The following is a 288,358-nucleotide window of genomic DNA, read 5'->3' as shown; positions in this document are numbered from 1 at the left end:
TTTGTACACATAAGATATTTAAAAATATTCTAGATCTGAAGTTACATTAAACAATAGAAAAAATAAATTTATGTCAGTAACCAAGTTCCTAAAAACCCTTAAGAAGAACTGAAAGGAGGCTTGGGTTAATGTAATAGCTGTCCTTCAAAGTAGAAATGCTACATTAGTATGATTTTTGAAAATAAATATAAAAAACAACACTTCAGTGTGCTTTAATATAGACAATATGTATTTTGCATGTTTAGAATTACATATAAAATGAAGATTTTAAGCACTTAAGATTTTAAAATTATTGTCTCCTACCCCTCTGTCCTAATGTGAGAACAGTGAGATCACAGAATATTTATTAGGAAAATAGTAATTAAATAACTGGAATAGAGCAATATTGGCATATTGTATAATATTGTTGTTGTTGTTAGTTGCAGAGTCATGTCCGACCCATCGCGACCCCATGGACAACGTTCCTCCAGGCCTTCCTGTCCTCTACCATCCCCCGGAGACCACTTAAGCTCATGCCGACTGCTTCAGTGACTCCATCCAGCCACCTCATTCTCTGCCGTCCCCTTCGTCTTTTGCCCTCAATCGTTCCCAGCATTGGGCTCTTCTCCAGTGAGTCCTTCCTTCTCATTAGGTGGCCAAAGTATTTGAGTTTCATCTTCAGGATCTGGCCTTCTAAAGAGCAGTCCGGGTTGATCTCTACGACTGACTGGTTTGATCACCTTGCAGTCCAAGGGACTCGCAGGAGTCTTCTCCAGCACCATAGTTCAAAGGCCTCAAATATATATAATACATGTATGTAACATACATTTTAATATGTATAATATTTAAAAAACCTAATTCGTAAATTATGCTATCTTTAGTGTTCGAACCTCTAAATGTATAAGAAATCTTCTTTATTCGAAAATACTGAATTTGTGCAGTATTCTTATAATCTCTTCACGAAATTAATAAAATAGATTTACTGTTTTTTAAAAAGTAAACAGGTTATCCTCAATTTACGTCCACAATTGAGCCCAAAATTTCTGTTGTTAAGTGAGACAGTTATTTAGTGGATTTTGCCCCATTTTATGACCTTTCTTGCCACAGTTGTTAAATGAATAACTGCAGTTGTTAAATTAGTAACATGATTGTTAAGTGAATCTGGCTTCACCATTGACTTTGCTTGTCAGAAAGTTGCAAAAGGTGATCACGTGACCCTGGAACACTGCAACCATCATAAATTTGAACCAGCTGTCAATCCAAATTTTGATCATATGACCACGGGGATGCTGCAATACTTGTAAGTGTGGAAAATGGTCATAAGTCACTTTTTTCAGTGCTGTTGTAACTTTGAATTGTCACTAAACAAATAGTTGTAAGTTGAGGACTACCTGTAGTTCAAAAATGAGAAAGTCTACCACTTTCATTTTATGTAGACAGTACAAAATAAAATAAAATAGTAATAAAATTTAATAGTAGGAAAAGCTCCTGTTGGGGGTTAGTTTTCTTTCTAATTCTTCATCCTTCTAGTTTTCTATTATTCTTCCCTTGACACCACATTTCAAAGTTGAGTTTGCTGTTAGTAAAATATGATGAAAAGATATATATATATTTGAGGTCCGATGATCAGCATAAGATGTACAGAAGTTTGTGAAGTTCTAATAAAATACTGACCCCAGTAGAAAAATATTTGCAAATTCATATCCAGACTATATTCTACATTATCCTGACAGTGAAGAATGGGCATTCTTCACTGTGAGTACATACAAACATTATATGGAAAATGTAATCTTCAATAAGACTACAATGGACTACAAATATACTACATCAAGTACTACTTGGAAAGTTACTGACAGTCTCCATTACCCTTTATGAGGAAAAGCCAGATATAGAAAATACTCAGGGTAAGGGAAATGAAAAGAATTCCAAGAGTCAGTTTTAGAATTATGCTATTTTATTTTATTCAACATGTATCTCTACTCAAACCACTAACCATAAACTGATCACTATGCTTCAGCCTAAATGATTTCATTAGCATGATAAAGTTTGAGGGTTGGGCAACTCTAAACATTACTATGAACTCCTTGAAGAAAAAGTTGAATGTAAACTCAATAATCAGTAATACAGATAATGGCTCTGAAAAAAATATGAGCAGAAGACAAATGGCATAAAACACATAATGGTTTGATGTTATACCTACAAATTCACATTTAAAGTTGAATGGCTTATTTACCCGGAATTTTTCTTACTTCAAATATAATCCAAATTAGGGAATTATTCAGAGGTGACTGGAAAAAAAGGTGCATTTAGTGTAGGAACTGTGTTTACAAAATACAATTCACAGGATACATTCTATAACAATGTATCATTTCATTGCCAAGGGGTTTCTCTCACCATGGCTATGAGCTACCTTTTGCGATTTATTTTCTGGCAGTTATGTTGTTCAAATATGATACAAAGACTTTTACTTTCCATGGCTTCTGGCTACAAGTGTCATGCAGACATATAGGTATTTTACTAACCGTATTTTCTTCTTGTTCAGCACTTGGCAGTACCCAATGGCAACGGAAGGTTTCTCCCAAGATGGGATTGTAAGGTTTTTTTGCAACAGATCCTTTCCTTCCTGCATGGAAAGCTGAGAGGTACCATTTTACCACTTGAATCATACGATCTTTTGGATCTTTGTAGTCACTAATGCTAAAGAAAACAGAAAAAAATGATCTTAAATGATTTGAAACTAAATATAAATATTTCCTCAAGATTTTTAATTCCCAATGGAAAAATGTTTCTATGGTTGCCAGAAAGGCAAACTGCTTTATAATATATATTTATACAATATATATATGTATTTATATAAAAATGTAGCCAATGAAATAGATATGACTAAGTTTGTATACAGCACAAAATATTATTAAACCTGCATGTGGTAATAAGGTAGAAAACTAATATACGATCAAAAATTCAATACCTCACAAATAAATCAGGATGCGCAAAGAAATCTGCATACATTTCTAAGAGTGATCTTCTTTCCAGAATAAAAGTTGGAAGAACCACCTGAGGAAAGAGAAAACTTAGCAAATTTAAATTTCAAAATCAGATTAATTTCAATGAAGGTTATGCTTTAAGTTTCAAGGCACATTACTAGGTATGACTGCCTTATAGATATCCTGTGTTTAATTAGCATTTACTCAAACCAAATAAAATACTTCATTTATGGTATCAAACCAATAAAACGCAATTTAAAATACAGAAAAACCAATTATGAACTGATTTCATAATTGTCAGTTCTACCTAGGTGTTCGTAAACTTTTATTTCATATAAAAGTTTATATTCATATGCCTCATATTTTAACATTTTTCTGAGTATTAGTTTCCAAGGATTCAAAGAATTCTCACCTTTGTTAGGTCCATTCCTAACCTAACTTGTGATAAAAGGTGCATGATAACACTTTTGTGTTCTTCCACTGACTCCCCTTCAACATCATCATCTCTGTCATCAAGAGGATCAAAAAGATCTGAAAAAAATAAATGCATCCCTGTAATTTCTTGGCCACATTTTAAAAACACAAGAAGAAAATAAAATATCTTTAAATTATTTTAAAAATATACAGAATATAAGCATGCTGGAACTGGTACTGAAGTTATTAAGAACCTAAATAGTTTGTGTATTTCTCTTACCAGCATCATTTGTCCCATTAGACACTGAAGAGTTGAGGGACTCTGCTGTATCTGGGCGTTTCATGCTACTCCCAGTGTTGCTACGTGTTAGAATTGTTCCAGATCCTGAGGGGCTATAAAAAAATACAAAATTCTTATAGCTGAATATAGAACATATTTGAGATAATTTGAAATGTAATCAAATTTGAAAGAACTTTCATACTACTGTATATACCTTGAAAAAAAGTTAAATATATGCCAACTTAAATATGTAAATATACTATTTAGGGAACAGAACAGAGACAAAAGAAAAACAATTTACATTTGTATAGCAAATTTGAACAATGACACAATTTGTATCCAAAAAATTAAGAAGCCTTCTTATAAAAGACTATCCCACTACATCTGTAGACATACTAGATTGTTTAGAACTGGGAATACCCTAAGATACATCAGCTCATGGATAAAAAGCCAATCTTGAAAATGCAAACAAAGATGCTTCCCAGGTGTTAATTGCTACAATAATATTACTTCACAGTATGAATGTTGCATAAGCAAGGGACAATTTCAGAGCCAAAATTGTTTACGTGTACATATAGAGACTGTACTTAAGTTAGCTATCCACAATACATTATGGAAAAGATTCAGGGACTGATATACAGTATGTGTAATTTTGCAAATTCTTAGGAGGAAATAATTGTCTGCATACTTTTTTATCACTTACTCCAAACATCTCTTTGGGGATGAACTAGTCTGATAGAATTCATCAGCATCATAAAATTCATCTTCACTGCTAGAATAAGAAAAGTCTGGAACTGTATTTGGAGAAAGATTGACGTGGCTTGGAGAAGTTAAACTGCTGCTGGGTGCCGACTGTCCACTTCCTGTAAAGATTATGCATGCAAATAAATTCCCAAGTGTTTGTGATATTTAATACATTATTTTTTACTGTGACTCAAATTAAGCTAATGTACTGAATTTAAGTTTGATCATCAAAATAGAATAATGAAAATAAATAAAAATCAGGGAGCTGCAAAGACTGCTTAATAGATAAACAAATGTAATTTTTCACCTATTAAGAATATATTTTGAGCATGTTAACAGTACAAATCAAATATACTAGTATACAGTTGATGCAAATATTTAAACAAGTAAAGCAAGACAAACAATACAGAGGTACAGCAATTAATATCTCTCCTTTACAGACCCACTTATTTAAAAATAATGGATAGAAAGCTAACGTATTTATTCTTATAAATGCTTCTGGATCCAATAAACAGTATAAAAGAACACAAAATAAACGGAGTGGAAAGGAATATTCCAAAATGCTAAAAGTGATAGCAGATAAGAGTTCTAAACATTTGCCTTGCTAAGCAATTTTTACTATGCTACAAGAAGTATGCGGTTCACTTTAAAAATTAAGCTGCTCTCATCTGTAACAATTTGGAGTAGCTGATAGAATCATATTATGTTAGCATGTAGTTCAGAATTGTATCCAGTCATTACTGAGATAAATTCAAAGCACTGCTATTAATTATTTAAATTGTACGTAACTCAGATGCAAACTTCATATATTTCCATTATAATTGTCCACACCATAAAAGGATCCTCAATGTTCTTCCTCTAAACCCTTACACTAAATTAGATGAGGTGGGTAGTTATTAGATAGATAGCTATTTATTTATTTTATATCCTGCCACAATCAAACAACTTTCACTTCAAGCAGTAGCATTGTAAGTATGGTATTCCATACTCAAAAGAGAACAGAGGATATTTTAAGCAAGGCAGGATCATCATTCTTTGCTATGGATAACTGTATCTAAAGGAATTGGTAAAAAACATGCTTCATTAGCAAAGCTATTCTTGCACTCTTCATAAACAAAGCTCCTTTGAAGATAAAGTTCCATATTTAATAAGGCAGAGAAGATTCTTGGGGTGTACCTGTACTATTTGGGGTTGGAGTCTGATGATTTCCAAGTAATGCTACCACAGGTCCAACAGGCAGGGATGATGGTCGCTGTTCTGATTTGCAAAGTTGAGCTGGTTCTGAAAACATTAAACAAATCACTTCACTTTTTTATTTTTACTTCTACTCACTCTCCTTGAGATTTTAGTCCCTTTAATTCACCTCCATTCCCTTTTTATTTTTCTCAAAATAACTCTGCATTTTAGCCAACAAAGGAGAATATTTGTAATTCAGGGTTGAAAAGATGGGTCTTTGGTGCTGTCTGAGCTTGATTGTTTTCTTGAAGATGTTTCATTACTCAAACTAGGTAACATCATCAGTGATAGTAAGAAATGAGGTTTGCTCTCAGTTTATATTCTAGTGGCTTGCCCTCTCAGTGTTGGTGAAGGTGGTCTTTCAGGTTCTTTGGTTGGGCTGTTTAGTGTTGGCCTGTTTGGTAGTTCTCTGATTGAGAACCATCAATCAGGTAAACAATACCCCAATCAAGGAACTAAAGTCTTACTACAACGTATTTCCTTCAAAATGGCAGGAGCAACTGAGGAAATTGGAAAAATATTGTCTACTCTACTATACTGCCTCCTCTATATGGATAGAACTTTTATGAACCACTTGAAAATGTGAACAATGGTAGGACATTCCAATTTTAATTTAAATGGATTAGCAATTCTATACGTCACAAATCATTTCCTTTCTGCATTCCGTGAAAATAAATGGAAAGAGATGAAAATATTTTTAAAGCATTTAATAGGTATTAGCTTATATACAAGACAGGATTTTTTTAAAAAATACCATACCTGGAGGTAAGACAGTTTGCGTAGGCATTGTGCTATTCACTGAAGATTCCAAGAGACTAGGTGGATATATTGCATCAACAGGATTAATAGTGCTCTGTGATATAAAAAACAAGGTCAACTATTTTTGAGAACCACAATAAAATATGATTTGTGCAGGAAGTCAGTCCTGAGAGAGAAACAAAACTAAATGCTTTTATGACATTAGTAGTCTATAAAAATAACGATTACAGTCCATTAAAGTTAATTTAGTCGCTTTAGCATCATAAAGCCAAGGATTCCCACTTTAAAGTTTAATTTGCTGATGTGATGGCAACACTAAAAAATTACAAGTCATTCAGAGAGTGAGTTTTATTATTTTGTTTATGCAACCCAACAATATTATCAATCAAGATGCTGAATTTGTCAAGCATCTTTAAGAAAACTATGAACATATACCATCACTGAGTATTTCAGTCCGATTGTTGTTGTTAGTTGCAAAGTCGTGTCTGACCCATCGCGACCCCATGGACAACATTCCTCCAGGCTTTTCTGTCCTCTACCATCCTCTGGAGTCCATTTAAGCTCACGCCTACTGCTTCAGTGTCTCCATCCAGCCACCTCATTCTCTGCTGTCCCATTCTTCTTTTGCCCTCAACCTTTCCCAGCATTAGGCTCTTCTCCAGTGAGTCCTTCCTTCTCATTAGGTGGCCAAAATATTTGAATTTCATCTTCAGGACCTGGCCTTCTAAAGAGCAGAAGGGTTGATCTCCTCTAGGACTGACCAGTTTGATCGCCTTGCAGTTCAAGGGACTCGCAGGAGCGTTCTCCAGCACCATAGTTCAAAGGCCTCAATTCTTTGGCGCTCAGCCTTTATGATCCAACTTTCACAGTCATACATTGCAACTGGGAAAACCATAGCCTTGACTATACGCACTTTTGTTGGCAGGGTGATGTTTCTGCTTTTTAGTATGCTGTCTAGATTTGCCATAGCTTTCCTCCTCAGGAGCGTCTTTTAATTTCTTGGCTGCAGTCCCCATCTGCGATGATCTTGGAGCCCAGGAAAATAAAATCTGTCACTACCTCCATTTCTTCCCCATCTATTTGCCAGGAACTGAGAGGGCCAGATGCCATGATCTTAGTTTTCTTAATGTTGAGTTTCAAGCCAACTTTTGCACTCTCCTTCTTCAACAGCATCAAGAGGCTCTTTAGTTCCTCTTCACTTTCTGCCATTAAAATGGTATCATCTGCATATCTGAGGTTGTTGATATTTCTCCCGGCAATCTTAATTCCAACTTTTGATTCATCTAGCCCTTCCTTTCTCATGATGTGCTCTCCATATAAGCTAAATAGGCAGGGGGACAATATACAGCCTTGCCGGACTCCTTTCCCAATTTTGAACCAATTAGTAGTTCCGTGTCCAGTTCTCACTGTTGCTTCTTGACCCGCATATAGGTTTCTCAAGAGACAAATAAGATGGTCTGGTACTCCCATCTCTTTAAGAACTTGCTACAATTTGTTGTGATCCACACAATCAAAGGCTTTAGCATAATCAATGAAGCAGAAGTAGATGTTTTTCTGGAACTCCCTAGTTTTCTCCATGATCCAGCATATGTTGGCAATTTGATCTCTAGTTCCTCTGCCTCTTCGAAATCCTGCCTGTACTTCTAGTAGTTCTCGATCCACATACTGCTGGAGCCTAGCTTGTAGGATTTTAAGCATAACCTTACTAGCATGTGAAATGAGTGCAATGGTGCGATAGTTTGAACATTCTTTGGCATTGCCTTTCTTTGGAATTGGAATGTAAACTGACCTTTTCCAATCCTGTGGCCACTGTTGTTTTCCAAACTTGCTGGAAAATTGAGTGTAGCACTTTTACTGCATCGTCTTTTACGATTTTGAATAGCTCAGCTGGAATACTGTCACCTCCATTAGCTTTGTTGTTGCTCAGATTTCCTAATCAGTCTGATTATGAAAGCTCATGTAGATGAAATGAAAAAAAAGGTGGTTGATCTTGAATCTGTGGTGAAACATAACTCTTCACCACTCTCCTTTTTTTAACTTTTTTATTGAAATTATCAGATGAAATGATTTTTTAAAGCTTCCTCATGGCCAAATCTTGATGCAGGAAGGAAACCTTTTTATTAAAATCAGGTAACGAACATATGATGTCAAGTTCTGATGTTCTAAAGAAAAAAAAGTCAGCAAAGTTTCCACCTAGTTAAGTAACTACTATATGACTACACTAGTACACAGGATATTCTATATGTGTCTTCCATCATATATCTAACATTCAATTGGGTGACTAGACTGAAAGGGAAAGAAAACTATGAGACCAAGGTTATTTTGTGTAGAAATTATCTTATATTACATTGCTAATATTGGGGAAAGGGAACTTATTACTCTCCAGCAATTAAGTACAATTCCCAGCATTTATCACAATTGTGGACTTTCCCAAAGTTGTACAAGATGTCCTCGACCTACAATAGTTTGTTTAGTGATTGTTCAAAGATACAATGGCACTGAAACAAGTGACTTATGACTGTTTTTCACTCTTACGACAGTTGCAGCATCCCCCTGGTCACATGTTCAAAATTCAGACACTGGACAACTGACTCATATTTATGATGGTTGCGGTGTCCCAAAGTCATGTGATTTCCGTTTGAGACCTTCTGACAAGCAAAGTCAATGGGTAAGCCAGATTTCCTTAACAATTGTGTTATTAAGTTAACTGCAGTCATTCACTTAACTACTGTAGTAAGAAAGGTCATAATGTCAGGCAAAATTCACTTCACAAATGTCTTGCATAGCAACAAAAAATTTGGGCTCAATTATGGTCGTAAATCAAGGACGATTTGTACTTCAGAGCATTTGAAAGACCACAGATTCCCCACATCAGCATTATATGAAATAGCACACAACTGCCATATCATCATTATGCAGTTGACTTTCCGTTACTCATGCAGGAATCAGTTCTCCTTCATTAGCACAATTCTGAAAGTGCTGTTCCCAAGTTTACAAGCAATATAATTACCTCTAGTGTTTCAGAAACAACATAATCTATATTTGCAATTTGCAGAACGTACTATCAGGAAAGTATTAAGTTATATTCGGAGCAAATAGAAGAATAACAATTTAAACATTTAGGAAAATAACCATATCCAGTAGCATTTGCTTAGAAGGGAAGAAATCTGAGTATCAAAGCAAAAGAATAAACCAGAAAAATAACTCAGTTCATATAGAAATGGGGATATAGAGCATTGGTTTCCAGCAGTCAGCGTCAACAATAAAAAATAAAGGAGAACTCATGAAGGGAAAGTGCAGCCGTTCAAGAGAAGCAAAAGCAGAATGTATTTTCGTTGCCCAAATTATTAGCAAGAATGCTAGCTGTCCATAATAAAAATGATTTTTTCAGAGTGAATAGTCAATTAGATATAGTCAACTTGGTAAATTGGACACAATTCTTAAAATAAACAAGCTAAAGAAATTCCAGGTCCTAATTACTTAAAAAAATAACATAGAGTGGGAACAATTATAGTAACTGTTTCTTCCCAGAAAAGGAATTTAAAATAGAACAGCTTTAATTTTCACGAAATGACAGAGTCAGGTAACAATTACAAACTGGAAAAGAAGTAATCAGTGATGGTTCATTATTTTCAGTGAATAGTTTGCTTTTGTTCATAAAAAAAAAAGGCTGTATCTGAATCTAATCTGAAATATTTCAAGGACACTTATGAACTAGATATATAGTAGAATTTTGCATACAATTATTTTATTACTTCCAGGATGCTCATATGGTATTTTCTCTGTTCACTTCCTCCCTGTACTTAGATTAATACAAAACCAAATAATTTAAACTATAAAGCATAGTATCAAAGTATCTAATATTAAGCAGCAAGCAGTCAGTTATCTCAGTATCTAAAATCAAATTACATCAGAAAAATAGGGATACCATTCATACTAGCAAGTATTAATTGCAGTTAAATTATGTGAATTATAAGAAGGGCCTTATTTATAAAATTAATGTTGTTCTCTTATTTTAAGACTAATATTTTCCTGCAATTTTTCTATCATGGAAGTAAAATTGTAGTCTCCTTAACATCACAAGAGAAGTGAAAATTGCTTGTTTGTAAAAGATCAGCAGTAAGGACCAAGAACTGGAAAACTGTTCTGGGAATTTTCCAATCCATTCTGTAACCCTTTCCCCAATGAATCATTGTAATGCCAGTCATAAAACTAAAGTTGTAAAAGAGTTAATTTTTTCACCAAACAGAAAAAAATCTAGAATTCAACAAAAATAGTATTATATTTTTAAAGTAAATTTTGATTAGCTTAAGTCACACCAAAATTCTTTTTTTCAAGCACCCAAATTTCATTAATCTTACCCACTTTATGTATTATGTTTACATTTGTACAGCAAAACATCTATATGACAGAGATTAGCACACATTACAGAAGAATTATGCCAACCATAAACTACTAGTTTCTGAAAGTATATTATGTTTATGTTATCGAACTGATCCAAACATGCAATTTCTACATGCTACTTTTTTTTTTGGAAAATATTCAAACTCATATGTTTAAATTAATCCTACATCATGCATATTGGAAAATTAACCCACACAAGTTGAGTACAGGTTTTTTTTTGTTTGTTTGGTTTTTTTTGCTAAAATGGCCGCCCGACGTGGTGGAGTGCAATTAAGATGGCCGCCGAGATGCAACAAAATGGCTGCCTTCGAGGATCGCACTAGTAATGGTGTGTAATGGCAGATCCAAAGTGTCCTCCTTAACTGCCACAATTAGCCGCCCAATTACTTCTGCCGTAAGGGGCCGCCCGCCACTCAAGGGATAACCCTGAGATAATACCTGCGGCGATCAATTGGGGATAGACTTGCCACAGCCTTCACGCCAACACCTCAGTGGAGCGCTGTTCAAAATTTCCAGTTTAAAATGTTGAAGCTCTGCAATGGCGGCTGCTGATGAGGCAACTTCACGGTTAGCCGCTCCAGCGAGAAGCAGTTCCAGTGATTCTGGGCTGGAGGCTAAAATAGCGGCTGGCGCTAGCGCCTATCAGCTGTAGGGCGGGCGCAGCGGCGTTTTCAGCCTTAGACTTAAGTGGCCAGCTCGCACAGCACAGAAGCTTGATAGTAGAAGATTGAAGAGTAGGTAGAAGTGAGGAGAATAACCCTGAGCTAGAGTCAGGGTGAGGAACTCAGTAAGAAACCGTCTGGTCAGATCACTGAGTCGAAAAAAACTGGAGGCGACGGAGGCACGAGGAGGCGTGGCCAAACAAATCTGACTCAGTGACTGGCCAGACCAACTGGATCATCTCCCACTGCTGACCCACTCCGCAGCCTTCTGGGAGAACTTCAGTAGACTCTTTACAGTTGTCAGTCACAATAAACATATAGCTAAATATAAATGTTGAAAATTTGGATAATACATTTTTCTTCTGTCCATAAACAGTTGATCTAACCTGCCTGGCATTGGGATGCATTGTTCCAGACATGGGTTCAAGAAGATGAGGATTTTCCTAACATGATACAGGTTTATTCCTACCAAAAGATTCTCAGCTATCAAAAGTTCCTGGTGGAGCTTCATTGTAGACATAGAACATGTACTGTACATGACACGCAAATTATGTTTTTAAGCAAAAGGCTTCCATTCTGACAACAATCACAATTTCTGGCACACCATAAAATTAAGTTTTCTTCCCAATTTCTTCCCATTCATACTGGCAATTTTAATTTTTCCTTATTAATAGGAAACAGAGATAATCTTAACATGAGAAGAAACAGTGGAATTTAGAGGTTTTAGAACACTGACAAGATACTGAAAATAAAACATTTATTTCAGGGAGAGAGAGAAAAAATAGAGAAAGGAAGGAAGAAAAGTGGAGGTTCAAGTCTCTGTGTTCACATGACTGTAGCTTTAATGCTCTGCAGAGATAAAAGAAAGTAATAGTTTACATTTAAACTTACTATAAGTCCATCTGCGTGCTTCTCCTCATTAGTCTGATCCTTAAGGAAAAACGTTAGAAATATTAACATAATAATTTGTCATCAATGTAATTAATGCTGTTTTTATAAGATTCATGTTTTTAAGAAATTACCATTACAGTTTTTGAAAGGGAAACTTCATTAGAAACTTTGTTCATTATAAGAAATTCAGTTATTTTAGAAGTAGATAAAAAATTATTTCTAGCAAATGGATCTGCCATTTAAAAGCCATACTAAGTTGCATCTGTAATACATGAATTGCTAAAAATAATGAAGATATACATTCATATAAATACTTAGAACTGAATTCATGTCTTTTTGAATTCAGAAACAATATTCCTGAAAATCTCCACACAATAAATACTATATATAAGAAAAAATAATGGCATTTGAGGGAGTTCTGAGTAAAATGCCTCTACTATTCTTTATTCATTCATGCCTTCTGGTCTTTCCTTTTAAATGAAAACTACTTTGAGCTGAACTTGATTCCTGCTGATTTCATTAAAGCCATTTGATATTTCTTCTGTATGGATGATTTTTTATTGCCTCAACTAACCTACAACCCTAAGATTTTCCTCATGATCTCCACACTAGTACTAACTGGATTCAGTTGGGTTATGGAATTAACTAAAGTTTTATCTGAAAAATAACACCCTCATTTCTGTCTTCTCTCATCATGTGAAAAAGAGAAAACCAGCAGAAAGAAAGAATATAGACCAATTATGACTGGAGCTTTGTTCCATCATAAGATATTTAAAAGAAAGAGTTTGCTCCGAGTTTGTTATCTATGACTACATAATGATGTTCACTGGCTTAGCAGTGCCACTATATACAAGATGCATTTTGCCACAAGTCCCCCTCCCTGCAAGTAGTAATTATAACTGATATACACTAGTTCGATTTTAATCAAGTTCAAGAGCAAAGGATCATTCTTCACCAAATTTTTTAATTCCTCCTGGATTTAAGATTAATATCAATGACTTCACAGTTCAACCCTGAGCTATATACTATATATTCTCATCTGTTAAATTACCCGTAGACCAGTGGATCAGAATATGAAAATACAGACTATGTGAAGCAAAATGTAAGTTGGCATTTGGATAATGAAATACAGTTTGAATGTTGAGTACATATGGACGTTTTCACAAAATGGCTGACAGGAGACCTTGGCTATTAATAAAATGATTGTGGCCTGTCAGAAACATTAACAGGAAATTGGTGAGACTGTCATGTTCTTTTACACTTGTGATCAATGTTTTCTTTTGAGTAAGTGGAATACATCCAAATTTGAAGGATATGGGGAACCACTGTAGTTACAAATATATAGCAAATTATAATTAATCCATAGTTCCAAGTTAATCAGTACTTTATGATAGGCAATCTATTTCTCTGTTATGAACTAAAATTATCTAAATTAGCTAAATTTACCAAAGAAAATGGATTACTGAAATTTTACCTAATCCCCTTGCAGTGACTAGGGCATGAATTCTCCTCTTCTCTTCTTTATTAGAAACTTACTTAGTAAATCTTTTTAGAAAATGAAGATATTGTCTTAAAATGAATTTTGGTGGGTTTGCTTTGGCTTGCTTTGCATTATCCCATAAAATCATCCTATAGTATATGATGTCTCTTGCTCACCAAATGGTAACAGAAGATTTAACTAAATCTCTTCTGGAACACTTCCAGATTTGTTTCCCAGTTTACAATAAAGAAATATCTAACAAGAATACCAATGGCAACTCAAGTCCGTCAGCACTTCATGAAGAGCCAAGTTAAAATACTGTTGAGACTAAAATTACAACATTAAATTATATTTCCATGTGTTTTAAGAATTCTCCACTGAGGGAAATCAATAGAATCTTCAGAAATAACTTCTAAAGCACAAATGGAAATATTTAATAGTAGGAGACAGCCTGTCAGCCTTCTAATGTTTTAGAGGGTTACAACTGGCACTTTAATTATACCATCCGTTGCTAAATGGGGCAGGGTTGATTTTTTTCCAGGTCTTTTTCTTCAATGATGGGGTTAGGGTGGAAATGGCAAGAAAAGGTTTCTGAGAGGCAAATTGCTTCTTTCTCATGTCAAATAATACCTAAGGAGATTGAAGTTGCCTTATTCAATGTTGATAATTTTGCTCCCAAATTTCAGTATACAGTTTGGGGATGTTTGCGTATAATTGCAGATTGCTATCCCTGCTCTAAATAATGTAACGAATGGCAGTATTTCATTTAATAATAGTTCCAACATATGCAATTACAAGAATAGAATGTTGGAAACTGCTCATAACTGATAAATATAATTAGTAGCTTTAATGTGATGTTTTCACTTACAGTGACTACCAGGGGACACCATGTTCTGATGGTCAGTATAAACCCCGTCATGTAAAAATTTGCATATGGAGCTTCACAGAATATAACATCTGCAGCTCTCTGCACTAAGAATTTAAGGGAAAGTAGTCTGTTTATACCATTTTGACTGCACATAGCCCCAATAGAATTGTTTCACACATAATCTTTAAGTTATTACATAATAAAAACTTGTAATATTAGAGGTTCTGAACACATTCATTCCTTTTCAAAATGCAATATATTGATATATGGAACATCCTGTGTCATTTTTCTGGTATTTATGTAAAAGCATATGTTAAATTCTTATTACTCCTAAAATTGGATGGGAGTAAAAGAGCACAATAGGATTTCATAATCCCAGAAATTGAGGAGCAATCTTTACTTTTATTTCTTAATCCCAGTACGTGATGAGAGAATACTGTTGCAGTCATATAAATAATGCTAATTTGCTACAGACCTCCCATTTAAAGGCCTTAATTAAAGACAAAGTCATAGGCTCAAACAGCATGGTTTCCAGATTATTTTCGTTTTCAACCCCAATTTTTATTAATTGCCTTTCTTGAGGGGTTCCTTCTCATCATAAACTGTCATAGTCACAAAGTAAGAATACAATTCAGAATCTGAAAAACTGTCAAGTTTAGTTACCATACTAAAAGTACCATGTCTGGCTAAAATATAAATTTTCTATATTGGAAAAAAAAACCTAACAGCCTACATAGTTCATGTTTTGAGCTAAATTGCAATTATTGGTACAAATGAACTTTATCACAATTATTGTATTTGTGTCATAAAGCAGCGGCCACCAACTGTGGTCCATGGACCACCGGTGGTCTACGAGAAAATGTTGGTGGTCCGCAGAAAAATTATTTGCATGTTTTTATATTGCACTAAATCAGAGGTCCTCAAACTATGGTCCCTGGGCCGGATACATGCAATGAACATTTGTGTTGCTGCAGAGTCTCCCCCTTTGGGGTCTTTTTGTGAGGGTTGGAGGAGGGGCAGAAATTCCAGCTTGGGATCTGCTTCAGCCCCCTGGTATGGGGCTTTGGGTGAAGGCTGGAAGAAAGTGCTGCTGGTGGCAAGGAACTGGAGAGCCTTGTTCCAGTGGGACTGCATCATGGCTTGGAACTGGCTGACCATCTCAGCCTGCTGAGCCTTCAGGTGCTGGTACTTGGTCTTGCACTCCTGCAGGTCTTCCCTCTGCTTGTAAAGCCTATGCTTGTAGTCCTGAGTGTGATGCTTTTGCTGAGCCTCCTTCTCAGTCAGATCAATTTGAACTGAGCCAGCTGTTTTGCCAACTTTTTCTTGTAGTGACTGCTTAGCTCCGGCAACTGCTTCCTGTTGGGGCCCTAAGGACCCCGGGCCAGGAGAGGGGTGAGTAGAGGCCGGTGAGGCGCCCCTAGATGTGAGTGACATTGAGTTGGCCATGCCCACCCAGTAACATGACCACCTAGCCACACCTACCGAGCCGGTCATTAGGCAGATCATATTAGTGGACTTATGAATTTAGTGATCCCTGATGTCCGAAAGGTTGTCATGAAGGATATTAACAGTTTATGATTTAGGAGCATATGACAAGCTTTATTCAAAGTTCTTTCCTAAGAATTCTTTAAAAAATATTAATAAACCTAATTTTAAAATAATGTTAATAACTAGAATACTTCATTACAAACATTCTTAATAAAATAAATAGAATAATTTAGTTATTGTTTATATTACTTCAGTACATAAAACTTCACATTTCAATAAAACAAATATCCTTTCATGTGTTTTATCAGCATTGTACATGTGAAACAAAATAAGTCTTCAAAATATACATATAGACAAATTAATATTTTTCTACTTTGAACTAATAAGATGCTCTTGATTACCCTTATTTTCCAATATAATGAACTAAGCATAACTACCATTACTCTATCATATTTTAATTGTTCTCATAAAGAATATTTCCCAAATTTTAAAATATCAATAATACTTTATCATTCTTTTTTTTTGCAGTATTTTATTATTTCAAAAATGTTATTTATGCTTATTTTAGCTTTGCAAATAATGCCCTTCCCTTATCAGCATATATTTTATCCTACCAGCAGACCAGAGCAAGCATCTCTTCTTCCTCATATCAATTTTTGATGTCAGAATTGTACCTAAAACAATTTTCTTAGAAGAATTGTTCAAATGTATTTTGGCCCAAGAGCACTGCTATCTAGCCATTTCTATGAAAATTCTCTTCTTTTGCAACTGTGGGTAGAAGGCATTAGGCTTGCACTCAACTCCAATACATGGTATCAGCTATTTGTTACTTGAAGGTTTGTCAAAATGTTTATTCTCAAATCATTTTTTAAATTGTTGTATTACATATTATTTGATTATATTGTATATGGTTATTCTTTTGGACTTTGACCCAAAATAATACATATACTGTATACATAAATGCATACATTAGCAAAACTATGATCCCCAGTTTATGTTAGATATTTTTAAGTTGCCCCACAAAACTAAATAAAGATTTTTCATATTTGACATTGTAGTAACTTCTATGCCAGAACTAATTATTAGGCTCATTAAGGATAGAAAAATATTTAAAATTTTATTTTACTAGTACATGCAAAATGAGCGAGGACTTTAATCATTTTTGCCCCCTCCCCCGCCCCACAATCCCATTTTATCAGTTCTATGTTCCAAGTTCCAAGAAGAAATGGTGAAATATTTCAAATCTATTATCAATACACTGAGAAACCAATAGTCAAGATGGGCCCTCAAAAGCATCAAATTTTAAGATCACTCTTTCAAATTCATACAATTTATTTGTAACCCAGTTCAGGAAAAAATGATAAGACATTTGTTTTTTCCTATTTCAGCTTGGAGTTTTGTGCAATAATAACCAGAGTTTGTTGCCTCTGGACATTTAAGGAGATAGGCAGAAGTCAAACTTGTGTGAGTGGAAACATACACAAGGTGTCTTGTAATACTCTTTCTCCTCCATGCAGTTTCATGCTCCACAAAACAACAGCAGTTTGTCATAATAGAATATTAAGTATGTTCACCATCAACAGTATACCATCAAAGTGTGGCAATTCTGTCATAGGATTATATACCATGAATGTTCTCAGGAGCTCAAATCATGAAATACTGGTTAGAAAACCAAGGAATTTATGTTTATTAAATAATTCATATTAAAAAAACAAGATGATGGATCCTAAGTGGTGCGTGCATATAAACACCTCCCTTTCAAGTTCTTAAATTGCACATTACTACAACATAACAAACAGCACATAAACATTTTCTCCAAAAAACACTATTTTCTACTATTTGAGATTGATAGAAATACTTACTTTAGCAATCTGCAGCAACACAATACAGTGTTTTATTGATTCGACCATGCTCTAAGAAAGGAAAAATAAATATGTAAGTTTTTCTAAAAGTTTTTAAACAATTAAAGCAATCCAAAGCACTTGCAATAAGGTCTTTGCCATTTATTTTTTGGATTTATTTTTCAAAGCTATTGTTATATTTAACAAACTTAACAATTATGAACAACTGATATACTTCAGAGTTCTTAAGAATAATTCCTGTCCTGCTTTGTTCCCTTGGCATGCAATCCCCATAGACCAGCTCTGTACTGCTTGCACTTGCAAAATAATCACATTAAGTATTTCGAGTATATAAAAGACTTTTTGATAAACAAGTATTAATAGTTATTGTTATGGTTATTTATACGTAATTTCACTTTAAAATACATTATTCTGATAACTACCTAATAAAAATAGTCCTTGTCTTATAGATATATTGTATATATTTTAAATCTACAATGAAATTTGCCTACTTTAGAAGATAGTAGGAAATGAATAAAATTAATCTACTACAATATGAGAATTATTCCTGCTGATATAAATAATTTATTTCACATTTCTCTATTAATGTATCATAAGAAGCACTATGGTAGAAGTCACTTGTGCAAGGAGGGTAGTCATACCACTTCATTTAAAATATTCTACTAGTGAAAACTGGAAGCGTCGTGGCGAGACTGGCTGGAAATTAGCGGGCTCTGATGAGCCTGGTGAAAATCCAGCCAGACAAACTGCTGTCGGGAGGTCTTTGGACCAGAACCGTCTTGTAGGGACGGTGAAGGAGGAGAGGCGCCTCGGACAACCAAGAGGAACAGGCAAGTTCCTCATAAGGTCAGAGGCCGCTTTTCAATCTGGTGGCAGGGCAGCAGCCATTAAAAATGACTGCTTTGAAGCTGGGGCAACCAGATTAAGATTTTGTGCAGGAGTGGTGTTTGGACAGAGTACTGATACCGGGTCAGTGATTGGCCAACTCACAGGTAAAAAATGAAATAAAAAAAAAACCTCTAAAAGATCCCAGTGAGGAAACAAGCGGCTAATTGGCACTTGGGAATTTTAATAGAAGAAGAAGAACAAAAAGGAAGTGAAAGTACTAAAGCCAAGAAAAGAAAACTTTATATTTGGATTTAAAATTGGATTTGGAGAAACTAAAACTAATATAAGAAAAGGAAACCCGAAGGAAAGTACTTTTTAATGAAGATTTGAAAGAATTTTTATAGTTTTGAAGTATGAAGGAAGAACAAAGAGGAGGTTAAAATATTAAAGCCCAAGAAAGGAAATTTTACAATTGAATTTAAAATTGACTTTGAAGAAATTAAAAACAATAAAAGGATAAAAGCAATTTGAGAGAAAGTATCTTCTATGTGGGTTTAAAATACTTTTGTAAACTGGATACTTTGTTGTTCTGAGAATTGTGGATTGGAGAGAGATATCTGCTGGTGGAAAGAGAGCACTACAATGACTGGCCTGAGAATTCAAGGAAATTACAACAGTGACCTTGATCACCATAAAAGCTGTGGGAAAACTTAACGAGTATTTGTTTTGTCTTAAGCTGCTTGGTCTCGACTTCTAAAGGAGGTGGACAATAATAAAGCTTTAAATTGGAGTGGATTGGACAAACATCTGTACTGGATATTATCAGGAAATAAAAAAGAGACGATATGGATTAAAATCTTAATTAAATATAAATGGAAATACTAATAATTTTTAAAATTAATAATATGGAGTCTTGGATGCTTAAAAACGTGCATGAATCAATAAAGGACAATAAAAAGTCAGAAACTTTGTTAGAGCACATAAAATAGGAAAAAGAGAATATAAATGAGAAACAAGAGAATAATATTAAAGGAAAAAGAATTGAAGGCAAAAGGTTAGATGATTACACTGGGAATTACAGTGACCAAAAATGAATGGATGGGGGAATATTTTCTTTAAAAAAAGCAATCTAAGGGAAGAGAAGGAAATGAGAAAAGATTAGGTAACAGCAACGGGCGAATTATGCGAGTGATACTCAAAAGTTAGAGAAAGGATTTAGGAGAAAAGATACAATAAGTATAAAAATAAAAAGAAGAAGATAAGAAAATGGGATGAAAAGAGAAAATCATTAAGTGGAATTTTGGAGAGACCCGGAGAAAATGGTTAAAATGGGAAGAATAGTGGAAAGGAGGAAGGGAAATAAGGTATATATTACTAGATCTAAGAGAACTGTATTAATATTAGCAATTGTGAATGCAAAAAGTAAATATGATTATGTATATTGTGTATTGTAAAATAGAACAGCAGATGAAATATGAAGTGGTAATTAGGTTTAATTATGAAAATAATTGAAATTAAGATACAAAAAAAAGTGTGATGGGGATTTTGAAATAATATGTTGTAAATGATGAAAGAAAATAATTAACTGATGCTATAATTGAAGTCAGGAATTAAAGGCGGATAGTGATATTGCTTATTATGTATTAAGAAGAGATAAGATGTGGAAGATTAATCAAGTTAAAGGGTTTCAATGTAAGAATTGAATAAGATGAAGTTTTTTGTTTATAACAAAAAAATGTGATGGGGATTATAAGAAATATACTTTATAAATGGAGAAATAAGATAATTAATTGACGCAATGCTAAGAAATCAGGATTTGAAGGGCGGATGGTGATACTGTTTATGTATTATGTATTAAGAAGAGATTAAGATAAGATAAAAAAGTAGAGAAAAAGAATATCATGGCAGAAAATGAAATATGTATTTGGAAAAAAAGAAGAAGATTGGAATAGATCATAAACATCAAGATATAATTATGTCATAAGTTGAAAAAGATGTGACCCGGTCAATATTCTGTTCATAAATTATGTATGTAAAAGAAAAATATAATAAAACTTGTCTAAAAATAAATAAAATAAAATATTCTACTAGTAAGCACATTATTAAAGATGAATATGTACAGAAATATGAACAAGACTTTAAAAATATTTTAGGTTATCCTCCTTGAATCTGGTCCTCTTCATTACAATGCATTCTAAAGGAATCAGATGAAATATGATTTCAAGTGCATAGTGATATAAAACAAAAACTTACACTGGTTGTTTCTCTGAGGTTTTCAATCTTCTGCAAACACATACCAAAAGAAATATTTAAAGGTAGAAATAGTAGACTTTAAATTGATTAATACTATTTGTTGTTTATTTCTAACCAAACATGAATATTATCTACGAAACTAAACAGTTCAAACTCAGACAAGCAAGTTTTAACAAGTGTCTGGGATCTCAAGCACATTCCAGACAAAATATTGCTTTACGAAGAGTAGCAGACATCTTTCATCACTATACAATGTCCCTAATATTATTTTTCTTTGATAACAAGCAGCTAGGATGCAAACACTACAACTTGTTACCACATTCAGAAAATCTTGTACAAATAGCTTTCCTCTAGAAACTTATTCTGTGCTTATGCTTGAAAGTTATTTTTAATTATACAGCCAATTCCACCTATAAACAAAATGACTCTTTAAAATAGTAGTTTTAGCCACATTAAGAATCTTTTAATTATAAGCAATTTTGCTGAAAAGTTTTGTTTAGCATATTTGAAAATTTTAAAATAATTATTTTGCATTTCCAAGTTATAATATTGAATCAAGATTTAGGCTCAACAGATGTCCACATTTTTGCCTCTACTTATTTTTTCTACAGGCACAACTATATCAGTAAGTCATTCTGAAAATTCCTTATGGGCAGAAAATGCTTAAATGATACCTCAAGAACATTTAATTCGAAACATATTTCTACTAGAAATAGATGGAGATTTTGTTATTTGTATTGGATCAATGGATTTGTTCAAAAGAAAAAAAAAACAGAATTCATGCTATGAATCAGAATTCATGGTGTTAAATTATGGGATAAAAACAATCTGACAGTTTTCTTCTGAGATGGACAGTTTTTTAAATTGCCATACAGAGAAGAAATCAACTATCATCTTTTGTAACATCAGACAGTCACTGCAACAGATTAGATTTTAAGTAATTATAAAGTTAGATTTTAAGTAATTATAAAGTTACATTTCTCTGGCAAAATTATGTAATGAGAAGAAACACCTATTTAATAGTTAAGAGAGTTTTTTTCAACCTATATAAGACAGTCTTTCCCCGTCTGCACTCTGGCAATGATTTGATCCATAATTCAAATAATTCTCAGCCAACTGCTCTCTGTCCATATAGGATAATAATTCTGAAGTGCACTCAAATGTATCTACAGGGAATCAGATTGAAAAAAACTGCCTTAAATGTATTTTATAATCAGCATATTACTCTGTTCTAAATACAAAAAGGTCCTTATTTTAGCAGATTTCACATAATAACAGCTCTAAAATGGCATTTAACCTTTTATAAGAGACATATCCTCACAGCATCTCATTGAGGGAGAAAAGTGGTCTTGCAAGAAAATTGTGTTTTCCAAAAGAAAACACTCTAAAATCTCCAATGCAAATACTGTAATATTTTTTTGCCTGAAGGAAGATCCTGAATAAGGCTGAGTAGCTGCAGGGCTCCATTTGGTTACTGCAAACTACCCCTCATTCAGTTTTGTTTTGCTTCAATAAAAGGAATGTCAACCATATAGACGCAAGTCTTCCAGAGCAGTGGTCACCAACCAGTGGTCCGCGAGAAAATTTTGGTGGTCTGTGGAGAAATCTTCGTATTTTTGCCAGTGCACCCTGGTGGAAGAGCTGCTCCGGGATGACCAATGGGCCAGTCCTGTGAGTGTGACTGCTCTGAAATATGGGACCGGCCGTGGCCGGGCTGGAAATCTCTGCCCTGGGGTGGCATGTGCAATGCGCAGCTTTGCAGGTGGTGCAATACGCAAAAAGGAGCGCAGCCCTCTCCGTCCGGAATGAAATAATGGTGCTGTTGCCGCGGCGGGGAGGGGACGGTGCAAGCGGGCCGAAACAGTGATTGCGAAGGCTGGAAGCTATGGGAGCGAAGCACTACTTGCACTCACACGGCATTAGCATTCCGCCTCGGTATATTTGCGCCAGCTGGTGGTGCAAAGCAGCCCTCGTCTCCTGCTGCTTGGGACCTGGAGCGGTAAATGGCGACTGGTCCAAGAAGCAGCCAGATTTTGCTCTCCATTGCAGACGCTGGAATGGTCCCCTGCAAGCTCTTGTCTCTCAAGAAGCGCTCACTGAAGCGGCACGGGAAACTTTGGCCAGGCTCCTCGAGAGACAAGAGCTTGCAGGGGGCTGATCTGGCGTCTACAATAGACAGCAAAATCCGGCTGCTCCCCAGACCAGTCCCCATTTACTGCTCCGAGTCCCAAGCAGCAGGAGACGAGGGCTGCTTTGCGCCACTAGCTGGTGCAAATATACCGAGGCAGAATGCTGATGCCGTACAAGTTCAAGTAGTGCTTTGTTCCTGCACTTCTTCCAGCCTTTGTTGGTGCTCCGCACACCTCGGTCTCTCAGGGAGATGCTTGACTTCCTCTCAGCCCCAAGACACTGGCTGGCCCATGAGATGAGATGAGATGAGATGAGATGAGATGAGATGAGATGAGATGAGATGAGAGAGAGAGAGAGAGAGAGAGGGAGAGAGAGAGAGAGAGAGAGAGAGAGAGAGAGAGACGGAGAGAGAGAGGGAGACAGAGAGAGAGAGAAAATGAAAGAGAGAGAGAGAGAGAGAGTAGGAGAGAGAGAAAGAGAGAAAGAAAGGGGGAGAGAGATGAGAGAGAAAGAGGGGGAAGAGAGATGGGACAGAGAGAAAAAGAATCAGAGAGAGAATCAGAGAGAGACAGAATGAAAGAGAATGAGAGAGAGAGAATGAGAGAATGAGAAAGTGGGAGAGAGGGGAGAGAGACAGAGAAGGAGAGAAGGAGAGAGAGAGAGACAGAGAGAGACAGAGACAGAGAGAGACAGAGAGGAGGGAGAGTGTCTGAAGGACCCCATCCCATCACTGGGGGTCCAGGCGCTTTGGCAAGCAGCGCGCTGGGTCCGTATTAGTGGTCCACGGGTTTTAAAATTATGAATTTGGTGTTCCCTGAGGTCCAGAAAGTTGGGACCCCTGTTCCAGAGAGTCAATATCCCCTTATGTATGACATCCTACTACATTTGGGCAGCAGAGAATTGCTGGTTATGTTCATAATTTAGTTGTGCAGGTGCATGCACAAGAATCTGCAGGTAGCAATGTGCATAAAATAGTTTGGAGCTTTAGACTCCTGAAAAGAATGGAAAAGCAAGCAGACAAGCCCAAGGCAGTGATGGCAAAGAAAAGGCAGAGAGAAAGGTTCAGAGGAATCAACCGGGTTCTGCATACATTCCTGCAGCAGGAAAAAAAAATATTCTACATGATTGTTTTCCAGCACAGAAAAAAAACAAAATTTAAGCTGGGAAAAGCAAAAACAAAAGACAGCTTCCATTCCTGTTGCAAGCTCTCTATTAGCATGCTACATGTGATGCTTCCTACCCCACTGAACTCAGTGCTTGAGTTAACAGCAAATGTCGTCTCCTGTTGTAATCTCTATGTTCTGGGTAAGAAAAGTAAAGAGAATTCTCTATCCAAATAGTCATGCTTCCTTCTGGGGTGGACAGAAAGTAATACATATCACCTTCTTTAATGACCTTGCTGAAGAACTGTGGTAGAAAACTAGAGGAAGGACCATGCTGTAGCCACAGTGAGCTTTGAAGATCAGATGTAAATCCATAGAAGTGATTATTTATTTGAATTAAATATATCCTTTCTTACTATTCTGTCACTATTTTCTCTGCACCTATTATAGATATAGATACAGATATATAGATATAAACAAACATATATAGTATTCATTACCACACATAAAAAGACCAGTAAAGTTGTATCTTAGAAAGAAATATATACTCTAAGGTCATCTGTACAAAAAGTATACTTGCTTTTCTCTGATCATCATCTCTGCAGTTCTGAAGTTTTTCATCAAAAAGCTAAAAAAGAAAATTGTTAAAAACATGAGAAAAACTTTAATAATTCCAACAAGATAGCAAATCACTTTTAAAAGTACATTAGTTTCTGTAGAGTAAGTATAATTTTTTATCTGTCGTACCAAAAATAATATTCATATTACTTGTGGCTTTAATAATAGTTCTATATAAAACAAACTGTTGCTTCCCATTAGTTCATAAACTCATTTGCTTTCATTGCAAAGTGTAAAGAGCAATCATAAGAGGTGGGGTGGGGAATAGGAATATACTCTGATCACAACAGTACAACCATATGTGACTAATCAGCATAGTATTACAAACAGGAGGATCCACAGAATGGTTAAAAACATCAAGATGGGGCCCACAATTCTGCCCCTTCAACGTCACATCTATGATAAAGGAGTGGGGCTTTGACTGTGACCATTATCTTGACATTTTTTTAATGGATCCCCAGCCTACAATTGATGCACAATCATATATTCAAGTTAAGCTAAAAACATTTCAAAATCATTGCTTTAGAAATAAAATATACTACTGCTTCTATTTTTATTATCAAATATTTTCTTCATTTCCAAGATCAAATATTTGAGCCACTTGATAACAAACTAAGTCAATACTACGTAGACTTGACATAAAGAGCTATTTTGGTTGAGGGGTTAAGGCATCCAGCTAGAAACCAGGAGACCATGAGTTCTAATCCTATCGTAGGCATGAAAGCTGGCTGGATGACTTATGACCAATCACTCTCAGCCCAACTCACCTCACAGAGTTGTTGTCGATGTTATTGTTGTTGTGGGGAAAATAGGAGGAGGAAGGAGTATTAGGCAGGATAAACAGTCTTTTAAAAAATCTATAGCATCACAAATTAACTGTGATGCACACAATGCAATGCAAAAAAGGCATATAGACAAAATTGTTTACATAAATTATCCAACATCAGAGTTTTTTACTTGCACTTAAACATCCAGATTCACTGAAATTGAAGCCTTTAAGTAGAGAATTATTTTAGATTTTTGTTTGATTTTCAGTTTTGATTAAGCATTATAAAATTAAGCTTTGCACATCCTTACTTAAGCAAAGCTTATATTGCTGTTCTTAGAACTTGACTATATTGTGAAAGTCTGCAGATTCTAATTTGCACCTAAGCTCCTTAGATCTAATCTCTTGAAGGAGGAACTGTCAACATACTATCTTTGTATTTTGAAACAGAGGTTATTTGCTTTTCAAGAAAATACATTCAAAATTCAAACTAAAAATGTTTAGTGTTCCCATTTCTGGCATTATCTGCAAGAGAATTGCACTCCTGAATTTTAGGAACAAAATAAAGTATATAATTGCTAGAAAATTACTTACCGTATATCTATAGTCAATTACAGAGCTAACATACCTTCAATTGGTCAATCAAAATTTGTAAGTAAGCATCAGCTTCTGTAAGTTTTTTATCAAAATCTTGGACACTTGGAACAAATCCAGGCTCCACACCCTATAAATAAAAAAATCAAAATTAAGCATAATAATTTGTTTTTGTTTACCAACATGCAGGAAAGCAAATTCTTTAATTTTCCAACACAATACTAGCTATAAAGTTCTTTGGAATTCATAATTTTTAAAAAATGAATATTAGAAGGTATTATCTCATTTAGAACCTACTCTGTTTTAAAAATCCTTCTCAAAACTGATGTAAAGTTAGACATTTTTGGCTGTCTAGGAAAGAAGTTTCAACAGCAAGTAATAGTTTATTGTTTTACTGCTTTTGTCATCTAAAAATTAATAGGATTCAAAAATCCTCATATTATGTAAAATTATGACCAAGGCTTTTAAAAAGGGAACAAATTATTAGTAATAAACTATAAGTTTAGAGATTTTAAATAATTCTATGATTTTAGAACTTTATTTTTATAATCCTGTACAGTCTGGCAAGCGTTGATAAGTCTGCAACTGGATATCTTCTGCAGGCCTCTTTTGTTACTAACAAGGACTCACCTAGTCCTTTCAACTCACCTAGTTCTCAGATAATTCTAAAATTTATGTTTAAAAAGTTTACCACCATAATTTTCATATTGGTTTTTTTTTTGTATGTGCCTTCAAATCCGTGTTGGCTCCTGGCGATTGCTTAGATTAAACCTTGTAGGTTTTTTTAGCAAGGTTTTTCAGAAGTTGCCTGCTCCCTAGGGCTTTTCAAGGTCACCCAGTTAACTTTGTAAGCTGACCAAATCTTCAATTAAGATCACCAACCAGCTGGACCAGTTAAATATTAAGAGTGAATGGAATTGTTAAAGGTTGGGCACTATCCATACGTAATTAAAAGGTTTTTCCTCCTATGAAAAGGAATCCTTTGATGTGAACAGTACCCAAATTTCTGTATAAAAATAAAGGTACTTCTATGTAGTAAATACCTGCAGTCTTTATGAAATTACATTTCACTATGGATGCTTTACTGTTCCCCTCCCCCCTGTAAGCATGCTTCAAATTCCCCCAGAAATACACTATCATTACATTCTTGCACAATTGTGGCTTCTACTGTTTGAGATCACAATTTGACATTTCAGACACCTTCACTGCTTACAGAAAAACTCTTGCAATTCCACATTCTGTATAGATTTGGCTATGTAAAGAATCCAGATAGCTGAATTCATCCTTAGTAGGCTGGTTTTACCATGTGTTCATTAAGGAAAGCCTACTTTACAGGTTGATTTGCAATTTGAAAGCAATCAATATATTGCTGTCAACTATATAGATAAGGAAGTCAAATTCTCCTGACATCATTAATTCTCTTTCAGTCTCACGGATCAAATGTTAAAACCCAGCAAAAGACCCATTTAAATAGCAGAAGCAGCAACGGGAGCAATCAATCAGTCATCCAGAGTGCAGTCTGAAAGCCAAACTGACTCTGAACCTCCAAGATACGATGCCCTCATTTCCAACATCCGATTTTAGCGACACTGAGCGGAACTAGTTGAAACGCGGAACTGCATGGAAATGATCCGCCGGGTTGGTTGCCCACTCGCCTATTTTTACAAGATCGCATCAACTCTGACGCAAAACGCAAAGTGGGGCATTCGCAAAACTGTGCTACTAAGTCAATACGCTGGAGATCAGGGCAAACTGCGAACTTCAGTGGGGTGGGGGGGGGCTCCTCGAGAAGGCCAGCAAATAGAGGGTTTCCATTCCTTTACTGTCCATCACGTTGCTACCCAATATCTGTTTCCTACTCACACTAGTCATTCTTTTCACGGCCGGTCACGCCTCTCGACAAGGGTCTTACAAGATCTCCCTCCTCTCCTTTCCCCTCCCCGCCTCTCCCGGTAGTTGCCGCGTCGCAAACCCCGCCGTTCGCACAGTTACAGTCTTAAAGCCAAGTGGGACCCGATTGGCTATGGGTCAGGTCAGGTGTCCTTTAGCCTGACCCGTCCTCCTTCCCGCGGAGGAATCGGAGGGGAGACACAAACAGTCAAGACGCATCGAAGCATTCCTTTGCTTTCCTTTGGAGCGACTGCGATCGCTGTGCGTAGAGGACTCCGTTGGCAAGGAACAATTAAGAAAAATTACCGCGCAAAACGCACTGCTGGCTCTGCCATTCATAACCCATTTATCTGCCTAGAACTTCTCGCGCAGCGCTGACGATGCCACAAATCCATTCAGATCTCCCCCGCCCCCATTTTAGCTATTCCAATACGTCAACACGCTTGCAATTGGCTACAGCGTTAAGTCGCTTTTTCATTTTTGGGTCGCAGTGATCGTCCGCCGAGTTCGATTTCCCCACCCTTCTCTGCAAGTTTCAGTTTAGCGACACAAAATCCCTTACTACGAAGCAGATTTAAACCTTTTTACAATGTTGTAACTGCCTGATATATATTTGACAGGAATCAACAGATACTGCCTTATTCTGCCCCGGAGTTTTTTCCCATTCTTAGACTCCTAGCTGCAATCTTAGAGCCAATAAAATTGCTCTGAGGACTTACAGTGGTGAGAATTAATTAATAGAATCTCTGCGACTGAAAGACAATAAGGTTGGCAAAAGATAGGAAAAAATAGAATAGTCTTAAATTGGCTAGACTTTCAAGTAAAACTGCATAACAGGCTGCAATTGTCCATCTAAATCTAGGATTGCTTTTACAAAGATTTGTTTCAAAATTATTGTAAATGCCATTTAAATACTCCACAGTGGAACACTTCTTTTACTCAGTCACACTACCCAAAGTGAAAATGTTACGATTTAAAACTAACATCTTAAAAAGAACTCCCCACTTTGTAATATGAAAGAGTATTTCAGAGTTAAAATATATTGTTTCAAATTATAAAGTGTAGAAGAAGCTTCTTAATCTTAGTTGTGTTTTAATGTATTTCAGTGCTTGATTTTATTTTTGCTTTTTTGTTTTTTGCTGGACTGATATAAACACAATTTAACATCTAAGGCTGAATTTTGGCAAAAAGCTTTGCCTGCAGATATTTATATGAGGAAGAAACCTAGTTGTGTAAGACATAGTGTAGTTATCATGATAGTCTTCTTTTTACCAAAAACAGACACACTTACTTTTTCCTTAACATCTTGTTTGGAATTTAAGTTCCATTTAGTTCTATTTGCAAGTATCCAAACAACAAAGAAGAAATATTTGGCTTTTTAGTTTTGTTTTGAATTTTTTTTAAACCTAAAAAACCCAGTTAAATTACATACAATACAGTATTACTATTATTTAGTCAATGGATTTATATAGCTGTTCTCTATTTTGGTGTAGAGCAGCGGTTCTCAACCTGGGGGTCGCGACCCCTTTGGGGGTCGAATGGCCATTTCACAGGGGTCGCCAACGCCCTCTCTCGCCCCCCCCACACGCCTTCACTCACCCTCACCCTCTGCCTCTGTTGGGTCGCGAATTGTAATAATTGAGATACTATTAATTGTATATTGTGTTGAAAGCAGAAATGGTTAAGTTGTGGTTTGGAGGAATATATGGGGGAAATTATTTGGTTTATTATTATTGGTAAATATAATTAATTGATTTGTAAGAAATTGGATTGCATGGAAATAATTGGAATATTCATGTTCATATTGATTGATATACAAAAAAGATAGTTATATAACTAATTGATTTATATTAAAATGTTGAATTTGTATTAAACAACTGTATTACATAATTACATAATTAACCAATGTGAGGATGGATATAAAAATAGATGACAATGGAAAGGGGTATAATATAGAATAGAAGGGAAAAATTGAATTTGATTAAGATTAGAGATGAGGATAAAGGGTAATATTGGTTTTTTAAAAAAATAGATGAGGAATAAATATGGCAAAAAGAAAACATAGAAATTGTAAATTTAATTGAAATGACTAAACACTGGTTAAATTTGTGAACCGGCCAAATACTCTGTTCAAAGAAAATACATTGTATGTTTGTATGTGTGTTTCTAATTATTGTTATTTATTCATATTTGTTCTCTTTTATTCTTTAAAGTTTAACAATTCATTCTTTATCTTAATATCTTTATATTTGTTTGGGGTTGGTTTTCTTCCCTTTCATCTTTTTTATTGTACAGCAATCTTTCTCCTCAAACCTACCACCTCTCTCTTTTCTTTCCTTCTTACTTTCTCTTCCCCCCCCTCTTCTTCTCCTTCCTACTTCCTCTTCCTTTCTCCTTCTCCTCCTCTCTTCCTCCCTCTCTTACCCTCACTCCTACTCTAATTTCCCTTCCCTTCCTTCATCCCTCTCTATTGCTGTATCCTTTTGTGCATATGGACAACTCAGAGGGCTGAAAAAGTTATTTTTGACTGGTCCTCGCACTTTTGACCAGTCCTCGAATTTACAACTGTCCTCACATTTTACGTTTTTTGCCCTATCTTATCACCATGGTGAAGAGAAGCAGTTGTGAAATGAGTGACATGGTTATTAAGAATGCTGCACGGGCATAAATGTGAGGATGGTCATAAGTGTGAGGACCAGTCAAAAGTGCGAGGATCTGTCAGAAATGACTTTTTTCAGCCCTCTGAGTAGTCCCTATACACATAGCCATGGCCACCCGGTCACATGACCAGCTAGCCATGCCCACCCAGTCACATGACCTCCAAGCCACGCCCACATAATAAGCCACGCCCACAGAACCAATAGTAAAAAAAAATAGAACCCACCCCTGGTTGGGGGTCACCACAACATGAACTGTATTAATGGGTCGTGGCATTAAGAAGGTTGAGAACCACTGGTGTAGAGAATTTGCATCACGTCTCCAAACCTGACATGCAGCTATGGATGAATATATAAAACAGTTCAACAAAAATACAAATTATAACCACAAGCCTGTTGCTGAAAAGATACTAAATAAGACGTATTTGAAAATACGTTCAATCAATGTTCCTAATTTTTCAGATCTTAATAGAACAGTTTCTTCTATCTGTATATTGGCAATACCGTGCTATTTCAAAACCTATTAATTCAGCTGAAATGCTTGCTGTTTGAAACATTTTAAATACTTTGATTTTATAATTAATACTGTATATACTGTATTTGCAACAGAAAGCTGTATTGTAAGATGGAATGTATTCATCAATTTTTATGAATTTTTTCTGAGCAAATACTCTTAACAATGTTATAATTTTAAAGCAGAGTGCAAATGAGCTTACCTGAAGCTGAAGAGTATGACGAAGGATGGTTTCCTCTAAAGCATGAATCCATTTCTCTCTTTCATCAGCATCTCGAGCTGAAAGAATATTAAAAATGTACTTGTGGCCTTAATTTAACAGTAAATAAACACCACCCAGAGTAGCTGTTTATGGGATGGGCTACTATACAAATTTTATGAATAAATAATATTTGATTAATAAATAAAGCAAGAAGGCTAACATGTCAGTCTATCATGAATTATTTCTTTCTTTATTGAATGTTTTCTAATCCTGAGAACAGATGTTACATATCTTACAATAAGGCTAATTGGTAGGAACCAGCCTCATTCTGTTTGAACATGAATCTTTGAATTTCAGAAATATTGTGGGCCCAGAAACAATAACATAAAAGAGACACAAAATAAAATGTGCTTCTGATTTAATAGGTTTGTTTTTAAAATGCCAGGAACAATATAACAAACCTTATTAACAGTAACCTTCTAAATCATAGAGCAAAGTTTCTTTACACTTTAATTAACCAAATAGGTAATATAATTACAATAGTCCTCTACAAATATTAATTCCTAAAATCAAGATAACAGCAAAATAAACAAAAATGTAAGGTTTGCTATATAGTACTTGGCTTACATTCCAACTCAGCTACCCTAGCTGAAAGATATTGTCAACCTTACCAGGTAGGCCATACAAGAAACATGACAAGATAAGCCAATTCTACTTTATTAAGGCAACACTAACAAACTTGTGCTTATCTTTAGGTTCCTGTATCATGGCTACCCCCACACATAAGAATTTAGCATGTTATGATTGATTATAACTGTTAATCATTTGAAATAGGCTACATTAAGAAACAGCCACAAGAATTATGTAATTCTACTTTTTTTAAAAAAAATAGTCTTTAATCAAAAGTTTTTACATATATAATAAAAACCATTCAAAGAAAAATACAGTAAAATTAATGTGAAAAAGAAAAAAAAGAAAAAGGAGAGAGAAAAAAAATTATATACTGTATGTATGGCTTCTGATCTTCCTTTTGGCAGTTATACATATAATTCTAATCAAACCACTTTTAAAATTATATCGTAATTCCCTTCTTTTTATAGCTTATATTTTCTAATCATCAAAAATTCTATTATATAATAACAGAATCTTAAAAGCCTTTCTTTCCCTCCCTCTTATACTAAGAGAATCAAGGTAAGCCTATCCTAAGTTGCTTTGTTATTCCTTTCAGGGCTAAATTAATAATTTTTGTAATAGTTGCTGCACATTTCCTTCAAGGCTATGTCCATACTCCTCTACAGTAGTCCAGTTTCACTGAAGTGCTGCCAATAACACACTTGCCTCCTTGTAACACCCCTCCCATATTCCCTCATCTGTTGTTTATGCTAACTCCAAGGAAGGAAGCAGAACAATGTTTTTCAGATGTTGATGTTCTTATACTGGATTAGTATTTTGTTGAATGTATCCATTATTTCTCAAATTGAGAGTATGGATTGTGTTAATAAAATATTACATTTTATAAGGCAGACAAAAGAGACTGTTATGAAGTCTCTATATGGAAAGTTAAACCATTGTATCAGATTTCAATAACATTAACTAAATAGAAAAGATCTGCTATAAACAAATTTCAAATGTTAGATTTACATTGCACTTATTCAAGAGATGTACAGAAATACCTGTTCCGATATTTATTTATTTACAGGACTTACATGGGCACCTGGCTCATATATGGATCCAAACGGCTCACAACAATCCATAAATAACATAGTTAAAAACAAAAGTATCCTCCTTCAGACGCCAAATCAATCGTCTTCACAGCTCAGTCCTCATCCTAGTCCCCACTTCCACTTGGGGAAAGAGTCAGATCTTCACAATCCTCTGGAAGGCTAAAAGGTTATGGATCTGTTGGACTTCAGATGGGACCTGTTCTAAAAGGCTGGGGCAGCTACTGAGAAGGCACACCTCTGAGGCTCTATCAGATAACATTTAACATCCCTCCCATCTAACCTAGTAGGATGGACAGATACCCTCAGGGATAGGCAGTCCCACAAGTAACCCAGCCCTATGTTAAGAGCTTTAAACGAAGTAACTAGCATCTTCAATTGTATCCAAAAAACAACCTGGAAGCCAGAGTTGCTCATGCAGCAATGGTGTTACTTGGGTGAACTGTGGGGTACCCAAAACTGCACCTACATTCTGGACTATCTGCAGTTTCTAAATGGTCTTCATCTTCATTCTTCATATTATCAGCAACAAGACTTATATAAAATATTTGATCTTTCTAATGATGCAATCTAAAAAATTTACTCAGAAGCCTCAATGCATACAAACTCTGGAGAAAGTATGAATTATTCAGGCTTAGATCCCTTTATGTCTGTATTTTTAAAATCATGACCAAAACTTTGTCCCTATATATTATTATATCCAGTGGAGTTTACACAATCCATCTTGATTTTAAAAAGTCTTATTAAATTCATCAATTTAATAATGAAAGTGGAAGACAACTGTATTTACTTATAATAGTATCATAATTCCTGATTGTAACATTGATGATTCTTTCCAGAGGGTATTTTAATCAATTTTATTGTTTGGATTTCCAAATTTTAATAAACAGTACGGTTCATAACTGTATAGCCTCATATTTGTTTTTACTGAACATAATTAGTTTATCACATGCTTTACCTATTGCTTACCAGTTTAAAAATAAAACATTCTGAATGTATATATTATTTAAATCAATTTATACTCTTAGAAACATAACTATTTTATCTTAAGGTTTAATGATAATTTATATAAAATTAAACAAAGAAGCCCCTCATTTTCCCTTTGCATTTTTTCATAATAACTAAACCCTACATGAAACCATTTTAACACTTTCAAATATTACCAGACAAAACTCGCTGACAGTTATCAACATATGTATTTATGCCACTGTTATCAAGAGTTATCACTAGAACTGGATTAAAAGACAGGAACAGTTTGGTGTCATATTAGATTTTAGTTACTATATAATTTAAGATAAACATTGAAACATGCCTCATATACAGAAAAAATCTGGTGTAGATACTGCAGCAATAGTATTTGTTTCTAGAAACCAAGCAATCTCCATGGCAAACTACATATATTAGTAAATTTCATAACACTTTCCCAGCAGCACTCAAATAGATATGAATATAAACACTATGTAATACTATTGTAACATATTTGGTAATATACAGACATGAATAATGACTAAAAGATCTGAACAAAACAAAAAATGATTACATCATTCAGCTGACTAGTATGGTAAAACACCAATAGTGCAACCTATACTCTAGAAGTGAATACTAAGTCACTCATCTTCAAGTACAAACAAATTGAAAACCCTTAGTTATAGGCTCCCATTAAATAGAATGATAGGAATTTATAACTGAGCAACTAAAGTCACTTTAAAATCATTGGTTTAAACATTTTATTTTGAATACGGGAAAAAGATTACCAATCCATATCCAGCTACAATTATTTCGTCTGCACCATCAACAGTAACTGCACTTGTTATCAGCAACTAGCACTGATTTTACAATATATATTACAGGTACACGTACAAGAACAAACAGCACAAATACACAAGAGACAAAAGATAATGGAAAGGGATGAAAAGAGAAAGCACAAGGGAAGGGAAGACACAAGGCCGGTGTTTTCTGACTAACACATTTTATATGCACTCATAGGTCAAGGTTTGCAATTTTTTTTATTATCTCTTTTAAGACAAAGTCCAACAGATCCTCTGTTCATTACTCTTATTAGCCACTTTGAGTTCTTGATTACCATGGCTGACAGTGGAATCAATTGGTTATTTCTTCTGTCTCAGTCTCAATGCAAAACTTTGAAGCAATTTATAGAATGAGTGGGCAGGGCCATTTATTTATTTAAGAGCCTGGCTCACTTCCAATAATTGAAGGTAGCTTACCTGGGATGCTCCCTTTTATCACCATAACAGCAGCCCTCTGAGATAGGTTGCGCTGAGAGAAAATAATTTACTCACAGTAAATTTTCATCACTGAGAACGAACTTGAACTATCTCTTTCCCACATTCTCCAGAACCTGGTGCACATATAAACCTGGTGCACATATACTCAGTGCAGTTTTATCAAAGACTCTTTAGGCTCAGATAAAGGATCATGCACAGGGAAGGCACTCCTATGCTTTTGCAGTGTTTACCAGAATGTATAAAGGAACTGTTCTCTCTTGAGAACAAAACCCACCTGTGCTAAGTAAATCAGCAGCCAAAGGTGCCTCAAGTGTACAGTCATATTTAATGAAATAGGGCTATAATTGTTGCACCTAAGGGCATCTTTTCTTGATTTCAAAATTAAGTAGATACTGTCCTCATAAATTTTATAAGCATTGTAATCTGTTTATTATTGGGACTACTTTTTCAAATGCTTTATAGTGTTTAAAAGAAAATAATCTTTATTTAGAACCTTTCCTACTTTTAGTTATTTTATCATCTCTTGTATTAGTGTATAAAGAGGGAAGGGCTTTTTCCCTATCCAAATTGGATAGTACATTTTTAAAATATCTACATTCTCCTTTTATATTTTATTCCTTAAGTATTTTCTCTTAAATAAAATGTTGAAAACAATTCATTTATATGGCTTGCATTTTTTTACACTGACTGTGCAGCATCTAGTATTCCTAGTTTACTCTCAGGATTGATTTATTAGAATATGAATGGAAGTAGCCCTTTCTCTGATTCCCAAAGAATTAAAAAAAACACGGAGTACTGGAGGTTGAATTCTGCCTAGTGTTTATACATTATATATTAAATTAAAATATTTCAAAATGTGTAATTTGTCGTATGATTTCAGTAAACATTTCTGTCTCACTTTCTAATCAAATGGAACAAATGTTTTAAAAAATGTCTATTTACGAATAATTCATAGCTATCCCAGAATTTTTTTATTCTGTAGATTTGATTGCTTTATCTAACGTGGAAAGAACTTTGTATAACACTTGAAGTGTGAAATTTATGTAATTTTTATACTGCTCCAATCCCCTAACTTTGGCTGAATTAGAAGGATCTCAACAGCAATCCTACCATATAATGGCATCAATGAAAACAAAAAAAAAATGTTGTATTTCATGAAAGGTCCACTTAAAAGAAGGTTTTCAAAAGTTTTCTAAAAACCAGAAGAAAAGTGGCCAGAAGAGTTTGCAGAGTCAACATGTTTCACAACTAAACTATAACAACTAAAGCATCTTGTCTTCTAGTTCAAACCTCTCTTCATATGGTTGGTACTATCCTCAACAGGGTCCCTCTTGACAGTCTAATAGGCAGTCCTTGTTGTAACCTGGCACTATACTTTATAAAGCTTTATAGGTTATACTCTTTATTTTAAATTGGAACTAAATGCAGGAATCAAAAAATAAAATGTTCTACCCACCAACAATCTAGCAGCTTCATGTAGTATGCTGTATTGATTTAAGTGTGTGATGAAGGTCACTGTTGCCAATGCCTCTTGCTCCAAGCAGGGCTATAATTTGTGCACCAACCAAAACCAACCAAAGGTCTGCTTGGCCATAGCTTCCTCCACCAGATGCTGTAGTCAAAAAGGAACCACAAACCACAAACCCATTCCTTTAATAAAGAATACTGTACCTGGTACCTGTTCCCTGTATAGAGCCTCAGCCTCAATCTTAAATAATGTGACTTGCATCTAGCTAGCACCAGGGCAGTACTGATCATTCCCTAGATTTCTTAAATTGTTGTGGCCACATATCCTCCCCGCCCTTGGTATAATAGTTCATGAAGAACCTGAAACTTGCAAGAGCAAAACTTCCTCATTAGTGCCTAACCAAATTATATTACTAGAATCTACATACTCATCACCATTGAAGCATTGACGGATACAGTTTTAATTATGTACAAACCTGGCATTTACTAGCACTGGCCTGAGTTTAATTACTGAATAATCTGACAACCATTTACTGGGATAGAAGAGGAAACCTGCACTAGTGTACAAGTATAAGTTCCCCATTTCCTGCAATGGCCTACCCAGCATTTTCTCTGGGATGAAGCCCTATCTCTTCATCCACAGAGACGTATCCCATTGCCCATACCCAGTTAGCCATTCAACATTTCTGCATTCAACATTTCTTCATATTGATCTGTAGGTAAAGATGATCAGCTCATATTGATTTGTATACAGTATGTGTATCAATATGTTTCTTAAGATATAATTAGATAAATTCTAAAATTAACAAGATGATCAGCTCTTAGAATGTGCAGATTTCATTTCTCTAAACTTCGCTTAATTTCATTTCTCTAGAATATGATAAAGTGAACCAAATGTAAGGAAAAACTTTGCATTTCATAATACAAATGTACCACATGTGTTTGTGTGTTAAAACATAGCTAGAACTTTTTAAAAGTACAATTGTATTTTATTATTCTTAAATTGATAATAGGCCACTGATAATAGCATCTGTGTCACTGCTAATACATAAGTAATCAGTGCACATAAGAGGAAACTCCTATTTAGTCCTTGTTTTAAAAATGCATCATCATCCCATGCTATATATCAATGTAACAGTAAAATCACAGTAATGTTAAATTTCAAATAATTAAATAATCCAGATATAATTAATATTAGTGAATATTTCAAAGATAAAATTACTTTATTTTGTTTATGATGGCCTTATCTCTCAAGATAATTTCCTTTCTGCAGGTAACAAAAACTGTAGAACTGCAGTTCCTTTAACAGCTGCAGTAGAAAACGACATTCATCAAGCTATGCAACAGAGCTAATACCTTCCCAAGGGTATAGATTATTAGCATTAACCATTTTTATGCTCCCCAAAATGAGGTTACAAACTTGTATTCTGCTGTATTTTGTAATTTTATGCAGAAATTCTAAGACTGTGAGATAAATATACATTATACAGTAATACTGCAAACTTGTAATGCAAAATTTTTCTATTGTGCAATGTTTAATGTAATCCCCTTCCCTCCAAAATCTATAGGATAGCCAAGTCATTGAGAATACAAATTACATATGTACACAATATGGAACATAGAATTTATCTTTATAGGTATTTCATGAATGTTGATAAATATTAGAATTTTCTATCCAAAGATAAAACAAAGATACTCTATTATAAATTCCACAGATTTTTAATGCAGAATAAATCAATTTATTTTTTTTAAAAAATAAATGCTTACTCATAAGGAAATAATTTACAGGTTACCGAGAATGAAAAACAAAAATTTAGCAATCAGAGAAAACAATTATGATTTAAAGTAAAACAGCAAGCTTGGAAATGATAACATTATTTAAAATTTATATCTTTAACCAATATAGTTAAAAACATATATTTTGCATTATATAAAGTACAAATAAAAAACACAGTACCTTACCCTTTCTACTTGTCAACCATAGCATGCAATGACGAAACATAGCAGTAACAGATGGCATTGGAGTTAGTAAATATGAATAAAAAGGTAAATGGCAGCAGAATGGTGATTGGTTGACAACAGCAATGAAATATGGATGAAATAAATGACAGCATGTAAATCCTGAATCAGAAGTCCACCTTTAAATCAACCGTTCCCTTTCATCTCCCATTTAGATTCTATATCAACAAAAGCTGCAACCTTACATGGTCTTTGTGACTCTCTCCGTGCAGAAAGCACAACAGCAATTCTGGATATTAAAGACCGGTGGTGCTTTCTCTCTTTCTTTCTTTCTTTTTTTTTTTTTGGCAAGAATACCCATCAACAAAAACCCATTATTCTCTCCCCCTTCACTGATACAGCCTTTAAATTTTTAATCTGCACATGCTGCCAATGCTACGGTCTTTTCCAGCACATATGTATACACTGCAGATATAAATCCCTGCCTAACCCATAGCGCTCCTGACTCCAGAATGTTCTCTGTACATTTTCAAGCACTTCAATTTCTACAGTTTTTTAAATTATTCTATTAATTAAACATCCGAACGTTTTCTGTGATTGGAATTAATGTAATAAAGAGCTTTTCTTTCAGCTCACCCTGGAAATGGAAGGTTTTCTGATCAACAGTTATTGTGAAGGTGCTGTCGTCTTCATCATCTATACCAATCACAGCTCCCTGTGAAACAAAGAGCAAAAATCCTGATAAGCAAAGCAGTGACATCACAGCAGCATGCAGTCTCTTTCTACAAGACTAGAATGCAAAATTCAGGCAAATTTTCTAAGGCTTACTAATTCAATTTCTAAAAATTAAACAATGTTTGTTAGACTAATTGTATTTTATGCAGATTATATATTGTAGCTTTTCAAATATGACACCGCAGCATTTTATTTCAAAACCTAAAGGATAGGGATGTTTTGGTAAGAAATCAAAAAATAAAAAAATAAATTACTTTTCCAGCATTAAGCTTAGGCTAAAGTAATTTAGGCATCCTCAAATCCAAACATGGGTTTGAGTATTCTTATAAAGTCATGTGGTGAGTATATATAATATACATATATGAGAAATAGGATCCTTTAAAAAGAAAGAAATAGGATCCTTTATAATTTTATACAATACTATCATTTAAATGGTATGCTTAAAATATGTCTTGTTCTATTGTTTTCAGCCTACTATTGCAATTAGTTTGAATCTTCAATTGCATAGTTATTTGGATTCCACATAACTTTGAATTATAATTCTGTTTTAGAAATTTGAGTTAGAAAATGCTGTTTTATTTTCTAAATGGCAACACAATTAGGCTGGAAGGTTCAGGCAAGCAAGGGGACTGCAGCACCCGTAGACCGGACAGAAAGATTAAGATCAGAGAGGTGTTGGGGAAAAACAATGAAGGAAGGTCATGGAAAAGAATGAACAGCGTGGAAAGATTAAGGTGAACTAAAGAGAAGGATGGATATGTAGGGAGATACATAAGAGGGAGCATATGAAGTCAAGAAAGAAGGGAAGAGGAGAATAGAGGCAAACAGAGGGAGACTAAAGCATTACTAAAGCAGGTGAAAACAAAATGTAGTGGACACAGCAAGAAAAATAATGTTGGGAGATGTAGGGTGGGGACGGTCTATGGTAGGCTACCTAAATGCCGAATGGACTGCATGTTGACCAAATATTGTACTTGCTGTATTCCGGTTATGAGGTATTTTTCACATCATGCTAAAGCAGTTTTTGCCATTGCATGCCAAAAGCAGGGGGAGCATGGAGGGGTCGCGCACGCACGCGCCCATCCATATTTCAATGCGCCCTGCCCCCCACGCATGTGCACACAACTCCCCCGCGCTTTCCCTGCTTTTGGCACGCGATGGCATGGTGGGCCCGGTAGGCCCATTTTTCGCCCTCCCCAGGCTCCAGAGGCTTTCTAGGAGCCTGGAGAGGGCATAAACTGCCTCCTCCCCCTCCCCCCGGAGACTGGAAACAGTCCATTTCCTGACTTTCGGTGGAACTGGAAGGCCTGAAAATCAGGTGAGTTAGGACAACCCTCCCATGCCCACAGATACGGCTCCATGTGCCACCTGTGGCACACATGCCATAGGTTAGCAGTCACGGGGCTAGAGAATAGTAGTCCAGAAACTACAATAAATAACACCCTATTTTTTGGTTATGCACTTTGTTACATGGACTGAAATGATGATAAAATATGCAGATGATAAAAAAATCCATGAGAAATGGCTTACAGAGGCATAACCAGTGGATCAAAATGAACAGAATGAAATTTAATAGCAGTGATCTAGATAGGAAAAAATTAATAGCACAAGTACAGGTAGTCCTCGATTTACAACAGTTTGTTTAGTGACCATTCAAAGTGACAATAGCACTGAACAAAGTGACTTATGACACGACCATTACAGCATCTCCATGGTCATGTGATTAAAATTCAAACACTTGGCAACTCATATTTATGACAGTTGCAGTGTCCCGGGGTCATGTGATCACCTTTTACACCCTTCTGATAAGCAAAGTCAATAGAGAAGCCAGATTCACTTAACAACCGTGTTATTAATTTAACAAGTGCAATGATTCACTTAACAACTGTGGCAAGAAAGATCATAAAGTGGGATACAATTCACTTAACAAATGTCTCACTTAGCAACAGAAATTTTGGCTCGATTGTGACCATAAGTTGAGGTCTACCTGTACAGGATGAAGGAGAGTTGGCTTGGCAGTAGTATGTGAAAAGATTCTAGGTGTTTACTAGATCATAGATTGAATCCAAGCCAATGATACCCAAGCCAGTAAAAAGGCAAACACTTTAGGTTACATTAAAAGGATCATAAAGTGGAGATCAAAGGAGATAACTGTCACATTCTACTTAGGGTAAAGTCCCTCTGAAAATTATACTGTATGTTTCAGGCACTCAGTTCAAAAAATAAAAACAAAACATTGACAAAGTGACCTGTCAAGAACTGGTTAAACTGGATTCTGTTTAGCTAACAAAAGAGAAACTTGAGGGATGTATTAGAATTGGAAGGACTAACTTGAGGTGTGGTTGGTATAGATTTTTATGGTACGATAAAGTTAAAGTTAATGTGGATTTAAAAAATCACTATGTGAGATGCCATACTAAATATATGGAACAAATACAAACCCCAGCTGTGTCCAAAAATAACTTTATTGGTCTTAGCACAGGAAACATTTTATAGAAGAGGAATAGAGGACAGCGGATTTATTAATATAGGAAGATGAAGAACTTAAAATGAAGTCAAGCAAACAATTGTCCGCAGAAGGTCATAGTTTTCAATGGTTTTCATACACAAAATTAAAAGAAATATTTAATATAAAAAGGGTAATTAGAACTGAGAAATAAAATGGAATTTGAAAATGAGTAATGTACAAATGATGAATGTGTAATTGCAAAAATGTATAAATGTTAATATTTTTATTGGGACTTATGGGTACTGAATTAGGAAAGATTCATGGAAGATTAATTTTACATATTGTAATAATAGCAAGGTCATTCTCTGCACAAAATATTTAACATACAAAGGAGGAATAGATCTTTAAACTGTTAGAATTAGTGGAAGTAGCAAAACTGCCCTGTTTGATCAGGGAGAAAAAAGACAAGCTTTTATAAAGGGCTGGAAACCTTTTATCGACTTTTTGATAAAAGGAGAAAAAAGTGAAGTAATGATTTCTGGATTTAATGATTGAAAAAGATGAGAATTTAATGTGGGGTTAAAAGGATTTCTGAAAAAGATAAAAGGAAGGAAGGAAAATAGGTTTATCAGTATCAGTTGAAGAGACAGTGAGAAGTCATTGTAAATTCACAACTAGCTTTTTTTCTTTTCTTGCATCTTTTTTTCTCTTCTATCTTTTTTTCTTTAGATTTATCTTTTACTTTCTGTAAGTAATAAATGTTATTACAGGTAGTTTTCGACATACAACCACAATGGAGCCCAAAATTTATGTTGTTAAGTGAGACATTTGTTAAGTGATTTTGTTCCCATTTTGCGACCTTTCTTGCTACTGTTGTTAACTGAATTACTGCAGTTGATAAATTAGTAACCTGGATGTTAAGTGAGTCTGGTTTCCCCATTGACTTTACTTGTCAGGTCATAAAAGTGGATCATGTGACCTTGAGATACAGCAACGGTCATAAATATGAACCAATTGCCAAGCGTCTGAATTTTGATCACATGATTATGGGGATGCTGCAAAGGTCATAACTGAAAAATGGTCATAAGTCGCTTTTTCAGTGCCATTGTAACTTTGAACGGTCACTAAGTGAATTGTTGTAAGTCGAGGACTATCTATATTAAATTCTTGATAAGTATAAATTTAAAGAATCTGAGGGGTGACACAGCATGGTGTGAGACTAGAGAGGCAAAAGGAAAGAGAGCATAACACAGTGCAGGGAGGCTGAGGGAAGGAGCATGTAGGTCTGTGCAAGTGCAAGAAGTCCAAGGGAAAGATAGCAACAATGTATGCAAGCATAGGGAGACTACTGGAAAGAGGGTATGACACTGTGCACAGGAAGACTTGGGGCAGATTAACCACAGTGACCTGTGACCTTTCCCTTTTTTTTTCTGGTGGGAAGTCAGCTGGGAAGGTTACAAATCACAATCATATGACTAAAGGACATTGCAATTATCATAAATATGAACTGGTTGCAGCCCAAACTGCAATCATATGATTATAGTGGTGACACAACAATGACCATAACTTTGAGGACTGGTTGCAAGTATAACTCATTCAGCGCCATTATTTGGGAATCTTCATAAATGAAGTTAGCATTTCATGATGTGAATTAAATTTTGGATTATTTATCTGTAAATGATTACAAATTTTTGCACAATGGGTCACATGGCTTGTTTTAGCAGGCTGGAAGCTCCTCATTCTATTCAGTTATTAAATATAGTATAATAATTATTTTAAACAGCTCTTAGATTCTTAAATTCTTAGATTCTTAAAGATACAAGCATCTTTTAAAGAACAAACAAATCAATATTAGAACAAGAAAAAGTGCAAGAAAAGCTATGCTTTTTGACAGACCACTATATTTTTGTTACATTAAAATAAGTAAAATTCTCTCAGTTTTCTTGCCCTACTAATGCTTCTCGGGAAATTGTTCATTTTTATTTTTATTTTTTTATGAACTTACAAGGATCCTTCAATAAATGACTATAGATGCAGTGTCTAGTAAATACACCGGCAAAGGGACTACATATAGAAACACCGATTACTTAGTTCTGAGGCAAATACACTTATGTGCAGTACAGCAGTATTAATTGTCAATAAACAGGCCTCTTGGCGAATACACTGTTTAACTCCCATGTCATAGGTTTATTTCCGAAAGTAGTGTCCTTTTGCACTTCTGCAAATTGACCATTTTTTCTACCCCATGCCTTATTAAATCCAAATGAACAGATGCCACCAATAAGAAAGAATGGTCAATTCTCAATGATATTAGTGATAAGTAAGAAGAATTGGCAGAACTGAAAATTTATGCCAGTATTTTAAAGACAGACTTTCCAACTGATCTTTAACAGAAACAGAAACAAGTAAAACTTTTGTAACAGGCATAATAAATCTTAGTTCCAAGTCTTGACTAAAATTCTGATGGGTGTTGGGAAGGGAAACTTACTACTAGTAAGAAAATATATAATTGCCAATTTACAATTGATTGACATATTTATTTAAAAATTGAATTCTACTCAATATCATTTAGGCAAAGTATGAAAATAACTGTAGCAATTTTCTCCCTCATAACCTGTCTTCTGATTGCTGTATAGACCTTAACTTCACAGTCTACCTAAAACAAGAACAACAGGATTATTATACTACAGGAGTATCATAAAAAGATAAAGGTAAAGGTTCCCCTCGCACATATGTGCTAGTTGTTCCCGACTCTAGGGGGTGGTGCTCATCTCCGTTTCAAAGCCAAAGAGCCAGCGCTCTCCAAAGACATCTTTGTGGTCATGTGGCCGGCATGACTAAACACCAAAGGCGCACGGAACACTTCCCACCAAAGGTGGTCCCTATTTTTCTACTTGCATTTTTTACATGATTTCGAACTGCTAGGTTGGCAGAAGCTGGGACAAGTAACAGGAGCTCACCCCGTTACGTGGCACTAGGGATTCGAACCGCTGAACTGCCGACCTTCTGATGGACCAGCTCAGCATCTTAGCCACTGAGCCACTGCATCCCTTAGAGGAGTATCATACACTACAATAACTTTCTCCCAGTAATGTCATCATTACTGTTTGCTATTAATAGAACAGAACAGAACAGAACAGAACAGAACAGAATTCTTTATTGGCCAAGTGTGATTGGACACACAAGAAATTTGTCTTTAGCGCATATGCTCAGTGTAAATAAAAGTAAAAAAAGAAAAAGAAAGAAAATACATTCAAAAATTTATTTATTTATTTATTTATTTTTATTTTATATTGGATTTCTATACCGCCCTTCTCCCTGAGGACTCAGGGCGGTGTACAGCCAGATTAAAAAACATGCAGAACAAATATTAAAAACAATTAAAAGATATATAAATTTGGCCCAATTAAAACTCATTTACCAATTAAAAACGTTTAAAACATTTAAAAACAGTTAAAAATTTCATCTTAAGCCAGCCCGGCTTGTTTAAATAAATGGGTTTTAAGGGCGCAACGGAAGGCACTGAGGTCTTGGATTCTCCTTATCTCTGGGGGCAGCTGATTCCAGAGGGTAGGTGCCCCCACAGAGAAGGCTCTCCCCCTGGGGGTCACCAGCCTACATTGTCTGGCTGATGGCACCCCGAGGAGGCCCTCTCTGTGGGAGCGCACGGGTCAATGGGAGGTCGTTGGTAGCAGCAGGCGGTCTCGAAGATAGCTAGGCCCTATGCCATGGAGCGCTTTAAAGGTGATAACCAACACCTTGAAGCGCACCCGGAAGACAACTGGGAGCCAGTGCAGCTCGCGCAGGAGCGGTGTTACATGGGAGCGCCATGCTGCTCCCGTCACTACCCGCGCTGCTGCGTTCTGGACCAGCTGGAGCCTCCGGGTGCTCCTCAAGGGGAGCCCCATGTAGAGAGCGTTGCAATAGTCAAGGCGAGAGGTGACGAGGGCGTGAGTGACTGTGCACAGGGAATCCCGATCAAGAAAGGGCCGCAACTGGCGAATCAGGCAAACCTGACAAAAGGTCCCCCTGGTTACAGCCGTCAGATGTTCCTCCAAGGACAGCTGCATATCCAGGAGGACTCCCAGATTGCGAGCCCTCTCTGTGGGGGCCAAAGACTCGCCCCCAATAGTCAGTGATGGAGTCAACTGACTATATCGGGATGCCGGGAGCCACAGCCACTCAGTCTTGGAAGGGTTGAGCTTGAGCCTGTTCCTCCCCATCCAGATCCGTACAGCCTCCAGGCACTGGGACATCACTTCAAGGGCATCATTGGGGTGGCCTGGGGTGGAGATGTACAGCTGGGTGTCATCAGCGTACTGGTGGTATCTCACCCCAAAGCCACGGATGATCTCACCCAGCGGCTTCACATAAATGTTGAACAGGAGAGGCGAGAGGACCGATCCCTGCGGCACTCCACAAATGAGAGGCCTCGAGGTCGACCTCTGCCCCCCTGCCAACACAAACTGCGACCGGTCGGAGAGAAAGGAGGAGAACCACCGCAACACGGTGCCTCCCACCCCCAACTCTTCCAGCCGGTGCAGCATGATACCATGGTCGATGGTATCAAAAGCCGCTGAGAGGTCTAACAGGACCAGAACAGAGGAACAACCCCTGTCCCGAGCCCTCCAGAGATCATCAACCAACGCGACCAATGCCGTTTCTGTGCTGTGCCCAGACCTGAAACCCGACTGGAACGGATCTAGATAAGATGTTTCCTTCAGGAATTGCGGAAACTGTCGTGCGACCACACTCTCAACAACCTTCGCCATAAAGCGAAGGTTGGAGACAGGACGATAGTTGGCCAATATTGCCGGATCCAGGGACGGCTTCTTGAGGAGAGGCCTCACCACCGCCTCTTTCAAGGCGGTGGGGAAGTAACCCTCACTCAACGAAGCATTGATAACACCCTGGAGCCAGCCTCGTGTAACCTCCCGGGAAGCCAGTACCAACCAGGAGGGACACGGGTCCAGTAAACATGTGGCCGCACTAAGTCTCCCCAAAATCCTGTCCACATCATCAGGAGTCACAGCATCAAACTCCTCCCAGATAACATTCTCAAGACTATTCCTCGTCACCCTGCCCTGATCTACCCAGTCAGAGTCCAAATCCCCCCGGATCTGGGCGATTTTGTCATACAGGTATTGTCCGAAATCCTCCACCCTGCCTTCTAAGGGATCCTCCCGCACTCCCGGCTGGAGCAGGGCGCGGGTCACCCTAAACAGGGCGGCCGGACGATTCCCTGATGACGCAATAGAGGCGGAAAAGTAGTTAGACTTTGCCGTCTCTATCGCCACTAGGTAGGCCTTAATATGCGACCTTACCAGTGTTCGATCAGATCATGAGATACAACACTTAGTGATAGTCACAGGTTAGTGATAGTCACAGGTTACTAATAAGCAATAAAATCATACTAGGAAACGAACAGAACAATATAAATCGTAAAAATACAAGCAACCTGGTTATAGTCTTAAGTGGGAGGAGAGAGGAAGGATGAGAAGAAGAATAGTAATATAGTCTTAGTAAATAGTTTGACAGTGTTGTAGGAATTGTTTAGCAGAGTGATGGCATTCAGGAAAAACTGTCCTTGTGTCTAGTTGTTCTGGTGTGCAGTGCCCTATAGTGTTGTTTTGAGGGTAGAAGTTGAAACAATTTATGTCCAGGATGTGAGGGGTCTGTAAATATTTTCACAGCCCTCTTTTTTTTTTTAAGTTTTTTTTTTTAAAAAAACATAAACATAAAACACATCTTTTCCAAAACGAAGCATTGATCCGGTCACAAATTAGTACAAATCGCTAACAAACCTTAATTTCCAATTAACACAACTTAATATTTTACTCAGTTATTTCCCTAAATTCTATCAATTTAACTATGCCATTATCCCAAAAACCCGTTACTTAAATCTTAAATCCTAACCAAATATCATTCCATTTTTCTCTTTCTTTTTGCTTAGATGGATATATTTTAACAATACAGTTATTGTAAACATTTAAAAGATATTTTAACTATTGCTCCCAATATAATCATCTTCATTACTTTAATATTAATCCTAATACAATCATTTCATTTTTATTACTGTTGAATTCAGCATTATCATCTTTATTTCTGTTGTTAAACCCAACTTAAACATTTCATTTTTACTGTTAATCTCAACATACTCCTCCTTTCTTTTGGCTGTCCTACCCAGCACAATAATTTTTATTTTTTGGCTGTTAAACACAGCATAATCGTTTTTGTTTTTTGGCTGTTAAACCCAGCATAACATTTGAGTTTTTTGGCTGTTAAATACAGCATAATCATTTTTGTTTTTTGGCTGTTAATCACAGCATAATCATAGTTAACTTTATTGGCTGTTAAACACAGCATAGTCATTTTTTGGGGAGCTGTTAAATACAGCATAATCGTTTTTGGTTTTTGGCTGTTAGCTTTACTAGTAATCCCAGCATATTCCTCTTTTTTATTGTTTCCATCCATCTATACATTGCTTATTTCAGTTAATCATATTTATCATTATCCTTTTTTATGACAATTTAATATTGAGACATGGTTCTTGCTTGAAACATACCTTTGTATATATTTAAAAATCTCTTTTAACATGCTTAATTTCTCTTATATTCTAATTTCCATCAGCATTTCAATTTTATATATCTATGTCATATTCTTCTCATATTCTTATTCCTCCATAATTATCTTATAAAAACCTTTTTATTACTATCCACCTATACATTATTTCATTTTTAATCACATTGTTTGTCTTCTTTTTTCTTTTTCCAGCCGTGTCTACCTCATTTCTTCACTTTCTCACCTGCTAGCATATATTTCTTTCCATTTTCAAAATCTTCAAATGTTGTCCTCCATATGTCATATTAAGTCTTTTTCTTATTTTTATTCCAGATAAAATGCATCAAGTTCCCTTCTCTTGAGCCTGCACTAAATCCTTCTTTTATTCCTGCGCCAGTTTTTAAATTATTATTATTCCAATTATAGGAGTTCCATTGTAGTTTCCTTTTCTTTTTACCAAAGTCAAATTGCCTGCAGACAAAGACGAGTTACAATGTTCCTTTTTGAACCAGAAGGTGTCCCTCTACAATCCACATTTTCCATTAGTCATGAAAGTATCCATTTTGTTGCGATTATATAACAGTCCAATTTAATTACGCTTCTTTGATTTTAAGAATATCAAATCAAATCTTCTTCTTTTTTAAGATCCAGTTCAAATTTTAAAAAATCCAGTCTTTTCACCATGTCTCTAAATTTAATCCATCAGTTCTATTCAAGAGTTGGTTGTTTATCAGGTCTTTGTCTCTTAAAAGTTACATTTTAAACTTTTCACAGTCCCTTTGTTGTTCAGCCGCTGTTTTAAGGCTAGGGATCTTATAGTTAAAAATCTTGCTCTACACGTTGTTACAAGCCTGGGTCGGTTGTAACTCACCCGGCTTCAAAGAACTCTGTTTCAATCCACTTTCCTCCTGCACATCTCTTAGTCCGGTTGTCCCAGCTTCGTGGCAGCTGCCATGGCTGCCGTCCCCCGCCGCCAACTCACAGAAGGTTCCATCTCATCTCCGAGGAATTTGCCAGTCCCTCTTGGTCTTCCGAGATACCACTCCTTTTCCCCTGTCCCTGCAGGACAGTTCTGGTCCGAAGACTCATCGGCGGTGGTTCGGCAGCTGGGGTTTTCGCAGCGCTCATCAGAGCCCGCTATTTCTCGGACTGTCTCACCGCGATACCAAACCGGAAGTTCACAGCCCTCTTTTTGACTTGTGCCGTATATAGGTCTTCAATGGAAGGCAAGTTGATAGCAATTGTTTTAATTATCCCTTGAAGTCTGTGTCTGTCTTGTTTGGTTGCAGAGCCAAACCAGACAGTAATAGAGGTGCAGATGACAGACTCAATAATTCCTCCGTAGAACTGAATCAGCAGCTCTTTGGGCAGTTTGAGCTTTCTGAGTTGGCACAGAAAGAACATTCTTTGTTGTGTTTTGATGACGTTTTTGATGTTAGATGTCCATTTTAAGTCTTGAGATATGATAGAACCTAGAAACTTGAAGGTCTCACTGTTGATACTGTGTTGTCTAGTATTGTAAGAGGTGGTAGTATAAGATGTTTTCTCCTAAAATCTACCACCATTTCTACAGTTTTGAGTGTGTTTAGTTCAAGATTGTTCCGATTGCACCACAAGGCTAGTTGTTCAATCTCCCGTCTGTATGCAGATTCGTTGTCTCAAATGAGGTCGATCACTGTTGTGTCATCTGCAAACTTCAGTTCTTTAACAGAGGGATCTTTTGAGATGCAGTCATTGGTGTATAGAGAGAAGTGGAGAGAGCACACAGTCCTGGGGAGCTCATGTGCTAATTGTTCAGTATCTGATGTGATTTTCCTAGCTTCACCAGTTGCTTCCTGTCTGTTAGGAAGCTTATGATCCATTTACAAGTGTGGTCAGGTACAGCTAGCTGATTTAGTTTAGTTAGAAGAATATCTGGAATGATGGTATTGAATGCTGAGCTGAAGTCTATAAAGAGGACCCTTTGGAGATTCAAGATGTTGTAGGATGTAATGCAATCATATTAACAGTATCATCATAGATACAATGGATATTCTATTTCTCAGAACATAGAAACAAAAACAATTTACAAGCAGTAATCAAGCAGTAATTCAAAAAGTGCAGACAAGGGTGAACTGGACATGTTCTTTATTTGAAAACTAATATTGGCCATGGGTACTCTTGAAACTTGCTCCATATAATTGTACAGACTCCAAATACTTTGTGACTTAGTAATTATTAAAATAGAATAACAGAGTTGGAAAGGACCTTGGAGGTCTTCTAGTCCAACCCCCTGCTTAGGCAGGTAACCCTACATTACTTCAGACAAGTGGTTTTCCAACATCTTCTTAAAAACTTCCAGTGTTGGAGCATTAACAACTTCTGGAGGCAAGTTGATCCACTGATTAATTGTTCTAACTGTCAGGATATTTCTGCTTAGTTTTAAGTTGCTTCTCTCCTTGATTAGTTTCCACCCATTGCTTCTTGTCCTACCTTTGGAGGCTAGCTTGACTCCCTCTTCTTTGTGGCAGCCCCTGAGATATTGGAACACTGCTATCTTGTCTCCCCTAGTCCTTCTTTTCATTAAATTAGACATACCTAGTTCCTGCAACTGTTCTTCATATGTTTTAGCCTCCAGTCCCCTAATCATCTTTGTTGCTTTTCTCTGCACTCTTTCAACTACTATTGAGCCACAGTATACCACATATACTGTACCTGTGCATTTTGTTTTTCTTGCCGAAATGTAGACCCTTACTTTTTTCACTATTGAATTTCATTTTGTTAGATAGCACCCATCATTTTGTTAGATAGCGCCCATTAAATGTATTTATATTAAATGTATTTATATTAAAAGTGACAACTCAGTGACACATTGGGTTATTTTTTGAGGTAAAAGTAATGAAGTTTGATGTGACCAAAATGAACAGTAAATTTAGGATGACCATACTTTTCTCACCTCAGTGCTAGTGGTTCCATGATCATCTAAGAAAAGCATCATAAATACAAAAATAATTGTAACAGCAAATGAACTTTAATAATAAGGCAATATTTTCCTACTGAAATAGATAAATGGAATAACCACAGCAAAAAAACAGTGGAAATGAGAACAATGTCTAACTTCCTGTTGACTTCCCCACTGACTTCCTTTGTGGGAGGTTTGAAGGCAATGTAAGAAATCACATGACTCAAGGGATTCTGTAACAGCCAACAACTTTGGAAATAAAACTAGACTAAATATTGTGGACAATTCAATTCCACAGAAGTAATGGGTTCCAGATTTTTCATACATTTTTTAAGTTAGCAGATTTTAGATACCTTGATTCAAAAATTGTTGCAGTATATTGCACTGTTTGGACTAACTTGAGGGTACAAATAGACAAACACAATGTGAGTTTTAATAGTATATAAAGGAAATGTAGAATTGATTTATATCTTTAAAAAACATAGGAATAAGCACATAAGCCATCTCAAGTTTCCAGTCCACAAAAAAATTTAAAAATCTAAGAAATACTTACCCTTAGTCTAACACAGCCTCTGCGTGATCCCCGCATCATTTTATCTTTTGACTGAAATGGAAAAATAATATTCATTTCAAGAAAAGTTCATCAATGGTTGTAAAATGCAAAGCAAGAGGTTGAGGTTGTATCTATTTTTTGTTTTTACTGCACTAAAAAAATATCAGAAGTCACCAGGTTTTTTTTCCTCGCATTTTCTTCCTTCCTTCTCTTAGTTTTCTAACATTTGGGGTGGGGGTTCTATTTTTATTTTATAATGAAACTTAATAAAAAATAGTTCAACTGTTACATCAATGATGTAGCTCTTAACATGGTGTACAGATAATGAAAATATGATATATCAATTAACACGATATATGCATTCTGACCATATTGTGACACAGATAGTCCTTCTGTTATGATGGCAGTTGGGACTGGAATTTCTATCAGTAAGCAATGGGATCATAAAGTATAATCATGTAGTGGTGGCAATTCCAGCAATCCAAGTTGCTTCATAACCCAGGACGGTGCATGTCATTAAGTGAGGACCTTATGGAGCATCATGTGGGAAGAGACACGAACCTCAGCATCAGGCCAATGGGTGAGAGCAACAAGTGTGAGGCTAAGCAGCAAGGGGAAGAGATAGGTGCTATGGGCAGGTGCTAGGGAACAGAGGTGGGCACGGCTGCCCTGCCAGAAAGGGGCTAAAAATCTTCCCCACTGTACCTACTGCCAGCTACAAAGCAAACCTCCCATTGGATTACATGACAGCGATGTTTTCGCAGAACCTGCCAGGCAATTCCTCATAACTGCTTAGCCAAGGGCTTCTCACACAGGAAGGTAGCTGCAAGTAGAGGCAGTGGTGAGAGTACCCTGCACAGCATGGCCAACAAAACCCCCATAATGTGTGGCTTGAGGCTAGCCAGGATTGGCGAGCCAGGCAGAAGAGAAACAGGTGAAAAAGATGACAAAAGTTAGCTGAGGGGTGCGCAGCATAGGGATCATAAATGTGAACTATTCACCATACCCCCGAAATTTTATCATGCAACTGTAGGGGTATTGTGATGGCTGGAACTTCAAGGAACAGTCATAAGTCATTTTTTTCAGTGCCATCATAACTCTGAACAAATGAATGCAACCCAAGTACTACCTGTAAAATAAAAAGGGTGAAGATATTTCAAAGCCCATTTATCTCACTATGACAGAACAGAATATCGACTTTTCCCAGTCCTATTTGCATAGTTCATTAATAGAAAAAGCTAATAGAGTTGGGCAGTAATCCAAAATCAAACCATAAAAAGGGATTTGACACTCATGAAGATGCACAGATAATGCCTACTGACAACACTTTAATGCAGCTACTAGTATATATCATTTTCTAATGCAGCTGCTCCTACCTAAACAAAAGATATGAAAATAAATTTCAAGAGATCCAAAGAAAGTAAACTTAAGGCATAACACTGACATTTTATACTAAAGCAAAAGTTTTAAAAAATACTATTTCTTCAATACTAGATATTTACCTTGTTCAGGTTAATTACAAATATAATTAAGAATCACATTCCAAATTTTATTGGCAGTTAAGTATGCTAAATTCTATATACAAGTGTCATATTCATGTCAAAAGGAATTTGATCACATGAACAATTTATCGGATCAGATAATCTTATGTTTCAGTGTAAGAAGATTCATGTAACTGAATGCTTTTTTTGTATAATGCTTTCAATTCCATGAAAATAATCACCTCTTTCCAAGCATGCTTAGTTTTTGTCCACATTCTCTCACTTAACACTTTGCTAGCTCATTTACTATTGTGGAGAAATAGGCTTTAATAGAATTAGGGAGAGAAACTACAGGTAAGGTGAAAATATGGGAGATGAACAATAAAAGTTTGAAAAAAAATCAATCCATTTTTCCTCCATTTTTTCATAAAACGAGAATGAAGAACCTATAGGAAGCTTGATTCTCAGAACTGTGTTATTTAAATGAACAAGACAATGAAAGTTCAACTCTTGCCTTGTTCTTTCAATTAAACTTTGGAGATGTTAAGTCTGGAATTTATCTCACTGGATTATGCTAGTATATTTGTTCAATTGTTTATTCCATTCAGGCCATTTTGAGTAAAGCAGCACAGAAATGTCAGCAAATAAATAAATCTGCTGATGTTGATAACAAAATCCCAAATAAATATCTACAGTATTTTTTTCTGAACAGAGAATTTGATACAGCTCACAGCAAACATAGAATTGATCCATCAATACCCATCATTATATATCTATAATTTAGTTTTATTTCCATATAGAATTTATCTATTCTTTTCTTTCTGCAGAAAGATAAAATTTCACAAAGTAATAAATTAAAAGTAAAAAAGTAAAAATTTGCAGTTACAAATAAATTAAGAATTTAAAAGTGATTCATTGAACAATTTCTTCTGTCTACATATCAGTACAAAAAGCAATCTTGTTAAATTACTAGAAGTTAAAAAGCTATTTATTAAAACAATGCAGTGTCCTCTCAAAATATCAACTGTAAAAAAAAACTGACACAGGAAAAGGGTTCTGATCTGGCAGGCTATTTATTTGCCTTGTATTAAACACAATTACATAAACTCTTAGGTAATCTTTTAGTTCTAACTTTCAAAGCAGTTCTTTGCTCATATTACAAAAATGCTTCATTGCAGGAAAAAAAAAACCCTCAAGTCAGATTTCCAAGCCTCCCAGATCCATTTTAATTGAAGCTGCTACTATCCAATCAGTGCAATTTTATTTCTCTTAATAGTTAAGCTTTGTTTTACTACTGTAAAACACATCATACCATGACCTCACCACTTTTCTAGTATATTTTACTGTGGTTTTTACTTGTTATCTCACATTTTTTCTTTTTAATAAAATACAGTCTATGACTGTAATAAAGTACTTAGGAATCTAACACTTCCAAATGCTGTAGTATACTTTGTATTCATATTAAAGCATTTTTAACATAATTTTCCTGACTGAGATCACTGCAGACCCCTTTATTTGATATAATCTGATATTACATATCCCTTCAGATCAAGTGCTTTAGCTTAAAGCAGAAAACATGTGCCAAATAAGAAACCAGTTATTTCACATTTCTGCTCTTGGAGGTTTTTTGGGCTTTCTGATTGCTTTTAATCCTGTAAACTGCTTGTTGAATCTCAGTTTATATAACAAGAAAGGAGGTAGAAGAGGTACCTATACCAGTCTGCCAGAGTGTTCCCTAGCATTTTATGTATCTGAGTTCATTAACACTTATGTAAATACATAAATTCATGCAAATATATGACATAGAAATGTAAACTGACTTATCTTGTCCATATCACTGCAAATGCAATAAGGGCATTATTTGGGGGGGGGGGGTATGTGAAGAGACTGAAATAATCTGAACAGAAATGTAGTTTGTTTCATTTAAGACCGCTCAATTAAAGCTTTATTAAACTAGTTGTTACTTTATGTACTAAACATATATTGATGAGCAAGTTATTTCTTAAAATAACATGATTTACATTCTTTACAGATTAAAAAGGCACCCAAGAACTAGAAAAAGTCTAGTAAACAAAATAATGTTTCCAGGTATTTTGGACTATTAATCCCATATAGTTCATCTAGCATGGCTGATAATCAAGAATAACAATGTATAGTTTACATACCAAGATAAAAAGTTGTGTAGATTTAAATAGGACAATCTCAAAACCAAACATCAGAACTAGCACCTATCATATTCTGCCGAAAGTATCAGATGGTATACTTCTAACTCACCCAGTATTATTTTATGCAACTTTTACTTCTTTTCCTATTTTAACTTCTATTCCAGTAATAATATAATCACTTACATTCTACACAATTTTTATTATTATAAATCATACACTTAAGATTACTAAACAACTACTTTTGTAGGGAAAATATTACACAATAGTAAATTAAAAAATTAATGTCTCCCTGTAGTTGGAACATTCTGACTGATAGTTTTGCTTGTTTTACTTATCCTGTTGTTTGGGCTATTGAGATTTTTGTTTAGGTTTCTTTATTATTATTTTTATATTTTTACATTGCAGTAGCTCATAAATTGTTCCCTGAAGATAGCAATTTAGCAATTATATGCATAAAAAAAGAAACTGGATATTGGATTAACAGTCAGAAAAGATTACAGTTTCTTTATACCATGGTGAATTTGATGCACATTGTGTACAATTCTATAGTATATCACAACAAAACCAGAGGAGTTGTAGAAATAACCGATAGAATTGGCCAGGATATAAAACAGATAGCAAAAAATTAGCAATTAATTTTAAAGTAAGTCTCTCTAAAGGAAATGTATACAGAGTAGCAAATGAAACTAGCCCCATAAAAAAGAGCAGTTTCTACAACTTCCATAATATTTAAATGACAGACTATACATTAAGTTAGTTTGAACAAATTAAAATCTAATAAACTGGAGGGAAGAGAGGAATTATCTGATGAAGTATGGTACACAAAAAGTCTGACACTAAGAGTCAATTTTACTCAATTTTTAAAAAAAATACTTTTAAAAAGTTTAAAACTTAATTTTAAAAGTTTGGTGTACAGTTTAAAACATCAGTCTAGAAATTGGGAGACTGAGTTCTAGTCTTGCCTTAGGCACAAAATCAGCTGGGTAACCTTGGGTGGGTCACTTGCTTTCCGCCCTAAGAAAGAGGCAACGGCAAACCACTTCTAAAAAATCTTGCCAAGAAACCCCAGGGACATGTTTAGGCAGTCTCTGAGAATCAAACATGATTGAAAAGAAAAAAAATAACTATATTAAGATATAATTTAACATTAAATGCAGCTAAATAGGAGGCGTAAAAAATATAGGCTGGTAAGTGAATTACTATAGATTATTTTTCACTAGCACACAAAGAAAATGCCTGTCTTAATGTAGTCTGTATAAATGGGATTATGCTAGCTGAATTTTTTTTTTCAGACAGATTGCTGCAGGAAAAGAATGGTGGTACTTCAAGAACATTTATCCTGCCTGTTACCATTTTTCCTATTTTTTTCTTACTATTTAATGGTTTTTTCATTCTGCAGAGAAAACTTAGTTTCACCTGCGATATACAAAATTATTGTCAAAGATACCGTGTTTCATTATCAGACATCCCCTGATAATAAGCCCAATCGTGTTTTTGATCACATAGCAATAAGGCCAAATGCTTATTTCAGGGTTCAAAAAAATACATGGTCTTATTTTCGGGGAAACACTGTATCATATTAGCACACAAACCCTACCTCAGTTTAAGGCTTAATAGATGAGAGCTTCAGGGAGTTCACTGGGAATTAATTTCAAGTTTACACAGATTAGACACTTAAATAAAGTAGAAATAAATTATGTACATATACAATAACCTTATCTAGAAATGCAGTATTTCTACCCTCAAATATCATCACAACAACAGCTCCAGTCTTTACTAAGGGAAGTTATTACTAAGTTGAGCCTTTATTAAGTCTTTACTAAGAAGTGGTCGACCTGTTTTCCAAAGCACCTGAAGGGGCAGGACAACAAAGGATGGAAATTTATCAAAGAGAGAAGCAATGTAGAATTGAGGAGAAATTTCCTGACAGTGAAAATAATTAAATCAGTGGAACGGCTTGGCTCCAGAAATTGTGGTTGCTCCATCGCTGGAGGTTTTTAAGAGATTCGACAGCCATTTGTCTGGAACGGAATAGAGACTCCTGCTTGGTTGGACTAGAAGACCACCAAAGTCCCTTCCAATTCTGTCATTCTGTAATACGGAAATCTACCTATGCCAAAAGAAAGGAGAGTCCCCTTTCCACACCCACTGACACCCACTAGCGTCGTTCCCTTCATTTCATAAACCAAGCAGTGCATTCCAAGGACCAGGCCGGGCACTTTAACTTCCTCCTCCCTTCAGTCGCGGTAAGTGAAATGTTAACTCTCCCGCACGCTCCTTTCATATAAATCTTCCAAACTTAACTTCCCATTGGGCACCAGCAGGATTTCAGCCTATCCCGATTGGCTTTCCGGTAGGACACGCCCTCTCTCAGAAATCCCACCCAGCCACCCCCCAAATCTCCTACCTATCCTACCCTACCAAGCGCGCAGCTTGACGGGCTCCTTCCGCCCCCCCCCCCACATACACACATACATATATGCTGCGCACTTGGTTTATGTTCCAGCGGGGCCCCTCCTTCCATATTCACCGTGTAATAGGAAAGCAGTCCAGCGTTGTAGTCGAGTACGAACCAGCGGTACTGCCAACCTTTCATGAGGTTGGTCCATTTGCTCAGCGGGCCTTCCATGATGGACGCCATCTTGGGAGCCGGTAAGATGCCAAACAGCCCACTAAGGGGGAAACGCCGGTCTCGCGAGCGGGGGTTAAAGCGAAAGGGAGGGGGTGGGAGAGCGAGCGGAAAGAGCGCGAGCACCGTCAATGAGCGACGTCTGAGGGAAGCAGCGCGAGACGAGGAGGAGCAAAACCGCCGCCGCGGAAGGAACAAGCTGGTAGACTAATAAGTGGGCGGGAATATAAGAGAGGGGCGTGGCTTTGTCGTGTGGCTGTGAGGCAGTGAGAAACCCCCCCCCCAAAAAAACCGTAAGGGGGTGCACGTGTGGGTCCCTTTAGTCCCAGTGAGACCGAGGATGCGGGAATGGATTGGGGATTTCAAGGTGCCTGCTTGGAACAAACGTTTATTAACCTTGATGGCACTCCTCCGATTGAGATCCAGGCCGATTGAATTTGGATGTTAAATTCATCAGGATAAAATCTGATGTGGGGAGAGAGGACAAAAAGTGGGGTGGGAAATCGTCTTTATTTCACTTGTTCCTGAACTAAGCTTTTTTTTAGTTAAGAGTAAGGTAGTTGAAATTCCTCTTTCTCAAAGTTGTTAATATCGACACCCAGGAGTCGATGGGTGGGTCTTTCCAAGGGTTCAGTGTTGTTATTTGTAGTACTATATTATATATTACAATTTTTTTTAAAAATTTGATTTATATGCCGCCCTTCTCCGAAGACTCAGGGCAGCTTACAATGCGTTAAGCAATAGCCTTCATACTTTTGTATATTTATACAAAGTCAGCTTATTGCCCCCACAAACTGGGTCCTCATTTTACCTACCTTAGAAAGGATGGAAGGCTGAGTCAACCTTGAGCCTGGTGAGATTCGAACTTACAGTAATTGCAGACAGCTAGTGTTAATCACAATGCTTTTAGTCTGCTGAGCCACCAATGCTTGGGGTCAGTAAGCTGAACAGTTTGCCATAAAGCATTCTGCTTGAGAACAAAGTGTAGCTCTTCTAGGGTCTAGGCAATATTATCTGGTTTCCTTTCTTCCCCTGAAAGAAAGTAAAAAAAAAAAAAAAAAAAACGGAAGGGGGAGTGAGAGTGATGAATCAAAGCAGAAGTTCAGCTCTTACCCTGAAGAGATGGCACTTGAGGCAAAAAATAGTAAAGTTGTCCTTTCCATCCATAAACCTGGGCTGCTGTTTTGTTTTAGATGTTGATAAAGCGGAGTGGTCAGGCAAACTGAAAATGAGTTTTGAGGAGAAATTGCAGATCTAGTGGAAATGTGCCAAGATGGAATAAAGTATAGTTTCTGCAATGAGAAGTTTTGCAAGTTTCACTGAACAGAAAAGTAAGTAAAAGCCTTGCAAGTTTATTCATGTGCATCACATATGTACACAAATCATTTCAAAGACTCTAAATACTAAGGCTATGTATTCAGAGCACACAGCAGAACAGATTCAGAACACATAGCATTTGCCAAGAATACTTTAAAACAAACACTCCTTTTCCCAATATTGTGTATGATCTTGATAATAGACAGCTGGTCAGGTTTTTTTTGATTCGTGTTCCCCAAGAAGATACTAATAAAAATGTAAAATTGTGAACATATTATATGGTCTTCCACTTTTGCCTTTTGTTCCAGGATGTTGCCAAAAATTGAGTCTGAATTCAAAATAGGATTTGGTTTGGAAGTGAATTTTTCAGCAGTAATGATAAGGTAAGCTATTTGAATATATTGAATTCTAATGACTGGCTTGCATCTAGAGCTCCACAGAGATATGATTTAAAATTAAACAAAAGCTATGAGCAATCCTACATTTATTTTTAAAGGAAGTTTATATATCTAATATCTACAGTACAGGGAAGAGATGTCATCAATATTCCAATGATGCCCAGTTATACTTAGTGTCCTATCCATGTATTCAATAGATCTAACCTTGCTTAACTTTATCAAGATCAGCCAAGATTGTCAGAGAGCTGCTTTTATTCAGCTCTCTTATGTGTATGCCTGATTATTTCAAATTAGAATTGATCAAACATAATATCTGCTTCTATTAACCAAAGTTTTAGTCTGGCAATTTTTATTTCCATGAAGCTACCTTTATTGCTGTACTTAACTTTTTCTTCTTGTGCCATATCTGTCATAGGACGTTGGTGATCATGTTGGTGATCCTATTTTCATCAACAGCCGCACAAGAAAGTGCTGCTGAGTTTTCCAGTCCCTTAGATTTTGAAGCCAATTATTAACTAGCTTGTCCAATTAATTCAATTTTCTGAATGTGCATGATATATTGAATTATAAACTAATCAAACAATGTATTCCATCCTCTAGCTTAAAATGTAGATAATGGCTAAATATAGCCATTATGGTTTGTTCAACAATTATAGATAAAACATAACATACAAAATTTATGTAATCTTAGCAAGTTTCAAGACATGTAGTTCAAACTTAATATCTTAAGACAAATTGTCAAAAGAAAGCTCAGAAAGCAGTAAATAACAGTTATAACAAAACACCCTGTGTCTCGGACAACAGCGTAATTCGGCAAAAAGAGAAAAGATTCCACTGGATAATGTAGATTGGGGTCTCCAACCCCTGGGCCACTACTGGACCTTGAATTGTTCAGAACCGGGCCACAGAAGTGGTGGGCAAGCACATACACATCCCCATTTGTGCAAGCAGTGTATGAGCATGTGCACATGCAGTCCATTCGCACAAACAATAGATGTGCATGCCTGCCGCTCATGCAAATGGAGCTGCACACTTGTGCGCTCACCTGCCACTCACATGGAACCATCCCCTCTCCTCCCACCACCACCGGGCCACAAAGCCGGAAAAGTTGGGGAACTGATGTAGATGCTTGAGGCCTTTCTATCTTGAACACTGATTCTTTTTTTCCTCTGCAACATCTGCAAGGATTTAAATAAGAGAGATTTCTATATATATATTTATCATTAGATTTTCTGCCTCTTTTAAAAAGTCAAAATTGTCCTACCATGTTTCCCCGAAAATAAGACCCTGTCATACACACACACACACACACACACACACACACACACACACACACATATATATATATATGTAGGTCTTTGGTTATTCAGGTTTTCTCCCGTGTAAAATTGGAAATGTCTTGGTGACGTTTCGACAAAGTCTCATTCGTCATCTTCGGTGTTTTCGGCTTCGTGCTTCTAGGAGCAATGTGTGATCGCAGCTGTTTCTTTCTTTTAACTGCCAGTGGGGGTGTGAACTGATTGGCTGGGAGCTTGGCTGTGTTCTGATTGGGGGGAGGTGTGTTCTGATTGGTTGGGGGCTTGGCTGTGCTCGGTTTAGTCTGAGTTGCAGGAGGATTTGAGCTGGTGAGCTGCATTGCTGTTTGGCTTCACGTTCGTGGTCGTGCCACATCTTCATGGTGTCAGTTTGCTTCATGTATGGATTGGAGGGGTTTAAAGTGGCTAATGATGCAACGTCTTCCCTGGTCCAACACCTTAAAGCCACAGGACATGAAATTGACTTTAAAAAGACCAGAACTATCGCCAAAACTGAACACTTTAACAACAGAATAATCAGAGAAGCCATCGAGATAGAAAAACACCCACACAGCATGAATAAATGAGATGGTATCTCTCGCCTACCAGCCATTTGGAAACCCGCCCTTATTGACAAACGAGTCCCTAACACAAAGAATGTGTTAGACACCAGACCCACACTCACGAAAACCACACAGGATGTAACCACCACATATCCACACAAAAAGCAAACTCAAACCCACACCGATGATGAGGCACGACCACAAACCAGAAGCCAGACCACAGCTGCATCATTAGCCACTTTAAACCCCTCCAAACCATACATGAAGCAAACTGACACCCACCATGAAGATGTGGCACGACCACGAACGCGAAGCCAAACAACAGCAACGCAGCTCACCAGCTCAAATCCCCCTGCAACTCAGACTAACCCGAGCACAACCAAGCCCCCACCCAAACAGAACACCCCCCATCCAATCAGAGCACAGCTAACCCCCCATCCAATCAGAGCACAGCCAAGTCCCCACCCAATCAGAACACACCTCCACCAAATCAGAACACAGCCAAGCTCCCACCCAATCAGTTCACACCCCCACTGGCAGGTAAAAGGAAGAAACAACTGCAATCACACATTGCTCCTAGAAGCATGAAGCCGAAAACACCAGCCTGAAGATGACGAATGAGACTTCGTCAAAACGTCGCCAAGACACTTCCAATTTTACGTGGGAAAAAACCCAAATAACCAAAGACCTACATACAAACACCCGCGAAAACCTCAGAAAACAAATATATCTATATCTATATATCTATATCTATCTATCTATCTATCTATCCCTGAAATAAGCCTTATTGCCATGCGCTCAAAAGCCCAATGGGGCTTATTATCAGGGAATGTCTTATTTTGGGGGAAACAGGGTAAGTATTTTGAGATAAATTTAGTTTTCAGTAAAATCTGTTTTCTTTTCCTATAATTCAGTTTCTGTGATAGAAAAAAGTCATTCCAAAATTTCACTTATATTTAACTTAATCTGTATTTCCATTTTGCATGTCCATATTTCTCAACCACTTACTTGTGATCATATTCTAACTCCCCAAACATCTCAGCAGTGTTTTAATTTAGCAACTGATTAACCTCAGAAATGATTCTTAAAAATTTTCTCATCTATACTGTAATTGTTTTGTTTTATTTAGAAAATAAAAATACAAGGCACTTAACATTCATATGACGATAAATGAAATTGCAAAGTTACTAGGAACAAAATCAGAGAATAAACTATATTCTGAAAGAATATAATCACTGTATTTAATTGACATTTGCTATTTAAAAATTTTTAAACAGCTTTTGAAAATATAGCCTTCTCCTCCATAGTATTTAAGACTTGTATATAGAGGAATCATCCAAACTTGTATATAGGAGGAAGCCAATGTATTTCCTGGGTGTGAATTGATTTGAATTAGTTTAGGCATCTGTGCATAAAAAATTAATTTCCTCTGAGACATTTTAAATAGTTTCTGTTGGTTTAATTGCGTGGTTCCTTCTGGTTGGTCCCTATAGCATCATTATTCATGGATTTTAGCCAATGGAAAAGATCTGTCTCCTCACCAGTAAGTAGCAATTATAGTGATGTGCCTAAGAGAAATAGGAAGAGATTTCAGAAATACTCAAGTATTTCTGTAGAATTTAAAGAAGCGTCTTACCACTTGTATTAAAATATTTACTATGATATCAGGGATGAACCTGATTTTCCTAGGTTACTTTCTGATAGGTCTGGCTTGGGGAAATCTAAATGATAACGATGACAGCTCTTCCGCTGTTTTAGAAAAAGAGCAACCTGTTATAACAAAAGAATATTTTAGGGAAGAGTTTGATGATGAGGGTAAGTGATATTTTCCTTTCTCGGTCCTAGAATATAACTATTAACTTCTAAATCTTCTTCATAGTGTCATCCAATCTCAGATTTATATTATTGCTTTCTTTTTACATTAATAAACTATAATGAATTTTTGTATAGCATCATATCATGCAATGATCTGTATGCATATTTATTAGTACTGTAGAAATGTATAAGAAAGACAGAAGTCTAGCTTGAGCCACACTTTTCTGAGGATAGAATAGAATTTTTAGATGGATATTATAAATCTACTGAACGATGCTGGGAAGGGAGAAGAACAAATAAGGGATATGGAAAAATGTGTCCAGGATCCCTTATGCAGTGTCTTAAATAATGATTCTCAGCTATTTAAAAAATAATAGACTTTTTTCAGTAAACTTTTAAAAAGATATCAGTGCATTTTCTGTAACTTCTAAAATAAAAATATTAAAATTGGTACGTCATCTGTACTATAGATGTTCTCTCTATGCAAAAATAAATCATTTTGTATTAACTGTCCCGATTTCAGTTTCTTTCCCTTATGTCAATTCTTAAGCACTTCTATATGCATTGAAATTTTATTTATAGCAACGATTTAAATAATGATAAATTCAAATTTATGTAATGCATGTTTTGGCTTTTGGCTTGATTTAGCTTGATTAATTCTTGAATATCTGCTTACTAAGGAAAGAAATATAAAAATATAGGGTTAAATATATTGTATGTCCTTCAGTCATCTCACACCCCATTTCATCAGTCCTTCCAGTTTATTTTTATCTAGGAAGATCAATACAGGTTGTTACAACTGTAAATCCCTTTGTTTAGGACATTTGCTTACTCAAAAGTTTTTGTTACTTAAATTATTTCCAGCTTGAACTGTGCTTTGCCCTTAGTGAGATTTTCTTATACAATAGGTAAAATATAAATACATTAGTTTTTTTATTATCTCTGCATATTTAATTGTAGATTTAGTGATTTAAACATGGAACAACTCAGGCAATTCACTAACATGATTCAACATGCATTATAGTCCCTTGGGTCTAGGAGCAGTTATCACAAGCTCCAGATGGCTTTTGAACATTCCAGAGTAAAATGCATTTTATGGAGTTGTTTTTAATTATACGTATTATTGATAAAACTTGAATTATTTTTAAAAGTTTATTCTCTTTTTCTTAACATTGCAGTAAATAAGTTATATAATATGCATAAGGAAGAAAACAACTGCAATTTTAATAATTTTTGTATATCAAGCTACAAAATAGGCTACACAATAATAAATGAGCTATATTTCTTAAAAATCTTCTTGTTGTTATAAGTTCATATGCATTGTAATCAAAGGTTTATTACATACTATATCCAATAACATGAATCAAATTTCACAGAAAGTGAAATAATACTGCTCTGATATCTTTTGTAAAATTGAATTTTTCTTTTTCAGATGGATGGCAGGATCGATGGGTTCTATCTAAACATAGAAGTGATTATGGTAAATTTCGGATAGGATCAGGAAAATTTTATGGTGACAGAGAAAAAGATATAGGTAAAGTAATACATTTTTTTTCAGGCAATTATTAAACTTTAGGTTTTTTTGCAATGTTTCCTAATGAATTTCTGGATTTTATTATTCAGTTTTACGCAATTATTCCCATACATTTGGCTAATGCTAAAATATCTGCATAAAGTATCTTCTACCAATTTTTGCATAATATGTTCCAAAAAAGATTGTGGATTTTTACAGAAATTTGCATGCTACATCATATCATCATTTTTAAAATTAAGAAAATTAAAAAGTTACCTGTAATTTGACAACAGATACTGGAGTTAGAAGAATTCAAAATCTTACTGCTCGGACTCAAGACTTATTGGGCCTATTCAAACTAGCTGAATCTTTTACTCTAAAATTTAATATTAACTCCAATCATCTTCAGTTTAAATCTATTGTATTTGTATAAATCTTAATTCTACTGTCTGTGCTAAACATGTTGATTTCAATGTACATTTTCCAAATAAATGCTTTTATATTTTAAATTGATCCATGTTAGTTGTCCAATTGCTGTTCTACCATTACACGTTTCAGTTAATACATATGCTTTAACAGTACAGATTGTCTCATATCTAGGTAGATTATTTCCTTTCTTTAGTTAAAAATTGTGTCCGTTTAATTCTACCATGCACTATATCAAATGTTTCTCAAGTTTGAAAATAAGTCTTCAGAAAATGCTGCCATGCATTAGTGGTGGCTTGGGCTTTAGTTAGTTTATCCTATTCTATATAGAATATTTTTAGTGTTACTAATATATACTTAAGATTGATTCATACAAAAATAATTATAGTTATCTGTTACTAGTTTACTAAGGATAATCCAATCCAAGCCTAATCCTGACTTTTCCCAGTGTTGGGTCTGTGTAAAAGAGAAGAATGAATTCTGAAATATCCCAGAAAATCCTCTAATATCACCTTCTAGATTCAGATGTATTGGAGCAATTATAAATTATGCCTCCAAGTCCCTAAGGAAATGACCAGAAACCAATACCACTGGTATTGCAAGGTGTACTAAATGATTCAGGAAAACTAAAAACGAATTGCACTCTATTTCATATAATCCATCGGTATGGCATCCATTGCAAAATCAAGTTGGAAGCCTGATTTAAATGGAGCCAAATAATCAAGATTGCTGTCCAGCTCTGAATTTATTTGTATACTGAACAATCTCTGCTTTGTTGGGTCATCATTTCAGAAATATTTCATTATCTAAACAGAATAACAAAATAACCATGGCTGGACAATACAGAGAATGAGAGCAACTTCAGGATTCCTGCTGGCTTCTCCATTGAGTTTTCTTATGGAAAACTGGCAGACATCATCAGAAATCTTCCTTCCTCCCTCTAATTCCTGACAGTTTATCCTTAATCTGCTAGTGAGGGAGGGATTGAGGATGTGAATGGGGGTGCAAATAAGTAATGATACACAAAGGTATATGAGAGGTGCTGCATCAGTTGGGAGATGGGTAAGTGCCTCAGAAATGCCACATGGTTTGAGTATGGCACATGAGTGGGTATCCTAGATTGGGAAAAATGCCCTGGTGTTTATGAGAGGTGCTATGCGAGTAGGATAGAGGATGAGGGGAACAGTGTGGTTTCAAAACAATGCATGGAGATTGCAGGGTGGCGAGAATTCCTGTACTGGTCAGGAATAGCACACATGTGTTGGAAAGGGCACCTGGGGATACTTCAGTTCAGGTCAGAGAAAAAGCATATGGAGGGACAGCATGGATCAGAAAGAGTGTGTGGGCTGCTCAAGAGGCAATGCAAGGGTCAAGAGAGGAATGCAGGAAGGGCATAGATTAGGTACAGTTTATGCAAGAGATATTGAGTGGGTCAGAGGAGTGGTGGGAGCACCATGGTTAAGGATGGGTACATGAGGTAGGGAAGGCATGCAGGGGTTGACAGGTTAGGAAGGGTATGTGAGAGTGTGCAAGGGTCGGAAAGGCACATGGGGTGGCATAAGTAGGAGGAGCACACAGTGAGGTGATATTAGCCAGGAAAGAGAGGCCGGCCTTCTTTCTTTCTTTCCTTCCTTCCTTCCTTCCTTCCTTCCTTCCTTCCTTCCTTCCTTCCTTCCTTCCTTCCTTTCTTCCTTCCTCCTTCCCTCCCTCACTGTTCCTTCCAGTAATTCAAGAATCTCACATTAATTTCATCATGTGGAATGTATCTATTCTCAATTTTATGCTGTCTTGAGGATCCATTAAGTAAATTTGAATATATTTGGCTCTTGCATAAAATATCTGATGTAATGATGGATTTGTCCTTGAATAATCACAAAAGAATTCCATCTATTCCTTTTGAGAAGAATTTCTGTGGCATCAAAGGATATCATTTTGGAAAAGGCAGTTGTATTGTCTGATGTTCTTCCTGAATTATTCACACTAGGATCATCATTCTGTATCAATTGAGGATTCATTAGGTAGAGGTTGCAAATTGCCTATCCTGGCCTTTCCCTTCATACAGCAGAAATTCAAGTTTCTCTAGGGAATAGGAATGAATGACAATGAGGGCAGACTTTGGCTGTGGCATCAACACCAACAAAAATATTATGAAAGTCATGCATTTTGCCTCACTCTTTCTTTATTGAGGTCTTGTTGAGGAACTCTCAGAGTAATTAATGTTTACCATATTCTTGATTTGATCTTTTGTTTTCTCTATCTTTTCATGTCTCCTCATTCTGTATGTTTCTTTGTGATACTGAAAATGTGGAGCTCTTTCATTCTCCATTTCTTCATCTCTCTTTCTTGCCATATCCTGACATTAGGTGTTATCTCTTGACCATAATGTCCCCTTTTCTTTTCATGTGACATAATTATGCTGACATTTATTTTAACTAAAATTTTAATTTAATTAATTTTTACCACAATGTTGTACATTGGCGTTCTCAACTCAGAATAGTTTTGAATCCCTGTCAACTTCTTCATTGAGTTGCAGGAAGCTGTTAGAGACTGATTAAAAATAGGATCATGTGATCTTCTGAAGGCTAGGGCAGGACCAATCTACCTGATCTCCTGTCTCTCGGCCTCCGGTAGCCCGCGATCACTAAGACACAGGAACCACACATAGTTTGCTCAGCAGTGTATCCTGGTTTATTAGTGACAACAGCTCATTCATGAAGCCGGATTGCAAGGCAATGCAAAGACGCGGCTATCGTACACTACCTGCAGCGTCCCTTTATAGAGCAGGCTCAACTCCGGTCAGCTGGGTGCGTTTGAACTTCCCGCTGCTCTCTTCCGGGCGCGCAGTAGTGACGTCCTCAACGCCGGCCCCATTGGCATCGCCGCTGATCGCTCGTCGTTCCTTACCAGGTTTCCTTCGCGAACCCCAATAAATCCCCGTGCTCCATAGACACCTAGCCGCGAACCCTAACCCCATCACCAGCACCCCGTGCCTCCCACACCCGCACCAACCCCCAGGCGGCTGCTGTATTCATGGCGTTCATGGTCATGGTGTCGAGTGCTGCTTGATGCTCGACACTGGCAACCGATAGAGGGACCAGTATAAACTGAAACAAGATGAGCAAGGGCTAAGATGTAATGGCTAATATATTTGACTGACACCAGAGAGATCCAGTTTCTACTCCATCTGCAGCCACAGCAGCTCATTGTTGACTTTCATCCCATCCTGCCCCACAGAATTGTTGTGAAGAAATATAAGATAGGTTTTTGGATGCATTCAGTATGTCAGGGTACCTTGGTTCAAAAATTGGTGCTCTATGATGCAAATTTTGCCCAGTTAATGTAGTGACAAAAGTTTTAGTAGTATATACATAGATAATATATAAATCACAATGAAACTGCAATCCTTACATGCAACCTGGGAAGCAGGTAAACTCAGGTACCTAAGAAGATATATAATTAAATTCAATAAAACTTACTTCTGAGTAGATATCTACAGTAATGCATTAGAAATGAATTTAATTTCTAGAATTTTCTTTATCAGAACTATTCTATATTACGCTGTAATAACATTACATGCTATATATATTAATAGAAATACTTTTGGAAAAAAGTAGAAAGTGAAATTATAATAATATATTTCTAAGCTATATTTATTAATATATTTCACGTGTCTCTAAAGCAGAAACAAGGAGGTATATATTATCTCATAATTTCCAGAAAAGTCACTGTAATCCCATATGGAAGAATAATAAAGCATATATAGAGTTCATGCCTGTAGCAAAGCACTTGATTGATAGCTTTATTTGGATATTTGAATATCATTTCTTTTTATAGGTCTGCAGACAACTCAAGACATTAGGTACTATGCAGTATCAGCAAGGTTTCGGCCTTTTAACAATGAAAATCAGACCTTAGTGGTTCAATATACAGTAAAATATGATCAACAGGTTGATTGTGGTGGGGCCTATATCAAACTTTTTTCTGTCGATGTGAATCAAGACACCCTGAATGAAGAAACACCTTATTATATTATGTTCGGTATGTTCTCTTAAATGCCTAATAATATTAATTTGAAGCAGAAATACGTTAGTGTAAATCTCACAGGAAATGAGCTCCTCTGAGACATTGCTTTTCAATATTTTTATCTGTTCCCTTATATTTGTAAATGAGTTAAATCAGTTTTATAGTAAGATCTATATAAAAATATGAAGAGATTTGCTGGGTAATGTTAGGGCGATGGTTTAGTGTACTATCTTGTTTTTGACCATGGCAGCTAAATAATTTCAGGAACCCACTGGGTGGGATACAGGGATACATACAACAGTTTACCCTAGTTGTATGTCAAAGAGTATTCCATACTGGAAATTCTAATTAAAATCATAGTTATTATTTAGCAATATGCAGATACTGTGCACAATTATCAGTATATTGGCATGTCCATGCCACAAATTTATTATTGCTTATGTGAAAAAAAATGTTCTTATAGGCATATTTTAAACTTACAGGCTAATATCATTGAGTACTTGTCTACTGCTTGAAGACAAAAATGTATAGATTTTGGAATTCAGATTTTCTTCATATGAATTTTTATTTTTATTTAATAGCATATGTTTCTAAAATGATATGACTCAGTTCAAACTAACTAGTGGGGAAAAGGGAAGCTATAGGTTTCTAAAATAAATATTATAATAAAATGTAGATTGTGGGGACAATATAGTTTCTGAGATCCTTGGAGACAGTAGATGATCTGAACTCATTCAAGATGCATTTCAAATTTGGACTCAAACAACATTGATTATGGATGACTGGCGGAAACAAGATCGGAATGCTGTGCCCACTTTTGTTCTCCTTGACTATCATTCTTGTGCCATTTAGGTGGGTGTGGGTGTGTATAATTCTGCCAGACTAATGTGGTATTCTTTTCTTCTAGGACCTGATATATGTGGAAAATATAAAAAGATAGTGCAAGTTATTTTGAACTATAAAGATGACTACTATTTTACTAAAAAGAACATTACATGTGAGGTACGATCAACGCCTTTCAGTGAATTACTAATATTTAATCTATCTTGCTGCAATTTGAAGCAGAATTGTTTGGGAGGTTGTTGACTAATTCTAAATAAAACTTTGTAAACTACTTCAAATATCAGAAGTTAACAGCAAGTCATTTGAAAAGTTAGCAAATATAGTATTTACTGTTAATACCCCTTATTTTAATGTATAAGTAGAGTGTTATTAACTATTTGCATGTAGTCTAATGCAGCAAAAAAATTGGTGATATTTTCCTAGGATTATTGTTTTCTTGGCATTGCACTGATAGATCCCACTAGTAGCAGACTTATTTTTTTAGACCTTATGAAATTTAATTAGCAAAACTGTCAGTTATACAGCACTGGAAAGACATTCCCATGTTTCTGTAACAATGTTTGTTTTGGGTTTTTTTTCAAGACGGATGACTTTACCCACCTCTACACACTAATTCTACGTCCTGATTTAACTTATGAAGTGAAGATAGATAATTATGTAGTTGAGGCTGGCCATCTAGAAGAAGATTGGGACTTCCTGCCTCCAAAAAAGATAATAGATCATGATCTGCCAAAACCTGATTATTGGGATGAAAGGGAAACTATTCCAGATCCCATGGATAAAAAACCAGAGGTACGGTTTCACTTTGAACTGCATGGTTTCACAGTCTATATCTATTTACCTGCTGTGTTTCACTGATAGTCTCTTATTGCGTACATTGAAATCAGTAAAGTTGGGACTGTTACCGATTCTTAATTAATTATAATAACAATATGTGATCCATAGTTTTTTTTGGTAAAGATTTATAGTTTAAGTGGTGCTTCTTTGATCTAACTTTATAGTGGATGAATTGGGACTAGACTATAAACTTTAAATCAGTATAAGATCTTGGCAACAGAATATGACTAGTATTTAACATTCTAATACTCACAAAAATTGAAAATGGAATGGTAGAAGAGACTTACTTAAAAGCCTTCATGTCTTCTTTTTCCTGGTCTCTCATCTCAATTATAATACTAATTATTTAAATTACCTGTATTTAACTTTAGACTGGCAGTGGTGAAATTATTACCCTTTCTGTCTAAACTGCAGAGTTTATATGAGAAGTATAAAGCTAAATTATATTTGGTGCAGCTATAAAATTGCTTAAAATGTCTGATAAGCCTCAAATAACAATCCAGTGAATTGCAGAACATTTTAAGAAAAGCAATTTGTCCATTGTTATATTACAGATTCATTCAAAACTGTTTTTGGAGTTATATTAATTGCATTCCAAATTCAGAAAAGGTTTCTAGTAGCTGCCACTCTGTAGTCATAAATCATCCATCATGTGAAGAATTAAATGGTTGGGTTGAAGCAAATATCTATTACAATATATTGCATTATCAGGTTCCTTGTTTTGAGTATGTTGAGATAATAAAATATTGCAACTAATCCTTTCCAATAGATATTTGATGACAAAACACTGTATCTTGATTCTTGAGTGAATCAAAATATTAAAATTATGGAAGCAGTCATAAACCATTTTTTGGAGAAATAGTACTAACTAATTTTCTTTTCCTTTGAAAATACTCATAGAAGCTAACTTACAATTAGTAATCTTGATGAAACTATTTTAGGACTGGGACCAACCACAAAGAATTCCTGATCCTACTGTGATAAAGCCAGATGACTGGGATGAAGAAATGGATGGGACATGGGAACCACCATTGATTCCAAATCCTGAATATAAAGTAAGAGTTTTATAAGTGAAAGTAATAAAATAGAGACTAACCTGGTGGTTATTTAATTGGCTATGTAATTTAAACATTAATTAAGATATAAGATATTGAATCTAGTTTTTTATTATTATATAAATCATATAAGTCTTTATTTCACTAGTTTTCATTTGCCCATTTCATTTATAAATTTACACTTGGCTTCATCATTCTTGACTCCTTACCTCTACTGATAATTCACTCATGCTTTCTTAATTTTTTAAAGAACAATTGTCCAATCCTTGAGGCACCTCATGATCCTGCATCCCCTTCCAAACATTAACTTCTCATCAGTAGAATAATCTCAGCTCAATGATGATAATTTTTAACTTTTTTTTACCTTCACTGCTTTTGTATTCTTATTCTTCTTTCTCATTTCTCATTTGTGTTTCATTTTTTATGAGGAAAGGACTTTCAGTGTGTAGCTTCACATGTCAAATTAATGTTTCTTAAAGCATAATTTGATGAGTAAGCCATAACCTGCTTATATGTTGAACTATAAATCATGCTTTGCAAATCACAATAGCTATCGAACTATAAACCATATTATCACTAGCATACTATTAGCTGTTGACCATTTAAATACTATTTAAACTTCTGTGGGATTTTCTCTCATCCCGATGTATTACCTGCACCCTCAATTACCTACATTGGATCCCTACTATATTTCAAAGTTTCATTTTAAAATATTCACTTCTCAGAACGGACGACAAATCATTTTTCTTTCTGTTTTTGGTAACTACGTTACCTTCCAAGATTTTCTATTATGACTTTTGTTCCTGTTGTCATTTTTATTATTTCCATCATGTTAATAGTTGTACATAGTATTCAACATAATATACACTTTTTAAAAGTTTTAACCATATTTTAAAATATTTCACTAAAAAGTCAGTGGTATGTTCCTTTTATTTCAATAGATTTCCACCTGTTTTACATATCTTGGTTTAAGTGGCTTTGGAAAGTGATATTCAAATTTATTTCCATTTTTTAGGGCATTTGGAAACCTCGTATAATTAAAAACCCCAATTATAATGGCATTTGGGTCCAGCCAGAAGTTGACAACCCTGAATACAAACCAGATCCTAATATTTACAAATATTATAATATTAGTGTCATTGGCTTAGAAATTTTACAGGTATGTATATTAAAAAGTTTGTAAAATATATTTATTGTTCAAATTATGAAGATAATTGGCAATTCTGGACATATTCTGTACCATTGTAGTAAGAAAAAAAAGCCTCTTCAGATAGTTCTTGACTTACGACCATTAATTTAGTGAATGTTCAAAGTTACAACAGCACTGAGCAAATGGTGGTTACGACTAGTCCTTAGAGTTCTGGCTGTTCAGCACCTCCCTTGATCACATGATTGTGATCAAGGTGCTTGGCAATGGACTGATATTTATGACCAGTTGCAGCACCCCCCACCCACCCCCAATCACTTGATTGCCATTTGCAATCCTCCCTGCTAGCTTCCCATGAGAGCAAATTGGGAAGCCAGCAGAAAAAGTCACAAGTCTGCCTTACCCATTTTCTGTGCCATATGTGCCACTTCCATCCCACTGTGCATCTTCCCTGTGCCTCACCATGCCTCCCGTCACTCATGCATTCCATGCACCCTCCTCCTTACTGCATCTCACACATTACTGTGCATCCTCTCTGAGCCTTAATGCAACTCCCTCACTTCCTTGTGCACCCTTCCTAAGCCTCATCATGCTTCTCTTGCACACCCTCCCCAACCCTCCTTGCCACACCTGCTTCACAAATCCCTGCACACATTCCTGACTCTCCCTGTGCCTCCTTCATCTCTCTGCACTTTCTCCCTGATCTTCATCCTGTTCCAGACCAAGCGCACACAAGTACACAGAGAGATTATTTTGTTCACTTTACTAAATGAGACTTGGAAACACACTTAGTTGCAGGATAGAGACAAGTTTCTTCCAAAGTTCCGACAGCTGGCCTTATAAGAGCTCCAATTCAAAGCAGCAAACCAGAGTTGTCAGGCAGAGTCTCAGGGTGAGGGCTTCTAGAAGATTTGTCAGCTGATCCAGGTTCAAAGCGAAGGTTCAAGGTTCACAAGGCACACGGACTATGAATCAACAGGCTGTTGTGATCAACAGACAGCTTATGTTTGCTGCTCCATTCTAACAGAAGCAGCCCCAGTGTAGCTTCTGTATGAGCAGTCTTGCAGAGCACCTTTGCTCTACTCTCTTTGCAGCCTGCAGAGCTCTTGTGATGGGAGGAGGTGGTAATTTCACATCCTCATTTTTGGAAAGCAACAGCAGCTGTGTCTACTGGTTGCTGGCCAGACTATCTCTCTGCCTGCTCAGATAGAAGTCTGTCCAGTGGTGCTGAAGTTGGCTGCTCGTATTACTCCCGGCATGCCTGGAGCTGGCTTCAGAACTGGCTGCTCATCATCCTGCCCCTCCTCTGACTCCAAATATGAGCGCACCATGACACTGCCATACTCACACCATCACACCCTTCCTGTCCCTTGAAGCACATCCTCATATCCTTGCAAACCCCCCCACACACACATACTCTTCCCCCATCCATGCAGCAGCTCCTTTTTTATTGACCTTCCTACTGCCTTTGCCACTGAGTTGGTTGTGAGAAGCCAGCAGGATGATCAAATGACTATGGATTCAGTCAACATCAGTTACCAGAACTGCAGGGATTGCCGTTGCTAAGCAATGCGATTGTGCTTTACAACCACAACCCTTAGTGATGTAAATTCTGGTCCCAATTACTATTATAAGTCAAGGACTAGCCATACTTTGCTTGCTTGCCTAGGAAAACAAAAATATTAAGAATCCTATTTATTTATTTATTTATTTATCTATTTAGAAATATGTATACTTTATTTCATAGTTGTGAAATTTTCATCCTCAAATCCGTCTACTAGTTAGTGTAGGAATCCAGATTAAAGTATCCTAGACAGAAGATTATCTTGCTTCTGTTTGAACATAAGCAAATGAACGTAAGCGAATTTTTCCATTCTTCATTGGCTGCACTCTTTAATTGTTCTTACTGTTAGGAAGTATTTTTTGAAGTATTATCTTCTTATAAATTAAATCCTTTATTTCGTACTCTGGTGTGACAGAGAACAGTTCTTGAATTATCACATTCTTGTAGATAGATGAAGAGTGCTTTCAATTCCCTTCTTGGTCTTTTCATAGCTATTTCTAGTTCCTTCAATACAAGATTGTATGTAATTACATGACTAAATAGATCTGCCATGTTTTATTTCAACAGGGAAAATCTGGTACAATATTTGATAATTTTCTTATTACAAATGATGAACAATATGCTGAAGATGCTGGGAATGAAATGTGGGGTGTCACTTTCGTAAGTAATTTCATAATGTATATTTATTGCAACATTTAAATTTCTACTCTGCCTTTATGAGTATCAGGCACTATACAAATATTATTAAAATAAAGCATAATGTAGTAAACTGCCAAAACCATAGTGTCATTAAAAAAATAGAAGGCTACATATGCAATAGAAGCAGTATTCACTGATTTGTGTTTTAAGTCTAATCATAGTGCATTATCATTCTTAATTTCCTTATGCTCTATGTTTGAATGTATGGATTTTTGAATAAAAACAGCTTTAAACAATATTTAACATTCCAACATTTCCCATGTTGATACCCTGGTGCAATTGATTACATAACCAAAAAGCTCAGTGACTACTAAGTGTTGCAGGTAGAAACAGACAATAAATTGAAGGGAAACTCCTGTTTTCCAAATAATTGGAATAGTGAATGGGCTCCACATCACAACATATTGTTGCTGAATTCTTTTGCTAATTAATCTATTATTGTCTATGTGACAGACAATACGGTAAGATGCCCGTTTAGATATTTCTCTGAATGTGTGCTACCATTAAATCCTGAAGAGGGAAGATTTGTACAGATTAGTTCCACCATATTGTCCTTCTCCTATTCTGTTTTGTCCCTTATTCTTCCCACCTTGGAAAAAATGTTAATGTAAAGCTTGTACCTGTATATAATCATACCAATAGTCTGGAACCCATTTAAATTGTGTAGAAAACTACTCAGGAGATCATGAGTACTCTCCTGCAGATGTTCAAAAAAACTAAGGAAAGTGGGATTTGAAGAGGTAGGCTGCATGGCTATATCATTACATACCTTACATTAAATTACATACTAGTAATTTAATCCAGTCTTTACATTTTTTTATATATTTATAATTAATAAATATATAATTGAAAATAAATATATAATTGAAACATAATTCCAGTTGCTTGTATATGTGGGCAAATTCATGAATGGAACTGTTGAGGATTAAAAAATCTGAATGTTATAAAATCACCAGCTTGATTCTGTTAAGGAATAAACAATATGTACACAAATCCTTTTAATAGCATTATCCATCTCCCACTATACTGATCATAATTTACTATGAAAAAGGCTCACTCATTATAGATAGGACTTTGAAAAAATAAATTACTTGGATAGCAATATGGTTGTAACAGAAAAAGAGAAAAGAAACTATTTTTATTATGCTTTTCTTATAAATTATATAGCTGTACTTCAAAAAAAACCCTTCCTGCTCAGTGTTGTTTTATAACTTCACAACATAAGCAGAATGTTTTGTGAAAAACTGATCAAATAGCAGGCAAATATGATAAAGCGAGGATGATCAAACTATGTTATGAATGCTTAGAATCAGTTTTTAAAATTAGCTATTGATATTTACTTACATTTATTGATATTGAATAAGCTAGGAAAAATATTCTGAACTTGAGTAGCATTATTTGGGTTTGTACAGCTTATGTTTGCATGTTATCAGTAGAATAGAATAGAATAGAATAGAATAGAATAGAATAGAATAGAATAGAATAGAATAGAATAGAATGATGCAAGGGGTGCGCGCATGCGTGGGGGGGCACGTGCATCGGCAGGAGCGGGGTGCATTCACGGGACCACGCACGCATTGCATTTTGGGGGTTTAGGCACGTGCGCACTTTGGGCACTCAGTCCAGAAAAGGTTAGCCATCACTGTAATAGACAATACAAAACAAAACAAAAACTTTATTTGGCCAAGTGCGATTAAACACACAAGGAATTTGTCTCCAGTGCAGAAGCTATCAGTCTACATGCAAAACAACAGAGTAATAATTAATAACAATCATAATAATGATATCAATAAGAGAAGATAGTTGAAAAGATGAGAAGGATAATAGTCATAGTCATACTATGTGGGTAAATAGACACAAGACAGTGCTGTGGGAATTCAGCAGCGATGGCAGGAGGGGAAAAAACTCTCTGTGTCTGGTTGTTTTGGCATGCAATGTCCTGTGTGGTGTCCCGAGGGGAAGGCTAAACAATGTTGAAACAGTATATGTCCAGGATGTGAGGGGGTCTGTTGATATTTTCTCAACCCTTTTTCTGACCCATGCAATACACTGGTCCTCACTGGAAGGCAGCCTGATTGCAGTTGTTTTTCTGCAGTCCTGATTATCCATTGAAGTCTGTACCTATCCCATTTGGTTGCTGTAGCAAACCAGAGAGTTATAGAATTACAAAAGACAGACTCAATAATTTCTCTTAGAACTGTATCAACAGGTCCAGGGCAGTCTGAACTTTCTGAGTTGATGCAGTAATAACCTTTGTTGAGCCTTTTTAATGATACCGGTAGTTCTGATGTTAGGTGTTCATTTCACATACCATGTTTTACAGGACATTAACAATTTAGAGAGTAGTTGCAGACTATTAATTTTAAAGTTTGCTCACTATAGCTGTAAGAGGATGTATTATTATAATTATTTTGTACTTTTGTTGCTGTAATATTAAAATGATGAGATCGCACTTACTAATTTTAATTAAATTACAATATATTCAATTAAAGACAGAACTGTATATAACAATAAAATTTGATCATCAAAATGTTTTAAGTTTGAGTTTATTAATCATATATTTCTTCTTCTAAACAGGAGAGGGAATGGAGGAGACGGGAAGGACAAGATGCAGCATTTAAAAATATTAATGAACAGGAGCCAAAGGGAAAAGAGACCAAGAAAGAAAAGAAGAAAAAAGCTACAAAAGTCAAAGATGAACTCTGATCAATTAAATCATTATATAATTATTGTCACTCAATCTGGTCATCACTGCTGGGTAGTATTGTACTTATTTTCTAAATGTTACCCAAAATGCAGTGGTGATATGAAAATTCTGACAATTTTTGTACTACTACTTTCCCCGAAAATAAGACCTGTCTTATATTTTTTTGAACCCTGAAATAAGCGCTTGGCCTTATTGCCATGCGCTCAAAAGCCCAATTGGGTTTATTATCAGGGGATATCTTATTTTGGGGGAAACAGAGTAGATGGCAGTTGAATATCCCAGAAAACATGTATAGTTTCTATAGTTTATTTTATACATATCTGTCTCTGTAATATTACACTCTATTGGTGTTCAGAAGGAGGATTAATTTCCCGAAATCATATAGATGGAAGAACTTACACACTGCAGAGATGTGAGACACATAATTCACACTTATTGATCACTAAACCATTCCTGAATTGAAAGGGAGAGTAATTATTTTCAAATACCCATAGATAGTCTGAAATCTGAACGAAACTACTATAATCAGAAGTACAAGGAGACCTTATGTGTTATTTGTTAATTGGGTCCAGGTTGCATGGTGAAATGCTGTGTAAAAAAAATCCTCATGCTTGATGGATTTTTTTGAATTTTCTTGTGATTATTTTTGGCTTAAAAAGGAACTGAAATAGGTCATATGAGAGACATATGAATCAACCATCCCACTAAATCAGAAAAAAGACGTATAATTATTAGCAAAAATGGATTAATTGTAAAGTCATAGAATTGTCAAATTGGAAAGTATCACAAGGGTCATCTATTCCAATCCTATGCAGTGTGCAAGAAAACCTGTTTAAAAATATCCAGCCTATTCTTAAAAACCTCCAGAGATGAAGAATCCAAGTCTCTGGCTTAAATCTTTGCCTTCCTCCCATTCATCACATGAAAAACTCTTCCTAAAAATCTAGGCTTGATAGGCCATGCCATTTGGGTTTACAGAAACTGGAACTCTTAAATTTGATTTCAAATCCCCAAAATAGCCTCCATTCAGATGCCGAGGCTAGTCTCTCATTAATGAATCTTTTGTGATATGGGAAGCTAATATTTCACAGTATGATTCTTGTTACTTTTTTGTTTAGCATAGTAGGTACAGAATACATTTTGATACAGATCTATAGCTTACTGTAGAATATTTTACATCACCACTTCTTTCATGCTTAAGTCTTCCTGAAAAACTGTGGGAAAAACTGGTAGCTACCACCATGTATAACCATATGACTAAACAATAAAAGAGCTCTTCCTATATTTATACATAAGAATAGCTTTCTAATGTCATTAACCAACACTTTCTCCAATATTGGATGACTATAATTTGCTTTTTGGTTTCTTCTTGCAATGATTTTTTAATAATTACTAGTCTATCCATATAATCCCTTCCATCCCTTATAAAGGAAAGGCCCCAAACACGGATTGGGGCCTTTTATAGACAAGACTTGTTTATCTCCATTCACAAAATGTCTAGCAGCGGATGAGACAGAAGAAATAACCATCTCTTTTCGCATTACACTGAATATTATTGTAAAGATCATAATCCCAGAGTGAGGGTTGGTGATGTTTCTCTGAGAGAGTAAAGAACCATAGGCTTTGAAAGAGGGAGTGGTACAACTTCTTTTGAGGAAGCCACCTCTTTATCTAGCCATTCTTGCAACTTTAACCCAGTAGCCAATCTTCCTGTTCTAACAAAATTGAGAAGCTATTTGGGAATCAGGTATTGTACAGAAGCTCATAATTTAAATTGGTTATTTGAAATCTTTTCAGTATGGATTCTGGCCTAGGCATGGAAATACACATTGATCGCTAGGGTAGATCACTAGGGCCTAGAAGATGGGAATTTGCCCCACTTCTATTAGAACTGCTATTAGACTTCTCAGCAGCTTTGCACTAACAAGTATGGTACAAACAGGTTAAATCCCAACAAGAAAAAGTTATTGTTTGTCCATGAACATTGATTTATTGACAGGACTACATTCCCACTGAAGAAGCAGATCTGCAATTTACAGACCCTTCTGGATTCATGGGTCCTATTAGAACAGCAAACTGGTTGGAGGAGCTTTGCCCAGTTTATGTGGATCCACTAATTGTAACCCCCGTGAACTCTGAAATTCTGTTGCTACACTGATTCATGTATTCATCACACATGCTTAAGGCTATTGTATGCTCTATTGGGCTGTCTCTCACGATAATCTAGGTAGAATCTATAGTTTGTACAAAATGTGACAGTCAGAATGCCAGCATTGCTGAATAGGATTCTCCATTTGCTGCACTGCCTACCAATAAATGTCTGACGTGAAGTTAAATGGCTGGATTTGACCTAACCAGTCAGAAATGAAGAAGCTGCTTGGATGAGAAATGAAACATTAAAAAAACAAGAAAGTCCAGTTGCCTTTGGAAAAGCATCTTTGGGACAACCATGACCTGGATGATTGACAATCTCCATAAACATTTGGAGTGGAATCACAGCATTGTAGTAGTTTTCTTCTCTTTATGGCCAGTTCCAGCTGTTTGGGGGGGGGAGGGGAAATCTAACCCGAGAGAAGATGCCTTCTCACTCCTATTTAAAAACTTCTAAATGAAGCCTTTAGTGAAGTCATCAGTTGGCATAGCTTAACTTTAGATCAACCAAGCAATGCCATCAAAGTTCTGTCTTCATGTCTGGACATTATCAGTCTGGATGCAAAAGAGAATACTCAGTAGGCTGAACTCTAGTAAGCCAAGTGGATTTTGGAGGTACGGTATTTTGATCTGCATATTCTATTGTTGATTCTGAGTGGGATTGCACTATCCAGAAGGAAGTGCACAGTTTGGAAGTCCTAGATTCACAGCTTCTGTTCAAAGAGCAGGACACAGCTAACCACAGTGGATTACAGTTGTAACCCAAGAAGGCCTTTGACAGATCTATCTGGTTGCCAATATAAAATCGCGTACAGAAAATATGGAAAACTACCATAAAATAGTGCCTTTCACCCCAAATTACTTAACTTACTTATTAAATTTGTTTGTATCCACAAGATTCTTGAAGCTGTCCAAAAGTGTACCATGGTTGATATCAAAAGCTGTTGAGAGACCAAGGAGCACAGGGATAGATTCATCATCCACATCTTGGCTCCACTGCAGATCATTAAGAAATCTGATTAATGCTATCTCCATACTGGCTTGAAACCTAACTTAAATGGGTCCAACTATTCTCCTTACCAACTTCCCTAAAAAGAGAAGATTAGAGACTGTAGTTACTCATGACCGTTGAGGCCAATAATAGGTTCTTGAAGAGAAAATGCACCACAGCCTCCTTTGAAGCTAATGGAATCACTTTCTTACTGAAAAGCACTGACAAAATCATATGCAGTTTTCATTACCAGGAAGGACATAAATCTAACAAACAGGTGATGAAGATAACATATTGTAGAATCCTCAGAAATCACAAAATCAAACTTACGGATAAGTATGTAACTAATCCTTGACTTATGACTGCAATTGGAACCAGAATTTTCATTGCTAAGCAAGGTGGTTGTTGAGTTGACCTGACTTTACAACTTTGTGTGGACCAGTCATAAATCACTTTTGTTACCCCCTTTATAAATTAAATCGCTAAATGAATGGCTGTACGTCAAGGACTACCTCTACAAGGCCTTCTTCGAGGCAACCCCACAGGAACTGAACAGTTAAGACGCCAACTTTGAGCCGATCTGAGCAACTATCTGCCAAATAGCACAAATATTTCTCACAACATCCCCAACAGGGAGTAGAGGGTTGCCCAAAATGGTACAGAAAAACATAATAAAAGCAGAAATTTTGCTGCCCCTATTGTCAGGATGATGTATTCTCTAATATGGGTTCTTACTCTTCCTCAGTCAGATTCACTCTTCATCTTCCTCCTACAAACTCTAGGCATCTCTTCACACACTTCGTTTCCTGGAGTTCTTCAGAAAACCAAGACACCAATAAGCTGAAAAGCAAGAAAGTGATTGCTATGTCCTCCAAAATCAGATCACATCTCAGCTGCCCTGAAGAAATGTGAGACCTCCAATATGCATCAGGCGCGTGATGACTTGAGACAAACCCATGGTTGCCAAGGAGGAGATGAACTCCCGAGTCACCCCAGACTTAACATTGCCAGGTGACAAATTGAAATCCCTGAGCAGCATAAGCCTTGGGATCTCAATATGCTTCAGTTAGTTCCCTAAAGATCAAGTTGTTGAGACACTTGGAGCTCAGATGGCTCTACTCTGTAGCTGCATCACTTAAATTTGATAGAAAACACCTAAGCCATGAATGAACAGTTAATAGTGTGTGTGTGGGTGGGGGGGGGCAGCAAACACAACTAGTAGCACAATTTTTCCAGGCTATAATAGTTTCTTCAACCCTAGCTATTTCCCACAACTGCATCAATGAATGATTTTGACTTGTTGCAAGCTTGGTGATCATTTACTTTTTCTAGAAAAATCATCCAATTTCAATGGTTGGTCAGATTGCTTGTACTCTATCCCTTCTTTTTCATTATCCCTAAACAGAGCATATACTATTTATAGTTCTTCATTAAAATAACCAACCTTGATGCTTCTCAGTGAGCAATGATGAAAGGATCTCTTTTTTGTGTCATACTGAAAGACCATTAGTTCAACAAGAAGTTCCATTTCTAATCAACTTCATCATATAATTATAAAGATGCCCTCAAGTTGAGTTCAACTTCTAACTGAAGTTCAACTTGCATCTATCCAGTTTTCTTAGTAAAATTACAGGGTAGTATGCCATTGTCTTCTAGAATGTTTTTTAACTTCTCAGTCTGCTCAACACACAGCTTCTGCATACACACCAATCAGAGACTTATAGCATTCAAGGCAGGGGTGGGTTCTACATTTTTTTACTACCGGTTCTGTGGGCGTGGCTTATTTTGTGGGAGTGGCTTGGAGGTCATGTGACTGGGTGGACGTGGCTATGTGTATAGGGATACTACTGAAAAAAGTCATTTCTGACAGGTCCTCGCACTTTTGACTGGTCCTCACACTTATGACCATCCTCACATTTATGCCCGTGCAGCATTCTTAACAACCATGTCACTCATTTCACAACTGCTTCTCTTCACCATGGTGATAAGATAGGGCAAAAAACGTAAAATGTGAAGATAGTCGTAAATTCGAGGACTGGTCAAAAGTGCGAGGACCAGTCAAAAATAACTTTTTCAGCCCTCTGAGGAGTCCATATGCACAAAAGGATACAGCAATAGAGAGGGATGAAGGAAGGAGAAGAGAGATGGAAGAAGGAAGGAGAGAGAGGGAAGGAAGAGAAGGAGGAAGGAAGAGGAAGTAGGGTGGAGAAGAAGAGGGGTGGGAAGAGAAAATAAGAAGGAAAGAAAAGAGAGAGGTGGTAGGTTTGAGGAGAAAGATTGCTGTACAATAAAAAAGATGAAAGGGAAGAAAGGCAACCCCAAACAAATATAAAGATATTAAGATAAAGAATGAATTGTTAAACTTTAAAGAATAAAAGAGAACAAATATGAATAAATAGCAATAATTAGAAACACACATACAAACATACAATGTATTTTCTTTGAACAGAGTATTTGGCCAGTTCACAAATTTAAACAGTGTTTAGTCATTTCAATTAAATTTACAATTTCTATATTTCCTTTTTGCCATATTTATTCATTTTTTAAAAAAAAAACCAATATTATCCTTCATCCTCATCTCTAATCTTAATCAAATTCCATTTTTCCCTTCTATTCTATATTATACCCCTTCCCATTGTCATCTATTTTTATATCCATCTTCACATTGGTTAATTATGTAATATTACAGTTGTTTAATACAAATTCAATATTTTAATATAAATCAATTAGTTATATAACTATCTTTTTGTATATTAATCAATATGAACATGAATATTCCAATTATTTCCATGCAATCCAATTTCTTACAAATCAATTAATTATATTTACCAATAATAATAAACCAAATAATTTCCCCCATATATTCCTCCAAACCACAACTTAACCATTTCTGCTTTCAACACAATATACAATTAATAGTATCTAAATTAGTACAATTCCCTAATTAAATAGAGCTTTTTTTCTTTTGTGTTTTAAAATCTTGAACTCTCCTCTTTTTCCCTAAATTTCCCATTGTTTGCACCTACCTTTTTTGGTGAGGAAAAAGAAAAAGAAATCTCTCTGCCTCATTTTGTCATTGCAGCAAAGAACCTGCTTTACTTTCAGTTTTGTTTTTTCAGCATAGCTAGGGGGGAAAAAATCTGCTCCAAAACAGCAGAGAGCAAATCATCAGAGAGCCTGGAGGCCGATCTAATCAACTTGCGCTAATTAACCTATGCTGAAGCTGAAAGGGGCTGTTTTTTCTATTTTTGCAGGCAGCGGTCTACTCATTTGTTTTAACACTGATCAGCTGTAGGGCAGCCCCTTGAAGCCCTCGGCAAGAGTTTAAACAGTTTTTTTCCCTCTAGCCATCAGCTGGGACTCAGATTGGGAGTGGGCAGGGTAAGCGAACGGCGACTAGGCCGGGAACCGGTTCGGGGGCGTGGCCAGCCAATCTTATTACTGGTTCTCCAAACTATTAAATTTTTTTACTACCGGTTCTTGCAAACCGGTGCGAACCGGGAGCAACTCACCACTGATTCAAGGCAACACTATAACTTATTTACACAGTCATGGATAGTTTAATATAGTTCTTCTTTATAATATAGGCAGTCCTTGTTTAATGACTTGTTCAACAACTGTTCAAATTTCTTACAGCACTGAATGAGTTGTACTTACAGCTAGTCTTCAAAGTTCCATCAGTCCTTAGGCCATGTGATCATGATTCAGGTAATTGACAAGTGACCCAGATTTCTGACCATCACATTATGCTATAGTCATATAATCATGATTTCCATCCTTCCCTACCAGCTTCCCCTAAGCAAAGTCAATGAGGAAGCCAGCAAGAAGTCAAAATCTATGATCATGTGAGGTCCTCACTTAACAACTTGCAGTGATTTGCTTAATGACACTAACTGGGGATTGCCATAATTGATGTTGCTAACCATAGTGGACACATGACATTGCTCTTCACAACCATATTGCTTAGCAATGGAAATTCATATCTTAATTTCCATTGTTAAGCAAGGACTATCTGTATAATTGAATTCCAATGTTGTTAATTATGACTTGCTTAATCATGATTAATTGAATAGCTGGATTTGCACAATAGTCTAAACCACAAATGCTTAGAATAGACCAATTGATTCTAAAAGGCATTAGTCATTATTAATCTGTAAAGAAAACATTGGTTTTTAATAGGAATAAAAGTGGATAAGAAACTGTTTGGAATAAACTATAAAAAGGCAAATCTCAACTTCTTATGCTTACTGAAATATCATAACATTAATCTGATATGCCTATTGATCATTATGCAATAAAATTATTTCAGGCTAGTTTTATTTTTGTCATAATTATATGAATTTTGACATACATATTAACTGAAAATTTTATAGGTAAATAAGTAAACTTCTGGACAATTTCCATTTGTTTTAATGGAGCTCCTCAGGAGGAACTGAGTAATTTGTAGATATATCTCCTACCTATTTACAGAAATTCATACTCTCCAGAATTCAGGGATTAAAAATAGAGACACATCTGAGGGAATCTAACACCACTTCTGAACATCTCTGAGCACTCCTTTTCTCAAGTCCATTATTTTAAATTGCTTCTGCAGGCCTTCACTTAAAAAACAACAACAATGCACTGATTTTACTATTCAAGAAGGGTGAAGATCAGCCCCCTGAAACTGAATTTACTTTTGAATATATACGCATAGATCCGCACTGTCCTTATTATAGTGAAGATGGACAAAGGACTTTCTGTCAGCCACAACAGAAGCATAATTCACAAATGCCCTAAAATAGTTTGAAAAGAATCGATCTAAGGATTACAGGCCAGTTTAATATTCTTTTAGTTGTCAGGAAGTGGTTTGGACACTAAAGAGACTATCCTTTCCACGTTTACTCGGTTTGAGAATGCCATCGAATGCTGTGGGATTTACCCTGAATAAATACTTCTAGATCTAGACTCTCTCGGGTCATCTCGAGTTCATCCTAACGCGCCCAACGAAAACCAATTTTTTTTTTCAATCCACCCCGTCCTCTGAAACCCAGGCCATGTATTTACGGTTGCCGCTCTAACTGGAGCCGTTCCGAATAATCCGGGCCGGAGAAACATGTCGCGTTAATAACGTTCTTAAGGCCGAATTCAGGGACGGAGAGGTGGCTCCGATCCAGACGGACTTTCGGGGAAATCCGACTCTCCGGGATTTGTCGCGTAGCGAGAGGGCGGGGCCAGGCCGGGCTTAGCTCGGGGAAGTTGCTGAAGTTGGAGCGAGCGAGGGCTGAACCTGGCAAGCGCTTTGCTCGGGCGGCCGGGGCCTCGCCGTGGGTGTCTTCGGGTGGGCTTCTCCTTTCGGCTCGGGCGGTGCATGATGGAAGCAGCATGGCCACTCATTTCTCCCTGACCCAGGTAGGGGCTTCCCGGTGAGGGAAAGGCGCTGTGATGCGCGAGGGTTGGGGGTGGGTGGGTGGGGGGAAGCAGAAGAAGGCGGCGGCAAAGCAAGGCAAGGCAAGGCAAGGCAGGCGCTGAGCTGGCCTCCTCTCGCGAGGAGCAGCGGGGGTCTCGCTTCCCAAGCGCTGGCGCAGAATCGCCGCCTCGCAACGTCGTCGTCGTCGTCCGCTGCTTCTCCCCGAGCTCTTTCCCACCTTCGCGTCTCCCACTCCCTATCCCGGCTGCTCGTAGAAGGGCTTCCGCCCGGCTCTTTTCCCCGTTCGCACGTTTCTCTCTTACCCCCCCCCCACTCCTCCTCCCCCCCCTCCCTTGGAGCGTTAATTATTTGCATCGTTGGGCGAGACGTGCGGCATCTTTTTCCCGCTCTGGGTTCTCCTCTTCCCCCCCCGCCCCCCCCGGTAGCTCGCTCTCGTGGTTTCTTCCCTCCTTCGCCTTCCTCATCTCTTCCCCCACCTAACTCGGCTTATAGTCGGAGAGCCGAGCGAGCCGCCCTCTTCGACGGTGCCGTGTGGACGCACCTCGCCTTCGCCCCTCCCCCCACCAACCACTTTTAGGCCCGTCCTCCCCCCCCCCCCCCACGGCTGCTTGAGGAGTGAAGCCGACCTTCCAAGGAAGCGCTTCTTGCCGCCTCAAAACATCGGCTCCTTAAAGGGCCGGAGAGGGATTCCTCTCTGCAATTCCTAAGTGGGCGTTCATTTCTTTTTCTTTCTTTTTTTTCTTTTCCGGCGTCGATACTGTATGGGTGTTAACCGTATAATAACTGTCTCGGTTATTATTATTATTTTTTAAATGGGTATTTCAATGGTGTTCAGTTTCGGAGTCTTCCCAGTGGGTTTTCCCAGTCCAGGGATTGGCATTTCTGGCAACTGGATATTGCTATTATTTCCTTCATACTCCATAGTCCATGTGACTGCTTTTCAATCTGTGATCTGTTCTTATCAAGTCCTTCAGTTTCTTTGGAGAGACACATTCATGTTTAGGCCCCTGTATTTCTTTTCCACTTGGGCTTTTGGTAAGATTTCTGGGGTTGAAAATGTTAAGATAAGAAATGTTAAGATAAGAAAATGTTAAGGAGCTCTGGTGGCTCAGCAGACTAAAGCACTGTGATTAACATCCACTTACATCTGCTGCCTGCAATTACTGCAAGTTCAAATCTCCCCAGGCTCAAGGTTGACTCAGCCTTCCATCCTTTCTAAGGTAGGTAAAATGAGGACCCAGATTATGGGGGCAATAAGCTGACTGTGTATAAATATACAAAAGTATGAAGGCTTTTGCTTAAAGCTGCCCTGAGTCTCCGGAGAAGGGCGGCATACAAATCAAATTAAAAAAAAAAAGATATTGCTCAGAAGGCATCTCATAAACAACAGAGGTATGTTTAATAAATTAATGGAAGAGGAAACTTGGCTTCCTCATTGTAATTTGAGGACTGTAGCTTATTTTTCAAGGATTCTGTATCTAATGGCAAGCAAGAACACTAAAAAAAATATTACTTTTGATTATAATCATTCGAGATGCTACTGGGTAATATAGAACTTCTGAGGGAAAATTCCAAATTGTGTTCCTAATTGAAATTCAAGTATATGAATTCCTACTTTCTTTCTTTCTTTCTTTCTTTCTTTCTTTCTTTCTTTCTTTATTTATTTATTTATTTATTTATTTATTTATTTATTATTATTATTATTATTATTATTTCAATTTATATACCGCCCTACTCCCGAAGGACTCAGGGCGGTGAACAGCCATAGAATAAAACATATGAATACAAAATTTAAAATAAAGTAAAACAAATAATTTGGCTGAAAATTTAAAACCCCAATAATTTAAAACCAAATTTAAAATTTCCATTTAAAAGGGGAAAGACTTAGGTCAGGCCAGTTTGATGAAATAAGAAAGTCTTGAGCGCGCGACGGAAGGTACGCAGATCCGGGATCCTCCGTATCTCCTGGGGGAACTCGTTCCAGATAGTAGGTGCCCCCCACAGAGAAGGCTCTCCCCCTGGGGGCCGCCAGTCGACATTGTTTGGCCGACGGCACCCGGAGGAGCCCCTCTCTATGGGAGCGTACTGGTCGGTGGGAAGCTATTGGTGGTGGCAGGCGGTCCCGCAAATAACCAGGTCCTAAGCCATGGAACGCTCTAAAGGTGATAACCAAGACCTTGAAGCGCACTCGGAAGACCACCGGGAGCCAGTGCAGCTCGCGCAGGAGAGGTGTTACATGGGAGCGCCACGTCGCTCCCATTACCACCCGCGCAGCCGCACTCTGCGCCAGTTGGAGCCTCCGAGTGCTCCTCAAGGGGAGCCCCATGTAGAGAGCGTTACAATAGTCCAGACGGGAGGTGACGAGGGCATGAGTGACCGTGCGTAGGGAGTCCCGATCTAGAAAGGGACGCAACTGGCGGATCAGGCGAACCTGATGAAAAATCCTCCCTGTCACGGCCGTCAAGTGCTCTTCTAAAGACAGCCGTGAATCCAGGAGGACACCCAAGTTGCGAGCCCTTTCTGTGGGGGCCAATGATTCGCCCCCAATAGTCAGCGATGGCACCAGCTGACTATATCGGGACGTCGGAAACCACAGCCACTCGGTCTTGGATGGGTTGAGTCTGAGCCTGTTTCTCCCCATCCAGATCTGTACGGCCTCCAGGGACATCACTTCAAGGGCATCGTTGGGGTGGTCTGGGGTGGAGATGTACAGCTGGGTGTCGTCAGCGTACTGATGGTACTCTACCCCAAAACCACGGATGATCTCGCCCAGCGGCTTTACATAAATGTTGAACAAAAGGGGCGAGAGGACCGATCCTTGTGGCACTCCACATATAAGGGGCCTCGGGGTCGACCTCTGCCCCACTGTCAACACAGACTGCGACCGGTCGGAGAGAAAGGAGGAGAACCACCGTAGTACGGTGCCTCCCACCCCCAACTCTTCCAACCGGTGCAGCATGATACCATGGTCGATGGTATCAAAAGCCGCTGAGAGATCTAAGAGGACCAGGACAGAGGAGCACCCCCTGTCCCGAGCCCTCCAGAGATCATCCACCAACGCGACCAATGCCGTTTCCGTGCTGTACCCAGGCCTGAAGCCCGACTGGAACGGATCTAGATACGTCGTTTCATCCAGGTATATCCACTTTATATGCATTAGAAATGAATCATGCATTTCAGAGCGGCTGATATATGAACACTTAACTTTTAGAAAGCAAGTTCTTAGTTACTACATGAATCTGTAGTTCTTGGAATCTTCAGTGTATCGGATTTATACTCCATCCTCTTACTGTGGTTTTAAGCAATCAAGGCAGTTTATATAAGATCACATAAGTTAGATGTTAGGGTAAATTGTTTATTTGAAACACTGCTCCATGGTGTTTATCATTAGGTGCTAGCGCATGGAACAATCAAATGAAATTTGAAACTGCTACTCTAACTTGAGAGCCAGTTGGGTGTAATACAGGGGTCTCCAAGCTTGGCAATTTTAAGACTTGTGTACTTCAACTCCCAGAATTCCCATGGCTGGCTGAGGAATTCTGGGAGTTGAAGTCCATAAGTGAAAGTTGCCGAGACCCTGGCATAATGGTTGATGCATCAGGCTAAAAACTGGGAAACTGGTTCTAGTCTGGCCTTGGGCACAAAGCCAGTTGGATAATTTGAGGCTTGTCACTTTCTCTTAGCCCTAGGAAGGAGGCAATAGCAAATCACTTCTGAAAAAAATTTGCCAAGAAAACTGCAGGGATTTGCCCAGGCAGTATTGGAGAATCAGATCCAATTGAAGGGAAGGAGGAAAAAAACTTCATTTGTTTATAAGAAAACTGCACAGATGCTGTCACCAGGAGTTGATTTTAACTCAAAGGAGCTTTTACCATGTTGATAAAGTGGGAATGAAATTAGGGAATGGATATATGAACAGAAAAGAGGCTAGTATAAAGATAAAGCTGCAAAAAAATAGTGCTGTCATATGGGCTACCATCTTCTCTCCCCCCCTCTCCCTCTCCCTCTCTCCTCCTCCCTCCCTCTCTCCCCCTCCCCTTATATAAGTTTAAATGTGATATGAACACCTAAAGCAGCCGCAGTTTTCAGTTCCCAGGAATTTGAATTTAAAGCAACTGCAACTCACAAATTCATGGTCAAGTGAATTTTGGTTTACAGAAATAACCTAACTCCCCGGGTTCATACAAAATGCGGAACCAGAAATTTAAGCATACTGAGTCACAACTAGTCAAGTACCTATTTTCATAAGATATTATATATATTTGACATAATTCTGCTTTGAAAATGAAAAAATATTTTGCACTAATTATAACTGGAAAATCTCAGAACTCTGTAAACTATTATTCTCTTCAAAGCAGAAAGTCTTAAGGAAATTGAATGTGAATTGAAACAGTATTCAGTAAAAAAGACTGATAAAGCTGTGCAACTGAGCTAGGGTATGCCAATAGTTTAATACAACTGAAATAGCTATGTGCTTAAAATTTTATTATGTGTGAATATTGCGTGTGAATATGAATGTCACAATTTAGGAACTTTATTTACTTTTGAAACTCACTAAGGTGAAAATAAACATCTAACTGCAATAAAACTCTTTGGAAGTATACTCTTTACCCTGAAAACAAGTTTGTTTCTACTGTGGCCTAATGTCATTTAAGTTCACTGCATCCATTGGTCAGAGGTTCATCCTTCAGGTCAAAGAATGTTAAGTTCAAGCAGCTTTTTTACATTTGGGCTGTCTCGTGGGATTTCTCTCTATTATTTCTTTCCACATTAACCTTTTTACAATATTATTGTGATGTGTGATCTATATTACTCTCATTAATAAGCCCTGGCAGATGCAAAAATATAAATGTTTTTAATTGAACTGGAAAATTTCCTTGAAGGGAAAATCGTAGTTGTAAAAATTGCAGGATGTCAAGAATTATTAGATTACTTTGTTTTCCAATTTTGATGACATATTTAATGTGAAATGCTGAAACTTGATATATGTTTTAGCATTTCACAATGTGTTTCATTTGTTCATTGACTATATTGCAATGATACAAAACTAAAAATAATAGAAAACGGGCAAATATTTTTAATCATATAAAACTCTTCTCAATTTTGTACTGCAGTTTTGTAATTGCCCATCAAGCAAGTGAAGCAATGTATATTAGAACAAGAGAAAAATTAGGTATGACAACATTATACATTGTCTAAAGACTTGGAGATCAGTTTCAAAATTAGAAACTTTAGAAAATTGGTTATGAGTTCAATATTACTGGTGGTTGTATTTTCAGAGCAATATATTCAGTGATGATTCAGATTTACAGTGAATACAGTCTACTCTTAGGCTTCCTTGAAGTCTCAAGAAAGGAATGTTGCAGAGGGCTGTCGCCTGAAACTCTTAGTTACCCAAATTGCAAGTGTCATTAATTTAATTCTTGCCTTTAGTTCTGCTGGGAGCATGATAAGTCATCACTCTTCAGTAATGTCTTATTAAAAATTGGTTTACATAAATAAATTATGTAAGAGCAGAATTATTACTGCAGGTAAAGAAGGGCTCTAACATTTTAATATGTACGGTATTTTCTGAAATCATTTCGGTTTCTGAAGAAACTTAAATAAATGACCATCAGCTACAGTCTTTCTAAAGATAAAAACTTTGTTTCATTTGATCACACCCTAACTTAATTAGCAATCCAGTGTTTCATAAGTTTGTTGTATTGAATATTAATAACAATACAAGTTAAATATGTAACATCCAATAATTTTACAAGGATACATTTTAAGAGATGGGATATTGTTAGTAGGAAAAAGCTGCCACTAAAATAAAATGTGAAAAAGTAAAGCTTGAGAAGAATAAATAAAAATTGAAACATTAGGGAAAAAGAAGAGAAGGTACTTGCATCGATTTTGAGACTTTGGCCTTTGATATGCCAAAATCTGGTGTGGCTCCTTGACCTACAAGAAATTAGCATCTGTTTGAGGTAAACAACTGTGTTTAGAATCAGTGACATTTTGGAGTGAACATAAATTGGGTTAGTGTAGCAAAACCAGTTCAGACAAATAACATGCACCTAATCATTCTGCAAGGGAGAGCCTAGTTACACCACCATTGCAAGCATTAATTACTTGCCAATAGGCTTCCAAGGGCCATGTTCAGTGCTAATTTCAACTTGTAAAGCTTTGCACTGACTTCTCACCTGTCCTCTGGTGGTCACGTTAGACTACTCCAGAGTTCTGAGGTGAGAAGTATAGGATCTCAAAGGCAATATTTTTCTTTAATAGGCCCCCATCTTATGGAACAGGTTCAAGTTATAGTTAATATTCCTTTTATTTAAGAAACCTTGAAAACTGCTCTTTTGCAAGGTATTTGGAGCCTAATAGCTTGGTTGTGTAGCACTCTGAGTTTCAGTTACGTTGCCTGTTTTTTATTATAGTGCTTATTTCATTTTATTGATTGTATGATTTATGAGGTAAACTGCTAAGAATTGGTTGAAGCTGGTGGCTTACAAAAGGATACAAGCATGTTTTCTGAAGTACATCATATATCAAAACTTTATGCAGAAAATTCTTGCAAAGAAGATCAACTCTACTAACATTCTTTTATATAATTTTAGAATAATTGTAACAAAATAAGGACTGAATGACCTAGATCTTGTACACTGGTGTTTTAAAAAGAAAGAAGTATTGAGATAGCTTTGTGGCAACAGAGATCCTAATTTGCTGAACCAGCTTTTTTTAAGTTGCATTAGCTAACCTAAAATTTCCCTCCTTGTTTTCTCTTCCTTTTGGCGATGATTTTTTTTCTAATAAATTTCATAGCAGACTTCCTCAGTGGTTTGTAAGTCATTTTAATACCCAGATCTTTATCAAGTTCCAATTTTAATTCATAATTCCTGAAAGTGCTCTCAGTGTAAAAACATACTGCCAAAACTGTTACTATTTTGGCTAACCTAATGTCTTATCTGCAAAAAGCCCTAGTTAAAGTGGCTATACCATATATAAAAATACAGTCTATTCTAAAATTGTTTCATTTTAAGTCATAATCAGGATAATCAGTTATAAGTTTGCATATCTGTTTTTGCTATATTCAGTATTTAATTCCAGTTATAAGTGATTATAATAGTGGCTGACAGCAAGAATATGGAAATATAATTTGTAAAAAGAGCAAGTCATAATTAAATCAGAAATAGATGTACTACAATCATAACTCAGAGAAGGTATAGTAAATCTGTAGAACCAACGGAATTATGAAAAACTAGCCGGTTCAAGATATTTTATAGAAGTGCTGATAATAGTTGGGAAATGCTGGTAATATTCTTCCTAGGAACCAACACAAAGGCATTAGGAAAGCTGTAGTAGAAGCATGATCTAGATTCAAACTACCGTATTTTTCAGTCTATAAGGCGCACTTCCTTCCCCCCCAAAAAAGTGGGTGGAAATATTTGTGTATCTTATAGAGCGAATGTTGCCGAAGCCCCGCCTACCCGCCGGCCCCCACCCCTTCGGCCTCTGCCTCCCAGCAATTTGCCTCCTTGCAGCAAACAGCCTGGTCAGCTTCAGCACAGCCTGATTTAGCATGAGCAGCAGATTGGTGGTTGGATCGGCCTCCCAGAATACCGCCGATCAGCTGTTCCAGGCTGTGGGGATTGCCGCCACCTATCGTCACCTCTGCGCACCCCATTTTCAGCCTCTGCGTGTCCCGTTTTTGGCCTGTTGCAAAAACCGCCGCCTATCGCCGCCACTGCCATTGTTCAGCAGTGATAGGTGGCGATCCTCACCGTGTGGAGGCCAAAACCAGGAAGTAATGTCCCAGTGCCTGGAAGCTGTGCGGATCTTGATGGGGAGTAACAGGCTTCAACTTAACCCTTCCAAGACCGAGTGGCTGTGGCTTCCGGCGTCCTGATATAGCCAGCTGGTGCCATCGCTGGCTATTGGGGGCGAGTTATTGGCCCTCACGGATAGGGCTCGCAACTTGGGCGTCGTCCTGGATGCACGGCTGTCTTTAGAAGAGCATATGACGGCCGTGGCCAGGGGGGCTTTTTATCAGGTCCGCCTGATTCGCCAGTTGCGTCCCTTTCTGGATCGGGATTCCTTAAGCAGAGTCACTCAGGCGCTCGTCACTTCCCGCCTGGACTATTGTAATGCTCTCTACATGGGGCTCCCCTTGAGGAGTACCCGGAGGCTCCAACTGGTGCAGAATGCGGCCGCGCGGGGGATTATGGAGCGAGGAGTCGCTCCCATGTGACACCTCTCCTGCGTGAGCTGCATTGGCTTCCAGTGGTCTTCCAGGTGCGCTTCAAGGTGTTGGTTACCATCTTTAAAGTGCTCCATGGCATAGGACCTGGGTATTTGCGGGACCGCCTTCTGCCGCCGATAGCCTCCCACCGACCAGTACGCTCCCACAGAGAGGGACTCCTCAGGGTGCCGTCAGCCAGGCAATGTCGGGTGGCGACCCCTAGGGGGAGGGCCTTCTCTGTGGCAGCTCCCACCCTCTGGAACGATTTGCCCCCAGAGATAAGAAGGATATCGGATCTCCGGGTCTTTCGCCGTGCCCTGAAAACTTTTCTTTTTCATCAAGCAGGGCTGGCGTGAACCCCCCCTTTTTTTTTAGTTTTTTAGTTGTTTAGCTTTTAATCTGTCAATGGGTTTTAATTCGAATCGTTTTTAAAAATTGGGCCAACGTATATAATTCTTTTAATAATTTTAAATTTTGTATTGTTATGTGTTTTAGTTTTGGCTGTGCACCACTCTGAGTCCACTAGGAGAAGGGCGGTATACAAATTGAATAAAATAAATAAATAAATAAACAGCTGATCGGCAGTATTCCAGGAGGCAGATCCAACCGCCAATCAGCTGTTCGTGCTAAATCGGGCTGTGCTGAAGCTGACCAGGCTGTTTGTTGTTTGCTGCAAGGAGGCAAATTGATGAGAGGCAGATGCAGATTTTTTTTTTCTTGTTTTCCTCCCCAAAAGCTAGGTGTGTCTTAATGGTCTGGAGCATCTTATAGTGCGAAAAATACGGTACATCATAGTTTATTTTGAAAAACTTAGATGGCTTGGAAAACATTAACAATTATTATTGGTTGCACAGTCAGCCAGATATTTTAGACCAGGGGTGTCAAACTGGCGGCCTGTGGCCAGATGCGTCATGTGCAGGCCACGCCCACTCTAGCTCCGTGAATGAAAAATGTGAAATGTCATGTAATGGCAACATGATGCAACGAGGTTGACACACGTGTTTTAGACTATTTGGCATTTTTACCCAAATTATTGAATCCTACCCAAGGACCTGAGATAGGCAACTGTTTTTTAATAATATTAAAAGTACTATTGTAGGATGTAGGCTATTCCAAGTAAAACTGCCTTTTATAATTGACTGATGATAATTTTGTCAATGCCAATGGTGTTCAAATGGTGCTCAGCATGTTTTGGAATTGCCCCCAAGGCACCTATTACTAATGGTATATCTTTGGTTTTTTTGGTAACGGTTATTGTATCTCTGTTTGCAGGTCTTTGTATTTTGTGATTTTTTCCAATTCTTCCTCTACTATTCAGCTTTCTCAAAGTACTGCAAAACTTTTTTGTCTTTTTTTTATCAACAATTGTTAAGTCTGGAGTACTGTGTGTGGCAAATGCTTGTATGTTTGAATTCTAAAGTCCCATGGCACTTCAACTTCTTCATTTTCTATTACTTTGTCCACTTTGTGGTCCCATCAGTTACTGCTTTCAAGGCAAATGGTACTTGGCAGATATTCCAATGCACCATTGCTTCTACTTTGTCATGCCATTGTTTGCAGCCAATCTGTGCAATCTTCTTGCGGCAGCTAACTAGGTGGGACACTTTTTCTTCAGGTTTTTTGCATCTTGTTTTCTGTTGCTGTCTTTCTGTTTTCTGTTGCTGTCCCAAGGACCTTGATAGGTGGATAAAAATGCCAAATCCAATCTAAACATTTTATTACATTAGAGTAGCTAACTCTCAATGGGGTTCCATTGGGCATAGGAAAAGAACAACCATAAAATGGTGTCCCCCATCCCCATGGAGCCAGCTGAGAAGAATACTGTGGTTAATGGTATTGAAAGTCACTGAGAGATCAAGGAGCACAAGGACAAATGCATTAGCTCCATCCTGTCTCTGCCACAGGTCACCTATAAGCATGACCAAAGCTGTCTCACTACTAAATCATCCCAGTCTAATAACTAACTGAAATGGGTGTAAATAATCCATTTTGGTCTGCGTTCTCATTAAGTGTAGACCAACCACCTTTCCTAGAAAGGGAAGGTTGGCTATTGGATAATCGCTATTAAAAACCAATGGGTTCAAGAACGGCGTGTTGAAGAGGGGTACACCACAGCCTCTTTCAGGACAGGAGGTACCACCTTTTCCATTAAGGAGACTGTTGTCACAACATGAATCCACACATAGATCACTTCCCTGGCTGCTTTTACAATTCAGGAGGGTCCAGATCCAGTTAATAAGCTAAGCACAGCTGACAGCACAGAGAACTCCACTTCCTCAGGTTTCTCTGACTCTGATTCATCCCAGATTACCAGACGGTGCCTTAAGAACCTCAGCCCGACTTGAGTCCACGTCAAAACAGAGCTGAGCAATTTATCCAGCAAATAGCCTAGGTCCATGATGGCGAATTTATGGCATATGGCACACAGCACCCTCTCTCTGGGCACGTGAGCTATTGCCCCAGTTCAGCTCTGCCACGCATGCACGTGCGCGCCTCCCGCCAACCAGCTGGTCGTCAGGTCTCTGCTGTGCATGATGGGGGAGGGGCACATTGCATTTTGGGGGTTTGGACATCCGTGCGTGCTTTGGGTACTCGGTCCAGAAAAGATTCATCATGGGCCTAGATAATCCCAAAAAAGATTGGGTCACCCTAAACAGGACTGCTGGACAGCTATCAGTGGATGCAAAGTGGGCAAAGATGTAGCCAATTCTTGTCTGAAGGAAAGCTAAAAATAATGCAAATCTTTATTGCAAGTTGTTCCATAAAATTTGATGATATATTCAGTTTGTACTGCTAGAACACATTATACAATTAAAATATAATTCTAGCTACAAATGATTTACTGGAAGCAGAAAGAGGCAGTCCCTCATATAACTTGGTCCTATGCCATGTAAGGCTTTAAAGGTAAAAAACAGCACCTTGAGTTGAACCTAGAAGTGAACTGGTAATCTATTTAGCTCATGGAGCAGAGGCATAATGTGCTTTTCTAGGGATACCTATAACTACTCACACCACCACATTTTGTACCAAGAGGAACTTCTGGATTTTGTTCAAGGATTGCCCCATGTTTAGCACATTACAGTACTCTATTTGGAGGTGACTAGGGTGTGAATAATTGAATAGTGCCTCATGAATTAAGGAAAAGATGCAACTGGCACACAATAGAAATCTGTGCAAAGATCCTCCTAGCCACAACAGCTTCCTGCTCTTCAGTCCCCAGATTGCCCATCAAGTCTATGGGGCATAATACTTAGTAATAGCAATGAAAAACAAAATAAGAGATAATTGTAATTGGACAATTCTGTGTAGCTGGGGTTCTTGAGCCAATATGAAAGGAACTGAAGATTTTTCTGGTGGTCTGATAAGGTTCTGGAGCAACACCCAATCTACCAGCACCTCATTCACAATCATTACTTCTAAGAAGGCTTGGAAATTTTCTGGAGAAAAGCTGACGGACAGAGAAACCAAACCCGGATAGGCACCTCTTCCTTTTCTCCAGGTCTATCTTCCTGCCATTAAATTCTATTCACTGTGTGTGGGGGACCTGCAGCTGCTGCCAGTAGCCTAACTGATGCAAAAGACCAAAGCAATGTTGGCAGTTTTCCACTCACCATAGATAGAAGAAGGTGAAGCTGTGACAAAGCTGCTAGGGTGAAACTTTGTCCCAGAGCAAGGTTGCCAATGACATTTGTTCATTCAAGGCTACAGCTACAAACAGGCAAGAATGAATAGCATGCTGGTTCACAGAGCTTTTGTTAGTTTAGTTCGGGTGTTGGCAACCCGCAACTTCAGAGCTGCATGCTGCTCTTTTGTCCTGCTGTGGCTCCCTGTCGGCTGAACCCACCATTGGCCTCGCCCTCCCCTCCCAGTCACTCCTCACCTGCCCTGAGAAGATAAGGGCGACGGTGGGGGATGGAGACTTACTCCATATTCCAGAATGGGTGTGAAGTGCCCCTGTACTTCCCCCACCTTGTGGGTGCTTCTTCCGGCCCTTGTTGGTGCTGCACGCACCTCGGTTGCTGGGGGAGACGTGCGACTTGCTCTCTACCTGGAGACACTGGCTTGGCCCGGCTGCAGCCAACGCCACTGCTCTCGCCACCTCCATAGCCTGCCCGCTGCTCTCACAACACAGTTAAATTTAGCATGCTTCACAATGGGGGAGACAGCGTCCCCTATTCTTCCTGGAGCCCGTTACGATGTGGAGTATCAGCCGCAGCTGGGCCGGGCCAGTGTCTCGTGGCAGAGAGCTTCTCAGGCCAGGAGAGTAGTGACTGGGAGGGGAGGGCGAGGGGCAGGTCCAGCCGACGGAGCTACAGCAGTGGGATGAAAGAGCTTCATTTATCTGGGAACCTGAAATGACTCTTGATTTAAATCATATGGTAAAAAGCACCCAAAAAAGAAAGAACAACATTAGCAAAACAACAACAACAACAACCCCAACCCTCACCTGTTTTTGGAAATGGTTCAAGAGGGAACACATACATATGCACATGAGAGAGAGAGAGAGAGAGAGAAAGGGAGAAAGATAAGAGAGAGAGAGGAGAGACAGATTGAGAAAGGAGAAAGAAAAGGAGAAAGGGAGAAAGAGATGAGAAAGACAGAAAGAGATCAGGGAGACGGAGAAATGAAGGAGAGGGAGAGATGAAAGAAAGATGAGAGAGACGGAGAAAGAGAAGAGGGAGAGGGAAAAAGAAAGATGAGAAAGATGAGAGAGAGACAGAGAGAAAGAGGAGAGGGAGAAAGAGATGAGATAGATGTGAGAGAGGGAGAAAGAGAGACACAGAGAGAGATACCCGTTTCCCCACAGAAAACACCAGGAGCCACAAAGCCTGGGTAAGTGTGACTGTGGGGATCATGTGACTGGGTGGGTGGGACTGGGGAGTGATGTTGAGTTGACCACACCAATCCAGGTTTTGTGGCTCCTGGGTTTTCCTGTGGGAAACGGATCCAAATAACTCTTTGAGTGTTTAAGGTTTCAGACCCCTGGTTTAATTCCACACAATAATGTAAACAGTACTCTGACTGGAGGTTGTAAATCAAGCAGGAGTATACTTGCAAGTCATAAGACTTGTAATTCCTAAGAAGAAACAATAGGGGCCTCCAGAAGCAAACTCGAAATCTACCAGGTTGTATTCTCCAGTTTTCAGAGTGTTTTTATGGAAGTCTGTAATGATTCTCAGTCATCCAGGTCATGGTTGTCACGTTTTTATGGAACTAAAACAGAAGGAGTGAGCTGCAGCACTGCAATTGAAGTCCCTGTCAGAAGACCATTGGAAAAGAAGTCTAGCATTGGTTCTATTTTTGCCTTTAGGGCAAAAGGTTTAGGAGTTGACTGAGATGCTGAGTGATGATGTGTGAATATATAGTATATGGAAAGTTTCTTCCTTGGAAAGCTCTACAGAGATCCTCTTCAAAAGTTGCTGTGTATTCTTACAGTCCTTTTAAGGGCACAGAACCACAGTGCCCAGCATCTCTCATTCTTGGTCAGATTGGCCGGGACTGTCGTAAATTGCAGTTCAGTAATTTCTGTAGGCCCACAAATCACCGATTAAAATTTAATTATTAAAGATAACCAACTTTTGTATCAAAGTATAAAAAAGCTTTGATATTGCAGCCTTTAGACAAATGAACTAGTTGTAATGTGGCGTTTATGATTATTTGAGTTTGAGATCCCTGATCTAAAGGTTCAAGAATGGTAGCTGTTGAATTGTTGGAACTCAAATATGTTTTGAAAATATCTGGTACAAAATATCTGAAATGTCCATCAACATGTAACTGTAACAACAGCTGTTTAGTGTTTGAAAATAGTCCTTGTTTAACAACCCCATTTGGAACTGGAAACTCCATCACTTAAGTGACATGGTTGTTAAGCAAGACCTCACATGATCACAACTTATGATTTTACTGCCAGCTTCTCCTTGACTCTGCTTGTCAGAAGCCAACTGTGAAGGGAGCAAATTATGATAATGTGACTATGGGATGCTTGTATGGTTATAAATGCCTGCTGGTGCCTGAATCTTGATCACATGACCACAGAGATGCTGTGAAAATTGTAACTGCAAGGACCAGTTGTAAAGTTATTTTTCAGCACTGTCATAACTTTGGACGTTAAACAAGGCAGTTATAAGTGACAGCTACCTACAGCATTTTTTAGCCTTTAGATCCCGATTAGGAGAAACTTTAAGCAAACATTTTTCATTTTAAAAAAACCATTTTTTAATCTAAAGTTTCAAAAGAGAAGTGTAGCCTAAGGCATATAATTCAAATAGACAGGAATTTGTTACAGTTTTTCTGAAGTCTTATTCTTTGTATATCTGCTGACTAAGGAGACTTTGGGATGTTAAAATGAATGTTAAAGTACAGGATGTGAAAGAGCATATGTTTCCTATGCAAAAGTAACAACAGCTTTAAATAAATGTTTTGTTTGAAAATGATGACATTGCTGTAATTGGCTTTAAGATGTGACAATATTAATTGCTGTATTAGGGTAGAGAAGGAGAAACAAAAGGCAAATGTCATGCTTGAAATCACTAGGAAAAGAATTGAAAGTAGAACTGCTGATACAAAAATGTCCTTACACAAATTTATGATGAGATTATATTTTTTGTGTATAGCTCTGACCATTGCATCTTAAAAAGGCTATTATAGCACTAGAAAACAATGGAAAGAAGAAGCAACCAGAATGATTAGATGTCTGGAGCAACTCCTCTATGGGGTTAGACTACAGTAATTGTGGGTTTTGGACTGGAATGAAGATGGATCAGGGAGACAGTGACTGGGGTTTATACAACCACACAGGACATACTTAAGCTTGAGAGAGGAAAGTTTGGCTCCAACAAACATAGTGTTAGAATTCAAGGTCATCCACTGAAACTAAATGCAGAGAGATAATAACCTTCATAAATAAATTTTTCACACATTATACTGTATAATTAAACTTTGTAATGTGCTATGATTGGCCATATAGGAAAACCTTAAAATTTTGTGTAGAATTAGACCATTAATTATTATTATTAATTGTGTATGTGTTTGTGTGCATATTTTTTAAGAATGTTGGTTATAATAGCAAAATCTAATACAAACTAAACTTAAGAGAATAGAAAAGAGTAAAAACTGCAAGAAAAAAGGAAAAGATAAGTAATGCAATAAAGAAAAGGAAAAGAAATATACAGGTGGTCCTTGATTTACGATTGGTCACTTAATGCCTGACTGAAATTACGATGGACTCAAAGTTACTTAGGGCCTATCTTTGAAGTTAAGACTGCTGTACCGTTTCTGCAGTTAGCGTGATCACATTTTGGGCACTTGGCAATCGGCTTGGATTTAGAACTGGTTGCATCTTCCCGCAGTCACATTTTATGACATTTTGGCATTTTCTGGCAAAACCCAGCAAAAACTCCTGTTGAACAAAATGAGTTTGCAGTTACAACCATGTGGTTCACTTATCCATCAAAAAACGGTCATAAAATCATGTTTAGTCAAATGGTGCCTTGATTTATGAAAGCAATGACTTACAACCAAAATTCCAGTCCCAATTGTGATAGTAAATTAAGGATTACCTGTATAAAGAAGCAACTTCCAACTTTTATGACAAGTATAAACAAATTTAGTGACTCTTTACCCCCTCTGAAATTACAAATATTTATTTCTTCAATCCATATCCCATCTCTTATGTATAAACACATTCATAAACACCATCTTTTCAGTCCTGGTGTCAGCAGGAAATTCATAAAGAGTTGCCAGAAGTAAGAACATGTTTTATTTTAACCTTGATCAAATAAGCCAACTTTATATTCCTTTCCTTTACTTCTAACAGTCCTGATCTTTAGTTCATTCAGATGTCATAGGATTTGATTTCTCTCCATCAATTCTTTGTCCCATCACACAGACATCTTCAAGGCTTTAAAACAAGCCTCTTTTGTAAATTCAGTAGGAAAAATTAACCAGGTTATTCTCTTGATTTGTCATATTTATTTTATTTTATTTATTTTATTTTATTAGATTTCTATACCGCCCTTCTCCCAAAGGACTCAGGGCGGTGTACATGCCATTTCTGGGAAAATAGGGAAGGGGAAGGGAAAAAAAGTATAGGGGAAAGGGGAAAAGAAAGAAAAGCATGAACCTCCAACTTTATTTGGCTCAGTAGAATAAAATAATAACATGCAACCTCAGCTTTTTACTTTTACATAATATATGTAAGCCATTTCTATAACAAAACCCTTTCTAATGGACTATATGTAGATTTTGACACACAGGTTGCCACACAAGTGATAATCCTAAATGTATTCAATTGTGTCAGTGGAATTATGGTATCTTTAATAATTGATCTTTGCTCAGATTTAATATATTGTAACAAATAATACATTACGACGATAGTTTCATATCTATAGTTGTCATCAATAAGTGTTGTTGCACTTGCACAAACAATAATGGAGCCAATAATGACTCCATGTGTACCAGTGAACATACCTTTGCATGAGTGCTACTTTTTTGTGAATGGATTTTCTTGTGTTCAAACTGACTATGAAATGAAGCGTGTACAAAAAGTGCCTGTAAGAGAAAGAAAACCAAGAGATCACAGTAATTCACTAATAAATAGAAGAGTTGAGTTGTTGTAACATTTTATTGTGCCATAGCCAATTAAGTAATCTTGTCTCATGATGTGTAACTACCATGATTTTACATGACATATTGCCTTGTAAGGTTTTCCTACTGTAAACTGTATCAACTGAACACTTAAAGCGATTGGGATTAGTACATGATGTAAATTAATACTATTAATAGTGTGATTTTGAAAATGTGTGGGCTGAAACTTACTATTCTGCAAAAGACTGAAATGAAATAGGACAAAAAGAATAAATAATTAATATCTTAAGTAATGCTTCATATATTTTACATTAAAGCCCTACTGGATTTGTGTTTCAGAACAACTTGTCAAATCTTAAAGATAAAATTTAGCAGAAATCTCTTTCAGCATAAGCAGTTCTATGTCATAGGCTCAGGCTACTCATAATATTTTGTTGTATCTTACAGTACTTGTTTCATTTAAAAGGGAATCTATTACCATTTTGACTTTGTAGTTAAGTTAATTCTATGCAAATACTCATATCTTTAGTTTATGAATGTTTAGCTAAATGTACTAATCTATTATAATTTTAAAATTAAGCAGTTTGGAAAATTGATCAATAATATATTATTATATCTTCTTAGCTGTCAAGTGCAAATTCGGTATATGAAAAATATTATCGTCAGGTAAGTGTAAATTTGTCTTCTTTGCTTTTATTTTAAAACAAAATAATTTCTCATTTGTTTGTTATGGTTAAATGTCTTAAATACTGTAGAATAAACTTTTGTAGTTTATAGAGTAAGCGTTTTAAGTATGCTAAAAGTTAATTTTATATCTTAACACCAATTAAAACTTTATTATTGCTGAAAAGATTTGTTTGTATACAAAGTTTATCAGTACTAATGGTACTTTATGCCCCTGTGCCTAAAGAGATTTTTTAGGTTAAATATGCAAGAATTTAAAAAGAAAGATCTATTGCTTTGAGAATTATGCTGTTTAAATGACACAGTGTAAACATTTGAGTACAGTGAGTATAATGTGTAGAAATTTTTAGGTCTATAAAATCACAGAGAGTGTCGATAATAATTTGAAAACTAGTTTGTGCAGTGAGTCTATTCATATCCTTCTGCTTGCAGACTCTGCTGTATGCTTCAATTATATTGGCCCTTTCTCTGGACTTTAGAGCAAAGCACAAAGTTACTCTTTTCCCTTCCCTTCCCTTCCCTTGACTTTTTTATTTGATTTCTTTACCATCCTAGTCCAAGGGATTCTAGGTACTGTACATACAATTATAATTAAAACAGTTACAAATAATGCTTCAGAATAATACAAAGTTCAACAAAATTGATATTCTGCAAATTTCTGTGTGGCTCATTTGGAGTCTGGAAGCAGTAGTGAAAACCAAATTGATAGAAGGTAGTGGCTTTCAAGATACCAGCTTTCAATTTTTTTTATTATTTTAAGAAATTAGGCAGAAAGCTGGAACATACTAAGGTAGGTGACCTATGAGTTCAAATTGAGACCTCAGCCTTAAGAATTATATCACTTTCATCTATGGAGATTATATAGATACTAGAATGTGAGGCATCTTGAAATAGAAAACTGTCTTGGAAGTGAGGGGTCCTTGCTGCTCTCTGAGCTTGATTGTTTCTAGTACAGATGATGTTACAGGGTTTGGGAATGAAACATCAACAAGAAAACAACCAGTATATATTTAGTATATTGACTCTAGGGCTGTGATGGCGACCCTATGGCACACATGCCCAAAGTGGCATGCGAAGCCATGTCGCTCAGCATGCATGGCCTTCCCTGTTTGTCTTCGGGGTTTCTGGTGCGCATGCGCACATGACGATCAGCTTCGCACGTGCGGCAGTGCCGAAAACCGGCTTGCACATGCACGCCAGCTAGCTGATCGTTGGGCTCGCATGCACGCTAGAACCCGGAAGTTCGGCTTTTCCAGAGCATGGCCCCGACGTGCGCGCACACATGCGTGTCCCATTTCTGCACAACCTTTTTGGTGCCGAAAAGGTTCACCATCACTGCTCTAGGGCATGTAAAACTTGAGAAGCAATTATAACATCTGGGAGCTGGTTATATGTATTTGAACATTATTTGCTAAAAGTTATCATAGACATAACTTTTTGTAGCTGTATATATATAATGCTATGATTTCAGCATATAGTGTATATGGTCCTACAGAATTGTGTATGCAACATGATTAAATATTCCATAATTCTTTATTATCTGAGCTAATAAAGTTTTGTTTAAACCATATATTTTAAAGAATTGCTTGTTTTAATCAGTTGTATGGCCTCTTTTGGCAGGTTGATCCTAGTAATTCTGGAAGAGTGTTGGCTTCTGATGCAGCTGTCTTTTTGAAACAATCAGGACTAACAGATTTGATACTTGGGAAGGTATTGATATGTTCAGATAAGGGGATAATCATCTATCTTGGCTTTACAAAAATAAAAATTGTGACTTGCAGAATCTTTTACATTTTACAGATTTAGTTGTTAATATAATTCTTACTGGTATTATCCTATGCTGGTCTACAACTAAAATAAAGATTGATCCCGCATATAGTGCTATTCTGTTAACATTTTTTTTTAATGTTACAGAGAAGTTATAGCTTCATTTCTTTAATCAGTGGAATTTAATTTTTGATAGATAGATAGATAGATAGATAGATAGATAGATAGATAGATGAAAATATATATGAAATATATATGAAAATGTATATATATAATATTATTATAAAATGGAATTAATCAGTGGAATAACTGGCTTCCAGACGTTGTGGGTGCTCCAAATGCTTGTCCAATCTTTTAAAGAAGAGATTAGACAACCATTTGTCTGATATGGTATAGAGTTTCCTGCTTAAGCAGGTGGTTGGACTAGAAGACCTTCAAGGTCCCTTCCAGTTCTGTTATTCTTAAAAGTAATCATTTTAATTTTAACCAGTGTTTCCAATATTGGGTGTCCAGGAGTATTCAGTAGCTGCATATTGAAAATGAAATTACTTGACTACATGGTATGAAAGTTTCTCTTAAGATTTAGAGTAATCTAAATATCTTTTTAAATGCATAGAAGATATTTAACATTTAAAGATATTCAAAAACTATAAAACCTGATTCTGATTGAGCTCTAATAATTGTAATATTGTAATCTCTGTTAGCTAAGATTAGACAATTAAATTTTATTGTATTGAAACTATTGCCAATAATAAATATAACATTTTAAAAATAGATTGATTACATGAATAAAAGAAACTTTCTGCCATCACTTCACATGCTTCCTTTATCTAACTATATTTTAGGTTTGGGATCTTGCTGATACAGATGGCAAAGGTATCTTAAACAAACAGGTAAGATATATTTTCTTCTGAATATAAATACAGTTATGAAATAGCAACAGAAAAAACATCTCTCCAATATTTTAAAGAGGTTCCTATATCTGATTATAGTGTGAACATCTGTCTTTATTTTCTTAACAAGGTAGGGGAGCATGTGTAGAAAATAGCCTTGAATTTTTTTTCTAATCATTTTACAAGCAGTGACTTTAGGAAATATATGTATTTATTTATTTATTTAGCATATGGCATATTGTACATGGACTAGCAATATATAGTAACAAATCACTTAGATTAGTAAAATGCTATAAAATATAAATCTGTTCAAAGATTTATATCTCTAGGCCATCTAACCATTGAAGCACAGCATCGTTTATATTTAAAAAATCAGATATTGCCTTCAGCTTAGAGCCAGTCACAATGTTATGTACAATTTGAGGTGGGACCCTTCCCCCCCCTCCGTCACAATATGGGGAGGATACTATGCCCCATTTATACAGAGAGTGCCGGCTGATGCTGTCTGAGGTGTAAATCCTATTCAGGATTGTCCATTACTGACGTAGTAGTTCAAAGTCTGGCACCTTTTTTTGTGGGGTCACTTATATGTCTATCTATGTCTGGGCGTTCAGTGTTAAAGTTGTTGGGCAGATGTTGTGTAAGTGCCAGTGGGGACTTCCTGGATTTGAGTCCTCCAGCTGTATATGTAGTTGCTTCTGGGTAATAAAGTAGCATTTCCACTTTCCCCTCATCTTGTTTCTGTGTGTATGTGTGCATGCATGCTTGGAAACACAGATGAATTGTCTATGCTCTGCAGTGAGTCACATAATCAGGAGGGAGCAGGCATAGATTGGAGCAGTCAGCAAACTTCTGAGAAATTACTTAACTGCCTCTCCAGTAGGAATGCACTGGGGGTAGAGAGTCTGGAATATTTTGACCTCTGCTTGGCCACTGTATTATATGAGCACTCACCTTAATAGACCTTTGACCTGATTCAGCATAACTCTTACAGAAAAGAAGATGGACAAAGATGCAAATAAAACTTCTCATTAAGTTTCATTAAGTCTGCACTCCTTGTTATGTTGAGCCTAATACCGTGATAGCGAACCTATGGCACACGTGCCACAGGTGGCACACGGAGCCATCTCTGTGGGCATGCACCCGATGCCCAGGTCAGCTCCACCATGCATGCCCGTGCGCCTCCCTCTGGCCAGCTGATTTTCGAGTCTCTGCCGAGAGACATGCGCACATGCGCGGGGATGGGAGGGTGTGGCGCCTTTCCACACCTGTTCTTTGTTCCAGGAGGCTTCAGGGAGGCCTGCTAGCACAAAAACGGAGGGTTTTGGGTTTTGGTTAAAGGCGGCTTCCAGCAGGCCTGCTAGCACCAAAATGGGAGTCACATGCACGGGGGCGGGGGGAGCATGGGGAGGTCACGCATGCACGGGGGTAGAGCCTGCGGAGCGGCATTGCATTATAAGTGTTGGCACGCACGCGTACTTTTGGCACCCGAGGAAAAAAAGGTTCGCCATCACTGGCCTAATAGATGGGAACAAAATACATTGAGCATTGTGTATTATTAAAAGTCTCTAAAACAAAAGAGAAAGATTACAAGCTAAATAATAATAAATTATACAATTAAGCCTTTTGGAAAATGTGCAGTTTCTCATAGTATAGCATAGAAAAGTTTATAAACAGACAAGAAATTCTGTTAATTACATGAGCCCTCTGCATGCCTTCCTCTTCCAATTTATACTTTAAAAACTATTTAGGGAACAAATCCCATTATTTTGCAAACAAAGTATTTTGGAAAACAAAAACAAACTTCAATTCATATCAATGCACAATGCAGTGCATAAAAATAATTTTAATGTTTCTGATTTGAATGAATCATGCAATGTCTATAAAACTGTTTTATGTTACTTTCTTTTTCCTTTATAGGAATTTTTTGTGGCTTTACGACTTGTAGCCTGTGCACAAAATGGATTGGATGTTTCGCTGAGTAGTCTTAACCTGCCTGTCCCTCCACCTAGATTTGTAAGACACTTTTAAAAAATTAGTTAATCCATTACACTACAACAGAAAACTGTTCACTGACTTGCATAGCATGCACTCACAACAACTTTAAAAATGTTATGTAATTGTGTATGTCTGGATTGTGCCTTAATTGTTTAATGATGGAAGATTTTTTTTTCAAACGTTTATTTTATTCAAAAAAAAAAAAAAAAAGGTAAACCTACAAAACTCCAAAAGATTAAAAACAAACAAACACAAACACACAGCAATAAGACATTTAAAAAATGCATTGGAAAAAAAAGAAAAACTAACACCTATAAACATATTATCCCTCCTAGTTGAATATTGATTGATACATTACCACAATATTAATTTACCACCCTTTGCAAAATAGGCTCAAAAGATTTTTAAATTACTAAATCAATTTGCAAATTAATAGCATGTCATCTATATACTATATTAATGACAAAACAGTTAACAGGGAGAACAATAATGATAAAAAAAGGCAAGGTAAAAGTTTCAGAAACCTTTGTTAACAACTGTTATTGTAACCAGCTTGTAGAAAATTTTGTCATCTTATCATCCCAAATCATCCCAAAAATTAACGGTAATTCATCCTGGATCAAATATCCATGTTTGTTTTTTTAATTCCATCTTCTATCAAACTACTGTGGCCGAAACTAATGCTGTTCAGTCCATGCAAATCACTACATACATTATTCCCTTAGTATAAATATCTGCTACCCTCTCTGCCCTTTAATCACAATTTTTTTTTCTGGATTTACTAATTGTTTTTATATCACTGTTGTATAGTTTTTTACTCTGTGCTGTCCAGAGTCATGAGATGACCAGTCATAAACCGGTAATAATTAATGAATGAATACATACATACATACATGCAGAACATAAGCAGACTCAAGATTGGAAAAAGGATGACCAAAGTTGTTTGATCTGAAAGAGTGATTTAAACCCTGCATCAGATAGGGTTTGATTCTTAAGTTCCACATAATTTTGAAATTTCAGCAATTATCTAGTTCCTAAATCTAAGGTTTTATTTCAAGAAGTATAAAGATTTGTGATTATGCTTGTCCCAAAATCTACACTTCGAAAATTGCTTATGTGCATGATTGTTTTTTCACAGAATTCTTTTCTAGTTGCAAACTGGCATTATTCAGTGAGTTTATGCAATTTCTCTTTTCTGTGAACTCTTGCATTTCTAGGAACTTTATTTTTTCTAATGTCAGAAAAAAATGTCTAGTTTTCTTATTAGAAGATTTTGTTCACAGCAGTTTATCTTTAGAATGCTCTGTATATCATTTATTTATTTTATTTTATTTTATTTTATTTCTATACCGCCCTTCTCCTGCGGGACTCAGGGCGGTGTACAGCCAAGATAAAACATAGCATATAAAATTTTAAAAAACAATTTAAAAAACAATTAAATAATTTTGGCCCAAAATTTAAAACAACCCAATTAAAACCGAATTCAATTAAAAAACTGAGAGGATGGGATCAAGCCAGCCCGGCTAGATGGAATAAGTGTGTTTTCAGGGCCCGACGAAAAGTCCGGAGGTCTGATATCGTGCGTATCATAGGGGGCAGGACATTCCAGAGGGCAGGTGCTGCCACAGAGAAGGCTCTCCCCCTGGGGGTCACTAGCCGGCACTATCTGGCCGACGGCACCCTGAGGAGGCCCTCTCTGTGTGAGCGAACCGGTCGGTGGGAGGCTATTGGCGGCAGAAGGCGGTCTCGCAAATACCCCGGCCCTAAGCTAATCATGGCTGAGTTGTAAAAATAATTTCTGGCAGTTACCACTTATCCACCAATTTTCTCCACTCTGTACCAGAGCAATTCTTGGATCCTGTCTTCTGCAGAATATTATCATAATTCTGCATTTTCCAGTTTTTGTAGCAATTGAGAGAAACCTTCATTATGTCAATTTACCATTCAAAGTTCATAACTGCAGGATAGTGGCCCATCTTTCTCATGCACATTAAATAAATAAGAAGACATTTGGTAGGATGGCTTTTTTTTATGCTATAGCATGGTTAATGACAGGTGGCATAAATAATCTAAAATAATCCTAGCAGCCTATTAAGAAAGATCCAAACACATGCCTGTAATAACCTGGAATGATTGGCTTACAATGTATATATACAGATGTATATATACAGTTTAGGAGAGAAAGATAATTCATTTAAATATTTGAATTATTTTCTTGTGATCGAATGAGGTATTTGAATATGAGTAGAAATAAATGGTGGCACTGAATGTGAAAAAACAGGTTTATAACAAGCAATTTAAATAATACAAAATAGATATTTAAAACAATCTTTTTTATTTTCTTTCCTATTAGAATGATTCCACAAGTCCATTATTATGTGGCGGAGCTCCACCTGATATCCCTTGGGCTGTTAAGGTAAATAAATTAATTGTGCTAAAGCAAATGCTCTCAGTAAATATGCTTCATGGTATCAGATTCTTTCTAGAAAAGGTTTTCCACTTTCCTTGTTTTATGCATTTTTTTCAGAACAAAAGCCAGTTTGGTATAGTGTTTAAAGTGCTGGTCTAGAAATCAGAAGACTGAGTTTTAGTCCTGCATTAGGCATGAAAGCCAGCTGGTCCAGTCATTTTCTCTCAGCTCATCTTCCCCACAGGATTGCTTTTGTTGTGGCGAAAGTAGGAGGAGGAAAGAAAACTAGATATGTTCACTGCCTTGAGTTGCTTATAAAGTAATAAAGGTGGGATAAAAACCAAATAAAATCAATCTAACTCGGCAAACAGGTTTCCTTTTTTTTATGATGGTGCCTTGCTGTGTTGTGATTTGGCAACTAAGCATAAAACCATAACCATTTCACATGTATTGGATACTTGGAAATGTGAGGGTGTTGCTTAGTTCTTGATCATGTATGAAACCATATAACAGATATGAACTGCTTTGTAACTCAATCTTAAAAATATAGCTTTCTTGAATAAAAACAAAGTTGTGTAACCTCTTAGTTTCTGGCCTTGATTATGACTTTCTGGCCACTATTCCATTGCCAAAATAATTCGTTTTCTTGTCCCTATATTCATAGACATCCTCCGTAAATTCCTGCTTATTTCCATCATAGGGTCCTTATAATTATTGTCCAAATACTTTAATGGACTCAGTATCAGTATTAATGGACTTTAATAATCTCAGTATCTTAATACATTGAATTTTCTTCTCCCAACTTTGTACAGGTAGTCCTCAAGTTACAACAGTTCATTTAGTAACCGTTTGAAGTTACAACAGCACTGAAAACTGTGATTTATAATTGATTTTCACACTTATGACCATTACAGTATCCCCCATGGTCATGTGATCAAAATTCAGTCACTTGGCAACTGAGTCATATTTATGACGGTTGCAGTGTCTTGGAGTCATGTACTCCTCTGCTACCATCTCACAAGCAAAATCAATGGGAAAGCTAGATTCACTTAACAACTGTATTATTAACTCAACACCTGCAATGATTCACTTAACAACTGTGGCAAAAAAAATCATAAAATGGAGCAAAACTCACTTAACAAATGTCTCACATACCAACAGAAATTTTGGGCTCAATTGTGATTGTATGTTGAGGACTACCTATAGATCTTACCTTTTGAAAGATTCATTGATATCTTCAGTAACTCTGCCTTTTTTTCCTTTTGATACAAACTCATTCCAAATCACCTCTAGGGCCCAAAATATGTCATTTCTCTTTAAATACAACTTCAGGCCTCTGTCTTTTCTGTGACACAATCTCTTCCTGATAGCAGAATTGCAGTAGATTTCTTGCATACAATATCCTTTCTTCTTTCTTTTTTCTTTTTCTTTTTCCCTTCTGTTGCCTTCTGTCAAATGGAACTGAATCTCCCAAAAGCAGTATTCATTTCAGTGTATTTCTAATGCATAACGCTTATTAAAAATGCTGACACTAAACTTTGGTGTTAAAAGCCACAAAAGAGGGAACCAAAACAGGGATTCAGAAAAACAAGGAAATCTCTGCTATATTCCAGAAGACTGAAGTATTTAGCTCTTTGTATTTAGCCTAGTAGTGATGGTGTGTTGATTGATGGATGGAAAAGAGAAAATTGAAAGCTAAGAGGTAGGAAATGGAATAATCTATTGGAATTGGCACCCTGCTTTTAGGAGATGGAAGTATGTTATAGCACCACATTATGGATTCTACTTCTTCCCAAACCTGGCATTTAATCTGCGCAATCCTACTACACTGGAAATAATTAGGAGTGAGCAAGTGATTTCTGTGTATTTTACACATTCTTCAGATATGCAGTAATGTATTCATTTATAATTTTAAAAAATCCAAAATAGTTTATTGAGACCATCCTCTGCCTTTCAGATGTAGAATGTTGGCCACTGAGGAAAAGAGAGAAGAATGACTGACTCATAATCCCAGGTTGAGACATTATAATTGGATAGATACAATTTATCCTGCGGTTTCAAGAAAAATGAAGAAAAATACATATTTGTACATTTGCATTAATCAATTTTTTTTAGCTTGTAAACCCAATAAGTGAATATTTTAGGGGAAAATATTTATGTTTTACCTGTAGTTTGCTTTAGAAACACTGAAATCTCATAAACAAATAGGGCTTAAAGTATTTGGAATATTTGATGTTCATATTTGTACGTTGTTTCAAAGTACTCATACCAAATTTCAAGCAAAATTTCTAAGAACAGTTCCTCTGATTTCTTCCCTTGCTGTCCTATTTTCATTTCCTCTAATTCTCTTGAAACTGCTTTTGTTTGTCAGGCTTAATTAGATTTCCTAAGAAGGGTGACTGTATTATTTTTTAATAAAATGTTTTTTCTGAATTTTTGCATATACCAGCATTATAAATTAAGGATAGCTTCTTAATGCCCTTATAACCAGATAGAAGATAAGGCCAAGTATGATGCCATCTTTGACAGCCTGAATCCAATGAATGGATTATTGTCCGGTGATAAAGTGAAACCTGTTCTCTTAAACTCCAAGCTACCAGTTGATGTCTTGGGAAGGGTAAGAACAACAAATAATTTCGCAAACCGTAATATTTCTCCTGTTGAATTCTATAGTTAAGAGTTGAATAAATGTACAATCATCCCTCCTTACACCTATCATACTTTCATTATTCACAGCCACCTAAGGAGAGTCATTAAAAGGGGGATAGCAATAGCAATACTGCTTCACAGTGCTTTACGGCCCTCGCTAAGCAGTTTACAGAATCAGCATTTTGCCCCCAAAAATCTGGATCCTCATTTTACAGACCTCAGAAGGATGGAAGGCCGAGTCACCTTGAGCCAATGAGAATCGAACTGCTGGCAGCCAGAAGTCAGCAGAAGTAGCCTGCGGTATTGCATTGTAACCACTGCGCCACCACGGCTTGGGTTAGAAAGATTAGTACCATACTAGAAGTTGGGCTCAAGATTGCAGGTTTTAGTGATCTTGGACAGAGTACGGATAACCCTTGCTTAACAACCATAGTTGGGACCAGCAGCTTGATCCTTAAGGAAGACGTCACATGGTGTTGATGGACTTATGACCTCACTTCAGGGGTGGAATTTGACCGGTTCGGACCAGTTCGCACGTACCAGTAGCGGCGATTTTAAATGGTTTGCTGAACCGGTAAAAACCAGCCCTGGTTGGCCCCGTCACCACTCACCCCTGCCCGCCATGTGCAGCCCCAGGACATCTGCCCTCTCTCCTGGAGCATTGCTGCTGCCCCAGAGCTTGCCTTAGCCTCTGCAGCCCGCTGGCCCCTTAGAGCAATGCAAATACTGCTTTTGCCCTTCTCTTTCTGGGCATAGCGCTTCTGCTTGTTGGGACGCTTCCCTGAAGCCGGGAGCTCCCTGGCCAGCTGCTTTGCTTTTTCCCTCTTTTTGGGAGGCTCGCGGGAGGCTTGCACAGTGGCACCGGCATGGGGGAGGCAGGCAATCCAGACGCCCCGTGCTGGTGCTTGTTTGGTGCAGCTGCAGGCAAACCAAGAGACAATGGGACGAAGGGGCTGGTGCATTGGGATCGCCTCTGCCTCCCCCTTCTGCTGGTGCCACCACACAAGCCTCCCATGAGGAAAAAGAGGGAAAAAGCAAAGCGGCTTACTGCAGAGCTGCTAGTTTCAGGAAGTGGCCCAACAGGCAGAAGCGCTGCACCCAGAAAGAGATGGGCAAAAGTCATTCTGCGCTGAAGCAGAGGCATTCCGAGCTTTCAGTGTATCCCAGGATTGCAATGCCGAAAGCTTGGAATGGAGCCGTTTTCGTGAAAGGCAGGAAAATGGGGAAGGGGATTTTCCTGCCTGTCATCCATTCCTGAGGCTCAGCACAAACTGAGGGAAGGATGATAGGCAGGGCAATCCCCCTCCCCATTTTCCTGCCATTCGCGACAAGGAGTGGCTGGGAGGGGAGGGGCCAGGTGAGGCGTCCCTCAATATGAGTGATGTCGAGTTGGTCATGCCCACCCAGTCATAGGACCCCCACCAAACCATGCCCACAGAACCAGTAAGGAAAAATTTTGAATTTCACCACTGCCTCACTTCCTCCGCAATCATTAAGTGAATCACCCGTGGTTGTTAAGCAAGACATCACATGACCAAGACTTGTGATTTTATTGCTGGTTTCTCCATTGACTGTCCAAAGCCGGCTGTGAAGCATGTAAATGGTGATCACATGGCGGTCAGCTGCTGTGACAGTTATGAATGCCTGCAAATTGCAAAGTGCTGAAATCTTGATCACATGACTATTGGAACACTGCAACAGTTGTAAGTGTGAAGACCATTCATAAAATTACTTTTTCAGTGCCATTGTAACATCAAACGATTGCTGGGCAGCTGTTAACTGAGTGTAACTTGGTAGAAAGAAAAAGTTGTTGACAGTTGTTGATTCCTTGCTTTCCCCTTCGGTAGCTGATCTCTAAATCATTAAGAATTTTTAAGGGCGTGCATTAACAGGAGAGTTAGTTTGGTGCAGTAGTTAAGGCGTGAGACTAGAAACCAGGAGACCATGAGTTCTAATCTCACCTTAGCCATAAAACCTGTTGGGTGTCTTTGGGCCATTTGGACTCACACAGCCCTAGGAAGGAGAAATTGGCAAACTACATCTAAAAAACTCTTGCCAAGAAAACTGCAGGGACTTGTCCAGGTAGATGCCTGGTGTCAAGATGGAGTCAAAGGATTCCTCCTCCAAATGCATTCTTTAGGAAATACTATTTTTGTTTCTTAAAGTTATATGTTTCTCCCCCAACCATAAAATGAAATTTTCTATTGATGTATCTAATAAAAGATTTTGTTCACATACTATATAGTCTTAATCCCAAAGGTTTCACTTTCATGTATATGTTGTACATATGTTGCAAGTAGCGGGGTGTTGTCTCTCCAAATATAGAATTATAATGTGAACCACCGTGCTGCTAAATATTTCTTCTGCCAGTCACGTGAATTACGTTTCAGCAACATATGGAGATTCAAATGTGATTTTAAAAAAATAAAACATTCCTTTCTCAATAAGGATGACCTTTTTTAGTACTTCATTGTTACATAAATGGCATGAAAATTGCTCATCTGTATTAAAATGAAAATGAGTTCAGGAATAGGAGAATAGCACATAGGAAAATAAATTTTCTACCTTGTATTTTCTTCTAAAGTATTTTATAGGGAGAAAAAAGAGAGGGTGTTTTGATGGATGGAAACATTTCTTCCCTTGCTAATTTTCACCTGCTCCTGATTTCAGCTTTAATTGGATGTTGTGATGTGGGAAAAATTTCATGGAACAATATGAAATGTATGATTTTGTCTTGAAATGAGTAATTTATCTCTAATAATAAATGATTGAAAGGCCACTAGGTCATTAGTTTGAATTTTTGTTAATGTCATTAAATAAAATAATAAGCATATGATAAAGTTAAGGCATTTTCCCTTAAAGCTTAATTTTAACCTTTAACCTCTTAAAAACTATTTGATTACTGGTGATGAGAGTATGTCACATTCACATATGTATGATCTTTTAAAAATGTAAAGAAAGCAAATATCATTTGGTAATTGACAGTAATTTGAAAATGTAAAATATTTCTTGAGATGGGCTTTTTGTTTGTTAGGTTTGGGAGTTAAGCGATATTGATCACGATGGAATGTTGGATCGGGATGAATTTGCTGTTGTAAGTATGAATTTATATATTACAGAATTTCAAAACAGTGTTTAAAATATTTAAAGAAGGCATAATGTAGTATTTCTTGATGCATATAATTATTTTGAGGAAGAGCTATTAAGGGATTTTAAAAATGTAAGTTCCAACAGTGATGGTTCTTTTAAAAAATGCAAATTTTATCTTTTATCTAATGTGATATTGTTTTCCCATCACATGATGCCTCCATAAAGTGTTTTAAACATTTTATTCAACTGGTTTCTACTTTATTTCCGAAGAGTTATTGAAGGCTTATTGACACATTAGTCAATAACGTGTCAATTATTCCTTTCCCAGAAGGGTCAGATTTACTGTTTACTGTTTAAGTCATGTTCTTCAGTATTCATTTTATCTACAAAGCTGATTTCCTTGTTAACAACATATATAATGTTCTAAGCTACAGAAGGATATAAATGTAAAATTACACAGATATATTGCATATTTAGCCTATATACAATGCTACATATTTTGCCATACCAGATAAGGCTTTTAAATTGTGTTCTATGTAATTGTTTCCAAGGCTCCTTGTGGGTGGGAGGTGCCATATTTCAGGGTTTTCTGCTCTCACACGTTCTGTTTAACATGAGGCTGCAGATGGTCTATTGGTTTGGGATCTTCAATATGGGAATGTACTCAAATAAACATTCTCAACCCCAGGCCGACCAGGTAATGCTGCCAAACTCAAGTCAGTCCTAACAAGTCTATGGTTGTGGTTTTTTGACATCTCCTTTTCCCCTGCTAAGGATATTTCATATTCAGTCTTGAATGAGTTGCACGTTTCACCCTTTGGAACTGGTTGTTCCAGGAGTTGTCCTGGATTCATAGCTCCTGCTCAGAGAATGGGTGGCAGCTATGGTTAAGAAGACCTTTGAACGAATCTATTCAGTCAACCATTTACACCCTTATCTGGACTGTAAGGCACGTCAGTCAGTCGCTCAGTCTTTATTCACCTCAAACTTAGACAAGTGTAATGCATTCTATATGATGCTGCCCTTGAAAACCACTCAGAAGCTACAACTGGTCCAGAATGTGGCAGCGTGGATAGTTATGGGCATGCCTCATCTTGCTCACACAATACTTTTGCTTCATGGTCTGCACTGGTATCATTAGGCTTCTGGGTGCAATTCAAGGTGCTGGTTAAAATTAAAATTTGACTCTTCCCCCAGCTTTGGGTTGGAATGAATGGCAAGTACCCGTGTATTTTAGGGTTGGTTTTATATGCAGTCCACAGTTGTTATATAATTGAACAGCCTTATAAATTTAATAAAATTAAATAGTCTATTGGCTTTGCTTTTTAGCTTTACTATCATTTTAAATACAGTAAATGAGCAGAAGAGTAGCTGAAACAAAAGGAAGTAGAAAACATTAACAGCTTTATCTAGCTCAATTACTATGAGGTTGCATAATAACAAACTAATGTTTGGTCCATGTCTTTGACCAAAAATGTCTATTCAGGCCATGTTCTTGGTATACTGTGCTCTTGAGAAGGAACCTGTGCCAATGTCCTTACCTTCAGCGTTAGTGCCACCATCTAAAAGAAAAAGTATCAGCATTCCAGTTGTCGGGCAGTCAGTGCCACCTTCAACACCCAACAAAGAGTGTAATCAGTCCATGTTACCTGTCAGCCTATTACCATCCACATCATCAGTAACACAGGTACCTTTGACAAAGAGTAGTGTCTCGATCTGTTGGGGTCATGAAGTGTAATTGAAATGTAAAATGTAGCTATTGCTTTACTTTGTAGTGGGTTGTATCACCTGCAGACAGGATAACATATCATGAAATCTTCCTGAAAACAGACAAGGACATGGATGGCTTTGTCTCTGGTGTGGAAGCTAGAGAATTATTCTTGAAAACTGGTTTGCCTTCAGCTCTACTTGCACACATCTGGTAAGAGTTTTCCCAGTATTTCTTGAAAAGAATAAAATAATCTAATTTCTTTAAAATGGATGAAAAATAACTAGCTATTCTAAATTTGGAATTTATCATTGTTTTTCTACATGTTTGTATTAAATTGTACACTCTAACCCGAGTTATTATATTTTAAAGAATTTAAATAACCAATTTTGATGCTTTTTCTAAAGTGCATCCTAAATTATGATATAAGGTACGTGTTTAATGTCACTCTTGGTGCCAATATGAAAATTTTGGCACTTTAGATTCTAAATAAAGAACTTTTTTTTTTAAATTGTAAAGATAAAAGACCTTGTACAGAATAAACTTAGTCAAGTGGCATAAAATGCAATAATAAATATGTTACCTGATTCAAAATGTACACTATAAATACTTAGCTTAGTTGTATTGGGTTGCTCTATCTATTCTTTTTCTTTTGAATCTCAAAATTCCCAAGTCACAGTCATTCTAAAATATAATGGTATTTATTAGAAGCCTATTATGATGTGTGAACTCAGCTATTATGAACAAATGGAATGCAACATGTATGGCTAGATTTCAAAATTAAATAGCTTTAAAATAGTAATTTTTAATCTAGACAACATGTCCATGGTATGAGAAATTTTATTAGTCATTTTCTTTCTCTAATGGATTTTACAGGGCTCTTTGTGACACAAAGGATTGTGGGAAGCTTTCCAAGGAACAATTTGCTTTGGCCTTCCATTTAATCAATCAGAAGCTGACAAAGGGCATCGATCCTCCTCAGGTGCTAACGGCAGACATGATTCCTCCATCAGAGAGAACTGCTTCACAAAATGTGAGATTTGTGACATTTCATAAAATGTGGTAAAGATTGGAGTCTGATTGGGAGTTGTACTATGTGCTTGAACTTGGTATCTCAGATAATAGTAGATATAGAAACTGATTAACAGGAACACACAAACTCTGCTCATATTATTGATAAACCTTCTTTCATCTCACTAGCCAACCAAGCAGATACAAGTTGTTTGTTTAAAATAAAATGAAAACTTAGACACATTATTAGAAAATGGATATTTTTTGACTTTTGCAAGCATAAAATTGTTTCATTGAGTGCTGATTATATCTTCCTGTTCATATTTTAGAGCTGATAACAATTCAGTTCAAAGACCAGGTGGATTAAATGCTAATAAATTACTAGAGTCAATTCCATGTGCATCAAAGCATGCATGCAGACTTGTTCTCAACATTGCAATCAATGGAAAAGACAAATAAGATATTATTTCTGCTACATATTATGCGAGACACATCGAATCATAAATTTCTGGTCTCCTTTATGAAATATTCTTATTGAAGAAATTCTATGATTCCTAAGATGTTTATTTTAACAAGGACATACTGAAATAATTTCAGTATAAGCAGGATAAATTTATATGTTGTGTACTTTTGTGGCATTGTTCCATTTCAAATAATAAATACCAATAAAAAAACAAAATGTTAACATTCTCCTGGTTTGATAATTGAGCTTCTTCTTGGTTGTGCTAAGTCATATTACCCAAATAATTGAACTCCTTGTGAGAAATTACACTCAAAAATTCTTCATTTTGTTTGACTTCTACAATACCAGATTTATTTTTGCTTTATTTTGAAAAAAAATTGCTTTTATTTCTTGCTTTACTAATCTTTTTATATGTTTGCTTTCCTCCTATGTCTTTCCTAGTTTGGACTATATTTTCCATTCTGCACCATTCTGCTTTGCATCTTTATTATACTGTCAGTTTCTTAAATCTGCCATCGCAAGGTTAGAGATTCTTCACTTTTCCAATATTGATTGTGTAGTAATGAGCATCTTTTTCATATCACACATTTTCTTTTCAAACAGCAGAATGTCACTTAAATTTCCGAAAGAGCTGTGCTATTCTCACATCACTGTTCTCACTTCAGGATGCTGCATGTGTTTCCAAAATTGACAGAATAACGTGCTGTGCACTTGATCTTGATGCCTGCTGACAATAACAACATATTTTATAAATATTTATATTTCTTTCACAGTTGTTTGGGCTTAAATATATGCTCTGAATTTAAGATGCATACCTCAGTTGAATATTTACTTTTTATTATCAAACAATAAATGAATTGTGAAGTGTTAATGCAGATGAGTAATAGCATGTATATATGAACGCACTAAACCTTAAGCTTATAATAAGGCTGTAATTGTACTGTTGATAAGGGCAGAAAGGTTTAAACCTGAAATACGAAAAATAAAAATGAATGACAATGCATCTTTAAAAAGGTGATTCTACAAACAGAAGTCTTTCCTTATTGAGAATTAGGCTTTGTCCCTTTGCTTCACTATTCTTATTGGGAGATAAATATCACATATCCTTGTGTCATTGGTATAATGAACTGTATGTATTAACTAGTGCAACTATGTGGTTTACTATTGCAAGTTTTGAAATATGAGCCTCACAAAAATTCTCAACTGAGAAAAAACAATTATCAAGGAAAACTCATTGCCAATAAATGAATCAATATAAGTATTATGGAACACTCTGTTGAAACATACATTTATACCTATGTAGCAGAATAGACTAGTCCAGACCTGGGCATTTTATGACCCCCAGCCCACGTCCAGCCTTTTGGCTGTTTCTGTCCGGCCTGCATGAAGTCAGATGGAAATTAGAAATCAAATGCTTCATAAGTACGCCATGGGGTGGGAGAAGAAGTCAAATCAGATCCGGCTCTGCACATCACTGTGTGGTCTTTCAGTCAGCTGGCCAGTTGCAGGAGGGCAAGAAGAGAAAGTACTTTTCTGCACCTATTCAGCACTCACTCCTCTGGAGAAGCCTTAGGAGGCAGTGGTAATCAGTGTGTGAAGGGACTTAGGCTTGGCCACCCATTGTCACCTTGGTTAAAGCGTGTCCTTGTAGGCACAGCTGGGAACTATTGGTTCTGCCTTCCAGAACAGTCCCAGTTTTTCATGTGGCTCCTTGGAAAAATTAATTGCCCACCCCTGCACTAGTCTGTTTGATTGCTATGTTATATAATTTTACCATCTCAAAACTGATGAAATGAAAGGAAGTGGCGCAGTGTTTAGGTGGCGCAGTGGTTAGGGTGCAGTACTGCAGCTACTTGAGCTGACTGCTAGTTCAGCAGATCAGCGGATCAAATCTCACCGGCTCAAGGTTGACTCAACCTTCCATCCTTCCGAGGTGGGTAAAATGAGGACCCAGATTGTTGGGGGCAATATGCTATTTAGTATACTGTCTTTGGTGTAAGCCGCCCAGAGTCCTCAGAGAATGGGCGGCATAGAAATATGAATAATAAAAATAATAATAATAATAAAATAAACTCAACTTACCCTTTGAAGCTCACCTTCTGTTTGGAGCTTATCAAAAAATAAGCTTTATGTTTAGAGCTTTTAAAAAATTAGGCTGTACTTTTTTTTTCTAATCTTAAATTGGAAGCCAGTTAAATTTTTCCCTCCAAGACGATTAGAGTATCTATTCTGGAAGCAAGTACAATCAAGCCATATTTTCTTGTTTATTTTTCAGAATTTACTACAGCCAAATTCTGCAGCAGATTTTTCTGCAATCAAAGAGTTAGATTCCTTAAGCAATGAAATAATTGACCTTCAAAGGTAAGTCAAAGAAATTTACACTACAATTATAGTGATCTTTAATGTTTATTTGTTTTATTATTTAGCTTTATAAGAGCTGCTTCAGGGAGCATAGGTTGGGGAAAAAGCCAATTTTTTTAAAGACTGTTTAAAAATATGTAATTTTGATGCAGTCCTAAACTCTGGGCAAAGTGGGTTATTTCAAAGAGGTGGCACCATAAAGAGGGGACATGAAATATGCCTGCTCTGTCAGATCTTCCAGAATATACAGAAGTAAGGAGAGAGATATGGTCCTTCAGATAGCCAGGCTCTATGCCATAAATGCCTTTACAGGTTATAACTAGCATATTTAATTGCAACCAGAAGCATATTGGTAATCAGTGCAGCTCATGCAAAGAGGTGTTACATGTATGTATTGAATTTTGCCCATAACTGTTCACATGGTTGTATTTTGGACCATCTTCACCTTCCAAGTGATCTTCAAGGGGACCCTCCTGTAGAGCATATTGCAATAGTCACACCTGAAGTAACCAAGATATGTGTGACTGTGAGAGGACACCAGTCCCTGAAATGGCTCAGTTGGCACACCAGATGAATCTGCAAAGGCCCTCTTGATACGTGCTTATGGATAGGAGTTGTGAGCCTAGAAAAAAAAAAAGCCCAGATTGCACACAAGCTTTGTATGGGGGAGAACCATTCAGATCATCAATTGAAAATCACCATCATCAAGAAAAACAATGTACCTATAGCCACTTATTCTTTTAAGGGTGAGTTTCAGCCTGTTCTTCCCTATCCTGACTCAAACAGTCTTCGGGCACTGCATTACTTGATTGACTAAGGCTCAAAATATACAGCTGAGTATTACTATACTGTTGGTACCTGACCCAGTGTCAGCAGATGACTGACTAGACACTTACATGCAGACATTAAATGTTTGTCTTACTATGGTGTCTGATTCTGAAATGTACAACAAAAGCTTTTGTACAGCAACTGTGTTGTTTCATAAGCTTTGTTTAAATTCCTGAGCTCTTTCTTTTCCAAAAGTATTTGGATTATCTGGAACAATTTGTACTTCTTGGCACCATATTCAAATTAAGCATTTCTTCTGTGGATTATTTGATCCAGATGCTATTGCTGCTTGAACTTCCAATGCCATTACACATTCTGGAGGGATTAACTGCAGCTTTTGGCTCCTAAACCAGTAATCCTGCTTTGAAGAATGCTGATGAAATTGATACTACTTATTTATGTGTCCTTTGAAATAATGAATGGGAATATCTTGTCCTGATAAACAAATGGAACATTGCAGTATACAAAATGAAATTAGTTTCTGCAACTTTAGAATGAGGTTTAGGTAACAACAACAACGAAATGCTTTGTGTGTATTTGAAGCCTCAGATTGTTAAAAAAAAAGAGAGTTAAAATTACCCTGCTCTTGAAGATATACAGTGCATTCAGAAAGTATTCAGACCCCATTCACTTTTGTCAATTTTGTTATGCTGCAGCCTGATTCTAGAGTTGTTGAAATTCAATTTTTTTCATTAATCTATACTCAGTACATGATGATGATAAAGTGAAAACAGACTTTTAGAAATGTCTGTAAATTTATTAAAAAGCAAAAATTGAAATATTACATTGGCATAAGTATCCAGACCCTTCACTTAGTGCTTTAATGAAGCACCTTTGGCAGCAATTACAGCCTCAAGTCTTTTTGGGTATGACGAGACAACCTTTGCACACCTGGATTGGGGGATTTTCTGCCATTCTTCTTTGCAAATCCTCTCAAGCTCAGTCAGGTTGGATGGTGGCTGTTGGTAGACAGCCATTTTCGGGTCCCTCCAAAGATGGTCAATAGAGTTCAAGTCAGGGCTCTGTCTGGGCCACTCTAGGATATTCACAGAGTTGTCCCTAAGCCAATCCTATGTTGTCTTGGCTGTGTGCTTAGGATCGTTGTCATGTTGGAATGTGAACCTTCAGCCCAGTCTGAGGTCCCGAGTGCTATGGAACAGGTTTTCATTGAGGATAGCCCCGTACTTTGCTCATTCAGCTTTCCCTCAATCCTGACCAGTCTGCCAGTTCCTGTTCTTGAAAACCACCCCCACAGCATGATGCTGCCACAAACATGCTTCACTGTTGGGATGATATTGGGCAGGTGATGAGCAGTGCCTGGTTTCCTCCAGACATAACATTTAGAATTGAGGCCAAACAGTTCAATTTTGGTTTCATCAGACCAAAGAATCTTGCTCCTCACAGTCGTGAGAGTCCTTCAGGTGCTTTTTTTGCAAACTCCAATTGGCTTTTCATGTGTTTTGCACTGAGGAGAGGCTTCCATCTAGCCATGCTGTCATAAAGCCCAGATTGGTAGAGGGCTGCAGTGAAGGTTGTCCTTCTGGAACTCTGTCCCATCTCCACACAGGATCTCAAGCTCAGTCAGAGTGACCATGTGGTTCTTGGTCACCTCTCCTACTAAGGCCCTTCTCCCCTGATTGCTGAGTTTGACCAGGCAACCAGCTCTGGGAAGAGTCATGGTTCTGCCAAACCTCTTCCATTTGAGAATTATGGAGGCTACTGTGCTCTTAGGAACCTTCAGTACAGCAGAAATTTTATTGTAGCCTTTCCCAGATCTGTTCCTTGCAATAATCCTATCTCTGAGCTATCCAGGCAATTCCTTTGACCTCATGGTTTTTGCTCTGCTAAGGTATGCATTGTCAATTGTGAGGCCTTCTATAAAGAGCTGTATGCCTTTCTAAATCATGTCCAATCAATTTAATTTACCACACGTGGACTCCAATCAAGGTGTAGGAACATGTCAGCAATGATCATGAGAAATGGGAGGCACTTGAGCTAAATTTCAAGTGTTGTTGCAAAGGGTCTGAAAACTTATGCCAATGTGATATTTCAGTTTTTTTTTACTTTTTAATAAATTTACAGAATTTTCTAAAACAAAACAAACAAAATTGACAAAAGTGAAGGGGGTCTTAATACTTTCTGTGAATGCACTGTATTTTAGGAATTAGAGGATTAATCCATACAGGCTGATCTGGGCCTACTGTTGCATTTTGGGCTGGCAGCATTTGCTTATATAACTCTGGATCATTTATATATTAAAACAATGCATGTTCTTCTTAGTTATGTCCTCCATATTTGGAATCTATCCAGTAATGTTAATTGTTCTGGCATGAGAGTTGGCTAAATGAATTATTATAGAGCATCATAAAAAGTCTATCTGATTTGCAACACTGGACAATTGACGTGTGTGTGTGTGTGTGTGTGTGTGTGTGTGTGTGTGTATTTGAATCTTTCTCAATTTTCAGAAAATGGTAAGGATAAGGATTTGAACAATTGAAAAAAGAGTTTACTCTGCTGGATTTTAAAGATCCATTAAAACTGATGTTTTTTTCAGCAGCCCTTAGAGGCAAAACTATTATGGAAGGTTCCCTGATATGATTTAACATTTTGTTAGAAATAGATTTATTTTGTCACTTAAGTGATCATTTGCCTCATTGTCTGTATTGTTGGTGTCCTATATAGATGCTTTGTTGCTTCTATTTAGCTAAGCAGCTGAGATGACTTTCATGCCTTGGGTGACCTTAGAGTATATACTCTTAGTGTGTACTCCCAGCATTATTTGCTCATCCCTTCAGTGAATATACCACCACCACAATGAGACAGCAAGACAGACTTTGGAGAGGATTCCCTGTAGTACTAAATCAAAATGTATTTTTACCATGATTCATTGGTTTTGCAGTGTTTTATTACCACTTCTTATTCTGATACATAGATGTTTTCTTAAATACTTTGGGGACAGTAACTTGTTTTTTTTTTAAAGTATGGATTTTGGATTGTTGTTTTTTTTAAAGTATGGATTTTTTAATGAAGTGTTTGATTCTGCGTGCATTATTTTCTATTGGGAAAGTCAGTGGGGAAGAGAAAGCTTGTTGGAAGCTTATTATTTCACTCATTTAATTGACTTTTTGTTTCGGGCATATATACTTGTGAAATTTGTAAACAAATTCATGTAGCTTTTTAGACAACATCTTAGCACACATTTCCCTTCTTCAGACACTGGGATTTATTTATTTATTATTTATTTATTAATTCAATTTGTATGCCGCCCCTCTCCGAAGACTCAGGGCGGCTCACAATGCATTTAAAATCATTATAAAAAACATTTAAAAATTAAAAACTTTAAAAACATTAAAACTCATTCACACCATTCATGGCCGGATCTCGTCGGATCGCAAGAGCGAGATCAACGGCCCCAGGCCTGTCGGAAAAGCCAGGTCTTCACCGCTTTTCAGAAGGCCAATAGGGTGGGGACGGTCTGGACCTCAGGAGGTAACTGGTTCCAGAGAGCTGGGGCAGCCACAGAGAAGACCCTCCCCCGCAGACCCGCCATTGTTTAGCTGACGGGACCCGGAGGAGACCAAGTCTGTGGAATCTTACCGGTCATTGGGAGTTATGTGGTAGAAGGCGGTCTCGAAGATACCCTGGCCCTGAGCCATGTAGGGCTTTAAAGGTAATAACCAACACCTTGAATTGTGACTGGAGACCAATAGGGAGCCAGTGCAGCTCGCAGAGAATTGGTGTAATGTAGGTGTACCTAGGTGCACCCACGACAGCTCGCGCGGCTGCGTTCTGGATCAACTGTAGTCTCCGAACACTTTTCAAGGGTAGCCCAACATGAGGTGACAAGGGCATATTACTTGGACTGCATTACTTAGTTGACTAGGGGAAAGGGAATGATTGGCTCAATGTCATGTTTGGCTTCTGTGCCTAAGGCAGGATTAGAACTCTGGTTTTCTTACTCCTAGTCCATTGCCTCAACTGCTAGGCCAAACTGGCATTATTGTTGTACGTTAACTCTGATTTTAAAGTGATATATCAGTCCCAGCAAATAAATTTGATTAGCAGTTTATTAATATGATTAAAACGTAAATAATTAAAAGGTAAGTTAAAACCAGCCTTTCAAGTTGCTGTATTCACTGTGGTATGTCAATAAAAAAGCAGGCATAATTATGCTTATTGCCTTCAAAAGCCAATTTAAAATTAAAATATTTTTGAAATACTATTTTCCTTTTTTCGTTGTTAATAGTAAGTTGGCATTTTTTACATTGAAGCATGCTTGTCTATGTGTTACTTAAATTTTGTGAATGTGTTCAGTGTTCATTTATTAACCTTTCTTTAAGCAAAGCAAAAAAATGTTTCTGTTGATTTTGCAGATTGAATGAGACATAATCAAAACATATTATAGTGGAATTTAATAATAATAAGGATTTATATGTTATTTCCTGATATTTCTATCTTTTTCCTAGATATAGGCTAAGTTCATATATTTTTCAAAGCCACAATATGGCTTGTTAGTTTTGGCTTATAGTGATGTATACGTCACCAAACACATATTGTGGCTTAGTGTTATAGGTAACTGCAACTCCTGATAGAGAAGAGTTTGGCTTTAACAGTATAGCTTTTAATATAATTTTTCAGCAACATGGAAAATAATGGTAGCAGGTGTAGGATAAGACATTCGGAGTGTGTGATCAGGGGATTAATAAGGTAATACTAGAAATCGTGTGTATGTATGAAAAATATAATGCCTAAATGGATGCATGAATAATCCAGCTAAATCTAAAGGTGCTCTTTAGTTGGGAGACATCTTTAGCTCTTGGAAAAGGATACATTCAGCTAAAGCAAGGACATGTTCTCCTGTTTGATTTACTGTTAATGAATGAAAAAAGAAGCCACTCTAGAATTAATGTAGTATAGCTTTACGAAGGCTTCTATAAATGAATGTACAAAGAGGATTGTGAAATTGAACTGTTACATTTGTGGGTTTTTTTCCATTCATTCCATGACTGAAAACCTACTGAAAGCTGCAGCGTCGTAAGGCATAGGAAAAAATATATAGACATATAGCTTATCTTTAAGATTTTATGCTTCAAGTAACACAAACCTTAGTATTTTTATAGCGAAAAGAAAAGCTAGCACACAGGTTTCTATCTTGCATACTATATATGCAATTCTAGTTCCAGAAGGGTTAAGTGTATGAGAGCTGATGCAGTCCCTCCCTCTTTTTGCCAGACAGTTGTTCCATAGCAACAGTGAGATCACTGAAGACAGTATTTCATTGATTTTTTTTTCCCCTTTCCCCTTTGCTTTCTCTTTAAGCTGTCATTTCCACCTATCCATGACTGGGAGAGTAGACATCTTTTATATTTTAATATTTGGCCTACGTAGGACATTCCTTTTGGCTTTTCTTTCTAAAGCAACACAATCAGTCTTATAAAAATTACATGTTTAGCTATGCATTTAAAAAGAGAGACTGGTTTAGGAGGTTGGATAACTGTGCCTGGCGTAACGGATGTTCTTAAATATTCCTGCCTTATTTGTTGGTCTTCTAGGGAAAAGAACAATGTGGAGCAAGACCTGAAGGAAAAAGGAGAGACAATCAAGCAGAGGACAAGTGAAGTCCAGGTAATTGTCATTTGAATTTTCAAATTTGGTTGATATAAATAGAGCTTATTTTAAAAAATGTCTTTTAATGAATGGTTTCGTCTTTTAGCATATATGTTTTTAGGATTTGTTCCCATTGTGATCAATATATTTGTTATTTTAGGGATTAAAATTGATGTGGTTAATTACATGAATGTTTGTATTATTTGGAAAATAGGCTGAGGGGGAAATGCAGCATTTTTTGTTAGATGCCAGTTTTGGCAGTGATGTTATAATGCAAGCACTGTGGCTATGAATAACAGATTGAGTTTTTGCTTGATATGAGCAAGGATTTGCATCTAGATGGATTCCTTAAAGCTGAAAATCTCTCTCAGTGCTTAAATGTAAATCCAGGTGAGAGAATCAAAATGAATCATTTTGAGCCTGTTATTAAAGGCTGCATAATAGTTCTTTTGGATGGAGCCTTTTTAATTTATTCTTAACCAGTATTTTGTTGCTTTTGCATGACCATTTGCTGGTCATGCAAAATGAAGCAGCAACTTACATAAAGCTATTTAGTTAGTTAACAGTTTTGCTACAGGTGTTGATATATCATAAGATTTCATATAATACTAGCAAAATAATTCCCATGTGTGACTTTTATTAATATTTGTCCTATGACACCAAAGAAACCACAGAGCCCAGAATTTATTTGACTCTAGAAATATCTATATATATATCTATCTATCTATATATCTATCTATAATCTCTTACCTCTGTCTATCTATATCTCCATCTCTCTCCAACACTAGTGGTGTTGTAGTGATCCATTGTAATGGAAAATGAATTTTAAAATTTAGGAGAAAGGCTTTAAAAGAGGAGAGTGTTACTAATGAAACAAATGAATAGTTTCTCTTGAATGTTCGTCTTTAATATAGATCGATGAACAGCTTGTTTCTGTACAATTATTTCTGTAATTACATTAATATTACATTAAGACTGCAAGAATATTACATTTCTTGCAGTCTTTCCAAGAAATATATTGTAATCCAGGCAACATAAGCAGCTTGCTTGCTATGCTTTTCTAGGAAGACACTGACATTTTACAAGATACGATTTTTAAAAATTTAGTATAGATACATTTTCTGTCATGTCTTTGTACCCAAGGGCTTTTGCTAGGAGTGTGATGTTCAGTATCATCACTATAAAGCAGGAATGTTTACAAAACGGGAACATAGTAGAACCCAATTATTCTACCAGAATAATCAAGTTAGTTGTGATTTAAGAGAATTAAAATAAAAATGGCGGAAGTTTTTATTCTGATTTCAGAACAGCCCACTCTGAAGTTGAAATGGCCGATTTTTTTTCTGTGACTAGAAAGCCTTGATCTGCAATGAAATTAAAACCAACCATTTTAATAATAATAATAATATAATAAAACAAATTCTCATAACAAGTCTTGCTTCCAATTAAAAACATTTCACATTCAAATTGAAACCACAGGTTTAATCAAATGTACTTCTATTAGTGATATTGAAAGCTTTGCTCAAAAAGCAATCTAAATTGTGTGAAGCTTTTTGTCATTGATAAATCTTGAAATGTATTGTACTTCAATAGATGCTTGTATCCTGCAGTGTCTTAGCAATGTGTCTTTGGATACAGGTTGCAGGTAGCACTGGGTGAATTGCAGTCATCCTGTTTCTGGGCCACCCTTATAAGTGATGCCCAGCAATAGCCGACAGACATCAGTTAGGAGGACATTTTATTCTCTACCTTAAGTTGCCTATCTGCCATTTCCACCCACTGAATCGCACTACATTTGTTACCAAGAGAAAAATTTTCTCAGTAATTTTGATTAAGTATTACTTTTCTTCAGTTCATCCATCTCATTTCCTTTCTCATACCCTTCCAAACTCTATTTTGATTTATTTTTGTCTTTTTCTGTGTGTATCCTATAAATTTCATATGGCTTTGTTCAGGATAATTCTTGTGAAACATGCGTGCTGAAACTACCTTCTTTTTTTCAATTTTTCAAATATGCACCTACCTGTTCACATCCTCTCCCCTCCATCTTACATCAGAAAGTTAAAATCATTACAACATCATATGGTGGATGTTTTAAGAAGAAATGCAGGCCTGTATTTTTCACTTTTCAGGATCTTCAAGATGAAGTAAGGAGGGAGAGTAATAACTTGCAGAACCTTTTGACTCAGAAGCAGGAGGCAGAAGAAATCCTGAATGGTCTAGATGAGGAGAAAGCCAAGTTAGAAGAGCAGCTTAGTATGATACGGCAGAAATGTATAGAAGAAGTTGATTTAGTGAGTATTTTTACCTTAGCTGTAGAAAGCTGCATTTTCCTCATTGTTTCACTGGGACTGTTGTATACGTGATGTATATACTTATATTCCTTGTTTAAAGAGATTGGCATGGAAATAAATGTATTAAAAATGAATAACCTCACCACATCATTGTTGATTTGATTGCTGTGGGAGTTGTTGGACTATTGTTAATACTCTTGTGTTACACGGTTTAAAGTTTCAAGCATTTTAATTAATTTATTCATTGTGGAAGCTATAATTAATTGTATTTGTGTTGTCATGTCTCTGATCTTTATTAATTAACCGAAGAAAAAAATGAATCAGGGAAAAAGAAGAAAAGAGCAACAACTTAACCACCAGATTCAGTAAGGAAAGAGTAATTGTAGCTCCACATTTCTGGGACACGAGGGGGCTGAGGCTAGAAGGCACTGCTCTTCTGTGGCAATGCCGATGCTCTGGAACAGCTTTCTACAGAGGTCTTTGCCTCCTTCCTTCTGGCTTTCAGGAAACTACTAAAAATGGAGTTATTCCAGAGGGCATTCTCTTAATTTAAGCATTACATCACCTTTATGTGACGTTTTCAGTAAAAGACTACTATATTTCATTGAAAACTTTCATACATAATTTCTCTTTCTAAGCATCAATTTATAAATAAATAAATCATAATTGTTATTAAATAAACAGAGAGAAACAGCTGAGACAGGAAAATCTGGGGATTTTTCCCAGGTTATGCAAAGAACAGGAAACTCAAGTCCACTCTAATTTATATTTTAAATTTGAGAATAAACAAACATGAAGTATGCAAGAGGAAGGACGAAGCCTCTGGCACGCTTTAAGTTCTCCAAATCATGATTTTGCATTTCAGGAATATTTTATCTTTGGCCATCTGGTAAAATGACACAGCAAGAATAATCTCTATGCAGTACAGACTTTTGTGAATATGCCATGAAAGCACATCTCATAATTCAACTATTAGGATGCTAGAGTGGAATATTTTATTTTTTTATGAATTTATTTCTATCTCGCCTTTATTATTTTTACAAATAACTCAAGGCGGCGAACATATCCAACACACCTTCCTCCTCCTATTTTCCTCACAACAACCACTCCGAGAAGTGAGTTGGGCTGAGAGAGAATGACTGACCCAAGAATTCATAGTCTCTTGCTTTCTAGTCTGGTCCTTAACCACTAGACCAAACTGGCTCTAATATGCTCCTGGTTTGGTTAGCTCTTTCTTGTTAAAAATGTTGATGGAAAGAACTGCTAGCTAGTTTTAAATTCACCCTTCACTTTATAGATTACATCTCTAAAAAAAGAAATAGCAGAGCAAGAATCAAAAATCTCTGGATATAAGGATGATTTGAGTAAAGCCCAAGAAGAACTCAGCAGGCTACAGCAAGAAGCTTCAGAGTTAGAGAAAAATGTGGAGGAAGGAAAATTGCAGTTAGCACCTCTCCAGCAGGATCTTCAAGACTCCCAACAAGATATAACTTCAGTAAGTCCCTCTGAAATTGTTCTTTTCCATTATGCTTCCATTGTTGGATTTCCTTAGTTACAAATGTTATTCTATCATTCAACGTTTAACTAAAAAATATACTTGAATTCAGTTGTTAAAGCTGAATTTCTCCTGTTCTGGCTTTGTGTGTCATTCATAATAGAACATTTTTTTATAGTGTAAATACTCAATTTCATGTACTATAATTCAGATGAGTGAAAGGTATTATCCTGACACAGGGAAATATGTGTGTATTTATGTTTCTGTTTTACATATTTAAAGTTTTATATGTCATCCATCATTATTTTAGAGGTTTGTGTTTTGCACTATACAGTATATATGATATCAGTATTGAGCAATTGCTTTTTGCAATTCTCCAAAACCATTTTATCAATCAGAAGTTGATGTTTTGTACCTCTTCTTTCCTTTTACTTCCTTTCTGTTCTACTGGAAGGATAAATAATCTTGAATGTCAGTAATTTAAACATTGTAGGCAAGCTTGTTAATGGCCTGTAGGTTCATAGTATTGTTCCTTTTGCTGGATTTTTTTTAATCAGATAAATGTTGCCAGTTATTAACCAATCAAAGATGTTGTCTTCTTTATGCAATATTTCATTAACCTGTTTAGCTCTAATTGGATGTAAACTAGTCAGATATTTGAGCCAAAAGTCATGCAATTGATCATTTTCAGGTCTAGTTTTGAATCCTTTTTATTCAATTGTTAACCATTTCTGCTTTTATTGTCAGTTCTTCCATTTGATTTTTACTGAATTCATATTCAAATATTTTTATCCATCTAGCATTTTTATTCTAATATTTTTGAGTTTCCCATAATCTTTTCAAAACTGGATTGTTTCCTTTTTTGCTTGGTCTTCAATTTTCAAAATTTCTATTACCATTTATTCTTTGGTAGAATATGTATGTATGTATGTATGTATGTATTTATGTATGTTTGTTTGTTTGTTTATTATTAGGTGCAAGAAAAATTGCTGGAGCTCAAACAGTTGGAAAACAGCCAGTTTAACTGGGAAGTCCAACCACATAGCATATTGATTAATGGGAATGCAGATCACTCTAGCCTCAGCAACAGCAGCAGTGAAACTGTTAACCTAAATGAGAATGCTGAAAGAGAGAATCCAGCAGATTCTGAACAAGTAAATTATGAAACTCCTGTGAGTGGTGCCTGGATTATTTTTTTAAAAAATCTGATCAAATTGTGTGGTGAAGCTTGAGTTTCAATGTAATAAATAAAATATACCAAGTTTTGTTCTAGAACAAGTCCAAAGTATATATGTAAATTGATGAATTAATCAAAGTATTTTTAGATAACTTATTACTAACTACCTAGTTCGGAGATTTCAGAGAAGGTTGAATGTGTTGTTATACATTTGGGAGGGGGGAAGTTGTCTTAACACAGAGTCCAGCATAATATTAGAGAAAAACAGTGTAAGGGTCATAGATTTTCTTCTTCCAAAAGAAAAATGTGAATGATCTCAATTATTTCCATCTGGGAATGACATGATAGAGATTTGTTGAGCCAATTTTTCTTAAATAATAGTCACTAGAAAAAAAAAGTATACCCAAACTGTAGTTGTTGTTAGGAGAACTTATATGTCTGATTTATTTTTTTTTTGCCCTGAAAGGCTAGAAACAGTCCTGAAACAACACATGTAGATACAGAAGAGGAAAAAGAGGAACTGCCATCGGATGTTACCAAAAAAGTGCGTTTAAACAGCGTTTTAATATACAACTTCTAGGAGGCATCTACATTTTGTAGGTTGATGTGATATCATTGTGAAGTCAAGTAAGAGAAGCTCCTTAAATATATGCAAGAACCTTTACAGCTAGTCCTCAACTTACGACCACAACTGAGGCCAAAATTTCTCATGCTAAGTTGTTAAGTGAATTTTGCCCCATTTTACAACCTTTCTTGTCACAGTTGTTAAGTGAATCACTAGCTGTCAAGTTTTAACACAATTTTATAACACAATTGTTAAATGAATCTGGGTTCCCCCCATTGTCTTTGCTTGTCAAAAAGTCACAAAAAGTGATCACATGATCCCGGGGCACTGTAAGCATCATAAATATGAGTCAGTTGCAAAACATCAAAATTATGATCCAGTGACCATGGAGATACATGACCATGGTTATGTAAAAAACGGTCATAGGTCACTTTTTTCAGTGACATTGTAACTTTGAAGTGGAACTAAACGAACTATTGTAAACCACGGACTACCTGTACAAGGGGTAGGGTTTTTTCCCCATTATCCCATAAGTATCCTCCATGTGAGACCATATGAATAAGTCAGACTAAAATAATTTGTGTACTAATGCTAAAACTGGGAGACTTCATAAGCAGAAACCCACTCCCTACACAGTTCGGTTTTTTTTTTTGTTTGTTTGTTTTGTTTTGCTTTAATTTATATGCCGCCCTTTTCCGGAGACTCAGGGCGGCTTACAATGCGTTAAGCAATAGCCTTCATACTTTTGTATATTTATACAAAGTCAGCTTATTGCCTCCACAATCTGGGTGCTCATTTTACCTACCTTTGAAAGGATGGAAGGCTGAGTCAACCTTGAGCCTGGTGAGATTTGAACTTGCAGTAATCGCAAGCAGCAGATGTTAATAACAGTGCTTTAGTCCACTGTACTACCAAGGCTCTTGTTGTTACAACATTACATTTTGATGTAATTTCCCTAAAGTTAATTACAAATGTCTCAAGAGCCTTTTTTTACTGATTTAAATAGTTAGGGGAAAGAATTTCTTATCTTTAGTTAGACTTAAGAGAAAGAGGTAACTTATATAATAGGATGAATGGCAATATATTCTTTTAAACAACAGAACTTTTTTCTTCTTCTAGGAGGTTCTAGTAAATGAACACTCTCATCAACCCTCTGATCAGACAACAGAAGCCAACTTGGACTTTTTTGAGTCTGATCCCTTCGTTGGTAGTAAGTATGTTCAGTTTTCTTTCCCTAGCAACTTACTAAGGAGTCATAATGATACTTCAATTGACCTTTGAACCAAGTACCCAGTGAGTCAACTTAATTTCACTAGATGCCTTTAGACAAACTTTTGATGAGAGTGGATTTCTTCAAGGCGATTGAACTAAATCAATTTATGCAAGATTTTGTTAGATATTAAGTATAGTAGTCCTCAACTTATTACCTTTATTCACAGTTACAACCTTTGCAGCATCTCCATGATCATTTGATCAAAATTCAGATCCTTGGCAACTGGTTCATATTTATGACCATTGCACCGTCCCAGGGTCATGTGATCACTTTTTGCAACCTTCTACTAGCAAAGTCAATGGGGAAGCCAGATTCACTTAACAACCAGGTTACTAATTTATCAACTGCAGTGATTCACTAAACAAATGTGGCAAGAAATGTCGTAAAATGGGGCAAAACTCACTTAACAAATTTTCACTTAACAACATAAATTTTGGACTCAATTGTGGTCATAAATCAAGAACTAACTGTATATTATTGTCCCCAGTTAAATTTTCATTGTTTGAAAGCTTTGCCTTTAAAAAAAAACAGTACTAAATAAAGGCTAAATAACTGAAGATGTATCTATTGTTGATCAATTGATGTCAGTTCTACTAGATAACCTAGACCAATAGGAAATCATTATTCAGAGTCACTTTGTATAATGAAATAGACATCATGTAAAACTCCACAGGAAAGCTAAAACAGATTTTGAAATCAGCTATAAGATAACTTGCAAGTCTGATTATGCTATACCTCCTCCTCCTCCTTATAGTTGTGAACTTATCTTTCTGATCCCAATCCTGAATGTTATCTGGCTGTTTTAGAATTAAAATACTTTATTTTTCGGTCTATAACATGCACTTGTTTCCCCCACACACAAAGTGGGTGGAAATGTCTGTGCGTCTTATAAAGCAAATGTTGCCGAAGCCTCGCCCACCCACCAGCCCGTCTCCCAGCAATTTGCTTCCTTGCAGCAAACAGCCTGGTCAGCTTCAGCACAGCCTGATTTAACACAAGCAGCTGATTGGTGGTTGGATCTGCCTCCTGGAATGCCGCCAATCAGCTGTTCCAGGCTGAGGGGATCGCCACTGCCTATCGCTACCTCCGCACTCCCATTTTCAGCCTCTGCACATCCCGTTTTTGGCCAATTCCAGGCAGTGGGGATAGGCGGCAGCAGCAATCCCCGCCACTTGAAACTGGCTAAAAATGGGACATGTGGAGACCAAAAATGGGATGTGCGGAGGCCAAAAATGGGGCATGTGGAGGCAGCGATGGGTGGCAGTGATAATCCCCACAGTCTGGAATAGCTGATTGATGGTATTCCAGGAGGCAGATCCAACCACCAATCATCTGCTCATGCTAAATCAGGCTGTGCTGAAGCTGACCAGGCTGTTTACTGTTTGCTGCAAGGAGGCAAATTGCTGGGAGGCAGAGGCAGATTTTTTTCCCCTTGTTTTCCTCCCCTCCCCAAAAACTAGGTGTGTTTTATAGTCCAGAGCATCTTATAGTCTGAAAAATATGGTACATTTTACCCCTTGTTCCATTGGCAAAAGAGTTTCATATCTCTGACAAGGTCATCTTCCTTAGTTGACCTAGTTCCTCACCTCTATAGTTAAGCTACATTTGTCTCTTTCTGTTTGTAGACGGTAAAACTTCTAGTGGGCAAAAGGCCAAATAGTTATCAATGGATATTAGTGAAGATTTTTTTTTAAGCTATTGCTGTATCTAGGGAAGCTTTTTCTGCTCTTTGGAAAGTTTCATGACCCTATTCCTCAAGGAGTTCAGGCACAGAATAAGATAAATATAAACCTCTATCCATAGCCTGATATTCTGAACAAAGCTGAAAAATATTTTTATGGACAGTGTTTTACTTTCTAAATAGATGATCCTTTCAAGGATGATCCATTTGGCAAGATCGGTGAGTATTTGTTTTCTTTCCTTTTAACCTTTTAAAAGCATAATTTTCAAGATGTAAATCCATAATTAAAGAATGCATAACAGGGTGGAATTCTTTATTTGTAAAAATCCTCCAGATATTTTGGGTTCAGTTAATATATCAGCAAGCTAGAATGATGGGACTTGTAGATCAAACATTTGTGGGGTGGGAGACCTTTTTGGAAAAGACTCATGTACATTTAAACATTGAGTATGTTGAAGTACAATACTTTGGGGAACAATATGCAACATGGAATATTAATGTTCTAATTAATAAATACATAAACTAGCAGTATAATATTTTATTTTATAGTTTTATAGTTTTTGTGATAAATATTTACAATAGCAAACAACTAAGCACACCTTCTACTAACATTGTCTTCACTTCGCTGTCTTTAAGATCCTTTTGGTAGTGATCCATTTAAAGGTTCAGATCCTTTTGCTGCTGACAACTTTTTCAAGCAGTCATCCGCAGATCCCTTTGGGAATATTGATCCCTTCAGTGCAACAAACAACAATTCCACAGTAAGTCTTAGACAAGATTAGTATTGTGTGTACAGCAGATTTTGGTATGAAATGTCTCCATTAGGTTTGATATAAATAAACTTTGCTTGTTCCTTGTCCTCTGGACAGATATATTTCACAGACATCAGACATTTTACCTTTTATTTGTGCATCATGAATCTTTGAGATCACCTGAAAGCTTGGTTTAGACAACCTCTTGGCATTTAATGAAATCTAGAATTATTAGATAGCATGATATTTCACAATGGTTAAATAGGATTGTTGTGTTTTAGGAAGTTCTCAAAACAACTCTTCTCCATTTTCCTTTTATTTTGGGATCAATAGATTGTTTAATTCATGGCCCATGTAATTTAATGTGTTATATTTGCAGAATCCTAGAATTAAGGGTACTGGTATTTATAGACAACCAGAGGTAGAGTATTGGCATTCTTTATAGTGTTGGTGTTTTAATAACTTCTCAATGGATACCAGTTGGATACCAGCACCCATTTATGAAGGGTTATAGATGCTTCAAACAGAACAGAATTTATTTTAATATTGAAGTTTTGAAAATAACATTCTGAAAAGCTAAATACTGGAATGACTGGAAGGAATGTATTTTAAATGACTCAAGTACAGTTTAATGTTCATTTAGATTTCTCTCTTAATACTTGCAAAAAATAGCCTGTTTGATTTTAAGAATTTGCATTTAATGAATTTTAAATTTTAGACAGAAACACTGAAACATAATGATCCTTTTGCTCCTGGTGGAACTGCTGTGACTGCATCAAGTGATCCAGGTAAGAAATTATAATCACAATCTTAACCTATTTGAGGTGTGAGACATATTTGGATTTTTGAGAGTACATCATAGCTGCTTACTCAAAGTGGCTCCCACAGTGGCCATGGATTACCAAGGACCCTTTTCTGTATAGCAGAGGGAAGACAGTTCCTACAATACCTCCTCAACCATTATAATCAGGCCCAACTTACTTTACTTTTTGTTTTCTTTCCAAGGTAAGTTTGCTCATTTACAGAATACTAAATTATGGCTACCATTGACTGTTAAGCATGCTACTGAAATTATGCAATTCAATAATTTTTCTTTTAAATTCCTGTTAGCTTAAAAGAAAGTAATGTTAGAGGGGAATCTGAAAGATACCAAGTAATGTGTCCATAGGAGTTTGTTGTCCATATGCCATATCAGGGATCTGCAAATTTTGGCAACATTAAAACTTGTAGACTTCAATACCAGAATTTCTCAGCCAGCCATAGTGCTGAGGAATTCTGGGAGTTGAAGTCCACAAGTTTTAAAATTGCCATGTTTGAAGAGCCCTGGGCTATATTTTAGAACCCTCTAGTTATGAGCAAGTCAAGTTATATACATACAGACTAAGCTTTGTGACTCCCCCAATTTAATTGTGTTACATGTATGTGCATCTTTTTAGATTTCCAAAAAGCATCAAGCTCAGCCAAATTAATAATTTAAATAGCTTAATTACTTTATTTTTCAATCAAAACTAAACAGTTAATCCATTGTGTGATGTGTTTCATAATTTTAGGCATGACTGTCTGCCAGAATACATTTTTGTGTTCTCTTAACTAGACTAACTTCTGTAAACATGCTAAATTTGATTAGTTTCAACCCAAGAATTATTCATTTCAAATCCTTAGTGTTAAATGTGATTAGTATCATAATCCAATGTGATTATGTAATGGATTTTGGGAACCCGCTTTCAGAAATATTTGATTCTATCATGTTTAATTATTATATTTTGAAGGCATCAAATTTGACATAATTGTCATGCCTAACAGCAAAGTCGGACAAGGATTTAAACATTTTAAGATCTAAGGAATTATTTAACACACCAGAAGTAAAAGCAGATTCTGACACTGTTTCCAGTATCTGACACTTTCACATTTAGAAGCTTTTATAGTCAAAACTTTTCTGGATACTCCCCTGTTCCTATTCTTTCCCAATCAGAAATAACATTTTAGTGTCATCAGAAAATCTGTTCATATATACAGTAGCTCTAAGTTGAGAGCTGAAATTTTGACAGCTGAATTTCTACATGCTGGTGTTTTCAGGGTTAAATAAACATTTGGACAAGTTCTAAATTGCTCTTCCAGCTCAGATGCTGTCTGGGCTGAGCTAGTGTTTCTTATCAACTTTTCTCAGATAGTAAAGTAATATCACCTGAGCCGTGTCATCTTTTTTTTTTTAAATGACCAAGCGATTCATAATATTACAAAACGTTTTACTAATGCAGTTCCCATATTTAAACTCAAATGTTTGGGAAATTGAGTCAAGATGTGCAATGTATTCTGAAGAGAATCTATTCTTTAAGAATTAGACTAAGTGCAATACAGAGTTTAGATTTAGTGTTTTTGTTGAAGCTTCAACCACAAAAGACAATCTAGAGCAGTGTTTCTCAACCTTAGCAAATGTATGATCGCTGGACTCCAACTCCCAGAATTCCCCAGCCAGCCATGCTGGCTAGGGAATTCTGGGAATTGAAGTCCACACATCTTAAAGCTATCAAGGTTGAGAAACACTGATCTAGAGGGCTGGACTTCAATAGTACAAATATGTTGATGATGAATAATCTGTAGGAGAAGAATGGCAGTACTGGGGGCAGAGTTAAAAAAGGGATCAGTCTCAAATCCCTACTTTAGCTACAACGGGCTGTCCAATCCCTTTATCTAACCTTTATCTAACTCCAAACAGGTAGTAACCTTAGTTGAGAATAAGATTCCTGTGCATAGGCTGTTTAGCAATAAATCAATTTAATTGGATCTTCATGTGTGAACATGGTCTTTCGCACCTGTCACTATGTCTTATTATGTAAACATCCAAAATTGTCCTTTCATGCTACCTGGAGCTTGTATCAAGATGCTGCTGCTTTTGTGTCAGAAGCACCGAGGCACTTCCAGGTTGAAAGAATTAGCTGGTGACATCATTGTTGCCCAGAGGACAGTCGGATGGGGACACCTTTCATGTCCTTGTTAATGTGCCCACCAAAGTGGTACCCATTTATCTAGTTGTGTTTGCACACTTTTGAACTTCCTAGGTGGGCAGCAGCTGGAGCGAATGATGGGAGATCATGTTGGGTCTCGAATGTGGGCTTGCTGATTATCAATCCAGTGTTCTAACAAAGTGAGCCATCATACTCCTCTCCCTATTCAGATCAATGAGCTTACAATTTGATGGGTATACCTTGGGAAGATAGGCTCCATATGGTTCCTGTGCATTCTGAACTTCTGAGTTTAGCACTAGCTATTAAATAGATAATTATTCATTTGTAATATATTTTAGCACATCCTAAATCAACAAGAAGAAATTTGCAAGTTCATGTGAGATTCCTGCAAAAATTTTTATCTTTTATTTTTCGATGCAATACTTATTACTATACAAACACAAGCCTGCCTTGTTTAGACAGTCTTTTATTTTAAAAAAAAATAGTAATATTTGATATTTAAGTTACTCTTGCAGGTGTATTGAAGGCAAATCTATCAGCTATCCTGTCCTTCCTTTATTTAAGACCATTAGAAAATCTATTGTATATAGCTCCAGAGAAGCCAACTAATTATAATCAGCAAGAGTGTCAGCTTTGACATTGTATCAACACAATTAGTTTAAACACCACCAGTGACAAGTTTGCCTGCCAACTAGACTTTTTCATGTACTCTTTGCAACTATATTCCTTCTTAACACATTTATTTGGGTCATTTATCAGACTATGATGGGAAAAGTTAATGTTACTATTTATATGAAAAATGTAGTCATGGCAAAATTGTGCCAAAAGAAAGTGTAACTTAGCTATCAGTTTCTAGAAGTGAGCTGAATGGTCCACAGTTTTTTTTGTGTAGTGTGCCTTCCAAATGGTATCAAATATCCTGTATTTCATTGTAACAATATGCATACAAGTGAAATAGAAAACTAAAATATTTTAAGACTCGTCATATTTGATTTTGAGTTTGAATTCCTTTGTACATTTTGAGGGCCACAATAAGCAAAATAATTTCCATCATCTCTTGCAATAACTTCTAATTATTTTGATGACATTCCTGAGGTTGGTTTTTGGTGTTTTTTTTTTAGTTTAATTCCATATAATAAACTGAATGAGAGCTGAGTGTTAGTGAGCTTTACATAAGCCTTCTTCATATCTGATGAAAATACAGATAGTTTAATAAATAATTTGTTTCCTGTTTTTCATCCTGCATGGTTTTTGGTTTTTGTGCCTCCAAATCAGTGTCAACTCCTGCCTGGACATGTCCTTACTATTTTGGCAAAATTTCAGAAGTGGTTTGTCATTGCCTCCTTCCTAGGTCTGAGAGAAAAATGACCAGCCAAAAGCCACCCTACTGGCTTTGTGCTTAAGGCATATTTAGAACTCGAGTCTCCCAGTTTCTAGCCTGATGCCTTTGCCACTGCACCAGTTTAGCTCTTATTAGATCCTTGCATTGGATTTATCTTCTTTTCTTTATGTTTTCCTTTGCTTACTTCAGCTACAGATCCCTTTGCATCTTTGTTTGGAAATGAATCATTTGGCTGTGATTTTGCTGATTTCAGCACTTTGTCAAAGGTAATTTGAAATGATTAATGCTTGTGGACAAAGTATAAAATTGCTCAGGAACAAATAAAACTTCTGCAAACATTGTAATTTAAGTAACTTGATTCTCTATATCTCATTAATTATAAGTAACTAAGTAACTATATCTCATTAATTATGGGATTATTTGTTTTCTTTATAAAAGCATTGTGGTTAATGGGAAATTACATCATAGGCACTTGTTCATTAGCTCAGCAGTCCAACCTTTGCGGCTTGGTGGCCCGGGTGGTAGAGGGGAACTGAGCAGCATGCTGGCATGTATGCGCACACAGCTCAACTGTAAGTTGAGCTGTGTGCATATGTGCTGGCCTGTTGCTCACGCAAGTCAAGCTATGCATGCGCCGGCCCACCTCTCGCACGGCCCGGTTCCAAATAGGCCATAGTCCGATAGTGGGCCATCGCCTGGGGGTTGGGAACCCCTACATTAGCTGATTTTGATTAGCTGATTTTCTTCTTCAATTCTCAAAATATAATCTGCTCAAGATTCAACTTATTTCTGAAGCCATAATATTTGATAATTCATTAAGCCAAGCCAGACCTGCAATTTGTTGCAGCAGGATTGACATTGAAAAAGTGAAACTGAATGTACAGTCCCAATCATTCAATTCAGTATCATCATTACAGGAAATGATATAGCAGAAACACAACTTTGAGAGTGACACAGTCATGGACACACATGCCATATAGTAATTTTACACAAAAAATAGTTTTTCCAAAAAGCCATCAAAACCTGTACCCTTCATTTAAATCAAAAGGACTTTAAACATTGGCAAACACCTATCATTAATATTTAATAAACTCATAATAAACAAAGATGAAAGCTCTGAGTAGCTATAGAAATCATTACTTTTTGGAGGACTCCAAATCCCTATCAAATAGTACACCACCTCCATGTTTAGTGACCGCATCCATTCCTTAAATTGGAAGCAAAATGATTCGGGGAAAAAGAGATATGCTGCAAAGATCACTGGTTGCTGCCATCCTATTTGGATAAAATTCTTTCGTGCAGCATTATTCTCATTCCAGTGCATGTGATTGTCAAGTGCAGAAATTTGATTGCAAGTACCTGCATTGGTTGGAAAATAATTTTTAAATAAGTATTACCATCATACTTGTGAATAGATGCTAAAAAAGATAGTACTAAATGAGGAGTGGCCTTTGTTCTGTGGCCTATAAATATACTATGTAGTTGGAAACTTCAAATAGCACCTCTGGGGGAAAATATTAAAGCATGCATGTTTGAGTTCTTTATATTAAAGCAGGCGTATACAATCAGGTAGTCCTCAACGTACGACCATAATTGACCCCAAAATTTATGTTGCTAAGTGAGAAATAAAATGAGTTTTGCCCCATTTTATGATTTTTCTTGCCACATTTGTTAAGTGAATCACTGCAGTTGTTAAATTAGTAACACGATTGTTAAGCAAATCTGGCTTCCCCGTTGACTTTGCTTTGTCAGAAGGTTGCAAAAGGTGATCACATGATCCCAGGACACTGAAACCATCATAAATGTGTGTCAGTTGTTAAGCATCCAAATGTAAATCACATGACCATGGGGATACTGCAATGGTCACAAGTGTGAAAAATGGTCATAAGTCACTTTTTTCAGTGTGATTGTAACTTCAAACGGTCATTAAGCAAACTGTTATAAGTCGAGCACTACCTGTGAAAAATGTGATTAAAGCATTGCTTTATGGTGGAAAACTGTGGCTGGTGGGAATCAAGTAATGACATTCATAGGAGCTTAGTAAGCAGCAGTTGGGAGCAACAGTAATATGAGGCCTATAATGATCTGTAAATAAAACAAAAGACCCCAACTTGTGCATAATGGAGTTTATTTCCTGTCTTTTTTTAAGACGAACAATGAGGATCCTTTTAATTCATCTGCAACAAGTTCCGTTAACAATATAGTTATAACAAAAAATTTGTTCGAGGAAGCTCCAGTCAAAAATGAAGATACTCCTCCTGCTTTGCCTCCTAAAACTGGAACACCTACCAGACCTTGTCCTCCCCCACCTGGTAAGAGACAGTATTAAATCTATAAATGCTAAGGTTTATATGGAGCTTTTTTCAGATGTAATGAAACTGTAAAAGAGCATCCTATATTTTCCCCCACGTTCTGTAATACAAGAATGTCCAATTTAGTTACAAACTAATTTTCATTTTTTAAAACTTTGGGTTGTATTTTTTTTAAATGTCCAGTGCAATAAATTATAAAAGAAGCTGTTATTTTGTATTGTTCTAATAGTACTATAAAACTCTAAATTTAATTTGATACGGATGGCTGATTTGAACCATTTTTAATATGAACTGTGATTTAGATGGCTAGCTCCCATTTTATATGTTCAAAACCATTCATGTAATGAAAATCGTGGCAAACATTATCTACTGTCCAACTCAATACCCTCATCCTGTAACTTTAGAATATTTTAGAAAATCACATGAGTTTAGGATATGTAGCATTACTTAATACTATATACTGAATATATTATTGTCATGTTCATAATTATGCTAACTGGTTATTTTGGTGTAGGAAAAAGACCTATCCACAAATTGGAATCTTCAGAATCTTTTAAATTGAATGATCCTTTTCAGCCTTTCCCAAGTTCTGATAGTTGCAAAGGACAGGAAGCTGATCCATTTGCTCCCAGTGGAGTAGGCAAAGAGATGGATTCCAGCAATTTTGCTAATTTCAATGCTGTAAGTACGGAGATAGTCAGTTAAATGATTGTTTTGCAAGAACAGTGAATGTTCCTATAAACCTTGAAGATGGGAATCAGTTCCTCTGTATTAGTAATCTCTTATTTAAAGAATACATCATCATGATCTATTTGGAGAGAAATAGCTTGTTGTTAGCCTTCCAGTAACACATTAACCACGATGCAATAATAACAGTAATTCTGAAAGTTCTCTGAGGTTTTAATCTAGCCATAATTGCATGCAGTATTATATGATGTCCATATATCTAATCTGTAGCAGGACTTACAAATTGATATTGCAACAAGACAGTCTTAGCTCCAAACACTTCCCTTAGCAAGCAGTCATCCAGCAAGCCTCTTCTTTCCTGCCCAGGCATTCGAAAAGGCAGCTGGTTGCAATGTCTGCATGATCCTTAGTTGTTATATTGCATGACAGTCATTTGATACGTTTTCTTGAAAGAGGTGGAGAAAAAGTAAATAACATTCTGAATCTATTGACCACATGATACAGAACTATTCACAAAATTTAGTTTACTTTCTGTGATTAATTATAGGACTAGTATACTGTATGATGTATTTTAAAATAATTCATCTGTATACTTTGCAAATGATAGTACCTGGGCCTTTGTTTGCCTGGGTTGGAAGCTAAGTGGGGTCTGATCTAGTTAATACTATGATGGGAGATAAACTGAAAAGTAAAAAAAAAAAAAAGACTTATTCCTTTCATATTACAGTGTTCACAAATTCTTACTTGCTGTTCTACTAACAAGTCTTATGTTTTTTCTGTTTTAGTATCCTACTGAAGAAGATATGATTGAATGGGCAAAAAGAGAAAGTGAGAGAGAGGAGAAAGAGCGACTAGCAAGATTGAAGCAACAAGAGCAAGAAGATTTAGAACTAGCAATTGCACTCAGTAAATCTGAAATATCAGAAGCATGAAGGGTTGCCTCAAATATTTCTCCTTTTCCTTGGATATCTAAGCTATACGTAAAGTAAATCAGAAGTTACATATGAATGGGAAAGTCAAAAAGGCTTTAAATCCTGCAAATGTGATTTTTTGAGCAATTATCTTATTTTTAACTTTTTCATATCCATTATTTTCATTTGGCAATTGTTTAATATAGCAATTTTCCATTTGTACTTACCTTGGAATTCTTCTGTACTGTACACTATTACACCAAAGTAGCTTATTTTAACATGCAAAAAAAGGAAAACCCTGACAACTCTACATTTTTAAATTTGAACACAGATGCACAACAATATATTGTGGACGATTTCAAAAGACAAATATGTTTCATGCAAAGTACTTTTTTCTATGTAATATATTCTTTGCAGTGTGAAAATCTTTAAAAATGCAAGTGTGAGTAACTGTGAAGTGAACACATTTGTCCTTTAAAGATGGCTAGGTCACATATGAGAGATCTATGTTCTAAAATATTAATAGATGGCATGTTTTATGACTTTTCAGAAGGGTCCTATTTGCAATTCCTATAATATTGAATTATTTTAGTTCTTCCAGGCCTGCATTTGGCCTGTAAGTAAAACTGGCGATATAGTTAATCAAATTATAGTTATTTAAAAAGAAAAATCTAGCTTGCAAATATTCAGGTAATTAAAAATTCTGATAATCCTGCTTTGTATTGAAATATTCATGTCTGACATTACAGTATTAAAATTTATATTTTATATTTTACAGAGATAGCATTTCATCTTAAATACATGAAATGCTTTATGCTTCTTGTTTTCTTTTTACTGGAAGCTCCAATACTGGACTGGATATCAAATAGAAAATTTCTTTTCCCCCCTGCATTAACTGCCTTTTTGCCTGCCCATTAAGAGTCTAAAGAAACTTAGACGTTTTCCAGGGAGATAATAAAATTAGACTGGCCAAATTCAGTGTCACGAATTCTGATGCTAATTGAGCCAGTTTCTTTTGTGAAATATGCAAAAAAAATGGTGATTTGACAGCTGAGTTTGAAATAAGGTAGGAAGTAGACTGCACAAAAGATAACTAACAACAGTCAGTTACTGTTGTGTATAATTTATTGAATGCCAACTGATGGTTGCACCTTAAATTAAATACCCTTATGTGGACACGGAGTCAAAGTAAGATTGAATGTTAAAGAAAAATAAGTTATTTCCTATTCTATATAATGTGTTACATAGTGCAGAGTGTTGAATTCATTCCAGATACCTTCCTTTTTACTCTGAAATGCTTAGTTAGGCTGCAGGCTTACAAAATAGGTGGTCCTGTGTCATTACCACCCCACCCCAATGCATGATATGGTATTTATAACTAAATTTTTTTTTTCTTCTGCTGCAAAGGATTCCATAATTGCCACTGTCAGGATAAGGTATTTCCATTTACCTGTGGATGCTGCTGTCAAGAATCTTTTGAAGAAAGTAGTGTTTCCTCATTTTTTAAATATTAGTTTGGATAAACTTTCTCTTTTGCACTGAGAAATGAGAATTTAAACACCTAATAAACAAAATAAAACCTCTTGCCAAGTATTAATAACCTTAATTTTCTCATGGACTTTCATGGCATTAATCATACAATTTGTGTGGTTAACTGCATTTCTTACTTTTAAATGTATACTTGGTGGACCAATACATTATCTGTGTCATCCATAGTCATGTATACATGTACGTGTATATATGTACACAAACATTAATTCATTCAGGCATAGGATTAAAAGTTCTGAGTCACCTGATGTGACATTTTATGTTACTGATAGATCACAGAACTTTTACTCGGAGTATCTCGATAAACCACTGCTATGTCAGCTTTGATGGCATTACTACTAAAGTTCTAAAAGGCTTGTAAGAACTTTTTCAGGCGGGGTTAACCTCTATTTATAGACTTTGTTTAAAAATTCTAAATACAGCCTGTAATTACGAATTAAACTGTTTAAGTATACATGATGAGCCTAGAGAGTTTTTTTAATGTTTTGTGTAAGGCATAACGCATCACCTGTTTGGATCACTGTTCAAAAATTATTTCACCTGATACAAATATATAAGTGGAAAAAAATGGTTCAACTAATACTTCTGAATATCAGAAATATGTTCCAACCTCCAGATTAAACTGCCATCTCCTATTAGCATGACATTAGATTTGCAGACCAACCAATTCCAGTATGGTACATGAGATTACCATCTTTAAAACTCATTCTGAAATGGAAAGCAAGAAAAAGATAAATACTGGTCTTTTCAATATCTATGTTTCAATATTATAAAGCATGGTAACTTTATAATTGATCTTCTTTTGAAAAGTCACCTTTTAGATTGTTGCATGATTATTGTACAGTTCAATAAGGTCTGCAATAAAACCTCTACATCAGTAATTTGATGGCTGGATTTATAACTCGCACTAAGATGAGCCCAAATAAACAAAATTTTTGGTTAGCACAAATGTGCTAATCCAGTCACTGAAATCAAAGTAATTCTATTGCCGATCTATTAATAGTTTATAGTCTATTATCTATCAATAATTTCTATTGAAATCTATTAGGATTTCAGTTTATCAAAATTTCCTTCTTTCAAGATCTAGTTAAGAACTATCTTTGTCAATATCGGTCTAATCCAAGCCTTACCTAACCTGCAACTCTCCAGATGGATCAATTCTGCAGTTCCCAAAATGTTGCCATGAGCTACAAGTTGCGCTCAACAGATTTGAAATTATGACTTTGGGAAAAGGAGAACTTTGTATGTATTTTGATCTATTTCAAGAGGCCTGATGTCTCTATTTGAGGATTTGCACATGTGAACACTCAAGTGGATACAAATGGTGGATTACCCTTACTGAGCAGACCAATATATGAGTGCTGGTTGGTCTCTGTTACATTTGTAATAGTTTTAAATGACCCACTTTACTAAGAAAACATCTTAATCTACAGCTTTTATTTCCCACTTACCTCTTCTTTTATACTGTTCCCAGCTTCCAACAGTATGCCTAATAGTACTGTCCATGCTGAGAATAATGTAGAAGCATTTCTGACTGTATAAATCTTAAACAGAAAAATAATGTACTTGTGTGGAGTCTGAAGAACATGCTAGATAATATTCATAGTATGCACAGTTTTAATACATAAACTATGCCGTTCATTAAGTGAAATGTCCTCAAAATGTGTGTGTATCATAACAGATGTGATAGATTTGTACTACTATAAAGATTAAAATGACTTATCTACCCATCTGAAACTTTTTTGTAACTTTGGATGTTTTACATTAGTTATTAATTCTGGTTGATACCTAGTATTACACTGGTTAACTTTGCTTTTTTAAAAAATCTACCTTAAATATTGAGGTACTGTGTGAATAGAATATACACATGATCAACACATGTAGATTGATTGATTATGTACCATCAAGTTGGTTTGATCTTGTCTGACTTCTGGATAGAAACATGGCAGACTAGTACAGTATGTCTCTGAGAAATACCGAGGATAATGCAGAGGCAAAGACCAATGGTCAGACAATATGCCTGAGGTAACAGAGCTTTTCCAGACAAAAAAGCAGCCATTAAATCATCTACATGAGCTCCAGAGGTGGGGATGAGGTCCACATGAGGAAGCCCATAGGAAAAGAAACTACGTATCAGCCTTCCCAAGGCTGTAGAAGATGACTACATTTAGTGTAAGGATACATTAGTAGAATCTTGCAAGCCTTAAAAGTACAGACCTACTGCCATCTCTTTACTGAAGTTAGTGTGGATTCTCTCAGTTTTTTAACATCAAGCCCCTGGAAGCTCCTCCCTTTCTCTTGTGTGTTTATTTCCTAGGCACATCATTTCCCCTCAATCCCCAAGATCACCCATACACCCAGATGTAAACTACCATCTTCTACTAGATGGCATCACGCCAATTTCAATATTGTATATCATGCTTAAAGCTTTGTGCAAATTCTGTTTAAAGGATGCCCGTCTGATCCACTTTCTAAAGCACATTTAACATGTAAAGAAGCCTTGAGAATACTTAAAGCTGTTTGCATGAGTTTATCTTCAATCCACAAAAGAATAAAGTTAAAAAATGAAAATGCCAGTTACACATTTTTTTAAAAGAATTAAATGCAAAAGTCTTACTGGGAGCTTAGAATAAGAAAATTTAAAAAACAGCCTAAAGGGACAATTAAATTTGGAATATTGCCTCTTTAAAATGCTTTTTTAAATTACAGATAATGTACAGTATATTTCTGTGGGAAAGAAAGAATATATTAATTAAGGAAGCTTTAACAGTCTGATTGACAGACTGTTAAAGAGATAAACAGAAGAGAAACATGAAGTTCTGAAAAGATCATGTGATCACAGAAGTACAGAGTGCTGGATGGCACCAGTGTTAAGAACATGGGGGGGGGGAAGCCTCTTTAATGTTTTACTCCCCTTTTACAGATTGTAAATTTGATATATATAACAATGTTTATTACTAAAGAGTGCGAAAATGATCGTTAGCCTTAATAGGCAGACCAGACAGGAAACAGAATCAGATGAGATAATTCTATCTTATTAAAAAGATAAAAGGCAAGGAGCCCCTGTGGCCCCTCGGCTAGTTGTTGCCAACTCTAGGGGGCAGTGCTGATCTCCATTTCAAGACCATTCAGCCAGCGCTGTCCAAAGACAAGTCTGCGGTCATAGCCAGCATGACCATACAGAGCGCTGTTATCTTCCCACCAAAATGGTACTATTTACTTGTATTTGTATGCTTTCAAACTGCTAGGTTGGCAGGAACTGGGGCAAGGACAGGTGCTAACCCTGTCACGTGGCACTTGGGTCTCGAACCTGCCTGCTGGGTTTCCAGCTGACAAAGCCAGTGTCTTAACCGCTGAGTCACTGTGCCCAATAGAAAAAGATATATTAACAGAATTTTGAAAGCCTGAAAGTACAATTTTCCCACCCTCATCATTAAAACCTTACAACTTGGGGTGATTTATAGTTATGAAAGGAAAAAGAGGAACTGTTAAACCACTTCAAAATAATGTATCTATGATAGATAAATTCATACAAAAGGATACTCTTTTGTTGTCCAGCAAGGTTATTAGATGTGTATAAAATGCTTATATATTGAAGTTATCACGATGGAAGATAAAATGACAGATATTTTATGGAATACTAAACCTAGACTTTTTGCTGAAAATGGAAGAACTAAAATAATTTCTAGACTGAACAATTAAAATTGTCTTTGATGGGTATGTATCTATGCACATAAAAGATAAATTATGATTTTTTTAAAAAAAACAGAATAACTATGGCTTAATTCATACATTAGGTATTTGCTATTCAGCATAAGAGATGGCTGCATGTTTTCTTTTCCCTGAACCACTTTTAAGTTCTTCCCGAGAATTTAATTTTTATGCTACCTGCCAACCAGCCCTGTTGAAACCCTTATGGATTTATCCTCCCCTCCCAATGGCAGAACTTGTAAATGTAATGCGGAGAACACTAATAATTAAATGAACCCATCTTTCCTAAAAAAAAAAAAAAAAAAAAAAAAACCTCTCACGCTTTCTTCTTCCTCTTGGTTGATGGATCCAGTCAGGAACTGTTCAGTCTTCCTTCCAGCCAGAAGGAAACAGAGAGAAAAGAAAGAATGTATTAGTCTTGGGCGTTTCAGACACGCAGTAAATTGATTTAAGACCCTGGCTTGGGTCTTTTCCGCTTGCGTTTAAACCTAAAAGCTCCCTCTGGACTCGCGCCACACCCTGATCAGACGCAAAGGGGCTCCTGGCCAAAGTTGGTGGGCAGGGAAGAGCCAAGACGCCGCTTCACAGCGGCACTTTCTTGTAGCCGATCCCTCTAGAAGCGGCCCCTTTGAAGAAGCTAGAAGAGGTGGAGTCCAACCCGGCAGGAGGGGTTGCTCCGAAGCATAACAGAACTACGTTTCTATTATAAAGACTGCAAGCCACTGGCTTTCAAGCTGGGGAGAAAAGAAGAAGGCCGGCTTCAAGCGCCCTCTGGATTTTTCAGAGGAAAATCTCTCGTAGCCAGTTCAGATCTGACAAGCGCTTCCCTGCCGGGTGCGATGGATGCGCAGCACATGCGGAGAAGGAGGAGCGAAGCCAAAGACCCTAGGTAGATACGAAGGTGGGGTGTTGGTCCTTTATTTGCGGGGATGGCTTGTTTCCCTCAGTTTTCATGCCTTTTGCTTTCAACAGCATAAGCACGATGATGGCAGGCAGAAAAAATCAACCGGTGAAGTTTTCGGTTAGCAATGGGTTTTGTGAATAAGCACCAGTTGAACTTTCATATTATTGGTCTTTGCTGAGGTTGAAGACAGATTGCTGTATTTTGAATTATTGAGCGCTGTTTCTCCTCTTTCCTTTGGCCTTCTTTCTGATTGCAAACTACTTGGAATGTTTTAGGGAAATGTCTTACAGAAAGCTGACTGTGGCTATGTTCGCTTTGCTTATACTGATACAAAAATGAACCATATTTTAATGAGTTTTCTAGAACCTCTGTTATTATCTAGCTATTGCTGAATTTTTGCAGATAGCATATAGTTCTATTTGACCTATTTCAAACCCAGAGAGAGTGCGGTTAGTTTGTTCAGTCTGTTATTGCAAATTGAGAAGAAATTATTAATTGCTAATTGACTAAAGTTGGATCTGTCTAATGATTGGCAAATGTACATTGCTTATAAATAATGTAAGTATGGAGCATATGCACATAAGAAAGGTGACAACTGTACAAATGAACTGAAATCATCAGCAGATCTAAAGAGCTAGTATTAATAGAGAATGTAGATGGGCCTGTGGTTTTGAAGTATTTTTCTTGGTCAGATAGGCTGGGGAGAAGGTAATAGTATGGTTTTCTTACAGTTAATGACCACTTTTAAGTCCTATTCCATAATTAGAGTTATGGAAATAGGGATGAAAGAAACTAAGCAAATTGTATAGAATAAAAAGCAAGTGTGTTAAAAAATAAACCTAAAATACAGAAGCAGATTCAAAATCTATCAGAGGATAAATTTTCATTTACTACCTATTAGATGGTAAATAAGTACAATCCTATATTTTATTATCATAGCTAAGTAGAGAGATATCTTGATTATAGATACGACCAGGGTATCTTGAATTGCCTTCTTGATGAGTCATTTGACAGAGAAAGAGAATCAAAGCTGTGCAAGTAGGACTACTGGGAAAAAAATAGATTACCTTGAACTATAAAATTTGGGGAGGATTCTTTGCAGTCTTGGCTGTTGGGATGTGCCTGGCATGACAATTATAATGTGGACTATAGTTAATAAATGTTGTTGTCATAATAAATGTACTAGGCATTGAGGTGTAATTAAATTGGTCATTGTTTCTACTGTAACATATGAACACAGCAACTTTCTGGGAATTTGGATTCAAGGAGCACTTGGTAGTTGATTCAGACTATTAAAATTAAACTGCATAGTCATATCAGTAAATAATAGCATAAAGCCTCTCTGCTAGTTGTGGCCTTTTATAAAATCACGCTCCCTATCCTGGAGAAGGGGCTGAAAGACACATAAAAGCCTATATACAGAAGCCTATACCGTATATATCTGAAAGATTAAGGGAAGGCAGGCTGCATAATTTGATAACCTCAGTTTGGTGCTAGCCAGAATCAAGAAGAACAAAAGTTTGCTGCCCATTTTCTTTATTAGAGCTACCAAATATGGCCTGCAAAAATCTGGATAATCATCAGATGGTAGCAAAGTGGAACAGAAAACAGCTCTTTGCTGCCATCGGGTGATTATCCAGTTTTTTGCTGCTCAGATATGGAACCCAGCTTTTTATGAGATGTGAAGTGAACTACAGGTACAGGGCTTTGCTTTTCATTCCACATGGCAGATTACTAGGTACAAACAGCTACTGTATATAAATTCTGCTAATGTGAAGTCGAGACAGGGAAGCTCTACTACAGTAGTTTGCAAGTACTATAGACAAAGAGGGTTCTAGTTCTACTGTGCATGTTGAGAAGGGAAGGAATGATTCAAGAGAAAATTGTTTTGATAATTATTAATAAGGGGGCATAATGCCTCAGCAGTTAAAGACATGAGCTTGTCAGCTGGAAAGCACGGGTTCAAAGGCCCGAGTGCTGTGCAATCGAGTGAGCTCCCAATACTTGCCCCAGCTCCTGCCAATTGAGCAGTTCAAAAGCATGCAAATGTGAATAAATAGGTACCACTTCAGTGGGAAAGTTCCATGCACCTCGGTGTATAATCATGCTGGCCACATGACCACGGAAATGTCTTTGGCTAATGTTGGCTCCTTCATCTAAGGAACCAAAACAAACACCTCCACCTAGAGCCAGACACAACTGGACAGGGGAAACCTTTACTTTTAATCATTTAAAAACCACCAAGGTGATTGACTTCCAATATTTTAAAATTCACTTCCTCTTATTCTGGTAATCCATGACAACATTATTGGGGGTATTGCAGGTGGGATCAATAAGTCAACATAGCATTCATGATCATAAAGTTCCACTCATTTTTTACATGAGTTGCTTAGTCACAGATACCAATTATTATTTTTTTTACTTACCCCTGGGATGTCCCTCATTACTACTGCCACAAGACTAGGCAGTAAAAGCTCCCTAGGCCAAGCCTCAGGATATTTGGGGATAAACAATGTATAATTAAACAATAGTGCTTATGCCAATGGTTTGGTCAAAGCCTTCCAATTCTACTTTCAAATTCAATTCCCACAGTAATTCCTGTCTTTCCCAATGGGACTGGCCCACCCCACCAGTGCTGGCAGAGGTGGCATATTGCAGATCCCATCAGTCAAAAAAAAATCTGGCTGGTGGGTTCCAGGAGAAGAGCCTCCTTTGCTGTGACTTCTGACCTCTGGAATATCTTACCCCTGAGGTGAGATTGGGTCCCACCTCCTGAGGTTTCGTAAGAGCCTTAAGACCTGGCTCTGCCAGATGTCTTGGGGACCCAATGGGGAAACTTCATGCTGGAGGTGGTTGACTAATTAAAACTTATATTCTTTCATCTATACAGAGAGAGATAAGGAAGACACATGTCTAATTTATTGCTTAATTGAGGTGAGTGTGTCTAGGTTGAATTTGTTGCCAGCAACACACAAGAGGAGATGTGGGGCTATTAAATGTTAAACAGGCCTTGGTAAAAGGCAGGATACGCCAGAACCCATTTTCACATGTTCATATATTGCATTATTCATAAGTTTTTAAAAGGTCATAAAAGGGAGACGTGGTTCTTGTTTTCTTTCTAATTTTGTTAGTCATGAAACAGATATAGATATAAGGTTATTATTAAATATAGTCTGCTTTTATTGAGCCAGCAGACAGGTGAGAGGAATTGTTCTGTAAGCTAAAATTGTTTTGGCTCTTGGAGGGAATATGCTTCAACTGTAATCGAAGAATTTTCTCATTTAAAGAATGGAGCCATTTTGATTTAATTTATAAAAAGCTGTGTCTTCTGTTTTTAACATTTTTTACTTCAAAGTAAAGCAGTAGCACATAAAATTTTGTCCTAAATACTTATCCCATTTTAGGTGAAACTATTACTGTTAAATTCAGTGAAAAAACTGTATTCAAATTGGTATGCCTTACATTGACTTATCTATTTATTAAATTTTCCCATCTCCTCTATAAGGCCCTTGTATTTAAAAACTTGCTATATTAGAAAAGTGGGGAGATGCTGGCAAAAGATCCACTTAACCAAAGTTTTAATATTAAATCTAATCTGGAGGAGCAGAAATCCTTTGCCGACTCTAAAAGGATGGTTAAGAAATAACCCACGGGTGCTGCATCACTGATCCCAGATTTAAAGCATTTAACTGGTGGACTATATTTTGCTGAGTGACGCTCATCAAGTCATTTCAGTATCACAAAACTGTTAGGCCCTTTTTTCATGGGACTAGATAATGAGATCAACCTGTTTATATAGTAGCTGGTCTGTACACAAAGATGAGCTGAACCTAATGGTTTGTTTTTACCTGCAGAATTTGTGCCTCTAGTCTCATTACAGATTTTGAGGGTGCAAATGGAACTGCAGGGAATTGCGTTGCATGAACAAAATGAAATGGGGGGCTGTGGGGTGTGAGACTGGATTCCATAAATTTTCCCTCATAACCTAATACTGTGCTTGTTGACTTCAGCCAAAATGCTTCAGTTGGCTCTACGTCATTTTGTGTATTTCCAAGATTGCTTTTTTTTAATTTTTTTTAACGAGTGCTGAACAAATAATCCACTGTTCCTTTAAATCAAGATCATATGCCACTGTAATTCACTCCTTCCTCAGGATATTGCAACTAGGTGACCTCCTCATCTTTCCATAGCAACTCTACTGGGAAAGACACAGTAGTTGCCCATTGACATTCAACTCAGCTGACAATAATTAACCTCCCAATCACCAAAAACATCTTTTGAATGACTTATGAAAGGTTTTACCCTAGGAAACCATACAAAATCATACAAAATGCATAATTCTCCCCAAACTAGCTTCTAAGGCAGTTTTTCTCTATCTCAGCAACCTTAGAGTAAAGTGGAGAAAGCCCCAAATTTTATAACCAACTACAGCTTCCTAGCTAATGCCCGTGGAGGCTATAAGCATATGAGCCTAGTGTTGGCTCTAACCTTAGCCTTCCCTACACCACAGCCCACTGCCACACACCATCTTTTCCTAGGAACTCTGTCTAAGCAATCTCCACTTTTTGAGTAGCTGGCAGCCATTTTCTGCCATGGGAGTCTCTTCAGGAAATGGCTCCCACAAGGCCTCTTTAGCTGGCCTTGCCAAAAGGGGCCTCTTGTTAGGCCACAGGCTCCTCCTAAGGAGGAGGGCCTTTTGCTGTGCTGTGCTGTGTTGTTTACAACCATTCGCTTAGTGACTGAAGTTACAATGGCACAGAAAAATGTGACTTATGAGTGTTTTTCACTCTTACAACCATTGTAGCATCCCCATAGTCTCCCCATAATCAAAATTCAGATGCTTGGTAACCGATTCATATTTATGACGGTTGCAGTATCCCAGTGTCATGTGATCACCTTTTGCGACCTTCTGACAAGCAAAGTCAAAAGGGGAAGCCAGATTCACTTAACAGCCATGTTACTAATTTAACAACTGCAGTGATTCACTTGATGTAAAATATGTGGGCAAACACTGACAGAGGCTTGGTTGCTCTAACTCAACTTTATTTAAAATCAACTACAACAATAATAACCCACAAGTCAGAGTCTGACAGCCGCTTAAATACTCCGCTGTCAGAAACTGTTCAACCAATCAGGAGGGAGGGATTTCCCTCCTTTTCAGCTGCTCGCGCCAGAACCAATCACAAAGCCTGGCAACAGACCGGAGGCTGTTAGAACTGTAAATATGCCGACATAACACCCCTTCACACCCGGAATGCGCACTCGTAGTCCTCCAAGTACGCGGGACGTTGACGCTGCCTCCCAGACTGTCTTATACTTGGTGAACTTGTTGGTACGGTTGGCGATGCCTCGCCTGCCCGCTTCTGCTCAACCGGAAGTGGATCCTGTCCAGGACTTGAACTCACCGCCGGAGCGGAGCTGTCAGGTAAGACCACCGGCGCGAACGATCTGGACAGTTGAGGCCGGCCGGCCTCCGGTCTGGGAGGAGGACTATCTGGATGGTGCGAGGCTGTGGGTGTTGACGGGTCAGGGGAAGGTCGAGTGTCTAATTCTGCAGCCCGTCTCCGTAGTTGGTTGACATGCCGCCTCCAAATTCTTCCGTCGGTGAGAAGGACCCTATAAGAATAGGGTCCAGTTATTTGAAGAATCTGTCCCGGCAGCCAACGGGGGTCTCTGTCAAAATTAAGTGCATAAACTCTTTCCCCCAACCCAAAAACCCTAGGGGGAAACCGTGTCCCTGCAGGTGGGCCATGGGTGTAACTTGGGTGTAAGCGATCCAGGGTCGTTCTTAGCCTCCTACCCATTAGCAACTCTGCGGGGCTTTGTTTGGTGGTGGCACAAGGGGTGGTGTGCTGCGCCAACAGGTATTGGTGGATCTTGTGATGCCAATCGGTGGACCCTAACCTACGCAGAGCCTCTTTGGCTGAATGGACGGCCCGTTCAGCTTGTCCATTAGCAGCCGGATGTTGCGGGGCAGTCTGAGCATGGCGGATCCCCAAACGGGCTAGGAACATCTGAAAGGGTGCCGAAGTAAACTGCGGCCCATTATCCGTAACAATAACATCAGGTAGCCCATGGGTCGCAAACCAACCTTCTACCACCCTAATAACGGCCGAAGACGTTGTGGAGTGCATTAAGGACAACTCAACCCACTTGGAATGGGCATCCACCGCTATTAGGAAGGTCTGGCCCTGGAAGGGACCAGCAAGGTCCAAGTGTATCCTAGCCCAAGGCGCCCGTGGTGGTTCCCATTCCTGCACGGGTGCAGCAGGGGGAGCTGGGCGAGTAGCTTGGCAAGTGCGGCAGCGAGCTACACAGTCTTCGACCTGTTGGTCAAAGTTAGGCCACCACACGTAGCTCCTGCCGAGAGCCTTCATCCGCACCACCCCCGGGTGGGCTGCGTGAAGACCAGCCAAGACTTGGTTTCTGAGGGCCGTGGGCACGATTACTCTATTTCCCCATAAGAGGCAGCCCTGGAGGACTGACAGCTCATGGCGTCTGCGGAAGAAGGGCATAAATTCAGCAGACTCATGATTGTCAGGCCAGCCCCTGCGCACCCAATCCAGGACCCGAGAAAGAACCGGGTCAACTGATGATCGGGCCCGCACATCATCCGCAGTGAGCAGGGAAGGCAGGTCATCAACGAGAAGAACTGGTGCTGTGGGGGCGGGGTCACCGACAGGCAAGGGAAGCGGACAGCGGCTGAGGGCATCAGCGTGGGCAATAGCCTTACCCGGTTTGTATGACAATTGGTACGAGTAAGCGGAAAGGAATTCCACCCAACGCGACATGCGCGGCGACAATATTTGGGGAGTCTGCCTGTCACCAGCCAACAACCCTAAAAGAGGCTTATGGTCAGTGACCAGGTAAAAAAACCTACCATAGATGTAATCATGGAATCGTTTGATTCCAGCTACAGCCGCCAAAGCCTCACGGTCGAGCTGGCTGTAGTTCCTCTCAGCATGCGACAAAGTCCTGGAGTAGTAAGCGATGGGAGCCTCCGCTCCAGATGGCAAAATATGACTCAGGACAGCCCCTACCCCGTAGGGAGAGGCGTCGCACGTCAAGGACAGAGGCAGCGAGCCATCGTACTGTACCAGGACAGAGTCGGATGAAAGAAGTTCTTTGACTGCCTGGAACGAAGCGGCAGCATGCTTGTCCCAGCACCAAGGGGTTTTGGAATCCAGGAGCCGATGGAGGGGCTCCGCAACAGAGGCCTTGTGCGGTAGAAAAATGGCGTAAAAATTAAGAAGGCCAAGGAACGCTTGCAGTTGTGCCTTGGATGTGGGTGCAGGGGCGTGCTTAATAGCCGCTACCTTGGCAGGGGCCGGGTGAATGCCAGAAGCATCAATAAGGAATCCTAAAAATTCCACCTGGGAAACCCCCAAGCGACACTTCTCTTTTTTTAATTTTAGCCCCGCCTTCCTGATCCTGGAGAGTACAGCCCTGAGTTTAAGGATGAGGTCGTTCTGATCAGCAGCCGCTATCAGAACGTCATCAAAGTAGGGAACTACACCTCCTAACCCATGGAGCAGTCGCTCCATGAGGCTCTGGAAGATTCCTGGGGCCACGCTAACACCAAATTGCAACCGGTTGCACTTAAAAGCGCCCCGGTGTGTGATGATTGTTTGAGCCATAGCCGTGGAACTATCAACAGGAAGTTGCTGATAGGCCTGGGCTAGGTCCAGCTTGGCGAAAACCTTCCCTCGGCCCAAGGAGTGAAGCAAGTGCTGAACCACTGGCACTGGGTAGTGGTTAGTTTGGAGGGCCCTATTTAAAGTCGCCTTGTAATCAGCACATATCCTAATTGAACCGTCCTGTTTCAGGGGAATTACAATAGGGGTCTCCCAGTTGGCATGCTCTACTGGTTGTAGGACCCCCTGAGCGATGAGCTTATCCAACTCCTTGTCAACCCTGGGCCGCAGCGCCAAGGGCACCCTCCGCGGCTTGAGCCTAATAGGTGCTACCTGGGGGTCTAAATTAAAGGAAATAGGGAGGCCCTTGTATTTTCCCAGGCGGCCATCAAATACATCTGCAAATTCCTGAAGAATGATATCTGATATATTAGACCTCATGGAGTGGACCCCAGAAATACCCAAATGGAGGGCAGCAAACCAATCAAGGCCCAATAATGAAGGGAGGCTGTTCTTAACAATGACAAGGGCCAGATGGCCCGAAAATGACCCATAGGAAACATGGAAAGACCCACAACCCAAAGTTGGAATGGCATTCCCCTGATAGTCCCTTAACACAATGTGACAAGGCTGCAGCCGCCGTTTCTGAATAGTGGGCAACAGAGCCTTGAGTGTGGGCCAAGCAATCAGCGACCTGGAGGATCCCGTGTCCACTTCCATTTTACAGGGAACACCCTCCAGCTGGACAGTCACGTGAATCTTACTGTCAGAGAACGGGGAGGATGCGTGGCTGATGGCAACTGCAGCCACCTCAGCATCTTGGGAAATCGCGAAAGAGTTGCCCTCTCTCCCTCTCTCCTTCTCACGGCGGCCCGAATGCCCGCTCTTCTGTCGCTTGTAACTCGGCTCCCCAGCGGTAGACGCGGCAGGAAACACGGCGCGGCAGACCCTTGACAAGTGCCCACGCTTCTGGCAACGCCGGCAGACGGCAGTTTTAAACTTGCATTCTGATCGATTGTGTGAACCGCCACAGCCCAAGCAACAGCCTTGGAGATTCTTGGGTGCAGGAGACCACGTCTTGCGCTGGATGGACTTGAGGCGGCTGACATCATCGCCACGATTCCCATTGTCGTCAAAATCTGCCGCCCCGAAATTAACGGAAGAATGGCCTGCCGACCCCGACTGGAAACGCTGAATTTCGGCTGCAGACTTGGCGGACATCTCGGTGGCCCGCGCCTCGTCCAGCGCGATGGAAAGAGTTAACTCGGGACGGGCCAGCAGCCTCTCCTGCAGCTTCAGATTTCTCACCCCACATACTAACTGATCGAGGAGCATCTCATCCAGCTCCCGAAACTCACAATGCCGAGCAGCCGTTCTTAGCGCTGACACGTATTCGTTTATAGACTCTCCCTCTCTTTGTGCCCTCTGATGAAATGCGTGGCGCCGCGCGATCTTTGATGGGGCAGGAGAGTAGTGATGCTTGAGTTTCTCCATAAGCGTCTCCCACGGCATTGTGAAAACTGGCTGAGGTGCGGCCAAAGACCTGGCTGTCCCGAAAACTTCTCTGCCACAAGCGCTAAGGAAATAGCCCCGCTTCCTGGCACTGGACACCTCAGAGAGATCATTGGCCTGTAGAAAGCACTCAAATCTCTCGAGGTAATCTTCCCAGGTTTCTGACGCACTGTCAAATGGGGTAAACGCGGGGAGCCCCGATGTCATTTTTGGGAATTTCCTTACTAGCGGCTCCCTGGTAATCAGCAACCGTCGCCTCACGACGATCCCACCTTCGTCGCCAGTGTAAAATATGTGGGCAAACACTGACAGAGGCTTGGTTGCTCTAACTCAACTTTATTTAAAATCAACTACAACAATAATAACCCACAAGTCAGAGTCTGACAGCCGCTTAAATACTCCGCTGTCAGAAACTGTTCAACCAATCAGGAGGGAGGGATTTCCCTCCTTTTCAGCTGCTCGCGCCAGAACCAATCACAAAGCCTGGCAACAGACCGGAGGCTGTTAGAACTGTAAATATGCCGACATAACACTTGACAATGTTGGCGAGAAAGGTCGTAAAATGGGGCAAAACTCACTTAACTGTTTTAGCAATGGAAATTTGGGGCTCAATTGTTTTTATAAGCCGAGGACTCTCTGTACTGCCTGGCCCTTCCTGTTGGCCTGTTTCTGGCCTCCCAGGCCAAATCTGTTGACAAGCCTCTTCAAAAGCCTGACTGTTGCTGGATAATCCCTGGATAATCCCTGGTTTTGACTCCTCAGGTGCTGCTGACTCTCCTAGCCTTGTCAAGGCCTTCTTTGCGCCTATATCACCTGCTGTAATTTCAGGCACATCTAGCCAGCTACTATTTCTATTAGATTTCAACTGCTTAAGCTATTTAGCTTAAAGGGAAACATACTCTTCATCTCCTTAAAATATTTATTTCATATTGTGTCTCCAAGCAGCCCAAATCTGGAAACCAAATCTGCATGCCTCCCCTCTCTCTCATGTTCTTTTGTTTTATTCACATACACACACACATGCAAACCTAGGCTGGAAATTTCTGCTTTTCTCTCCACAGTAACATTGGTGTAAGCAGGTGGAGAATGTATAAAGCAATAGGGAAGGGAGGAGCTGTGAGGAATTTCTTTCACGTCAAGCTAGACCTTTTCCTTTTAAAGTGCCCTTATGGTGCACAAAAGCATAAATGGATCTAAACATCCCATGGGCATGCGGTAAACCAGTATTTCAATTTCTTTGGGCTCTGTTCCAAGAGCAATCCTGGAAAAATGAAATTATAAAGACACTTTTGCATCTAAAACTAAAGCTAAAACTGTTAGAGAATTTAATCCTGTTTTCTCATTATATAGCAGTGATCTTCACAACACATTGTATTATAAAATAGTCATCCAGTTCGGGAATGTATGTCATAGGTCCGTGATGACGAACCTATGGCATGCGTGCCAGAGGTGACACGCAGCACCCTCTCTGTGGGCATGCGAGCCATTGCCCCAGTTCAGCTCTGCCGTGCATGCGCGGACACCTCCAGCTGGTCTTTGGGTCTCTGCCGTGCATGCGCAGGATGGGGTACATGGGGGGGGGCACACACGCATGTACGGGGAGCACTTGCGGGGCCCCACAGGCACATTGCATTTGGGGTGTTCAGCGTGCACGCACACATTCACTCACGCACGTACGCACTTTGGACACTCGGTCCAGAAAAGGTTAGCCATCACTGTCATAGGTAAACAATTTTTTTTTATTTGTTGATTTGTTTTTCTTCATGCTCAGTTGAATCTTAGTAAGACAAAGAAACAGTTTCAAATTGTCCGGCTCTGATTCAGTTCCAGTGACTGCTCTACTTTATATAAGGTCACATTGAGGACTGGTAATTGTCCTGGATTACAACCCTTAATAGAGCAGTATAGACTGGAGCTCCCATTGTATCTTATCCTGGTCCAGGAAAGCCTGGCAGTAGTCAGTTACATCCTTATCACCACATGTTTAAAATACTCTATGCCTTATAAAATGAATCAGAAATTAAAACTGATACAGAGCATACTAAGGGAGGACATCTGTTACATCTTAAATCACAGTGTTGTAGCCGTACTGATTGGCAATAGCCTTCTGGGACCAATTCATAATGCTAGTTTTCATGTTTAAAGTTCCATTTGGAGATCTGATGACATCGATCTGATGAAGTGGATTGGGAGCCATGGAAGTTTATGTGAAAATAAATCTGTTAATCCCTAGGCATCTGGAAGTTACATTTTTGGCCTATATTTGGCACCTGGTAACTACAAGATTAGCATCAAAGGGACATTATTGAGTTTAGAGGATGCTTGCTAAAAGTTTAAATCATCTTGATTTTTTTTTCATCTTTTTCAATGAAAAATAGAAATTGGTGTTATCTTATTTGTTGCCAGATTTTAATAATGTGGTCTTACGAAATGCTCAAGGAGTTGGAAAATATACTAAAAGCTGCATTCCAAAAACTCACAAAGAGGATGCACAGGTAGTTATGCTAGGCAAGAAGCAGAAAATTGGGTATAATTGTTGTCTTCTTAAAGTAAGCAGAAATATTTATCTTCTTGTGAGATAAATTTGTGGAACCAACTATTCATTTAGAATTTATTCAAATTGAGAGATTCTTTCACTTTTTTTCCGAAACAGCCAATTTATTGAGAATGGGTGAGTACATCTGTCCACTCAGCAGCTGGAAGCTGTCTGCTTTGAAGTGTGAGAGTAGAGCTGGTATGTAGATTGATTCCAGCAGTTTTAGGCTCTCTTGCTGTATTAGGTTAGTAAATCAGCTTTAAATGACCATATTTCATTTCATTGTATTATTAAGTTTATAGCTTGTGTTCTTATATAAGCATTTCAGGCTATTAACAACAAGTAAAACAAATACAGTATATAAAATGTGACATTAAAGTAAGCAAAAGGAATTAAGTTTTTTTAATCTGTGCAGATTACATTCTGATCGTTATCGTGTTGCTTTCCTATGCACAAAGTGTTTCTTGATTCTGCCAGAAAACTTAGTATTCATTCTTTTTTTTCCTCCCCAGATGTTCTACAACAGATCTGAATGTTGCTCTCAATGAATGTATGGTAGCTGTGAATTTCTTTCTGAATAACAAGTTCCAAGATGCCCTTGCTTCTCTACAAACTAAGTGAGCCACTGCTTCTATCTTCCCTCTTCTGGTTAGGATCAGCATATATAATTATAGGATTTAGATTCAGGAATGTCTTAAGAATTTCAAACATTTTGATAGTAACAGCAGTTAGTAACAGCTAACATGGATTTGTCAACAATAAATTCTGGTAAATTACTCTCCTGGGTTTAATGTAATTTACTGGATTGCATGGATATATTAAATGAAGTGTATATTGATTATAACAAAACATTTGAATAGGTGTCCTTAACTACCTAGTATATGACAAACATATAATAATAGTATTAAGTAGATTTACACCTAATTGCAGAAGTTGTCTCAAAGATTATGCTCCCTATGCACTTCCAAGTGTCTCGACAAACTAGAAAGAATATTTGAATATGAAATTGCATTGCTGTCTTCAAGGTCTAGCATGCTTTTATTAATGATTTTGGTCAGAACTGAGGAATCTGAGCTATGGAATCTGCAGAATGACAGTGACTTCAGAATGCTGGTCTTGACCAGATGATCAAAGCCCAGTAACATTTTACATGTGTGCGATGCACATTTAAAGAGAATGGATTTAAATTGCCTAATTGTGCTTATCCTTCTGAGGTAGTTGATCTGACCCTAAAGATACCCTGGTCTATAGCCAACAGGGACACATAGGTGGCCCTTCATTTCCATTCCTCCAAAACTTGATTGAACTAATGACATGTTTCTCCTGCTATTTTAAATTAAGAAACATGAACATTGTAGTATAATGTTATACATACAGCATTGTTAAGAAAAAATAAGGAAAAAATTCCCGAATCCTAGTAAAAATGGAAAATCTCAATATTTTACCATCCTCTCTTTTAAATCTTAAATCTTCTTTTTATAGAAAAATGAGAATCTGATTTTCCCTTATAAAATTAGCAATTTTAAACCTTACTTTCTTGAAATTAGGAAACTAGAGCTCCCAGAAATTAGTATTAATTAGAACTGCTAGGTGAAGATTTTTGGTAGCCTATTGTTTAATTATTCACCAGTGATAAAACTGTTCAGATGTTTGTATCCCAATATCAGTAATATTCTAAGACAGAATTGTTGTGTTGCAATTTACGAATATCATGTTTGCAAATCTGCATATGAACCATAGGGTTTACAATACATCTATTAGAATCAATTTGGCATCAGAGTTAAATTATCTGTTAACCTGTGTACATCCCAAATGTACTGAAACAACTCCATACTTTCTGTACTTTATTTGTAAACTGATTTTTCTATAAGCAAAAAACATTTTTGATATATTTTTTCTCAAATATGTACATTTTATATGTATTTCTTCTGATGTATCATTTCTATAGATGTGTTGTAAAAATCTGAATAATGGAAACTTTGGGATATTTCAATATTCCCAAGGTTCAAATACATATTTTGAAATACATAATTTGCGTATAGTTAAATGCACTAAAAACACACTGAATGATATAAAAACAGACAATAAAGGTGACGATTATGATAACATGTAAAGTTAGATTATGATATAGATTATGATTTTGTCTGGGAGAATTTTCTGTGTCTTATTTGAAGCTGTTTATATTTCCTATTTGGTTGCAAACAAATACAAATAAATTTAAAAAGGTATTTATACAGAATTTAAACAGTGATATATATATATAAATCTGGAGAACTGGATATAAATTTTGGTATACTTTACCGTACTGGGATGGTACTGTATCAGTTTCTATTGATACAGAACCTGTGGAAAGTCACTGATTGGTGTAGAGCGAAGACGCATATTGACATTGTGTGTTCTGGGGAAAAACATGAATCATGTTATATTGTGGAGAATGTTAAAAGCAAATGATAACAATAACTATACTGAAGTATTGAGAAGATAGCTTTAAATGCTTTCATTAATTTATTGGATTGGTAAGGAAGACTAAATAGGAAGAACAGATGTTTTATTGTACCTCATGATACATAAAATGTCTAAATATATTGACCCATGTTGTGTGGCTGTAGTATTATTATCCTTCTCATCTTATCTATTACCTCTCTTATTGGTATCATTATTATTATGATTATTATTACTCTGTCACTTTGTATGTACACTGAGAGCTTCTGCACCAGAGACAAATTCTTTGTGTGTCTAATCACACTTGGTCAAATATTGCATTGCATTGCATTCTGTTCTGTTCTGTTGTTATCTAACTCTCTGTTCTGTGTCTGTTGAATATATTTACGAAATTTATGTTGATGCTTGCTCATAATGTTTCTATATATTGAGGAATGTTATACTGTTAAAATGTATACTGTTTGAAATGCATCTTTTTTTTTTAAAAAAAATGTAGAACAGAACAGTAGGAGAATGTTTTTGTTCTAGCATCATTGTGGCTCATAGCTCAACCTGCTGTGCTACAGAGAGACACAAGATCCCTGAAAGAACAAAGCTGTGAAAAGTAATTTGTTGTTGGATGTTACTGCAGCCTGACTTGTTTCTGTATGACACTGCAGATGGCTAATATTGTTGCCACTGGGGATTTTGGCTGATTGCCTGTGGAGATACAAGAGAGAGGGATGTGAGCAGCTGGAATGGACTATCCTTGTGTAAGAGTTCCAACCAGATGGCCACATTAAAGTGCTTTCCAAAAGTCCTTGAACTGACAGAAAAGTCTGTTGGCATAAAATTTACTTCCCTGATTGATGTTGACTTCTTCTGCCGTCTAATACTGTCCTTACTGTTTGAATGTGAGACAAATTAAGGAAACCAGTAAATGGATCCCCCAATCTTTCCCATCCTATCAAGCTTCACCTACTAGCAGGAGAACAATTTTCAATCAGTCCTTGGCATAGGATGGAGTACATTAGGGCCAATGCAAGTGGATCATTGAAATGGCATCTTTAGTCTTTTTTTAAAAAAAATCTTTTTAAAAATTGCATGTCAAGTTGCCCAGTAGTCTGCAGGCAAGGAAGTATTTCATGTATATGACTGATCAGGCTGTTTCCTAACACGGGTCTTATTATGAAAGAAATATATGACTAAAATAGTGCAGTTTACAAGTGCAAAGAAAGGACACAAATTGAAGAAAATCAACTATTGATAGTGACTAAAAGCAATGTCCTTGACTTAATGCTTCAGCAGAACAATAGTGCTGGCGGCAAGTGGAAACAGCTCATAGGTGGCCAAATAGCCAGAATGAAGTAGGTAAAATAGCAGTGCCTCCCCCCTCCCCCCATCATAGTAATAACAGCATTTAAGGCCGCATGAAACTGTTCTCTGTGAGAAGAAGTAGTAAACCAGTAATGTCCCCAATATTAATAGAACCAGCAATACATAAGTAGGAGAACCTGACTTTCTTTTTTAAAATCAAACTTCTGTGTAGTTCGTCCAAAATAGTATTACACGATTACTAGTCTTTCAGAGCACCAAATCCATGTTTAAAAACAGTCTAACATTCTTTTAAAACAATGCAAAACTCATGTTTATAAGGAACCTGAATAACATCTGACAAGTATTTCAGAAATTCTTGGTCAGATATTATGTAGACAGATGCTTCTGTGAAAGTCAATTATTATTCTGTTTATATTTTCTAATTATTTAATTCCAAAAATAATTAGTAAAGTGGGGTCAGCAATTGCAATAGATACAATGGAGTGCTCAGTATATTTTCAGCGTGTTTTTAGTTACTATTCATCAGATCATAGCATCACCCTGGATTTGGGGGGTTTTAGCCAAAGACTCTTGTTTTACACAGCACAGAGGTATGAAGAAATTGAGGATTGTTAAATGGATAATAATTAAATGGATAATAATATTCATTTTGTAGCTGTGTTGTGATGCAAGTACTGGTTTAATTTTGATTGAAAACTGCCTCAAGGAAACTATTTTGAAAGGCTGCAAAAAACCTTTCTGCTCATTGCACTATTTCCAACTAATTACACTAATTAATATATGCTAATTTAAATCTGGTACCATAATATTTTATCAGTTGATATAGAAACAAGTCATAGGGAGTAGAAATAAGATTATTTCTATAGCTACAAACTTGCCCATCTTCTTATTTTCCCTTGCACATACAGATTTAGAAGAATTTGATACAAGAATTTCTCTGTGCCGGAATACTGTAAATTCTAAATTGATGGATCTTTGACTTCATCAGCATGGATTGAGGAAATAGGGTGATCCTATCTTACCTAGCACATCTAACCTGAAGATGTTATCACTTTGTTAGGTTCGATCTACTAGGTAAGATAGGAAAGAATGGAATGGAAAGTTTTTTTGCAGCCTTTCAAAATAGTTTCCTTGAGGCAGGGCTTTTTCACTTTGTCAAATAGCGATAGCAATAGCACTTAGATGTTTCTAATGCTTCACAGTGCTTTTACAGCCCTCTCTAAGCGGTTTACAGAGTCAGCATATTGCCCCCAACAATCTGGCTCCTCATTTTACTGACCTCAGAAGGATGGAAGGCTGAGTCAACCTTGAGCCTGATGAGATTCGATCTGCCAAATTACAGGCAGCTGGCAGTCAGCAGAAGTAGCCTGCAGTACTACATTCTAACCACTGCTCCACCACAGCTCAAATGCTTATGAATTTATGGAATTCTGATTGATAACTAAAACATCTTGTGATATGGCAGGTGGTTATCAAATAAAAACATAGAAATGTCCTTTAGATGCCATGAAAGAGAGACAAATGTAAAATGTAGATTGAGACTTTCATTTTAGTAAACAGCCAGCAGTAAACATTAAACTTGCTTATTAGATTGTGATTACTTAAACATTAAACCCATTTATTAGATCGTTGGATATTGTTGCCACTGGGGATTTTGGCTGATTGCCTGTGGAGATACAAGAGAGAGAAAAAAACTGCAGCTCTTGATGATAGTAAAAATATTGATTGGAATGTCTGCATGAAAATATGGACATTAAATTTATCAAGAACAAGATATATATTTTATTATTATGTATTTTTGAAGTCTTCTTTTCTAGATAAATTTAAATAGACATTAGCTTCATTATATCAGTGGTGTACTTTAGTGCAGGAAAAATCTAATCACATCTACTGAAATATATGAGGTATAGAAGCAATGGCGGTTCTTATCTTTTCCTTCAGAACAAAATAATTTATAATTGCTAAAAACAAATTGAAGCCAAGTTTATGACTTCCCAAATCTATCTTGAAGGGCCATAATTCTGAACCATAACCAGCACCACCATTCAAGGATTTCTTAATTCAGCCTCTTTTATGCTCCAGCATTTCTTGAAGGATGGGTTGGTATTCCCCCACCCCTAGAATCATTAACACAACAGTTCTGGATAACTACTGTCCATTCTTTAGTTGAGGAGGTGGTGAGACAAAAATTGCAGAGGATCTGGAAGGAAGCAGATTATTTAGACCCATTTCAGTCTAAATAAGGTACAGCATTGGTTTTACTCGTTGATAATATTTGGCAGAATCTGGATAGAGGTGTGTATCCATCCTTGTGTTCCTTGATCTCTAAGAAGCATTTAATATTGTCAATCTAGGATACCCTTTTGGACTGACTGGGAATATCAGGATAAGAGGCACTATGTTCTTTGATTCCCTTCCCATGTGGTTTGTTTCAGTAGGTGCTAACTGAAAGAGGGAGGTTGTGCCTCATCTATAGGGAGCTTCAGAGCTTGATGCTTTCTCTCTTCCTGTTTAATAACTACATGAAACCACTGGATAAGTTCATCCATTGGTTTAGAGTCTGGCACCGTAAGTATGCAGATGATACCCAATTATACATCCCAACCTGGGTCATCCATATAATGCTGTCAATACATGTAGTCCTTGACTTACAACCATTTGTTTAATGATATTTGAAGGTTATGATCATGCTAAAAAAAGTGACTTACAATCAGTCCTTCCATTTATGACAGTTACAGGGTCCCTGCCATCATGTGATCAAAATTTAGCAAATTGTATATATTGGTTGCACTGTCCTAGGATCACATAATCACCATTTGTGACCTTCCCAGCTGGTTTCTAACAAGCAGAGTCTGTGGGTAAGCCAGATTTGCTTAATGATCACAATGATTTGCTTAATAACTGCAGCAAAAAAATCAAACTGGGTTTAAATCATCTTCATTGCTTAGGGACAAACATTCTGGTCCCAATTTTGGCCGTAAGTCGAGGATTACCTGTAACCAGTGTTTAGAGGCTATTTGGGTTTGGATGGGGAGAAAGCAGGCTTAAGATCAAACCTGATAAGATTTGCTCATGAATTTTAATATGTAATCTGCCAGTCTTGCAACTGAGAAAATCCTGGCCTTCATAAAACATTCCTTTATTGTCTATGATGTCTCACTTTCATTTTTCGTCTAGATTTCTAACATGCCTTCTCCCAAATAGCAGATATAATTTTATTTCATCATCACACTATCATCCTAGTGAATTTTTAATCCTAAAAAGAAAACATTTGTTGTTTCTTCAGTTTCTTCAGTTTGCATTGGGTTGTCATTGTGTGTTGACATTGTTGACATAATTTTTGTTTAAAAAAAAAAGTTTTGAGTAGCAGACTGCCTTTTGCAAGCTCTACTTTCACCTTCAACAGAGTTTCTTTTAGTCTATTATTTACAAGCTCTCCCCATTAAAATGCCTGATTCATTCAAATAAAATATACAAGACCAGGCTAGTAATAGGCATACAACACAGACATAACAATTTATAAAATAGTAAAATGTAAACTTTCAAAAACAAAACAAGATACATGATTTGATACATAATGTTGTTGTTAGTCGTGAAGTTGTGTCCCACCCATCACGACCCCATGGACAACGTTCTTCCAGGCCTTCCTGTCTTCTACCATCCCCCAGAGTCCATTTAAGCTCACGCCGAATGCTTCAGTGACTCCATCCAGCCACCTCATTCTCTGTCGTCCCCTTCTTCTTTTGCCCTCAATCGTTTCCAGAATTAGGCTCTTCTCCAATGAGTGCTTCCTTCTCATTAAGTGGCCAAAGTAGGTATTTGAATTTCATCTTCAGGATCTGGCCTTCTAAAGAGCAGTGAGGGTTGATCTCCTCTAGGACTGACCAGTTTGATTGCCTTGCAGTACAAGGGACATAATAGGCTTTCTATATTATGCATATTCTATAATTATAAATTAAAATGTGCATTATTCTAATTTATACATTTTTGTTTATCCAGCCACTATTTTAAAATATAAATATTGTGTTAAGAATATTTTGTACTAAAAGGAACTGATGGGCTAATAACAACTTTAAATTTATAGTGCCATCAGTATGATACGGAAATGCTTGTGTTATAGGGAATATACTTTAGGGATTGTTGTAATTAGCTTCAGTTCAAGACCTCTTTAAGAATCACACAAGCCCATCTTTTGTTTCCCAGTGTATGATGTTCCCCAAAGTATAGCTGACTGTGCTGTAACTAACGTAATTAAGTGTTTCAGATAATGGATGTTCCTTTCCTTTACTTAAAGAGGCTCATTTAATTAACATTTTACCCTATTGGTATCTGTGTTAAATAGAACATTGCAGAATGCAAGGACACTAATCTCACTGCTACTTCAAATTAAGGAGTGATACATGAAAGAAACTGGAGCAACCCTTTGGGGATATTAAATTACTGAATAAATTATATGAACGGCATCTTTTGGACTCTTTAAAGGATTCATAGAGGGGAAAATAGGATTAATAGAGAAGAAGAGAGAACACTTAAAATACAGAGAAGAAAATTTAGACAGGCCTCTGTTTTATTGAATCTGGAGATTAGTCTCTGTAGTTATATTCTTTGTGGCTAGTAAAATCCAGTTTCTGGTCCTGCCGTTTCCAATTTTATCATGTAACTATCTAGATGTCCATATGTCAGTGCAGTAAATTATGTAATTCTTGTCAGTAATTTATCAGCAAATGAACATATTAGAAAACTAATCAAAGAGAATGATAAACAAAAAAATACTGCAGCTGTTCTTTGAGAATGCTTTAGATCAGCCATTGTGACTCAGTACAGGCAGACAGACATACAGAAATTAAGCAAATCTATTACGCAAATCTACAGAAATTTTAAAAAGAGCATTTTAAAAAATGTTTTGTAAACATTGCATGCTAAATTGAAAAAAATATATATAAACAGGAAATCCTGGAGGGAAGACTAACCTTTAGCAACATGTAAACCTCATCCCCTTCATGCTTCTAAGGGGAGCATAAAAATGGCATTTTGTGTTAAGATTTTAGTGAAAGTGTCTGCCTTTCAGTATGTTTTTGTAGAATGAAAAGAAATGTCTGTTTGTTTTCAAGCATATTATTAGGAATACAATGAAAGAAAGACACAAACCATTCTTTAGGCATCAGGCTCATGTGGAAAACTGTATCTGTAATATTTTGTTAGTCTCTTTTCCTCTATGATATCTCAACACTGTATCCTAAAATAAATAGATATGATTTCTCAGTATGAAATTTAATTTATAAAATAGGATAGATTTTACAGTTTGAGATAGCACTGCCTTTAATGCTCCTGTACATTCTTAAAGACAAGTTTATTTCTTTTCTTGTGCTACCTTTGGGCTTTGTGTACATATTTCTCTAACTTCTCTCCTATAGAAAAAAGGATAGCATGTATCATGCTCTGACTTATGCTACCATTTTGGAAATTCAGGCCATGATGACCTTTGACTCCAGGGACATATTGAATGCTGGAAATACAATGGAAGAAGCTCAAGTTATATGTCAGAAGTAAGCACATACAATGCAATTATTATACTAGTACATAAGATGCTATTTTTCCCCCTTCTGTTCAGTCATGTCCAGTGCTTGAAGGCTGCCTGGACAAGTCCCTGAAGTTTTCTTGGCAAAGTTTTTCAGAAGTGTTTGCCATTGCCTTCTTCCTAGGGCCAAGAGTAAGTGACTGGCCAAAGTAGCCCAGCTGGGTTTCTGCCCAAGGTGGGAATAGGATTCACAGTTTCCCATTTTCTAGCTTAGTGCCTTAATCACTATAGAGATTAAGCTGGCTCTCTAAGATGCTATTAAAGGTAAAGGTTCCCCCCGTACATGCGTGCTAGTCATTTCCGGCTCTAGGGGCAGTGCTCATCTCCATTTCAAAGGCGAAGAGCCAGCGCTGTCCAAAAATGTTTCCATGGTCATGTGGCCAGCATGGCTAAACATCAAAGGCACATAGAGCACTGTTACCTTCCCACCAAAGGTGGTCCCTATTTTTCTACTTGCATTTTTTACGTGCTTTTGAACTGCTAGGTTGGCAGAAGCTGGGACAAGTAACTGGAGCTCACTCCATTACAAGGCACTAGGGATTCGAACCGCTGAACTGCCGACCTTCTGATGGACAAGCTCAGCATCTTAGCCACTTAGCCACCATGTCCTTTACAATAGTGTGAATTGGAAACATATTTAAAAAGCCCAGCAGTCTTTTTTAAGGAGCCTGCAAGTAGCGTGTATATATACATATTATTCTCTTTCACATAAATCTTATTATGCAAATTACAGGAAAGAGTTAGGAAATGATTAGCAAGTAAAATCAAAGACATCAGGCAAGGAAGACAAGAAGGAAATATATGGTGGATCCATAAAGGTTGAGCTCTACTCCATCATAGCTTTGTAATATTTTCACATTATCCTTTTTTAAATAAAAAAGAAGAGTTAGACTGGCTTGACAACTGTCATGATGTGTGACCATAATAGGCAGCTTTCATTATGGTCATAAGTTGAGGACTACCTATAACAAGTATGAAACTTACAAAGTGAAAAAAAGTAGCAAGAATATTGAAGAAAAAGACAAGTGATATTTTGACTTGAGAATAAACTTCTGTGTGCTTTTATTAAATACTAAATTCCAACAAATTAAGTGGGATTTACCTTCTAAGTAAACATATATATAGTATTAACCTATGAGATTCATTTTCTCTACAGGAGAGAAGATTACAGATCTGCTACGCTCAGTATTTTAAACTAGGATTCCTGTTAGCACCAGTCATCATTCCTATAGTTGTCGGGAATTATCAATTCAATCCATTTGGAAAATATATTTCGGTTTTGAGAAAAGTCAGAAATTCATGCATCCAATATTATGCATTCCAGAATGTGTGTCAATTATATTTCTGAATTATTTGCTTAACTACAGTATTGTAAGTATACTTTAAATCTTCAGCCTTTATAATTTTTGTTTAGGTTTCGGAAAAAGTCTTCTGTAGCAAACTCTTTCAACAATTTAGTGAACAAACAGAATCTTGAACAATTAACTGAAGGTAAGCAAGCAGCACTCTGTTATATTACAGGTAGTCCTCCACTTACAACAGTTCATTTAGTGACTGTTCAAAGTTACAATGGTACTGAAAAAAGTGATCTATGATCATTTTCAACACTTATGACCGTTACAGCATCCCCAAAGTCATGTGAATCAAATTTGAATGCTTGGCAACTGCATCATATTTATGATGGTTGCAGTGTCCCATGTAATAATGTGATTCCCTTTTGTGACCTTCTGATGAGCAAAGTCAATGGGGAAAGTAGATTCACTTAACCGTTTAATTAACAACTGCAGCGATTCACTTAACAAATGTGGCAAGAAAAGTCATAAAATGGGGCAATACTCACTTAACAAATTTGTCACTAAATTTTAGGCTCAATTTTGGTTTTACGTCGACTATCTCTATTCTGTTGATATAACTGATGAATTACTATAAGCTTCAGATGTTGCATTATATGTCTAAGTTTGGGAAACAGTTGCATTTCTTATGATTGTATATGTGGGTGATAAAGACTTTGCTGTGGGGAAAATTTGCTTAAATTATAATCCACATGGTCCTTGATGAAAACAAAATACTGTAGTCAATTAAGCCCCGACAGATATTTGGATGTCAGAGAATACAGTTACATACATACATTCTTCTTAAAAACCTCCAGTGTTGGAGTTGTGGGTGCTTCAGCACTGGAGGTTTTTAAGAAGACATTGGACAACCATTTATCTGAAATGGTATATGGTTTCCAGACTGATTGGAGTAAAAGACCTCCAAGGTCCCTTCCAACTCTCTTATTCTGTTAAGACTGCAGGATCCAATCTGGGTGGGTCACTGGGACCAAAGGTTTAATCTTCTGAGCTTTCAGTTTCATGCTGGAGCCTATTCTCAGGGAACTTCTCTCTAACTGAATACATGCTTTGACCTATTCTATGTGTAGTATTTATGTGGTGCCTGGTTGTGTGTGGCTCTTTATTTGTTGATTGGGGTGTTGATGGCTGGTTATAAAGTCATTGGCTGTTGTTTCCTTGTGCTGCCAAATCCTCAGCTCCTAAATACTTAATAAGCTGGTGGTAAATTACCACTCCTGTTGACTGATAAAGGATTCCATTATCCAGGCTTCAATCATTTCCTTGGCTACATTTGTATTTGCTTGGCCAACAATCTTAGTAACTGTGAAATTAAATGTACGTCCTTGTTCATTGCATGAACAAGCTACCAATGAGTTTGCGTCTGACTGCTCAATATTATCTTCTTATCACTTGCTTGATTCTGAAGATGGCCTCTTAGCATTATAAGTGGCAATAGGTGATCCTTCAGTTTCTTGCTTGAAAAAAAAAGTTTTTTACAACATTGATACTAATTACGTTATATTGAGAAACTTTGAAACATTTCTCTTTTTTAAAATTTTTCTAGAAGAAATTCATGCAGAAATTTGTTATGCTGAATGCTTGCTTCATAGAGCAGCTCTTACATTTCTCCAGGTAAGGATGTTGTTTCAGGACCCAGTATTGTGAAGGTAGTCAGGGGAATGTGAGAATGGCAAAAGATGCAATGATCTATGAGTTTTTGTTTTAAATATTTTAAAAACGTCGCTTATGTTCTTTATGACATTTTATATGCAACTAATGCATAATTATTAAGTGAATTTCATGTTTTAATTTATAAGCTTCATAAGTGGATTAGTTTAATAAAATTGGCGTTTGTTCATTTCAAGGAAAACTGTCCGGGCTAGTGATTTTTTTTTTTCTTCATTGTGATGCCTCCCTCCCTGCCAAGGTATACAGCACAATTACCCATTCTGCTGCTGCATGGCTTGCCTCTCAATTCAAACATCTTCTTTCTTGGCATCTGACTTTTGTTTGCAGGAGATAAGGAAATGATGCTGAGGCAGTATATAGGAAAGAAGTGTATTTGAGATATATCAATAGCAATAGCACTTAGACTTATATACCGCTTCACAGTGCTTTACAGCCCTCTCTAAGTGATTTACAGAGTCAGCATATTGTCCCCAGCAATCTGGGTCCTCATTTTATCCACCTCGGAAGGATGGAAGGCTGAGTGAACCTTGAGCCTGGTGAGATTTGATCAGCCAAACTGCTGGCAGCCAGTGATCAGCAGAAGTAGCCTGCAATATTGCACTCTAACCACTGTGCCATCGCGGCTCTTATATAAGAGGGAAGACCATTATTGTTTTTTGTAGGTTGAAAAAAAAATAGACCACAAAAAGTTGGATGCAGAAAGATATGTGTGTGGGGGGGGGGGAGGGGAGAGAGAGAGAGAGAGAGAGAAAGAGAGAGAGGGAGCGAGAGAAAGAGAGAGAATCTTGCAGGTTTAAAACCCAAGAATAAGTTAAAGTTCTAGATTTTTGCAGGTGAACTAGCAACTCATATTAATAAATGGTATTTCTGAGCTTAATATAAAGCCCATGAACAAGGTCAGCATAATTTCTCCCATAAAGTCTACAATAGTAACTGTAGCTCCAAGGATATTTGGTTTTCAAAGTTAAGTATTTCTTGGTTTTTTTTTCAATTTACCAGCGTCAATCTCACATTATAAGAGTAAAGCCTATTGAATGGTATCATTTTATAGTAAACATGTATAAGATAGTTATGTTCTTACTCTATGGTTTAAATTTAGTAGGGGAATTTGCTGAAGCCATATTAGAGGGTCTGTTTATGTGTGTAGTTTTGATGATAACTTTTTTGAATAAATTGAGTATTTTCTTAGTATGTTTTAGCAAGGAACAATTCAACTTCCTGTTAATATATCAGATTTATCAAAATGAGATTGGTAACTCTCATAGTGTGCTTTCAAAATAGCTAAATAGTGGGAGAATTTCTTTATTACAATTAGAGTGAGTTTTAGCAATTTGCCAATTAATTGTCTCAGAATTAGTCACTGTCTAATTCTAAAGCAAGAGTATTTAATTGACTAATAAATGAAATAGACAATCTATTCTATTTTTCTTAGGATGAAAGCATAATTAGCTTTGTGAAAGGCAGCATCAAAATAAGAAATAGTTATCAAATATACAGGTATGTAGTTTTTGAAATTATTTGATAATTGATATTTTTGCAGTGACAAGCTGTATTACTCTAAATATTTCCGAAAAGCAAATGTTTTTACTCATCACCTAGTCCTTTGAGGTAGAGAAGATCAGGAAACATACTTCACAGGAAGACCAGAACTATATTTCTTGCAAGTTTGATTGTGTTACTCCTCCCTTCCCTCTTATTCCCCAGTCAGTCAGGGAGGGGTCCTCCTGAGTTTCTTCTTAATACTAGAGGTAGTCCTTGAGTTATGACCACATTTGGAACCAGAATTTCAGTTGTTAATTGATTTGGGTGTTAAGGGAAGCATCACATGACTGGATCTGATTTTGCAACCATGTTTACTATGGTTGTTAAGAGAATCATACTGTGTTTAAGTGAACCTGGCTTCCCCAATTTACTTTGCTTTTCGGATGTGTCTGCAAAGGTTGCAAATTATGATCACATGACTCTAAGATATTTCAACTGGTACAAATGCAGGCTGGTTGCCAAGCACCTAAATTGAGATTATGTGACTGCAGGGGTCATGTGACAGTCATAACTTTATGGATGGGTTACGGGGACTGTTTTAACTTTGAGCTAATATTAAATGAATGATCATACATTGAGGACTATCTGTGCTGTTAATTTATTTGAATTTCTTTTTATTTAATGTGTTTAAGTACAATATGTTATACTAGAATTCTCACTAGACTTACAGCACTTAATAAATACCATAAAATAATTTGAAAAATATAGCAATAAAACAACCGATTTTAAAGTAGAAAAAGTTGATGCAGTCAAAATCACAATCAAATTATCACAAAGCCATTGCTGCTTCTAATCTATTCTAAAGAATTCTGTTCTGTTCTGTTCTGTTCTGTTCTGTTCTGTTCTGTTCTGTTCTGTCCTAGTCTAGTCTAGTCTAGTCTAGTCTAGTCTAGTCTAGTCTAGTCTAGTCTAGTCTAGTCTAGTCTAGTCTGGTCTATTCATATTGTGGAGCTTCTACCAAAAAGGTCCAAATGTGTATCTTGCTTGTTTACAAATGACATCAGGTTTTTTTCCTGTGTCTGGGCTAGTAGTTCACCAAATTGCTACAGGAAGTTTTCTCATTCACAAAACGGTAGCATGACATCTATTCACTATAGCAATAGCACTTAGACTTATATTCCACTTCATAGTGCTTTTACATCCCTCTCTAAGCGGTTTACAGAGTCAGCATATTGCCCCCAACAATCCAGGTCCTCATTTTACCGACCTCAGAAGGATGGAAGGCTGAGTCAGGCTTGAATTGCCGAACTGCAGCTAACGGTCAGTTGAAGTAGCCTGCAGTACTGCACTTCTAAGTAATGCATTGGCCTATAGTTGTTCTCACTGTTATTTCCATAGAATGGAGATCCTGTGGAAATGAAAAACATAATAGAGGCTGACACTTGATTTTTGCAGCATCCTAGCTTGCAATTCATGTTAAAATTGAAATATTCCATTCACTTTCTAAAAATCAGATGATCCAGGAAACCAGGAAAGTGCCAAGGAGGATGTCTGCTTATTGATGGAACATGCACCATGTTTGAGACCCAAAATTAATTTTTACTAGCGACCCTTAATAATTGCTCTATGTAAAAAAGTTGTATGCTTGCTTTTATTTTTATACTTTTTTGTTTATAATGAGATATTTTGTTTTGCTAGGGTACTGGAGAATCTAATACAGTCTCGCAGTTATGTTAAAGGAGAAAATCATCCCCATTTTGAAGTCGGTGTAAAATTGGGAGTTGGAGCATTTAATCTGGTATGTATTGAATTTCTAATAATTTTTTAAACTGAATTATTTTAACTTTGCACCAATTATTCTGATATTAATATTATGCAGAACACGAGCAAATAGTCCTTCATGATGTAATTTAGGGCAATGGCTCTTTCATATGAAGGCCTTATATTGGAATTGTCTCATCACAGATATGTAACACATGTCAAAATTATATCAGATGGATATAAAGTAAATACTCCCTGCATTAAAGAATATACACAACCGAACAAGTTCTCTTCTAGAACTCCTTAGTTAGCTTAGATCTAGATAAATATTTTTTATTAAAAGGCTTGAAGAAAAATAATACTTCTGTGAAGAAATTATTTCCCTGGTATTTTATTTTAAAGCTCTTTATAAAGTATTTTTCAGTACAGGTATTCCCAGGATAACTTTGTTATATTGTTATATACCTAGTAAGGGGACTGCTTTATTAACCAGTACTTATGATCCTATTGATATTGGCCATATAAGATCTTGGAGCTCATCAGTTAACAGCTGCAAAATTGTCAAATGTTTACTTTGTTACAGAGATGCAACAGTTCTTTTCATGCTGCCTCTGTAACACATCCTGTTATTTTCTCTATATGCTTCATCTGTGAATTTCTTTCACTACAGTGCTTCACGAGCAATGCTGAAGCAAAGCAGTGATTAAAATCTTTGGGTTCCTCTACTGAGCAGTCCTGTATGGCAGAGTACACTAGGCTTCCTCACAAATCATGCTGTATTAAAAGAGTTTATCTCATTTACTATTGAATTTATAACCCATCTTTTTATTTCAAGGTTACTTGTGATTTGTTCAGTTCTAACTGCTTTGAAGCAGTGGTGGGTTTCACTTACCTTTGCTACCAGTTTGCTCGCGCTTCTGCGCATGCGCAGAGCGTATTTCATGACTTCTGGGCGGTGGGCAGAGCCTCCCGCTGCCGCTACTACCAGTTCTCCTGAACAGGTGCGAACCAGGAGCAACCCACCACTGTTTAGAAGCCAAATAAGCATATTATAACTTATTTCTTTGACATCTTTGTACAATCTTCTCTCCACCAAATAGTCTCTCTGAGGTGGCTCTGAGTGGTAACAGGAAATTTTAATACAAATAGCTGTTGACTTAATCACTGGTCACTTAGGAACCTTTTGAAGTTATAATGGATCCCCCAAAAGCTGTCCCAGTTTGAAGTTTTGATGTTAGCTCCCCTCCCCCAACAGTCATATGTCAAACTTCGGGGTTCAGCAATCAGCCCATATTTATAGCTGTTTGTAGTGTCCTGTAGTCACATGACTGCGATTTACGTTTTTTGCCGTAAACTGGCATTTACCTCCAGTTTCTGGCAAAACCCACTTCACAGTTAAAATTGGTTCATTTAATGACTAACATTTGCTTAACAACTGCAGTGTTCATTTCACGACAACCACAAAAAGGTATAAAATCACAGGGCGACCTGCTTTACAGATGTACAATGTACAACTGTAATTTGGGCCTCAGTTATGATCATAAGTCAAGCTCTACTTGTGCTGTATTTAAGAATAATAAAAGAATAAGAAGATGAGACACCCTCAGAAAGGCTGTTTCAATGGATATGGACTGCAATGTAATGGAAAGATTGTAAGTATTTTTTACTAATGGAGAACTTTAGTGATGGCAAACTGTTTCTTTTTCTTTCTTTCTCGCCCTTGCTCCAGACTCTATCTATGTTACCAACAAGGATTGCACGATTACTGGAATTTGTTGGGTTTTCTGGAAATGAGGCAAGTGTTTAATCTATAACAATTCAGTGACAAAGAGTACAGGTTGTCCTACACTTACAACAGTTCATTCAGTGACCATTTGAAGTTACAACAGCACTAAAGAAACCTGACTTATGACTGTTTTTTACATTTACAACTGTTGCAGCATCCCCATGGTCATGTCATCAAAATTCAAATGCTTCACAACTGACTCATATTTATGATGGTTGCACTGTCCAATGTCACGTGATCACCTTTTGCAACCTTCTGACAAGCAAAGTCAATGGGGAAGTCAGATTCACTTAACAACCGTGTTGCTAACTGAACAGTTACAAGGATTCACTTAACAACTGTGGCATGAAAGGTCATAAAATGGGACAAACCTCACTTAACAACTGTCTCTCTTAGCTACAGAAATATTAGGCTCAATTGTGGTTGTAAGTTGAGGACTACCTGTACTTCATATATTATTGTTTATAAGCGGTACACAACTGTACTTGTTATCGCTTACATTTTACATATGCAAATGGTAGGTCTCTCTTGTATGCAACTTCCCATGGATTTTAATGCTTGCTCTGTGGATGTGGATGTGGATATCAAAGGATGGGGCCACAAGATGCTTGAGGCATTGGGAGTGCCATGGGTTTTTTAAGCTCAGTGGTGGGATAAATACATAATGTACTGTACGCAAAACTGTTACAATTCCAGTTCTATTCCCTCCAAAAGCCTGTCATAAATTGAACACATTTAATAATATTTAGCTTTGCTAAATGGCTATCGACCAACAGTCCCCAACCTTTCCAGTTCTGCAAACTGGCAGCAGCAGCAGCGGTGGTGGGGTGGTGGTGGTGGGGTGGGGAGAGAAGATGGTTTCGTAAGCCTACCTGCCGCTTGTGCAAATGAAGTTTCACGTGCTAGCATATTTGCCCACCATTTGTGCAGTCCGATTCCCAACAGGCCGTGGATCGGTCCAGGCCAAGGCCTGGGGATTGGGGACCCCTGATATAGATTATACTTATTTTACAGATGAGAAACTGTTGTAGAAAGGAAAAGAGAGATATATCCAAATAATTCAATAAATCCTAACAGAAAATTGAATTTTATACTCTTTAATCCAAGTTTGTATTAGCTGTCTGGGATACTTACCCCAAAACATAATTAATGTGATGTCTCGCTGCCTGGAGGCCGTGCGGGTCTGGATGGGGAGGAACAGGCTCAGACTCAACCCTTCCAAGACCGAGTGGTTGTGGCTTCCGGCGTCCCGATATAGTCAGCAGGTGCCATCGCTGACTATTGGGGGTGAATCTTTGCCCCCCACAGAGAGGGATCGCAATCTGGGTGTCCTCCTGGACGCACGGCTGTCTTTAGAAGAACATATGACGGCCGTGGCCAGGGGGGCCTTTTATCAGGTCCGCCTGATTCGCCAGTTGCAGCCCTTTCTGGATTGGGACGCCTTGCGCACAGTCACTCACGCCCTTGTTACCTCCCGGTTGGACTACTGCAATGCTCTCTACATGGGGCTCCCCTTGAAGAGCACTCGGAGGCTCCAACTGGTCCAGAATGCGGCCGCGCGGGTGGTTATGGGTGCAACCTGTTGCGCCCACGTGACACCCCTCCTGCGCGAACTGCACTGGCTCCCAGTGGTCTTCCGGGTGCGATTCAAGGTGTTGGTCACCACCTTTAAAGCGCTCCATGGCATAGGACCCGGGTACCTTCGAGACCGTCTTCTGCCACCAATAGCCTCCCACAGGCCAGTCCACTCCCACAGAGAGGGTCTCCTCAGGGTGCCATCGGCCAAGTCATGTTGGCTGGCGACACCCAGGGGGAGGGCCTTCTCTGTGGGAGCCCCAGCCCTGTGGAATGAACTGCCCCCGGAAATTCGTAAGATTTCTGACCTCCGGGTATTTCGCTGCGCACTCAAGACCCTATTGTTCCGCCAGGCTGGGTTAGCAACATAATTTTAAATTGGATGTTTTAAATTTTTGGGGTTTTAAATTAAGCCAAATTTATTTAATACTTTTAAATTATTTTAAATTGATGTTTATTCTGTTTTTAATTAGGCTGTACACCGCCCTGAGTCCTTCGGGAGAAGGGCGGTATAGAAATAAAATTATTATTATTATTATTATTAATTAACATAAGAATTGCAAATCCTTGTTTTAGAAGAGGAAAATTCTATTTATGATGAAAGGAGGAGGTGAATTTTTGAAATGATAGTGAAAAAAACTCTATAAATACTGAGCAAGTGAATTCTCAAGGTTCATCAATTTTAATATTTGCTAATCTATTATTTAAATAGCTTAATTTTGCTTTTTACTTAAGAAAACCACTCAGTATCAGTTCTTCTGACACATTAAGTTCCTAATTCTGTAATTATTCTGTGGCATTCCAGTATTTCCTTCTTCCCATCTATCTTCGGATTTTATTCATGGTGGATTTTTACATGGAGAGATGTAGGGGAGATTTAAAAATTTTAACCTAATCAATATGCATTGACAAAACACTATTTAAACATTAAAGTTATAATTAAATATAGCTCATATTATTCTGCCAAATCTATTATTGACTTTGCCTGGGAAATTGATATGAATTTCTCTTCAGTTCTTCTGGATTGTTCTAATGTTGAGTTTTGCTGCTTTGAAGAACAATTTTTAAGGGTTTTGTTGTTATGTTTTTGGTTCTAGTTTGCTTAAATTATCCTTTTTTAAAAATGCTAAAATAACATTGATAACAAAAAAAAAAAACATTTGTCGTTAAGCCCCCATCTAAAGAAATCAAGCTTGATTCTAGAGCTTTTCATTATTAATCTCCTGTCAGAAAAAATAAGCCAATAAAATAAGCATTTGCTACAACAGTTTATGTGTATACATTATGGGACATCAATTGCATAAATGTAATGGATCACGATTTAGCAATTTTTTGCAGCTACACGCCTACAGTAGAAAGATAGCATGATTTAGATTGTGTGCAAACACTACTTTGTTTATATGGTACGTATTTCACGAAAGAGAGGACTATATTACATCATCAACATTTAGGGCAACTTACAATGGATGGTATTTCCTCTCAGGCTAGCTGTGTAAGTCATCTAATTACCTGATGCAGGGTTGATATACTGAGAGATACTAATCTTTTGGTTTCCTTACAGTAGAAGAGACAAGACAAGCTAAGATGTGATTAATTTGTAACCCTTTATCTATCTGTCTGTATTACAGAAATATGGCTTGCAGCAACTTCAAGAAGGAGCATCAATGTGTGGCTTTAGATCTCTGCTGTGTACTCTGCTACTGTTGTGCTATCATACCTTCCTGACCTTTGTGCTAGGTAGGATTTCCTTTTTTCTCTAAAACTGACTTTTTAAAATAATCCAAAATAGGAAAGATTCAGATTCATGGCAAACTTTAACTATTTTAATGAATTAACCATTTGAAAATAATTCTGAATTCTTCAGGTGTGGTTAGTTGGTCCTTCACAATGTCCTTATCTTCAGAAAGCCACTTTTAAATGGATATGGTTTATTCATCAAATTCATCACATTTATATAGCTGCATTGAAATTATTTTAAGCGTGAAATACTGTTAGAATTAAAGAACAGTAAATACAAATAGGCCTTATAACAGTACATTTAATGACCATTTGAAGTTACAATGGCATTGGAAAAAAGTGATTTATGATCATTTTTTGCACTTACCACCATTGCAGCATCCCCATGGTCAGCTGATCAAAATTCAGATGCTTGGCAACTGATTCATAATTTCCTGACTCGCTGCTCAGACATTCCTCCCTCTCGGTAGCTCACTTTGTGATTTGTTCCTCTGAGTGTCAATCATTCCCTCTGAAGCTGCTCTTGCTGTCCCTTCCTGTTTCCCATCAGTCTTTTTTTGCGAAGGTGATCCATGCAACGTCCATTTATGACGGTTGAAGTGTCTCAGGGTCACGTGAACACTTTTTGTGACCTTCTGACAAGCTAAGTCAGTGGGGAAACCAGATTCATTTAATCGTGTTACTAACTTAACAATTGCAGTGATTTCACTTAACAACTGTGGCAAGAAAGGTTGTAAAATGAGGCAAATCTCATGTAACAAATGTCTCGCTTAGCAACAGAAATTTTGGGCTCAATTGTAGTCATAAGTCAAGGACTACCTGTACGCTATAATGAAACTCGGTATCTTCTGCCCAGCCACATCCAAATTATACGACCTTGAGAGAGAGAGTGTATAAAATTTCTAGACTGATGGCTGACATAATATGTGTCAAGTAACCTTTTAATAGTGGCTCTGCAAAAGCAATTTTTTGCCTGGTGTCTTGCAGGGAATCTTCCATTGCTTAAAGTATTTGTATGTATGCATATGTGTGTAATAGAGGCCATGTCAGTTGTTGCTAAAGAGAAAAAAGAACAAAAGCAAGATTTTCCCTATTTTCCTAGGGTTCCTTTTCAATATTTATGTCTGCTTCTAATTCTGTCGGACCAACTATTACGCTCATAATTATTACAAGCAAAAAAGACCTCCTCATATAATTTTTAAAGTTATGATTTAACAACTGTTCCGATCATTGAGCTTGTGTAACAAAGCCCTTTTAGGGAGTAGGCCTTGCAGATTCGAGGCATCAGTTGGAGTGGGGTTGGGGATTTTTTTGCTCATAGTTTCCGTTTTGTTGAATTCCCATCAAAATGAAGCTCACATTTTTTGCTGGTTATCACCTAAAAAGTCCTGTATGGTACAGGATCAGATTACTAGTCGGATCCCTTACCTCCCAGTTCTGACTAAGTGTACATGTTCAAGGTCTCTTCTGTGAAGCGATGTAATTTAATGGGAGTCAGGAGATGTGCCTTCTCTGTTGTGGCATCTGCATTCTAGAACTTTGTTGGCCTTTTGGAAAGCCTTTAAAATCTGGTTCTTCCCTCTGGCTGGGATGAGGACATTAGGTAAGTCTAACCTACAGGTAGTCCTCAATTCACAACCGTAATTGAAACTGGTATGACTGTTGCTAAGTGAAACGGTTATTGAATTGTGCAGGATTTTATGACATTTTTGTGAGGTCATAAAAGTGAATCACATAGTCTTTAAGAAATCACGCAATCATTAAGTGAATCTAGCTTCCCCCATTGACTTTATTTGTTGAAAGCACTGGCAAAGTCAGAAATAATCCTGGGACTGCAACAATCCTAAAAATACATAGCCGGTTGCTAAGTATCCAAATTTTAATTACATGATCGCAGGGATGCTGCAACAGTTGTAAATGTGAAGACCAGTCTTAAGTCACCTTTTTCAATGCCATCATAACTTCGGTTATTAAACACATGGTCATAAATCAAGGACTATCTGCATGTGGTTTGAAATAAATATTTTTGTGGGTCATGGCACATTGAGTATTGTTTTAATTATTTCTTGTAACAGTTTTTCCACTTTTGTTTTGGATTTCTTTATGGGTTTTTTAAAATGTATTGTTAGCCATCCAGAGCTGTGAGAAACAAGTTAGGTATCTCTATAAATTGTTAAACAAAGTATTTGTCTGTGAAAACAACAAGCCTTTTCATTTGTTTATACAAATCCAATAAAAGGAGTTTTACTTTATTAGAAGTACATCATTTACTGTTTCATTTTAATAATTCAGCCGGACGTGGGCTACCAATCTATCTTCAGTTTATTTTACTTTTTCTTCCAATTAATCTAGGGACAGGTAAAGGAAATGTTGAAGAAGCAGAGAAACTTCTCAAACCTTACCTGATTCGATATCCAAAAGTAAGATATAAGTCGATCTACCAAATACTTTTATGCAGGACCTCATATTTTAAAAATTACACAAAAACTAATGTTTTCTCTTGGATTTCTTCTAGGGTGCCATATTCCTGTTTCTTGCAGGGAGAATAGAAACAATAAGAGGCAATATTGATGGAGTGAGTAATCTGCTTTTCTTTCTTTCCCATGCTATTATTTCAGTTTAAGGAAAAAATATTTATGTTCACAAGAAGAAGTGGAGTGTAAGGGAATTAAGGCATGGGTGAAATGTTCCCGGTTCAGTCCGGTTCACCCAAACCGGTAGTAAAAAAGCAGGGGTGAAATGCTCCCAGTTCGGACTGGATCGCCTAATCCGGTAGCGATGGCGGTGGGTGGTTTGGAGAACTGATAGCAATAATCCTTGTGCGCCCCCCGCCATGCCCAGCTGAGCCGCACAATCATCAGAGGCTTTTTTTTTACTTTTAAAAGCATTTTTTCTACAATCTCTTCAGCCGAAAAAATGCTTTTAAAAGAAAAAAAAAAGCCTCAGATGATCACACGGCTCAGCTGGGATCATCAGAGGCTTTTAAAAGCATTTTTTTACACAACCTCTTCGGCCAAACCGGTAGTAACAAATTTTACATTTCACCACTGTAAAAAAGGCTACTGGTTTGCCGAACCGGTAGTAAAAAATGTAAAAAAAAAAGGTTCAGACGATCAGCTGAGCGACGTGCGATCGTTGGAACTTTTTTAAAAACTTTTTTAGCATTTTTTACTACCGGTTCTCTGGAACCAGTAGTTAAAAATGCTTTAAAAAGTAAAAAAAAAAGTTCTGAAGATCGCGCGTTGCTCAGCTGATCATCAGAACTTTTTTTTTTTACTTTTTAGGCATTTTTTTTACTACTGGTTCTCCGGTAGTAAAAAATGCTTTTAAATGTAAAAAAAAAGGCTCTGACGATCACAGCTGTGGCGCGTGATCATCAGAGCCTTTTTTTTACGCCCGAATAGGTTGTAAAAAATGCTTTTAAAAGAAAAAAAAAAGGCTCTGACGATCACGCGCCACAGTTGTGATTGTCAGAGCCTTTTTTTTTAACTTTTAAAAGCATTTTTTTACAACCTATTCGGGCAAATAGGTTGTAAAAAAATGCTTTTAAAGTAAAAAAAAAAAGCTCCGAAGATCGCACACCATAGCTGATCACCTCCCCCGTGCACTGTTATACTTACCCCATGCCTCCTTTTGGTGTGCACTGTGCACGCGCGCGCACCTCACATTTGGCGCATGGTGGGCACTGCGGATGCGTGCATGAGTGCGCGTTTGGTGTGCAGTGCGCATGCACAGCCAGCGAATCGGTAGTAAACCAGTTCAGATTTCATCACTGAATTAAAGGTACTGTTAATTTTGAGCAGCTGTACATGGGGTCCCATAGTTGGCATGCTGGCTAGTTGGGAGTCTTTTAAGGAATGTAGAGACTGTCTTCCCAATGTACTCAGGGAGAGAACTGTGAGTTATGGGGAGAGGAAGTTAGGAATTGCTTTGTTCTCAGAGAGTCCTGATTGGATGCCTTGTGGAAGCAGACACTCTAAGAAAATAGATTTCATACAACTGGGTTGAAGAATTCAGACCCAAAATCTTGGAAGAACAGAAACCTAGGTAAAAGAAAGTAAAATTAGCAGTGAAAATACAGATAGGTATTACATGAAGAATACACAAAGGATTCTTTATTTATTTCTCTTGTTGTTTCCCTCAGTTAGTAGTAATTGTGATTAAATTATTTTTTCAACTGCTTATTTTATTACTTGTATTATAATAAAAACAGAGAGAGGGAGGGGGAGGGAGGGAGGGAAAGAGAGACCCACCTACACTTTCTACTCAGGTAGAAATAAAAACAAATGACAGCAAGATTCTAGAAAGGGAACCGGCTAGTTAGCCTGATTATTAATGATAGAAACTCTCTAAACTGTTCCTTATCACAAATATTTACAGACACCCTTCCTTAAAAAACAATATAGAAGTATTGGCACAAAGTCTTTTTTTTCCCCTATGCCTGATAAAATATTTTTATTTGCCTAATATTTTAATTCAATCTGTTCCCTCTGTTTATGTGCTATTGAGCAGTATTGCTATTCTAATCTATCCTACTATGTAGATTTTTGTTTATCTTACTGCTTTTTTTAAAAAAAATATTTATTTAATTTTTGTTTATTTTATATCCTTGATTAGCAACTGCGTACATTTGCACATCTGACAGTAATAACTGGTAGTCAAAAATAGTAAAAAAAATTTTTTTTTGCAGTTTTGACTTGACAACAACGCATGCCAGAGTGAGAATAATGCTAATACTGCTGCATCGGAACTTATCTAAACAAGGCAGCAGCAATCCGTGATCTTTGCACCATCTGTCTCTCTCGGTCATGTGGTTTATTCTGGGAGCTGTTTTGTCTGCAAATACACACACACACACACTCACGATAAGTAACTGAAACATTGAAGTTCATGCATTATTAAAATGGGGCAAATAGCATTAATACATTTCTATGGCAATGGATTTGAATTAATAATATTAGGAGCAAATGGTTGATTTAAGATTTAAGAAATACAAGTTCAAAATGCCACTTGGTTATGAAGTAATCTTAAACTAATCCCTTTCTTTCAATTTAACCTACCTTACAAGATCGCAGTGAAGATAAAAGGAGCATGCTGAAAAACTATGTATGTACAGTATATTACCCAGAATTGCTGGAAGCATCAGTGGAATAAATTTAAAAAGCAATCAATAAATAACGCCAGGTTGTAAGGGAAATTATTAATACCATGTACTTTCTTTATATTATCTTCCCGCACAGTTGTATTTTATTTTCTCAGTAATAGTTTCAGGACATTAGTGTTAGCTTCTTAGACTAATAAATGTTTGGAAAACATATTTTAAAGTTACCAGTCGGGATTATATTTGTTTTTGCTTTTTCAGGCCATCAGAAGGTTTGAGGAGTGTTGTGAAGCCCAGCAGCTTTGGAAGCAGTTCCATCACATGTGCTACTGGGAACTGATGTGGTGCTTCACATATAAACGGCAGTGGAAGATGGCATATATCTATGCAGATCTGCTTAGCAAAGAGAATACCTGGTCAAAGGTGAGTTAAAACAATGATGTGGGCAGGATTACAGATAGTCCTTGACTTAAAATCATTTGTTTAGCAACTGTTTGAAGTTGCAGTGACATTGAAAAAAGTGATTAACAACCAGTGCTCACACTTACAACCGTTGTAACATCCCCATAGCGATCTGATCAGAATTCAGGCGCATGTATTTATGATGGTTGCAGCATCCTGGGGTCATGTGATCACTATTGGCAACATTCCTAGACAGCTACCTACAAGAAGCAAAGTCAATGGGGAAAGTCGAATTTGTTTAACAACCACGTAATTCAATTAACAGCTGCAGTGATTTGCTTAATAACTGTGGCAAAAGAAAATGTCTCAAGTCACTTAACAACTGCCTTGTTTAGCTAGAGAAATTCTGGTCCCAATTGTGCTCCTAAGTTAAGGAGTACCTGCAGTTGACAAAAATCAATGCATGTTTGCTTACAAAATTATATCACTGATGATAAATGTATTCCGGAACATCTTTAAAGTAGTTTTGACTGATTTCTGCAGAATAAAAATAAAATAGCATAACTTCTGGACTGGAGGGCAGTTTAAGAATGTACTGCTGACTTTATCATACAGTAGTGGTTAACTTTCTTTTTTAATTAATACAAAATAGTATTTGCAATTTAAATAGGAATGTTCAGTTTGCTTTATAGCAATGCTTCCTAATATATAACATACAAGTAGTCCTCATCTTATAACCATTCATTTAGTGGCCACTCAAAGATACAACAGCACTGATAAAAGGGAGTTGTGACTGTTTTTCACACTTTATGACTGTTGTAGCATCCCCACAGTCATGTGATCAAAATTCAGATGCTTAGCAACTGCAATGTATTTATGATGGTTGCAGTGTCTCAGGGTCATGCGATCCCCTTTTGAGACCTCCTGACAAGCAAAATCAATGGGGAAGCCAGATTCACTTAACAACCATATTACTAACTTCACAACTGCAGTGATTCACTTAACAACTGTGGCAAGAAAAGTTGTAATATAGGGCAAAATTCACTTAACAACTGTTTTGCTTAATAACAGAAACTTTGGACTCAATTGTGATCGTAAGTCGAGTACTACCCAAATGTCTTAATATGATGTGTGAACCCAATCAGTGAATGGATAGTTTCAAAGATTTATTTTATTCCCATGAACAGTACAGTTGATCATTGTCTTCCTACAAATGCAAGTGAATTGTTTTCTTAGATTTGAGAAATCTGAATTAAAATCTCCAGTCAAGAGTAATTTTTTTTTTTGCTGTGCAACTACATGTGATTACTTCTATTTTAAAGTGACCAAATAAGCCACATAAATTAAATTTGAATCCTCCCTGGCATAAATCTTAAAACTGGCTATATAGAAATTACATTTTACTATTTTCCAGGGGTTTTTAGTTTCCTCTTTTAAAAATAAGAATCCCATTATGATTTCTTCAAACTAGCCTTCCTCCACATGGGTATCTTTCTCCCATTCTAAGCACAATGTTTGATGAGACTGGGTAAATGATTTAGTCATAAGTTCTGCAATGTAAGTCTGTGTATATGAAGGCCAAACGTTTATCAATTCCAGTAAGGAGAGGACCCAGGAATAACATACTGGTAGAATATTTATGTAAAAAAGTAGTGCCGTTAATCTAGTAGTATAACCTTATGGTCCTTTTTTGTGTTTTTAAGCATATAAATATACACCAGCATTAAGAGAATATAAAATTACACAGAGCTGATTTGTGAGCAAATGAATTACACTTCAGAATTTCTCAGAGTTCTGTAAAAAAAAAATATTTTCCTCAGCAATATAATATCTAAGGCAACATTATAATGGGCTGTTTTCATAAGGATCCAGTCATAATTATTTACCAAGCATATGATATACAGATCAATAGATATATAATTTATTAAAAAGGAATTTGAATCAGTTCTGTCTCCCCTGCCCATTTCTTCTTCTACTTAGCTACCTTTGTTTTCTTGCTGACAAGAATAGTTATTTCCCCATTACTAGAAAATAATACACTTTCTGCTCCTTTCTGGCTTCAACATTATTGATCTGCATGTTGTATTGGAGATGATAACATGAACATATCTCAAAAGTATTATTTTTCTTTTAGGCTACTTATGTATTTATGAAAGCTGGCTACCTCAGCATGTTTGGGGCAAAAGATTATAAGCCTTTTGGAGATGATGAAGTTGAGCTATTTAGGTAAGATTTTTGAGAATAAAATAGATGTCAGAATGGAAGATAGTGATTGATAATGAGAGGGAAAAAACTTCTTTTATTCAATCACATTTTAAAACTAAACTTGTCATTTTATGCGCTTGTGTGAATATTATATTTACATCTTCTTTAAAGTTAAGGGAGATCTAATGCAATATTCTATTCATGGTTATGAACTAAATCGTGTCATAATTATTCAGTAAAGGGTATATGTTCTTCTGCTAATCATATACTTGCCCTGCTGCTGGTAATTTCTGAGCTAAGAGAATGGCATTTTCCTAAGGCAGGAACAATTTCTGTTTGGGTCACTCTGCTCATTGTCAGCCAAAAATCTTCTTGGAAGGCCATTCACTGTACCTCTTCCAATTCTTCCAATCTGTAGACGGAATTTGGTTGTCTGTAGCACAAAATACTTTTGTTATATAATACAGGAATAATATCATTTTTTTTCCTGTTCTGTTTTGACTTCTCCAGTTTTTCTTTTTTCTAGTTTTTAGAAGATTACATTTATCATACAGGAAATCATTTAAATGTGTATCTCTTTTTTTTCTTCCCAGGGCTGTGCCTAGTTTAAAACTGAAAATAGCAGGGAAATCCTTGCCTACAGAAAAGTTTGCAATTCGGAAATCCCGGAGATACCTTTCCCCAAATCCTATTCCACTTCCTGTGCCTGTTTTGGTAAGCTGGAAAAGATCCCTCCTCCACATCTGTTTCCTATATAGATACATATACTAGTCTATGAACATTATAAAGATTGATTTGATTTGAATATGTACATGGACCTAAACATTATATATAAATTCTCCTGATATTTCTTTTAATTTGATGATGCTGGAGAGAAACACTCCATGAGGATTCTAACCTGCTTTTATCATGGTATGAATAAAACCAGGAGTGGGTTCTACTTACCTTTACTTCCAGTTTGCAACTGGAATTTGCTTCGCTCGTGTGCACACTTGCACTTCTGCGCATGTGCAGAAGCATCTGCGCATGCGCAGATTGTACCTTATGACGTCTGGGCAAGTGGGCTGAGCCTCCCGCTGCTATTACTACTGGTTCTCAAGAACCGGACAGAACCAGGAGCAACCCACCACTGAATAAAACACATTGGGTGTGCATCTCTGAATAGCTGGTATGCTTTGTTTGGCTTGCCACAAATAAAAGGAGTGGATTATATGAACCAATCTTTCCCAAACAGAGTGTGTTGGACATATTAAGCATGAATATGACACTGAATATGAATATGATACTGAAGTCCATCACAGTTAGAGTCACATTGGTGACATCAGATGTGGAAAATAGCATATGCACAGATGTATGAGTTCACTTAACCAGTTATACATTATGAGAAAAAAGTACAAATTAATGATGAGATCTGTAAATCAAGCCAATCAGTGACTCATGCTGGATAACTATTAACTATGCAAACTACTAGAGTTATTAGATTAGCTATTAGAGTTTCATAGAGAAAACTATGTAGGTGGAAAGTATTCCTGAAAAAGTCACATTTATAGCGCACAAATAGATGCGTATCTCTTTGTTTCAGAAAATGAAATTCTTTACTTAATTGACTTTTTGCCTCATTTATGGCTGATAATCATTTTTTGTCTTTGTTGGTGGAACAGCATAACAAGAGCACCAGATGGCGCTCAGTAATAATGAAACTCTATCTGAGGAATTAGAAAATTGGAATTGTACTATTTATAGCAGGCTGCTAATAATTAACTGCAGCACCAGGCCAATTTTGATTTTTTGTGGAAGGGTCCTTATTACCATGCGTTTGGAAGAAAGTGCCTTTTATGTTGTGGTTCTGTTCCTTCAAACTCCTGGCTAATTGAAACTGACATAGAAAGAACTTTTCAGAAAGGAATGACAAACTGGAAACAGCTCCACTAAAAGCAGATCCAACAACTACTGTGGAATGCAGACCCAGTAAGTAGTTCAGGTCTTCCTAATTCTTCTCCAGACAAGAAGAGGTCTTCAAATCATATGCGAGTGTTCCAGACAACTGCTGCTCATTCATAAAGGAAAATATTTGTAGCTCAGGATTAAAAAAAAAAAAGAAAAGAAAAAAAGAGCGTCCTTGGAGTTCTTTAACCTTGGATATTTTCTTGCAAACGTTTCAATACCAAACTAGGTAACATCATCAGTGCACAGTTGCTCCTCACTAGGATACCGCATGACAGTGGTCTCTGGTGAATGAAGAGCTCTGGGACACAAGGGAAAGCTCAAACCATGGCCACACATTTATGGATATTGGCTTCACATACTTCTTTTTCTAATCACTTTCAGCAGTTGCTTATTAACTGTTTTTTAGTTATTAGGAACTTTGGGGCGTACCAGTTTAAAAATACTGAGTGAGCTTGATTTTTTTTAATAAATAGCAAAAACATGGTTAGAAATTTGATTGTGGAAAGTTACAAATGAACTAGGGTCCAGACGGATTTGAAGTAAGATTTTGAAATTAATTATAAAAGTCCTTCTTGTGGAAAAGTGCTTTTAATGTTTTGAATTGTTTTTTTAAAAATGAAAGGGTAAGACTTGGAAGGTTAGACACCAGAGAAAACCAGAAGGAAGTAAAGATAAAGGACATTTTTGAACAATGGACCCAGACCCTAATGATAAGAGTTTCTGCCTCTATAGATATTTTTTTAAAAGATGTTACAGAAGAAGAAGAAGAAGTTTTGTCTAATGAAAATGATATGAAAAAAGATGCTACACTGAACATATAACTGAAATAGACTGGTATCTTAGTAATTAAAAAGGATATACAAATAAGAAATCAAAGTAGTGAACTGGATTTATTTATATTGGATTTTTAAAAAGAGGCTTGTTAAAGCTTTAAAGAATTTTTTGAGAAGAGACAAAGAAAAAATGTAAAGAACTTGTGTTCTAGGACATTATGTGGAAGGACTAAAAATCAAGATTGTTAAAAGTAAATGGAAGGAATGTAGAGTTGTTTTATTGATCAAGGTTAAACAGACATTTGGATTTTTGCTGCAGAAACACTTCAGGAGAATCAGTGACTTGGAAATAGTGGTCACATAAATTAATCTAATGGCTCAGCTCCATAGGTCTCTTGGGCAATACCTGAATCTAGTTGGCTGGGAAACAGAACCAAGCCATTCTTTTTGCATCAAGTGACTCTGGAACCCTTGCTTGCTTTCATATACCAGGTTGGGCACTGCTTTGAGGCTAAGTCAGGCTCTTCAGGAAGGAGCTGCAAAATGATGAGGATTGGTCACAGAAAGACAGGCTTGAAGCTAAGGTTGCCCAATATGCTGACCAAGGAGGAAAGCTGGGCCTCGTTGCTCTACTGGTTGCTCTACTGCAAGGGTCTGGCAAGGAGTGGGGAAATCAGAGAGCAAGGAAACAAGATCGCTCTGCTGAAATATTCTACAAGTCAAAGAAAGGCCTCTATCTTCTCAGCAAAGAAAGGGAAGAAAAAAGGAAAATGGAATGTGGTACGGTTTTTCTAGTTTGTTTATTTCTAACTTGGTTCTGCTAGCTGCCGCTTTATTTCTGAAGATTCTGAGCAATTTACAAGTGACAATCAAAAATTAGAATATACCTCCAGGAACATAACACGACAAGGTGCTGCTGTGAACCTTAGAACCTTCAGATCAGGGGTGAAATGCTCCAGGTTCGGACTGGATTGCCCGATTCGGTAGCGATGGCAGCGGGTGGTTCAGAGAACTGGTAGCAAAAATCCCTGCACCCCCCATCATGCCCAGCTGAGCCACGCGATCATCAAAGGCTGTATTTTTTACTTTTAAAAGCATTTTTTTCTACAACTTCTTCAGCTGAAAAATGCTTTTAAAAGTAAAAAAAAAAGCCTCTGATAATCGCGCGGCTCATCTGAGATCATCAGAAGCTTTTCAAAGCAATTTTTTCTGCAACCTCTTCCGCCAAAGAGGTGGTAAAAAAATCCTTTGAAAAGCATCTGATGAGCCCAGCTGAGTTGCCTGATCGGCAGAGGCTTTTCAAAGCATTTTTTTTGCAACCACTTCGGCGGAAGAGGTTGTAGAAAAAATGCTTTGAAAAGTTAAAAAAAAAAGTTGGCCACGCCCACCCAGTCACATTAACACCCCCCCCCCCAAGCCATGCCCACAGAACCAGTAGTAACAAATTTTACATTTCACCCCTGCTTCAGATGTTTCCTTCTAGCTGCCTTTCTGAAGATCTGTCTTTTAGGGACTCTTCAAAAATGCAATAGGAATATAGATGTGATTTGGAAAAAAAATATATGATAGTAATAAAACTAAACATTAGTGTTTTGATTAGTGCAAATTGCTGCCAGCTGGGAGCTAAGGTAAAATGGTCCTGCTTCATAGCTCTATTATGCAAGTAAGTGTTTCATTTTTTAAATTTAATATATTTGAGTAATTTATTTGGGAGAAAACAGGTCCATTCTTATGAATACTCATTTTGGAGATGGAATTACTGGTTTCATGGATTCACATTGGTTTAATTCTATTCATATATTCTCTTTTCCTTAATTTTAAAATCACTCTCCCATTTACTGTTTTTCTTCCAGATTGGATTTGCATAATGAGTAGGAAAAGTAAGGTTAAGAGAAACACACACACACACACACACACACAGAGAGAGAGAGAGAGAGAGAGAGAGACTTAAAAAGTAGAGAGTTTTTTGATGGAAAAGAGTCATTTGAAAGAAGAAAGAAAATATCTGAATTTAACAGAAAGGAATTACATTCTCTTCCACCTAATCCAACTCTTTCTACTATTATTATTGTTTTATTTATTTGATTAAATTTTTATGCTGCCCATGTTCCCTATAAGGTGACTCAGGGCAGCTTTTGCTTTGGCCTTTTAAGGTAGAAGATTAAAAGTTGAAATAAATTATTTCAAATAAATAAAATATTTTTTCAAAGTTCTGGGGAAATAACAACATACTATCAGTGAGGCAGACAATGTGTAGATCAAGAATTGCTGGTTGGCAGCGTTTTGCAAGAAGTTAGCAAAATGAAAATTCTGTCACAACAAACTTTACAAAGATACTTTTCAAATAGTTATCTGATGTACTCATATATTTTGGAAGAAAATGTCTCCAGTAACATACATTATATTTCAATATGTTTTAGGAAATGATGTATATCTGGAATGGTTATGCAGTGATTGGGAAGAGCCCAGATTTAACTGAAAACATGTTGGAGTCCTTAGCAGATGCAGAAACAATCCTGGAAAAAAGCCCAGGTAATCCAGATCTCATTTCAGATGCATCCTTGCAGAGGGTACTGTTGTGGTCCGCCAGCAGCCTGCGGAGCTGGCAGCGGAATCGGACAGTGAGAAGGCTGGGGAGGAACATGGGCCAGTCCTGGAATCTGGGGAAGGCCCAGATGAGGGCTCTGCGTCAGAGGCAGAGATGGGGCCAGGGCCATCTGGGAGTGATGCTCTGGAGCCCCCAGAGTCGGACAGCAGAGAGGCAGAGGAACAGGAGGAGCCTGTTCGTAGTGCATGCATGCACAGAGCTGCCAGAAGGCAAGAGCAACTAAGGCAAAAGGGACGACTCGGGAGTAAGGCCAGGAGATTATTGGCCCCTCCCATAAGGCTTAAAAGAAAAACAAAGGCACTTGGGCCTTTTGCAGGAAAGCAACGTTGCTAACTCTGTTTCCAGTTGGCATCTCTTGTTTGTTTCTGAACTCGGTGGGGCTTTGCCAAGTAAGGCCTTTGGCAGGGTGTCAAAGAAGATAAAGGTTGTGATTACCCCAGACTTCTTCCCAAGGACTTTTTTTGCAATTAATTGGGACTCAGCTGGGAATGAACGTAATTCTCAGCTATTACAATAAAATAGGTTTTTTGGGACTAATTGTGTATTGTAATGACAAAGTAACCCTAGGTCACAACAGGTAAAGACAATCAGAGAGATTGTGCTTGACTTGGAGTTCTAGGAAGCTAAACAGATTCACCCATTCTTCTGTAGTCAGTTACTGGATTAATTGTAAGATAGTAATGATAGTAGCAATGTTATCATTGGCAATTGTCTTATTTTATTTTCAATTACTCCACTATGATTTCCTCAACCTAGCATAATTTTATGCTAGGTTGAGGAAACATGTTTCAGTTCTAGGAGTACATTTGACATTTGGAGGAATGTCCACTTGATCAGAATTTGTCTTAAACAATGATTAACTCAATCCTTTAAGAGTGCCATGGTATCCTTGCATGTTTGAGAAACAGATGTTGGAAATTAGCATCCCAAAGAGCACAAAGCAGACATTTAAGAGGGCAAAAGACAAACTTTTAAAAATTTAAGTATAGATTTCCAATAGAGCTCATGTGATGGCAAATATTTGTTTAGTTCAATAAATAATAAACCAATAAACCAGTTCAATAAAATAGGTAATTGATATGTTTACAAACTGGAAATTAGCTGTCAGTCGTGTCTTCTTGCTCTTTATAATTAAGACAGTTCGGCTTTCTACATTTATTATCCTTCCCCTTTCTATTTATACATATTAGTTTCAAACCTCAGATAAGATTGCTTACAGTGGTAGGAGAGCAGTTTCTGGGGAGTTTGAGGCTACAACTGATCATCTAAAGCAGCAGTCCCCAACCTTTGTGGCTTGGTGACTGGCTGGTGGGGGGAGAGGGGAACTGACTGAATTTAAACACTTTTTAAAATCAGAATTTCCTTAACTGTGGTCTGTTGAAAATATACCTGAGTTCATACAATATACTAAGCCTGAACCAAGGAAGTCCTATAATGATAATGTAGACATCAATATATATAAACCCAGCCAATGTGGTTATATGTATTACCCAGCCAGTAACATGATGCACAATGCACCAATTATTTGAATTAGTGACTTCATAAATTCTGTGATAGCATGAAGAATTTAAAATTACTGACATAATAGCAAATTCTTCACGCGATCACAGAATTTATGAAGTTACTAATTCAAATAATTGGATATTATATCATTTAAATATTGTGTGGGATAGTTTGAATATGTGTTATCAATAATTATATTCATAACTAATATGTGCACATATTAGATGAGAATATTAAATATGTTTCACCATGTCTGTCATGGTGAAACAGAAAGATGTCTGTCATGATCTAAAATTACCTGTGCATCTTCTTTTATTTTTCAGCTACAGATTTTCTTGTTGATGACCATTGCGTGATAAAGCTTCTGAAAGGGCTATGCTTAAAACATCTGGGCAAGATTTCGGAAGCAGAAGATCACTTTACTTATATTCACTTCAAGTAAGTTTCCAAACTAGAAGATGCTAATGAACACTAAACCAGGAATGGCTGCATTAAATTATCAAAGTTTTCAAGCAGTCTTTTCATGTCAGCATTATACAGATATAAATCTATATTTATATAAATTTTAACTGATCTATAGTTAAAATCAGGAGATGGGTTTTAGGAGAATATAAATTATTCTGGAAAGAACATTGGTCATTTCTTGAGAGAATGGCTACATCAAAAGATGATTTATCAAGTAACCCGATAGCTTCATCAGTCTGGGATAGTAGCTATCAGGGTCAAAAAAAGCTTAGAGTTTTAAAATAGCTAAAGTGGCTTGAGTTGTATAACTTACATACAGCTGGTCCGATCATAATTTGGACTGGACTTTTGATCACTAAATGATGCAGTCATTTAAGCAAGTCATCATGTGACCAGACCAGAATTTCTTCTTGTCAACCCTGAATAACTTTACTTATTCTTGCCTGTAAAATTCATTACATGTATCTTGCCATTTCTTCTTTTAAGTGAAAAGAAGATCAAGTATGATCATTACTTAATTCCAAATGCGCTGCTTGAACTTGCTTTATTATATCTCGATCAAGATAAAATAGAAGAAGCAATTAAGATCCTGGAAAGAGCAAAGTAAGCCTGTTGAAATATATCTTTCTCATTATTAGTAGTAGATGAGGTGATAGGAAGGGTTGAAGTAGGTTTGCTGAAAAATTCTTAGAGTGGCTTATAGACAGAATATATATATTCCTGGCACCAATCACAATCCCAGAATAAAGAATGGGGAGTAGGTTTTGTATCTGTGTGTGTGTGTGTGTGTGTGTGTGTATGTATGTATGTGTATGTATGTATGTATGTATGTATGTATGTCTCTCACCAGGCAGCAAGGGCCTGCTGGCTGCCAGAAAGAAAAAAGCCCAGAACCGAGTGGATGTGACTCCACTAAGCTAGGGCTGCAGAAAAACCTTGGTTACGTAGGAAAAACCTGGCTAAAAGAAACACACACACACACACACATATACACACATATACATACACACACACACATACACACTGTGTGTGTGTACACACACACGTTCCCTTTTAAAACAGAAACATTTGGAAGAAAACATTTTTTTTGTCTTTTTCTGTGTAAATATTGCTCTGTTAAGTCTAGATGATGATAAACGCTGTAGGTATGAACCTATCACAAATATCTGTTTGTTTTAGGCAAAATTATAAGAATTATTCCATGGAAACAAGGACACACTTCAGAATTCAAGCTGCTTTGCATCAAGCCAGATCTCTCCCAGATGATGGTGATCATTCTATAGCAACTGTGGTTTTGTAATGTTATTTTTTTTAAAAAAATTAGCAGTTCACATGGTGTACAAATCTTCACAGATAGATATTACTGGCAATATTTTAAAATGGTTTCCGTGTCCACATTCAGCACACATGTTTTTAATTTTAAAAATTCTGAGGAATCAACACTAAAAAACAGTATTTCTTTTGTTATCTCTGTGTGCCATTTTCAGCCAGTTATAAGCATTTTGAAATATATCTTGTTAAGTTGGTGAATAATAGGAAATAAACTGGTAGAACCTTGAAGACTTTCTGCTCACACCTTGATCAGATTCAGATGGTTTTTAGATGGTAATTAGATGGACCTTGTTTTCTTGATAATAAAATAACTGAATTGCCTGTTAAATTGCTTATTTAAATAGAACAACGTGTAAACCTACAAGCTTGCTTACTTATCACAATGAAAAGGTAGAACCTCTCTCCCTCCCACCTTTCAGCTGTCCTTTAATAAAGGGGTCTCCAAATTTAACAACTTTAAGACTTGTGGACTTCAACTTCCAGAATTCCCCAATCAGCCATGCTTTAATATATAAATTGCCCCAATTGGGCAAAAAACCCTGTATGATATTGTTATTTGGCCAGTTTGACCATGAATTTTAGGATAAATATCAATATTAGAATAATTGAAGAACTATAGCAAACAATCCTGAATTATTTTCTGGAACAAAAGCCAAGTTTAAAGTATTTGAAAAGAATTAGATTATTAAAGTACTTTTAATATGCTATTACTCCATAATAAGGAGTAAACAATTGATGTAGGAGATGACCATGCTGAGCTTGAGGGATCAAACGCATCATAAGTCACGAGTCCCTGCACACCCACAAGAGATCTAAGACCAGCCCACCCTGAATTCCTCTCTTATCTCCCGCTCATAGCTCTTGACGGTTAGTTGGTCTGATTCTTGTAGAGAGCTTAAGCTTGCAATAAATCTTTATACTTATTGGAACTGCCTGAATCTCCTGATTTCTCCTGGCGCTTGACATTAATTCAATTTAGAAAAATTATTTTGCAAAATATTTTATGCAAGATAGCATTTTAAACTGAAACATGTATAGATTCAGCTGCTGACTCTCAGTCAGTGGGATATCACAGGTGAGAGACAGAGTAAGTTACTGAAACTTTAGTTTTTAAAACTATATGATAAATACAGGTAACCTTCAATTTACAACCATTCATTTAGTGACCATCTAAAGATACAACAGCATTGAAAAATAGGACTTATAGCCAAGCCTCATATATACAATTGCCACAGCATCTCCATGGTCACATAAACAAAATTCAGGCACTTGGCAACCAGTTTGTATTTATGATGGTCGCAGCATCTTGGAGCCACGTGATTCACTTAACTGCAGTGATTTGCTAACAACCGTAGCAAAAAAGACCGTAAAATTGGGCATGTCTCACTTAACAGCTGCCTTGCTTAGCAACAAATTCTGGTTCCAACTGTGGTTCTAAGTATAATAACAGAATGTCTGTAAATTTTCTTACCAAAAGATAACTTTATGATTCATCCCTGATAGGATCAATTTCTTTGAGTGGGAATTCCTGGTCTAGACTAATCAGAGCCTTGAGGTTAAAGACTATAGACAATTCAGTATTGTATCTTACTTGTGTTCTGCACTTATTCTCTGATTGGAAAGTTCTAAAGAAATTGCTCATTTCTTCTCCAGTTAAATTAACACCATATACTTCAGCATTTTGCATACTTAACTGAATTAATTTCACAAATGCAGTTTGTACCTTTGCTGGTATACTACCTGAAACATATGTGTCAGTAACTTTCAATTTTTGTAGAAACCTGAAACAATAATATGTGATTTATTATTTCAATGTGCAATTAATTAAATATCCTGTGACAGGACATTGGGTTAATGTCAGTTAAAACATAATTTTTCTTTTTGGATTTAGACCAGAGAATCTTTTCCCACAATAGAAATTACTTGCTTGGTCTTGAAAATAGAAAATGTTTAATATTTTCCAGTTTTAAAGGATGCAACTTTGAGTAAGAAATTGCCAACTTTACTAGCGCAAATGCAATACACATATAGTAACTGTTTATACCAGATGTGAAATATGTGAATAGAAACACAAAGCCAGTTCTTGTATTTTGGCTGCAATATTAAATATTTTTGTGGTTCTTGAAATTGTAGCATGTCATTTTCTTTAGTAATTGATTGTACTTCCAAAATACCCTTTTTAATAGCCATCTTACAGTAAAGTTCACAGTCTTGCATGTGTTTTTTTTAATCTGTGAGAATTGGTGCTTGATCCTAGGTATATTTATATCCCAATATGGATGCTTAGGCTATAATCATAGTTCTGTCGGTTGTATTGGAATGTCAACAAATAATAATTAAAAATAATAGACTCACACTGTAAGCTGACCTTTGGTAGATTCTATTGAAATGGGATGGGTACAGATTGGGATATAAGCAAATAACCAACATTAGACATTTCCAGCATAATTTAGGAAACATCTTTGGAGATTCACCTATGGAAATTTGTGCTTTAACATTTGGAAGTAAATCAAATGTTTACTTTGGATTTAGTAATGGATACTTTTTTTAAAAAAAATATCACAAAGTTCTGGCACACTACTAAAACAGAAAGCTATATCGAGCAACATTCAGGCAGTTGAGCAAAATCCAATATAAGGTGTCTTTTGGTCTTCATACATAACACCTAACTGCTCCAGAGCAGGTTCTCAAATTAGGAAGCAAATAATAATTTGTAGAAAAATAGCAATTATTGTCCCAGTTGAAATATATTATTAAGTAAATGACTTTCTAGTTATATTTGCCAATAGATTTTACATAGTTTAAGTACCTCTGGTATTGTGCTTAATTTTTCCTTCTAAATATTACTGAGAAATGCCATGTGCCAATTGACCAAATTGTTTCTCAATGTTAATTTGTACAGAAAAGTACACAGTGATTTTAAGGCACAGAATCTGCTTCTAAATGTAAGTATTGCTTGTTTGTAAGCAGAGCACAAATATGATTTAATGATTATAACCATGTTATTTGGAAAGATAAATTAAAAGGGCTGAATTTTTCTTCCTTCAGTAACCAAGTCCCTGGTGCTGAATCTGGGGCGTGCATGCACATACACACATGCTAATCACCTTTGCTTAACTCATAATCATATTTAAAAATAGTTTTGGGAATACATTTTATGTTCTCAAGGAAGCCTGCTGAGAGCTCACAAAATAGTGTGTCCTTCCTGTCTCAAGCCACAGGAAGAATTTATGAAGATGAAAGTTCTGTGGCTCTTGGTCTAATAGTGATCAACCAGGAATAGAGTCTGTGCTGAAAGAGACCACGGATCAACATAAAATTTGATATGCCAAGATCAAAGGGCAGGATTTTTGCCAGTCCTGGAACTGTCAGAGTTAATTTTCTTTGTAAGGGTATCAGTCAGTAAGGGTATCATGCAGAAGACTGCTATTCTCAGTGTGCACATATTGGGAAGACGTAAGTGGCAATTTGTCCACTAGATCTCTGCTCCTACAAGAAAGGTTATCACAAAGGGGGAATTAAACAGACAGTCAACACAAAAGATTTGTCAATTACAGAGTAAATTATTTGGGCTACTTAACATATAATATGTGATGGAATTATATGAGGCTTCCTCACATGCCTAAGTGTAGCATAGTAGTTTGCTGAGCAACTGATCAGAAAAGGACTAAGCAGGCATTGTACAAATGTTTGCATCTACAACTCTGATTTGAGTCTTAAAGAACGTTTCTGAACATGCCATTTAACTTTTGCACTAAGAAAGCTCTATGGTAACTGGCTCTTTCAATAAAAGGTGGCCTAACAACCATAGAGCCCCCCCGCCCCCCCAAGGGCACAAGTCAGGATACTGGACTGTAGGGTTGCTGATTCTACAAAAATATGGTCTATTGGAAAGTTGGCAGTGACGGCAACAGCAATAAATCAGAAAGTGAGAGGTATGGAAGAAGGAAAGGACACTAGCACCTGCTGCAGGCTACACCAAAGTCTGAGGGGAGAATATATTGGCTGTATTCTCCCCCCTCCCCCCCTTGTAGAAATTAAGATATAGAACATAAATTCCCGGCAAATCCATGCTATTTTTCTAGCATTTTAAAAAAGTCACAGAAAGAAAACAATGAACATGAAAAAGATGTTTAAAAATGGTTCATTTGCCAATTTAACATCCAAGGTAAAAGAAACAAATTCTTAATCTTGTTAATACTTAACAAGATAGACATTAACATTTATGGAAAAAATATGGAATGACAAGGTAGTATGATTTATTCTGAAAATATTGCACAACTTCCTTTTATCTCTCATCTAGGAATTAAGAACAGTTGAAGGGGGTTGCACTAAAGCTTCCCATTAAATGTAAAGTAATCTAACATGGTACTTTCTTCAAACTGCTTTTTTCAATGCACCAGTCATCGTGTAACAATCTGTATCTGATGCAGAATTGCAGTTGAGCTACTTAGATAGGTACAAGGGTGCTGAGGCAATATGGAGCTCTTTCCCAGCCTGTTTTTTTTTTCTTTTTCGCCCATTTGTAAGGCTAACTCTGACCATACTTGGTATGCCTTGCTCACTATAATTTGGAGGGAAAATCTGCTTGCATAGGAGCTGTATGAATACACAAGTGTGCACTTTGGATACGGACTGAAGCATCTGAATGAAAGGTTCTGCAGAATAAGAAATAAGCTGTATTTCAGATGTTTGCATACTACTAACCTTGTAGAAATTATTTGACATCTAATTACTCTATACTCTTAAGCTTACAGTCTTCAGTGTAGCTGTTTAAATACAGTTTTTAAAATCATGTGTTAAAACAAGGCCAGTCCTCATAATACAGTGCTATTAACTGGAGCCTGTATCTCATGCTAAATTAAAAGAATTGTCTTTTAAGTCAAATGTATAAAATTACATTAAAGAACACATAATAGGACAAAGCCCCACATGCTAAATTGACAGCTGTTTTTATAACTACACTTTCTTTGCATGACTTTCTCTGCAAGCATACCCTTTGCTGATTTCAGACCTACAAATACTGGAAACAGCCCTTCCCAGCTACAGTTCACCCACTTGATCAGTCCTATGTAATTCTGTGCCAAATACAATTTTTGCATTTTTTTGTACAAAACATATAGATTATTTAACATCTGCTTGACAGACTGCTTTGCCAGCCAACAAAATACAAGATACATTGATTACATAGACTGAGACACAGTCTGGTTTTTCAAATCTAAGAACTACAAGAATGAGAGATGCAGTATCCTTTTTATATGGTTCCATGTAATACTTGCTGTAAGAAGGGTAGTTAAACAAATTTTGTGATATACGTGATCTTTTATCATGCTTACATGTTCATCATTCTTTGTTTTTACCTGCCAGTAACAACATTGATCTTGGTGTCTGAATCCAGCCAAACTTTAGGCAAAAAAAATGAGGCAGGGAAAGAAAATTCTAGAGAGGTAAAACACTGGTCTGTTTTCTGATTTGTCTTTTAACACCTCAACATCAGAATGCCACATACACAAAAGAGACAGTGCATCTCACATTTGCTTATAAGCTAGGACATCTTTTTGAAGTCTACATAATCCTAACTGCAAACAACATATAGCACTTGTACAACAGGTTATAAATAAACTGATTTTCAAGCCAGCCCAAACATAAGAATATGCTATTAAAAAGACCTAAGGCAAAATGGATTCCATTTCCAATGGATAAAAAAAGAATTGTGCAAACAAGCTTAAAACTATTTTTGTGCCAGTGTTATAAAAACGTAGGATTTTTTTTTTCCTGTAATTAGAACATTGACCCAAATACCAGAAACCTGTGAGCAATCTGAGGAGACATGCCCTTTTCTTTAGGAGAAAGGATGTTTTGGTACCTCTTTCTCTTTCTTCAAGTACACATGTATATCTCACACTGCTTCTGCTCTCCAAGTACATTTTCCCATGGCAGTATTCTTGTGTGAGTCAGTGATGCTTGAGCAGAGTTGCTTGCTAATTTCAGTCCACACAATTTAATGTTTAGCATCTACTATTACCCTCCACCCACTTCCTCTGAGTGGGGGTGCTAGCAGGCTTTCATGAAGAGTAACTATTTTTAAGTACTGGATCAAGGCTTTACATAAAAATAGCATCCTATGTGTCTATATTCCCTAAAAGATGTCTCTTCTTCCCTCTCTTTATCAATTACCTGCAGCTAGTCGGAAATTATTGTCTTATAACTTTTAAGGAAATGAACTTTTTGTGTGCATGACTTTGTTTACTAATCTCTGGTTCTTTGGGTAGAATGATAGGTATAATCCATTAAAAATGATGTTTTCTTGACAGGTCAGAAGAGACACTCTGGCTCAGTTAGTCTCATAAGAGGACAATAATGCGGCATCAACGGGCTCCATACAGGAAGGACATGTGAAAGATCTCATCAACCAGTCATCTATACAGTCCAGATGGTAAATATGCATGCAGGGCAGGAATCTGATAGGATCTCCATAAACAAAGTCCATCATACAGATGACACACCTAGGGGGAAAAAGGGAAACAAGATGGAAAAAATAGAAAGTATATAGAAAAATATAGAAATAGGCTCATGAAATTAGGGAGAAAAATCTTGTAAACTTGCTTTCTAATACATATTAAAGTTGTTACTTGTTAACTCTTTGATGTTAAACTTCTAGAAGTTATTATTACATTATAATCTCTGGAAATCCATATGAAATCTATTAAGGCTGCAAATCTGTGCACATTTATTTCATAATAAGTTGCACTGAGCACTCAGGGTTGAATAAGTATACGTATAAACCTGCTGCAGAATCTACGTTAATTAATACAGATAATAACATCATTGAAGACAGACTGTCTTTATTTCGTGTTATTGAGATCTGCAATTTCAGTTTAAGTAAATTAGAATAGTTTAATTATTTAAGATGGTCGTTGCTTACCCAATTTTTTTTTTTAGAATTTAATTTTGGGGAGGAGTGAATACTTCTCAGGCCACTTGAAAATGCTCTGTATTTTATTATTAGTGAGTTTTTAATTCAATAAAGCACTTAACATTAATCTTAGTTATGCTAATACATGTTACTTCATTTCTGGGTTAAATACCGCCAATTTTTAAATGTTAAAATTGGGGGAAATAAGCCATTTATGCAAACTCAAATTGCCTTGGAACAATTCTGTGAAAAATATTTATCACATTTTGGGTATTCAGGGGTTTTTCTTCATAGTGTCATCAACACATGATGTGGACATATACGTAAAGAAACTCCCTGTTATTTGTTCATTCAGTATTTTGTGCTTATCTAATTCATAAACAAAATCACTCAATATTATGGCGTTCCAATATGAGAAGGTAATATCCCTTTAGATTTAAAAAACTGATTGCCCCAACATGGTGACAATAACCATAATCAGCTGTTTCCTATAACTGATGATATAAGGTAAGTGGCAGTAACATTTGAGGGTTTTCTAGCATTGTTCATTTCAGAGCCTCCAAAAATATTTCTATGAAGTTTACATTTGATCATTCCAAAACACTGAATTTGTTCTTGATAGTTTAAATCCACAAATGAACATGCTACATCAATGAACCAGAATTTGGTAGAGTTTTTTATCAGAGAAGGGAACAGGGCAACTATTTCTCCAATCCCTTCTTTCAACAGAGCCACTAATGCCATCTTAGATAACCTTGCATTGCAGGATGTCCCTGGGCTTGACATTCTCTTGGCTAATTTAACATTTACATGATGCCACTGGTAAGGTCATCCAATATCATGGGGTGACGTACCTTCACCGTGAACTGTCCAGGTGATGTCATGGAAGTTCTATCTAGAGGATTGGAGCCTGTGGGACTTGGGACGGAACAGGCTTCAACTCAATCCTAACATGACTGAGTGGTTTGGGTTCTAATAGCTCTGGTTCTGGAGATTCTCCATCTCTCGGTCTGGATGGGATTACCACTATCCCATACAGAACCAATGTGCTATTTTTTTCTACAAAACGTAAGTGACTGTGACCTGGAAAACTTTTCCATAGCTTTGTGGACAGGGAAGTATACCCAGTTGGACTATTACAATATGCCCTACTTGGTCCTGCCCTTGAAGTGCATCCAGAATCTGCAGTTAGTACAAAATATTGGCAGTTATAAGCACTTTTTAATCTATGGGTTTAGAACAACTCTGCTCTGGGAGCTGCACTGTCTGCCAGCAACATTTCGGATTCAAGGTACAGATGCTTACCGGTTAAAGCTTTCCATGCCAGGTTATTTGGGGAACTGCCTCTCCCCAATCACATCTCCCCATGCCATCTATTGTGGCAAGAGAGCTATGTTATGAGTCCCATCCATTAAAGAGTGTCACCTGGTGGGACTCAGAAGAAAGCCTTTTCTATTGTTATGCCAGCTATACTGGATATCACCTCCCCTCCCCAGAGTTCAAATTGGATAAGACCTCAAAGGCCTTTTGCAAGGTATGAAGAAATGGCTACGTTCTTGGGCTTGGAGACTGAAGTGTCTGCTGGAGTTTGTGAATTAATATTGTTGAAGTATCTGTATTGCATCTGTTCTGATGGCTTTGTTAAAAATCTTGGCTATTGACTATTTATATTTTTTGTTGAGTTTTTGGCTGATTTTTAAAATTGTTAGCTGTCCAGAATCAGTTATTTTACATGGATGGACATATCAACTGAATAAATACAGGGATGAACAAATAAATACTGTCCTGAATCCCCCAAAAGAGTTGTTTAGGGGAAATGAGAATAGCTTAAAACCATACATTTATCTCTACACAGATATATAATTAAAAATAGATTGTAGTATTCTATTGTAGATTTTTTGCTCCTGTTGACACATTACGATCTATAAAATATATTTTGACTTTTGGACATTTCTAGTATTTTAATATATTCAAATCAGAAGCTGTAAGAGAAAGATTTTGAATAGAATGGAATGAGTAACATAATATCCAGGCTCTTTGTAAATTGCTTTGAGAGCTAGAAATGTGTTTCCAAACAAATGATTACTGTAAATATTATGCAACAATGTTCTGTCCTGTTTCAGTGACACAATTTCTGGAAAACAAATTCTATCCGTAATGCTACATTCCTGTATACCAGCCCATTATTATTTTTGTAATATATATAATTATGTGGCATATCTGCTTTGAATGATAATATGGAAAGTATTTAATCCAATTATTAGTAGCACAACTGAGTGTTATACTTGTAAAAAAATGCACCGGAAAGCTGTTTGTTGCCACACAGTTCATATCAGCATGAATGGGAATTGTCTTTCAAAATAAATTGACTCCTACATTCATTATTTGTCAGGTAGAGGTTGGGAAAAAAGTCACCGAGATGGCTTTCATGTCAAAAGGCGGACTAGAAGTTTTGGTCTCCAGCTTTCTGCATAAATATAAAACATTTATGCATGAATGCATGAATATAAACCAGGCTGTTAAGATACAGAATGATCATACAGAGTGATACAGATTTTAGGTGAAAAGATAAGAATAATTAGGGTATTTTAAATTTCACATTTCACTATGCAAAAGAAAATGAACGGCTATTTCCACCCTTTGTTTAAAAAAACCAACAGTTTTTCTGTGGCAAGGAAAAATAAAATCCAGAAGTGGTGAGAAAACATGGAAAGAATTCAGAAGAAAAGTAAAATCATCTGGATTTAGTGTAAAATTTTGTAAAAAAAAAAAAAAAAGTCAGGGCAGTGCACAAGGGCAGTGCAGAAGACATTTATTGTCAGGAAAAATCCCAGAAAACATCTGCTTACCATTAAAAAAAGAAAGACAAGAGAAAAGCGGCATATACAGCCCAAGCAGGTGAAGAAAACTGCAAACAAGGAACAAGATTTTTAAAAAGTCCACGAAAGCCGTCTCTTAGGTGACATTACTATCAGAAATGGCACTTCTTGAACTTACTCTCTGATCTTTTTCTCCGAACCATCTCTTCCAGGATCATAGACTCCTTTTGGCAGGTGCTGTATAAGGCCTATCCGTTGTGCTATTCTAATCTGTTCTTCCTCCGTAAGTTGGGTGGCTAGGCGGGTCTGGCTAGGAGTTGGATGGTAAACTGGAACTTGTTCCTTAAATTAAAAAGAGGGAGGATAGGGAAGAAAAGAAAAAAAAAACCACAGTTAAATTGGCTTTGCCATTTTTAAGCTGATGACAGAAATGAATGGAAATTATTTGCTTCGATCTATCGCTGGAAGGTTACAGTTCTTTTCTTGCTCGCAGTTTTTTGGCTTAGTAATAAAAAAAAAATGGAATAAACAGCAATTCCTCTGTCATTGGTTTTAAGCTGTTCTTTGCAAAGACAATTTAATTTTGACTCTAGGAGTTCTCTATGGGTTAATTAAATAGATGTATAAACTTGACATGAGTATCTACTTGCAGGCTTGGCTAATTGATTCACTTTTACTCTGCCAATACAGAGAAGCTGTCACTGATGAATTTTTCAACTTTGCTTTGTACAGTTACACTGACATCAAGGGAAGAAGGATGTTAAAAGATAACAGCCATTTTTTAAGCAAACAAGAACATAAAAGTTATATAGTATTTAATTAAAACTTCATCATTCATTAAATAATAGATTCCTCTGCCCCGTAAACTTTCCTTATGCATTAGGAAGTACATGGAGAGAAATCGCCACAAAATTGTTGAAAAAGCAAATATTGAAGTAGATTTTAAGATGATCTACTATAGTATAAATCTGGAATAACAAAACTTCAGCTAAGATATAAATGATATAGATATAGACAACTGTCTATGTTATCGCCATTCCTACTGATCTTAGCATCCAGATTATAACTCAAAATGAAGCAAAGTATGAGCTAATATACATTCTGTTACAGTCCAATACCAAATTACATTTAAAAACATTTACGGTCTTAACAGAATTCATCTATAACTACAATATGCTAAATAGCTGGAATATGCTACCTAGTCATTATTTTGCAGTCTCGGTAATTTTAATTTAGTTCAGTATTTTTAAAATGAGTTGAATTTGTTAAATTGAATTTATAATAAGAGTTTAAGGAGCCTTTAAATTTACAGTAAAGCCCTTTTCAAATTTAATACTGTAATAAATATAGGAGATAAATTAATCTGAATGTAGAGCACACCCTTGAAAGTGAATGTAGAGGCTGCTACAACATACAGCATTTTTGTGACCTGATCTTAAGAGTTATAATTATAAACCAAATTGTTACCATTTCATACATCTGTGAAAGCAATTTGCTTTCTCCCTTCTTAACCTTTTGGCTATTTCTTCAAGATATAATCTTCAAGCTGTAATATCAATTTTTTTTTTTTAATTTTACTTCAAATTTATATACCACCCTTCTCCCTAGGGACTCAGGGCAGTGTACAGCCAAATAAAAACACATAATAAATACATTAAGAACAGATTAAAAGGACAGATTAAAAGGAAATATCTCAATTTGGCCAAAAATTTAAATGTGTTTCGTATCTGAGAAAACATAGTTTAATACTCTTAAGTTATGAACTTGGCTGTGCAAAGTAAGTTAACATAAACCTTGGCTTTTGCTCTTTTTTTGCCTGCCAAAAATTTTGTACTTGCCAGTGAGTTTTGTAGATCAATAGATTACATCCACTTATTTTAATCGCCTTGCACTTTTCTCCCACCAAATAGGTTAGATTAGGATTAAGGCTATCAATTGATGGATGATGATCTCTGTGAATTTATGTATTCACACTGTAATCTCAGCAAAGATATTGAACCAATGAATTATATCTGCAGTGGGAAAAGTTTTGGGATATCAGATTTTAACACCAGAAGTGGGCAAAAAAAAGGAACAATAACCTAAACTCTCCTCAAAGCAATAAATTGGTCACATCCTAATGGATCATTTCTTTGCATGCATACACCCCACTCCACAATAGCCAGGGGAAAAAACCTTTTTAAACAGACATGCAAGCATTACAAAAGATGGGGATGCTTTAAGAATTGAAAGAAAGCTGCTTCATTATCAATAACATGCATTACAAGAGGCCTCCTTGCATAGCTGTATTACTAATATAGCTATTTGTGTATACAGGTAGTTCTCTCCTTTCAACATTTCATTTAGTGACTATTCAAAGTTACAACAGCACTGAAAAGAATGACTTGTGACTTATTTTTCACACTTACAAGCATCCATCATGGTCATGTAATGAAAATTCATATTTGGCAACTGGCTCATATTTATGACAGTCGCAGTGTCCTGGGGTCATGTGATCCCCCCTTTTGCGACCTTCTGAGAAGCAAAGTCAATGCGGGCGCCAGATTCACTTACCAACCATGTAACTAACTTAACAACTGCAGTGATTCACCTAACAACTATGGCAAGAAAGGCTGTAAAATGGAGCAAAAGTCAATTAACAACTGTCTTGCTTAGCAATAGAAATGTTGGGCTCAACTGCGGTTGTAGGTCAAGGATTACCTGTAATGGCTAAAACTAGGCTGTGAAGTGGATTTTTTCCCCCAGGAATCCCTTGCTCTTGCATATAAAATGGGGTGGGGAGGTGAAATTCCAAATGTTCGCCCCCAAATTGTAAACCAAGTATAATTCTCAAACAAAGATAAAATATTAATATGCTGGCAGTATTAATATTTTCCTCATATTTGGAATAGACAAGTAACATGAGAGATGCCAGATAGATATTGGTTAAAAGGATGTTGTTTAGAGACAAGAAAAACAAGCATTTGTCTGTTTCCATCCATTTTTGGCTTGTTAAATTTGCTGACTCTCTTTCCTTGGTGGGCCTTTATTCCATTTATGTGTCAGAAACCTAGTTTAAGAGCAACAAGGACCACAACTTAAATGCGGTACTGGCAATATCTTATGTTGAAACTCTCTCTATAAACCTGAGGGCTGACTGGCGGAGCAGATGCCTACAAGAGAATGGAACTCCTTTCCTTGTGGGCCTTTTCTCCTGGCAGTTAGTTCACTTTACACCCTTTGCTACTGTGAGTGGGATAAGTGAAAGCAAAAGTTTTGGCATCAGCTCATGGAAAAATAAATGACAGAAGATCAGCTCTCCCCTCCAGAGTTCTCCATTGTACTTCTGCACTGTGTTTTTGATTTGGCAGGTTTAGGCTTGAACAGATTCGCCAGTACTATATTTCATTCGGCCTCACACGTTTTAAAATCCTAAAATGTAAAAATATAACTGTATCTGATTATATCATTTCTTATCATTTTCTAAAAAGAGGCATTCTGAAAGTGGAATTCAAGGAAAACTAAAGTTACCAAGAAGAATAAACAGTGAATACTGAAACCCTATCTTCCGGGAAATCAGAATTAATCATAGCTGATGAGGGAGTTGCAGTTGCATCATTGTCAATCAAACAACACTTCATCTCAGGTACTATAGATCTGAAAGTGTCATTACCTCTTAGCTGTGCTGGCTGTTCATGAGGTTATCCTCCCTTAAGTGAAGGGAATTTTTAAGTGAAGGGCTATAACTCAATTAAAGAGAATATATTTTATTTACAGGGTGAAGTTTCAAACCCATTCTCTGTAACGAAAACTGGGAAAATCCTCTGTGTGAAAGAGTTGACCATCCCTCTGGACACTGAATGTAGATCCTGGATGAATGAATCAGTGGTCTCACTCAGTATAAATAATATTCCTCATTCATTTACTCATCCCTCAGATCTGGATTATGTACAATATTCATTAGAATGTGCATTAATAATGATTTTGTAATACTCTAAAAACAGGTCATTGTATCTTAGAAATTCATAAAACCCAGATAAAAATAATCTGATGATTAGTTTGCTCCATATAATAATGTGATAAAATGCTCTATGTGGATTTCACTGAAAAACAAAGATTTTGCTTCCTAAATACTTTTGGATGCAATTTATAGATTTTTGGCTGCTAATCATGAATATAACATGTAAGCTAATCTATCACATACTGTTTTATAGAAATCTTCTATTTTTACACAATAGCAATGTACACCCTTCAATACATGTCGGCTCTGCTGCACGCATGAAAGAAGCATCTGAAAATATCTGAAGCATATATAGTACACCAAGTATAACTACAATATCTGTGGAGATCTAAGAGTAGTGGCTCTGTTGCTAAGAATGCAACTCAGATATACCAAACACAGTTGTTACATACAGCATGTGAATGGGACAGCTGTACAAAACAGTTGCATTACATTAAAAAGAAATGGCCACTGCTGAAAGAATTTGGTTCCACAATGGAAAAACATGGCACATGAACCACTTGTTGACCTGACAAAGATATTTTTCCTCCATTCCAAATAGTACTTGGACTGATGAAAAATTCTGTAAAAGCGATGGACAAGAAAGATGAAGGTTTTTGTTGAGACAAATGTTTCCAAGAATAACTGATGCCAAGATTAAGGATGGCATTTTTGTTAGTCCACGGATCAGATATGTCATCAATGACAAGCAGTTCAAGGATCTATTAATGGGACCAAAGAAAATCAGCTAGAAAGCATTCATGGATGTAGTGACAACTATAGAGCACCAAACAACATTCAGCTGTGTGACAAACTTCTCACAGCACCAAGACCATGAATTGCAACGTGTCACTGAAGATTCATTTTCTGCATTCACACTTGGACTTCTTTCCCAAAAATCTAGTTGCAGTCAGAGACAAACATGAGGAAAGGTTTCACCAGGACATTGCCACAATAGAAAAATGGTTCAGGCCAGTTAGGCAGACAATGGATTAGCAAATTGTTTGACTGAAATCACTGTGCATCTAATTAATGAAGTGGCATTTCTATTTTGTCGTTCTCTCTTGCTTTCTGTATATTCCTGGTGGATTTTCACATTTAATGGATGTGGACATGCAGCTACAGTTGTGATAGCCTTGGCTTTTTGCCTTTGCCAGTAAGGTACCTTCATTTTATTCTTTGAGACAAATAACCACAACTGTTCTACTTGATGGTGCTCTTTGTATACAGTTACTGACACCTTTCTGATAGTATCCTAAATCAAAGGTTATTTTGACAAGGACTGCTACAATGGCCTACATTTGAACTTCTACCTCTACCATTTGCTTTCTTTTCTGGAGAAGAAAGCAAATGTTAGAGATAGAAGAAACTAATGAACATGAATATTAATGTCTTCATGTATGTACCCAACTTCTCTCCCCCCCACTCCCAAATAAGAAAATATACAGAAATAAAACAGCTACAGTGATATTTACTAACATAATCATTCACCTGTAATTAAACTTCAAATTAGTATTTATGGCTTCATTTTTTGTTGTGGTTCACAATAAAACTCATAGTGTTTATTCTTGCAAAACAGAAATTAAGTAGTCCCAAAGGCACTTTTTTTTCTCAAGAGGCAACTGAACTTTTTGTTTTTTCTTTGAAGAAGTTTCGCTTCTCATCCAAGAAGCTTCTTTGGAAGCTACAGAGATGAGGAAGCTTCTTGGATGAGAAGCAAAATGTCTTCAAAACAAAAAACAAACAAAAAAACCCAGAAAGTCCAATTGCCTCTTGAAAAAAAATAAAGCACCTTTGGGACAACCATGACCTGGATGACTAAGCATCTCCATAGACAGAAATTAAGTAGCACTCTTATAAGAGTTGCAGAGTCATATACTTTATTTATTTATTTATTCATTAAATTGATACCCCTCCAATCTCACTAGCCAATATGAACTTTGCATCTGGATCTTTCTTACCAGAGTTTTTCATCTCATTTTAGATTTGGAAAACTAAATTTTTCATTAATATACACAGTTATTCTGTTTATTGTTATGTATTATACTTATGTGATTACTGTGTTGAATTTACCTGTAATTTGTTATTGTAAATCTTAAATTAAAGCAATAATTACTTAAAACAGATTTCTTAAACTGCTGGTTAGCCAAAGCCAATTTGTCTAAATTTTGTAAAAACTTCAAGTAATATGGAATACTAAAAATCAAATTCTTTTTTGTCCAGAAACTAAACGTAGTATCATAATATGGGCTAGTTCTTATATTCATGGGATCTGGGCTAGGCAAAAAACCATTAAACATATTATCTCTTGTATTTCAAAGAAAACCTCCGCTAAGCGGAATATCACATGAGTTATAATATTATCTATCCATGCAACTTTTGATTGGAAACTAATCAAGAGAGGATGACAAAGTTGTTAATGAACCATGCATCTCCTTGTTACAACCAATTGCTTTTTGCACTTCAATTACTGCACAGCTTGTTCCTCTCATTCCAAGATAATATCCTAGGGGCTATTCCAGCCAGCTGAGTTTTCACCCTCAGCTGCTCACCGGTGTTGCTTCCTCACCTGGTTCCTGTACTCACCAGGTGCGATAGGTTTTGTTTTATCTTGCTAAAGTTCGAGTTTCAGGTCTCACCGGGTAACCCTCTTTAACAACGTAACTTAGGTCCAGGCCCCACGGGGCTCCACATGGACAATCTGGAGGTTATATTTCATTAATGAAGTGCAAGTCTTTGAAATTATAATATGAAGAGCTAAGCAACGGGACCACAGACAGGGATAGATCACAGAATATAATGTGAAATAATCAGTGGCAATTGTACAAACGGGCCTTATTGTCTGAATGGCATTCTCTTTTTGCCACCTGGTTCATTATGTTTGTAGAGGCTACAATGATTTCTATGAAATAAATACACATTTAGGAGATAACAAGGATCTTAACATGATACTCCAACACTAAGTATTTCACTCATTTGTTTGTGCTATGTAGCTATTTGTGCTATGTAGCTATTAGTGCATGTAATAGCTATGTAGCTATTAGTGCTATTAGCAATAGCACAGCTATTGTGCTATTGTGCTATGTAGCTATTTGTGCTATGTAGCTATTAGTGTGGGAAAATTTTCTGATTGTTATTGATTAAAACCAAGTGGTAGTTAATAAAATGCCAGGTCAAAGTATAGAATGTCTGGTCAATAAAGGCTGACATATATTCTCTTCCATCTTGCAGTACTTGTACACAGGAAGACAGAAAACTGTTTCATACAACATATTTCAAAACAAGGAGTTTATTGGCTTTTTACAATAAACTGTCAGGAAAAAAAATCCATAGAAAAACTTTGCCACTGCCCTGGCCTTTCTATGTATGCAATAAATTATTGCATACTGTATAACAAGTCTATATTTCTGTTTGTGATAAGCCATAGCTTGTCTTTGCAAGCAGTGACTGTGCAATTTTAATTCCCAGGGCACACGTCCAAGAATGATTTCATTTAAATATTAACTATTTCTAATACCAATGCCAAGTTTGCACCGAAGATACACATACAAGAAACAGAAACTATATTAATCACAGGCTGACAATTAAAGCTGCCCTGTGCTTTACTTCACAAAGGCCAAACGATGTCTTACTGCTCCCAATTCTGTGTTATTAAATGTAGTGTTTCTCCTAAAACATGATCTACCTCAAAAAGAAGGTGGGTTAAAATTAAGCCCTACCCTCAAAATTTGGCCGTATTTAAGTGCATGCGCGGCTAGGCTTGCCAGAGTGGACGACTGCAGGCTTTTTCGGCTGGACGGCTACCAGTAGCTGGAGTGACCATTACAGGTAGGCAAGGGTGCGCGAGGTGCTTGGGTTGCATTGCTCGCTCTTTTCAAAGCGGCCTAGTGGCCAGGCCAGGGGCGTTGGGCAAGTGGGTCGCTCTTTTTGGCCATGAAAGAAGCAGCCCAGTGGCAGGCCAGGCGCATGGGGGGAAAACTAAGACACCCCTCAAAAAGAAGGCCTAGCCGTTTTTTTGGGGGGTCAAAAGAAAATAAGACCTGGTCGTATTTTCGAAGAAACACGAGTACAATCTGTATGAGTTAAATTAGGACTGATTAAATATGTTTCAATTCTCTTTAAAAAATTTAAATTATAGCATCTTAATCAAAAGAAGTTATCTGTGGACCAAATCCAAACTCAGCTTATCATTTTTAAGCAAATGAGTTTTATTTACACATACATACACACACACACATATATATACTATATTGAGAGAAAAAAACATAGACACAGAGAAAAATCAAATATACTTAATTTTTTTATAACACGGATAGCATAGGTGTATTTCTTACTTTTTAGGTAAGAAACAACCATCTGAGTAGTATCTACCATGGTATCTTAGTAGATGAATCATTTTCAATAATAGAAAGAGAAATTCAACTTTGATTCAACACAAATACAAGGGCCCTATTCCTCATTCATTTTTCAAAAAAAAGTATGCTTAGAATTATTTTGTGATTATGTATTTACTGCTTGTATGTAAACAAGAAGAACTGCAGTCATGTCACTCGTGAAGCAGCACCATGTATTTATTAGTTTAAGTAACTCCAATGTACTATATATGAAAATAGTGAAATACTCTGATATTTGGAAGAAGAAGCCTAATTTAAAAAGTCTAATTTGAAGCTAACACTTTGTTTCTTCTGGCTTCAAGCTAAAGGTGTACAAAGAAGGCAGCCAAGTTTTAAGCTATGGTTGGCAGAATTTAAACAGACCATATCAATGCAGCATAAAGCAATGTCAGCATAAAGCAACGTTAGCTACCAAAGCAAAGTAGCTAAGCAACTACCACCTAAAACTAGAGAAATATATAAATTCCACTAGATCAACTACTCAGGATTATTCTGATGTTATTCTTATGTCCTGTAAATGTGATTTTGTATCTTTTCCCTAATGGGACGCGGTGGCTCAGTGGTTAAGACGCTGAACTTGTCGACTCAAAGGTCGGCAGTTCAGCGGTTCGAATCCCTAGTGCCACTTAACGGGGTGAGCTCCTGTTACTTGTCCCAGCTTCTGCCAACCTAGCAGTTCGAAAGAACATAAAAAATGCTAGTTGAAAAATAGGGACCACCTTTGGTGGGAAGGTAACAGCGTTCCATGCGCCTTTGGTGTTTAGTCATGCCGGCCACATGACCACAGACACATCTTTAGACAGCGCTGGCTCTTCAGCTTTGAAACGGAGATGAGCACCGCCCCCTGGAGTCGGGAACGACTAGCACATATGTGCTATCTTTACCTATTTTTTCCCTCCCAGTTCAACTGAATCCGAGAAAATGCAAGGCAAAATTCTGACTAAGATATGACTTTTGTCATTTCCTTCTAAAAAACAGCAGCATATAGAATTGTGTAGCAACTGCAAATCATACTGTACATTCAAAATTCTTCCATGCTCATAAGAGGTAACTAGATAGTGATTTTTGTATCTAAAACAGCACTCTACATTCCTCGAGTCATCAACAGTCATACGTTATGTTTCGCACAATATATGCTACAACTTTTTCTAAAGCATTTAGGAATACAATAGGGCTATTATATCACAAACCAAAAATCAGTCCACCATACCCAAATTCTTACTAGAGACAAAACATGGATTACTGTCCCATTTCTCCATTAGCCGAGAACTGCAGCCTTAGCCACCTATTTAATCTAAGCATTTTGGCAACATATTTGAAATGTAGGAAATAAAATTTAAGATATTTTTTCTTAAATGAAAAAAAAAAATGAATGAAAACAGATGCTCTGCAGCAAACTGCAAAGAGGCTATAATCACTCTACCAAAGCCGGAATTCAACTAGTATTGCTAAAATATACAAAAAGAATTTTACCAGTTCAAAAAACATGTGTCACTTTGGCTACAAATACATCTGCCAATATAGATTTTTCATACAGCAGAAAAATAAAATCTTATGATAGTTTTCATTATGGGAACTGTAGTTCTCTTATATATATATTATCAAACTAAAATGCTCAAAGATACCTGAAGAATTCATGTGAAAAAACAGATAAGGTTAAAAAAAATAGGACACAAATTCTATGTAAAGAAAAGCATTTAGGAGTTTTAATTTTAACCTTAATTTTCCTCAGTGTGGTCAACTTGAACCTGCTGAATTCTTTCCGAAGGCTAGGAACTTCTTAGAATTGATTTTAAATGTAATTATGGAATATACATACATAACATACATCAACAGATGGAGGTAAATGCTTGTATGCTAATATTTACTGAATTGTTGTAGCCACAGATTTACTTTGTGAGTATTAAACATTCAGTGAGAAGAGAAAAGCTGCATATATTGCAAACGTTAAAACAGAGACTACAATATATGCTGGTCTGAGTTGTTAAAATATCCAACTATCATTCAAAGGAATGTCTGAAATAAGTGGCAAGACCAACAAGGACAACATCAAATTTTGATAAATTCTGTAATTTACTTTGAAAAGCTGATTATATTTTACATAATATATGCAAAGAAAAAGATTATAAAAAGGTCCTCCTCTCTATTCTCATACTGAGGAATAGAAATGAAAACACAAGTGTTGAGTCAAGGTCACAGCTACACAAACATTTAAAAACAATTATAGAAGCTCATTTGTGGCTGTGTATGCTGTTAGGAAATGAAATGTACATGATGATACATATTATGGGTGGATCTTACAAGCAATTTGAGCATGCAAAACTATAATAAACATGGATAGTCCAGTTATTGTTGTTTGACAGGATATACAACACAGCACTCTCTTTTGATTTTAATATTATACTTTGAGCAACTACAACACAGCTGTGACTTAGTCAATAAAAATGGATTGTTATTGTTATCTTATCCAAACAGTTACGTTTTCTTATGTTATGTTTTTAATTGCATACTTAATATTATATAAGGCACCCAGAGTTTTATTGGAATTGGGTGGCCTTAACAAACAACAACAACAAAAACTGAAGCACCACTTGAACACTACCAGCATTGACAAATTCACCATCAGTCAATTGCAAAAAGTAGCTTTACTTGCAACAGCTTATATCCTGAGGTAATATCTGTAGCACTATCAAACATTCACATCTGTCTATCCCAGGTCCTTGGGAAGGATTCGATAGGTAGACAAAAATGCCCAATATAGTCTGAACATCACAGATGGTACAATGAACCACAATAATGAGATTCAGCAATAAAATAATATTGCTTAAGTGAAGCCGCCTTGAGTCTTCGGAGAAAGGCGGCATACAAGTTGAACAAATAAATAAATAAATAAAGTCTCCTTGCATGTAATTGCCAAAGTATAAGGTAAATTGGATACAACAAATCAATGATATCAAATGCTATCTCAAAATAATTCAAGACAACATATCTGACAATGAAATGTTGATACATCACCTGAGTATAATTTTAGATCGTATCCTCATTGCTCGTAACAAAAACCTAATTGTAGCTTCATAATAAATGTATTTGTATCGGAGAGGAAAAAATGATTTATTCTTATTAAGTGTTTATCCCACTGTTATTACTTTACAAATAACTTATCTAATACCTAATACTCTTTCCTCTTTCTAGATTTCCACAACAACCACCCAGTGAGGTGAGCTGAGATAGCGTGAATGATTTTTCAGGATGCAAAATGATATTTGAGAATTATTATTGTAATTTTTTCTGGGCCACAGGGAAATTATTTTTTGGAGCAGAGGAATTCATCCTGTAGCAATGGTGGCTTCAATATTACAAAGTCCTGCTACACTCATTTTGATCAGACAGAAAGAAAGGAAGAAATGTTCTCTGTTATAAATCCTAACACTGATGTTAGTGGGATTTGTAGCTTGTTTGGGAGTATTTATGGAAAGAGAACATCTCCCCGTGTAAGGGCCTCATTCTCCATCCTCTCAGTGGGAGATCTGATATGTTATTGCCCTGAGATGCTTTCCCAGAAGAGCTGAAGGTATTACTCTGGACCAATAACTAGTAACTGGTGTAACAAGGGAATCACATGCTTTCTATACATGGTCCCATCAGGAGACTAGCCACAGCATTCTGTACCAGTGGATTCTCAAAACAATCTTACATACAATATTTTACAGCAGTTGAGATGCAACTAAATTATGTGTCATGGTGTCCTGAGATAAGATTGAAGGCAAAGTGGGCTCACAATGAACTTGGATATTCAGTTTGAAGAACTAACCTGCTAATGTATGGGCGGTGGGAGGTAAGGGAGGACAGCCATTTTGATTAGGCCAGTACATGGTTTACTTTTGACTTAGCATGTTGCGTGAACCCAGCCAATTATGGATCAAAGTAATGCAGTACTTTTCAAAGACAAAAATGGTGATGATCTTAAAAAAGAAGAGAGTGTAGTCTAGTTTTTTCCCATCCGTTGATAATATGTCCAGATTTCTCTTGAAAAAATAGAACTCCTTTAAATAAAGAATGATGTGGTTCTGAACTCTGCATAAAAAGAAACTGGCAAGAAGCCAGCTAGATTGTCTCCTGAACATTTAAGAGCTTGATCAGATCAGTGCAATAACATGTAGATTTTATCCAACTTTACCTTATCCAATCTTATCCAGCCTGATTTGAGCAACAGAGGCATTTAATTTGTTGTTGCTTATGGGCATAAATCTGTCTCAATATCTGCCAACACCCAATGATTCAAGAGGAATTTGGCTTGACAGAGGGTTGTTAGTCCTGTCACAAAAACCTTGTTATTTTCAAACAAAATGGCTCACATCATCATACTCATCATACTCAATTCAACATTCAAGTGTTGAATTGATAGGAGAGATTTCTTATTTCTTAAACTAACATGAAACCTTCCCATTATATTTGAAACCTATCACTAGATTTTTAAATTTAAAATTTACATTTTAAAGCACTTTTTGCCCACATGTCCCTCTGGGAAAAGTTTTCAAGATCAGCTTTGAACAAATTGGGTGTCCTCCAAATGTAATGAGACTACAATTCCTCAAATTCCCAGTCACTGTGTCTGAAAAATGCCTAATTTGCAGAGATTATTCAAAGCCATTTTCTGCACTGAGCCAGGAAATATGTCACTTAATATTTATGAATGCTTGAAGCTGTTTGTTGAAATCAATATTCTAAGTACATTTACTTAATATTTAAATAATGTTAAGATATGTGCAAATAATAAATAAATAAATATCTTTTCCTCCAAATAATTTGGAAGGAAAACCATTATAAAAATAATGTTTTTTCACTATTAGTCGTTTAGATCCTATGCTCGCATTTAAATTGATCGAAAGTTGAAGTGTCTTTTCTCCCTTTAGCATCTTGCAGAAAACCTAAGTGTTATAAAATTGTAAATGACTTCATAGGTTTACCATTGCTACATATAGGTATCCTTTATATGACAGCAGTTTAATATTCTATGTATCTGTCACTAAGAAAACTACTAAGATGTAAAATTTGTAGCAGTAATAATTATTATATATTCTGAAAACAATTGTCAGTCGTTAGAAAGTTGGATGGAAAACAGATTAAACAAAATGGGCTGGCAGAGCATGGTAAAAATAATCTGCATGACTAAAATTCGGTTGATCTTATTATATTCCCAGTTTCTATTCAGAGTACCTACTGTCAACATGATGCATACCTATTTATTTATTAATTTACTTTATTTGTATGCTACCCATTCCTGAAGTCTCTGAGCTCTAATCAAAATAATCTAAAATGAAGCCCAACAGCAGAGAAAAACAGGAACAAGATAGAGGATTTCAAACCTCATTTCAAAATTCATGAACCTTCTTCTTACTTACAAGTGTGATGCTTCAGACAGTAATGAAGAGTGCAGAGGAAATGGCATAATAAAAAAGCAATTCAAGCCTCCTCGCTCAGTGCGGATTAGACACTGACTATCCTTCCATTTAAACTTGGAGTTACTTGAATTCCTGCCTGATTTGGCAATGAGAGGATTTTGAAAGTCTTAAAAATGGAGTTTGTGTTTTAGCAATGTTCAGATTTTTTTAAACTTAGTCTTTTAAGGATGAGATTATTCAAAACTGTCTTTAAGAATGTCTGTATTGTTCCTTTTGCAAAAAAAAAAAAGCTACATACTTAAGTTTAGAAAACATGGCCAAAATAACGTGAGATGATGGTAAAAATGAAAAATACTTCTTACTCAGCTGATTTTCTTCTCCATGAGTCACCAGAGATGCCACAGATAACAGCACTAAGAAATCTAGAGCATGTCAACAAATGACATGAGGAAAAAAGTCTGATACATTCCTTTAAAACTGTCCACTAAAAGGACATCATTTCTAGATAGACCAGAAAGAGTCCCTTAATATCATTTATGAATACTGCAGCTCTGTTACAAGCAACATTACAAAAATGGATAGAAAGGGTTTTAAACAAGGTAGATGGACACCACCAAGCAACAAACAGAGCTAATAACTTAAAAATCCTGGAAGATGATCTATCAGAAGTTTAGAAAAATAACTTTCTTGGTGACCTACTAATGCAGAATTCCCCAACCTTTCCAGCTTTGTGGACAGGCGGGGTGGGGTGTGTGGAGGGGATGAGGCAGGCAAGCGTGTGCACAGTTCCATTTGCTAATTCCTTGCCCACCACTTCTGCGGCCTGGTTCCAAAAGGCTCGAGGACCAGTAATGGGGCACAGCTCAGGGGTTGGGGACCCCTGTATTAATGATGAACAAAATGAAATTACACTGAGTCCCAGCAGCTCCCGTGCTCATATGCTAATGTATAAACAACAAGACCTCTTATAGATCTTGTATCCTCAGGTTGAAAGCTCTAAAGAGTTGATCACAAGTGAAGCAGAAAAACCAAACAAATAAATACCTCCCCTCAAAAAAAAACCCCACTACCAACATTGTAAGGGACAAAAGAAATAAAATTACAAAGGCATGTGTACAACAATGTATCCAAATGTTCACAACATTCTTTTCTCTTGAGCTAGATGGAATAGATAACAGAGAAGAAAATCGGGGTATGAACTACATCTTCTCTCCATGTTTGTCAAAGGTCTGATGATGGGTAGGTTTTGAAAATGCATTATCTAGTATCTTATATTCATTTATGATATTTCCTTTCAGCATAATTTAATTAAGCAGTGACAGAGATTAACCTGATTCTGCAGATGTCAAGTCCATAAATAGCTGGGAGGATTTCTGTGCTTTGTTTTTGTAAAGTTATTTGTTACTCATTTCTAGATTATAAATACAGTGAGTTTTATGTGGATCTCAATAAAGGGGGAAATGATAGGATTAAATTCCGAAAACTTTTGAAATACTTGATTTTTCATTATTATATGCTCAATGAAATGTTCATTGTCATAATTCTGAAGTAGCATAAAAATTATCAACAATAAAACAAAAAAAAAGGAGGTGGAACAGAAAAAAATGAATTAAAAGCAAAACTCAGAAATAATTCAAAGAAGCAATCCAAACTGTAGTATTCAAATCCTATAGGATAGGCTAACTCACTAGGAAGTAATTCTAATTTTAACAGAAGGTTTACTTATAAATTTACAATTTGTAAATAAATATGTATTGCGTTTATGTATTTTCTCCATTGCTGGTATAAAATTGTCTATGAAGCTTTGTATACTAAATTTATATTTTATAAAAAAGGAAACACAAATAAGAATCCTTTTATATTGTTTTTTAAAATGAATTCTAAATATCAGAGTTCTGAATGACATAGTCCTTATTTTTAGTATAAATATGAATGCTCAGTTTATATTAGTAATATGCCCTGAAATGTGCACTTCTGAAAATAACATACTTTGATATTCTGCCTGTTGCTGGCTGTTACAATGTTGGCAATACTAAAAAAATATCTTTTTATAAATGGCAGCACCCAGCTCATTGCTTTTTAAAGCTATAAAATGCTCTCAAAGATACGTAATGTTTTCGTCTTAGAGTGCAATACTTAATATATTTAATCCAAGTTAGCACCGATCTTGTTAACACTTACATTATTTCCATGCAGCTATTCATCCCATTCCTATGTATGTTTACCTGAAAATTAGTTTTAATGCGTTTGATATGGCTTACTCCCTTATATATGCATATGATTGCAGCCATAGCTATCCAGTGCATAAGTTAAGTTGAGTTGAAAAAGATGTACTCAAGTTAAATTGTACAAGAATTGCTCTAATATAACACAATCCTGTGCATATTACTGTAGAAGAAAGTCTGCTGTTTTCAGTAACATCTACTTCCATTAACTGGCAGAGTTATGAAGGCATATACAGTTGCAGGGTGGATAAAAATCAATGATTTTTTTAAAAAAATCAAAAAAATCAGATTTTTTTTTATTTAAATCGGATTTTTTTATTTTTATCAAATTTATTTTAATAAAAAACTTTTGGGTAAAAATCTATTGTAAGATAGTTTTCTATTTAAGAAAACTTTCTAATTATTTAACTAAATAATTTAGTTTATTCAGCATGAAATGGAGCTTAGTTATGTAGCATGAGGCTGTATGTTCTGCAACACTGGGACTATCGGTGAGTCAACAGTGGGTCAAAGGAGTAGCAGAGATGACAGTTGCTCTTTAAAAATTATGATTTAAATCGAGTTGATTTAAATCAAGCCTTTTTACTAGTGATTTAAATCATGATTTAAATTGTGATTTAAATCAACTCGATTTAAATCAAATCCTGTACAGTTGCAAGAAAAAGTATGTGAACCCCTTGGGATTACATGGAGTTTTGCATGAATTGGTCATAAAATGTGCTCTGAACTTCATCTAAGTCACAACAATAGAAAAACACAGTCTGCTTAAAATAATACTACACAAACATTAGATGTTGCCATGGTTTAATTGAACATAACATGTAAACATTCACAGTGCAGGGAGGAAAAAGTATGTGAACCTTTGGACTTAATAACTAGTTGACCCTCCTTTGGCAGCAATAACCTCAACCAAACATTTCCTGTAGTTGCAGATCAGACCTGCACAACGATCTGGAGTAATTTTGGACCACTCCTCTTCACAAAATTGTTTCAGTGTAGCAATATTCTAGGGATGTCTGGTGTGAATCGCTCTCTTAAGGTCATGCCACAGCATTTCAATCGGGTTGAGGTCAGGACTCTGACTGGGCCACTCCAGAAGGAGTATTCTGTGCTGTTGAAGCCATTTTTTTGTTGAATTATTTGTATGCTTTGGGCCATTGTCCTGTTGCATCACCCATCCTCTGCGGAGCTTCAGTTCGCGGACAGATGGTCGTACGTTTTCCTGCAAAATGTCTTGATAAACTCTGGAATTCATTTTCCCATCAATGACAACAATCTGTCCAGGCCCTGAGGCAGCAAAGCAGCCCCAAACCATGATGCTCCTTCCGCCATGTTTTACAGTGGGGATGAGGTTTTGATGTTGGTGTGCTGTGCCTTTTTATCTCCACACATAGTGTTGTGTGTTCTTCCCAAACAACTCAATTTTGGTTTCATCTGTCCACAGTATATTTTGCCAGTAGTGCTGTGGAACATCCAGGTGCTCTTTTGCAAACTTCAAACATGCTGCAATATTTTTTTTGGACAGCAATGGCTTCCTCTGTGGTGTCCTCCCATGTACTCCATTCTTGTTTAATGTTTTCCTTATTGTAGATGTGTCAACAAAAATGTTAGCATGTGCCAGAGATTTCTGTAGGTCTTTAGCTGACACTATAGGATTCTTCTTTACCTCATGAAGCATTCTGCGCTGTGCTCTTGCAGTGATTTTTACAGGACGACCATGCCTAGGGAGAGTAGCAACAGTGCTAAACTTTCTCCATTTGTAGACAGTCTGTCTTATTGTGGACACATGAACATCAAGGCTTTTGGAGATATTTTTGTAACACTTTCCAGCTTCATGCAAGTCAACAATTCTTGATCATAGGTCTTCTGAGAGCTCTTTTCTGTGAGGCATGGTTCACATCAGACAGTGCTTCTTGAAACCAGTAAACCCAAAACAGGTGTGTGTTTTTAAAGGGCAGGATAGCTGTCAGCAACACATCCAATAGCATCACACTGATTGGAGTCAAGGTTGGCTCACTCCTGGCTCCAATTAGCTCTTGGAGAAGTCATTAGGCTAGGGGCTCACATACTTTTTCCTCCCTGCACTGTGAATGTTTACATGTTATGTTCAATTAAACCATGGCAACATCTAATGTTTGTGTACTATTATTTTAAGCAGACTGTGTTTTTCTATTGTTGTGACTTAAATGAAGTTCAGAGCACATTTTATGACCAATTCATGCAAAACTCCACGTAATCCCAAGGGGTTCACATACTTTTTCTTGCAACTGTATCTGGAACTACCAGATCTGGGCTACAAACAACGTTTACTTCTAACTAAACATGCATAGGAGTGTAATGTTAAGAGTCCACAGTACTATATACCAGTCATCATTCCTTCATTTATCTGTCAAATTACTCAGATAAACAAATCAATTGTAGCCATTGTATACTTCGCATTAGCATTTAAAATTAATTCATTGCATTAAGCAAGAAGTCAATGCTTGCTGTAATTTGTTTACTATAATCTAATCTTCTTGAAATATTTTTACACCTTGATGAAAATACATAATTGACACAGTGCACCATATATGCATGCCAAGTATACGGATGCAACAAAATACAAACTTACAAGCTTAATAGTGGTTTAGTGATAGACACTCCGTTAGGTGGAAATAAATGATGAACATCAAATGCACAAGTTTTGTACATGCATGAGTAATTTCACTGGACTCTGACTACTGTCCTTAGCAGCAGCATTATGCAAGACTCTGTAAGAAATATATAAGGGCTGCAATCCTATGCATACTTACTTGGAAATTTAACTCACTGAACACAACAGGATTCTGAGTATATATTTATTCACATCTGAAGACTGGTAGCTCATCAATAGTTTCCCAAGAAAACATTTATCCCATATCCTGAAAAAATAAGCAAGCACTGAGAATAAATCAAATCTTCATAAATCTTTAATAAAATCTCTAAGCATTATTGCTTAGATTTTCAGAATATATTCACTGATTTTCACCAAGGACTGAACCTAGAATAATACACTATTGTGCATTTATCCATTAAAAGGAGGGTACACTGTTTACAATGCTGAAGTAGGATCTGGAAGATCTAAATTGTGATGTTTACTGACAGAACTTGGGAAGTCAGGATCTTGCAGCCTCATCTTTCTCACAAGGTTATTTGAGGATGAGAACTAGCAACACTGTTGAAAAGGCAGGCTGCATGCATAATATAAATTATTATCCACACAGGAAATAAACATGCAGTGCTGTTAACTAATCAGTGCAGAAATGGCTACAGTAGATTGGTCATTAAAACTCCAGGATTAAAATAGAGGATCTCTGCTAAGTACAATGGAACAGAAAAGCAATATTCACAAACTTCACACCTTTTGCAGTTCTCTTGAGTCATGTTTCATCTTACTCAGTAGCAGTGCCCCATAGCAATTTTTAAGGAGGAACATGAGCTGCAGACAGCATTGATTGTAAAAATTGCCTTCGTACCCTCTGCCTCTAACATCAGCAGAATTCCAGTTATCACTTGTTTGATCCAATCCACCCATTAGTCATGTATTCCAAGAATAGGGGGAAAAAGTTATGATGAATAATGAGAAAGAAACAAAACATGGTAAGAGAATGGTAGAAAATCAATAATAAAATGTTTCTTTCTTATGCTTAGTACCAGTTATAACAAAGGAAATAAGGCATATTGCCACAGAAATCCCTAAATTACGTGTTAGTAGGGTTACAAATTTCAAGAGACTAAAAAAGGAACTCTCTCTCTCCCACACACACACACACAGAGGGATTGTTATTGGTTTAACAAGGCAATAAGAAGGAAGCAACACCAGACAGTGATGTCACTCTGTGTAGAAACAAAGGAAGCTGCCCTGGCTGGAAAACTAGAACCTCCTTTTATGACCCAGATAAAGAAAAATATTTCTGAAATGACAGCTATAAATTCCTAGAATTAAATATCAAATCTATCCAACTTTATAGTCAATTAAGTACAATCTTGATTATACTACTTGGAAATAAAATTCGCTGACTTAATATTAAAAGCTGAATTCCGAGTGAAAAACAGTTGGAATCTAACACATCTTAATTCGCCTAAGATAGATATTTGTGTGGGTTTTTTTAAACAAAGTTTGTATTTTGCCCAGTATCCCAAGCTTAAGTGGTTTATATTTTGTCTCTGAAGAGTCAACCTATAAAAACCACAAACAGAATTTTGAATACTTGAATTTTTAATACAGTACTGAAAAGCAAATGAAAGAGAGAGATGGAGGGAGGAAAGCCGGGCTTCTCCTCCACCAGACTGGAGGAGGTTTAGATGAGAGAGATCTGGCCAGATGTCAAATTTCAGGCCTCAGGAACAGACTACTGCTACTGGTAACCATATGTGAACGGAAAGCCCCTACTTTTGTTTGCTCATCGGTGGCCATTTACTCCAAACCGGCAAGGCAACAGACTTTCATTTTTAAAGTCAAACACTCACACCCACGAAATCAACGGATGGGAATCTTGCTTTGGTCCATTAGCGATTGTATTTTATGTTTCCCTTCCCGATGAATCCGGGGGTCAATACATGCCCTACAGGCGCCCGAGCTGTACTCCCCCCTCCCACCCGCGCCGCAGTTACCTTCGAGCCTTATGGTGCCCCGAGACCCCCTTTCTCGTTCTTGTTGCAACCGATCGATTCGGCTACCCCGTTAGAAAATTCCCCCTCGCTGAATTTCATTCTCCTATCCAGCCCCAACCGGGACCGGCTCCTTCTCGGTTTCTCGCAATACCTGATATGGCGGCGGCGGCTCCTGATCCGGTTCAGTCCCATCCCCGTAGCTGGCCCTGTCCGATTGGGACTCGTGCAGCAGGGAAATATCATCCGAAGTGGGCGATTTCAAGCAATTTCCCATCTTCCCCAAAGGGAAGTGGGGGGCCTTCTCCTTCTCAGAAACACAACGGCAGCTCTAGGCGACAGCGGCGGCTCTCCCTCGGCCTTTCCCGGGCAGCAGCAGCAGCAGCAACCCGATACTGGAAGCTCATGCCAGCTCCCTACCCGACCTAAGCTGCTTAGCCTCTCGTCCGCTCGCCTCAGGGAGTGACCATCCCTTTCTCGCCTTCCGCCAGAATGCCCAGTCACCGCTCGAGCACCGAAAGAGCAGCAGGAAAGAACCGGAGGTTTCAGCCCACGGGCACCATCAGGGCCTCAGCCCAGGGCGCCTCTGGACCTCTGGGAGTTGGGAGGAGGCGTCCAGGTATACAAGAGCCCGCTTCCTCCCTAAGCCTAAAGCGGCGTTCTTCTTCCTGGTCACCAGCCGTCTACGCAGCGAGCTTTGTCAGCCAGGCCTCTCTAGCTCCTCCTCCTGCATTGATGCCCGCCGCTGCTACGGCCTGCTTTGGCTCACCACATGCTTAAATCCCACCTTCCCTTCGAGCCAAAGCGAACGGGCACCCCGGGATTTAGATTTCTGAAAAGTGTCGCACGATTGGGCCGAGACAGGTATTCCTTCCGCATATAGTAATAGACCACGGATTAATTTTATAGTTAAAATAGGGCCTCGGCAGACCTCAAGTTGTATATTCATTTTGGGGGCATTGCACTTCCTAAAACTTCTTTGCATATGTACTCAAAAGCACAATTCATTCCAATATGGTTTCTAGTTAACACTGCAGTATTACTAGATTCTTTCTGAATAATCAAGGTAAGATGTTACATTACTTGTGCTCACATAATTCAATTGGATATGAGTAAATAAGCATAAAATTGCATTGTAAAATCGTGTATTTCTTTTGTTGGTTTTCTTGTGAAGACAATATTGGATGTATTTTAAAAAACCCTAAAAAATGTGGGTTTTTAAATAGACTTTTTCCTAGGTATTTAGACATTGTCCTTGCCCGAAAATCCTTTAGAAATTGCATACTAAATGCTGAGGTCTTGAGCAGTATTGCCACAATCTACTTTTCCAAAGAACCTAACTTAACATACTTATCACTGTTGAAAACAATATCTAAAAATGCATTAAGTGGCAAACCCCAATTAATTCTAATGTGTTTAATTCTACAGAATGCCAAGAAGTGTTCAGCTTAAAGCCACTTTATTTTTCAGTATTAGCATAGCAATTGATGCCATATACATTTCCAACTACTTTCCATTTAGTTAAGATTGTGTGATTTAAAGTTGTCACAGTATGTATGGACTTTAACGCCTCAGTCATCTGGGATGTGTAGTGATTAGTGAATTTCACTGCTGGTGGAATAAATATCTACCAGTTGCAGTTCTGACCTGAGCTCAGGGAGGTGGTAAGTTGTGATAGTTGGCTAGAGTGATAGGTTTAGCTATGAGAAACTTATAGTATTGCTCTAATTATCTTTGTCTGACAAGCAGGTTGCTGTACTTTGGTCTGGTAAATTTTGTGATTTCTAGCAATTGTACTGCTAGTAAGATAGCCTGAGATCTCTGTACAGCAATCTGCTTGCCAGACCTATGCAGAAAAACATGGTCCAACAGGTAGGTCACTCTGCAGGATGCTTTGCTTCCACATGGGCTGGTATTTTAATACACTCACAGGACATCTCATGCAGTGAACCAGATTCATGGAGAAACAGCATCTTACAGAGCAACCTACCTGTTTAGGTATTTTTTTCTACAAGGTCTGATAGGCAGGTTGCTTTAAAATCCTGGCCTTTGGCTTTTTCTTGTATTTTATTTACAAGCGTTTATCATCAAAACATGTATATTAGTTATACCAGTGGTGGGTTGTCCCCGGTTCGGACCAATGGGAGGCTCCGCCTACTGACCCCATCAGGAAGCTTGTGCGTATGTGCAGAAGTGCGAGCAAGCGAAGTGAGCGTGCTCACATGGCCCCGTTGCAAACCGGTAGTAAAGGTAAATAGAACCCACCCCTAAGTTATACCCACCAACTTTAACAAGAAACTAAAAACTGGTGGTGGGGAATGGAAATGCCTCATCTTTCTTACACCCTTGCCATAGAAACTCAATAAACTACAAAAGGAAGAAAGCATCTTGTTCTCCATCCTGCTTAGCAGTGTAGCTCAGCATTCTTTTTTGCCAATAAACAAGAAAATAAATCATTTTGGGGCTTTATTTATAAGGCTTCCTAATCCATTGTGAAAATGGCTGTTATGATTTTGTCGTATTACACATACGTAGATTCCAGAATTATCTTTTCAGATCAATGCCTTACCATACATCCATTGTCAAGCTATGCAAAGACTTGAATTCCCCAGCAAGTTGGAACTTCAATTTCCCTTTTAAAAGAAGAAAAATTTTCTACTTTATTTAATAATTTCACTATATGCTAGTGAACTTTGCAACTAGGTCAATACAACCAAACTGCATGACACTGTATCACAAATGAAATATTTGTTTTTGATGAAAAAGTATATAATGGCAAGACTGTCTCAATCCCATGAATAATATCACAATTTTTCCACCTAATTTCCACCTAATTTTTTAAGTGTTTTTAAGTGTTTTGTTTATTGTTTTTAATTAATGGGGCCAAATTTATATATGTATATTTTAACTGTATTTTAATATTTGTATTTGATGTTTTTACTTGGCTGTTCACCGCCCTGAGTCCTCAGGGAGAAGGGCGGTATACAAATTCAAAAATAAAATAAATAAATAGTTTTTCATTGTGACAGTAAAAATTATCAAAACCTATGTTCTCTTAGGCCACAATACAATATTTATTAATAAAACGTTGTTTATTGATGCCAGGTTTCACTCTTGATGCTACCACAAGAGCCAATGATCCACAGGAACAAAATCTCGAATGCCATTGATTCATATCATGAATTCACCCAGATGGGTTTGAACAATTTGGGTAATTTCTAGTTCTGATTAGGAATTAGTCAGTTTTATCACAATAACACTCCCAAAAAGCCTCAGCATCCTTGCACACATAAAAGCGAGCATAAATGTAACTGAATGTGCAAAATCCCTACAGGAACCTACATTGAATGCATGAATGCTTTGAGGAGTTTGAAATCATTTGAACAACCTGCAGAGAGGGCATGTCTTGATGTAATAAATCCCGGATAGGTCTTCTAACAGTATAATTCTTAGTCCATTTATAATACATTCTACAAGTTTTATGGATGCTATGTTGTTGCATGACTGTTGTGAGTCTACAAAACATTTTGTGGTCAAAATATCCCAGATTAAAAATACCAGAGGTACCATAATCTTAAAATGGAGCATCAAGAATGGAGAACTTCCTATAAAGCTGGAACAAGACTCCATCACCGAACTTTGTGTGCTATTCTTAATGTGACTGTATTCAGTTAAGAACTTTGTTGTTTTATGAAAAAAATATAATCATCAGCATTTAAGGTTAATTCGAATTTTTCAATGTGATATAAACATACGGATCATGGATTTTGTACTTCAGAAACATGAGTCAATAATTCTACTGGACGTGATGTATTACTGGAGGAAGCCTTTACGATATCATTTTCAGATTTTGATCTTGAAATAGTTGGTTTCTTGAGCTGTGGTGACATATCGGTATTAATATTATAGTTTTGATCATCTTTCAAAGAATGGTTTGTTTGACATGCAACAGAAACAGTTTCTTTTGGTTTGGTAGTAGTGCTGGGCAGATTTGAACATGGTTTTTCTACAGTAAATTCATCTGATAAAGAAAATTGCGCTGAGCAAATATCACAAATATCATCATAGAAAGATTGTACACTTCCACTGGACCGAGATGGAAACACATATGCTCTGGATCTTACACTCAAACCTCTGTGCGACTTTTTTGAACTTCCTTCTGTATCAGAGCTATCATATATTTCTTTCACAGCACCATGATCTTTGGCATGGGCTTCTACATCTGTAATGAAACAGTTAATATTGTTCATTAAAATATGTGCTTAAAATGAACTTATTTTCAATAATACCGGTAGTAAAAGTAATTTGAATACTACTTGATATCTATCACTTATTCCAAAATTCCTCTATATGTTATTTTGTCTCTAATAACAATAAAAAATAAAAACTCTAACTCAGACACAGGACAAATTATTTTGGATATGTTACATTATCTTCTAGTATCAATCTGCTGCTTTTTAAATAAACTTCTACGATAGGATAATGGGGACAAGGATTGTTATTTAGAATAGGGGTAGATAATCTCTTTGAACCCTGAGAGCCTTAATTTTAGTAATTTTTTTCAATGGCAGAAAATGGCAATGACATGGTATCATCAAAGGGGATGGAGAATGAAGAGATTATTTTAAATATTAATAGTACATCAATCTTGTTGGTGAATTAGTACGTGTATCTCTTTCCCAATGAAACGTAGCAAAGAATTTTGCTATTATAATTTGGCAGTTCATTGCCAACCAAATTTAAATAGTGCTAGAGGCCACAAAAATAGCTCTCAAATGTCATAATTTAGATGCAGGGTTCTCAGTCTTTCAGTTTCTCATGGACTCCTTTTGAGCTTCATTTATTTCTGTAATTTTATCTCTAAAATTAGCACAGAGAACAAGTTATGAGAATCATGACAAACTGATCATAGGCCTAGCAGTAAGAAACTTACTATGGCCCTGATCATTGGCATCCTTCAGTCTCAAGAGACTATGGTATTGTGCTCTGGAAAGAGGTCCTAAAACAGCATCTAGTATGACTAAAAAGGCCAATTTGAGAGTGGCAATCCCTTCCACACTGAGGGCAGATACATTCTGTCCCCTGCCCAGCCCCCAGATTTCGCTGGTTCCAGGACTGCCTCTTTGCCTCAGCCTGCTGAACAAGTGTCTCTTCGAATTGGAGAAGGCTTTAGCCTCCAAGCTGAACGATCAGAGGTCAAGGTTTCCCAGTTGTTAATGTCCATTCCCAGGGCCTTTAGGTCCCTCTTGCAGATATCCTTATATCGCAGCTGTGGTCTCCCTCTGAGGCACTTTTCCTGCACTAATTCTCCATAAAGGAGATCTTTCGGAATCCGACCATCAGCCATTCTCACAACATGCCCCAGCCAGCATAGACGTTGCTGTTTCAATCGTTTATACATGCTAGAAATTCCAGCACGTTCCAAGACTGCGCTGTTTGGAACTTTGTCCTGCCAGGTGATGCCAAGAATTCGTCGGAGACAGCATATATGAAAGGTGTTCAACTTTCTCTCCTGCCGTGCGTAGAGGGTCCAAGACTCACTGCAATACAAGAGTGTGCTCAGGACGCAGGCTCTATAGACCTGGATCTTTGTATGTTCCGTCAGCTTCTAATTAAGCCATACTCCCCTTGTAAGTCTGGAAAACATGGTGGCCACTTTATCAATACATTTATTCAGCTCAGTATTTAAAGACAGTGTGTCAGAGATAGTTGAGCCCTGGTACACAAAGTCATGTACGATCTCCAGTCTTGTGCAGAGATTGTAATACAGGGAGGTGAATCCACGTCCTGACCAATGACTTGTTTTTTTTTTCAAACCTCCACTGCCTTGTGGCTATACCCATCTATGGGAAAGTCCTCAGGAGTCAACCTCGAGGCAAAACCTGGAGAAGAGTCCTGGAGCGAGGAGGAGTGCTAGAGGAGTAATACCTCTAAAAAAAAACAACCTTGGTCCAGTTGGCCTGGCTAGTAGCACCTCGAAAGGGCCCCTACCCAGGGTTACAGGAGAAGATGGTCAACTGTTTTGAAGGCAGAAGAGGGCTTTATGCCCCAACGGCAGATAAAACGGCAGAACCATCTTCTAGGAGAAGGGAAACTCTGATTACAAACCTCCACTGCCTTGTGGCTATATCTACTACTGGAAAAGGCTTCAGGAATCAACCTCGAGGCAAAATCCGGAGCCGGAGTCCCGGAAGCAGTTCATGACTGTACAATCATGTTCTGGTAACTCCTGCGACGCAGCTGGAACTAATCGTATCGGCTTTGCTGTTCCATTGGACTATTTCAGCGTCGTGGAGAGGGGGGATCTGCTGCTTGGGTAACAGTCTATCCTCCATATTTATCTATCCAGGCCTTGTGCTCTGGAGAGGACACTCCAGCTTTGCATCTCTCTTCTTAGTGTTGTAGGGAAGCTGCTTGCCCGTGTTGTACTGAAGAGGCTCCAGGTGCTTGCAGAGAGAGTCTATTCAGAATCATAGTGTGGATTTTGAGCCAACAGGTCCACTACTGACATGGTATTTTCCCTTAGACGGTTGCAGGAGAATGCAGGGAACAAAGACAGCCACTTTTCGTAGCCTTCATAGATCTTACAAAAGCTTTTGACTTGGTTATCAGGGATGGCCTTTATAAAATTCTCCCCAAGATTGGATGTCCACCTCAGCTCCTCAACATCATCAGGTCCTTTCATGAGGAAATGAAGGGCACTGTAGTTTTTGATGGATTAACTTCAGATTCCTTTGATATTCGAAGTGGAGTGAAGCAGGGCTGTGTCCTCGCACCAACTTTATTCGGGATCTTTTTTGCTGTCATGCTGAAACATGCTTTTGGAACTGCAACAGAGGGTATTTACCTCCGGACCAGATCAGATGGAAAACTCTTTAATCTCTCTAGATTGAGAGGAAAGTCTAAAGTCCAGCTGAAATGCTTACGGGATTTCCTCTTCGCTGATGATGCTGCCGTCACTTCTCACTCTGTTGAAGACCTTCAACAACTTATGGACAGTTTTAGCAAGGCCTGCCAACACTTTGGACTAACAATCAGCCTGAAAGTATGGCCCTGATATTACAATGTTAAATAATAGTTGATAGAAATTTTAGATTTCTAACCCTAATCTCTTAAAATACATTTAATGGTTCTTCATGCGGATATCTTTGCATGAACTAGAAGTTGCCTCAAATTTTATTTTAATATCATGACAAACTAAACAGATGATCAACAGTGTCACAATGTTTTGCCTGTACAGTTCAAATCCTCCAGGAAAAGTCTGCACAGTATGATCAAATTTTAGTTTGGTGATGTGCTATATGTTATCTGTCTTGGAGACCTTTATTTTTCAAATGCTAGATATGGATCTATCACATTTTATACATCTGCTCTTTCTAATGTATTAAGAAAATCTGATACCAGTTAAGACAATCAGATTTAAATATAACCGAAGATAAGATACTTGTAACATATCTCAATAAAGTTAAAGGGACATATCCTTACTTCAACAATATTTTCCCACATTCCTGAATTTCAATTACCAGAATTTTAATCACCATGTCCAATAATGAGGAATGGTTATACAGGTAATGACAGCCATTGGACTGGAATTTCCATCACTAAACAATGCAGTTATAAAGCACATCATGTAATGCCACATCAGTTAGCAATGGCAATTGCATGTTGCTAACATTAAGTGAATCACCAGTTTGTTAAACAAGAGAATCCAGACCCATTACTGAGTGCCCAGTTCACAATCACGTGACTCTGGGGGCAATGTGATAGCTGGAACCTTGAGGATTTGTCAGAAGTACTGCTTTTCAACAGTGTTATAAATTTAAGCTATTTAGTTATATTCTGTCATTGACTTTTAAAATTTAATTACTATGTACCATGTTTCCCCGAAAATAAGACCATGTCATATATTTTTTTGAACCCTGAAATAAGCACTTTGCCTTATTGCCATGTGCTCAAAAGCCCATCTGGGCTTATTATCAGAGGATGTCTTATTTTGGGGGAAACAAGATATTGAAAATATATATTTCCTTTATCTAAACTTCTGTAATTGCATTTAACATATTTACTTTACTTTACAAAAGTCTCACAGCAATATATTCTTTATAGATTGCATTCTTAGAAACTGTTGATACCTGCTGCCATTGCTGTCTGTTTCTTTTTTGAGTCCTATCAAATATAAAAAAGATAATCAAAGCATCCATTTTATGTTAAACAAAATATATTAAGAATCTTTCTAATACTTCTGTTATTAGGTATACCTTATCCTGAATTAAATTATCAAATATTAATATATGTTGAAGATTAACAAGTATTTTATTATAATGCTTAAAAGACATAAAATATTTAATTGATATAGTCATCAACTTACAACCACAACTGAACCCAAAATTTCCATTGCTATGTAAGACAGTTGTTAAGTGAGTTTTGTCCCATTTTATGATCTTTCTTATCACACTTATTAAGTGAGTAACTGCAGTTGTTAAGTTAGTAACATGGTTGTTAAATGGATTTGGCTTCCCCATTAACTTTTGCTTGTCAGAAGGTTGCAAAAGTTGATCTGCTGATCTCAGGACACTGCAACTGTCACAAATACATGCCAGTTGCCAAGGATCTGAACTTTGATCATGTGACCATGGGGATGCTGCAATGGTCATAAATGTGAAAAACAGTCATAAATCATTTTTTCCAGTGCCATTGTAACTTCAAATAGTTATTAAACAAATGGTTGTAAGTCAAGGACTATCTGTATTTCATAAATCAAAAGTATATTTGATACTAAATGGGCTGTGCTGCATTTAGAATATAGAGAATAAATCATATAGCCTATCATCACAGTATAAAATTGCTTTCACAACAGAGTTGCGTGGTATCCGAGAGTCTTTAGTGTTATGTTAGGAACATTCAAATTTTATTGATCAGGCACTGAAGAAACTAAAGAAATATCAGATTCTTAAAACTAATTTTGATGTATCAATTACTACTGGACTTAAAATATTAATTTTTATCACTTTGGAGGGAGAAGTGTTTTTTTAAATATAACATATACAATCAACAGTTTAGTATGTCTTTTTCCATTATTATAATTGCATTTAAAGGAACTATATTTTTTTTAAAAAATTATTAAATATAAATTGGAAAAAATCTGTATTCAAAAAAGAATATATATATATATCAGTCAGATTCTGTCATGGTTCCATTATTATCATCAATGTAGATGTGTTTTGGCTTTATACATACTTATAGGCTAAATATGAATTATTACTAACATCTGGCTTTATTCCAAATTTCTAGAATATAGTTGCATTGTACTGGCTATCCTATGTATCTGGTACAATATTCTATCCAATTCCAATTCGTTCTATTGGGATTCGCTCATTGAGATTTCAAAAATTATATATTGCACATGTCAATTTTCAGCTTAGATAGTATTCAGTATTCATTTTTATCACCCAAATGAAGAACTCCCATAGTGAATTTATACAAGCATATTTAGGGTTTTAATTAGCCTCAGAATATTGTGAATCTTAAGAGAGAAGCCACATATATTAAGAGTTCATTTTTTATAACTATAAAAGTACTGTAACTTACCTTTGATTGTACAAAATGAAAATTCTGTGAAACAGAAATAGGGGCATAACCTTGGGCATCAGTAGATTTAGACTTGGGAGAGGATTTTCCATCTTTCAGAACAGTATTGAAAAATTTTAAAACTTGTCTGAAATATATAAAAATAGATTACATACAAAAACTAAACATTTTTGTACTAAATTTTGTAATAAAAACTATATAAAATCGCTAATGATTTCTTTGATTTGCTGATCATATTAGGATGAAAGCATTTTTGTATATAAACTTGCACAATTTACACAAACAATATTTATTTAGAAATGAATATAAAATTACATGTATATTCCTTAAAATTAGAAAAATAGTAATAAAAATGAATGCCATGTGATAACAATATAATTAAGAAACAATTCTAGAATTATGGTTTGCTGAAATTTAAACTAAATTATTTTCTTTTTTCTCATAACTTTATTAAAAACTTTAAAAATAAAGATAAAAATTTACAAGAACAAAAAAAAAGATAAAATCAAAAGTGTAGAAAAAAAGAAAACATGAAGAAAAAAATATAAAGTAGATCCTTATAGACAAAAAGTGTATGGAATTTGCATCAGTATTAAACTTGGATGTCTTTTCTCTATCAAAGCTGTCAGTTTGGCCACCTCAAAAAGTTCCATCATCTTTACCATCCATTCTTCCATTGCGGGCAATGTCAAATTTTTCACCTTTGCACTGTGGTTATCGTGTATAAAAACAAAGCTCCATGACTTTTTTCACGTTGATTATTGATCAGTCTCAAAAGAAAAGCCTCTGGGTTCAATTTTATATTACTCTTAAAAATTTCCTGGATTAAGATACATAATTGGGTCCAAAACTTTCTAGTTATTTTCACATCTACCAAACATAGTAAAATAACTCCACTTACTGATTACACTTCCAGCATAAATTTGAAGCACAGGTAGTCTTTAACTTACCCCAGTCATTTAGCAACCACTTATGACAGACTTCCCAGGGGTATTTACAATGTCTTTGCCAAAAATTGACCTTTACTTCTAGTTTTTATCAAGACTGGGCCATGCAAACAATTGATTCACGTAATGATCCTGGCATTCACTTAACAACCATGATGGTCACTTTATGACTACAAACAAGGTCGTAAAATTGAGTTGGTCACAAGGGTACGTGCATTCCCCCCCCCTCCCCAAACACACATAATCTGCAGTATACAGCATTGATCTGGTGAACCCCAGCAACTTCTGGTCTGTCAAGTAATAAAAATTATCATCAGAAAACCATGCTGCTTTTTACCTTAAAAACAACAACACAGGTGTGTTTTAATGATGAAGTTGGGCTGAAGACACACTATTTTCAAAATTATCATTATATGACATAAAAGATTGAGAGAATACTGCATGACAGGTTATTGTTATCATTTTTTAAAATAATAATAACGGCAATATTCAAACAAGAGATCTAAATAGATGTTAACTAGAGTTGGCTGGAAGATTGAAAATATACTTCTGCAATGTAATTTCAAATCTGATAGAAAAGATACATCGATTCTCAACTTCCAAGGTACTAGTAATGGACCATAATAAAGGTATTACTACTTTCCCAGATAAATAATTAAAATTATGTATTTTGTTAAAAGAAAAAAGTACTTGAGTTAAACTGTGCATGGAATTCATAAGTAAAATGTAATCACATTTCATTTAAGGTTACAAAGCAAGTTTTTTTCAAACGAAGTACTCTTTGATCTGGAGAATCAATACTCTCTAACATAGAGTTCCCCAATCTTTCTGGCTTTGTGGACTGGTGGGGTGGAGAGGGGATGGTTTTGTGCAAGCGACAGGTATAGCACAGTTCCAAATGGTTCAGGGCCCGGTACTGGGCCATGACCTGGGGGTTGGGGATCCCTGCTCTTAACAGATCAAATTTTATCTAATTTTCATTACATTTCATCCTAAAAATATTCCTTTGTCCAAATAATCTCAATACACGTGTTATTAAATAAGGTTGTATATTAATCTGGTATTAATTGAACAATACTGTATTAATAACTATACAGGTAGTCCTCAATTTACAATAGTTCATTTAGTGATCAAAGTCACATCATTGAAAGGTGACTTATGACTATTCTCACACTTACAACTGTTGCAAGTATCCCCATGGTCACGTAATCAAAATTCAGATGTTTGACAGTTGGTTCATATTTATATTTGCAGTGTCCCAGGGTCATGAGATCACCTTTTGCAACCTTTTGACAACAAAGTCAATGGGGACGCTAGATTCACTTAACAATTCAGTTACTAACTTAACTGCAGTCATTCACTTAACTGTGGCAAAAGTGGGGCAAAATTCACCTAACAACTATCTCACTTATTAACAGAAATTTGGGCTCAATTGTGGTTGTAAGTGAAGACTACCTGTAGTCAGTTTGAAATATTTGAAAGAAATTATATAAATCCATTAACTTACCTTCTTTTAAGGTATAGATAAAATCCTGCTAACGCAATAATAAACAGAGCTATTCCAAAAAGTGTAGCACCTAATATAAGAGCATTGCTTAAATGTTGCAAAGCACCTAAATAAATAAAAAAGTTAATGTTAAAATATTATGTACTTCAGTTCATATTTATAATTTTTCAATACTTCTTCCATTGTAATTGCCTTAAAATCATGTTTATTCAGAATAAGCCCACATGATTTTTTTTTTATTGCAAAAGTTTTACAATTACATTTTCACCCCTTTTTTCACCCCCCCACCTCCCTCCCCAAACTTCCCATCCTCCCTAACCCTCCCTAACCCTCCCCCCCAGACTTCCCTATTATGTACTCATAACTAATAATACTGATATATATACCTGAACCCATCCCTCCCCCTATATTATTTTCCCTCTTTATCTCTTTACATTAAGATATTTCTAATACATTATTTTCAAATAAAAGCTATTTGGTACTTTCTAGTTTGGTATTTGTTCTGAACATATTCTATCCACCTTTTCCATTCCCATTCATAAGTCTCTTGTGAACAATCTTTTAAATATGCTGAAATCTTCGCCATCTCTGCAAAACTGGCCATCTTCAAAGTCCATTCCTCGATAGTAGGCAAAGCTTCATTCTTCCAATATTTACCTATCAACAATCTTGCTGCTGTTATCATATACAATATTAATTTTATTTCACCCCGTGTAAAACCCTTAACTATACCCAATAAAAACAATTGTGGAGAAAATTGAATTTTTTTCTTCAAAACATTCTGCATGACCCACCATATTTTTATCCAAAAAGCCTTAACTTTCCTACAGGTCCACCAAACATGATAATACGTAGCATCCAAACATTCGCATCTCCAACATTTTGGCTGAACATTAGGGTACATACATGACAGCTTTTTAGGATCTAAATGCCATCTATAAAACATTTTATAAAAATTTTCCCTCAGATTCTGCGACTGTGTAAATTTAACATTCTGAACCCAAATTTTTTCCCATGTTTCCAACATCACTGGTTCTTCAAAATTTTGTGCCCACTTAATCATACAATCTTTAACTAATTCCGTTTCTGAATCCCTTTCTAGCAAAACATTATAAAGCCTTTTAATATGCATTGGACCTTTCTGTCTTATATGTCTAACCAATTCTTCCTCATGCAACATAATACCAGTTTTTTGGTCCTCTTTCCATCTCAATTGTAATTGATTATATTGTAACCAAGTTAAATTAATCCCTTCGTCCAACAGTGTCTGCAAGGTCTTCAGCTGCCATCTACCCGCATCTGTAAAAAGAACCTCTTTGTATAAAACCCCCCCGAGTGACATTATATTTGTATTCCACAAGGTATGACCAAGATCCAGCCATAGCGGTATTTTATAATCCCATTTGAGTCGGTGCTTCTTCCAAACTCTCATCAAAGAGTCTCTAAGTATATGACTTTTAAATACTTTATCAACTTTGTCATCATAAAATAGGTAAGCATGCCATCCAAATTCAAGATCAAAACTTTCTGCATTCAATATTCCAGCCTTTTTACTTCCAAACCAATCACTTGTTAAAGTTAAAGCTGCTGCATCATAATATAACTGTAGGTTTGGAAGTTTAAGGCCTCCTCTTTCTGGAACATCTTGCATAATTTTCAATTTCACTCTCGGCTTTTTGTCGTTCCAGACAAACTTATTAAGTCCAGTTTGCCAAACTTTCAGTTGTTTATCACTTTTAAGCACCGGAATCATTTGAAACAAAAACAGAAATCTTGGCAAAATGTTCATCTTAACTGCTGCTATTCTTCCAAGTAAAGACAGTTGCAGCTTTTTCCAAGTCTCCATGTCTTTCTGAACCTCTCGCCACAACACCTCATAGTTATTTTGAAACAATTTCATGTTTGATTCTGCAACCTGAACTCCAAGATATTTTACCTTAGGTACAATTTCAAAACCTGCCCTCCTTTCAAGCTCATGTTTACGATCTTGTGTCATATTTTTGACTATCATTTTAGTCTTTTTTGAATTCACTCTAAAACCTGAAACTCTACCATAGTCTTGTATAATGTCGTTCATCAGGATTGTTGATTCCATTGGTTGTGATAGGGTAACCACCAGATCATCTGCAAATGCCTTTATTCTATAATCCTCTTGCCTTATCATTATGCCTTTCAAAATTTTTGAGTCCCGTATTGTATTTAGCAAGACTTCCAATGTTAAAATAAATAAAAGTGGGGACAACGGACATCCCTGTCTTGTTCCTTTTTCAATTTTAAACTCTGTCGTCAAACTTCCATTAATAATAATCTGTGCTTTTTGCTCTTGATAAATTGCTGAGATCGCCTGTATAAATTGGTCCCCAAAGCCCATCTTTTTTAAAGTCTTTAGTAGAAAATTCCAGTCCACTCTATCAAAGGCCTTCTCCGCATCCAAAAAAACCAGCACTGCAGAAATCTGTTTATTCTTGTCAAGATATTCCAATAAGTCTATTACTTGCCTTACATTGTCCTTCATATATCTGCCCTCAATAAATCCCGCTTGGTCCGCATGAATCACCTTTTGGATTACTGGCATCAACCTGTTGGCTAATACCTTCGCATAAATTTTATAGTCTGTGTTCAAAAGAGATATTGGTCTATAGTTCTCTGGTTTTTTAGGACCAACTTGTTCTTTTGGTATCAAAGATATATAAGCAGTTGTCCAAGATGGGGGTATTTTACCCCCTTGTTGAATATTGCAAAATAAATCTCTAAGTTGTCCCACCATTTCAGCTTGTAAAGTTTTGTAATACACTGCGGTCAAACCATCCGTGCCAGGAGCTTTGGCTGTTTTTAGCTGTTTAATTGCTGCTGTTATCTCCTCCTCTGTTATAGGATAATTCATTCTTTCCTTTTGTTGATCAGTAATTTTTGTAACTCTCTTATCCTTTAAATATTTTTCTATAAGTCCATTCTGCACCTCTTCTTTGGCATATAGTTTAGTATAATAATCCACAAAAGCTTCTTTAATTAGTTTTTGTTGAAAGATTTCTTTCCCTCCAATATCAATACTATCAATAGTCCGTATACTTTGTTTTTTCCTCAATGTGTAAGCCAACCATCTGCCCGGTTTGTTAGCGTTGCAAAATGTATTATGCTTCGCGTATTGTAAACTTGTTGCAACTTGTTCCGCCATAAGCATTTGAAATTGGTCTTTCAAAAGTTTTATAGCACTTCGTATTCTTTCATCTGTTGGGTTTTTAATAAGTAACTGTTCTTTATTCTTTATTTCCATTTCCAACTCAAATCTTTTCTTTTGTCGGAACAGTCTATGTTTAGAATTCATGTAGATAAGTACCCCTCTCATATAAGCTTTACTTGCATCCCAAACAATTTCAATTGGGGTACCTTTATTCAAATTTATTTCAAAAAATTCTTTCAAATGCTTTTTAAGTTCTATTGTATTTTTTTCATATCTAAACAAGTTCTCATTTAATCTCCAAGAACGTCTCTCAACCTTATCCATCTCAATTTCTATCCATACCGGGCTATGGTCAGTCAGAGTTCTTGGACAAATCTTTGTTCTTTTTGTCTTAACAAGTAGATCATTTGACAACAGGATAAAATCAATCCTAGAAAAAGATCTATGTCTATCCGAAAAAAAAGTGTAGTCCAATTCATTTGGATTATGTATTCTCCAAACATCTTTTAATTCCATATCTTCTTTCATATCAAAAAAAGTCTGTGGTAGTCTAATTCTAGACTTTGCCAAGCTCTTTTTATCTAGTTTAGAATCAATTACTCCATTCCAGTCTCCCATAATTAAAATAGATCTATAGTCCCATTGCAATATTTTAATATGTAACATCTTATAAAAATAATCCTGTTGTTGGTTGGGAGCATAAATTCCAATCAAAAGAATTTGACCATTTGCTGTGAGCAATTCAATTGCTACAAACCTACCATCTTGATCTGCTTCTATAACTTTCGCTGTTAATTTTTTATTTACATAAATAACCACACCATTCTTTTTCTGCGAAGTTGAAGATATATAATGTGCTCCTAATTTTGAGTTTATCAAATATTTTTGATCTTGAGTTGTGATATGCGTTTCTTGTAAACATATTATATCATTATTAAATTGTTTCAAATATGTAAATAATTTCTTCCTTTTCTGTGCTGAATTCAACCCATTGACATTCCAAGATAGACACTTAAAGGTCATCAGCCTCTTTCTGGAGCACAGAGCAAAATATTTGAAGTTCATCCGAGAGCTTCGATCTCGCTCCTCCCATAGCTCCACTCTCTTGTACGGTACTCTTAACTGCCTTCTTGTCTTGTCTTTCCTGTTGTTGTTGTTGCTTTTGTTTAAGTAGCTTGGATTGGGCTCTAGTTAAACGTTGATCTTTAACTTCTGTCAACTGAATCAAATCCAAAATTGGAGAAGAATCCAACAAGGGCTCACTCAGAAAACCTCCTTCTGCACCTTGCACATTTTCTAATTCCTGCTTAGACTGTTCTTTCAATTGCCTCTCTTCACTCTCCTTAATCTCCAAAACTGTAGATGTACGTGGAGATGGTGTTCTTTCCTTAAGAATAGTACTGTAAAAGTGTTGTGCCTTCTCCACGGTATTCAACCGATATCCTTCTCCCTTATATCTAAAAATTATCCCAGCTGGTGCGTCCCACCGGAAGGGTATCTGTAAATTTCTCAATTCCTTAACAAGAAAACCAAATTCTTTTCTAGCTTTCAGCATTTTAGGAGGTAATTCTTTAAAAATTTCAAGTCGTGAGCCCCCCACTTGTACAGAAGTGTGAAAAGATTTTTGCAGGATATCATTTCTAATTTCTCTCTCAGTAAAGTATATGACCACATCTCTAGGCAATTGTCTTTGTCTGGCCACCCAAGAGTTCACTCTGTAAATTTTATCTATTTTATGAAATACCAAATCAGGATTAGCTTGTAAAATCTTAGCCAAGGCTTCAGAGCAAACCTGTCTCAAATCCTGTCTCTCCTCCTCTCGAATTCCCCGAAGCCGTATGGCAAATTCCATCGCCCGGAATTGTATCATAACAATCTCATCTTCAATTCTCTGCATTTTATTGTCAACTTCATCAATTTTATAATCATTGTCTTTCATCTTAACATTAACTTCTGATTTGAATTCTTCAACTTTAAAATCAACTTTCCCAATAAATTCTGCCAGGCCAGACGCCACTTCTGATATTTTTTTGGTCACCTTATTTTGATTCTGTTTCACCATGTCTTTAACTTCATTAATTTCCTGCATAAATTCCTGATGTGATTTTTGAAGTTTATCATCTATCTCCTGTTGACATTTTTGAAATTTGTCATCCAGAGTTTTAGAAATAAATTCTTTTAAATCTCCCACATCAAATTCTTTTTTCTGAGTTTGTAGCTGTTGAGCAGGGGGAAGTTGCGTTTGATGTTTGTGTGTGGGGGATCCCCCCCCTAGTGCCTTCCCTTCCTGCTTCTTTGAAGCCATCCTGGCTCGTGATCTAGTTTTTCTAAAGAGGGAGGTTCCTTTTCCTTTCCCTCCAGCACAAAGACTTCTAAAAAAGTCCCCCAGATTTGATCAAACAAGGGTTAAAATAAAGCAAAGTCCAATATTAAAAAGGGAAAAAATTTTCCAGTTATTTCTCTTATAACAAGCAAGGCAGCTTAGTAGCAACTTGGAAACTTTGTAGCAAAACAAAATAACTTCACCAATCCACACTCGCTGGCTCGTTAACTCTGAAGCTAGGCGCCATGTTTTTTCAAAGCACTTTCACTCATTCGCATTTTCTCAGATTGAAAAGTCAACAAAGTGCTAATACTTGCGTTTCCAAATTTCAGGATTCAGGTAGTTTCGCTGTTTATTAAAGCTGGTTCTTTCGCTTTAAGTTTCCTGCAGCCGGCTTGTTCTGCAGAAGCAGAATCGTCCCACGCCGCCCGGAGTCTCAGCAGGTTGGAAGGGAGCCGCGCCTGTTTCCTCCCCAGAAACGATTCCCTGGGGGGTTACAGGGGCTCGACCTGTGCCCTGCTATCTCTCCTCCAACAATCCTCAGGATTTTGAAGTTTTCGAGCCACTTCTCGATCACGAAGCGGCTCTACAGGCGGCGGGGCTGGCGGAGCTTCAAAGAGCGCCGCCGTCGCCGAAGACAAGGAAACCGGAAGCCCTGAATAAGCCCACATGATTAAATGTAGTCCTGTCTGCTGCATGGCTGTGAAGAAGATAATGGTAATTTTCAGTAAAGGAATGGTGCTAAGAGATAGACTGTGAACTCTTCACAATTTTCCATTATTCCACAATGCATTGTCCTCCTAGTTGTTTTTTCCAGCTAGACTCCAAAATCAGAGGCAAAGCAAGATAAATCTGATTGGAAAGGGGATGATTAGAATAATGAAAGAATTCAGCATCTGTTGTGACTTTCAATCAATCTCATGTCTTATTTATAGCTGTGCAGGTGTCCCATTTTTGAATTAATTACTAGTATATAGCTTTGAGTATTTCAGAAGTTCTGCATTTTATAAAATCTATTGTTCATTTTGATTTTTTATGACAATTATGATCTCCATTCAAACATAAGTATGCAAGGATGGAAATGGACGTTGGTCTTACCTGATACGTCCTTTCTCTGTCAGGAGGAAATGGCAGTCAGGCTGGGTAGATGCTCCATCTAATGCATAGGACTGAGTCTGCCAATCAAACTGGCTCCGCCCTCCTGGCCTTCTCCAGTTGTTCAGCGAGGGTGAAGACGCAGACCAATGTGACGTGTCTTCCTGAAATGATAATTAGAAAACCACCCACCCCGGCCTAATGCCCAGACCGGACTCAGCAGGGTGGGGCTGACTGCCGTTTCCTCCTGACAGAGAAAGGACGTATCAGGTAAGACCAACATCCATTCTCCTGATAGGAGGGAAACGGCAGTCAGGCTGGGGACATACCAAAGCTCTATGTCCTCCAGGGAGGATGAGGTCCGGATCCGGCCGCCATTAAGAACGATGAACCACCTGAAGAACCCGTCTTCCGAATGCTGCATCAGCCGATGCGAAGGAGTCCACCTTATAGTGTCGTATGAACGGGCTTAGGCTGGTCCACGTGGCAGCCCTGCAGACCTCCTCCAGAGATGCCTGGGTAGACCAAGCCGCAGAGGTGGCAACGCTCCTGGTTGAATGTGCTGTGATGTGGCACGGCACGGGAATGCCCAAATGGCGGTAAGCCATAGCGATAGTGGCTCTGATCCACCGACCCAAGGTGGGACCTGCAATGCGGGAACCGCTGGCTGCCGGCTGGAAAGCGATGGAGAGCCTCTGTCTTGCGGATAGGAGCCATCCGGGAGATATAGATCTTCAGAACCCGGCGGATGTCTAAGGTGTGCCAAGAGCGTTCCAACCAATGGGACAGATGAGGACAGAAATTTGGGAGAACGAGCTCCTGAGCTCGGTAAAAGTTTAGAGTTCACTTTGGGGAGAAATGTGGGGTTGAGGCAGAGAACAACCCTGTCATTGTGAAAAATACAGAGGTCCGCTCAGATAGAAAGGGTGGCCAGTTCTGAGATGCGGCGAGCTGACGTGATCGCAACTAGAAACGATACCTTAAAGGACAGTAAGCGAAGGGATGCCTGGTGACAGGGTTCGAACGGTGGCGCCATAAGAGCATTGAGGACTTTGTTGAGGTTCCAGGTGGGGAAGCGATGAACAACCGGAGGACGCAGATTAGCGGCCCATCGGAGGAAGCTCTGGATGATGGGATGCCTGGAAAGTGAGTCGGTTGATCTGCACGCCAGGACCAATGCTATAGCAGCCACCTGACGCCAAAGGGTGTTCAGTGCCAGACTTTTTCCAAGACCATCCTGGAGGAAGGTTAACACGTGAGTGATGTTGGCTGAAGTGGGAGACACAGAGGACTTGGAGCACCATAAGGAGAAGGAGCACCAAGTGCTTCCTATATCCGAGTTGTAGAAGGACGGCGAGAGGCCTGAATGGTGGAAATGACGTCCGGCAGTAGCTTGGCCGCCTTCAATATGAGCCGCTCAACCAAGCGGTCAAGCGGAGCCACGTGGGGTCCGGATGGTGCAGTGCCCCTTGTGTCAGGGCCACCTTGGAGTCCGGAATGCGCCAATGTGGGGCTACAGACAGGGACATTAAGTCTGCGTACCACGGCCGTCTGGGCCAATGTGGGGCCAGGAAAATGAGCTCTGCTCCTTCGTCTAGCAGCTTCCGGATCACCTTGGGGATCACTGGGATGGGAGGAAATGCATACAGCAGCCCCACTGGCCACCCGCTGTGAAGAGCGTTCATGGCTTCGGCCCTGGGTTCCGGGTACCTGGAGAAATATTGGGGAACCTGGTGGTTGATAGGAGATGCGAAAAGGTCCACCAAAGGAGTCCCGAACCTGGCCGTTATCCCCTTGATCCACAAGGTTCCGGCTGAGGGCGTCTGCTTGGATGTTTGCAGAACCTGGGATGTGGTCCGCCTTGATGGAATTCAGGTGTGTCTCGGGCCACATTCCCAGTTGAAGGGCCTCCGTCATGAGGGATCTTGAGTGGGTGCCCCCCAGCTTGTTGATGTGGGCTTTGGCGGTGGTATTGTCTATGAGGACCAGAATGTCCTTCCCAACTACCTGATCCTGAAAGTGGGCAATGGCCAGGTGAATGGCCCTCAACTCGAGCAACTTGATGTTGAGGAGGCTCTCCCGTGCAGACCACTGACCTTGAACCATGTGATGGAGGAGGTGGGCGCCCCACCCCGTAAGGCTGGCATCGCTGGTGAGTTGAAGTCGAGGAGGTTCTCTGTAACAGGAACCCCGAGAGATGGCATTTGAGGTCCACCACAGTAAGGATCGTAGCACCGGGCTCGGCCGTTGCAGACGGACGAGGGATGTGTTGCGTTGGGCTTTTTGGAAGGGCAGCAGAAGCCACTGAAGTTCGCTGCTATGTAAGCGAGACCACGGTGTGATTCCAAACGTAGACACCATCTTGCCCAATAGACGGGATAGCTCTAGGACCGTCACTGAACCAGTGGACAGACATTTGTGCACTAAGGAACTAAGGCTATCCTGACAGTCGGGTGACGAAGACCATGGACAATTTCGTGTCAATAAGTGCCCCCAAATGTAGGATATGGGTGGATGGGGAGAGGTGACTTTTGGGCCAATTAATAGAGAATCCGTGGCTTTGCAGAGTGGAGAGAACCGTGGAGAGGTCTCTATGTGCCTCAGAAGGGGAAGATGAGAGAATTAGAATGTCGTCTAAATAATAGATAAATAAAATAAAATTGGATTCGGATAGAGTGAGAACGAAGATGGCCAATAAGGGCTGCCATAAACTTCGTAAACACCCTGGTAGCTGAGGAAAGGCCAAAGGGAAGGGCCTTGTATTGGTAATGTTGTCCCAGAAAACAGAAACGAAGGAATTGTCGGTGAGCGGGCAATACGGGCACATGGAGGTAAGCCTCCGTTAGATCTATGGAGGAAAGATAATCCCCCGGACGGACCGAGAAAAGGGATTGCATCTTGAACCGGCGATAGATTATATACCGGTTCAATGATTTGAGATCTAATATGGCCCTCCACCTGCCAGAAGACTTCTTTACGATGAATAGGCAGGAGTAGAACCCCTGGCCCTGTTGGAACTGGGGGATCGGCTGAATGGCCTCGATTTGAAGCAGGTGGTCAATGGCAGCAGAAACTAGTTCCCGTTTGGATCTGTTGTAGGATACAGGACATGGGAGAAAACGGGGAGGAGGGAGGGAAAGGAATTCTAAAGAAAGCCCAGAAGAAATGGTGCGCAAGACACAGGAGTCCTCGGTGGAGGACTCCCATTGTGTGGAAAAGAGGGACAGTCGACCACCAATGGGAGGGGAGGAGGGAAGTCTATCTGGGTCTCCTGTAGAAACGCCCCCGCCCCCCACGATAGGAACGCTTGGGTGGAACCTAGTCCCTTGTCTGACCTGAGAGTCTTGGTGAGATCTGGAAGCAAAGGGCCGTTGAAAACGAGGCTGGAAGGATGACGAATCGGAGGCTCGAAAGGACTGGTACTGTGAGGACGCCAAATAACGTGAGTCACCACATCTGGAGGCTGTGGGAAGGACCTTGCATCTATCCCTTGTCTCAATGAGGAGAGGATCCAATGACGGGCCGAAGAGGTTGCCAACGGAGTATGGTGCGAGTTGCCATTTGCTTCGCATGTCCGCCTGCCAATTGCGGAGCCACAAGAGCCGGGGTGAGGCAACGGTGGAACCAAGTGATCTTGCCAAAAATCTAGTGGCGTTGAGCATTGCGTCCGCTGAATATTCCAAGGCAGCCGAGATTTTGTTCAGGTCCTGGTGGGATCTGGCGTCGGATAGAGGAAGGCAACCCTGGAGCTGCTTAAGCCAGATCAAAGCCGCCCTGTTGAAAAACGACACCGATGTGGATGCCTTGATAGACCAGGCAGTAGCCATGTGGCCCTTGAGCAGCGTCTTCTCAGCTCGCTTGTCCTCTGGTTGGAGCGAATCCTCGGCTGGACCCGTAGGATGTGTAGTGTTGGTGAGGGCCACAATGGGAGGATCCACCATGGGGGGTTGGAGAAGATCTGCCAGAGGGGCCGCCGAATTGTAAAGGCGCTTGTCTAATCCGTTGGGACTGGGCCCTACCCCCGGAAGGGACCATTGACACTGGAGCACGTCAGTAAACAGCTTTGGGGCAGGTATTGTCTCAGGATCGATGGTAGGTTCCGCAAACATGGCCATTGCGGGGTCGCTAAACGAGAAGGTAACAGCCGAGGATGGAGGTTCTCCCAAGTGAGTAGTGGTGATACCCTTGAACAGGAGTGAACGGAAAACCTGAGGCCTGAAAAGGCCTATGAACAAAGGCTGGTCTGAACTTAAGCCTTCATCATCAGACCAGGCCTGTTTGTGGGAGTCGTCGACCTCGGAGCCTGAAACCTGGTCAGCTGAGGATTGGTATTCGATCCTGTTCTGAAAAGGAATCCTCCAGATCCCTGGGCTGGACCTGTTGGGAGGAGCCTGGAGATGTGGGTACAGTGTCCTGAGAAGGCACTGAGCCAGGCTCTGTCTGATTGCCCTAGTTATGATAGCCTCCAATGAATCCACCATGACAGGAGGCGGGGGGGCTGAGCTGGTGATGGAACTGAGGCAGGAGCTGTTGCAGGATCCTGTTGCTGCAATGAGGGAACAGGATCAGGAAGTGTCTGGAACAGTAGTTGGCTGTCTGGAGCTAGGACAAAGGAGGCCGCAGCTGAAATGTCAGGGGATAATTCCCGCGCTGACCTGGTTGATTCTATGCCAGGCTTGCTGGCAGTAGAAGGCCTGGCAGTAGAAGGCCTGGATCTAAGGCCAGGATCGTTGGGCCTGAGCTTTGAGGAAGGCCTTTTCAATGTGTCTCCTTTGATCCTCCTTAGAGGATGAGGAGAGGGAGGTAGCCAAGGTGGTCTTCTTTCCCCTGGCCTTTTTAGCCAGGGGAGGCAAGGCAGAGGCACCCTCTAGAGCAGTGGTTCTCAACCTGTGGGTCGGGACCCCTTTGGGGGTCGAACGACCTTTTCACAGGGGTCACCTAAGACCATCGGAAAATACATATTTTCAATGGTTTTAGGAATAATTTTATGGTTGGGGGTCACCACAACATGAGGAACTGTATTAAAGGGTCGCAGCATTAGGAAGGTTGAGAACCACTGCTCTAGAGGGTCCCTGAGGCGTTCTGCCTGCGTCTCCCTGAGGCATTCTGGCGCGCCACAGAACCTGACCACATGGCGGCCACCATCTTGAAACCGGCCCAATGAGCTAGCGCGGCCAAAAAATTCTGAGGCGGCTGCAGGAATCGCTGCCTGACCTGATTCGTCCTGATGTGAGGTGTGGGTCCGGAAAATCGCTAGCCCTCCGGCTATTAGCGCAACTGGAGCTCTCGGTGAGACTCCACTCGAGCCGAGGCGGGCTGCTAGGCAAAGGCCTTTGAATTGCAGCCAAGCTCCCCCGATCTTCCTGGGAACTGCAAAGGGACAGGCGGAGCCTGTTGAGTGTATCTGCCAGCTGGCAGATACAAGCCGATCCCGGCTGTCTAGAAGCGTTCAATTGAAGTTGTGAGGGAAACTCGGAAGACACATCCTCCAGCCTAGACCGAGTCGAACAACTGGGGAAGGCCAGGAGGACGGAGCCAGTTTGATTGGCAGACTTGGTCCTATGCATTAGACGGAGCATCTACCCAGCCTGACTGCCATTTCCCTCCTATCAGAAGAATATGTATTAATAGAACTTTATGCCAGAACAGAAGGCAGATAGTTTAGCATTAGTCAAATTTGCTGGAGGTCTTTATTTCATATTCCGCCGTGTCCTTAAAACTTTATTTTTTCATCAAGCCGGGCTGACTTAACATATTTTTAAATTTTAAATTTGTTTGTCATTTTAAACTGGGGCCAAATTAATATATATTCTTTTAATTGTTCTTAATGTTTGTATTGTATGTTTTTATCTGGCTGTACACCGCCCTGAGTCCCTTGGGAGAAGGTGCGGTATATAAATTTGAAATAAAATAAATAAAATAAAAATAAATATAATAAAGTGCAAGAGCTACAGCATGATATATTGAGTGCCACATTCAGAAAGTGGCCAGGATCTTTTTGGGAAGGAGACTAAGAGGTAAACCTTATCATAAACCTCAAATCATTTAAAGCACTCATTTTGCCCTCTAACAACTTCCAGAACAGCTCATTTTTTCTGTTTTCTACAGATGGGGAACATTTTAGAATCCATTGTTGTATATTATTTTTGTGCAACTTGCCTGGGGTGATTGCTTCCAGTACTTTTTTTCCCATTTACCAAGATCATGTGAGCCAGAATTGCCATTGATATTACTGATACAGAAAACAACTCCATTAAGATTAATCTTCATATTCTAATTGCCTTCTACATAGTTATCTCATCATATTTCATAGTTGAAGTATCTGTGTGGAAGAGCTTTGATTTCCTGATCAGGGAGTTTCTAGATAGGATCAGGGAGAATAGAGCTTTTATTCCTGAAGATAAAACAGCCATGATCTGAGCAGACAATTTGTGCAGGATAAAGTGTCTTGTACTTTAATAGGATGGAATATCTGAACCCATTGCTGTTCAGACTGTTAACAACTTTATTCCAACATTCTACATTAATTATACTACTTTAAGAAATGATGAGGAAAATCTAAGCATCTCCAATAAAAAATAAGTTAAATTTCTAATGGCACTATGGACTATAGCAAAGTTTCTTCTAAATGTAACAGGACAAGAAGTAACATAATACAGCAATAGACAATTCTTTTAACAGGCCTGCTTGAGTCTTAATACCCTTTCTATGAATGGAACAGACTTTGTAAAACAAAAGATTTTCCAATTATCTTCTCTACAGCTCCCATTACCCAAAATGTTTCAGGCCTGGAAGATCTTTAGAATTGGTACAAAAGTCTCAAGGGAGAAAGATTGATAGAACTAGCCAGCCCTAAAAATGATACAGAAATATCACTTACATTTTATGCTAATAATTCAGTATATATGAATTTAAGTGATGCATAATTTTTATGTTGAAACTAATTTGTTTCATCAAGTCAGAATCAATAAATTTTCTAGATTTGAAATCCTTGTTTGGTGCCATGGAGTATTTACTATATGTAGGGTATGAACCCAGTTTCTTTTAGACTTATATAAAGCTGGATATACATACTGAAGATGTTTATTGATCAACAATACTTTTAAACTGGAGGTTATTCAATTTATACATTTAACTTTGTATTAAAGCTATTATATCTTAAAAATATGTATGATAAACACAAAAATAAACCTACCTACTGATACTGATTCAGTTTTATTTTTTGCTGATCGCTTGGTTCTTTCAACAGTTGATGATGGGCTATTAAAGGTATCTTTGTAGAAGTATCGGTAGGTTAAGCCTGGAAAACCCTCTTTTTTAAGCCATTTTACCATCGGTGTTTTTAGAAGTGACATTTCAAGTCCTGTCTGAATAAAATACTTCTTTTTAACTCTCTCTGAAGATGGCAACAGATATCGTAACGTTTTTTTCACTTGGATTAATTGCTGTTTTTGATATTTCCTTGAGCTAAAAAAGTCTTGCTTCATACATATTGTAATTGTTAGAAACTTAAGATTTATTATGGAAAAATGCATATAGCAATTTTTGAACAAAGTGCCCATTTCATTTTCTCCAAATTTTCTCTCTTTTCTAGCTCTGACAATATTGCCCCATTTTTGTATTAAATGTTTGTTTCTATAAATTTTTGTTTGAAATACAGGGATTTTTTTCCTTTGAATGTTAAACATCTTTTTATGAGTTGAGTATACCTTTTGTATGTGTCTGTTTCTTTGGTAAGTGAATAAATATCTGAATTGAAGCTTCTGATTTGCATAAATTGATTTTTTACTTCTTGTTTTCCATTTCCACATCTTAATTTTTTCTTTAATATTTTTTTCCTGTTGTAAACTTTTAAATCCTATATATTTTTTTCTTTCTCTATTAAGTATTTTCTGTTGATCAGAAACTATTCTGTGCAAATTTTTATTGTACTCATTTGTAATCACTTTACAAAATTTTTCTTTCACAGAAGCTAAAAGTCTATCAATACTATTTTTACATTTTTCCTTTAAAATGTTTGCTTCAATATGATCTCCTTTATGTTGCTTTGTAAATTTTAGCATAATGCTTTCCAAGCTTTTCTGACTTTTTTGCAACAGTTCTTCACTTCTTAATATATTTGCTTGATGTTCCATATAACTCATGGGTGATCTGGTTTTCATGTATTTACATCCATTTTCAAAATACGATGCATGTGATTTGTTATCTTCAAATTTCTTTCTCACATTAATATACCAATTCATCTTTACTTTACAATCTTTAAGATTTGTATTTATCAACATACGGAGTCTCCTTAAATAATTTATTTCCATTAAAATGTTACTAAATGTTACTAATTGCTTTTTTGAAATTTGAATGGTTTTTTTGACTCCAACTAAATTTAGATTTATTTTAAACTGAACTGCATATCTTAGTTGATGGTTCTTAATGGCATTTTTGCCATGAATTTTGAAATTCATTCTGAAGCTTTTGTAATTTCTGTTGTCCTTTTTCAGCGTAGACTGTTCTGGGATTCTATTCACTGATGTTTTGTATGAATCATTATCAGATGCTATTAATAATTGTTGATACTCTTTTAAATGCCCTGCAACAAAGCAAATAACCCTAGTTTAATTAAATATTTCAAATCACATTATCATAAAGTCAGGATTGTATTCCAAGACCTGCTTTAATAATAGTAATAATTTTGGACAAGATAGCTCCCTTATAAGGCATGTATACTATATACCAACAAAATTTTCAGAGATTTTTAATGTTATTAATTAGATTAACTTGCTTAAGTTTAAAATTGTAATTATAAAAAGCAATTTGGATGATGTCTGTGGGAATGATATGGAGTGATGCATCCATCCTTCTTTTTTTTTTTGTAAATATATTTTTTTATTTATTTTTTCAAATTTAAACATAAAAACATAACTTTCAAGAGCAAAAATCTCGATCCGGTCATAGATGGTTACCACGCTTACATTCCTTTCACAAGCTCAATTCACAATTTCCATTACATCTTTTATAAATAAACAAAAAAAGAAAAAAAAGAAAAAAAAGAAAAAAAAGAAGATAAAAAAGAAATTCAAAACTTAAGAAAAAAACCAATTTTACCTCAAATTTAACATTTTCATCTATATAAATCCATTATATCTATCCAAAATTAGTTTCAAATTCACTTTCACTCATTTTTACATCTGCATAACAATTCTAAACATATCTTTATTCTTCTTTACCTTATATCTTATACAAGTCATATCAAAATAATTTTTATAATATTCTAACCTCGTTAAGTGTTTACCTTACAATTTTATCACCATTTATTCTTAGTGTCAATTCAATACCACTCCATTTTTATTATATTTTATAAAACAACATTTTGTCTAATTTTAATCCTTTGACCCTTATCCTCAAATCAGTTTACCTTAGTTTTTTTCTCCCAGTTTACATATTACACACATTTCTCACGAAGATACATTTTATTTACTCCAATTGCTAATATATTTTCCACTATATCTCCCTCTAATATTTAACTATCTTCCAGCTTGTTCTATTTGATTAATTCTCAGCTTGATCCCCTCCAAAACACCATTTAGTTGATTTCAGAATAGTTCCTCAATCTCCTCCAACTCTCCTATTTGTTTGACTGTTTCCAGCATTTTGTGGGCTGATTTCCAGCATAGTCTCCTCCTTAACTCCCTCCATTGTTTAGCTGATTTCCAGCATAGTCTCCTCCAACTCTCCTCCTATTTGTTTGGCTGTTTCCAGCATTTTGAATTAATTTCCAACGTATTTCCACCGAGTCTCAAACTCTTATCTAGTTGGTATCCATCCCACACATTTTAACTGTAATATAATTATCTGTTTTATATCATTTTTCCATCCTGCTCTTTCAATTCAAATCTCAGTATATTTCATAATGATCATCATTTCCAACTTGTATTACCTTAATTCAAGATTAATCACTAGCATCTGTTTATCTTGTATTTTGTTCAATCAATCCTTATTCATCAGTTTAACATTTGTTTGCAAATTAAAATTAAAACGTATTACATCAAACAGTACATTTTCTTAAAATTTTCCTGCCTCAAAATATATTCTTCTTTATTATTTTTATCCCCTTTATATCATCCACTATTTTAATAGCCACCTCTTATTTTCTATTTTATTATTTCACAACCCTTCCTGTTTTTATCCAAAAATCAAATATACCTAGGCTTTTAAATTTTATCATATATACATAGGCTTTTAAACTTTACATTTCAGTTAGTCACATTTAAATTTATCCACTTTAATTCTTCCTTTTCCTCTCTGTCCAAAGTGCTCTATTTCAAGGTTCATCAGTTCAAAGTAAAGAATTTCTGTATGTCCCTTTAAACCTTTTAAAATGTCTGTTCCAAGCGTAGTGCATCAGCTTCCTGTCTTTGTTAACTACGCCACACCTAGTTTTGTCAGTCTCCATCGTTAAAATCCAAAATGTTCTTTCTTTCTTCTTTCTTAAAATCATCTGGGACAGAGTAGGAATCTCCAAAATCCTTATATCCAATATTAATTTCAAGTAATCCAAGGTAAAAAGCCAATTACCATGTTTCTTTTCCACTCAGAAAGGGAGATCTCTTCAATCCACTTCCCTGCTTAATCGCTGCAGACTCCGTGGCTATTTTGTAGCCATCCATCTGTCTATCTTCATTAGCTTCATTTTCTTTTAGAGGCATTAATTCTCAGGAATATCCATTTCTCCTCTCCACTCCAGTTAAAGGCACAGTCAAATTTCAGAGATTTATTAATGCCAAATCATCCAGTTTAAGTTTACTGCAACAAAATTCAATTTGGGTCTTTTACCCATTTTTTTTTCCTTTTCAATCTTTAAGCCCCACAGTCCAGCAGCCGCTTTTAATTTTGGGGTCTTATTTTCCAATAATTCCAAATAGGTATGTTATATTGCCTGGGTTGGTGTCACTCACCCGGCTTCTTGATTTTTGCTCTTTCTTCATCTTCCTCCAGCACAATCCTTGTTCCCGGTTGCCGTGGTTTCAGGGCAGCTGCCATGGCTGCCATTCCGCTGCCGCCGACGTGAAGAAGCCTCCGGCCCCTAGGAACCCGCCCGTTCCTCTCGGCCGCCCAAGGCGTTCCTTCTTGTCCCCCTGTCCCTACAAGACAGGGGAGGTCCGCAGACCTATCGGCGGCAGCTTAGCAGAGGGGATTTGGCAGGGCTCAGCAGAGCTCACCATTTCCCCGTCTGTGTCCCCGTGGCGCCAACCGGAAGTCTTCGCATCCATCCTTGTTTTTGATTACTTGGCAGCTTTTATTGATTGATTGATTGATTGATTGATTGTATTTATATGCCGCCCTTCTCCAGAAGGACTCAGGGCGGCGAACACAAGTTAAAAACATGTTCAGCAAAATCCCATTTTAATCCAAATTAACTAATAAATAATAAAACCCAGAATCAGAGTCGGCCTATTTGCTTGAACAGCCAAGTCTTCAGGTCCCGACTTTTAATACTATCAAGTTTCAATATCATCGATGGTATCCTTCTGGCTTGGCTCTGAGTTGGGAATGCATTGTATTACTGGCTTGTTTCCTTTCTGAGGTCAATTCCAGTTGCGTTGATAGGGCAGGAAGAAGTCCAACCTACAGTCCTTATCCTGTGAGATGTCTCAGGGTTCAGTGCTTTTTCCCATCAAAGTCTCCCTAAAGCTTCTGAATGAGGTCATCCTGATTTGGGGTGAAGTTTCATCAGTCTGATGATACCAACTTTATATCTCTACCTCAGGTTGTCTGAGTGATGCCATGGAGATTTTGTTTCAGCCCTAGAAACTAACATCTAAATGGGACATATCAGGTTTCAGCTCTACCCTAGCAAGGCCAAACTGCTTTAGGTTTTTGGACTTTTGTCTTTGATTCTGGATGAGGCAACATTGCCTCTGACAGAATCAGCACAGTCAAAAGGATCCTCCTAGACTAGAGCCTAGAGTCATAGCTCCTGCTCAACTAAAAGGTGGCAGCCATAGCTAGGATAGCCTTTGCACAAATTTTGGATTATGCATCATTTGCACCATTCCTAGACAAAGAGGTCATACTCAGTCACTTACTGTATGCTCTAGTGACCTGATTGCACCACTGCAATGTGTTCTACATGAGCCTACCCATGAAGAGCATTTCAGTCAACATAAAATACAGTGGGGCGGCCTATTTATTTGTTTATTTATATTCCACCTTTATTATTTCTACAAATAATAGTGAATATTATTTCTACAAATACAGTGAATATGTAGAACCACCTTCCTTCTATTTTTCCCAGAACAACTCTGAGAGATGAATTGGGCTGAGAAAGAGTGACTGGCCCCAAAGTGTGACTTAGCCACTTTCATAGCTAAGGCGGGACTTGATTTTTAGTCTTGTTTTCTAGTCTGGTGTCTTAACTACTAGACCAAATAGGCTCTTATATTGTCTTATTAAGTCAAGTTGTCTTAAAGTTGCCTGTTGTTTGGTGCATAGGCCACCTCTACTATGAGAGCTGCACTGGCTAGCAGTATGTTTCTGGATGAAATTCTATGTGGTGGTCACTTTTAAAGCCCTTCATTGCTTGGGGCCAGGTTACTTATGGGACCATCTCTCCCCAGTTTTTTTCTACTGATCTCATTTACTTCAGCAGGACGGGGATGCTCCAGATATCATGTGCTAAGAAGTGTCATTTCATCCAAGAGGAGAGCCTTTTCTGCCATGACACCCGCTCTCTGGAATATCATCCCGCTAGAGATCAGATTGACCCTGATCCTACAGGCCTTCTGCAAGGCCTTGAAGACTTCATACTGTACATGCACTGAGGCTGCAGAGTTTGAGAGAAAGCCCATCTCCCATAAAATTAGCACCAGGTGTAGTTTTGTAAAACTTTTAAAGAAGACTTTCCTTCTCATCTGATCCCTATGGTGCTTAAAGTACAAGTAGTCCTCAATTTACAACAGTTCATTTAGTGACTGTTCAAAGTTACAAAGGCACTAAAAAAAGTGACTTATGACCGTTTTTCACAGTTACGACCGTTGTAGCATTCCCATGGTCACATGATGAAAACTCAGATGCTTGGCAATTGACTAATATTTATGATGGTTGTAGTGTTCCTGGGTCATGTGATTACCTTTTGCGACCTTTTGACAACAAAGTCAATGGTGAAGCCACATTCACCTAACAACCAGGTTACTAACTTAACAACTGCAGTGATTCATTTAACAACTGTGACAAGAAATGTCATAAATTGGGCAAAACTCACTTAACAAATGACTCACTTAACAATATAAATTTTGGGCTCAATTGTGGTTGTAAGTCGAGGATTCCCTGTATTCCTTTTGCCAGTATTTGATTTAAATTTGATTTAAAACACAAACGCAGGTTGGAAGAAAGGAATCTCCTCTCCCAAGAAAGTAAATAAAGAGTAAGCCCTTAGAGCAACACAGCTAAGTCTGTTGTTCTAACATATTTTTAAACTGTTAACAGTGTTTAAGCACATGCATTTCCAAATTGCACATAATACTGAAGAGTATTTTTTGAAACAAAAGTTGTGAACCTATATACACTGAGATTAAATCTCATTAAAATAATGTAGTTATCTCTGAACAGATGTAACAGGAATTCATTGCCAATACCTTTCTTGTCTAAGAACTAGTACAGTACAATCTTTTTTTGGAAGCAGTATTTAGTAGCATTAACTTTCAACAAAAGTGTTGTTGTAGATTCTTGCTTACTTTTTACCAAGGCCCAGTGGCTTTTCAAGTACTTAATGAAAAGTTGAGTAATCAAAATGAGTATCAAAATTTCTAGATGGTAATCACAGCAGGTGTTTCAATAGGAAGGAAACAGGTTCAAATATTCACAGTGCAATGAATATTTTCACTTATTTCAGATATACAATGGATTTTTCGTTATTTCAGTTCTGGTATAGTATCTCTGATTTCCACCACAGGACAGGTAGTTTCAGTTCTACTGCATCTACAATAGTATAAACTTAACTCATTAAAATTCCAAGTCCAACCTAGAAATATTTTCATTCTCAGATTTAAAGTCATCCATAGCATTGAACGGATTGCTGATTTTCCCATATTGAGAATGACAAGAACTATTAAACGGGAACGAAACTACTCATCTCCCATATTTATTTAGAAGCTTAAAGTCATTACTTTTAACTTCACGCTCTTATTACAAAGGATGACTTTCAAATTCTACTAAGCCCCTCATTCGCAGGAGAACTCTGTGCTTTCCTCAGCTTGGCGCCTTCCGAGAGAATAAGCCTTCGCGGCAGATCCATAATCCTCAGCCATTCAGCTGAAGCAGGTAGCTTTATATGCTCCTCACCTGGCCACACTTCACAGAGGAGAAGCAGATGACCCCGTTCGGACCACTCCGTGAACGGCGCCAGAACTAGCAATGCGACCATAAGGGCTCCAGCTCTTAGCATGGCTTTTTTCCGCGCGCATTTTTCTCCCAGACCGCCATGGCGGTTCTAACGGTCCTTCGAGCTAAACGAACAAGCGAACACCACGAGAGATGGCGAAAGAGGCTCCCGCGACGATTCTGACCTCGCGCGCGAAGAAATTGGCGGGCTGCCAACGCTTGTTGTTAAGGTAGCGCGAGCGGGGCGGGGCTTCAGGCAGCCCGCTGACCTATTGCATTTCGAGAGAGTGGCGTTGAAGGCTCAGGTATTTCAAATGCCTAAAGGCGATTCAAATAGAGACGCTTTTTTAAGAGTTACCTGTTCTATTGAAATGACCGAAACGTCAAGTTAAATGAGCCTTCAGACAGTTTCTCCACCCCCGCCGCCGCCTGTTGTTATTGAATGTGCGTGTCTTTTGTGTTTGATATATTTGCTAGTAAGTAAGAAGTGTTAAAATTTTAAATATTAAGAAAAACAACTCGGGAGAAATAAAAACAAAGCAAGAAGCAGCACTGACAGAAGGTTTCACAGAAAGATCTCTCTCTCTTTTTTTTTTAGCCATTACTTTCTCTCATTTTTTAGACACATAATACAAAGACTTGATTAATTCTTGGGAAGTCTATAAAACTGGGAACGTTGGATGGACTCAGTTACTGGGGCAATTGGAAGATATGAAAGATCATCCTGAAGAAAATCTGTGGAGTCATTGAGAGTCAACAGTGATTATGCCATATAAGAAAAAAATCTATCTCCTTTAATTGAGTTTATGGAGGCCTGTTGAGACCATTTTGCATTTGCAACTATTCTGTTTTTGTCTGTCTGTTTGTCTGTCTATCTATCCCATATTATTTTTATATTTTATTTTTATTTATTAAAATATTATGCCTCCCTTATATCTTATCTCCCCTATAAGGTGACTTGGGGCGGCTAATGACACATGCCTTCAAGATCAGACGTTCAAATAAGACCAACTGATGTATATTCACTGAATAGCCTTGATATTGTCATATTAAAGTTAATACATAGAATTATATTTTAAATAATAACCACAGTAAGATTTATTTGGGTTCTACTCTGCCAGTTTTATACTATACATATTATCAATTTTGCCCACAAGGTGGTGCTCTCTCAAACCTATTTGTTTTGTATGTTTGAAGTGATTTTGCCCAAAAAATATTTTAGCTTTATTTTTCAAAAATAAGATGAAGCCTTTATTTTAAAGTGTTTGAACAATAATCAATTTCCTTCATATAGTTACACATTTTACAATACATATTTCAGTTCAGCATCCCAACTATTTTTTTCTTGGCCTTAACAATATGTTTTTCTTCTGATTTTGTATTAACTGTTAAATAGAATATGACAACTAGTTTACTGGCTACTTTGATCTCTCTCTTTCTTTATTTCGTCACATTAAGGTGACAAAATAACAATTTTAAAAGTTGCATGTACTACAAGAAGGTACACATTTGTGGAGTCCATAGTGTTCTCTGAGCTTGATTGTTTGCTTTCGTTACAGTACCCAACTAGATAACATCATCAGGGTGAGTGAACAGGTAGTTAGCTGTTTATATATAGTAGCTTGTCCTGCCACTGTTGGTGGGAGTGTGGCTTTGTTCTTGACAGTTCCTTGATTAGGGTATTGCTTTCTATGTGATTCCTTGTCTGGTATTAATCCCTGCTTATCTAGGTATTTGAGCTGGAAATGATGTGTCTGGTCTTTTTGTTCCCTTCTCATTCCCAAAGGTGCTTTTTCAAAAGACAATTGGACTTTGCTTTTCCTTGAAGATATTTAGCTTCTCATCCAAGAAGCGTTTTCAGTTCTGACTGAATGGTGGAGAATGGAAGAATTTATATTTATAACTGCTGAAAGGACTGTGTTATAAACAGGAGTTAGGTGGTGTCATAGCCCTCCCCCTCTGTTGATAAAGGGCTGTTCAGTCTTAATGTAGATGGCTTCCTTGACCCCCTCTTCAAACCAGTGGTCCTCTGTTCAGCGTGTGGACTTTGCTGGCTTCAAAAGAGTGACCTTTGTCTTTCAAATGCAGATGGATTTGTCCTGATGGGTTTTTTCTCCTATGTTGTGCCATGTTTTTATGAAGTTGTTTTGTTTCTCTAATGTACAGATCTGTACATGTCTCATTTCATTTTACTGCATACAGGGGGAAGAGTACAACACCACCTATCTCCTGTTTACAACACAGTCCTTTCAACAGTTCCAAGAAGGTTCCATACCCATGTGCACTATTCAGGTGACCCTGAGAACTTCCAAGTGGCCTCAACAATTGTCAGAAAGAGTGCCAACGACCAGATGACCGCAAGGAATATAAATCTCTCCATTCTTCAGCATTCATTCAGAAAGTTCTTGGATGCCTTTTGAAAAAACACCTTTGGGACAACCATGACTTGGATGACTGAGAATCTCAATAGATATTTCCTTCTTAGCTTTTTTTATTGTCTCTTAAAAGACAATAAATAGGAAGCAAATCTTATAGTAATTCTCATTGAACATGTTACCTTGTTGGATAATTAAACATCTGCAAGCAAACAACCAAGCTCAGAGAGCACCAAGCACTCTATAATTCAACCCTGAGTGATAAATATTCTCTTTTTCATATTCAATTAAATATCTATTTCATTGTGGGAAAAGAAACAGTACCCTAATTTTATGGAACATTCTTGCCCTGGAGGAGAGGGCAGTCTCTACTGTATGTATTTGAAAATTAATCAAAGCAGCATTGTTCCAGTGAGTATTTGGACCTCAAGCTAATCTAACTTAATGGCATTTCTAATGTATTAAATTTCCATTGCATATTTTATTAATTATATATGTTTGTATGTGCCCTACTCTTATTTTGACTTTGTGTTCCCACTCCCCAGATGTTTTGATTGGAATAGGCTAAAAATATTGTAAAGTCAGTCAATTTGGTCTGGAGGACAATTGCTGAGAACTCCTCTGTGTATACACCTGTTATTCAGGGGCAAGGTGATAGAGGCCCTGAGAGGCCCAGTGCAGGCCGCACACAAATGTTTCTCTGTTCAGAGGCTGAAAATCCTGCTTCGATTTTGGCAGGGTGGATTTTCAGCTCCTGACTAGAGCCTCCCAGGGTCTCCCCATTACCCTGAGGCTCCCTGCACTCCTTATTGGAACTTCATCTGCTTAACGACCTGTGCGGTTGCTTAACAACCACAACTAAGATTGCTGGGATTGCAGTTATTGAGTGAATCAATCACATGGACAGTCACATGGATGTCCCACTTAACGACTGCTTCCTTCAGCGACTGAATGTCAATCCCAGTTATAGCTTTAAATTGAGAACTACCTTTAGCTCCTTTTTATCTAAATGTAGTCTTGCTCCAACTATTGTTACTGCTGTCCCAACACTACCTCTTATCAACATATGAATCATTTCCCAAGATTTATTTTTGTGGTAAGATCACTATACCAAGCCCTGATCAAGAACTTGGTCAGGATATCTACTTTCATATGTTTCTGGTTAATATTGGAACTCAATTGTGTAGTAAATAGTTCAGTAGATGGCACTTCATCTCATTATGGTAGTTGTTGGAATTCACAGTATGCACCAGACATATAGATTCCTGGCTGTCCTCTAGGATGAGTTATTTATATATATGTTCAACCAAAGTGAGCACATTGCTATATCCTCACAATATATAATGCTGTTGCATTATATACAGCTTCCATGGAAAACAGTTCAATTGCAAATTGGTTTTTTATTTGTTTGTTTGTTTGCTATTGAATTTATATAGCTGCCCACCTCATAAGGTATGACTCTGGGCACATATAATTATCATATCTTGGTGGGATGCAATAATCAATGATTCTTATCAGCCCAGGTAACAATCCCACTCCCAAATTGGAGCAATTGCCATATTTTGACTTACAGTTTGCCTTATTACCAATTTAGTCCATATCAACATATCAATTTTAATTATGCCAGTAGTTTTAATTTCATGTTGATTGCACAGGTAGCCTTCAGATAACAACCACTCATTCAGTGAAAGTTACTGCAGCACTGAACAAGTGGTACTTATGTTCTTGCCATCTCAGCACCACTGCAGTCACATGAGTACAATCTGGGTGTCTGGCAACCATCTCATGCATTTACAATATCCCTTGGTCACATGATCGCCATTTGTGACTTTCTCTGCCAGCTTCCCACAATCAAAGTCAATGTAAAACCATGCTTTCTAGTTCCAATTACTATCATTAATCAAGGACATTAATCAAATAAATATTGCAGTTACTTTTTTCATTGTGATGTAGTCACTCTGGGATGGTGCAGTGACCTCCAAGTACAGTATTTTAGTTGCTGCTGAGGAGTTAGTCTTGTTATCTTTGGTATGTATCACAAAATTTCCATGGTCTGTTGATATGATGGTTGTTTATTACCATATTTTGGCCTCTTGTGTCTTCTTTCTGATACTCCATTGCCATGGAGTGTTTTGCTTTCCTGGCTTCTTCCATTGCAATATAAACCAGTATTTTGCTGATTTTGCTTCTTTGGTTGATGCTACTGAATATCTTAAATGTTTGATTTTAACATTATCGTTGAACTTCTGAATGAATTTATTGCCATCATCCTCTTGTTGAAAAATATCACTGTACTATCGATGAATATCAAGTTGTATGTAGAATATAGATGGAATAGGAAATAGTCTTCAAGGACAGGAGGAAAAGCTGCTAACAAGACAACAGTCAGATAAATGGGGCTTAAGTCTGGGCCAAGAAAATAACTTGAGAAAATATCTGATACGCCCTTCCCTAGTTCACCCAAAGAGACAATGGAGGGAGGGGGAAAAGCACATTTACACACTTGCAAGGTTCTATAACTTACAATAAAAATGATCCTGACCTGTATGGCATTGGATTCTTCATCTGATCTACCTTGTAGGACTGACATAGGTATTCTTATGCCTGTCCTCTTATTAAGTTAATTAATTAATTTCTTCCCTTGTGTATCTGAACTGCAGCTCGTATCAGTCATTTTGAGAATAATGGCAGACTAAACATTCCTGAACATCAGTGTTGAAAAAGGCACCTAAGAATACTGTGGCAGCCAAAGAAACAAACAAAAATATTATCAAAAGAATTAATGCAGAGTTTTCACAAGAGACACAAATGACCACACTTAAATTTTCCTACTTTGGGCTTTCTCTTTATGCCAAGACCTAGCTCTCTAGAAAAGACTGTAATCTTGGAAGTGGTAGAAAGAAGAAAGCTACCACCAGTTACAGTGGCAATGAGTACATTATTGGAAGATGTAAAAGGTAAGTTTAGTGACAAATTATCATGGAGCCAATCTATGTGGTTGCTAGAGGCAGTGCTGATTTGATGACAGATAATCAATCAATCAATCCTTTTACTTTCTAACACCGACATAAATTATAAATTGTTATTCTCCCTTCTGCCATTACCCATTCACCTCCTTCGCCTTCCAGTAGGCTTACAGCCATTTTGTCTTTCCTTTGTTTTTCTTTTTGTACTAAAATAAGCCTCCCTCCCTCTCTCTCTCTCCCCCCCCTCCCCCCCCCATCTCTTTCTCTCTCAGCCTTGTATCTTTATTTGGTTATAAATCTTTCCTTCCACTTTGGTATTGCTTTTTAGTTTTTAGACTTTCAAGTGAAAGCTTTGGGTACACCCATGTTAACATTTTTAAATTATTCTCCTTTGTATTGCTAGTAGCCATTGCTTATAATTGCACCATCAATATCTTATTCCAGAAAATTTCCCATTCCTCCCGGATCTCTATTTCTGTCCGAGTTCATCAACATCTGTTGTTCTGAAATCTGGTATACAAATCTGTCCCTATATTCTTCTCTCCTTGATACCATGAATTCAAGGACAACAGGATCAATCTCCCAAGGTTTCTGTCATATTAATTTCTTCACTCATTACTTTCCTTGTGGTAAGGATTAAGTCCAGTATAGCTGACCTCTTAAGCCACCTTCTGAAAAATAGAGCTGTCAGTAAGAAAACAGAAATCATTGGATCTGTGATATTAGCAAAGTTGAATTAGTTGCCTTAACAGAGATAGTTGAAATCTCCCATTTTTACTATTCTAGGTGTCTTTAAAAGTTTGGCAGTCTATAATGAACTTCAACACTATCATTTTTGTGTTTTTTCTTTTTTTTTCTTTTCATCCTAGAGTTTTCCTGCAAGTGCAGGGTTTGCTTTTTTCAGATCAACTGAGCGTTGATCCATTGGTTGTGACAGGAATCGATTAACCAGCTTGTTGCCCATGCCTGACATTGTCATGAGTTGAAAGAGAGTGACTGGCCCCAAATCACTCAACCAGCTTTCATGCCTAAGGCAGGATTAGAACTCACAGTCTTTTGGTTTCTAGTCTGGTGCCTTAACCATTAAACCAAACTGACTTTCTTTTTCCCTCCTTTATTTTTACTCAAATACATTCAATAGGATTTCTGTGCTTCAGTTTGTGGATTTATATACATACTGTATGTATGCATTCTGCATGTACCACACAATACTCCTCTTTCTGCTGAGTTTATTCCATTGAATAAATTACAGTATTGCTTTCCAGGGATATTCCTATCACATATGCATCCCTACCATAGGATGTTTTGGATATTGTATTTGGCTTCCTCTAAGAATTTGTTTGTTTGTGAGTTTTTCTGTTTGTTTCCAAAACTCTTTTTTTTAAAGTGGCTCTTGAATTTCTTTGACGTTTCTTCTTCCCTGGCCTTGGATTTTCTTCCACAGTGGACTGATATTGGTTGCCTTCTTATTTTATTGTTTTTCAGACATGCTTCAACCTATCTTCCTCTTCATGTTATCTGGCCTTTACTTCCTTTCTATGTCCCTCCCTTCACTTGCCCCTTTAGAAATATCTTACCTCTTCTGGTGTGTAATGGAGCAGAAATTCAGTTTTTCCTCCAAAAATGGTATTAACGTGAACTTTCAGAAAATCAAGTTTCTCTTCAGCAAGAATACAAGCACTGTGGATCCCTATGAAGCTTCTTTTACTGCCCATGCTGCTTGCAGTTTATTCAGATCTCCACCATACATTTCCCTTCTTAAAATCTTCCATAAACCCTTACTCCTCTTTCTCTTCTACTCCTTTATCTCCTCAGATGAATTCCCTGCTTGGGTCAATAACTATGAACTTTATTAGAATGTATTATGATTTTTTAGAATTCTTACAGTTGAACTTTACAGACAGTACCAAATACAGAGCTAACACTTCAGTAATAAATGCACATTGCTAACAGGAAGGAATTTAGAACTGTAGTGGTATCCTGTAGGATGTCTATATTTCATTATGATACATGATGATTTACAGAACCTTACTGTAGTTTTATGTTTTGGTAATTGTGGTATTATGATTACTGGCATTACTTCTAAACACAGGAAAGAAGTTTGCTGATAGTTATGGTATCTGTTTCCCACTTCTTAACAGGTTTTAAGTAAACCAGTGAATATCTGAATAACATATTAAAATTAATGTGTTATAACTTCCAATATAGTGATTAAAAATGCAAATTAACAATTTTCAGTTGAGGGGTACTTTGAGATGCTGTTCTATGAAAATATTTCTCTCTGTTTTTTAGTTATTATAAAGAAATATGGCAAAGGGAGGTAGAGAATCTGGAGGAAAGGGATCTCAGCCATTTGCTTTCTACATTTCAGGGCCATCTCTTTAGAATAATGCTGGCAGTTTGTATTATCCACTCACAGATATTTGTAATTGGAGTGGCCTATGAAAAAATAATACTGGGACAGATCTGGGCTACATAAATCTGAATTCTAATGACAAAGAGTTAGAGCTGCTTGCATTTCTTTGCAGCCATTGAGCAGTATACCTAATCAGTATACATTCTATATGGTGGTCATATTTGCCTGCAGACCATTTCTACCAGCTACTGACCTGTCATGTTGCCCTAACCTAATGCTATGATGCCTCCATGGACATTGTTAGTCTTGCAACAGAGCATGATTAAGTTTACTTTTATTTAAGACAGAAAGGCCAAATGAGCTTTCCAGTCTCTTGCAAGCTGCCCCATTTCCCAAAAAGAATGCTTCCCTCCATAATTGATTCTAGTGTGTAGATGATGACTGGCAACACTGAAGCCAATAAAAATAAATTTCAAAAGTACTGTATAAATACTAAAACTATCCAAAATTATAATTAAAACTATTGAAATCAGTTAAAACTCTGTTTAATATATTTATTTAATAGCCTTTTAAAAAATTCAAGAAATTAGCTGTTCAACTCCACAAAAACAGTACATTCCAAAGAACTAGGACAGCTACAAAGAAGATAAGTAGGGAACAACTGTTGCTAAAGCACCTCATATGAACTCAAGTCTGGGGGTGGGGTTGGATATGCATTGTCCATAGGGCAAAAACATATAGCAAGAGATATATGCTGAAATAACTTGAATAAATCATACAAAATTTTGGAAGTACTAATCAGCACTTTGCATTTTGGCCAGAAAAAATTGGCAGTTAATTAAAGCTTTTAGTGTTTCTTTCAGTTCTTCCAGAGACTATTGGCCGCTGAGTTCTGCACCAATTGAAGATTCAGACTACAGGCAGATTCACATGCAGTAATTTACAGCAGTTAGGTACAATGGTTACGAATGCCTGCATCAAGGTATTAAGGTAATTTTCTTGCAAGAAAACATGCAATTGATGTATTAATCAAAATGAATTAAAGTACTGCTTTAGTTATACTGGAACACCAAAGAGAACTATGGATACAGAAGCTTACATACATTGCAAATGTTCTCCTTCTGGAAAAAGTATAACTCTGTTCATTACAGGTAATGTATTGACATATTACCATAATTGGAACCAGAATTTCCATTGCTAAGTAAGGTGGTTGTTAAGTGAGTCATGCTTGATTTTATGACCTTTTTACCCACAGTTGTTAAGCGAATTATTGCAGTTGTTAAGTGAATCATGTACATCAATATACAGAAAGCAGACATTTCAAATTATTTATTGGATATTTTATGCTAATAGTCTCATCTAAAAACTTATATACAACAATTCCATTTGATGACTTGCTAATTTTAATACAGACCCAAGTGTAGTGTCATTTAATGACAGGCTCTTTACAGAATCTGACTAAAGAAATCAGTTGAAAACTAAAAAAAATCAAAGGATAGGATGAAAGCTTTATCCTTATTAACTGACTTCACATTGAAAAAAAAAACTAAGGAAGAGATTTGTTTATTAATTTAGTTATTCAATTTATATGACTTTAAATTTATATTCCTGACTGTAAGTAGCTTGAAACAGTTAAAAATACTGTAAAGCACATAATAAAAACCAACACAAATAAAATAAGCAGCCAAATAAAAATAGAACAACTTACACAAACCAATGTAACTAGTACTGTATATAGGCCCTGCCAAAGCTTGACAACAAAATCAAGTCTTTAATGCCTTACAAGAAGTCATCAGAGTCAGAGCCAATCAAATATTTGGAGAGACCCTGTTCCAAAGGTCAGTCACCATGACAGAAAATGCTCTCTTCCAGGGCAAGGTCGGATGGCACTCCCTAAGAAATGGGATCTGGAACATGCCTCTTCTACCAGACCTAATGAGATGGGTAGATAAAAACAGGGAAAGGCAATGCCTCAAATAACCCATCACCATGGTATAAAGAGTGTCATCGGTCACTTATAGCATTAAATATTATTATCCAAAATGTAGGTCAGGTAAGCTCTCTTTTGCAGAAGGTCTTTTCTTGAATAATCCTGGCAGTTCCTTAAGACATTAATATCTTTCTTAAGATATTAAAAATATCTCAACATTTATAGAGGCATGCATTAGGAATGAAGAGGTTAAATTCAGGTTATTATAAATAATAAATCATGATTCATATATCACAAGGATTAGGTTAGGTTTGTGAAGTATGTATCTATGAATAAAATATTGAAGTATGAAGCCAAGATTGCAAAATTAATTCCACCTCTTCCTCCATTCTGATTTTTGAAAAGTGAGGTTCAAAAATAAAAAGATGAATTCTATCAGTTAAGAGATTTGCTTTATGTAAAGAGAATCACTAAGTTTAATTTTAAAATATTATTCTTGAGAAACAAAATAATAATTCAACCCTTAAGTGAATTGTATCTGTTGTAAAATACCTGGGTTTGATACACAAACCAGTTAATAGGTCAACTGAACTGAGGTCAAGTATATTGGAATAATAGTTTTCTTTTTCAGCATCCCCTACACTGACATCACCATTTCAGAATGCTTCTGTGTTTTAGTGGGCTAAAGCTAATCAAAAACGATTCCAGCCTTTGTTTCTTTGCTGCTATTAAGGCAGTTTCCTCAAACCAGTAATCTGTCATTCATCCATCTATTCTGGGCAATTCCTTTTTTCCAACCACGCAAAAGAGCCTAAAGTCCCAGTCCCTATTTCTCCAATTTTGCAGACAAACCTAGAGAGACTGTAATCCTCTTCAGTGTTCCCAGAGAGATTCATATTGGCAAAGAGAAATTTGCCTCCTTTTCCCAGGTACAGCTATAATTGCTTTCCGTGCCAAAAAGCCACATTTCTGGGCCTCTTGCCTAGAGCAGAAAGCAGGGCTGCTGGATAAAACCAAAGGACAGCTTCTCAAGGGCTACAGTATAAAAGCACATTATAGTGTTTTGTTTCCAGCCAAGGAAAGGCAGGAAAAAGATTCTCGAGTTTTGCAGTAATGTAGCCATTCCCTTTTAAACCTTTTATTATTTTCTGGCCTAAATCCAGAGTACCTCAATTCTTCAGCTACTCTCTCAACTCATCAACTGAGATACTTAGAAAAGATAAACTTCTGAACCCTTTTTCTGTCTCTAAGGAGGGTTTCCCTACTTGCCTAACTTGTAGCCTTCCACACACAGTAATTTAATTCCATTAAAATGAAGGTTTACATTTTTACACAATTTTTAAACTTTCTATTTTTTGCATTTATCTGTTTTTCTATCACTGTCAACACCCCTTTATGGATTCCTCTTCTGGATTTAACAATGTTGCAAATCTTATCCTCCTGTAACTTTGCCTGAAGTCCACGTTTCTCAAGCAAACCCTATTCTTGATGTTGGTTGGCTGCAGCAAGTTGTCCCATTTAGAGCTAAAATAATCAAAAGCATCCAGAACCAATATTTCAAACACCATTCAAATCTACCAGTCAGATTCTTCACTCTAGCCAAGTCTTAATATTCAAAAGCTTTGTTCTTCTGCATTGCTATCATTTTTGTACTTTATTTAATTTGCAACTGAATAGAGTCTATGTTGAGAACCTAAATTTTTGGTAAGGTAAGGTCCTTTCTCCTTAATAGTAATTGAATTGCAGTCTGGAGACTGCAATTGCTCCTAACCATCTCCTCTTCTTCCATTCCTTGATTATGTGAGGAAGACTATGCTTGGGAAAGCAGCTGTAGTCTTGACAGAAATGCTTCCCATCCCACTCCCCCAAGGCTCAGCATAGCATATTTTTTTTCAAAGGGTTGTGAAAGTATAGAGTCCCAGAAACCTGAGAGATGGGCTCAAGCATGCATTCATTTACTTACAAATAAGCCAGTCTTCCAGATGCTTGGCTGAACCTTTGTGTTTTCAAGGATATGTTGATATCCAGAGGCAGCCTCACCCCATCCAGATCCTTAGCTTACAAAAGCAAACACTAAGACATTGTAAGGGTATGTGTGCAGGAGAAAAGGAGACAACATACAGGCAAGGAAGCAGGAGGCAATGAAGACTGGTTGTTATTATAGGCAGGCCAGACAACTAGCAGCATGTCCTGGTAGGAGTACTTGGGGAATTTAGCCGGAGTCCTCAAAAAGCAAGGTTGCTTAAGAGCAAAGCTTCGAGTTTGGCCTGGGGCTCAACAGCAACTAGAAAAGGAGCAACCACGCTGAAACTGCATCTCATCATAACTAGCGCAATAACTTTTGGAAAAAGGCAAAGGTTGTATGCTATTTTACAAACTTTGAGACTTTTGTCTGATCTGAGTATTACAGACTGAATGTAAAGACTGATTATTATGGACATAGTTATTATCAACATCACTTTGCAAAGTCCTAGAAGGGTGTTGTTGACCAAGAGGAATAAACAGCTGTTGGCAAGATGTGTGCTGCAATAAAGTATTGTGTATAGATTTGCTTTATGGGTTGTGTCCAGTCCTTGGAGAGCAAAGAATCCTCATGAGGACAAATTGGTTCAGTAGAAACAATGGGAAAACAGCAAATTTTGTAGAATTAGGATTTTAAAGTGTATGCAATCCTATGTATTTCCAAAGAATAGAAACAAGTACCAATCTAATTTCAATTAAATTTAATCTTTCTTCATAAAGTATACAAATTGGGTCAACTTGGACTGTCAATAATATTTAAAAGTCATATAAATATATAGTAGTCCTCAACTTACACCATTATTGAGCACATTTCTGTTGCTAAGCAAGGCAGTTGTTCAGTGATTCATGCCATTTTGACCTTTTTGCCATGGTTAAATGAATCAGTGCAATTGTTAAGTGAATCAATAATGTCGTCAATAATCAAATCTGGCTTCTCCCATTGACTTTGCTTGTCAGAAACCAGCTGGGAAGACCACAAATGGTGACCACATGACAGTGCAACCATCATAAATACATGCCAGTTGCCAAGTATCCAAATTCTGATCATGTGACCATAGGAATGCTGCAATGGTCATAAGTATGAGAACTGGTCATGTTACTTTTTTCAGTGCTGTTATAACTTTGAATGGTCACTAAATGAATGGTTGTAAGTTGAGGACTACCTGTACATTAAATAAGGAAATCTTACTAAAGTTACATGGAATTATATTTTAAGCAAACAGAGTATCTTCGAAGTATTACAAAATTACAGAAGAATTATTTTAGCACTGAATTTGTTGACTGTCACTGGAATGCTTCACAGAACAAAGGTGCTCTTAAATCTACATAAATAAGTAATCAACAAAGAACAGTAGAAAGTATTACACTCCATCAAACTTTTATTGGTGGAAATGTTGGTCTAAAAATGGGAACTTTCTAGATTTTGTTAGCAAAGGTGTAATCAAATTGATACGTACAAACTTTGATGAATGCCAAATTTAATAATGCTTTTTGTCAAGTGTTTTTGAAGAAATTAAGAAAATTATGTAATTTTTATAAATTATGGTGAGGCTAGATAGATGCAAATAGAAAATAGTGTTTGTTAATTTTAATCAGTGAGCAATATAAATTTATTACTTGAGTACTGACCATATTTCATGATATGAAATGATATTTATTAATTTATCCTATTTCCTAATACTTAACAATTGATCAAGGATAATAAATGGATTAAGTATTTATTGTTCACTATTGAGTTTACTGTTGAAAAACAAAAGTACATTTTTAATTGTCTCAGTGTTATTTTAAAGTATGGGAAATTGCTTTGCTGAAAATTAACAGCAATAAAGGACTCCTTAAAATAAGGGCTCCTTATCAGTTGTAAATTTAGTATACTATTTGGTCACTATTTGTTTGCTATAAATTGTTCTAATAAACTTATCTTCATTTCTAAACAAGTTGTTTTAGACAAAATGTATGGGTATTTAAAATAATTGTATAGGAGTATGTTTATAGGTAGACATAGACTTTGTTAAATTAGTTTTTATTTAAAAGTGTATTGTTATTGATACTTTCCTTAGTTGTTTTTTAATTTTTCTGGGGGGAAAAGGAAAATATGACAACAGTAGGCAGCTGCATACTACCTTTCTGCCACTCAAACACCATTCTGTAAATTTTGAAATTTTATTCCTTTAAATTTAACAGATATTTTAATAAGAATGCAATAAAAATCATGACAAACGTCTGTTTGAGAGAAAATAACCATAAATAAATATTTGTAGGATTAAGGGTATTTATTTATAAATGTTGGTCCAAATGACTTATTGTATAGTTTCTTGATTTTTATCTAGGAAATAACAGATTAACAGAGTTGGAAGGAACCTTACAGGTCATCTAGTCCAACCCCCCACTCAAGCAGGAGACCCTACACCATTTATGACAAATGGCAGTCCAATTTTTTCTTGAAGGTCTCAAGTGATGAAGCTGTTCCATTGGTTGATTGTTCTCACTGTCAGAAAGTTCCTCCTCATTTCTAGGTTGAATCTCTCCTTGGTCAGTTTCCATCCATTATTTCTTGTCTGGCCTTCGGGTGCTTTGGAAAACAATTTGACCCCCCTCCTCTCTGTGGCAGCTCCTCAAATATTGGAACACTGCTATCATGTCTCCCCTGGTCCTTCTCTTCACTAGGCTAGCCATGCCCAGTTCATGTAACCATTCTTCATATGTTTTACTCTCCAGTCCCCTAATCATCCTGGTTGTGCTGTTTTAAAATATAACTTTTAGAAATATGTTTGTTTGTAAATAAATAAATATGTAAATAAATAAATATGTAAATATGTAAAATTTAGCTACTTTTATTGACCTTTACAGGTAAAGTCAATAAACATAGAATTAATTCTTAGTATTAATTATACAGTATGTAGGAAAAGACAACTACAGATTATTTTAATGAGATGTTATGATTGGCCTTAAAAGATGTGTTTCTTAAAAATAAATTCAAATAATCTCTATTGGACATAAAAAGGTAGAAAAGAAATGAATTAGCATATGATAATTCCCAGACATTTAGTCACAGAAAGGAATACTAGAAATATATATTCAAATTCCGGTGCAAAGAGCTATGTAAAGCCTACTTGTCAATGGGACTGAGGAATATATTTCTAATGTTTGTAATGAACTTTTCTGAAATATAAATAAATGATTGGCAGCACAGAGTTCATAATAAGAGAGTCTAATGACAGCAGTACCTCAGGCAGCAACTCAATACTATCAACATTATTGTTCTTGTTTAGTTGTGCAATTGTGGCTCTAGATTAGGACTGGGTGTCATCTCTTGATTGTGTTGTATATTAAAAAGAAAGAAAGGTGAACAATATTGCCAACATATCTTAAATTCAGATCTGAAACTATGGGAAGCAGCATAATAAAACCATTACTTTAAAAATGTAACATCTGTAACTTTTTAAGAGTTACAGATTGTACAGTTGGATTTTTTTTTCCTGTTATTTCTACAGTCAACCCATGACCCACTGGGATAAGAAGTAATGGCTCTTTATTATGAGGCTAAGGCACAACTGATATTTTAATAACCTTCACTGAGATGAAATTGCTATCCATTCTCTTGTACACACAATGACGTAGATAGTCTGGTCTACCTGAGCCAGGGGAAAAAAACTTAGACTCAGCTGGGAAGTTTGCTTACCTGACCAATAGAGTAGGAACCATTAGTACTCTACCTGTCTTGAGTTTAAACTGGAAACCTTTTCACTGCTGTAATTAAACCAAAATGCTTTTTTAAATTCCTTATCTAATTAAATAATAAAGCAATTTCAGGACTTCAAATATTTAAATGTTCATAAAATAATTGACATGAAATAGTCATTTATTTATAAACTATGGAGTTACAGTTTTATTTAATAGAGTCAGCTAACTTGGCATATTAGTAATTTATTAAATATTTCGTATTAAAAAAGCTCAGAGCAATTATAAACAAAATAAATTGTAGTATTACTACCAAGTGGAACTATCTTTATAAACAATTAAAAAAAAAATCCTAAATCCTAAACTAAACTTCCAGGTGAATGAAGCAGAGGAACCAGAAAGATGGCAAATATGATTTACATATATACATTTCCCTAATGATCAAAACAGATATCCAGACTTGAGTTAGCACCGCTTTCTTTTTCTGATAGAGGTCAGTCAGTATTTTATTCTTTTTCCTGTTAGAATGATAAAAAAAAATAGAGCACTATTGGCCTTGAAAGATTTATGCAGTCTTTAAACTTGTGTAAAGGTAGTTGTTGTGGTCTGCCAGCAGCCTGCGGAGCTGGCAGCGGAGTTGGACAGTGAGGAGACTGGGGAGGAACATGGGCCAGTCCTGGAGTCTGGGGAAGGCCCGAAATAGGCCTCTGCATCGAAGGCAGAGATGGGGCCAGGGCCATCTGGGAGTGATGCGCGGACTCCGGAGCCTCCAGAGTCAGACAGCAGAAAAACAGAACAGGAGGAGCCTGTTCCTAATGCATGCATGCATGCACAGAGCTGCCAGAAGGCATGAATAGTTAAAACAAAAGGGACGACTTGTGAGTAAGGGCTGGAGATGATTGGCCCCTCCCACAAGGCTTAAAAGAGGAGCAAAGGCACGTGGGAACTTTGTAGGAAAGCAACGTTGTTAATTCTGTTCCCAGTCGGCATCTCTGTTTGATTCTGGAATCCATGTGGCTTTGCCAAGTAGGTCTTTGGCAGAGTGTCAAGGGAGATAAAGGTTGGTGATTATCCCGAAGGACTTCTCCCGAAGGACTTTTTGCAACTAATTGGGACTCAGCTGTGAATGAACGTGATTTACAGCTGTTGCAATAAAAGAGGTTTTTGGGACTACTTGTGTGTTTTAATAACTCAGGAAGCCTAGGTTACAATAGTAGTCAACATTTGAACGATGGATTGTATATGCAAAAAATCTGTTTTGGAAATTAAAAACTCGTGTTTGAAATGTAATTAAAAGTATCAGGAGCTCTCTAAGTTTTTATGTGTATAATTTCATAATTTGAAAAGTAAGGAGATTATTGCTTCAAAGCATTAGAAAACTATTAGCTATTCTTGATGATACCTATACAGAGATTCGAAGTCTGAAAATAAGCAACAAGACTTGTCTTGAGTATAAAGGAAATTGGATGCTTGTCTTAAGTAAGACTCCATTTTGCAATGCTGCTTGTTCTCAGTTCTTTGGAAGGACAATTTTACACAGCTGAATTTTAAGCACATACCAAGAATTTGTTTTCTAAAATTTGAACAAGTCTTTCTTTTTTGTGTGACAATAAACATTTTGAGAAGTTATACTCTGAACAAAAAAGTTGTGTTACTCTGTTATCTTAACATTGTACATTTTTACATAAAGCAGTAGCTAATAACTGCAAATCCTGGGAGTTTAAAGAATAGGCTACTTTCAGTCTGTAGAAAGCTTGACCTCGGGGGCACAGAAACTGTTGACTCATTGTTTTTACAGCATACAATATATACTATTAGCCCTTTGTCACATTCTAAGAATGACATCATCATCACTTCTATTAGTAGTATTACTGTATGAATTAAGAGCTTTTTTATTAGAGATTAGTTAAACACTATATTTTTAATATCAGCATATTTCCAGCTTTCCACTTTAAGCTGTTATTTATTGCTATTCATGTGTAGGGAAAAAATGGTAATCAGAATAAGAGTTGCTGGGAGCCTTTACCCTCTGCCTATGGTGCAGTCTATTGCAAAGACTTCTAGGCATGTTGCCAGAGAGGGCAAAGACTGGAAGATGAGTGCCATTGTCAGCACTTGCCTTCAGAAGGTGGGATTTGAATGGAGAGGGTAGAATCTGGAGCAGAGGGGACTAGATCTTTAGCCTCTTCATGACTGAGCAACAGCACACCCTAAGCCTCTCCCTAAAACTGTTTACTTGAAGCACAGGTCTTTTCAAATCTCTTGCTGTATAGGGAGAACTCTGCAATTCTAATCCTCAGAGTATGAAAATTCCTCAAAGAATGCATAAATATGGCATACAAAAGTTTGAAAGCAGGGGGAAAACAATTCTACTTTATAAGATCAATACTTTTAAAGAAGGCTTGGTAATTGCAAAATACATAAATGGTTAGCACCAAGGTTTATTTGTATTTCATACAAACATTATGTTAAAATATCATTTCAGACTTAAAAAACAAATACCAAAATAGGAAATAATTGTTCTGTGATTATTCATAAAATCCTAAAGTATAATCCTATAGACACTTACCTAGTAAAAATTCAGCCAGACTGAACTGAAATGGGGATTATGTCTGAATAGGCAGGCATAAGATTGTGCTGCCATTTTTTTTACCGGTACAGTCTTAATCTGTGCATTTTGAATGAGGCTTGAGTATCATGAGCAAAGCACCCTGCTTTAAAAAAAAATAGGTTAGATGCTGAGGTAGAAATAAAACAGATAGCGTTTCAAGTTCTTTAATATCAGATATAATTCCATTACTTTTTTTTTCTTTGTCTTAAAAGAAAAATCTTCCAAAAGCATTCTAGCACTGTTATGTGTTTTTTCTTTTCTTTTTCAAATAAGCTGTGGCAAAGTTATCTTATCTAAAGTTCAATTAAATCATTTCAATTAGTGTTGTAAAATGGGAAACAATATTTAGTCAGCTCATTTAACCAGTGAAGACAGGCTTCTGTAAAGAACTTAGAATGAACTACTTTCGTTCTTTAAGTGGTTTATATTGTCTGAGAACAACTAGATATATTTAGTTTATATATGTTTATATTACTGCAGTAATCATTCTCTTATAGGACAAATATAGAATTCTATTCAGAAGGAAGTTCCATTAACTTCAGTGGAACTTATATCCAGATAACATAAGATTAAAGCCTTACTGAATAGTACATTGAACATTACAAATGACGGGTATGACAAATTGACTTGCTATTAAAATATATGCATACAATTTAGCTTGTACTTTTTGGAGCATTGATCACTTTATTTCACTGAAATATGCTAGAGTCAGTTTCTTTCAGGAAAAAATAAACTACATTAGTACACCTTTAAAATTAGCTTTCTTTACAGATTTAAAAATAAATGAAACAGCAAACTTTGATATTGCTGAGACAAAGGAGCCCACCTATATAAGTCTAAAGTTTGATTCTTTAATTTCTTTATGAAAATCCCTTTCTCTTCCTTCTCCTTACCTGTTTGTTTGTCTTCTTTAATGTGGTAATAGGTGAAGGGAGATATTTTTAAAAAATCTGCTTTTTACTAACAGCCACCCTATCTGGGGTGAAATAAATCTGGATGGCTGATAGATGGCAGCAAAGAGATATAGAAAGTTCTATGTCTTTGCTCTCATAGACTGTTTAACTGAATTTTTGCAGCTCAAATAAAATAGTTCTATTATTATGAAATATAACTGTTCAGGGATTTAAGTTAATGTAGTTTCTGTTCCTTCCTTAAGAAGGTAAAGTATTCTTCAAAACAACTGACAATTCATTTTATTTATATGTTGCCTTTATTATTTTTATAAATAACTCAGGTGGCGAACTTTGTCTTTCTAATCCTGTTTTCCCCACAACTACAGTCCTATGACTGTTGGGTTGGGCTGAGAGAAAGTCACTGGCCCAAGGTTATCCAGCTGGCTTTCTTGTCTAAGCCAGGACCAGAATTTACAGTCTCCTCCTTTGTAACCTAAAGCCTTAAGCACTAGACTAAACTGGCTATGTGAATACTGTACAAATATTTTTTAGATTGAAAACATGTAATTGGAAAGACAATGTATGGATTTATGGGTTCTTCCTATATGTCTTATATAATATTAATTAGTTTGTGCCGAATTTAATCATTTATGATACCTAAATTATAAAAATATTTTCTCCTTTTTAAATTTAATTGTATCCTATGTCAGTTCAACATATCACTCTTCTAAGGATGCTGCTAATAAAAATGCTACAACAGCAGAAAGAGGAAACCACATAGTACTGTAATTAAACAATGCAATTGCACAGTTATTCATAAAGGCCTAAAATGGAGATCATAAAATATACCTTCATTTAAATCAAAATTTCAATGTATCTTAAGGATACCAAACTGGGCATGGTCAATGTGGGCCTAACGATATATATCTATCTAATATTAAATAATTTTCATCTCCCTATCATTTATTGCATCTCAGAAAACTGAAGCATCAGCTGAAGAATTCAAGAGGATGTTATTAAGTACCTTCATTAAATCAATAAAAATAGCAAAACCAAGCATAGAACATTTTTAATTATAACTGTTATCTTTCAGTTCAAGTAATATAATAGTATCTTTTCCTGAAACAATGTGTTTTCAACTTTATAGGAAGCTTTCAAGATAGTATGAGGAAAACTACTAAACTATATGAGACCAATGAATATGCCTACATGACAGAATTGAATGTATTTCTCTGCAAAAAAAGGAAAATGCAGCAGAATGAACAAATACTTGTATTACCATAATGCTAAAAAATAAGGATTAAATTATGGTTTATTAAACAAGCCATAGTGTCTTAGTTTATGATTAATGCTTAATCATAATGGATCCGTTTACACAAGTATAGTCTCAGGTAAATAAGCTGTAATGTGCTTTAGCATGTTTGAGTAGTGTACTTTAGCATGTTTGTGAAATTGTCACCCAGTGTCACTGTACATATATAGCAGGAAATGGATAGACATACATGACCAATTCTACAATTTGCTCTAAAGGGTGCCAAAATGCAATCTGGTAAAATGTCTATATGTCTGTAAATACATTAACATGCATGAGCAGAAGTACTAATTATTAAAGTAGGCATAAAATTTTGGAATAAAATTTTGGAATACCATGCATCAATACAAGTTTATTTGCCACTTCTCTGTGTTTGTTGAGCTGCACTATACATAATACATATTGGGAAAAGTACCACTCTATGCCCATTTATGGGATAATAATAATAATAATAATAATAATAATAATAATAATAATAATAATAATAATAATAATAATAATAATAATAATACTTGCATATATGAGTATATATGTATGTATAAATGTACCCATCTAATCACATAGACTTTAGCTCAGAAAAAACTTGCTATAAATTTGTATTTTAAGAAATAGAAAAGACATTTTGATTTTCTTAGTGTAGTGTAATAAAATAACATAGAATCATATTGATTTCACTGATTCTTAAACAAACAAACAAATAAATAAATAAATTTTGTCAACCAAACTGATTTTATTGATTATATCAATGTTTATTCAAATTGGAAAAAATAGTAAACTTCCATTAATTTTTTATACTTAAAATATGTTACTTTTTGCTTCTAGGGGATACAAATTAGATTAGTAGAGCTAATTGTCTGATTAGTACCTATTTTCTTAATGACTTAGTTTTACATGTTCTAAACATGTAGCAGAATTATACCAATTTATTTTAAGTGGAAATTGCTTTAAAAACTAAACAAACTTCGCTTTCAAACAAAAATAGCAATTATTACTAACTGAACATGAGTCAGCAATGTGATGTGGCTGCAAAAATGCTGATTTGGGCACTGACGAAAAATAATTTATTTTAAAAGTAAACACAGTATGGTATTATATCAATAAAGGTTTCCAAATCCTATATTTTCATGCAACATTGCTCAGACCTCACCTAAATTATTTGTGTACAATTCTGGACACCTTTCTTAAAATTTAGACACACTGCAAAAAGTTCAGAGAAGGTCAAGGGATTGAAAATTAAGTCCTATGAAGACAGTTTGAAGAAACTGGAAATGTTTAACCTTGAAAAAGAGGGGGTGGGGAGAATATGATAATATCCTTCAAGTTATGAAGGATGTCACAGTGAGAAAAGCTCTCTATACTAGAGCACAAAGATAGGAAGAATGGATTTAATTGAATGCTAGATCAGAAAGTTCCTAAGAATGAGGGGATTTGACAGTGGAAACCATTATCTGGGTAGAAGTTGAGGTTAGCTTGTGTTTCCTAGATATATTCAAACAGAAGTTGGACATCCATCTTCCAATCATGCTTTCATTTAGAATCCTGATGAAGTTTAGATTCAGTTTGATGCTGTTAATGGACCCCACCCATTTTGTAATTCTTAACATGGAAGCCTAAATCAGAAAGTAAATAAAAATCTAATCCTTAAATATTGTTAAGCTAACAATTAAAGATTGTTAGCTTAATCTATGTTTAAATAATCTATCAAGGCAGGATTCGAAATATTGTGCACTCTGTTTAAGGTTAATAGAAATCCAATATTCAATATGCATTGTATTTCATTTTCCTATTTAATTTATTTTCTAGGAAAGGGATAATGACTAAACAGAAGCCAGAATTCATCAAATGTAAATTCTATTAAATTGTTCTAGGTTTAAGTAGACTTTTCTGACCAATGTTATTTTTCCTACTTTTAGAATGTAGGAAATATTGCAGGGAGTTTAATTAATAGCACAAGGGTTTTGTTTCTTTTTAACTTTTTAACTTTTTAAAACATCTTGTATTCCTTGCTTAGCAGCATCCCAAAATAGAAATAATGTAATATATATATTGCAATATAATACATCATTATAATATGGGTAAAGTTAACCAAATGTATGCATCACTTTATATTAGCATATGCTGAATATATTAGCATATGCTGAAGATAAATCCTTGGCAAAAGCAATCTGAATCTAAATGTCATTTAGAGAAGGAGAAGGAGAAAAGGCCTGAAATGGAGCTTCACATTCAAACCTTCAGTAAAATGGCTGTTGCTCGAACATGTTGATAGCTATTTTGTTCTGGTTTGACGTAATTAAGGTAAAAAAGCAGGAATAATATATTGTATGATTGTCAAAGATTAACTTCTAAACAAGGATGCAAAGTTTACTGTCTTAAAAATACCATATTTCTCTATTCACATTCTGTATCAGTTAAGTAACCCAATTCTTAAAATATTGACTCTATTCTCAAGCACAAATCAATTTTTAGGAACCTTTATGTTCATGAAGAATAAAACTTGAGATTGTAAGTTAAATTACATCTTAACATCTGCCACATAAATCATGCTTGTTTTATTATTAATATTGTATTAATGTATGAAAAACATTTTCCAATACTAGAAAGGCCCAACTCTGATTATTAAAATTAGTAATTTAATAGTAGCAAAACAATGAACCCAAAAGTTTACTACCATTTAGTTGCTTAAATGTAACCGAGTATTAAATTAACTAATTAAGCTTCCAGATTCACTTCCTTTTCAAAATATTTTATTGAAAGAAACAAAAGTTGGCTTTAAAATGTCATTTCAAAATTGTTAATATTCTTCATGGTATGATTATTTTGCTGAGTGGTAATGAACTTCTAATAATTACACTATTGCCTGAAAAGAGGTAGTAATATATAGAGTAAGTTAAAGTTATCAAGCACTTTATTTTTGGAAACATAGTCATAGGCCCAAATTTAAGGGCATA

General features: G+C 37.0%; 6 protein-coding genes and 1 long non-coding RNA gene across 24 annotated transcripts in view; 3 read left to right on the top strand and 4 right to left on the bottom strand.

Annotated features, from left to right (window-relative positions):
- The window catches only part of OSBPL9 (oxysterol binding protein like 9), a 93,718-nt gene extending 6,685 nt beyond the window's left edge, over positions 1 to 87,033 (bottom strand). Inside the window, exons 1-16 of one of the 10 annotated variants that reach the window (XM_087891057.1) lie at positions 86,904 to 87,033; positions 52,239 to 52,289; positions 39,636 to 39,714; positions 31,607 to 31,683; positions 26,378 to 26,473; positions 24,946 to 24,993; positions 21,133 to 21,162; positions 18,052 to 18,102; positions 12,354 to 12,392; positions 6,397 to 6,490; positions 5,578 to 5,682; positions 4,361 to 4,520; positions 3,658 to 3,770; positions 3,376 to 3,494; positions 2,948 to 3,033; positions 2,502 to 2,676 (exon numbers count right to left, since the gene is read on the bottom strand). In XM_087891057.1, the coding sequence (XP_087747183.1) occupies positions 2,502 to 2,676; positions 2,948 to 3,033; positions 3,376 to 3,494; positions 3,658 to 3,770; positions 4,361 to 4,520; positions 5,578 to 5,682; positions 6,397 to 6,490; positions 12,354 to 12,392; positions 18,052 to 18,102; positions 21,133 to 21,162; positions 24,946 to 24,993; positions 26,378 to 26,473; positions 31,607 to 31,683; positions 39,636 to 39,714; positions 52,239 to 52,289; positions 86,904 to 86,954 (1,374 nt within the window). In that variant the 5' untranslated portion in view covers positions 86,955 to 87,033. Of the gene's footprint in view, positions 1 to 2,501; positions 2,677 to 2,947; positions 3,034 to 3,375; positions 3,495 to 3,657; positions 3,771 to 4,360; positions 4,521 to 5,577; positions 5,683 to 6,396; positions 6,491 to 12,353; positions 12,393 to 18,051; positions 18,103 to 21,132; positions 21,163 to 24,945; positions 24,994 to 25,750; positions 25,892 to 26,377; positions 26,474 to 28,206; positions 28,653 to 31,606; positions 31,684 to 39,635; positions 39,715 to 52,238; positions 52,290 to 53,244; positions 53,365 to 58,414; positions 58,749 to 86,903 lie in introns of those variants that run through there. The other 9 variants (XM_034415074.3, XM_087891059.1, XM_087891058.1 and 6 more) reach the window with 9 other exon arrangements.
- LOC117664222 (calreticulin-like) lies at positions 63,630 to 80,013 on the top strand. Its single transcript, XM_034415075.3, has 9 exons — positions 63,630 to 63,901; positions 65,334 to 65,435; positions 69,675 to 69,878; positions 70,771 to 70,865; positions 71,289 to 71,498; positions 72,485 to 72,598; positions 73,614 to 73,757; positions 75,877 to 75,969; positions 78,586 to 80,013. The coding sequence occupies exons 1-9, from the start codon at positions 63,745 to 63,747 to the stop codon at positions 78,712 to 78,714; spliced, it is 1,248 nt and encodes a 415-aa protein (XP_034270966.1). The 5' UTR covers positions 63,630 to 63,744; the 3' UTR covers positions 78,715 to 80,013.
- EPS15 (epidermal growth factor receptor pathway substrate 15) lies at positions 86,951 to 149,003 on the top strand. Of its 3 annotated transcripts, XM_034415071.3 has the most exons (25): positions 86,951 to 87,248; positions 104,702 to 104,743; positions 106,382 to 106,471; positions 107,374 to 107,421; positions 109,342 to 109,437; positions 111,773 to 111,835; positions 114,321 to 114,446; positions 117,513 to 117,572; positions 119,055 to 119,255; positions 119,344 to 119,489; positions 120,153 to 120,309; positions 123,026 to 123,111; positions 129,492 to 129,564; positions 131,679 to 131,840; positions 133,138 to 133,335; positions 134,310 to 134,507; positions 134,979 to 135,056; positions 136,197 to 136,287; positions 138,215 to 138,250; positions 138,668 to 138,792; positions 139,502 to 139,571; positions 143,281 to 143,357; positions 145,241 to 145,403; positions 145,918 to 146,084; positions 146,876 to 149,003. In XM_034415071.3, the coding sequence occupies exons 1-25, from the start codon at positions 87,222 to 87,224 to the stop codon at positions 147,020 to 147,022; spliced, it is 2,727 nt and encodes a 908-aa protein (XP_034270962.1). In that variant the 5' UTR covers positions 86,951 to 87,221; the 3' UTR covers positions 147,023 to 149,003. The 3 variants fall into 3 exon arrangements, with proteins under 3 accessions (XP_034270962.1, XP_060545895.1, XP_034270963.1); XM_060689912.2 differs by lacking the exon at positions 131,679 to 131,840; XM_034415072.2 differs by lacking the exon at positions 109,342 to 109,437 and having other exon boundaries at positions 87,104 to 87,248; positions 107,374 to 107,404.
- A 3,649-nt stretch (positions 149,004 to 152,652) lies between these two features.
- Positions 152,653 to 204,010, top strand: TTC39A (tetratricopeptide repeat domain 39A). Of its 5 annotated transcripts, none has more exons than XM_034415067.2 (18): positions 152,653 to 153,149; positions 165,359 to 165,463; positions 174,020 to 174,151; positions 175,598 to 175,674; positions 177,082 to 177,149; positions 178,639 to 178,703; positions 180,387 to 180,486; positions 182,179 to 182,244; positions 185,439 to 185,547; positions 187,900 to 187,967; positions 188,063 to 188,122; positions 190,910 to 191,071; positions 193,185 to 193,276; positions 193,849 to 193,969; positions 198,396 to 198,507; positions 200,410 to 200,524; positions 201,038 to 201,154; positions 201,731 to 204,010. In XM_034415067.2, the coding sequence occupies exons 1-18, from the start codon at positions 153,100 to 153,102 to the stop codon at positions 201,849 to 201,851; spliced, it is 1,740 nt and encodes a 579-aa protein (XP_034270958.1). In that variant the 5' UTR covers positions 152,653 to 153,099; the 3' UTR covers positions 201,852 to 204,010. The 5 variants fall into 5 exon arrangements, with proteins under 5 accessions (XP_034270958.1, XP_034270959.1, XP_087747191.1 ...); XM_087891065.1 differs by lacking the exon at positions 152,653 to 153,149 and adding an exon at positions 155,974 to 156,098; XM_034415068.2 differs by lacking the exon at positions 174,020 to 174,151 and having other exon boundaries at positions 152,780 to 153,149.
- A 2,001-nt stretch (positions 204,011 to 206,011) lies between these two features.
- Positions 206,012 to 233,134, bottom strand: RNF11 (ring finger protein 11). Of its 2 annotated transcripts, XM_087891067.1 has the most exons (4): positions 232,402 to 232,639; positions 230,464 to 230,518; positions 211,797 to 211,960; positions 206,017 to 208,389 (listed from the first exon to the last, which is right to left on the bottom strand). In XM_087891067.1, the coding sequence occupies exons 1-4, from the start codon at positions 232,491 to 232,493 to the stop codon at positions 208,218 to 208,220; spliced, it is 483 nt and encodes a 160-aa protein (XP_087747193.1). In that variant the 5' UTR covers positions 232,494 to 232,639; the 3' UTR covers positions 206,017 to 208,217. The 2 variants fall into 2 exon arrangements, with proteins under 2 accessions (XP_034270957.1, XP_087747193.1); XM_034415066.3 differs by lacking the exon at positions 230,464 to 230,518 and having other exon boundaries at positions 206,012 to 208,389; positions 232,402 to 233,134.
- Positions 233,135 to 235,302: 2,168 nt separating this feature from the next.
- C3H1orf185 (chromosome 3 C1orf185 homolog) lies at positions 235,303 to 265,499 on the bottom strand. Of its 2 annotated transcripts, XM_087891055.1 has the most exons (7): positions 265,223 to 265,473; positions 258,598 to 259,472; positions 258,084 to 258,255; positions 244,290 to 244,395; positions 241,836 to 241,962; positions 240,380 to 240,413; positions 235,303 to 236,469 (listed from the first exon to the last, which is right to left on the bottom strand). In XM_087891055.1, the coding sequence occupies exons 1-7, from the start codon at positions 265,323 to 265,325 to the stop codon at positions 236,006 to 236,008; spliced, it is 1,881 nt and encodes a 626-aa protein (XP_087747181.1). In that variant the 5' UTR covers positions 265,326 to 265,473; the 3' UTR covers positions 235,303 to 236,005. The 2 variants fall into 2 exon arrangements, with proteins under 2 accessions (XP_087747181.1, XP_087747180.1); XM_087891054.1 differs by having other exon boundaries at positions 258,084 to 259,472; positions 265,223 to 265,499.
- Positions 265,500 to 279,552: 14,053 nt separating this feature from the next.
- LOC117664212 (uncharacterized) lies at positions 279,553 to 283,300 on the bottom strand. Its single transcript, XR_009622124.2, has 3 exons — positions 283,161 to 283,300; positions 280,593 to 280,660; positions 279,553 to 279,666 (listed from the first exon to the last, which is right to left on the bottom strand). It is a non-coding gene; the product is annotated as an uncharacterized LOC117664212 (long non-coding RNA).
- Positions 283,301 to 288,358: the final 5,058 nt, after the last annotated feature.

The sequence above is a fragment of the Pantherophis guttatus genome, chromosome 3 (assembly GCF_059756535.1).
Source record: "Pantherophis guttatus breed Tessera chromosome 3, ASM5975653v1, whole genome shotgun sequence".
Lineage (NCBI taxonomy): Eukaryota > Metazoa > Chordata > Lepidosauria > Squamata > Colubridae > Pantherophis > Pantherophis guttatus.
The sequence above is the reverse complement of the archived record's forward strand: the minus strand, read 5'-3'. Positions and strand labels throughout refer to the sequence as shown.

Bases quoted from the DNA above. Each gene is read 5' to 3' on its own strand.
- RNF11 (XM_087891067.1), bottom strand. From the start codon at position 232,493: ATGATATTTCCCTGCTGCACGAGTCCCAATCGGACAGGGCCAGCTACG. The intron at 230,519-232,401 runs GTATTGCGAGAA...TTATTTTTTCAG, and splicing joins AGCCGCCGCCGCCATATCAG to GATATGGGATAAATGTTTTC. The intron at 208,390-211,796 runs GTAAGTTCAAGA...TTTTCCCCCTAG, and splicing joins TCGGAGAAAAAGATCAGAGA to GTGTGTCATCTGTATGATGG.
- C3H1orf185 (XM_087891054.1), bottom strand. From the start codon at position 265,325: ATGCTAAGAGCTGGAGCCCTTATGGTCGCATTGCTAGTTCTGGCGCCG. The intron at 244,396-258,083 runs GTAGGTTTATTT...TTATTTATTTAG, and splicing joins AACTGAATCAGTATCAGTAG to GTGCTTTGCAACATTTAAGC. The intron at 240,414-241,835 runs GTAAGTTACAGT...TATATTTGATAG, and splicing joins TTCATTTTGTACAATCAAAG to GACTCAAAAAAGAAACAGAC.
- LOC117664222 (XM_034415075.3), top strand. From the start codon at position 63,745: ATGATATCAGGGATGAACCTGATTTTCCTAGGTTACTTTCTGATAGGT. The intron at 70,866-71,288 runs GTACGATCAACG...TTTTTTTTCAAG, and splicing joins AAAAGAACATTACATGTGAG to ACGGATGACTTTACCCACCT. The intron at 72,599-73,613 runs GTAAGAGTTTTA...TCCATTTTTTAG, and splicing joins TTCCAAATCCTGAATATAAA to GGCATTTGGAAACCTCGTAT.
- TTC39A (XM_034415067.2), top strand. From the start codon at position 153,100: ATGGATGCGCAGCACATGCGGAGAAGGAGGAGCGAAGCCAAAGACCCT. The intron at 174,152-175,597 runs GTAAGCACATAC...ATTTTTGTTTAG, and splicing joins GCTCAAGTTATATGTCAGAA to GTTTCGGAAAAAGTCTTCTG. The intron at 198,508-200,409 runs GTAATCCAGATC...TTTATTTTTCAG, and splicing joins AATCCTGGAAAAAAGCCCAG to CTACAGATTTTCTTGTTGAT.
- EPS15 (XM_034415071.3), top strand. From the start codon at position 87,222: ATGGCCACTCATTTCTCCCTGACCCAG. The intron at 117,573-119,054 runs GTAAGTATGAAT...ATGTCTATTCAG, and splicing joins ATCGGGATGAATTTGCTGTT to GCCATGTTCTTGGTATACTG. The intron at 119,256-119,343 runs GTACCTTTGACA...TTTACTTTGTAG, and splicing joins CCACATCATCAGTAACACAG to TGGGTTGTATCACCTGCAGA.